Source organism: Amborella trichopoda, chromosome 6 (assembly GCF_054954075.1).
Source record: "Amborella trichopoda isolate Santa Cruz 75 chromosome 6, AtrichopodaSantaCruz75HAP2 v2.0, whole genome shotgun sequence".
NCBI lineage: Eukaryota > Viridiplantae > Streptophyta > Magnoliopsida > Amborellales > Amborellaceae > Amborella > Amborella trichopoda.
The window spans coordinates 39422072-39629533 of NC_142341.1; the positions used below are offsets into that span (position 1 = coordinate 39422072).

Below are 207462 nucleotides of genomic sequence, written 5' to 3' on the forward strand. Positions count from 1 at the left end.
ACTCTTGTATAAATTAGAAATAGACTTATGTGCGAACTTATGATTATGCAGACTGTTTAATAGCTAAGTGGTAATTGAGTTCTTGACTTTAACCTATCAATCTTAAGATCATTTCTATAAAACAAAGGTAAAGTTATATATGTCAGGGAATAATGCTTGCAGTCAATACATTTATTAGGACCATATGCCCTGATAATTCAAGTTCTAAAGCCTGGTATTTCTTACCTTCAGTGTTATCCAGTTGTTCATATATATATAAATAAAGCATGCAACTCACATGGACAATTCCTTCTCTCTTACCTATTAGAAAAAGAAAAAGGAATCCATTATTTCTTCTATAGGGGTCTTTTGGTTATTCCACTCATGAGTAGCGAATGATGTTGATAATATAAATCAAGTGTCGGGCACAACAATCCTTCCAGCATATCATCTTTACATGCTTTCAGAGTATTTTATGACCTGGATTTTAAATAATATTATAATGAATAATTTACCCAAATTCTATTACAAAGCATTTGTGGTAAGCTCTTTATTGTCTTAAATTAGAATTTAGCAAATTTCAATTATAAAACATTTGTGGTAAGGCTTTTATTACCTTAAATTACAATTAGGTAAGTTTCAATTACAAAGCTTTTGAGGTAAGTTCTTTATTGCCTTAAATTAGAATTTGGTAGGATTCAATTATAAAGCTTTTGTGGTAAGTTCTTTATTGCCTTAAATTAAAATTTAGCAGGTTTCAGTTATAAAGCTTCTGTGGTAAATTACATTCTATTTTATCTTAATAGCATGAATGAATGCAAATCAATGTCCAATCCTTTTTTTTAAAATTTAAGTTACTCTTCATTAGATAGTGGTAGTAAATCATCATTTACCAAATTAGAATTGAATGGGTTAGCTCTATAATTATAAACGCACATTAAGAATGAGCAATTACTGATGCAGGATGCTAAACTATATTGGACTAATTTTTGTTATTATGATGACTACATATTCAGAATAGTGGGGGCCATTATTAAATAGTTTGATAACATTATCAATTTGAAACTCATGGAACATGTCAAAAAGAAGTGATATTATATTTCTTTCTTTTGTTGTTGTTAAGGTTGAGACCACTTAAAAGATTTCTTTATGTATATAATAATACCAACAATTTTGTCAAATTATGAGTGTTTTTATTATTTTGACCTATGATCCGAATCTGAGCTTTGGACATAAAAACCAGTTGTGGACGATATGTTTAATAAACAAGCGAAAGCAATAGGCCTTTTTTTTTTCTTGGCTAAAAGATAGATGTAAATAAAATTCAACATATTGGTGAATAATTGGTAAAGTATATGTGAAATCTCATGCAAGTAGCATGCGGCAATGCCATATACAAGATTATGGAGGCCAGAAAATCTATATGTGATGTATGATCACATTGGTAAGGTATATAAGAAATCTCATGCAGATAGCATGAGGCAATGCTATATATAAAACCATTAAGGCCAAGAAATCCAAGTGTGGTGTTTGACCACATTGGCAAGGTATATGTGAAAGCTCATGTAAGTAGCATGAGACAATGTCATATACAAGGTTATTGAGGCCAGGAAATCTAAGTGTGGTGTATGACCACTCTGGTAAGCTATATGAAAAATCTCATACAAGTAGCATGAGGCAATGCCATATATAAAACCATTGAAGTCAAGAAATTCAAGTGTGGTGTTTGACCACATTGGCAAGGTATATGTGAAATCTCATGTAGAAAGCATGCAGCGATGCCATGTATAAGGTTATTGAGGCTAAAAAATCTGAGTGTGGTGTATGACTACATTAGCAGAGTATATGTGAAATCCCATGCAAGTAGCATGAGGCAATGCCAAATATAAGGCTGTGGAGGCCAGGAAATCTAAAAGTGGTATGTGACTACACTGGCTAAGTAAATGAAAATCTTATGTGGAAAGCATGAGGCAATGTCATGTACAAGATGTTAAAGGGCCTTCAAGCCAAGTAAGAGTTCTTGGAAATGTGGCCTATCAGGCCCTTTTTCTCCTGAAAATTCATTTTTTCAATAATGGTACAAAAACCATATTGAAGTATATGTGAAATCCCATGTAGTTAACATGAGGCAATACCATATACATCGATCCATTTTTTAGCTTTAATAGAATGTATCACTAGAGGAAAAAAACCCAATATCACTAGAGGAAAAACCCAATGGTGTGTTTGAATTCTTTACAAATTGTGGGAATGCTCGGATGACATCCTATTATATGAGTCATTAGTGGACTAAAGAAGGTTTAACTCATTACATAGGATTAACAGCTTGGTGACAACTTGTTAATCCTAATTAGCTACACTTAAGGGAATTAAGGCAAGAGTTACACTTGGATCTCAACTCCTATAAACCATGAATGTGAGAGTTAATAAATAAATCTGTTCTTTATAAAATGATGTTAACCCCTCTAGAAAAGAGGGAGAAGGATAGAAAAGAGGTGAATGAGATTCACCAAAGAGGGTTATCAAGGTTGTTTGTCACTAGATGGCTTGATCTATAGGATTTGGTATAGAACCTTAGGCCCCTCATGTAATTTAAAGACAAATCCGAGTAAGTTCTTTATCGATTTCTATTTTATTTATTTATTATTATTATTATTGGAACTAACAATCTTCATTTGAAGATTTCTCTAATTTTGCGTTGTAAACAATATGCCACATAATTTTCATCACCAAGATGCACCATAGTAGCACCCTTGTATTTGGAAAAGGTATTGAAATGCACTGTACAAGGAACCATGAAATTGGTTGGGACAAGACTAGGGAAAGACGAAAAGCATTTAGAATCCAATTCCAAGACTTTGAAGCTGCAGAACGATACAAAAAAAAAAGCCTATTTGTTTCTTCATTATACATGCATATCAAACAAATATCAGTGATTGGTAGATGTCTTCTTCTCCATTGCTGTATTGATAATGCTACGTTTTAGATTGTCAATCAAAAAATTAGCCTTCGTTTTAAATGGAAATGGAATGGAGCATGCATATACAACACTTTGCATGGGCATCATTGTTCTTGATTAAAAATTTTAAGATACCAAGCTCTTACAAAGAACTTCCCACTTGAATTTATCTCCCAAACTAAGATATCATCCATGCTTGAATAACATAGCACTTCTCTCAATAAGGATTGGAGCATGATTTATTGATCAGCCACTGCTTCATTGACTTCACGATACTTGAGTTTAATATCCCATCATGAATTTCTTCCCCATTCTCCTCCTTGACATTAATGCTGGGTTTAGCAACCTTTTGGTACAACTTTGGGAATTGAAACTTGAGTGCAGTGTTACTAATCTACTTCACAAACTAGAATGATACATTTGGTTGCAGATCACTACTCTTGTTGTTTAGGTTCATGGCAATTTATAGATTGTTGTAGTTTAATAAGAGAAGTCATAAAAGTACATCCATCTGTATCATAGGGTGTTTAGGGTTTCACCATAACTAATATAGGGGTAGCATATGTAACTCTCAAAGGTTAATACTCCGCAGAGGACTTATGGTGCTAAACTATGGATCTTTACAAATTACAATATTTTATTATTGCGTGAGTGTCCATTTTGTTTTTCTATTTTATTTTTCATTTTCTTTTATTCATTGCATGGAGAATTCAAGCACGTCTTAGATAGTACACAAGTAATTCTCATAAGCAATAGCATTATGTCGAGTCGATGGCTATCCTTCCTTAGAGTGATTTTCTCATTAGAGAGATTTTCTTTCTTATGTAATGAACTGACCAAAGAGAGTCATAAAATAAATAAAAATGAAAATAGAAGAAATTCGTAAACTCTTATGAAAGCCTAAATTTCTATATACAATGAAAAACTTCACAGCATATTCCAGAATAAGAGAAAGAACTTAAAAAAAATACACAATGCAGAGCCTTTACCAACTTAAACCCTAGTAGGGAAACGTCTAGATGAGTATCTCATAGCCCACCAAAGATAATTGATAAAGCTAATGAGCCCTATCAGTGCAAGGAGCCAATAAAAGCTATCTAAGTGATTTTTGTTCAAGTTGTTGCCCCCTAACCACCCCTTACCTTGAGAGTACCTAGTGCACTGATTGACTAAATGAATAAGAAATGAACCCAACAAAGATCCCAAACCAAGAGTGCACCAGAAAATTGCAGTGCCCAATGACTTCATCCCCTTGGAGACTTCACTATTGAAGAACTCCAACAGCCCCACAAAGCTAGTTGCATCATAAATCCCCACTGCAAAGCATTGCAATACTAGCCAAAACACAGACATGGGGATCCCAGTGGTGGCCTCCACCATACCATGCTTAATAGCCACGTGCTTCCTCTTCTTCTCAATTATAGCAGCCAGACACATTGAAATTGCAGTTGTGAAGTAGCCCACCCCAATACGTTTCAAGTTTGAGATGCCAGACCTATCTTTCGTGAGCCTTCGAGCAAAAGGTGCAATGAAACAGTCGTAAACAAATAAGATTATCATTTGGAAGGTTATAGGGATCAAGAAGAGCGATGCTGGAGAGATATGTATCCTCCCTAGCTTCTTGTCCATCGTGTTTCCTTGTTGAACTGTTAGTGTTAGCAACAGAGTAACAGGAATATAGCAGATCATTGAGCTTAAAAGAATGGGAACCAGTCGAAGGATGATCTTTGTTTCCTCAACTTGATTCACCGAGCACAGGCTCCACTTGCCTTTCTTGCCAGTTAAAATTGAAGCTTTATCCAAGAATCTGATAGTATGTCATCCAAGAAATAATCAAAGGAGATAAAATAACCAAACATATATATATATATATATATATATATATATATATATATATATATATATATATATATATATATATATATATATATCGTTTGTAATTTCTACTTCTAAAGAAATTGTATATAGTATCATTAGTGGGGCATGCACAATTGATTGGATTTAGTGAGTAAAGTGACACTGTCCATCATGTATAGTCAATGATGTCTAGTAAACCCAAGATAGATTGACACCCTATATAGTTTCACTTTTTAAAAGGGGCTGCTTTTCGTTGTAATTTAATGAAAATTGCACTTTAAAAAAAACATGTTACATGCACTTCCTTGGCCCTAAATTTGAAACATTCACCTTTTTATTAGTATGAGCAATATAAAAAACCAAAAGGAAAGAACAAAAAAACAAAATTGAAAAATGTACCCTGAGATGGTTTTTTGTTTCAAAATGACTGTAGGTTGTCCATTTGATGGGATTTTTAAATCTGGGCTTTTTGTAGATGGTCATATCAGATGAAAAACATATTAACTTCTTAAAATCCTAGATCTCAATGTTCACCAAATAGCTGGTCAATATTTCTCACTAGAGTGTTACTTATTTTCACCTTTTCTATATGGCAGAGTCAGTCTTTTCTTTTTGATACTGATTATTAGGATGAAGAGAATGTTGTTTGCAAAATTCGGGATCACATAAGTATGCTTAACATGCTTTTCTAGAAATGCAGTTTCATTATATTACAATGAAATCATTGCATGAAATCACTCCCCCACCGCCCACCCCACTCCTTTCCTTCTTCTTTTTTAAAGTAAAATTTATAAATCATCAAAAATATTATTGATAGGGTGCGTGCTCCCATGGAAAAATATATTAAATCTGCTTCGTTGAGAAAAAAAAAACTCACTATCTCGTACTCTCCTGAGTTCGCTCGAAACCAAGGGTTCCCCAATTTGGATGCTTCCAAAATGAGGGACTATACACTTTGTCTAAAATTGGAATATTTAGTGAATCCCCTAGTTTACTGTAGGACTCGACATTTACCGAATCCTGGAAATTTTCTTTATTTGTGATTTTTTCTTCTCAACATTAGGGCTGCTTTGTCCAAAATTTGCAAGGTCACTTGGAAGAGTGAGTGGTGGAGTCAAGACTTGATTCTAGTTCCCTTAACACTGGTTTGGAAAAGTTGTTTGATCAGAGATCTTTGGAATCACCAAATGAATAATTTAAAAAAATAAAATAACAGGGTTTTACATTCTTAAACACCTATTTTTAACAGTTCAGAAAATGGACGGTCTCTATTCAATCTTGGGACATGATTATTCTCAAACCTTGCTAAGGTGCGTAACCCTTTTTATTGTTTTAGGTTAGTGGCTAGGATGAGTGAATTACATACCAAACTTTGGGTCTGAAAATTTTAGTCCTAATAGGGGACAATTTGCTCGCCCACGACTAACAAATCTTTTGGGAATATTGTGGGGAATAAATAATACTTCCATCCCAAATGGAAGAAGGCCAATGGGAAGGGGAAGAAAAAACCTAATTTGCCAATTTCGTGTCCTATTCTAAAATGACAAGTACACTATACATGGCCATAAAAAATATTGACGTAGAAATGGGGTACAGAAGAATTCAAAGCAATAAATCTCTTGACTAATGAGTATGATGATATTGTTTATTTTAAGATATTAAGGAAAAATCAAATCGGAATAGTTAACGAGCCATTGGCCCGGAAGCGGTGCAATCGTTCTAACCGGGCAAGTCCCGGACGGTCAAAAAAGCATTAAATTTTTAAAACATACAAAAAAATATATAACAAAATATGAAAAATATATTTAAAGAATGATTAAACAAAGCACATCGAAATGAAATTGAAAATTAACGAAAAAAATGGATTTAAAGAATCGATTTGTATCCAGAGGTATTTTAATTTTTCAAAAAAGACGGAAAATGTAAAAATAAATATTAATGGCAAAAAAAATTTTCAAAATTTGCCATAACGATGAAAAACATTAAAAAATGCATTACAAACAAAATTCCTTATTTTTTGAGATTTTATATATTTATTTATTTATTTTTTTAAATACCCAAGTGATCACCAAAGCCGGCTGAACCGGAGATTTTTCTTTCAATGATTACTACCCCTTCGAAAAATTTCCATGTAGGCAATAGGTATGTGACAACCCCAAAGTCGTCTATTGGTGTTCTTGGATGCTAGATATGGTTCAGTTTTTCACTAATATACAACTAAAACATTATATGAAAGGCTTTAGAAAACACATAGAATGTTAGAGAAAAATCAGGATTTTCAACCTTAAATATTTAATGCATACCTCTAAACCATTAGTTAGATACAGTGTGTACGCTAAAAATTCTTATGATGGCTTGGAAATTTTTTTTTTTCTTTCAATTATGAAATATGAAGCTAAAAAAAAAATGCAAATCATGAAGATCTATAAATACTACTTTAGGGCCTATAGTCCTTTATTTCATATTTATACATCTCAAGGTTGAGTTGATCACTTAGAGGATATTCCAACTTTGGAACAACCCTAAAAAGTTTATATAAGCCGTCCATAAAAGAAATAACATACTTGGCAATTTGTCTTACTTACTTGAAATCATTGGTGTGAGATAGAACTTCCACACCCACCATATCCTCCTTAGTCTCCCCATGGTTTAATTCCTCAGCATTTTCAGGTAGATCAAGCTTCCTATTCTTTAGGGCCACAACTGTTACCTAGAAGAAAAAATGTGTATAATTACATGAGAGAGAGAGGATGAAAGAGTGTGTGTAACACGTGTGTTCCCGTTACAGTAAAGGGTATGTGTGTGTCATGCATCTGTCGAATGTGAGAGAACAAGAGAGAGACCGTGTCACACGTGGCTTCCTTTCAGAAAAGATTCATGTCACATACGCATAGGGGTGGCAACAGGTCTGGCTTACCTAGCCCTAACCCAGCCTAGGTCCCATAGGGCTGGGACAAAAAGGCATTGGGCCTAGCAAGGCCTTAGCCCTATCAGGGTCATGCTGAGCCAAACTGGACTGGCCTTACCCTCGGCCCATGGCTGCCTGGACTTTGCCCGGCCCTTGGGCTACATTTCATTGCTTAGGCCCTAGTTTTTTAGGGCCGGACTGATTGGGCCTGACCGAGCCACTTGGCGAGTTGCCACCTCTACACACGTGCACTCACAGGCACACAAAGAGAGAGATAGAGGTGTTCCTTGCCTGCATGATTCTTGCCAAAGGACTACCACTTGGGCTTTGGTGGCGATACAAGGGGAACCCACTAACTAGCACGAGCCAACCTACCAAAATGACTAAGGAACATGCTGCAAATCCATAGTCCCACCCTTTACTACTTTCTAGCGAAATTATGAGAACCAATCCAATTGCACCACCAAGTGAAATGCTGAAGGTGTACCAGTTGAAGAAGCTAGACCTTTGCTTCGATTCTTCAATATCATTCTCATCAAATTGATCACCTCCAAATGATGGTATATTAGCTCTTAAACAACCTTCACCGAGGGCCACTGTGTATAGTGCAATATAAAGCATTGCAGCTTTTCCTCCTTGAACAGGACTGCAATTGCTCTTTTCATTCCCAATGTCACATTGAGGAGGACGAAGCGATCCAAAATGTGCTTGAATTGCAAGCATCCCATATCCCTACATGATTACATAAACAATTTATCACTTCTTAAATCTTCCAAAACCATAGATCAATTTGTTACTGTCTTATACCCCATCTCAAACTGTTGGAGTTATCAATATGAAAAAGTCATTGTTAACATAAGATTTTAACATAATACCTAAGCTTTGGTATTTTAAATTGGGATTTAATTGCTGATATGAAATTTCTATTCAATATTCTACCATAAGTGAATAAGAACTAAAAGCTATTGAAGTGGGAATTAGTATGGCATATACTAAACTGGTATTCTTCCATCTTGACAGATTCTTTATGATACATAGTTACATATCTTCCAGAAATTAGAGAATTGAGCATATTTTCCTGGTAGCATATAAAGTGACCAGTAATTTATTAAGAAAAGGTGTGAATCATACTTATTTACTCTGTTTCTGCAAATGAAGAGTTTTCGTACAATCAAAATTTAACGTCAACAGAACTTGATGTGCATAAGTTGATTTGATTAAATTTTCGCGTAGTAATTAGCCAAAAAATAACACAAATGAAAATTATAGCATACTAGAAACTCCAATGGACCGAAGATGAGTATCATCGTGAATCTCTTGATGTATGAATCTGAGAGAAACCCCCCAAGCAGAGCAAAGAGAGAAGTCACACCAAGGAAGTTTGTCATGGTAGTAGACGCCTGTGCTAGATCGAAATACATGGTTTCATGCAGGTAAGTCACTGTGTTCAATATGTTCGGTATCATTGCAATGTTTACGGCCAGCACTAAGACTGTGATGAAACAAACCAATGTAAGCAACTACGCTAAATAGCGAATATGATTTACAAATAACAATATCACAAATACAGGTGCATGAGCCTTTTGCTTGCCTCAACAGATAAGAAATTGAGTTGGGGTCGTCTTACAGTGTGTTAAAAATGAAGCTCTAGGTCCTCCATGTTTTTGCTTGTTGATGGGATTCCCCTTCCGATCTATTAAGCCGTCTTGATTCATGGCTGAAATTGTGAAAATAAAGATTTAAGGAAGCAGATGATCAGGTTAAGAAGATCTGATGGATTTAATGAAGCTTTAATGTAAGAGCACTAGAGGAGCTAGATAGAAGGGTGTAGTGCTAGACCATGGTTGGGACCAAATATAAAAGAAAGAGAATGACGAGGACTTGAGACTTTTCAGTGCCTTGGCACTTGGAAACGTGTTGTATTTATGACTAATGCAAGTTGGTCCTCAATGTAATGGGTTTTTAAAGTTTGGTAGATTATTTATTAGCCACATAAAAAGAGACAATTATGACTTTCGTCCTGAAATCTTATGATTAATCTAAATAAATATTAAAAAGAGCATCTTATGGTTGAGCAATTTACATCATGTATGGTAGTCAGTGTTCTTGGGTCAAATTTGCCAAAAAAAAATTTCCAAAATTGGTGGTCCCGCCTTTGGTTTAGAATCCCATGGCATAATTATGAGGGAGACATTTGGCATTAGATATTTAAAATGAGCATGTAAGAATGCGCCTGAAATTTGATAATTTTAATGTTTTCAATATAAATGTGCCATTCCCAAAGGTTCATGAATGCCCAAAGGTGCATAAAATTTACTATTGTATGGGTAAAGGATAAATCATTTTGCTAAGAAGAAGGGATACCTAACCAATAGATCCCCAAATATAGTTGTGAAAAGTATTTTAATTTGATTATGTTTATTATGTACGACATTCACGAAGGCCCACATTATAAACTATACTATTGGAAGGTGATTTATGTTAAAGATCAATTAGTCTTTTATGTACTTCTAGAATGAGCAGGATATAAACAAGGGTGCAGTTGGCCTTCGGATGCACCCGTAGCTATAGAGGTAAGGTGTGCCTCAAATTTTATCATGGTATATAATTTTGATGTAAAATGTTCTTAGGATTATCTGAAAATCTATTTTTATATCTAATTATAAAAATCTAAATTTCAAAAATAGTTAAAATCAAGTAGATCTATAAACATATGAAAATATTGAAAATGGACGGTGTAGATAATATGTTGTAAAATGCACTATTTCTGATACTTAAAATCTTTTTAGTTTTCATGGTCATACATCTCGATGTCGAGATGATCAAGCAGAAGGTTTTTCAACATTAAAAGTACATTTTCCGATAGATTTTTGAAGTGCCTCCACAGCTCTACATTATGAGGTTGCAACCTTATATAAACTTTTCCCTATAAACAATTGCCACTCGAGCCATCTCCATATCACTATCAAATAAAATACAACGAGAGAAGAATATGAAATGGCTTTATTTTTTCTTGAGTCTCACATCAATATGTAAGTTGTTTACAGGCAAAATGAACAAGCTACCTAAAGTCCATCCCGTCCTCATTCATGTTAAATCATGGTGTCAGCGGAGAGAAGGTCCCATCAAATTCTAATTTGTGAAATTCTAATTTGTGAGGAATCTGCCTCAAAGGGATTTCTTCCTCGCAGATTGTTGACCAACAACTGGCTCAGATTTGTGTAAAACAGGGAAACATCGGAAATCAGTAAGAATATGAAGGAGGAGATTTCGAAATGCTTTGTAGAAATGGAAAAACAAAATAAAGAGGTAAGAACAATAAACAAAATAAAGAAGAAAGTAAAAACAAAGTACCTAGAGGCCCAGCCCTAGGAGCTGCGGCTCAAATCACCTGGAGTTGGGGTTGGGCACAACGGCACCCGGGGTTATTCATCTGGAAGTCTTCTCGAACTCCTGAGAGAAGATTCCTTAGGATGTTCCTCGAAAGCTTGCAGGCTAGAAGGAAATGTTCGTCTAGGTTTGCTCTAACTTTGCACTAAGTTTGTGGTTTGATTTGATTTAGGTCTGGAGTCCCTAAGTTGCAATGAGTTTAAAATTGTTGTTCTTTGTTTTATTTTTGGTCCTTGAGGGACAGGTGAAAGGCAAAAAAACAAACAGCTTTGATGAGTTGAAACTTGAATTCCGAGAACCATATGGCCAGAGGGTAGCCATCCCATCAGGGCCATTAGCATATCGACTGCAATCCTACTTTGGGTTTTACAACCTGGAAATATCTCCTCGAGGATTACGACTTGAGCATCTTTCATATATTTTTGCTAGAGGACATGTCATGCTTGCTTCATGGGTCCTACCATGCCACTGATTTTAGGTTTTAAAGTTTGCAATGAAAGATGGAACCTAAATTTAGCTTTTCCTCAAAAGTTCTTACCCTCCATGGTGAAGAATTTTAGAGAGAGAGAGAAAGGAACTTCTAAAACGTAATTGTAACTTACACTAACATTGTGGTGGTTCTTTCATTGTATGCATAATAGTATTACAATGGTATAATAGACACTTTCTTATCTTGTTATATGCAATATATATTTTCCTATCTTATTGCATTCTCTCAAAAAAAAAGAATAATATTTCTCTTGTTGCTTTGCCAAAACTAAAATTCTTGAATTTTGTTTTTATTACTCCCTCTCAAAGTCAGCTAGGGAGGCATCTGAAGTCTGAGTTTGAAGCAAAGACCTTGAAAAGTATCTTGAGGCAATGGCTTCGTGAAGATATCAGCTACTTGGTTACGTAAAGAAATAATTCAGTGACAAGTAACCCAAGGGCAACCTTTTCACGTACAAAATAATAGTCTAACTCAATATGTTTTGTCCTAGTATGAAAAACAGGATTAACTGTGGTGGTACATCTATGCAATACGTGAATAAAAGGTTCCAACAAGATTCACAGATCCAGCAATCAACTCAGGTATCCTAAGAAAAGTGTCAAATTTGTGAAAAATTTGGACAATCTACATTGAAGTGCTGGCACCGATTCAATCATACGTACCAAGAAAAAGACATTTATCAAGCTCTTAATGCAGTGAAGATAGCAAATACCCACGACTTAAAATAGTTCCCATACACTGGTGCCTCAACTCAAATGACAGGAGACCCAAGTAAACTACAAAATCTTCACCCTCATAGTGGTAGAGACACGGTCATGATTGGCAATGGTGAGCAATTGACTATTTCACATGTTAGTAATATAAATATTGATGTTGGCTCTAAAAAAATTAATATTTCTAATGTTCTTTTGATGCTAGAGATGAAAAATAATTTATTATATGTTAGCCAATTTATAAAATATTTTCTTTATAATTTTTAGTTCTCATCAAATGGTTTTCTAAATAAAGAAATGAACACAAGGAGAACTCTAGTCAACGGGAGCAGAAAAGGCGGACTTTATACACTTGAGGTTGTGAAGGAAGCTTTATTTTCTAATCGAAATAAGAGAACATCAAAAGATGTGTGGCATAAATGACTTGGACATCCTCAAAATAAAGTAATTCGCTACTTAGAATCTAAACATTTGATTAATGTTGATGCATGGAATAAACCTCATTCTAATTGTACTAGTTATCGGATCAAAAAAAGTTGTAAACTCTAGTTTAGTAGTATTGATAAGACCTCTACATAACCTCTTTTTAAGATTCATTCAGATCTATGGGGTCCTGCTTCAATTTTATCTAATCAAAGTTGTCGCTTTTATATGGTGTTTGTACACGATTATACTCGCTTTTCTTGGATTTATCCTTTGAAAAGAAAATCTAAATTTTTCTCTGCATTTGTAAAATTTTATCGTATGGTTGAAGAGATTTGAGAAACGAATTCGAATTTTTCAATGTGATGGAGGTGGTGAGTTTGCTAAGAAATAACTCATTGCTCATCTTACTGATCATGGAATTGTGCAACAGATATCATATCCAGGAACCCCTGAACAAAATGGAATCGCTGACCTGAAACATATAAATAATATAGAATTAAGGCTTACAATGATGTTTCATGTAAGAATTTCTAAACGGTTTTGGGTTAAAGCTTTACATGCCGCAGTCTTTGTCATAAGTAGGATTCCTTCAACTAATTTGCAAATGGATTCACTATGTTCATTATTATTTGGCCGCCTACAATGTCAGTGTTTTTCGTACCTTCGAGACTATGTTGTAGATAAATTTTGTCCTCGTTCTCTTCTATGTGTATTTTTTTGTTACAAGATTCAGCATAAGGGTTACATAGGTCTGCATCCACCCACAGGGCGAGTATTTATTTCCAGACATGTTGTATTTGATGAAAATATTTTTCCATATGCTAATCCAAATTTTTTGTTTGATAGTGTATCTGTTTAGGGGGAGTTGTCTACTTACAAATCTGACATAAAACTTCTTCTTCTTATTCTTCACCTCCGCATAGACCACCCATAAGGGATGCCCCGGATGTGTCTACTCCTCTAACTGATTTGTACATCAATAATGATATCTCTCCAACTTCTCTGGTAGAGAAAGATTCCACCATTATAACACCAACACATATGTCGAAGATGATGTAGCACATGATCATGGTGATGAAAATGTTGACACCCAAGAAACTAACCAATCTAATTTTTCACAGGCCCCTGAGCGCTCTCATCATCACATGCTTACAAGAACTCAAAATAGTACTCTAAAACCTCAAATTTTTGCTTCCATGGCAACAGTCTCAAATTATTTTACTTTCGAAACTATTCCTTCAGAACCTAAGTCTATCAAGTCTGTGTTGGGTCATCTTGGTTGACATCGTACAATGGAAGAGGACATTGAAGCCCTACATGTTAATTCCACTTGGGAGCTAGTTCATCGTCTTTCAGATATGAATGTTGTTAGTTGCCGTTGGAGTTAATTTCTCTGAAACATATAGTCATGTTATTAATCATGCTAGTATTCGAATTGTACTCACCATAGCTATTGTTTGTTACTGGCCTATGAAACAACATGACGTTAAAAATGTCTTTCTGCATAACTTTCTTTCTTAAGGAACATGTAATTATGGAACAACCTCCTGGTTTTGTTAGCTCAGAATATCCAAATCATGTCTGCAAATTAAAAATAGCTTTATTTGGTCTCAAGCAAGCACATTAGGCCTGGTTTGATCGATTTAGTGCCTATTTACTATCACTGGGGTTTTATTGCAGTATAGTTGATTTATCTCTATTTGTTTGCTGCACTACTCATGGTACTATTATTCTTCTCCTCGGTGTCAATGATATTATTGTTACATGGGATAATTCAAATATTTTGTAATGGTTTATTTCTCAACTTGGAAGAGATTTTGCAATGAAAGATCTTGGACCTCTTCACTATTTTCTTGGCATAGAGGTTTCTTATTTTCTTGGTGGAATCTTTTTGTCACAAAGTAAATATGCTCCGAATCATCTTGTTGGTGCCCAAATATTAGGTACTAAATCTATTTCGACACCAATGGCAGGAAAGAATAATATTTCTCTTTTTGCCTTTCCAAAACTAGGATTTTTTAATTTTGTTTTTATTACTGAGGAAGTTTAAAGAGAAAAAGGAAATTCTAAAAAGTAATTGTACCCACACTAACATTGTGGTGGTTCTTTCATTGTATATATAAGAGTATTATAACAGTATAATGGACACTTTCTATCATGTTACATGCAATATATACTTTTCTGTCTTGTTACATTATATCAAAAGGAAAGAATAATATTTCTCTTGTTGCCTTTCCAAAAATAGGATTCTTGAATTTTATTTTTATTGCAAGGTTCTCCTAAGGCTAGAGGTTCAAGGTTAAGAAAATTTCTAATTTCATATGGATGGTTTAAGGATATCTAAAGATTATGAGGGGATTCCTTTTCGGTTTCTGATTCAGGGAATCATCTCAAATTAACTTCACATCTTACACACTCACTCTCTTTCCTCTCTCTTTTCACCCTCTCACCTCTCTCTTGATCACTCCTAACGAGGCTCTTCCAGTATATTGGTAATTATGAATTCGAAAATGTTTTGATAGGGCCAGCCCTATCAAAATAAGTAAAGGCCCACCTCAAAACTTCTCAAAAACTGTAGTTATGGCATCAGTAAACCTTCAAAATGATCATTAGGCCTTGACCATTATTGTTGTAAAAAAAATAGGATTTCAAGCCCTAAAAAGAATGTATGCAGTAAAACATTATCTAGATTGTCTATTTCACCTAAAAATAAGTGCTAATGTATCCTCAAGCTGTAAACTATTTTTTGAGCTTCAAATTTCATAGTATATATTGGAAATTGATTTTAGAGCCATCATAAAGAATTTCAATGGCCCAGTGCTTTTCGGACAATGATTCAAGGTGAAGCTTTATTTGCCTTACAGAAATTGCATCCTATGAATTTTCCATTTTACTCATATTATTTATCATGTTCATGATAAAGTAAAATATTTTTTGAAACAAGAAAAGCTAGAACAATCAAATACTAGCATATCAATTAAAATTAAAGAATTAATTGTGGTAAGCGGATGTGAATAAATTGGGAATCATTTGTTCGCTCTCCCCCTAGATCGACGATTCTACTTTAGCAAGTTGGCGATTTGTTATAAGCTAGTCACACACTGAGTCAGAACGGGAGCAAAGTCAACCGAGAAAGGAAGGACAGACAGAACGAATGAATGGATAGGAACCTTTACAGGATGAGACCAAAAAGGAAAGGACATGAGAGACTAGAGAATTGAAAGATAAAGGAACTGAAGGGAAGGGGGTTAGGGGTTGAAGCTGTTCTCAAGCTTTTTTATGCTATTTTTTTACCATAGTTTGGGCTTTTCCAATAAATTATTGATCAAAATCAATAAGGTTATAGACCTGGTTTTGAGAATCAAACATTCATAAAAATAAGAAATTTCAATCAATTTTGTGTGCTAATTTTTCACTATTTGTGAAATTTCCACGATTTAAGGGATTAAATCTTCAATATCAAATCATTTTTTTATTAAATGGTGCATTTGAAAGATAATCAAAACCTTTACTAGATATGTGTGTTGATTTATTTGATCTACAAAAGATTGTGGATTGATTTTTTTTTAAAATGCTGCTATTGAAAAACATGACCCCGATCCAAAGTTGAAGGTTTCGATCGATTTATAGTTTGTTTTGGATCAAATTGAGGTATGGCTTTTATCACCAAGGCTTCACCTCTCAACTAAATTATGTAAATTTATTTATCATTTGGTAAAAAAATTTCTATGAATGTATTGTGGCTCACATGTGATGAAAAGTTTAAGATTCTTGAAATTTCCACCATTTTAGCCATTAAATCTTCAATACTGAATCGAAGCCTTTGAGTTTGAGTTTTGATTTGTTCGATTTACAGAAGATTGTAGGTCGATTTTTGGTCGAAATACTACTACTGAATAAACATGGTCCCTATCAAAAATTGATGGTTCTGATCGTTTTATCGCTCGTTTTGGATCAAATTGAGTTGTGGCTTTCTATCCCCAAGGCTTCATCTCTCAAATAAATTAGGCAAATTTATTGATCATTTAGAAATAAATTCTATGAACTTTTGTTGCTTGCAGGTGATGAAAAGTTTATTGTTCCTAAAATTTCTATTATTTTAAAGCTTAAATCTTCAATATCAAATCATTTTTGCTGAAGTTTAGTGTGTTTGAAAAATAATCGAAACCTTTACCAAATCTGTGTTTTGGGTTTATTCGATCTATAGAAGATTTTGGGTCAATTTTTTGCACGAAATGATGTTGCTGAAAAAACATGACCCTAATCCAAAATTGAATATTCCATTTGATTTATAGAATTTTTTGGATCGAATTGAGTTGTTGTTTTTTATCAACAAGGCTTCATCTCTCAAATAAATTAGGTAAATTTATTTATTGTTTAAATTTTTTTTTTATGAATGTTTCCTTACTCATATGTGATGAAAAACTTAGGTTCCCAAAATTTCTGCCATTTAGGCAATTAAATCTTCAATATCGAACCATTTTTGCTAAAATTTCATGTGTTTGAAAGATAATCATAGCATTTATAGGAACTGTGTGTTGATATATTCGATCGAGAAGATTGTAGGTCGATTTTTGCTCAAAATACTGCTACTGAAAAAACATTACCCGAATCCAAAATTGAAGATTATGATCGATTTATAGCTCATTTGGATAAAATTGAGCTGCGGTTTTTTATCACCAAGGCTTCATCTCTCAAATAAATAAGGTAAATTTATTTATAATTAAGTAAATGTTTTTCAATGATTTTTTCTTGCTCGCATGTGATGAAAGTTTAGGGTTCTGAAATTTCTGCCATTTTAGTGATTAAATCTTCAATATCGAATATTGTTTTTCTACAATTTAGTGCCTTTGAAAGATAAAAGCAGCATTTACTGGATCTATGTGCTGATTTATTCGATCTATAGAAGACTGTGGGTCAATTTTTGCTCGAAACACTACTGTTAAAAAAAATATGACCCCAATCCAAAATTGAAGATTCTGATGGATTTATAGCACGTTTTGGACCAAATTGATTTGTGGTTTTTTATCACCAAGACTTCATCTCTCAAATAAATTAGGTAAATTTATTTATTATTTAGTAAATGTTTTCTATGAATTTTTTCTTTCTCACATGTTATGAAAAGTTTAGGACTATGAAAAATCCGCCATTTTATTGATTTCATCTTCGATATTGAGCCATTTTTACTACAATTTAGTGCGTTTGAAAGATAATCAAAACCATTACATAAAATGTGTGTTAATCTATTCTGATTTTTTTATTATTATAAAGCATGTGTATTTTTTAATGCAAGTTATGTTTTTTTTTTAATCGGATAATATGGTAGCATTTTATCAGATTTTTTATGCAATATTGTTCTGATGAATTTTTGTAATGTCATAAAGTATATTAGGTCATTTACTTAGATGCATTAATGTGCAAATGTTTACTCCATTTTAGGAGAAATAGTAAGCATATCTATACAATGTAGACAATAGATGTCCTTCTTTTCTTAAAATTCCTATTTGTTGCATGATTTACTATTAGGGGCATTTCAATTTTCATGTCGAACATTCAATATGATTTTTTGACCATTTGTATACTCAATAGTTATCATTATGTCCAAATCTAATGATAACACTGCATGGCAGCATGGGGTCAGAATTGGTCCAAACAAGAAATAATCATTTATAATTATTGCCATAACTAATGGAGTAAACGGGTTCAAGCAGCATTTGGCAGGGATCTGGGGGGAGGTTGCTCCACGTAACATTATACATGCCAATGTTAGGAAACAGATGGCGGCTCTCCTCAAAGCCTATAGGGTAAGAAGATAACCAAATAAAAGATAGATGAGGAGATCATCAACCTATATGTGTCATCAAGTGCAGTGGATCCAGACCAGCAATTTGACCACGACACGAGCATGCAATGAGAGTGAGCTTGGAAGAAGTGCATGGGCAGGAGAGCGAGATGGGTACTTATAGTGGTTACGGAATGGGCATGTATGGAAGCTCCAGCCTAGGAATGTATGGAGGGCCTGGCTCGAGCATGTATGAAGGGCCCAGCTCCAGCATGTATAGAGGCCCCGGCTCGAGCATGTAAGGTGTTGTTTACACATCGATCTATACCGATCTCTGGGATGAGATCAACTCAAATCTTTACAAAACTACATTAAATTATGAAAGAGTAGGGAAAGTGTGGTCGCTTGAATTATGGGCTAAGAAACTGTACATATCTATTCACATACGATTCTTTACTGAGTCCACTAGCAATGCCAGTTTTCAGATCTTTGTAAATTGTTTTAAAAACTCTTTGAAATTTTACTAACTAAGAAATAACATAAATTACAGAAAATAAATTAAATTAAAGAAGAAACATAAACTAAACTAAATAAATAAATAAATACTTATCTTCTGGGGACCCGAAACCCGGAGTTTTTGGTTTGGATCAAGCCATTCTTCTAATTTGTGCTACCATCTCTTTTTTTGATGTCTTATGCTTGCTGAAATTGGTAGATTTATAGGTCTTTCACCTTGATCTAGGGTTCCTAAGGAAGGGAAAAACTTCGAGATTTTTAGGTAGGGTCTACCTACAATTTTTTTTTTGGCCTTGTAGGAGTATTTCTTAGTTTTCTAAGGTTTTGGGGATCTCCTAAGGTAAAATCCACATTTTGGAATTTTTAGTGGTTTTAAGGTTTTGGATGTCTCCTAAGGTAAAATCCAAATTTTCGGACTTTTGGGGATCTTTTTGGATATTTTCTAATTTTTTTGGGAATTTTCTAAGGCTTTTTCCTATTTTGGGTATTTTGGAGGTATTTTTCCTAATTTTTGGATTTTCTCCTATTTTCTAAGGATTTCTGGATGGGATATTGAATAAATTTAGAGGGGGTATTTATAGGCTTGAATTAGGGATTAGGCCTTTTCTTCTCTTTTTTTTTTCTAATTTGTTTGGATTTATCCTAATTTATTTGGATTTATACATTTGAAAACACAATTTTACTACGTCATTGGGTCTGCTGGGCCAGTCGAGCCACGACAACCCAATGCAACGTGCGAAGCCTCGCACGAGCCATACAGCCCGTAGCGTGTCGTGCAAGTCATCCAGGCCTGGTTCAAGGGGTATTTTGATAATTTGACCCCATAAAACATTTAAGGCTTGTATCTTTTAATCCATTGGTCTAATTCAGGCAATTCTTTAATTGTTGGAAAGATCTTAGGGTCTACTACGATTCAGATAGGTTTGGGCAGGTTTGGGACGTTTCAACTGGGTCTAGATTGCTTATAGTCTACTAGGGTTTTTATGGTCCTTTGGACTGACAATCGAGATTCTCAGGAATTTCCTAAGCCATAATTTCCATGGGGTGTCTATAGTTGCCCCTCTTTGATATTCACCTGGGGCACTAGGTGAATGATAAAGAAGTAGACAACTGAGACACAATGGCTTTCCTTTTTTCAGAGGGATCATTTTTTTAAATGACCAGTACTCTTTAGGTAGACAATATGTCGATGTATGTTTTTGATCCGTAAAACATCGAACTGGCATTGCTATGTTTGAGTCAGTGGGGTTGAGCGGTTTTCGACAATCAGGATCTGAAGTAACAGTCAACAGGAACCATATTATCTTTAAGCCAATAAAACGCAGAGTTGTAGTCACCCCAATACTACCTGGGACACCAGTATAGTCATCTCTGACTTTAGACCTTTTTCTTGGGGTCTGGTTCTTCAATTGAATAGGATTTTGATTTAGAATAAATGATGTAATGATGAAATACTGACTAGTTGAACTTCTTTATTCGCCTTTGATTCTAATTCTTGGGGTCCACAGGTTCAGGCTTTTTGTTTTGGGAACCTATGGGTTGTCTTTTCTTTCCTAACGGTTTGCAAGTATTGTATCCAAAATCTGGTGGCAATGGAGATATCATATCCAAGCCTCCTTGAAACTTCTTTTTTTAAAACATTTTAGAAGGTTTTGAAAATTGGTAGGATTTTGAAATAGATTTAGATTTTCGGGCTACTTTTTAGCCTAAGAAATTAAGGTTTTTGAAAACTTCATTGACATATAGGGAAAATTTTGAAGTTAAGGGAGTATTTTGAAAAATTTAATGTTGGTTGGCCTTTTAAACTTGTGCCATCAGGGAGCGCTCTGAGAAGTTTTATATCACACAGTGATGCACATCTTGTATATGCCTAGACTCTTTTGCATCGCACGGGTTTGATGTTGATTTCATATTGGGTACCCAGTTTTTTTATCGTCATATAGGATAGAAATCTTCATGTCTCGGCTCTTTTACGTCGCATGAGTTTGATGTTTTGATTGAGACTTCCTAATTGTTTCACGTCATATGGGTTTGACGTCTTTCGACTAAATTTGGATTGGATTCCCGATTGTTTTATGTCAAAGTCGGTAGATGTCTTCAAGTGGATGTTTTTTATTGGTTAGCCATTTCGGCTCGTGTCACCTTAGAGTTCTGTGACTCTGAAAATGATTGATGAAGGGCATCCAAATATGTTGGATTTTTCTTGATTGTGTTAGATACAGTGGAGGACTTTGCTCTAACTGCTCTAGGCTTCTTTGGAAATTTATTTCACTCTCTTAAGAGTGTCAGATCTTTTGATTTTTTTTCCTTTTCCCTGACTCTTTTTTTATGTTCTGGGTCTTGGGACAATTTTTCCCCTATCCTATTTTTTGGTCTTTTTCTTCTTCATTTTTTCTCATCTTTTTTTTTTTTTTCTTTTTCAATGGGCGAGGACCCACGAAAACTGCCCCTTTCCTTTTTCGTTAGCTTTCGGGCTTTTTTTTTATATCCCCATCTCCCCCCCCATTTCCTCCTTTTTTTTTCAATGCCATCCGTATTGTACGGACATGCTTAACCAGCAGTGTGTCGAGCCATGTGACACGCCGCGTGTTGGGTGTGTCTTTTGCTGCTTTTAAATCTTGTAGGGGGCAGACTTTTTCCCCATTTGAAAATTTGATCTTTTCTCTGTCTCTCTGATGGGGGCCTCCCATGATCAGAGTAGGCTTTGAGGAAGAGTATTTATTAGATATAGCTCTCTAGACGGCAGAGTGGGGGCATTGGCACGTGCTGAGATATGAGTTGAGCGAAGAGGATGCTATGGTGCCCCAAGCAGTATGTAGAAAAAGATATCAAGCTTGTGCGAGGGATATTATGTTCATTTCTACTCATGCTCGGGAGATCATGGAGAGGGTAGGCATGGGTGGCTCAGGTGAGCCAGTCAGCCTTGAGGCAATGCATCTGAGGGCTCGCTGCAGGAGATGACACGCTCTAGGGACGAGGGTTGGTACAATGTGCATGGGTGCACGCCCAGCTTGAGTCCACAACGACTAAGAGAGAGCAGGATCATGCATTGTTGAGAGCTGAGAGCATTGTTGAGAGCTGAGAGAGATCAGGCTCAGCTGTAGCTAGAGTTGTTGCGCGTCTACTGGAGCCAGGCCCAGTCTTTGGGTGTAGGGCCTTCCTAGGATGCTCCTTCTTCGAACTGAGATGTACTGCATGAGAATATCGTGCAACTACGTTGTGTCCGGGCATATTTTTGTCTTTTGCTCATTTTCTTTTTCTTGCTTGTAGACACCCTGATCATCATCAAGGAAACTGTGGGAGACCAAATTCCCCAAGCAAACCACCCTAAAATTTGAACCATTCAAACCCAATCGCAAAACCAACCTTCAACCAATACCCCATGCACCCAAACCAGTCGGCAAAGCTTGAAGCGCTCAAGGATGCCCCTGAAGATCAAGCAAGGCAGATCAAAACGAAGAACAACCAATATGAGACCAATCAAGAAGTAGACAATTCCAGCACAATTGGCAAACACACCAGCACCACTCGAAGCCCCGCCACATCAAATATTCACAATTTGACTAAGACAACTCTATCTCGAGATGAGAGCCCATCGAACAAAAAAAGCCCAACAAGTATGGCAAAGGTTCCAGCGTCATTGGCAATGGCGATCGTCTATGACAGGTCAAACGGCGAGACAACCTGGATGTACGGACAAATGTTAGGTGTTAGTACAAAATGATATTGACACCCTTGTAAAACGCTACATCAGTTGACATCTACACGGAGGCGGCAAACGGTCAACTGACAACAACGGCATTAGAAATGGCATCGACTACAGTCCTAAGGGCAATGGAAAGTGATTGGTAAGTTGAATGTACGGAAGAAAACTTAGAGATCAACACGTGGCAGTCTATGTTAGGGAGGAGTTCTGAATGGTGCCAACAACATTGCCAATGTTGTCAGGCCTCTAACACTCCTCCCACAAAAGTGAACCTAGTCCAAGAACATGGGATCTTAAGCTTTAAATGACATTGCCTGTAATTAATGCTAATACGTCGCCATTGGCAATGGCACCGTAGCCTATGGAAAGTGCAATGACACATGAAGGGCTCAGATTTCATCCATAAATGACTAATGGTGATTGTGGGACTGTTCTGGCTATATATACGGAGCTTTCCCTAGAGCAAAAGGTTTGAAATTTTTACTAAGTGTGCATAAGTTATGTCAGACCAAATCTACAGCATATCCAACCCCAAAACCAAACTCGAACTCCAAATCTTGAACCTTAGGAACCTTATCCAACTCAATCCAACCAAAGGAGGTCCAGATAATCCGACTTTTCGGTCTCTCTTCTACCGATAGTTTTGAACGGTAAAAAGACCCGAAGGACCGGGACTATCTATGCAACTACTTCCTCTAAATTGGCACAAACTTTAGGTGTCAAACCTAGGAGTCTGGCCTAAGGTATCATCTGCCTTCTTTCCCCTTTGTTTCTTTAATAGCATTTATTAGCTTTCCTCTATTTCAATAACCTTCATAAAATTCCCTTATTTTCACTAAAATACTTCAAAACATCTTTCGAACTATAAGGCTAAGGTGAATTGGAAGCTAAGGTGAATTGGAAGCCGGAACTACTGGCGATCCGAACGAGAAGAGGCCTTGTGGTTTGACTCACGCTCAGAGCTTAAATTGACAGACCCTTTCTCTATCAACTCCTTTGACGAGTTTATGCCCAAAACCAAGGGGGAACTACGTTCCTTGCCCGCATTTTGGAGTATAAACCAAGGCAAGGGCCTCATCCCTCTTCTTTATCCCTATAACCTTCCAAATGATAATCTTATTTGTTTATAGGGGTGGTAATGGATCCGACTAGACCTAGAACCCGATGGGTATACATGACCTCTGGCCTAGGTACGGGTCCAAAGTTTTTACTATAATACTATTCAAGTTCAGGTCTGGGTCCAGCCGGACCCAACCCGTACCCATAGCCATATGGTATATGATGGCAAGCATGTGTCTTTGGGCACACGCACTAGGCATTCATATTGTCACAATATTGGCAACTTTTACAACATTATTGGCAAAAAAAAAAGAAGCTCATAATCATAACGTACATGATGGTAAAAAAGAGGGAAAAAAAAACTCATAGGGTGGCAATGGATTAGTTTTTCAATTGTTTTGTTGTTTTTGTGGTTGTTGTCACACATTTTCTCTCTCTAACAAAAGTAAACCAAGCTTTATATCTTACAAATTGCAAGAGACAAATGCATTAAAGAGAAAGGGAAGGAGTTGATTGATGATCCTTTTGTGTACCCTGGTGGCCTACCATGCTTTGGTGGGGTGAGAGATGCATTGAACCATTTGAAACTTTATTAGATAGAAGCACTTGTTCATTGTTGAACTCCAATATGTCGCGCTGTTCTTGCCTTATGTTTCTGAGGCTTGTTGATTTGTTGTCACTCCGCTGCTGATTTATGTGCTTATTGATCAAGCAATCTGAGTATGCACCTGAAGATCTAACTGTTCATTTGTGTAATTAGTGTTCAAACTCTAGCTGTTATCTCTCATAGCATCTTGAGTTTGAGGGGGAGTGTGAAAGGAAAGTATATATTACCTATCAGCTTAATATAGAAGATGTATATGGTAATATGTATATTTGGAAAGGTGCATATTGTAATCGGTATATATGGGAAGGGTAGTTACAATAGATTGTATTTTATGGTAAGTCTGGGTAGAGTATAGGAATATGTGATTTATTCTATTATGGTTATCTGTAATCTGTCTATAAAAGACAAGTCTATATTCATACGATTAATGGACACTTAGTCCCTTAAGAGAAACCTGAGACTCTGCACATGGTATCAAAACAAGGTTCATATTCACCGTGTCCATTCCTCATCCATGAAGCATTGTTGTCTATTTTAAAGACGAGTTGTTGCTCATCCAATCAGTGCAACTTCTGTTGAGTCGTGTTTTGACTCTCTGATCTGTCTCTCTGTCGAGTCGTGTTTGGACTCTCTGATTTATCCTTTCTGTTGAGTTGTGTTTCGACTCTTTGATATGCTGAGTGCCTTTTTCTGTCTTCAAAATCCCTCTAATTTGAGGCCCACCATTGGGTTGTTTCAAAACAACCGATCACAATCTGAGTGGGTTGTCGAAAAAAATAAAATAAAAACATCAAAAAAAAATAAAAACATCCCTGCCTGTACTGATCGTCTAATCTAGAAGTCAGACAGTTGATACTGAAGATCGAGCGTCCGTGGTTACCGGTTCAATTCTTTGATCGCATTTGTTCTACCATCAGAGACTAGCATTCTAGGACGCCATTGTTTGTATCCCCTGTTTTCTTTGTGATTGATAAGGTAACAGAGGTCTTTCACTTGTTGACATCTTTTTTATCGTCGGTGGAGGTTTTTCATCTTTGTAGTCATTGGGCTCCTTTATTTTATCTCATTTTCTCTCATCGAGTTACCCTTTATACACCTCCAATTTACTATCGTCAGCCACTCAAATCCAAAAATACGATTAGAAACTCCGATCAAGTATCTGAAATCACCCTCTGAGATAACTGAAAACTCCGATTTGGAATCATCCCTCTATCTCAAAAAACCCCTCCATCTGATCTATCAAAATATCCACTTATGCAAATAGGAAATAATGATCATGGCATTGAACATCTCCACCAATGTTTGTTTCGTCCTCTCAACTAAGCCATTCGTTGACGGGGTTACAATGCGATTATTTGGTAGATGTTCCAGCTATTTTTATAACAATTTGAAAACTCATTTCATAAATATTCCCCATCCTAGTCACTACTCAATATTTTGATTTTTCTCTCAAGTTGAATTTTAACTTCGGCTTTATAATTGTATTTATCAAGATACCTCATCTTTGTTCCTTAATAATTATACATATGCATATTGAGAGAAATCACCTAACAATGTGATGAAGTACCTCTTTCCTCATCAAGTGAGAGCAATATTAAGGTTATAAATATCACTATACACAAGCATTAATAATGCAATATTCCTCTCCCTGAAGGAATGACTTTCTTATTATTTTGGCTTGAACATAGTTTCACATTTACCATCAAATAGATCAATACATTTTAAGAACTAGTCGTAACTGAACCATGGTTTTGATTGAAGGAAAATTTAAGTGAGCTAATCTAGTATTGCCATAAATTGGAAATACTCACAAGATATATGAAAGAGTTCTTTATTTCATTCAAATTGACTTTAAGAATCCCATTACATATATACCCTTTACTAACAGAAACTTCAATCTTAGTTAAAAATAACCTTATTAGATCCTATGACCATATAGAAACCATGCTTATTAAGCAAAATAACCTGACATCGGGTACCTCCTTATTTCGACATATAAAATATGTTCTCCAAAGTGAAAATCATACCTGAACTATATTTTAGATCCGCTATGCCTTTACCAAGCATTATTGACTATGCTTATTAAGACAAATAACATGACACCGGGCACCTCCTTATTTCTAACATATAAAATATGTTCTCCAAAGTGAAAATCTTACCTGAACTATATTTTAGATCTACGATGCCTGTACCAATCATTATTGTAAAGGCTTCAGTGCTCAATTGAACTGAGTTCCCATCCTTCACCGGCTCATAGGTCCTATAACAATCTCGGTTGTTACAAACATGGATGGCAGCACTTGTGTCCAACCCCCAACCAAAATCATTTCTAATTAAATTTACCTCAGTGATCATAACAAAAAGTTTATCTTCTTCAGTGGTTAGATTCGCTTAGTTTAAGGGCTTAACATTCATCTTTCGATATCAATACTATTTAAAGTAGTTCCCTAGGTTCTCACACAAGTAACATATATCTTTCTTTTTAGACTTTTTGACTTTCGAGATGTCTTTTTATTGTTTGGAAAAGAAAGACTTATTGCCCATTGCAATAGGAAGATGGACAAGCCACGAGTCCAACCCAATCTTGTGAGCATGCGCCCCTACACATACATGTACGCGCTCTGATGTAATAGAAATGCTCTAGGATAGCCAAAAGTCCCATGGCGCTTCTTCAGCTTTTGGGAAACTAAAGCTGCACTTTGCATGCGTGAGCCAATAGTTACATAGTGTCTCTTTGGGCTCCAAAAGTCTAAGAGGCCGTTTGGATACCTGAAAATACATTGTTTGTGAAATATATTACGGGCGTAATACAGTATTGCATAATACATTACCTGCAAATGGATTGTCACTGTTTGGGTAGTATTTAGATGCAACTTGGGAAATACATTGCTATTGTTTGGCTATGTCTGGAAGAAATATGGGAAATGCATTACCATCCAAATATGGAAAATATGGCTATGTTTGGCTAACATGATTAGACTTTGGTTTCAACATGATAAGTCATTGAAATAATATGATTGGAATAACATGATTTATTGTGATAAGCCTTATTTTTATTTATTTATCATATAAGTCTTTCAAATGTCTTTCTATATATACTTTCAAACGAACAATAAATTTATGATATCAAAATCAAAATCTTTATGGTACAAATTAAAAAATGGAAAGAAGTTTGATTAGTAAACTAAAAGGTTTTGTAATTGCAGTAGAAAATTTTGAAGCATTGGAGGAGACTAAAGAGGTATCTTATTTCAATTGAGCTTTTACTAATATCTTATGAGGATTATATTGTGTGAAATTTTTTATTATAATTGTGTTGTGTAATTTCTCATCGATTACCAATTATTATTTTTATTTTTATACGAGAGCTGATGCCAGGCTACAACCCAAATTGGGGATAGAGGGATGTGAAATGTTTTTATTATGATTGTAGTAGAAAATTGTCCCTCATCAAGTTCTACAGCTGTTCAAATCAATTTAGATTTCCCCTTACTTTCACTTACCAACTATTGAAAAAATTTATTTTTATATGCGAGGTGGGGTACTAATTATTAAAAAAATTTATTTTTATATGAGAGTCAGATGAGGGCTACAGTAAATTTTTTATTATGATTGCAGTAGAAAATTGTCCTCGTACACCTATTAAAATCAATTTAGATTCCCCTTTTCATATCCCCTACAATGAGAAAGGGAAATATTTTTTTATTCAAATCAATTTAGATTCCCCTTTTCATATCCCCTACAATGAAAGAGGGAAATGTTTTTTTAAGCAGGGATAGGGAAGAGAGATTACCCATCAACCTCGTAATAGATTTTTCACCCCTCCCTGTAATGGATTTCGTGATTTTTTGGGAAATCTCGCGTAGTGTCTTTTGATGTGCGTAATGGATTTCGTGATTTTTAGGGAAATCTTGCATAATGTCTTTCCATTTCCTTACCATTAAAGTGTATCCAAACAGTGTAAATATCATATTTCTTTGTAATCTATTGTCACGTAGTAGATTTCTACGTAGCGTAATGTCTTTCCATTTCCTTACCATTAAAGAGTACCCAAACAATGTATATCATATTTCCTTGTAATCTGTTGTCACTTAATAGATTTCTACGTAGCATAATGTCTTTCCATTTCCTTACCATTAAAGTGTACCCATAAAGTGTATAGATTTCTACGTACCCAAAAAAAAGTGTAAATTCATATTTCCTTGTAGTAATAGTGTGCATAATGGATTTCGTGATTTTTAGGGAAATATTGCATAATGTCTTTCCATTTTCTTACCATTAACGTGTACCCAAACAGTGTAAATGTCATATTTCTTTGTAATCTATTGTCACGTAGTAGATTTCTACATAGCGTAATGTCTTCCATTTCCTTATTATTAAAGAGTACCCAAACAATGTATATCATATTTCCTTGTAATCTATTGTCACTTAATAGACTTCTACGTAGCACAATGTCTTTCCATTTTCTTACCATTAAAGTGTACCCCAACAGTGTATAGATTTCTACGTACCAAAAAAAAAGTGTAAATTCATATTTCCTTTTAGTAATAGATTACATACCAAAAAACTAGTATAAATGTCATATTTCCTTGTAATCTATTGTCACGTAATAGATTTCTACGTACCCAAACAGGCCCTAATTGTCATGCGCTATATGCATTTCTACCAATGGGGCACAAATCCATTTTAAATGGATGAGCACAAGTCCACCCCTACACATGTCATTGTGACCTTGTGGCCTTGCGCCCATGCACATATATGTATGTGCTCTATGTGTGCTATGCAAGGTCTTCTTTCTTTTTGGTTCTTAGAACAAACTAAAGATGATATCCTCATATTTAAAGAAGACTTCTCACATCTTTAACGTGGGATAAATAACTCATTACTTCTGTTTCTATAACTAAGACAAAACACCATTTCCAATACTTCAGGCTTTTGAACAAAATGGATATTCTTTCAATATAATATATAGTACTTTTCCAGAGTAAAAATACAACATGATTTAAGGGAAGGGCAGAGAAATAGAATAGAGAGATAATGAGGATAAGAGGGTGGGGTTGGGGGGTTTTCTGCATGCTAGCCTTTTCAGTGGTTCTAAACTGCAACTTTCAAACTGCCAACCATTATTGAGTAAGCGGATCGAAGGCCACACCTTATCTGAACACACACACACAAGGGTGCAGTTCGTATAAGACTGAGGCCTAAACAATGAAAGTAGGGCTGACCTTCCAATAGCATCAAAAGGTATTGTTTCAATATTGAAATACTTTGTAATGGCCTAAAATTTATTTGTTTATCTTATTATAAATTTTAAAACTTCAAAAATAGTGTAGATAGAACAAATATATGAACACTTGAAAATCTTGAAAATTATAAGTCCAGAAAATGCATTATAAGATGCACTCTTGAAATCTATTTTTTCTTATGTTCATACATATTGAGATTGAGATGATCAATTCGAAGATTTTTTAGCACAGAAACAACATCTTCGAATGAATTTTTGAGGTACACCTTAATTTGATTGTTTAGGGGCTCGCTCTTATATAAACTTTTTTCAAAAAACAAAAGCGTCGGAACTGCTTGAAAGCGTGACTTTATAACCAAATTTTCTAAGGATTGTGGGTGGTTTGTCTGTACCATAGTTAGCAAGTCGGGGACTATCAATAAATCGGCTCACCATAAAATCGAAAAATAATTTTTTTTATTGTAAAAAGTCGAATGAAAAATTGGGTAAAAAATATGGATAACAAAAAATACTTCATATAAAAGATATCTCTCATATATCGGATTAGGCTCAAAAAATCGGAGTAAAAAGGAAGAAGGAAGAAGGAAGAATTCATTGGCTTCACAAACCCTAATGGAAGAGGCCCCAACAGATTTTTAGAGAGAGAAAAGGAAAGGAAGATGTGATGCTGATCTGGGATAGTTTGAAGAGGATTTTTCTTTCTGATTTGAGTTGTTGTTGTTTGAGAGAAAGCCCTAATTATACATGAGTTGTTGTTTGAAAGAAACCCCTAATTATACCGATTTCTGAAGAGGCCCTAACTGATTTTTTTATTTGTGAAGAGGCCCCAATTGATTTTTAGAGAGAGAAAAGGAATATGGTTTTTAATTTTGTTGGGGAAACAACAAGTTTGAAAAATTGCTTGCTGCTGTAAGTTTACAATTTACACTATATTGCTTATTTTTGTTGTCACATAATAAAAAACCTGTGCTCACACTCTCTGCTTCTCATTCATTAGTAAAATATTATGTTTTGAGCTCTAATTTGTGCCATAAACATTATTTTCATAAAAACAATTATCACAAATAATACCAGAAATTTGCATGTATATGATTTTCTTTACACAATGATTTACTTTACAAAATGATTTGCTATAAACAGTATTATTTCATTTATACAATGATTTTCCATAATAACAACTTCGTTTAATTTTTTTTTAAAAGGAAAAAAATTCATACTTTCAATCTGCAATTGTGGCTTTGAAGAATACCGTGGGGATAAAAAAATTATATTTTAGGTTTTTGTTTGAAATAATTTATTTGTTTTCAAAAGCATGAAAGTAGCTATCGCTGCAATACACAAAACAATGGAAAAAAAAATATAGGTAAAAAAAAAATACAATTTTTTGGCTTGATTTAAATAGAATTATGAAAAAATCACGTTTTTATGAAAAGTACGCGATTTTTTCACAACCTTTTCAAAAGGTCGTCGTTTAAAACTATTTCCATAAAAATGCCAATTTTTTGAAAAAACCACCGATTAAATGGCAATTTACTAACTATGGTCGGTACAACATTTGGTCTGCCGAAGTGCCTTTTAGACCCCAAAAAGGACATGTTCAAACAAGCTTTCAGCTTAAAAGTGGAAATGAGAATAAAAAACTTTTAATATTTGGACCTCAACATAAAAAATCATTTTTTAATTCCACGTGTTTTTTTATCCGAATGCAATTTTCTCAGCACACAATTTGTTTAATTCAATGATTTAAAAATCTGCGCCAGGTTCAACTCGGGAATCGGCACAGTCCGTGCCGCGATGTTCTAGAACCGCTATGTTCTAGACCAGAACCGCCGGTTCCAGACCAGAACCGCCGGTTCCCGACCAGAACCGCCGGTTCCCACCTGACTTTGTTCGGTTCCCTTCCGGTTCTAGCCTAAAAAGCACCTTCACACTTGTGTACGCGTCACGCGTGCGAAACGCACCACTCCCACACGTGTGTGCGTGTGACACGATCGGTACACACTACCCCACGTTGGACATGCAAATGAACATGTATACCTTCACATGTACGACACACACCACTCTCACATGTGCCACATGTGCGACACACACATGCATGCGTGTATGTGCACGGATGCTCTAGTGTTTTCATACTTGTGTTTATCTTCCAATTACATAGTTATTTATATAGCATATTTGAAGACTTCGATGTGGGATAATTCCCAAACATCATTAAATGAAAACAAAATGTAAATATATGTTATTAATATACAATTTTAAATACATATGCTAAGGAGGCATGATGGTTATCACTAATGTTATTTGCTTTGACTTCTCAAGTTTCGAATCCCCCCTTGGGCCATATAAATAGTTTATCCCTTCTTGAGCTAATTTATGTTCCCCTTTGGGCATATAATAAATTAAAGTGTTATTTCCAAAATTTGTACGTATTTTATTAATTTTTATATTGATAACCAAATCTTTTATTTTATTTATTAATTTTTACATTATAAATCATGTAATATACTTTTTTTCTTACAATTGTCGATAATACATTTTAAATTAGATAATATTATAAAATATTTTTAATTTGTTATTATTGTCTAATAAAATAATTATAAAATGTAAACTAATAATTATAATTTCAGTATATAATATTATAATTAGTTAGGTTGTAATAATTTTGGATTATAGTTAGTTAGGCTATAATAATTTGAGTTTTTTTAGCGGATTAAGGTTTTTATCCAAAACGAGATTTTAATGGCCATTCTTTCATTGATTTAGTCTACTCTTTATTATAGTTCATGTATAATTATATATTTTATCCATGATAATTCTATGATTTTTCTTTTATGCGATGCAAATTTAATACTTAAGTTTATATAGCGAAATAACATCTAAATATTCACAAATTGATGAAAAAAATGAAAGTTAATAATGTAGTACCCTCATTTCTTATTGGATTCCTAAAAAACAACATTTATAATGAATTTTAATAATTTTTTGGATTTTTTTGAAGCTTTAATTCGACCGATTCAATCGATTCTCGATCTGGATCGCCAATTCGCCGATCCGGATCTATTTTTGAGGTGCCCGATCGGGGTCACCGATATGCTTTTTTAAACCATTGGTTTAATTGGTTGCTTTCTAAGGGAACCGGTAAAAAAGAGGACATAATTTTCTCGAAAGGAAAAGTATCCCATCTAAATGATGTGCATGGGTGGAAGTGTGCACAAGCATCCTTTGAATGGTTGAGATTTCAGAAGACTATATCTAAAGTCCAAAAAATAATTTCAATTAAATAAGATATCTTTTTGAATTTTGGCTTGAAGGTTCAAATTTTATAAAATTTATAAATATAAAATTAAACAAAAATAATTAAAAATACTTTAAATACAAAAAACTAAAATATCTTTAATTTTATTTTGATCAGTATTTTTTTAAAATATATATATTTTATTTTTATTCAATTCTACTTCATTATTATCATCATCATTATCAAAGTCTTTTCCCAATTAATCGGGGTTGACTACATGAATCCTAGTTCGCCATTCTGCTCTATCAAATACCATACTCTTAGTGAGGCCATAAGTCTCAATAATTTTCAGACTCCTTCCAATCCATGCTTTTGGGCCTATCCCTTGTTATTTTCAATTCTTCCACTTGATGTGATTCATACCTCCTAATAGTTGTTGTACTAGGTCAGCGCCACACATGGCTAGCCCACCTAAGTGTGCTATTTATGATTTTATTGTTTGTTGGTGCCATTCATTTTGAATTTTATCCCTTCTTGTCTTGCCACTCATTCATCTCAACATTCTTATATCCGCTACACTCATTCTATGGGTATATTATTATTTTGTCTGTTCAACATTTCGCCCATAGAGCAAAGCTGGTCTCATAGTTGTTATATAGAACTTGCCTTTGAGCTTTATTGGTGTCCGACGATCACATAAAATTCTAGTCATCTCCACTTTGCTTATCCAACTCTAATCTATATGCAACATCTTCTTCAATCTCTCAATTTTCCTAGATTATGGATTCAAGATGGCCGTCAATTTTAACTACTTTCTCATCTCTACTTCTATTATTATTAAACTTGTTATTCAATTCTACTTATAAAAATAAAAATAAAATCTAAATTTCATATTAATATCATTTGTATAAAAAAAAAAAAAAAATAAAGCTCATTTTTTACCCTTGTATGGGGCTGGTTCAATGTGAATCATTGAAAAGGAGCTTATGCTCTTTTTAAGCATCCAGAGCTGGACACAATACCATCCCTTCTCAAAAATAAGACATTGTAATTGAAACCCTAATACACGAAATAAAAGCCCTCTTGCTTTGGGAGTTTGGTGCCTTTAATTAACAAACCACTTTTTGTGGGACAAAATAAATCATCCCACGATAAATTGACGATGATGTTTTTGGTACGGGAAATTGACGATGATGAAGTTTTTGTATGGGAGATTGAATCGTCGCTTGGCCCCCGCTTCTTCCTTCGTCGAGGAATGCATTACCGAGATCATGTTTTTAGAGAGAGAAAGAGAGTGAAGAGAGAGAGTGAGAGACGTGCCCCTGTAAGACCGCAATTGCGTCCGCACTGTACCATTCCGAAACCATCTCATTTTTCACGCCTTCTCTCTCTCTCTCTCTTCCATGCTCTCTGGTTTAATTCCCACCGCCTCTGGTTTTGTTTTGATGGTTATTGTCTTGTCTTGTCTTCATCAATGTTTCAGAGAAGAATGGAGAGCCGGAAGAAGAACCTTCAATGTATAGCATGAGTCAGGGCTTAATTCTGCCTACTGAATCGAGATTCTGCTTGCTTGGCCGCCATGTTTGAGGCACATGTAGGGTTTTCTTCAATTGATTTATTCGCTGATTGGGGATCACTGGTTCTTGGCTGATCTCCTTGGATGTTTGATGCAGGTTCTGCATTTGCTTCGAAGATATTTGGGGGAATATGTTCAGGGACTCTCGGCTGAAGCCCTGAGGATCAGTGTCTGGAAAGGTTGGCGCTTTGAATGCTTGTTTTGATGGATGAGAGGCTTTGTGATTGAAATTAGCTTTACTGCTAGAAAATTTCGTCGATCCGACTCTGTTTTGATGATGGGTTTTTAGTGATTTCTTCCATCTCTGAGCGATCTGGATTTTTGGATTTTTCTCAGCATATCGATTTTTTTTCAATATTTTTTCCCTGTTGTCTGCTTTGGTTGCTTATGTGGGTTCTGGCAACATGAGAACGGGCACCCCAGGTTTCCAGTTATCTTTAATTCTCATTGTACTCAGTTTGCGTATTCAGCAATGGAGATGATAATTGTGAGAATTTCTAAGTATAATATTCGTGTATTGGCTTCCAAAATCCAAATCTAAGTTTAGACACGTAGCCTTGACAGTAAATACCAAGTTAGTGTACCACTAGTGAAGAAAGTTTACTTTTGACATGTTGGAATTGACTTCCTTGCTATCAGTTATTGAAGTTTCACTCACAGCTGATGGTTCACCTTTCTTTCACAGGCGATGTAGTTCTTAAAGACTTACAGTTGAAGGCTGAAGCGCTTAATTCACTCAAGTTGCCTGTAACTATTAAGGCTGGCTTTATTGGTACCATAACGTTACAGGTATTTCAGTCTTTTATCAATTTGTAAGGACTACTCCAAATTTTTGTTGTGACTTTCTCATCATTGAACCATCTTTTCCTCTTAAAAAAGCAATCATGTTTAGGCACTCTATTAATCATGTGAGTGCGCTGAAATTTCATAACTAAATTGTGTCATCATCATCATTTTCTGTTGCCTTATTTATGTATTGTCAATAGAAATTAAGAAAATACTGAGGTTCATGCTCCATTGTTTATAATAGTGCATGAGGTCCACTATGAATACTTAATATGGTGTTTGAGGACCCTCTTTGTTTTTTGTTTGGGGTGATGGGGGGCGGGGGGGGAGAGATTACTCCAAAAAAGGAAAAAAAGTATGCATATGTTTAGTTATGGGGTGTGTGTGTGTGTGTTGTCTACTTGGTACAAAAAAAGATAAGATAACTGTACCACTTATTGTTTATGCATGCATAGGCATGACTGCTTGGTATCTGTCTCTTTTCTTTTATTTGCTACCATATGTGGAATAAATTTGTGGTTTGCATCTCACTCGTGCATGAGGTGCATGCATGCACACTTGCAAGTACTACACAACCATGGATATGCATGTGTGTGCGTATATCAACTATAATGAACATACTATCATGCACACATTGTGCATATCAACTTTTCTTCTCACAAACAAAGTGAAGGAAAATAAAGCTTTTCTCTTTTATAATTAAACGAATCTTTAATGCTAGGTGAAATCTTATCTTATGATATAGGTGGTGTTTGAAAGTTCAGTGACTTAGGCAGTTAGGCTTGGACTCACTTGGACCTAGCGAGGTCACCTTAGGACTTATCTGAGTCTTAGTGTGTCTTAGGTCCTACTTTATTATTTGGTTGGAGACTCTCCTAGCCTTGTTGAGACGCAGCCTAGTTAGACTGTCGACTTGGGCACCGGTCCTGCATGGTTCCAGGCTTTGGTCTAGGTTTTTAATCACTAGATACATGCATAATTCAAGTTTCATTGAGACAACTAATTGGCGGTGCGTACAAATATTTGTAACATAGGAGAAAAACTAGTAAAAAGGGATTATTTCCAAGTCCCCGTCTAGCTTGTGTTCATATCATAATTTTACAATCCTAAGTGAGGGATTGTGAAAAGCTAGAAGATCCCAAGGGCTGGATCACTGACCATATGGTATATGTAATAAAAAATGTAAAAGTTAAGAAAAGTGAATCCAATTTCTTAAAACTATTTTATAATTTTTTGTGCCTAGTATAGTTCATGTAATAGTTTTTCGAGAAATAATATGAAAAAAGTATAGAATACGTCGAGGCAAAATGATGCAAATTCGAGTTTAATAGAAGGAATAAAAAAATTGCAAATAAATTTGAAAGCTAACAAGCATAGCTTCAATAGCTCACTTGATTTCCACTCAAGTTCTTAGTAAACCCAATTCTAAATAACTCAAATACACTCTTCGTCATGTACTTAATTTGAACACCTTAATCTAAGTCTAATGTAATTAAAACTCCTAATTAATAAAATTGGAATGACGCTAAAGATTACTATATTCCTCTAGACCGTTATTGCAATGTGGTAGGCATAACTTTGCTCTTTGGAAAATATGTTTCAAGCTCTATGATAGAAAATCTTCTTATGGATCTCACGAATTCTCTGATTAATTTATCTTTCCATGGACCAAAGGTGATTCTTGAACCGACGCTACCTTTCGCTGTGGTTGGCTTGGTCGGTTACTTTGACTATAGAACTACAATTGGGAGTAAGACTCCAAATAAGAAGAACCTTGGATATCAACTTGGCGTCCTCCTTAGGCATTTTAACCTCCCACCTAGCAACTTCCATAACATTAGGTTCCTCATAGTACTTATATAGATCTGAAACGTTGAAGATATGAGATATCCCATATTCATCTAGAAACTCAATTTGGTAAGCATTTTCTCTGATCTTTTGGAGTACACAATGCAGACCAATCTTCTCGTATTTGAGCTTGTGGTATGTGCCATTAGGGAGTATTCTTGCCTTAGATACATTATCACCAAATCACCCTCATTAAACTCTTTCTTGCATTGGTGCTAGTTGACATCAAGTTTGCACTTATTGTAGTTCTTGTGAACCTACTCTCTCTCTGCGCATGAACTTTATTGAGATGCTCTACTAGTGCTTTTGCATCATTGCTGGCTTGCTCCATCCTTGGAAGAAGAACCAAATCCAACACCTTATCCCGCATCTATCTGCATACAATCTGAAAAGGGGTTCACTTGTTGATCTATTGACAATGCTGTTGTAGGAGAACTCTTCTTGGGGCAAAATTTGATCCCACTAGTGTTCGCAAAATCGAACTGGAACGGTTAACCGGGCATGAGGCTGGAAGTGGTTTACCTGCGTAACCGGTAAACCGGCCGATTCAACCGTTCTAACTGGGCAAGTCTCGGGTGGTCAAAAAATTGTTGGAAAAGAATAAAAAAAGATACAAGAAAAATCTATTAAAATATGAAAAGCATATAAAGAATGATTAAAACAAAACACATTCAAATGAAGTTGAAAATTAATGAAAAAATGGATTTTAAATTTTTTTGAAAAAGATGGGAAAATATAAAAGTTGAGTATTAATGACCAAAATAATTTCTACTCTTTACTATAATGTAAAGAATGTTAAAAAACGTATTACAAACCAAATTCCTTATTTTTGGGATTTTAAATACGTGTTTTTGATTTTTTTTTTTAAATACCAATCGATCACCAAAACTGCTCAAAACTGGAACCAGCCAGTGGCCAGTTCCGACCTAAAGGTTACTGGTTAGATCGCACAATTTTTCCAACTTGGGATCCCACTAGTTAGGCTTGTCACTGGCAAGGCTCCTTAGCAAATTCTCGAGGCTTCTTTCATAACCTTTGTCTGCCCATTAGTTTTTGGATAGTAGGATAGTAGGTACTGGCATACTGCTGTATTCAAGTTGGGTGTCCAATTTCTTCCATAGGGTATACTAAAAGTGACTCATGAATCTTGTGATGCAATAAGCTATAATAGTCTCCGGAATTCCGTGAAGCCGACCACTTCCCTGAAGAACAAATCAGCTGCTTGTGGGGCATTTAGGGTGTTCTTGTAAGAAATCAGATGTACCATCTTTGAGAAGCGATTTCCCACAACAAATATAGAACCCCAGCCTCTAGCATGGGAGGAAGTCCCAACACAAAATCCGTGCTGACATCAGTCAATGGGCTGGTGCTGATAGTGAGAGGGATGTACAATCTGATATTCTGATCTTGGCCCTTGACTAGCTTACAAAATCTGCACCTTCTATGAACTGATTGACATCTTGCTTGAGGCCCATAGTATTTTTCCTCCACCAATATATTCCAAAATGGCCACTAAGGCTTTCGTTATCTACCTTAACAATAATCTTGATCCAAAGAGAACTAAAGGAGAACCTTCAGTAATACATTACTTACTTTCAAACGAAAACCAACTTGCAACTTGTTGTCCTGCACATAATGATCAAGAATCTTGCAAAAATATGAGTCAGGAACATATTTTGGAAGGATTTCAAACCCTACCAACCAATTGCATGTTTTGCAAGTGAGTAGGCCCTCTTGCTCAATGCATCAATCAGACTTGTGCTAAATTACAAACCCCTACACATAGGAAATCCACGTGGCATGTATTTGATATGTCTTCTTTTGGGCGTTTAAGAATTTGAAGGACTCATGATCCAAAAACAAAATAAACTCCCTCTCTATAAGGTGGTTTCGCCAATGTTGAAGGGCTTGCACAATATCTTAATTCTCCACATTCAGCTTCTCACTGAAGGAGGCGACAACTTGCCCTTTTGACTAAGAACAGCCCCAATCCCCACGTGGTGCATCATATTCCACCTGGAAAACCTTTCTAAAGTTCAGAATTTGCAAAACATGGGCATTTCTCATTCTCTCCTTAACAAGTTTAAAACTCTCATTGATTGCCTTTACTTACTCAAACACCCCTTTCTGCATACGATTAGTTATGAGGGTAATTACAATGCTGAATTTTTTATGGAAAATTGTTTCATGCGGGCTGGACCGCATTTCTACAATATGCGGTCCCAAGTTATAAAGCATCCTGATAGGTGGTCCATCTAAAAACAATTGACACTAACGATCCAAATGTTTTCTTAATAGAATTATTATTTCTAATTTTCAAAATTTATTTATTCTTTCGTATTCATGATCTCCATGTTAGAGATCACTTGTCCTTAAAAATTAAGTCAAAAAATCCATCTCAAAAATATATTTTTAAGAGGTGACTCATTTCTACATGGACTCATAGAAACCGTGTCTTTTTTTTATAAGTCCAAAAATCCATCTCTAAAATAGATTTTTAAGAGGTGACTCATTTCAACATGGACTCATAGAAACCGTGTCTTTCTTTTATAAGCTTTCTGTAGAAGGTAGTAGGTAGCCAAGGTAGCAGGTAGCCAAGCCATGGAAACTCGTTACCTTATGGTTTTCAGTGTAGGTCAGTTGCCCGCACCTTTGCTTATCGACCTTGACCCCTCGACTGATACTTCAAACCCTTAGAATACAACTTTCTGTTGTAGAAGTGCACTTCTTGAAATTAATAACTAATTGATCCTTTTGAAATGCCTTCAAGACCTGTCTCACATGATCCAAGTGCTCAACATCTATGGATTATGACTAAGAATAACATTATGATTCACAAGCACAATTTCCCATTAAAGTGCTGAAGCACTCGACCTATAGAAGTGTTCGGGGCATTGGATAATCTAAACGACATAACCAACCACTCAAGACTTAAAAGCGGTTTCCACTCATCACTAGGGAGGATCTTGTTTGGATGGTACTCACTTTTCATGTCAATCTTAGAGAAAACCTTGGATTCCATTAACATATTTAACAAATGTTAACGAAAATATTATTGAAAAGTAGAAAGGTACAGTGCAGAGTTAGTACGAGAGTCCCCTGGTAGAGAGGACTCTGCAAAAAAGAATAGGCCCTCTGGCTCTATACAAAATGGGGTTATAAGAATGCCCCTTTACAAGTATACAAAAATGGGGTTATAGTTTTGTCCCCTTACAAAGTCCACTTTCAAATTACAAAAAAGAACAAAAACTTATGTAGCCTAGTAAGTGGCCTACACTCGGCAAAAGGGTGTAGCTAGCCTAGTCTTCCTCATGGGCGTCCTTCACCAGGAGATCCGTGAAGGCGTTTGACGTCCTCGATGTATGCGTCCATGAGACGGGCGTATCCCTGCAAATATGTTCAATCTTGTCATACAAAGGCAAAAGATACCAGGGAGGGTAAGCTTTCCTGGAGGCCCAAGTGATGATGTTTTGGGCGTCTCCCTCCACTATAAGATGTTGTCCCCATGAACTTTCGAAGCTTTGTAGGCCTTTGAGGAGTGCGAGAGATTCGGCATGTTGTGAATCAAGCACACCTATGTATTTTGAGTAGGTGAAAAGAACATTGTGTTGGTGATCTCGAAAGACTCCTATTCTAGCATGGCCTGGATTACCCAAGGAGCACCCATGAAAATTTAGTTTGACCCCTCCTTGAGGGGGTGGTTTCTAGGTGGCCGCTATTTTCTTTTTCTTTATTGGTCTGTGTAGGAGGATATTCTTCCATTGAGGTAGGAAGGAATTTGTTGGGATTCCTTTGAAATGGTGATTGTTTGTCGCCCAAAAGGTTACGAAGGCTGTAACCTTTTGAAAAAGACTTGGGACTAGAGTGACTTGTCCCCTAAAGATTATGGCATTTCTTTCTTTCCAGAGCATCCAAATGGTTGCTGCCACTGTTGCCTTTCATAAAATTTTTCCAGCCTTCGGCCATTGTGAGGAAAGGTTCAAGGCAAGCAGATCTTTGATCGTTGGTGGTATCACCCAGTATACACCAAATACTTGTAATAGGCAGCCCCAAACGTCGTGTGCAACCTTACCAAGGAGGAAGACGTGGATGTTGGATTCCTCCTCGCTCAATCACATGCAGCACCTATTTGGGATAGGGATCCCTTTTCTTTGTAGGTGATCAATAATTAGTGCCTTATGGGAGGCAGCTAACCAATTGAAAGTTTGCACCTTTGGAGGTGCTAAAGTTTGCCATACCAGAGAGAGTAACAAAGTGGGGTTGAGAGGGAAAGTAGGAGGTTGAGAGAGTTTCTTGTAAAAAGAGGCCATTGTGAATTCTACTGATGGGACAAGGGACCACACCAACTTATCTCTTCCATGGACCAAAGTAAAAGTTCCGTGCAAGAGAGCCGAAAGAGATAGGAACTGAATTGTTTCCTCCTTAGATAGGTTCCTTCTAAATGAAGGTTGCCACCGTCGTCTGCCTCTATATGGTATCAATTCATCGTCTATTGTGGAGTCTCTCTTAGTTGCTAAAGCGTAGAGAGAAGGGTAGCATTCCCTCAATGGTGCATGACCTAACCAAAGGTCAGACCAAAAGTGTACTCTTGTGCCTTCTCTAGGGTGCATCCTGATGAATTTCTTGAACATGGCGAGAGAGGAGAGAAAGGATCTCCACTCTCCTGATGCATTGGACCATGATTTTCTCTCATGTGCCCAGGTGTGGTCAGGAATTTTGTACTTATTACGAAGCACCTTCGCCCATAGAGATTCAGTTTGAGTGGCCAAGCGCCACCACCATTTTCCTAGTAGGGCGAGGTTTTGCTTTCGCAACAATCTGATGCCCAGTCCTCCCTATTTCTTGGGTAAACAAACTTTGTCCCAGGAAATGAGGTGGAACTTTGTCTTGTCTGCCTATCCTTAGTAGAGGAAGTTCCTCATAAGCTGATCAAGGCGGTTGGCCACTGAAGTGGGCATTTGATAAATAGACATGAGATACACAGGCACATTGGCAAGGGTAGCCTTGATAAGGGTGGTTTTTCCTACTTGGGAAAGAAATCTCCCTTTCCATCCGGCCAAGCTTCTATCAACCTTGTCAATGATATGGGACCAATATCTCTTTTTCGGCTTGCCCAGTCCGGGAGGAAGGCCAAGATAGGTTGTTGGGAGGTCTTTGACTTTACATTCCTAGGAGGGTATAAGCTCTCTGATGTGGTTGTTGGCAATTGCTATACCCATCATTTTGGACTTCTCCATATTGACCTTAGAACCAGTGGCCAATTGGAAGCACTTCAAAAAAGCCTAAGGTTTTCCACTTCAAGCAGAGAGGCATCAAGGAAGACTAGTGTGTCATCTGCATATTCAAGATGCGACACTATTGGCCCCCGACCTGAAGTTGAAACCCAGTAAGAAGTCCAACTTGGTAAAGGCATTCAAGTGACAGGTTAAAAACCTCTGCCAAAATGGCAAAGAGGAATGGGGTTCCCCTTGACGCAGTCCCCTCAAAGAGGGAAAGTAGCCTTTGGGGGTTCCATTAATGAGGATCGAAAAGAAAGGACGAGAGTAACAGCCTCTCATCCACATTCTCCACCGATCACCAAAACCCATTCGTAACATTGTCTCATCTAGGATTGACCAATCAACATGGTCGTAAGCTTTCTCCCAGTCAATCTTGAAGATTAGACCAGGTGTTTTGGACAAGTGCCTCGAATGGATGCTTTGATGAGCAATCATAGCCCTGTCGAGGATTTGTCTATTTGTGATGAAGGCCGTTTGCGAGGATGAGATGACGGCAGGGAGGACCTGCTGCAATCTTGTGGCCAGAACCTTGGACAGTATTTTGTAGGAGTTAAGCAGACTTATTGGACAAAAGTCCTTAAGTTCCTCGAACCCTTCTACTTTGGGTACCAGTGCAATGAAGGTGGCATTAATGGATTTATTTAGTATACCCCGGTGAAAGAATTCTGAAAAGAAATTTAACAAGTCTAGGCGGAAGGTATCCCAAAAGATTTTAAAGGGGGCCACAGGAAACCCATCGGGGCAAGTAGGTTTGTCCTTAGCTAGATCATCGAGAGCTTTTAAGATTTCATCTTTTAGGAAAGGACGCTCTAGCCATAAGGCCTGTTCTTCCGTTAGTGTCAGGAACCCTAAATCAGCCATGGCAGGTCGTAGGTCAGTTGGGGCAGAGTAAAGATTCTGGAAGAAAGCCAGGATAGCTGACTCAACTTCTTTAGGCTGGTCTAGGTATTGGTTATTGACTTTAATGGTTGAGATTGAGTTATCCCTCAGTAAGCAATTCTGTGAAAGAAGTGGGTGTTAAGGTCCCCTACTTTTTTCCAATTGATTCTTGATCTTTGGAACCAATAAATCTGTTCGTTTTTGAGGGTGGAGAGATAATCAAGTTTAGTTTGGGTTCTGAGTTTAGCTTCACTCGTAGTCAAAGGACGTGATTCTTCTAGGTTGTTCAGTTCTTGTATAGTCTTTAAGAGGTCAGACTTAATTTGGGAATAGTTGCCAGAGATAGATCGACTCCAATTTTTGAGAGAGGCCTTAAGCAATTGAATCTTGGATTGAAGTCTATAGCCTGCTCTTCCCTTCACCCGTCCAGCGAAGGAATTCCACCAATTAGGTATCAAGGAAGAAAGAGACTTTTCTTCCAGCCAAGCTAGTTCAAATATGAAAGGTTTCGGTCCTTTATTCAAGGGTAGGGTGGAGAGGAGGATGGGACAATGGTCCGAAATAGGTTTTGGCAGGGCGATGGTGTGTGAGCTCGGGAATGTTGCCTCCCAGTTGATGGCCAAAAGAAACCTGTCCAGTTTAGAAAGAGAAGGTTGGGCAGAATGGTTGGACCAAGTAAAGCGAATACCCTGCTGAGGAATATCAACGATATCATTTCTAAAGATGAAGTCAGAAAAGTCGACCATGCCTTGAGAAATATTGGAGGAGTGAGGTACGTTCATGGGACCACCGAGTGATATTAAAGTCGCCTGCCAAACACCAAACAGGGTGAGGGAGGGAGGCCACCAGGTCCCACTCAGACCAAAGGCATGGTCGGATGGAGGAAGAGCAAGGGCCATAAATGGTCAAGAATTTCCATTTGAGACCATCCGAATTGCGGGACAGTAAAATGGTAATTGAAAACTCTCCAATATGTGAAGATACCAGAGTCTGGTCCGTAGGATCCCAGACCTACCAAGTACGCCATGAGGCTCTTATAGCCGGTAAGGATACCCACTGTGAGGGCCTCCTACCCCAAATTTGACGAATGAGGAGGGCTCAGGTGATTTGGTTTAAGTGAGGCGAGAATGGTAGGGCAGTGTTTGGAGGACAGGTCCTTAACAACCTTCCTTTTCGATGGATGGCCTAGACCTCTGACATTCCATGTGATTATCTTCATGGTTTGGGTGGAGGAGAAGAGAGTGAGGCTAATCGAGCAGATCGCCTCAAAGAAGGAGAGGAAGACTGGGTGGGGGCATTAAAAGATGTGGAGGGGCCCTCAAAAGAGAAGAGGAGAAAATGTTCAAAAGCTCCTTGTGTCCTTTAAATCCCACCTTCTGTTGACTCTTGGCGTCTTCGAGCATAAAACGTTGCGCTGGTCCTTCAGGCCCGTCGTGCTGGAAACCCACGATCCGAAACATTTCCTTCATTCTGTCAAGTTCTGGGTTCAGTCCTTCAACTTCTTGGACATCGTTGTTAGCCTTGGACGAGGAAGACTGAGAGAGAGAGATGTAGCCGGTTCTTCGGAATCACAGTTGTACCCATCACTGTCGACCCCCTCGTTGGCGGCACAAGGCAAGGGGGGAGAGATGGGCGTACCTAAGTCTTTGAAGGAATCCTGTATCTGGGGGTAGAGGTCAAGGGGAAGAGAAGGGAGAGTAGAAGATGAAAAAGGGGGCGAACCAGAAAGGAAGGGGGGTGGGACAGGAGGGTCAGAAGTCGAAGAGAGCAAGGAAGGAGGGGAGACAGGAAAAGGGGACAAAGGGGCCACGAGCAAAGAAAAGGAATTGTGTTCTCCTTAGGGAGACAGGGGAAAAGGCCGAGGAAAGAGGGGGGAAAGGATAAGGCAAAGGAGGGAAAGAAGGGAGGAGAGAGGGAGGAACAAGAGATGGCAACAAAGCATAAAATTGAGCAGTGGAAATGAAATGTTCGGAGAAGCCCAAGTTGCCAAAAAAATGGTGGGAGGAGTGGACCCTGTTAACTCTGACTAAAAAATGGGTCAGGGCTGAGGGAGGTGGAGAAAAAGGTTCTGGAGGGGACGGGTTCGAAGAAACATGAAGCATAACAGAAGATGGTCTGTCCATGATGGTGAGAGGGTGGGGAAATTGGATGAGACAGAGGACGAAGAGGAAGAGGCCAAAGAAGGACAAAGGAAAACCAGCTGGAGAGGGAGAAGAAGGGAAGGCCAGAGCACAAGGTCTAGAGAGAAAGGAAGATACAGAAGGAGAGGGAGAAAAGGCGACTGAAGAAGCAGGGAGAGGGGGTAGGTAGGGGGAGAGAGGTGAGGGACGATGGACAGGTGGGTAACACGTGTCACCCCATGGCGCACAGGAGGACGAAAAGGTGGCCAGGAGTAGGGGCTCAGCACAAAGGGCCTTATCACATGGAATTGGAGGGGAAGGTGGCAATAAGACAGAGATGGAAGGGGGCGGCGACATGGCAAACGAAGGGAGACAGCTGGCAGGTGAAGGCGATGAGTCGCATCGCAAGGCGGTGGATGAAATTAATGCAAGCGTAGGAGGGGCACGAACAGCGGAAGACGTGGCAAAAGTGGATGAGGCAAAAGAGGAGTCTGGGCTGGGCTTCTGGGGAGGGCCCGAAAATAGAGTACTCTCACGCACCGGGGGAATGGGCTCCTTGCCAGGCCGATGAGAAGGAGGAGAGAGACCGTCCGGAGCACTGACAGAAGATTGCACGGCCAGTGTAATATGAGGCCGTTCCTGACATAAGTCAAAGTGAGGAGTGGACCGCATCGAGGGGCCGATCAAAACCCGATGTTGAGGAATTTGCCCCACGAAAACCAGCCATTAAGTTCGGGAGCCATTGATCGTTTTCATACTTAGTGGTTCGGAGAGGCAGAGGCTCCCTGGTGACGACTCTTGTAGTGGTGGCGCTTGTGATGCACAGAGGTCCCGGCAAGCGGATCCTTAGGCTGAGAGGGTGAAGGCACATTGAAGAAGTCGGAGGAGGGGGGGGGGGGAAGCTCCCGTACAAGAGATGGAAACCCGAAAAAAGAGAGAATGGACTTCGAGCTAGACACTGGAAGGAATGAGGGTAGTATCCAAGACTTCAAGGAGCAGTCGGATAGATCCTAGTGGAAGAGTCTCAATCGACTTTCAGTGTATAGCGATCAGTTCCCGCGACTGCAGCCACTTTTTTGAAAGTCTCCGATGACCAGGCATGAAGAGGGATATTATCTAGCTTAAGTCAGACCTTCTGCTTCCTGTAAGATCCTAGGGAGTGGGTCCACTGACATAGTGAACAAGAAGTCCCCCGGAAAGAGTCACTAGGAGGAGACGAAAGGGCATTCGCGGCGAACTCTGGGGAAGGGAAAGAAAGCGAGAGGGAGCCATCTCTGAAACGATGTCAAGTGATAGAAGGCTCTCCCCAAATACGTTTGGCCCACCATTCAATGCCTCTCTCATCGTCGCGTCTGGGAGAGAAAGAGACCACCAAGCAAGAGGAAAACTTGACTTGGAATTGGGAAGCGGGGACATGAGGACAGGAGATGATACAAGGCAAAAAAGGAAAGGAACCAGAGAGAGGAGGAGTCCTATCCCGATGGAGGGAGGAAGAAACACTAGACGCAGGAGGAGGGTGGTTGTTGGTGAGCACCTGATCGAAAGAGGCCTTGGCAGAGGTGCCTTGCAGAGAGAGGACCGAGAACCCACTAAGGAGGTGAGCGGGGGGAAGGTTTTGGGGTAGAGGTTGTAGATTTGTTCCCAACTAAGGGTTGATGGGAAGGAGGAGGAGGACGGACGACGACGATGACGAACCATTTTTCTTTGTGACCTCTTAAATTATTTTCATATCTCGGGTGCGCAGCGCCTCAGGTGCCTTTAGATGACATTCATAAAAATATGCATATATGTGTTGTCCAAATGAGCATATATGCAGATATTTGTGTGAAGTTTGTGAAGTGTTAATGATGGGAATGACACCTAGGACGTTATGTTGAGCGACCTAACCCCCTAATCACCAACCCCATTCACTCAATAAACAAGTCTGAGTGTATAAGAAACCAAATCTCTTGCAAGGGTGGTCAATGTAAACAAGAACTAGACAATACAACTTCAAAATTTCTTCAATACACTTAAATTACAGCCTTCAAAATGAAATTATAGCAAGGTCACTGTAACCACTGTGACTTAATGACTTCAAAATACACTAAAAAAGAGAGCATACAATTCTATTGAGGTCTGTTATACATGAATAAGACAATACAGGAGGTGCGATCATCAAATTACACATGAATAGTGGTTCCATACCGGGATTTAGATGCATCCCATACATTACCTTGATCAGAATCAATTCCGACAAAGCTATAGCCCGTTGTAAGGTTCGTAGCCTCTATAGCGAGCACCTGGTCTAGTGGCTTACCCTGAAGTTACATATACTGCTCCAGATGCCAGTGGACTGCTGTGCTCTTGTAAATTTCGCAACACTTCAACTTACAAAGCAAAATTGTACATCAATTGACACTTGAAAATACATCATAACATGATCTCCATTACATTAACATGAAATTGCTCAAGTGTAAAGTGCATCTTGACATGGTAAGTCAATCGGAGCTCTTGGGTGCCCGGCCTTGGGCTTAGCTATTTGCCAATAGGTGACATGTTATGGCATGTCACAAATCCGGCAATTCATCATCAAATAAAATGGGAAGCCAAGCATCTACTGATATACACTTCAAATATGGAAGGATTTGCAGAGATTCAAAGATCTAATCAAGTGGGAAAGAGATCCAGCACTTTGAAACACAAAAACCGAATCAAGTTTCTTCACAAAGTGGCTCATAAAATTTCGGTGTAGTTTCTCTTTGTGAAATGAACCATTCAAGAAGACTAGGAGGTGTTCTAAGTGACTGATGTGAACTTGAACACTCAGAGGAAAATTAGACCAAAATATTTGAAAATTCAATTAACAAAGCTCATGGAAAACTATTTCAAATTGCTCGTCGATGAAGGCTTAACCAACATGGATCATGAGAGATGAATGAAGAATCAAGGAACTAAAAGAATGATCATCAAAAGGAGAAGAGAAGCTGCTGTAATTGAAGATTTACGGCGGAGATAAGGTAATCAAATCAAATGGAAATTGAAAACCTTAGAGAGAGCAAAGAATTTGGGGGCGTGCCACTTTAGAGGGAAAGGAGAGAGAGAAATGCCACTTTTGGAGGGAATTTGATGTGAGAGAAACTCATATGTGTAAAATGAACTCAAGGGGGGTATTTATAGCTTTTCAGGTCGTAAGTGTGGAGATACTTCTAGATGATGAATCAAAGCCCTCCATGTCATCTACCAAAGGCTACAAAGAGAGGCATGATCCTAGCTTACCATCCACCATCATGCCATCAAGATGTGCGATATAGATTTAAACACCTTTATCCTCTTTTACAACTCTCCAATTTCCCTTGTTATCAAAAAGCCATACTCCTCACATTTAATGAACCTTAAAACCAAGAGTGTTGGTATGCCTTTATGGTCATTTAACCAAAATTCCAGCAAAATCAAATATTTGAAAATTCCCTCCTTTTTAAAGAGCATGTGGGATCAATTGGAACTTGCTACATAAGCTAAGTGGGTATGTGCACTGTCTATTAATATTACAAACCCTATACCCCTTCTAGAATATCCCACACATGCGCATAATCCACTTGCTTTAGGCATTTAACATGTGCTAAAATTCATCAAATTTTTTTTTCCAAAAAAACAATATTAATGGAAATTCAAAAATCAAAACTACATAACTCAAACAATATTAAATAAAATGACAAGGGGGTTTGCTTAGGGGTTGACGTCACCCCCACATCATCTCCACATGGGGGGGATGTGGGGCCCCATGGGGTTGGCACATGGGCACCCATCGACCATGGGGGGGGGGGTTTGTCCTTGATTGTCATTACTTAGAAACAATTATGAAAAATAGGTTTTCTTGCCCATAAAAATCCAGAAAAAATCCCATAAATCCACAAAAATCGTTTCAATTATTTTTTATCAAAACAAATCATTTTGGCATTGATTAAAAGCATTTACAAGGGAAATTAGGATCCTTGGAGTCGAATTTCAAAACGGAGCACACCACTCGGCTAGACCCAGAATCGGAAGTCACCTTCTCAGAATGACCCAACAGACGCATGAGCCACACTGTATAATCAGGGGCTCAAGATATTAGCTTATCAAAGTCAAATCGATGCGAGACTCTGAATCCCGAAGTTTAAGTGGCTTTCAAGTGCATCCCCTAGATGACATGCATATGAGGTGTGGGGGTTCCTCTCTTAGCACATGTGCGTAGCACTATTCAGTGGATCCTTGGAAGAGCAGACTTCCCATGCATTGCGACTGTATATACACATGCTTCGAGAAGGTTTTGAGTTGTTCGGGATTTAGGTCTATGCCCTCTATTGGACCTAACCTTCCTGTATAGGACTTTTAGTCATCAAGCTCATACATGCGTTGTATTGTCCTGGCCTATCACTTAGTCATGAGACACAAACATAACAACTGACCTTGACTTAGATGTAGCCCTTAACCCTCTCGGTATCTCCTATAATCGGGATTTTATGACTCTTGGTCCTCGTGCGCCAAGATGCTAGAGTCATGTTGCTCTTATACTCCCACTGAAGTCAAGAGCCATTGAGAATGAAGGAATTTAAGGCCTTGAGAGGATATAATTCCAACAAGAAGTCCATAGTTTAGTAGTAGTCTCCAACTCTCTATTCTCCATAGTTGCATACGATCATCATACACGAACTCCAAGTCTCCAATAAGACCATACAAAATGATGTAATATATAAGATGAAATACAAAAGAAATGAAAGAGGAGATCTTCGATCATTCAAATCCACAATTGTATGATCGTCTTCATTCATCATCAGAATCTTCATCATCACAAGCACCTTCATCTGAACCGAGTCCATCATCATCATAATCATCATCCTCTTCAACATATCATCATAATCATCATTCTCTTCAACATATTGGTTATCTTCCTTGGTTTCTTCTGAATTTGCCTCCTCGTTTGTCTCCTTTATCCTCTGTGAAGTACCGACAACCGTTGTTGCTCGAGTGGCCCTCCTAAGATCAGAAGCTGGACTTGAAGCCTCATCAATCATGTCCCAAGTTAAGCCTACCCTAGGGAAGACTGTCCTAGGGTCTCCAAGCTACCTCTCAGTAGCATTCGCCATGTCCTCGGAAGTGATAAGGTCCCTCTTCTCGTGCTGGTTGTACTTCTCCTTTAGCCTCCAATTCTCTCTAACATATTCTAAATTATTAAGCTTCCTTTACTCAAGTGTGTTCCTTCTCTTTGTATCCACCTCTGAGAATAAATGCATGAGTACTATGTGACCAATTTAGATTTTTAATTTGGACTTAGAGAGAACTAAAGTAAAACTATAATAACTTAAAAGTATAATACCATATGTCTATATCTTCTATAACAGAAAAATTAATTTGTAAACAAGAAAATAACTAAACATAACTAAAAATTATAATTAATTAAATAAATACCATATGTCTATATCTTCTATAACAGAAAAATTAATTTGTAAACAAGGAAATAACTAAACATACCATCTCAAGTGAACTCCAGTTTCGCTCACAACCATAAGAACTATTAGTCAAAGTCAAGACCTGAATAATGATCTTTTGGAGGTTTGGAGCATTACTCCTGTGCTGATTCCACCATTGGGCTGCATATTGGGTGCAATCTCTCTAATTAATGTAAGATTATCATAAAGAATTTTAGACAATTGAAAATGTGCATTAGAAACTTGAAAGAATTTTTTTGAAGAAACATCTTACCTGGATCTGATTTGGTCCTCTTTATCACGATCATTTCCTTCCTGAACGACTTCAATGCACACATGTACAAAATGAGTTCTTTAGTAGATATCTTATCTTGGATATCAGGCTTAGGAACAAGTCTTTCAAGGCTCTGATTAAATCCGTTCATAGGTATCCTTTCTCTCAATTTCTATGTTAATAAAAAAACTTTGGATTCAAATAGTTACCGTCTACATGCAATGGTCTATGAAGCTTCCTATCCCACTTTCCATCTATAACCTCTCAAATTGGGCCATACCTACCCTCATAATTGTCCAAATTTTCTTGATTATCCTTTGCTCCATCTAGAGCATCATATATAAAACTCATAGAGGGCTTGTCACTATCTGCCAAGCGCAAGACCTTGACTAAGGGTAGAAATATTGCTAGTGAGTAATTCACCCCACTCCAAAAAACCTTAGAATAATATCACAAGCCCTCTTTCCTATGGGATCTTTATACCACTTGCATCTGCTCCAATCTTCTAAAGTGAACATAGAGATCAATGAAATCCTCCTATCATTTATGCTCTTAAGACTTAAGTAAGCAATAGCATATCTAGTGACCCTAGCCCTCGCTTGCTCCTTTTTTGTGACACTTGGACGTCATGCTCAGAGTAATGGTGTGGTTGCATATGAAAATTGCAATCTCCTTGGCCTTATAAAGTGTCCCTGTATACAAGGTCTCTTCCAACGAAGCAAATGAGCTGTATCCAAATTAGGAGCAACATTATCTATGACAATTTGGGTTACATGCTCCTCCCCAACGTCCTCAATGCGCTTATTTGTCAATGATTTTGTAATGCGCATTATGGACATCCAGAATCATCAATAGATCTAAAAAATACTATACCTAAAGGACAATTCACCAATAGGTTGATGATATTCTTCCTGTCACTCCATGAATCTGTCATAATGGACCCCAAATTAAGCCCACCAAAGGAATATCATAGATGTCAGGTGCAAGCAAAAGAGCCAGTTACAAGGGGGGACTTCTTTCCAACGCCATTGAAGAAGAGGGGACAGCCAAAACACTTTTTTATTCTTCAGATCAGATGAGAATGCAAATCGAAAGATGGTATATGTGCTGAGTATATGGGGGTAATTAGCTCAGTTTTTTATGGGACTTGGGGTTCTTAAGGCTCATATGGGGTTGGGCCTTTTAGCCGGATTGGAATACAAATTTAGTAAAATAGGAGTAGAGATGAGGAAGTAGTTAAGATTGACGACCAGGAAGTACAAAAAAGACCACACTTTCGATATCTTGGGTAAATAATCTAGGAAAATGGCTAGATTGAGGAAGATGTTGCACACAGAATTAGAGCTGGGTGGACGAAGTGAAGATGTGCAACTGGAATTTTATGTGATTGCTGCATACCAATGAAGCTGAAGGGCAAGTTCTATAGGACAACTTTGAGACTAGCTTTGCTCTAGGGGCAGGATGTTGGGCGAACAAAAAACAATATACCTGTAGAATCAGTGTAGCGAAGATGAGGACGTTAAGAAAACAAGAAGTATAGAATTCGAAATGAATCCTTTCGAGAGAATTTAGGTATGGCACCAATACGCGATAAGATGAAAGAAAGTAGACTTAGATGGGTTGGCCATGTGTGGCGCCAACGAAGTACAACACGGCGCCAACGAAGTACAACACCGTTAGGAGGTGCGAGTTAGTTCTAGTAGAAGGATTGAAAAGGGCAAGGGGTAGGCCCAAAAGGACGTGGTTAGAAGTAGTTCGAAAAGATATGGGGACTTATGGCCTCACAGAGGGTATGGTCTTTAATCGACCAGAATGGCAGACCAGGATTCGTGATGATAATGATGATGATGATGGCGATGATGGGGTTGGGCCTTTCAACCCTGGCCCAAATTAGCCAATTGCTTCGGCCTTGGTATGGAAGCTACTTAAGCGAGCAATCTTAAAACAAATGTCCTCCTGATAAAACTACTGAGGCATGTACTGAATTATGTGGCTTCTATCTTCCTTGTTGTATATGATTTTTAGTGTTCCTTCTTCCCTTCGCCTTGTGTTTTCTCAACTGTAGCCTTGGGGTTAGGTGTAAAGAAAGCATCAATGAGCCCTATCATACAAGGCTTCTTAGACCCAAAATTGTCTTCTAACTTCATTGCCCAGCTCCTCAGACCCTTCATCATCCTGCTCATCACCATCATGAAAAATATTAAACCCATTTTTACTATATCCTTCTCCTTTGTAATTCTTTTATTTTTTTCGGCTTCTACGTACTCAAGAAACTCTTTCTTCACAAGCTTCAATTTTTTTTTAATGGGGTCACATCCCCCTAATACCGGCAAGATGTTTTTTGCAGTGTTTCAAAAAGCGCTAGGCAGCTCCTAGGCGGTCGGGGGGGTCCAGGCCGCCTAGCGCCTAGGCGGACGCCCAGAACCTGGGCGGCCCAATAGATTTTTTTTTTTTGGATTTTTGCTCTCTAAAATAGCCTCTAATGGGTTTTAGGTTTCAAATGAATCTAAACCCCACAATTTTACCTCTTTAGTATTAAAAAAATGACCCAAAAATACCCTCAAGGGGCTGCAGTTTCGCCTTCTGAGTGGGGCGTAAGCCTTGGGCGGCCGCCTAGGCGGGTTTAGGCAGGCGCCCAGGGAAATCCGCCTAGGCAGGCGCCCAGGCGCTGGGCAGTCCGCTTTTTGAAACAATGGTTTTTTAGACCTATTTATCCTAGCATTTGAAACATAACCACAAAAGTTGCACATTAGTTTGTTTTTTTCACTTTTATCCTTAATACAATATTGCCATCTTAGATCCCCACTCCCAATAGACCCTAAAGAAGACATTTCAAATCCAAGAAAGAAATATCAAATATAGATTGTAAACTAACCTCTTTCCTCAATCTCTTTTCTTCGATGTTTTGGATTTCAACCAAGCTCGAAGTCACCCTAGAAGTCGTCTAATGGCCTCATTAGGACCCTAAAAATGATTCCAATAAGACAATGTGAGCTTTGGGATGGTTTTCAAACTTTCGAAAAAGATAGTAAAAGCAATTAATTTGGGCTGTTTGAGATTTAGAGTTGTTTTTTCATATTGGGGGGTTTAAAGTACCCCCATAAGAACTCACTTTCTCCTATTTCATGGGTCAAAAAGATCCAAAATTCCCTCACTGAGGTAAACCCCCCCCCTCCTTGCCCGCTTGGGCGACACCCATGAATTTGCACCTAGGCAGACTCACCCCGGCCTAGGCGAGGCAGCCTAGGGCCCCTTGGGTGCCTAGGCCTTGGGTGGGTCGTTTTTGAAAACATCTTGGGTTCGAGAGGCACTGCCTGACTACTCCAGGCTCCCCCAGGTCTTGCACACATCTCATCTATATATGGGCATTTTTCTATTCATATCTTCTTCACTGGCCCTCATTGCGATATCCATTTGGGCTTGAAACTCTGCCACCTGTTCCTTTTGAGAAGGAGAGCAATAATACTCATTCCTTATCTCCTCAACTACCTTCTATACCTACACCTTCTTTTCCCTTGCAATCTTGATAGATGGCTTCATCTCCTCCCTACTTCTGAATGCACCCTTTGACAAGGCTTCACATCACCTTGAATGTAAGGATGTAATGTTTTAGGCAATTACTAGTGCCTATCAAAGGCTTCCTGCGATGTGCACGCCACCCTTTACCCGTCTCTGGTAGCTTCAGTCTATGCTGTCATGCTGGATCCTCCCTTCTCATCTCCTAAACCTATAAAAAACAACATGCTAATGGCATAAACGCCGAACCATGATATTTTAATATCCATAAAAAAACTGGAAAAATGTTAAAATACATAGTCAATAAGATATTTAAAACAATCAAAGCACGCCATATGCATAAATTAACCATAAAAAAGCAATCATTGGAATTGAAGTAGAAAAAAGAAACCATTAGCAACATTAAGTTAGAAATCTAGAAGCACTTCTTTATATGCATCAAAGCTTTAAAAAAAATGTATTACTGAATTTGTTTGAGGGAAATAACCATTTTTAAAACAGTTGGAGCACACTGGAGGCTTAAAAAAACCATTAAAAATATCTAATCGATATATTTATATTAAAAAGAGACACCCAACATTACAAATATATAAAATTTGATATCCATATACAACTAAGAAGTTTCTCTATGTACTAGAAAATTGGAAAATAAATTCAATCTTACACATTTTTGAAAATATGTAACAAAATGTGACAATTACTGAAGTAATGCTAGGTGAAGTAATATCATTTAAAAAATAAAGCAATTTTATGGATCTAAAGTGAAAAAAAAAAGAAACCCAAAATTTTGAGTACAACTCTTGGTTCCCTGAACTTCACGAATCGTTGCCTTCAATCCTTGTCAAAGCTTCCTCAGACAACCTCAATTGAAACCCTCAAACCAGTTTTGACTTTTTAGTTTTGAGTACGAATCTAGTAGATCATTACATAAGTGCACTTAGTACTCAGTCTTGTGTACTGTGCACTGTGCAGTGTGCACAACACAAATCACTCATTGTGTACTATGCATGTGCAAATTGTAGCAATGTTGCCCGCACGTATGAGCGCCCGTGCACCGTGCGATTTGCACTACATTCCCCAAAACACATGCACACGAAGCACTACATAAGTGCATTTAGTACCCAGTCTTGTGTACTGTTCAACGTGAGCGACACAAATCACTCAATGTGCACTGGTCATGTGCAAAGTGTAGGCTCTTTGCCATACTTATGATGAGCGTTGTCCACCCGTGCACTGAGAGGCTGAGTTCTTAAAATATTTGGATGAATAGTCGATCAAAAAATTGAAATCCAAAACATCCAATTTATATTTTTAAGGGAAATAAGCCTATATTGGATTAAGAACCCAAAAGTAGGCTTAGGAATCTATCTTTGTTGAAGATTGTTCACCTGTTCTAATGAAATCAAAAGTTTCCAAAAATGGGCAAAACCTAGGTCGCGATCTTCGATCTTTCATATCAGCCAAATTTGATTTTTTTTCTCATATCTGATTTATCCATTGGATAGATCGTACAAAATGAGTCTATGGATGGAATTTGAGCTGAAATCATGCTCCTTGGGGGCTCTAGGGTGAAAATTGGTGAAATAAAGGGGGTTGGATTTCTTAGCCGCCTTTTGAATTGGGCGAGTTTCAGTTGGACTCGTCGAGGTTGAAAACACTCTGTTATACATATACTATACTTGCATATATATACATATATAATATACATTATATACATACATATATATACATATTTGTATATATATTATGTTGGATACTGTTGTACTTGTAAAAGTGTTATGGGAATTCAGAAAATGCTTAAGTGTATCCTCTGCCCATGTTCATTTTTGCATCCATATTCATATTTGGGTAATTTTGTCTCTATTGCATCCCTTTGCATGTGCGTATGAGCCTACCATTGTGTTGTTCATTTGGCACTTGGGCACAATGATGCCTAAAGATAGACATGCCTTATAAGCTTTTTTATATTTCACTTATACTTTATGTACTAATTGGCCACCCTATTTCTTTTAGGTATTCAAATATGTTCTGAATTTCTCATCAGAGCTATTTGTATGTAAGCGATAGTGGTTAACACTCTGGACAGTTTCCATCTTCCTTATGAGTACCATTCCCATTCCTGGCTGGTTTTAGCCCAACCATTGATATTGTTTTGGAAACCCCTCTTTGAGGGGCTTGCTGTGTTGCATGTTATTGTGGCCATGACCAAAGCCATGAAATTTTATCATCCATACGTCTTCAGGATTGCCTTGATTGCATCAATTACTCTTTTCAATGGGACTGATCCTATAACATTCTTTATTGTGATCTCATTCTAAAGTTCGTAGTTTCAAATGCTTTATATTATTATGTTATTATGCTTTTCCTGTTTTCCATGTCCTTAAAATTTTATTGTAGAAAAATGAGCAACTGAATAATTAGAAAAGAACCAGGCACAACATATACAGCACTTGACAAGCTTGACATAGCTCCCCATAATGACCAACTAAACTTTCATTGGACTGGGATTTGATAATTTGGCTTCTTTCCCAAGTATGCACATGTTGGTAATAGAAAACTTACTATTCCAACTTTTTGGCTATAAAGGACTAATGCTCTACCTTGAGGCGTATTCTTCTCACATTCAGTAAGAGTTTAATAATTCCTTTTTGTCCTCTTGAGAATCCACTCTCTTCATTGCTCACTGTATGATACAACTTAGCAAAGAAACACCCAAAAATTTGGTGTTTTCAGACTATACTATCACATTCTTCCCAGCCCCTCACTTTGTCCTTTGGTGTTTTCAGACTATACTATCACGTACTTCCCAGTCCCTCACTTTGACCTTTCAAAAACTGCTCATAAGAAACACTATGCCATCGGTTTCTCTTCATCAAATATTCTTTCCTCCTTCCTAGTTCTTATCTTAGATCTTAATATCCTTAGCTACTTAGAGAGAGCAGTGATATATGAGGTGCTGAGAGGTAGAGTGGGATAGAGAATGTAGAAAATGGTGAAGAGAAGAATTGAAAGAGGGCTGTGGAAAAAGAAGAATGCGTGAGACAAAGTGTGAGAGTGAATACAGAGTGGTGGATTTTTTTTTTTGGGTGGGGGGGATTGGGGTCGGGGAGCGGTGAAAAAAAGCAGGGACAAATATGAAAAGTAGAAGAGGGGAATGTTTGTAAGATAAAAGATAAAAGATAAAAAGGAGGTAGACGGCGTGTGGGAGAGAGGGCGAATGGCGGCTGAGTGTCAAATCGTGTAGTGAGAAGATAGAGGGGAAGAGAATAGAGAGAAGGGGAAGAGAATAGAGAGAAGGGAAAGAGACATAACACCAGCGGCATCATAGCTCTTTAGGACAGATACTGAGGAACTGTGAAGGAGAGATTAGAGGGACAGGAAAACAGGAGGTATAGGACAGCTGGGGAACTGGATGGGACAATCGTCAGGCAAGGTGCACTTGACATACGGCGGACAAGAGAGACATAGAGACACAAGGAAGCGGAGGAGTGAGAGAAATAATGTAGGAGGAGAAGAGGGGAAATAAAGGGGGGTCGAGCACCAATACATTAAATGTGCCTTCCTTTGGTAATCAGTCATCCGTGCACACTTCTAACGTGGTCGAGAATGGGGAATATGTCAGACCTGTTGATGGTTCACTAGTCACCTCCTGCTGGGCCAAGAAAATGGCATCCCTTGTGTCTGTCTCATGATCTGTAGGCAAAGAGAAACTAATCTATACTGATATCCAATTCATTCACCTCCTTTTCCATTTGTCCTTTGCTTCTCTCTCTCAGTCGTTTTTTTTCGTTTTTTTTTCATTCTTCCTCCTTTTTTTTTTTCTGTGCAGTGTCAGTCTTCTAGCACTATGCAGAAAATTGAGAGAGGAGTATACTGGGGTTGGGAAGTAGAAAATGCCATAATGGGCTGCCCACTGGAGTGACTACTTATCAAGAGAGAAGAAGGGGTTAGATAGAGTTTTGAATTTAGAGAAAGAGAGAAGTCAAGAAGAAGATAGGTTTGAAGGATGTGATTGGTGGAGGAAGAGTATGGATCATAAGGTGAGAGGGTAGGAGATAGAGTGAGAAGGCGAAGAGGAGGAGAAAGCGAAAATGAAAGAAGAAAAAAGCGCTCGGGGAGAGGGAGAAGGGGGGGGGAGGGGGGTTGGTGTGTGTTACGAAGATCTGAGATATAAGTGAGTGGCAGAGAAAGAGGAAAAGGAGCACTGGAATGAAGAGAGGGCCGACTTGTTTGGGACTTTGGCTGATGAGGTGTATCCTTTTTACCTGATCCCTGCCACCTCCCAAATGATCCCCTGGAATCTTAACAGATGCTTCTTGAATAACTCCATATGATTCTTTATAAAGATCACGTTTTTTTTTTGGGGGAAAAGGTTGAGCAAAAGATGGTCTTGTTGACAAATAAAGGAATAGAGATGGCCTTGTTGATGGCAGTGATATTCTCTCCGAAGGATCCAACCCACTTTGTCATGAGTGATATACTCTTCGAAGACACTTTCTGGAGGAGAGGGCTTGTATGATGAAATTCTGTTTGGTTTGGCCTCTAAGGAGCTTGCAAACCTCATATACTATATTGATTTATAGAGTGGGATTTTGTATTCAAAGATTAGCATATGGGCTCGCCAAATGGGTTCTGAGAAGACAAAATTGTTGCAGGTGCAGTTTGCTGTCTCATTCTCGTTTTTTTACTTGCCATACTACTGTCTCAGTCGTACCTTTAACTTTCCCAGTTAGTCATGAGTATTCCAACTTGACATGGTGAGAAGTACATCAAAACTTTTTGTTTTTTTTGTGTTTGTTATGATATAAACTATAGAACTGTAGCTCTTTGATTTTATGTGTAGGTCCCTTGGAAGAGTCTAGGCAAAGAGCCAGTGATTGTTCTTGTCGATCGAATATTTGCTCTTGCTCATCCTGCAGTGGATGGACGGACTCTTTCGGTGAGGCTCTGAATCATCAAGTCTATTTTTGCTGAATCCCGTAGACTTCGTTTACATTTACATGTGTGTTATATTTCTCGATGCATTTGATGACTTGAGTTCTGAAGAATGCTATTGTTGTTGTGATGCAGGAGGTTGATATAGAGAAGATTTTTCAAGCCAAACTTCGACAAACTGAGGTAACTGAAATTTGAATCTCATTTTCTTTTTCTTTTGCTTTCCTTTCAGGGATATGTTCATTTTATGTTGTGTCATTTAATAGAAGAAACCTTGATGAAAACGCCATTGATCCTCCTCTTTTTGGGACTTCCTTGTCATTTTAATGTTGTTTTATAAGTTTTAGTATCAATCTCCATGAACAAAATGAATAGACGGGGGAGATGGAATTGGATGATACTTTTACAGTCCTACTACAGGAGAACCATTTTTTTGTGTGTGCGCCCTCACATGCTTGTGAGTGTGCTTGTGCGTGTGTGCATGTGCGTGTGCATGTGTGTGTTATAGACACACATTTATGTATGTTTATAATATGTACACTACTATAATGACTTCACTTGCTTCATGATCACTTATAAAGTGATATATGAAGCACATGAAGTTATGACTATAGCACTTGTCATTCTAATTGGTTTTTTTTTTTTTTTTTTTTTCTGGTTCTCCTTTCTATTAAATTCAGGAAACAGAGTTGGCGATTATTGAAGCAAAAGATAGCAAATTGAGATCGGGAAATGTAAGAAAGTTTTTCCACCTTTGTATTTACTGTCATCTTGATTATATCTTTATCAATGCTCTCGGTCAATCCTGATTAGGAAAAGCAGGATATTATGAAACTGAGTTTTATGTTCGAGTATTCATAAAACAGGAAAAGCAGGATATTATGCAATGTAAATGGGTTATTCTCTGGTCCTCGAGATATCTTACTATCAAGGTATTTCAATACCCACTGTGGGGGATAATGATCCTAGATGCTGTGTGAAAAGAGGATCTGGGGGAGCTAGGTTAGGTGATCCAGTAACTTCGTCCAGGTACTTAAACCATTGTTAGGGATGTAAAAATTTTCCTCACCCCAATTGATTACTTACATAGTACCCCATGTTAGCAGATACATCGAATGTGGAATGCGTGTCCTCAATTTCCCCTGCAATAGCCATTTAGCTCCAAGGAACTTCCCTTTCACATTTTCTTGTGAGATTCAAAGAGCTGTTCCACTATGCAATTAAGCATGATACATGACTTCAGAATGTGTATCCAAGGTGGCACTGCCTTTTCTTTTGACAACTAAAAATCACTTTGTGCAACCTCTTCATATCTCCAAGTCTCAATTGTGATTTTGTATTGTACCTTTTCCGTAGGTGTTTCAGTAACATTCCATCAATGTTTGCGTTGAGAAAGCCTATGAATGAAGTTTTCTCTGCAAATATATTGAGATTAGTTTCTCTCTTAAGGGTTTTCAAATGATTGTAAAGGCATTTCTTGAGTAATATAGTTGGAAGTCTCCAGCATGTGCCCTACTTCTAGCTCGTGACATTTTCATGTTGATGAACTATACTTGAGTCCAACTTGCTGTTCGCCACCTAATGGGAGTGTACTACTTTCCTTAATGAAGAATATTTATGTGCTTGTAGATGCTATTTTGTGAGGAATCAATATGTTCGATGAGTTCCCTTTTTTTTGGGTTTATTGTTGGAAATGATTCGAAAAATTCCCTTTTAATCTAGAATTGATTTTTCTGAAACATGGATGAATGGTGATTGAAAACTCGGACCCCGCAAGGTCCCGAGCTGGAGTCTTCCTCCGACCTAACCTAGTGGATGGTCAGATTCGGCTGAGTCTATGGCTAAAATATTCAGGGAAACAGGGACCCAATTTACGGTGTTTATCATCCAGGCCTGGCACGCTGCTTGGCCCGACTGACAAGGGTGAGTTTGAGACTGAGTCATCAGTTTTTAATTGCTGGAAAAGAAAGAATTGGAGATTCACTTCCTTCTTTCGACACCTAGTAACCATTTTATCTTCCTTCTTGTCGACACCTAGTAACCATTTTAGGTGAAATCACAAAGTATAAAAGGAGGAGGGTTGTGTTAGGTGGGCAGCCAGCATAAAACTTTTGCTACATCTATTTCATGAATCCTGAACCAATATATGGCGGAACATGATTCATGTAACTGATCCCAAATAGTTAGGATAAGGCTTAGATGATGATGATAATGATGATATAGGAGGGTCGAAAGGCAATAGAGGTGGTTCCTTAAATTTTCTGGAATCTTCATAGATGAAAGGAGTGTTTAATTAGATCAAGCTCGCAATTGGTTTTCTTGTTCATGATGGGCGAGCCTCTTCAATTCTTGTCATATATGTATTCTTTCTAGGTTAAGAATTATCTGCATAAATAAATCAATTTAAAAATCTTGTTGTTGTTATAGGGTTGTATGATGTGTTAAATGTAGATGATCGCCAATGAAAGGTTACCTTGCCATGAAAAGGAAATGCAAAGATTTCTCTACCATGTGAAATCTGAGCTATTTCTATTATTTTTTAGCAGCAAGCTGTAAATGTTTTGAGGAGGCCATGAAAAGACTTAGCTGAATTCGAAGAACATATTCGAGTCTCCTTGTCCACTTTTGCAGCCTAACTGGACCAATTCAAATGAAATTACTGCTGGAATTAGCAAAACTATTTTTCATTTTCTGTGTCTTTTTGACAAGTTCAACTCTTTTTCATTTTATGAAAAACAAATATGTGATATGAAATTTTGCTTTTGAAGATGGATGGTGCACTGAATACTTTGTTTATGTGTAACAAGATATTGGTTTTGCTGTTCAGATGGACTTTATTTGAGACTTCATTATTTTTTAAGTATTGGTTCATGTTAGTGCTTATTGTCGTAACTGCCATTTAGTATAAGGGAAAAAACGAGGAAAGATTTGTGGTTCTTTTCTTTGGAGTGTGGCCAATATTTTACAATGTACTCCATGGTTGACTTATCTTGCAACAGGCGAGGCTATTCAGTTTATATGTTTGAAAGGTTTTCATGCGATTCATCTTCAAGGGTATTACACATGAATGGTTTTTCTGTTGTTTTTTTTTCTGAGAAAGTGATTAGGTCTTATCTAGAGGTGATGTTAGCTGGGTTAATGTTTGTATGGGCTCTGTAGACAATATCTTCGAATTGATTCTTGCAAATATATCACCGAAATAACTCATAATAGATGTGCTCTAATTATTGGGCTGGTCCTTTTGCAGTCATCAAATGAAAATTCATGGTTAGGTTCACTCATTGCCACGATAATTGGCAATCTCAAAATTTCCATCAGCAATGTTCATATCAGATATGAGGATACCGTTAGGTGTATATCAAACTCTTGTTGTTTTGATTGTGTTGTGGTTGACCTGAGCTTGCTATGTTTTCTGTGATAATTCATTATTTTAGTTGTAGTATGTTTTGAAATCTTTGACAACATTTTTGTACTTTTTCCAGTAATCCTGGGCGTCCATTTTGCTCTGGAATCACCTTGGCAAAGCTTGCTGCTGTCACAATGGATGAGCAGGGAAATGAGACATTTGATACAAGTGGGTTACTGGATAAGCTTCGTAAGGTATGTCGTGGATTTTTGTTACAAAATTGTTTCTAAATGAAATGTTGTGTCTTCTTTTTGTAAAAGTTTGAGGTTCATCTCAGTTGTATGTCCAAAATGGGGAGTTCCTATTTTGTTATTTTATTATTGGCCTCAATTTTGATTCAATGGTATTGCTTTTAGATCCACTCTAGGGAACCATTGAGTGTCGTAGAAAATGCAAGAGCCACATAGAAGTGATGAAGCACTTTCTCAGGTACATTTAGATGGATGAAGTAAAAAAATTGTTTCGGCATGGTGTTATAGAGCAGTTTTTTAAAAAGTGGACCACCCAGAGCCTGGGTGGTCGTCTAGGCAGTCTAGATGGCCTGGGTGCATCGCTCAGGCCTAGGCAGCCAAATTAGGCGGATATCCTTGGGCGCCTAGGCCGTGGGTGCTTGAACCCGCCTAGATCGCCTGGGCGGCCGCCCAGGTCCTGCACCCCGCTCAGGGGCGGAAATGCAGCTTCTTGAGGGTATTTTTGGGTCTTTTTTTTAATACTAAAGGGGAAACTTGTGGGTTATAGGTTCATTTGAAACCTAAATCTCATTAGAGGCTATTTTAAAGAGAGAACCCCAAATTTTTTTTTTCTACTGGGCCGCCTAGGTTCTGGGCGCTCTCCTAGGCCTTGGGTGGCCTGGATCCCCCCCGATCGCTTAGGTGCCACCTAGAGCTTTTTGAAACACTGTTAAAGAGTCATGTATTCCTTTCCTAAAGTGGTTTCTTAGATCTGTAGATGTATACACATTGTGGTAGGGCATGGATTAGTAGCTGAAACCTACAAAAGAAATGATTTGGGCTTGCCCATGACTAAACCTTATGAAGGGGGGATACTTGTTCAATCTTTCAGTTCAATTTGTTTTTCTTTGACAAAGTTACATAGGAATTAAACTTGTGATGTACTGCTATGAAAACCCAACTACTACCACCTTGACCCAAGCCTGATTCCTTTTAGTTCAATTTATTTATGTTATAGGAAGATAAGTGTGGTATTTGAGTATGTATGAATTTTAAAATGTTCTGCTCAAACTCGGCACTTAACCCTTGCCTGAGAGTAACTCGGGTGAGTCCGAGTGGTCTCGCTTGAGTTCTGCAGAACCCAAAATGGGCTAAAAAATTGCTAGAAAAGAAAAAAGAATTTGTTAGATTTAATTAGAAACTAAAGGAAGTTATAAACATCATTAAAAGTTCATAAAAGTTGGAAAACCGTTTTATAGAGAATGGAGTATGAAAAATTAAAGCAAAAAAAAAAAAAAAAAAAGAACCCAAGCAAAGGGAAAAGTAGAAAATTAGAGCATGTAATAAGAAAAATTTCGAAATCATCATAATGAACATAAAAATTATATAGAAAAATATTTATATGCCATTTTTAAATGATTTAGTAATAAAATTTTTTATGTTTTAGGTGATTTTAACAAACCTTTAGTTTTTCTTAAAAACTTGTTGAGTTACGTGGCTGAGTCTGAGTCAATTCGGACTAATTTTGGAACACTAGCCATAGATGTTTATAATATTTATATATCATGAATTTAAAACCCTTGTTGTAGTACACAATGTTCCTCAGCAGGCGATTTCCCTTTAAATAGTTTGGAAAATTGATTGCATGCGACTTACCAATGGCATTATATAAAGAAGAGCTGTAAGGTGATATAGAATTTTGCCTTGTTGTCAGTCTTTAATTTCTGTGACCTTCCTTTGTTGTTACTATTGCCCTTGTTTGTGGTGATTATTCATACTGTTGTAGCACACCATTGTGCGGCTTTCTCATTTGGTTCCTGTTTACTTGTCTATGACAAGGTAGGCCTGTGACAACCTTGCTGCTTGTCAGTCTTTAATTTCTGTGACCTTCCTTTGTTGTTACTATTGCACTTGTTTGTGGTGATTATTCATACTGTTGGAGCACAACATTGTGCAGCTTTCTTATTTGGTTCCTGTTTACTTGTCTATGACAAGGTAGCCCTGTGACAACCTTGCTACTACTTTTGTTGTTTTCTTTTGGCTAAGGCTTTGGGGCTTCTGTCTCAACTTAATCTCTTGGTCATATGTAGGGTCATTGGTTGGGTTTGTGGCGTTTAAAGGCTGTGAGAGTGTGTGAAAGACATTTGTAGTGGATTGTACACTTGAATGGGAGTGTGCATTGTTTGACTGACGAAGGGTTGGGAGATTTATGACCCTGGTCATATCCAAAATCTTCCTTGGGCATGTGGTGCTATCGAAAAGGGTTTACAATGGGTCATCCCTTGTTGAGGTCGAAGAGATGCCCAGAGATAGCTTGTAGGCCAAGAGAGCTGTGGTCTCCTGTTTGTGGATGTAGGCTTCTGAGAGCAAGGGGTAAATCCTCAACAAAGTTTTGTACGACATGTACATATGACAGCCACATTACCGAGAAGCAAACCTGAAGAGGTATACGTGTACATGTGTATAGAGAGAGTTCCCCTCCCACTATAGTGATATGTGCTTAGCTTACTCTTAAGAGAGGGGGGGGGCTGTAATCCACATTCTAGTACTGTGGTTCCACTGTTTATTGGCCAACTTTGACGAGCCAATCATGAGCCCCTGCATGAAACTGTGGGCCGTGATTTTGTTGAGTTGGTTTAAGAAGGCATTTGTAGGTCATGGTCATTGGGTGTACATGTGTATAGAGAGAGTTCCCATCCCTGATATGTGCTTGGCTTACTCTTAAGGGGGGGGGGGGCTGTAATCCTCATTCTGGTACTGTGGTTCCACTGTTTATTGGCCAACTTTGTCGAGCCAATCATGAGCCCCTGCATGAAACTGTGGGTCGTGATTTTGGTGGGTTGGTTTAAGAAAGCAATTGTAGGTCGTGGTCATTGTGTTGGGTCGCCCTTATGGTCTCTTCGTTTTAACCCATTGGTACCAGTCCACTACGCGATATCTTATTTTCAATATTACAAATGTTTCTATGAATTTTAGAATTTGTTTAGAATTTTATTTTATTTTTTATGTTGTAATTTCCTTGAAAGGATTATTATGAAATTATATAAGGAAATGTGGGGCCTTTAGATCCAGCCTCAAATGTGTGCTATACCCCATGGGTGGGGTGTAGGGCCCATAGCGGCTACATGTCACCCATAGGGGTGGCATGCCCCCTTTAATTTTTTAGTGCTCGTTTTAATTAAAATGGCTTAGTATGGTTAGTTGATAGTATTTTAAAAAGAAAAGAAATGGTTATGTGTGCCAATTTTTGTCCGATTTAGTTTTAACCAAGAAATATTATTTTGATTTCCTACAATTAGAGATAAATTAGGAAGTTCTAGTAGGTTTTTAAATTGGTTTAGTCCTAATTAAACGAGAAGTGGATATGGGTCAAATATTAAGGGGTAAAATTCCTATTATGCCTCCCAAAATTATGATAGCTGATTTGTGGGATGGATGACTCTGATTTATTTGAAAGTGGACGATGTGAACTAGCACGGTCTTTATATATTACAATTTTTCTTTTTCAAAACCGGCTAGAACACTTATATAAGTCCAATGATTACAATAAAAACTCAAGCAAACAAATAAAAAAAAGTCCACAAATATGGATTCTCACGTGCTGCCACTATTAAACTCTTCATTAGATAATAAAAAATTGCATCAGCTTGAGTTTGGGAACAAGAAACATAAGAATGCATTAAAATAAATAAGATGCCAACAGATTACCTCAATTGGACTTCGCACACCCCACATCGGGTCTCCTCCACCGATGGCGCACAGGAACTTGGGAAGCATTGGCTAAAACCCTTTTATGGATATGAGAGCATGTGGATCAAAATATGGCTTTACTCTTGTTTCTTTATGTGTGGGGCGTGCCCCTTCTCTGTCTCTTCCAAAGGCTAGGGGTGTGCCCCTTTGTTACTCTTAGAGAGGCTATGAGAGATGGACACAAAAAGATAGAGAGAGATGAGAGAGAGGGCGGTGTGCCACCTTGATGAGAGAGAGAATTTTAGGTTGTGGTGGTGTGATGACCCCCCCTCCCTCAACCCCTAATGAAGGCTAGGGTCAAGGTTTCTAGGGTTTAGCCATCCTTATGGAGATTCCATTTAGACCATTGATCATAGGTGACCTATGGGATGAGAGATCTTAGCCATATAATCCATAAATCAGTCATCATGATCTAATGAAAGGGGCTAGAACCTTATCCCTCAGCTTCCTTAACCTAATCCCATCAAATATTTAGTGTAGAAAAAATACATTGTAGTTTCCTTTTATTTTCAATCAATCTCTAGACATGCTTCTTTTAAAATCCATTAGCCTTCAAAACTCTCCTTATCGTCTTATGTCAATTGCATGAATTATGAGACAAGCCAAAAATAAATAGAAACGGAGAAAAGTGGGGCATGCCACTCCATGGGTATAGGGGGCCCCATGACCTCATCAAATTTGGTGGGCCATACAATGTAATTGGCCCCCATCATATTTAAATATAAAAATGATTTTTAGAAAAGGATAAATAATTTATTTTCTTATCTGAATATTTAAATACCAGAAACTTTAGTTTTAGCTTATCTTAAAATCAATTTTGATGAAATAAAATATCCAGAGACTCCTAAAACTTTATTTTAATATTCAAAAAATCATTTATAATAATATTAATTATTTCTAAATTAATTTGATGGCAATCAGATTTAACTTTGTTAAGGAAAAAAAGAAAAATTACTGAGACACTCCGTGTCTAATATGGCTATGTCCCCACTCACTTTCTCAATCTGACCCAGTAGTTCCCTTGACCCACAGTCTATACTGGGGTTCATGATTGGACTACCAAAGCTAGCCTATAGGTGATGAAAACACAATCTTAGTCTATGAATTATAGGTTCCATCCTAGGGACAAGCCTAGGTCACACTACCTTGTGCACACACATCACATTTGTGCATAGGGGCTATCTCTCGCACATCTATATGCAACACCCTCAATGTTGTTTACTTCCCAATACGGCTATGTACATGTTGTGTGATGGTCATGATGGTGATTTGACCCATGTCCCTTCAGGCCTACCAATCACACAAGGGTCACAGAGTTCCTTGGCCAATTACCCTAGGCATCTTTCCGACCTCATCAAGGGATAACCCTGGTAATCCTTCTCGGTTGTGCTATATGGCTAGGTATCATAGGGTTTTAGAACTCAATTCGGCCTAGCTCGCCAAGCCTAGTTTGAGTTTTGACATCAGTAGTGCCAACTTCGGTTCCTTTGAAGGATACTTCTATTGGAGTTCATTGTTTCACACTCATAAAATTCATTATATGCTCTCGTAAGGCCTTTAAAATGGCCACAAAAGCGCAACATTATTGTCTCTCACCTCACAAATTTCCTAATTTCCTATTGGTTAAGGTGAGTCATTGGATAGGCATACCAAGGGGGTCTTGAGTTTTATAGAAGGTGTACCCCCTCTTTACACAATTTTGGAGCCTCTATCTCCTAGTTTTCTCTCTCCATCCCAAATTCTCTTCTTTTTCTCATCTCTATAGTGCCTTTCTCTCCTCTCACCCTAATTAGGGTTTTGTAGAGAGGACTGGTTTAACCCTAGAAAAAGGGAGGTTCCTTTTAAAGGCATGCCCGAATTGCGTTTTGTATGCTCGCTAAAAGGCTATTTTAAGAGGTATTGCCTAATGAAGCTTCCCAGCTCTGAAAATTCAGCAAGACCAATAGGATTTAAGTGTGCCATCAATTAGAAAATTGGGTGTGGGTTGTACCAAGTCCTGTAGAGGTGACGCTAGGCATAATCGATTAAGTCTTCCGGGCTATTTATTTTTGTTTCTCAGTATTTCCATATTCATTCAGGAACATTATTTGTACTTGAATTGATAGAAGAAGCTTGGTTTTTATTTCTGAATTGAATTTGTTTTTTTGGCAGTAAAAGTAAAGGTCTTAGGTTTTATTTAAAGTTTTAATTTTCTTTTACAGCAGTGCATTGTTGCACTTGTAAGTGGAATTCAGATTCAATCAGAATGGGATTGGATTGAATGAACCTATCACTATGCAATGCAATTACTTGATTAGGTTTCTAGCCTAATTCGTCAACCAGTTAGAAACTTATTTGCCATTATTGTCATTATGTCATTGACTTGTCTAGATCTATTATATTTTTTTCTGATAGTCATGTTGAATTGATCTATGTAGCTTACAATAATTTTCTAGTACTTGCTGTCGGTGTTGATACAGCCTTGACATGGTCATGCCTTTTAACACTAGAAATTTCTTTATCCAACTTCTCCTTCTGAATTAAATGTTATTTCCATTTTTTTCTTTTTTTTTTAGAAGTTATTAGATGTAATAATAAATTTTATTTTCATCTTTTCATTACTGAAATAGATTAATATTATTTATATATACTTTCTTATCTAGTACTGATGGTGTGAGACCTTTTATGTTGAATGTGCATTATGTAAGATGATTTATAAGTTTATCTTATTTTTATTTTTTTTAGATTGATGTTGGAATTCAATTCGAAGTGTTAGATCTTGATGGTTAATATTTTAGTTACTACTGGATATTCTAAACCTGCAAATGGTTGCTTTGACCATGTCATTTAACATTATTGATTTTCTTTCTTCCATAGTTATTTAACTCTACTCAGTTAACAATTTAAAAAAAAAAGAAAAAGTTATTTAACTCTACCAATTGTTCTTGTTAGCGATAGCTAGCTTTCATGTTTCTGCTGTTCTTGATGTTATAATTGAATGAATAATTAATACTGATCATATCTAAGTAGTACTGATTAATGATAAAAATAATTACCTGTGGTACGGAACTTTATGTTGTATTTCCCTTTCTTAGAGGCTTTTAAGTTATGTCCAGTTTCTGTTCTCTTAGTCGAGATTGATGTTCTTACTGATAATGCTGGAGCTTCTCCCATGCTGAATTTTCATTTTCTATTTCCTGCCTCATACTTGATAGGATGTTAGTTTGTGTATCTGAAGCCTTGGTATTTTGGTCATTGACTTAGTCCTTGCAACTCGAAAGACTCGCTGTTTATCATGATTCTGATTGTACACCTTGGAAGCTGGATAGAAATTGGGAAGATCTTAGTCCAAAGGAATGGATTGAGGTTTGTTTTTAATATTTTGCCCAATGTATTTGGATTTTCTCTACATTGGTTAAAGAAATCATTCTTCTAGGTTAATGATTTATACAAATGAAACTTTTCTAAAGCTTGGACTGAGTTTATTTTGCATTTAGATTTTTGAAGATGGAATCAACAATCTAGAAGTTTCTAAATGGGCTGCAAATCGCATATACATGGTATCTCCAATTAATGGGGTGCTTCAGTATCATCGCCTGGGAAAGCAAGAAAGGAAAGACCCAAATATTCCCTTAGAGAAGGCCTCTCTTGTGTTGAGTGATGTCTCATTAACTGTTACTGAGGTACCTTCTCGACTTTTGTATTTCTTTTGTGGTGGCTTTTCACTTCATATCCTGTAAAGTTGACTTACTGCTTTATGAGCCATTTTGTTTCTGGTTGTTTTTTTCGTTCATTTTGTCAATTCCTCCATTGTCTCCCCCTGCAGGACCAATATTGTGATTTTATAAAACTTCTAGAAATTTTTTCGAGGTATAAGACATATGTGGAGGTTTCCCACTTAAGGCCTGGAGTTCCTGTTTCGAAGGATCCACATGCTTGGTGGCGCTATGCAGCACAGGCTGGTCTGCAACTGAAAAAGATGTGGTAATGTTCAAATAATTTTTTAAGGTCAAGCAAAAAAGCTTCGATCTAAAATTGTTATACTTTGATCTGAAACATAACATGCGTATTATCTGTCTGACCTTGAATGATCACTACACATTGGTTGCATGGAAAATTTGTTCCATTGTCTTTCAAAAGCTATAACATCATTATAGTGCTAGGCATATTATTTTGTTGGATGTTAGAAATGTTTTTGGGATCATGTTCTAAAGAAATGTGAATGGCATGGGTTCCTGTGCATTGGCTACATTTGTGTGATATGTTTGAAATGTGAAAGTTGTGTTTGAAATGTTAGCTTTCCTTATCTGTTGGTTTAGTGCTAAAATGGTTGACTCATGGCCTTTTTATGACTCGAGGCTGCAGAGCTTCCGATGGATTGGTTGTAGTCGCCTATATGGGTCACAGCCTTCTTACACTATTGTTGATTAAATTATTTACAATGAGATATCTAAGATGTCTTACTTTTAAGCGTAAGAAATCCTAGGCAATAGCTTTAAGTAAGGGCAATAGTTTTTGCACCAATTCCTTGGCAACCGCTACCAACCATTGTACACTGACCTGTCCTGTGCTACTACTATTCTCTTAAAGGGAATGTTTTCATCATTCATGAGTGTGAATGAATACTAAGGAGGTGGTTGTAAAAATTAGTCTTTATAATCTAATTAGGTAAAATGATTTATGCTGTTTGGTTAATGTATAATTTACAGCTGGCCATTGTTAATATGACAGCTGGACATTATGTAAAACTAGTAAGCAGCCCGTGTGTTGGAACCTTAAACGATAGCATCTAATGGAATAATTTATGAAGTAAAATCCAATAAATTGATATATATATATATGTTATATTAAGAAAGTAATGTTGGTTATCAAGTTCAGATTTTGATACTACCTTACATTGTGTTTGGGAAATCCTGCATTGTGTTGCATTTGATACTGTTCCGAGGCAACTTGTGGCTTTTGTGGCAGTTTTTCTACCTTACATGGTGTTGCATTCTTATTGTCGCTAAACAATTTTTATTTTTTATTTTATTATATTTTAAATTGTTTAGCGACAATGACAATGCACATGGTAAACCTAAATCTGTCATGACATGGAAACAAACACGTATCAGATTTCTGCTTGTTATTGAGTTATTCATAAAATAGCAAGGAAAGAATTGTTCAAGAAAAAGCTGAACTTGATAACTACAAGTTGCCCTGTAACAGTATTAAATGCAACACAATGCAGGATTTCCCAAACACAATATAAGGCAGTATCAAAATCTGAACTTGATAACCAACATGATCCAAGCTACTTGGTGGCCCACTAACCCTGATCAAGGCATGCACACAAGAAATTGTTTTAACATAGTAAGATTGGAAAGGAATTCATGTTCTATAAACCCTGCTTGAAAAACTAAAAGCCATCTATGAAACCAGCTAGGCTCGCTACATGTGGACAATAAAATCATCCCCAAAACAAAGCTTTACAAGCATGATGTCTATCCACCTTTTTTCAAAATGTAGTTTATAAATAGCCATCTATGAAACCAGCTAGACTCACTACATATGGACAATAAAATCATCCCCAAAACAAAGCTTTACGAGCATTATGTCTATCCACCTTTTTTCAAAATGTAGCATAAATATATATATTAAGCGAGATGGTGACCCCTTTTATTCTTGTGATGAGTGTCCTTTCAATGCCACTTTTGCCCTCTTGCTTTTATATTATACTGATTTTGTTTATTTTTGTTATCAGTTTTGCTCACTCTATCGTGATTCTCTTTCACTTGAATCTCTCTTTATCTCTATTGTCTTCCATGTAGATTTCCTTCCCTTTTCCTTTTCTACAATTTTGTCTTCTTGAATTTTGATTTTATTTCAATTAGTCCTTTTTGTCCATGTAGATTTCTCTTCCTATTCCTATGGGATTTTCCCTCTCTCCTAGCAATGAGTCTGTGTGTGTGTGTGTATGTGTGTGTGTGTGTGTATGTGTGTGTGTGTGTGTATGTGTGTGTGTGTGTGTGTCTATGCCCCCCACACCACCCCCCTTTCCCCCACACATACACACACACCCACACATCTCACCTAAACCTATCTTATCACGACCTATTGAGGAATTCATTGACATTAAAAAGATAGAAACTTGTATCATCAATTCATTCATGTATTGATTCAGCCAATATGTCCTTCCAAGGCCATGTAAGGCTTGCCTCTTACATTTTTTATTTTCATGCATAAGTTTACTAGGAATAATCTATGAATTTGCTTTTAATGATGACTATTTTATTTCTTCATACTTCCGTTAAACAATTTTTATGTAGTTTTTCTTGAATGCATGCTAAGCAATGAGTGAGAGTGGATGTGCTATATAACAATTTATCATCTTCATCATCATCAGAGCTTTTTCTTTTTAAGCATTTAAATTGAATTCTAGCATACCGAGTGCTTCATTTCTAACATTCCATTGCCATCCCATCTCATTTTGATGTCAATGCTATCATGTTATTGCGGATTACAGCTACCGGTTTTCTTGGGATAGAGTTCGTCATTTTTGTCAACTCCGTCGATGTTATATTCAACTTTATGCAAGTTCACTACAACAGGCAGATGGTACTGTTAGCACACAATTGAGACAAATAGAGAGGGACCTTGACTCCAAAGTTATCCTTCTTTGGAGGTTTGCAGAGATTCTGTCCTTGTGTCATGATTTTCTATGCTTGACCACTGCTTTTCCTGTTTTAGGATTATCACTTTCCAATGTGATATTTGGAACCTTATTTTTCCAGATTACTTGCACATGCTAAGGTTGAGAGTGTGAAATCCAAGGAAGCAGCTCAAAGTAGGCGTCAGATGAAAAGAAGCTGGTGGCCTTTTGGGTGGTATGACAAAGCTGCTTCCCAGGAATTTTTTCTTCTGACTAGTCTCTGCAGTTGCTAATTTGTTACCATTCACAAGCATTATATTTCACAATCTTTGTTAGCCAAGCAATGATTGGGAAGTCTAGATTGCTTATCTGCAAATACTTGTGCAGGCGCTCTTCTTCTGGAGATACACCGATTGTGGAATATTCTAAAGAATCACATTTACTAGAAGACAGGCTAACTAAAGAAGAATGGCTCGCAATTAATAAAATTTTAAGTTACCAATCAGATGAAGAGATGAATTTTCCTTTTGGAAAGGACTCACAGAATACAATACATTTTCTTGTAAATATTTCAATTGGGCAGGCTGCAGCTCGGATAATTAATATCAGACAAACGGAAATTATCTGTGGTAGGTTTGAACATCTTCAAATCTGCACCAAGTTTTGTCCTAAAAGCATCCAGTGTAATATAAAGTTGAGATTCTATGGATTATCATCTCCGGAAGGCTCAATTGTGCAGGTTGGTTTTTCCTTTGTATTTAACTTTCCGTAGTTAGATGCATGCTGGTGATATCAGGCATTGAAGTTAACACTGTGAGCTCTATGTTACAGAGTGTAATCAATGAGAAAAAGGCTGATGCTTTATCTGCAACTTTTGTACACTCACCTCATGGAGAAAATGTAGATTGGCAGCTCTCAGCGACTATTGCTCCATGCCATGTCACGGTGCTCATTTGTTTTTTGTTTGTTTGAGCTTTTGGAGCCTAGCATCAATTCCTAATAACTATATTGAAGAATGGATTTATGCTATATTGAAACTGCTTATAACTGAAGATCAATGTTTGTTCAAGGTTGTGGTGACTTGTAGTTCACGAAACTGAAGTTTTTTTTCCTTGAATTTAATGTTGTCAATTCCATCTGACTTATGTAGTTATATGCTGTTCTCTGCTCCCATGTAATGACAATAAATCAATCATCTTTATCAATGTTAGAGAAGTCACTAGGCGGTGCCTAGGCAGATGCAAGGGTAGCTGTGTAGAAATGAAGACAGAGAGAGTGCATTGTTCTTATTTGTTCTACTAATTTTAAATTGCTACTTGTATTTTCAATAAATTAATTGTTTTGTAATTACTTTAGTTATATTTGTCTTGTAATAACTTGTATCATATTGTGTTATATTATTAACTTTTGTTTTATGGTATCGATAGTCAACAATAGTTAATGTATTTGTATTATAGTATCATTAGTATATTAGTTTTAAAGAGACATGATTGACCCATTTATTAATGGCGTGACATTGACAACATTTATTTATATATTTGTTCTATAGTATTAATAATATTCTATTTTTTTAAGAAACATCATTGGCACATGTTGACATTGATGCATCTATCAATAATATATTGATTTATTTGTACTAGGGTGCTATGACTATATGTAATATTATAAAGTAGTACCATATAATAATACTTTGGAGGTCAAAAATGACCGCCTAGATTCTCCCCATAGTCTTAAAACAAAGAAAATAGGGGCAAAATGACTGAAAACGACCTTAGGCGTGGGGCATTTTTGCCCCATTCACCGTCATTTGTCATGGGCTGCCTAGGTGGGCGCCTGAGTGCCTAAGCGCCCACCTTGTGGACAACCCCTCCTCCTGCCCGAGTAGCCGCCTAGGCGGACCTTCTAGGCACTCGATTAAGCACCTTTTTCAACAGGGATTTTTATGTGTACATACTCTCTGCAGGCTAGTGTCTTCCATTTGTTGATACTTCTCTGTTGATCCTATCTTTCCTTAGCATGCACGAAGTAGTTTGCATAATTGTAATCATTTGTTTTAATTTTCTACAGAGAACAATGGATAAAGGGATATATTGTTTTTTATAAATAACTTTTAGAAAAGGCATAAATGAAGTTGCATCTGGCCTGCAACTAAGGGGCGAATTCTAAATGGAGAAGGTTGTGGGTGGGCAACAGCATCCTAATTGAAAAGAAGGTTTCTGCCTTTTTCTTCTCAGCAAGGGAATCAATCATGTCATTATCTTTAAGCACACTGAAGTAATAGAGGTTGGAACTCCCTTCACATTTCTGCTCAATAATATTGCTAGTATCCATGGCTACTTTGCTGCTTTCTGTGAGCATCTACATTTGTGAGACCTAATAAGAAACAAAATAAAACCTTTAGTCCTGTTGACAGGGTTTGTACATCCATATTACTTACTGCCAGTGCTGCAAAGGTCTTTGAATGCAAAGGTCTTTGAATGCCATAAGTTTGTCACACAGGTATCTCGAACAACTGCAAATATAAATGGGTTAAGATTCTCAAAGAAATTTTCATCAAAATTAGGATTAGGGTCTTTGACCATTTGGATACAAAGCCCTTGGTCTAAATGTTGGAGTCTTCCAGCTCAGACCCTTAACCAAATCCCTTTACTGAATTCAGCTATTGTAATGGAGTACGATATCTGTGATAGACACCTTTGTTGGAAGTACCACAAGGTGTTTCTGTGATTTCATTAGAATTACATATGTTTTCTTGATTTGTCCTACATCTGTGGGAAGTGTTGCAGGCAACACTGCTTTGGAAGTGATAGACCTTCAGTTAGAAATTTCTAGAAATGTTTTCATATATAATATCTACATTTTTCAGTTGCTGTGTCAGACACTCAGGGACTTATTGAATGTGGATACTCATGGTAGTTACGATCATCTCATATATGAATAAACAAGTTCAAGTTTCTTCTTCATGTTTCTCCCTATGCTTGGACATACATCCTTGTGTTAATGACCTGGAGATTCTAGTTTGTGACACTTCTCATTTCAATGACTCTTTCTTCTTGCATGCTGATTGAGCATTCTCGTGTCACCCGACTCTCAGCACCTTGCTTGTGGCTTTCCTTGTTCCTCATACTTTCAGTTGTATTTCCTCACTCTCACTCGCCATTAGCTCTTCCGTTAGGAGGGAATATCTGCCTCCTCCAAACTACTTATGCTTCAGGAGCTCCTAGAACTTGAACATGGCTCATAATCTAGTGTTCCAGCTATCAAATACAATGCCATGCATTGCCAATAAGCATTCCTTATTCCTTGCATCCAACAAGTGAAGTTCTTGAAGTATACCATTTGTCCTAGCTTCTACGGATACTTCATTTGGATCTGGTTCTCTTTCAACTGGTCTGCCTGTAGATTGATATCTTAATATTCCCTCTTCCTCCTTTTTCTGTTTTGTTCTTTCATCATTCTTTCATGGCTTCACTTTTGTTGTGAAAGGCCAAAAAACTGTATGCACTTTCGATTGCCTGAGTTTGATAGTAAAGTAGACACATCTGTAATGGAACAATGAACTCCAGTGGGAGTATGGTCCAGAGGGATCAAGGTTGGCAGTATTGATGCCGAGACTCAAACTAGGCTTGTCGAGCTAGGCTAGTTGAGTATTAAAACCCTAAGATACCAGGGCATTGAGCACAACCGAGAAGGGCTAGCAGGGTTACCCCTTGATGAGGTCGGAGATGCCCTGGGTAGTTTGCCAAGGGACTGTGTAACCTTTGTGTGTGATTGGTAGGCTTTAAGGGACGAGGGCTAAATCATCATCATAGAGTATCATACGGCATGTAAAATGATAGCCACATCGGGAAGCAAAGCACCATTGAGGGTGTTGTGTGTACATGTGCAAGAGATAGCCCATATGCACCAAATTGCGACGTGTGCAAAAGTTTGTGTGACCTAGACTTGTCCATAGGGGGCAGAACCTGTAATCCATAGGCTAAGGATTGTGTACTGTTCCCTCACCTATTGGCTGACTTTGATAGCCCAATCAGGAATCCCTGTGGTTCATGGTCTCTAGTAGAAGGTGGAGTGCCTCAATATTTTCGCGTTTTCCTTAACGAAGTTAATCCTATCAAATTAATTTAAAAATAATTAATTGGAGTATAAATGATTTTTAGATTGATAAGGCAAATTTTTAGAATTTTCTTTTATCAGTTTTTAGAAGTCTCTAGATATTTTATTCTCTCAAAGCTGATTTATAAATAGGCTCAAACTGAATTTTCAGAATTTAAATGTTCGGAGAGAAAAATAAAATAGTAAATGTTCTCTAAAAATCATTCATTAATTTTAAAATTATTAATACACTTGGGGGCCCATTATACTCCATTGGCCCCACCAAATTTGAGCATGTGGGGAAGTGCGTGGGGCCCACTTGAGGCCCCATGGGTGGAACGCCCCACTTTGTGCACCTCCTTCCTATTTTGTTAAGGCATGCAATATGCCACTCAATTGGTTGAAATGAAGAAGGGAAGTTTTTGAAATGAAAAAAGGGGCACGCCCCAACCATTGAGCCTAGAGGAGCACGCTACACCCACATAGTTTTTAGACTTAGTTTTTGTTCCACATTGCTCTCATCATTGAAGGGTTTCTAGCCAAGGATTTCCATAGTTGTGAGTTCTAAGAAAGACCTTGATTCTGTGCGCCATAGGAGGAGATCCTAGTGGGGTGTACCAAGTCCAATTAAGAAATTGTATTGATAGGTCTACAATCTTATTTCCCTGTGTGCTGAGTTGTATTCTAGAATACTCACTTTTTAAAGATCTCCAGGTGTTTTGCTTGTACACATGTCCATGGGTATGCTATGTTGTGGCAAATCTATCTTATGATATCGCGAATCATTTCCAAAGGCGCTGAGAAAATATTATAAAGCTGGTCCAGAATGTGCTCTCATCTGTCATTCTAGAATCACTTTGTAAGCTATCTTAGGAAGGTCAAATGAACTCGCTGTTTTAAATGTTCTACCTACATGTAAGGAACATATCGGAGTCCCATCAAAAACTTAGTTTGAGGGCTCTTACAACGAGTGGGGTCATATTTAACAACAAGCTTGGGTGATTAGGCCCTGTGTCCTTGTGGGGATTGTGGCCCTTAAAGGTCATGAGAGCATGTAAGTAGAGGATTATAGCGGATTGCACACTTTAGTGTGAGTGCGAGTATTGGTTGACTAACCTAGGGTTTGGTGGTCTATAGCCCTAGTCATGCACAAAACACTTACCCATGGTCATATGGCACTATTGATAAGGGTTTCTAGAAGGTCATCTCATATTGAGGTCATAAAGATACCCAAAGGATGGTTTATAGGCCAGAAGAGCTTCTTGGTCTCCTGCATGTGGATGTAGGCCTGTGAGAGAGAGGGCTAAATCCTAAACAAACATTCGCATTGCATGTACACATGACGAACACATTATTATGAACCAAACCTGCAAGGCTACGTGTACATGTGTATAGAGAGAGTCCCCCTTGCACTTTACTACTATATGCGTTTAACTTGGTCTTCATGGGGGACGTGTAGTCCACATTCTAGGACCGTGGCTCCACTATTTATTGGCCACCTTTGATGAGACAATCATGAGCCCTTGCATGAGATTGTGGATAAAGAGTCTTATTGGGTTGGTTTGAGAAGATAGTCAAGGATTACAATAACTTTTCTTGAGCCATTGGTGCCAGTCCTCTTCTAGATATTTGTTTTTGTTTTAAGTGTACCAAATGTTTATGTGAAATGTAGGAAAAATTTCAGAATTTTTAAATTTATTCAGCTGTAGAAACCCTTAAAAAGGGGGTTTCTAAATTTTTGGGATTGTGGAGGGGGTTTCTGAATTTTTTGGATTGTGGAGGGGCTAGTAGGAACATGTGTGGGGGCCTTGGATCTAGCCCCACATGTGCACGACACCCATCTGTGTGGGCGTCGAACCCGTTGGTCCACATGTCACACGTATGTAGTGGGACGCCCACCTCCTTGTTTTTTATTTTGAAAAAGTGTTTGTTTTTAGTTGGAAAGCTTAAGGAAATCTTTTGAAAAAGATTGTGTCCATATTTTGTGGGAGCTCAGAATAATTTGTTTTTTGAAAATATTCTTCAAATCTTTGACCAAATCTTTTGACTTTTGAATTCCTAAAATCTTTGTGAGAGATAAGGGTGTTCTAGGAGATTTGTTTTAAGGTTTCTAAATTTCTCCCAAAATCATGATTGCTGATCATGGGTTGGATGGCTTGGATTTGTTGCTCTCTCACCTCACTGATTACCTGAAATCCTATTGGTCATGATGAGTCATCATTAGAAAAGGCATACCTAGGGCCCTTGAGGCATATATAAGGTGGGAAACCCCCCCCCCCCCCCCCCCCTCCTCTTTTGCCTCTCTCTTTTCATTCTGTACATACAAGTTGCTGGTCTCTTTCTCTCTTTCCTTCTCTCTCCTCCCTAGTCTTTAGAGGGTGGCATGCACCAACCTAGTGTACTAGGTGTGGAATGCGACCTATAGGTTAGAAAAGAGGGGCATACCTAGCTTTAGGAGGACTAAGGAAGGTGCCACTTGTGCATGTCCTGTAGAGGTTCGTAAGGGGCTCTAAGAAATCGTAGTTCTTATTTATGTATTGCCTAATGAAGCTTAGACTTGAAAGTATTGCCTAATGAAGCTTCCTGACTTAAAGATTTCAGCAAGGCCAAGAGGATCAGAGTGCACCATCTGTTAGATAATGGGGTGTAGGGTATACCAAGACCTAAGGGTGTGACTGTAGGCAAACTCAAGTTAAGTCTGCCTGGCCTTAGTTTTATTTTCAATCAATATTGCTCAGTTTATTTCAATTCCCGTGGACATTGTTTTCAATTTTCATGGACATTTTTTGCATTAGAGTTTATAGTTAAAGCTTGTTTTCAGTCTAGTCAGGTTTATTTGGCCGTAAAAAGGAAGATCTTAGGTTATATTTTGGTTTTTGTTTCTTGCTTATTATAGTATATAGTGGCACTTGTAAGTGGAATTCAGATGCATTAATAAAAGAAAAAAAGGAAATTTTTATTTTACTACTTGGAATTCCATAGAGCCACTACTTTCAAGCTTGCCATTGTCGTCAATGCTAAATACTTGGAGACAGTGTTTCAAAAAGCGCTAGGCGGCTGGGTGTTCACCCAGAATTGCCTCCCTCACCTCCGCCTACTTATTCTTCAAGAAGTTAGTCTACTGGAACATCAACGTTCTGGGTCAACCTTCGAAAAGAAAGGCCATTAAGGACCTCACTTCCAAACACTGTTCCACTATTCTAGCTTTAGCCGAAACTAAGTGCCCTGACCCCTCCCTTCCCCAAGTTCATCAGGTTTGGGCTAGGAGACCGTGCCAATGGGTAGTCCTACCTGTGGTAGGAGCTTCAGAGGGTATCTGGGTTATTTGGGACCTTATCGATCATCCTTTGATATCATCGCATAGAGGGAACTTCTCAGTCATCATTCTGCTGTCCAGACTCTCGGACGGCCTTGCTTGGAAATTTTCGGCCATCTATTGCCCTTGTAACTCGACAGGTAAGCGGCGATTCTGGTCCGAATTGGATTATATCGCGACCCTACCTCACCCTACCTGGTGCCTGGGTGGGGACTTTAACATTACTAGGTGGTCCCATGAACGGAACACCAGCAGTCGGGTTTACCATAGAATGTTGTACTTTTCTGATTTTATTTCTAGGACTGACCTCCTTGATATCCCTCTTCAAGGAAATAGATTCACCTGGTCCAGTCACTCTTCGCAACCCTCTCTATCCAAGTTGGATAGATTTCTGTTTAATCCAAAATGGGAGGAAGAGTTCCGGGGCTCTTATGCGATGGCCCTGCCTAAGCCTGTCTCTGACCATTGCCCTATTCTCTTGTCAACCTTACCTCTCCATAGGGGACCTAAACCCTTCAGATTTGAACTGGCCTGGCTGGAGGAAAGGTCTCTCTCAACTCTGATCCCTACCTGGTGGAATTCTTTTTCTGCCCAAGTTAGAGGTAGAGCTGGGTTTAGACTTCAATTGAAAATTCAACTTCTTAAAGTCCTGGAGGTCGTCACTTTCGGGAAACTATTCCCAAATAAACTTAATTACTCGTTCACCTTGAAAAAAGAAGAGATCTACTGGTACCAAAGGTCAACAGTTAACTGGCTCAAAACTGGGGATAACAATACCCGTTTTTTCCATAGAATTGCCAACTGTCGGCGGAGGGACAATACAATCTCTACCATCAAAGTAAACAACCTTGTCTTAGACCAGCCGGAGGAGATTGAATCAGCAATCTTAAATTTTTTCATGAACCTATACTCATGTCCCTCGGGTCCTAGACCAGTTATGGCTGACCTAGGTTTTCTGGCCCTCTCGGAAGAGTAAGCGACTTGGCTAGAATGCCCTTTCCTTGAAGACAGAATTCTTAAGGCTTTGGATGACCTAGCCAAAGGTAAAGCCACCCGTGGCACCATTTAAGATTTTTTGGGATACTTTTTGTGAGGATTTCTTAAATTTCCTTGCAGAATTTTTCCAGCTGGGTATTCTCAACAAATCTATCAATGCCACCTTCATCACTCTGATCCCTAAGGTCCAAGGGGCCGAGGAAATTAAAGATTTTCGTCCCATAAGTTTTCTCAACTTCTCATATAAAATTCTTTCTAAGGTCCTGACCTCTAGACTTCAGGAGGTCCTCCCGTCGGTCATCTCTCTCTCACAGTTGACCTTTATCAAAAATAGGCAAATCCTTGATGGAGCCATGATCGCAAATGAATGCATCCTTTCCAGGCATCGAATAAAAAACCCTAGCCTCATTTTCAAAATTGATTGGGTAAAAGCATATGACGATGTGAACTGGTCAATACTGGATGAGACAATGGCTCGAATGGGGTTCCGAGATAGATGGCGTACTTGGATGAGAGGGTGTTACTCCCACCCTAATTTTTCGATCCTTATAAATGGGACTCCCAAAGGCTATTTTCCCTCATCGAGAGGCCTATGCCAAGGGGACCCTCTGTCCCCTTTTCTCTTCGCTATCTCGGCAGAGGTTTCAGTCGCTCACTTGATCGTCTCTACCAAGCTGGCCTTCTTTCAAGGTTCCAGTCTTCTCGTCGAGGGCCTACTGTGTCACATCTGCAATACGCAGATGACACCTTGGTCTTTTTATATGCCTCCTCTTTTGAAGTCGAAAACCTCAGAATCTACCTCAAATGTTTCCAATTTTCCACTGGGTTCAAGGTTAATATGTAGAAATCGAAAATGATGGGTATAGCTATCACCACCACCCAAACTATAGAGCTCATCCCAAACTGGGCATGTCAAGTGGAAGACCTCCCTACTTCCTACTTGGGTCTTCTCCTAGGCCTCGGAAAACCTAAAAAGAGACTTTGGTCCAAAGTGTTAGATAAGGTTAACAGAAGGTTGGCTGGTTGGAAAGGGAGATACTTGTCACAAGCAGGAAGAACCACCCTTATCAAGGCTACTTTGGCCAATGCACTTGTGTACATGATGTCCCTCTTCCAAATACCATTCTCTGTGGTAAAACGTTCTGACCGGCTCATGAGGAGCTTTCTCTAGTCAGGACAGGTGGAGAAAACCAAATCCCACCTTATTTCTTGGGAAAAGGTATGCCGCCCTAAACACCAGGGCGGGTATTAGAAACTTAAGAAAACAAAATCTTGCCCTCTTAGGGAAATGGTGGTGGTGCTTGGCCACCCAACCCGACTCACGCTGGGCTCAGGTGCTGCGACACAAGTATAATATTCCAAACCACTCTTGGATCCCAGAGAAAAAAACTTGGTCCAATGCTTCAAGGGTTTGGAGGTCCTTTACTGCCACCCTTGAAATTTTCAGGAAGTTTATCAGATTCTACCGAAGAGAAGGAAGTAAAGTGCGATTCTGGACTGACCTATGGATAGGCCATGCCCCGTTGAGGGACTCTTATCCCTCGTTGTTCTCTATTACTTTGAATAGAGAGGCTACAGTACAGGAGGAGTTAAGAATGGATGGAGGAAGAAGAGTTTGGCTTCCAACTTTCAGAAGGATTCTTTCTGAGGGGGGATATAATGAATTCCTCTCTCTCCTCACAACGCTTCACAACACTTTTATTCCCATCTTGGGTAGAGATAAAATGGTATGGTCCCCTGCTCCTAAAGGGGAGTTCACAGTCGCTTCTTTCTATTAAAAGCTTATCCAACCACCTACCTTCCTGCTCAAACCAACCTCGATTCTATCACAGGTCTGACAGTCTATTGCACCCCCAAAGGTGCGAATTTTTTACTGGATTGCTGGTTCTGACAAGGCTCTTATCGTGGATCAACTTCAAAAGAAAGGAATCCCTATTCCCATTAGGTGCATCATGTGCTTGAGTCAAGAGGAATCAAACAATCACCTGTTCCTACATTGTAACGCGGCCCATGAACTATGGTGCCTTGTGTTACAACTATTTGGGGTCCTTTGGGTAATACGTCCAACTGTTAAAAGACCTTAAGGCAGGCAGGATCCTATGGAAAGCCATAGTGGCAGCAACAATTTGGACTATCTGGAAAGAAAAAAATGCCAGAATATTCCGAGGACAGGTCCATCTAGCCCCCTCTCTCTTCCATAAGGTTACGTCCTTAGTAACCTTTTAGGCTTCGAACCACCGTTTGTTCAAGGGTGTCCCTATAGACTCCTTTATATCGTAGTGGGAGCATATCCTATTTCACAAACCAAAGAAAAACAAAGTTTCAAAGGCCTGGGAGCCTCCTCTCCAAGGAGCAATCAAATTGAATTTTGACGATTGCTCTTTGGGAAACCCAGGTCATGCAGGGGCAGGAGGAGTTTTCAGGGATCACCACCAAAATGTTTATTTACCTTCTCTGAATATCTCGGCATCCAAGACTCTCAGTTCGCCGAATCAATGGCTCTACTCAGAGGCATACAAAACTTTGACCATTCTTGGGGACAATTACTGTTAGTGGAGGGAGACGCTAAAAACATTTGTGCTTGGGCTTCTAAGAAAGGTACTCTCCCATGCTATCTTGTGTCTATTTATGACGAGATTGAGCATCTTAGCTGGGATACACCCGTCTTATGGAAGCATATCTCAAGGATGTCGAATGGGTTCGCGGATCTGATGGCCAAGGATGGAGCCAAGGCCCATATTGAAGAATAGGCCCTTTCAGCTTCGGGTGGTTATTGAGCACGTGCTTCCTTTGGGGCGGGATTTTTTTGTGGGCTGGGATCTTATGTTAGCTACTCTCTTTTTTTTCTGGACATGTGCAGTACACTGTGTAAGGGGATAATTTTATAACCCATTTGTATAGGGTCCAATGACCTATTCTTTTTTTACCAGGAGTTCCGTTTACTTAAGGTACTCTTGGATTTACTTTAACCCCATTGTATTTATCCTTTCGATCAATACAAATGTTAACAATTATCAAAAAAAAAAAAAAAAAAAGCATTAGGCGGCTGGGGGGGTCCAAGCCGCCTAATGCTGGGGGGGTCCAAGCTGCCCACTATTGAAGCATTAGGCGGCCCAGTAGAAAGAAAAATGTGTCAATAGTTTAACATTTTAAGTATAACTGTATAACATATGAGAATTAGGGATTTAGGGCACATCAAATGTATAGTACACAAGTCCACATAGCACACATTCCTCCAGACTCCATAACCATAATTCCATATCCAATTATCCATAGTCTGATAGTTCATACTCCACAGTCCACACATAGTTAAAACTTAAAATTTACCAACCAAATTACCAAAGTTATCAAACCAGCGAACCACAAATCTGTAATACACAACCAATGAACCACAAATCTCCATAGCCTCATATATGTAGCCCATAGAAGCCTTGTTACTATCAACCATACAAAGGACTTTGACAAGAGGAAAAAATACCTTAAGAAAGCCTTTTAGCCCACACTAAAAACCTTAGAAAGGTAATATCTCTCGCATTCTTTCCATCCTGATCCTTGGACCACTTACATGCTCTCCAGTCATCCGTGGTAAACATCTGCCTCAGCTGAACTGTCCTCGAATGTATGCTAACTAGGCATGAGTACCAGGTCGCAATTCTTGTGAGCCCAGGCCTCACAATCTACTTCTTCTATGTAAATCTACACATCATGCTGAGGGTGAGAATGTGGCTACAAATGAAATTCGTAACTGACTTTGCCTTCTTCACTGCACCTAAAATTTCGCTCAAACCGCCAATAGCCTCAAGCATGAGGTTTATACACTTGGTGTCCAAACGATTCCAAGGTGTGATATGCTCAACAAATTAGGAGCAACATTATCTGTGACAACCTGTATAACATGCTGCTCCCAACCTCCTTAATTCCCTTCTCCTTAATTTGGAATATATAATGGGGATGACTATGATCAGAGGCATCAATAGACCTCAAAAAAAAGTCCTTAAAGGACAATTTAGTAGTAAATTCATCTGACTTGTTCTCTTCCTATCACTCCAAGCATTAGTCATAATAGAAACTCCATACTGAACCCATGCATCCTTTTGAACTTCAATAGCATCCCTCGTGAGACTCACCTTTTTTTCAAAAGAGGCTCTGAAAGCTCATATGGGGTAGGGCGTTTCATCCCTGGCCCAAATTGGCCAATTGCCTCTACCAAGGCATAGAAGTTGCTTAGGCAAGCGGTATTGGAAGGAATGCTCGCCTCGTAAAACCATGTAGAAATATATTTTGTAGCTCTACCTCTCTCTGCCTTCTTGATTTTATTTTTAATGGTGGTTCGCTTCTTTGTTTTCTCTTCTACAACCTCAGGGTGAGGCTGGGGCAAAAAACAATCCATAGGGCCTCTAACCCAAGGCCTCTTAGGCCTCGAACTCCTAGAAGCAATTACAACTCCCTTTCCCTTCCCCCTAATCTTGGATTGTTGTTGTTCTACTTCTACCTTTCGAAATCCCTCCCCGTCCTCATTAATGTCATCGTCATCATAACTGACTCGAATTCTAAACCTTATCTCTATTATGGATGCATGTCTCCCATCTTTTTTTATTTTTACAAGCCTCGAAAATATTTTTATCTCCTCTTTAATAACATCCGGAGCTTTTTTACGTGGGACAACATCCCCCTGATACTGGCAAGATGTTTCTTGAACAGGTTTATGCCCCTTTTTGTATCCTTTTCACAAAACTTGCGTCGTATGCAATTTTTATTTAAAGGATTCAGGTTGTAGCCATATTTCCAACCGGGATCATCATTTCGATTAGATCCTGAAAAAGACATCTCAAAAGAAGACAAGCAATCAAAACAAAAATCACTAACTTTGATTGCTCGATCTCCAAACTTCTACCTCTAAGATGTTTCTAAAGTCTCAAAATCTTCTAAAAAACCTTCTAGTATATTTATAAAACATCCAAAATTAAATCTAATATCAATAGGTGATTTTTAGATCAATTTCTCGTAACTTTGAGAAACCCTTCGATCATATGAAAATTACCAAAAACTAGTTTTTGGGGATTTTTCTCTTTTTAAAGTTTGCTCTAATGGGTTTTAGGTCTCAAATGAGCCTAAAACCCACAATTTTGCCTCTTTGGTAAACAATGTCCTCAACGAGGGGCATTTTTGCCCCTGGGTGGCAGCCCGCCTTAGCAGGTTCCCGAGTGCGTAGGTGGGCGCCCAATGATATCCCGCTTAATTTGAGAGCCATCGCCTAGGCCTTCTGGACTGCTTAAGCGTTGGGCGGTCTGCTTTTTAAGTCACTGCTTGGAGAACGAGGACCCATGGTTTTCCCCCCTCTCGAATTCTGTCTCTTACACTGCCTTGAAGTAGAGTATGACTTTGCAAGACTTTGCTAGTCTTTTCTTTTAGGATGTCATGAAGGATGATTAGAGGGCACTGACTCTAGATGATCCATCCCTTCCAATGAAAAGGACATGGTGGTCATCGACATGAGAACAAGCTAGGAGATGTTGCCTCACCCATGGAAGATCGAAGGTTTCTAGGAAAGAACTTCAAATGGTCCCTGTTAATGATGTTTAGTAACTCGCTGATGTAACTTGGGACCTGCCTGAGTTCACTTGGATGGTGCAGGTCCTTAGGATGTATGCGCCAACACGCTTTGGGGTCTTTTGTAATTAAATGCCCAAGTCTTGGACAAGCTTGGTGATTTTTTCAATCTAAGTTTGCTGCCCTGTGTCTCACCCATGTTGTCAGGGATTTGTGAAGTATGATTGTTTTTGTTTATCAGTTTTTCCTCCAGAACTTTCAATATTCCAACTTATTTGTGGTTTTGGATTGCAGGAGGGGTGCTAATACCATTTTTTCGACCCCTCTCAATTTTGCCGATTTGGACGCACTAATTAACTAAAAACTTCAGAATGGATGATTTTCAGAGTCCGGTTTTTACTTGGAAAAGTTTGCTAGGGCCGGATCTTCAAAATGGATTTCTAATGGTTATAAAAGCTTGGGTGAGGGTTCTATGAGGATTTAGAGCTGCAAGACCTAAAAGGGGTACAAGTAACCTTTTGATTGGGTAAATCTAGAGATTGGCCACCATTGTTGACTTTGGGTACATACTATGTATTTGTTCGTGATCGTCGTTCATTCAGTTACCATTTTCATGTTAGCTGTTTCTCGAGCTACCTTTGATCTCTGCAGATCTATGGACTTTTCCTCAGTAAACTAATTCTCAAGCTTCCTCAGCAGTCTTTTATTTTTTAAGATGAAAACTAGAAAATCACAATCACCCTTGGCCATTACATGAGAAATTGGACAAGTAGGGATGTGCTGTTAACCTCCCTCAAAGTCCAAAAATTTTCTCTAACTTTATGACACACCCCTAGCCATTTGATTTCATTCCTAGCAGCTAGGAGAGATTGTGACACTCTTTTACCAAAAATAAATGGTCTAATAGTACACAATCAGAAAAACCATTTGTAATTATACTTTATTTCAAACATTGCTAATGCACTACTAACAGTTGCATTAAAAAACCCAATAGTCTATTTCATTTTCTGATTGAAATATTTCGCCTCTCCCAATTTTCTCTTGGTTTTTTGAAATTTTTCTAGTTTTCATATTTTTCTGTTTTCCCTTTTTATTATATTTTATATTTTAGCTTTTTAACACTGTTTTGCTTTGTCAACTTTGGACTTGGTGAGTCAATGCGAGCTGGGGACGAGAGTCCGAGGGTGAGTCCATGTTCTAAAACATTGTTGATAGAAGATCAAGCATCCAAAACATGGTATGCCGATAGCCAGACACCCCGTTTCTCGATACAGTCATATGTTGGGAATTGGAACTGTGATACCATGCATGGTCATAAGGACCTTATTATTTTGATGAGAGAACTTCAGTGGCATATCCTCGTAACAGACTCAGGGCCTGTGGGCCATGGAGATGCAATCTTTTGCCTATTCCCTGGCCCATCTGATTGGTCCGGGAAACTTAAGCTGCCAATGGGACGACAACTTGCACATCAAGGGCGATTTGTCGAACTTCATGACATGGGCCAGCAAAGAGACTAACCTTCCGATGGAGACATAACCCAATATTCGACAAAATCCATCACCTTTGCTCCTTGCTTAACCTTCCGACATGAGAAGCCATCTCCTCTTGGATGTGCTATCCAAGGAAGGTACTGCTGGCCTGTCCACATGCATTACCCCCCACCGTACCCAAATAGAGACTAAGATGGCGGGGTACCTACTGCCACACTCTTGTGTGCCTTTTTCATTATCGTACCAAATTTTGCATGGAAAACTTAACACACAAATTTGTCCCTCTTGATCCCATTATTGTTACCTGACAGGCTTAAAAGGCCAAAATAGATATAGTTTTGCAGTGAAACATAGAGAATTTTCAGTGGAGTTTGGATGAATCCAATGAATCTTGCAGGGATAAGTCATTCTCTGGTTGCTGCAACCATACAACAAATGACAAATGCTGTACCATGATATCTCTAGTTTAGAGCATCCTTTTGGACATAATTTTTCACCTCAACTGGCCGCCCCGTGGGCACCCCCACAATTGTCAGTTTGTTACATGACAATCCCTCACAGAAACACCTTATAAGCTAGTTCCATGAGTACTGGGAAATGAAAATGAAAAGAAGCTTCCTCATATTAAATGTCTTGCCAAAGATGAAATACGCCCCTCATCCACCCTTTGCCTAACTCATTTGAGAACTTCACATCAATTGCACTGTACCCCTTTCAAGATCCTATTGTTCCTATCCAGCTTTCTCAAGTTCTATCCCCAATTGAGTCTTCCAACCAACTGCTAGCAGATCCTATCCCAATAACTGAGCTTAATTGCTCGATCTTGGAAATGGAAAGAAGCTGGTAAGTGTGACGTCCATGATCATGCTTGAGACTCTTTGCCCCTCGAATGCAAGACATGCTGTATACAGAAGTATACTGCTGACACATAACTTAATTGCCTAACTAATGGTCTTTAGTCTGTCGGTAAACCTCCGGCAACTCTACCTGTTGGGCAACATTTGATATGAGGAATGGATCTTCATATTTGACGAAGTAAAGACAGCTGACCATCATTCTACTGGAACATATTTCTCTGCCCTTGTTTTGTCCAGTTTGAACTTTTTTTTTTTGTTTTCATGTACATCTGCACTCATTCGAGTGCTGTTCTCTAGGTTGCTCCCGAATCATATAGAGCCATGCTAGTGTATGCCTCCACTGAATTTGCCACATCATTTGTGAGCATGGCATCACTAGAGATGTGTAAGATCCCCGCTTTGCCTGCTTGTCACCTGCGTTTTTCATTGCATACAGGCGATGGATACTCTACACACTGACATTATCATTATCAATTTTCAGTGGTTTGATATGTCTAGAGGTCTAAGATAAGATTTTTTCATCAGTTTGTCTGAGACTTTCATCTATCTCTCTTTTTTTTATTTTTTCTGGTAATTATGTTAAAACACTTAACACCTGCCTTGATCTTTACCTTTTGAAGAACATCATACTAGTACCAGGAATAGGCTTGGGAAAATTGATTTAAGTACCATGAATTTCATATGAATTAGCTGACTATTTGTTATGCTTTACTTCATGGAAACTTACAAGTTTCGAAATTTTAAATATTCATTGTGTTCTGTTCTTTGGATTTCATTAATGAGTTTGTGACTTGGTTCTGGTACATTTTCCTTATCTGTATGTTTGACATTTCAATTTTGTTTGTAGGTCCTGATGGCAAGTTATAATCGCTTTGTAGATTTTTTAAATAGGACTCATGCTGTGAGTCCCACTGTTGCATCTGAAACTGCCACAGCTTTACAGGTGACTGACCTGATTTCATTTTACTCCAAATATTTTATGTATACATGCTGATTTTTTAACTGCTATCCAATTTGATCTGTATTGAAAATTTTTCTTTATTAGTAACTTACTTTGGGATGCTCTCTGGTGCAGTTGAAGATAGAGAAAGTAACTCGGAAAGCTCAAGAGCAGTTTCAGTTTGTATTAGAAGAACAAAGCAGGTGTTTGTGTCATATTTGCTGCGTCTTAGGTTTACTGCTTTTATTCCTGTTTGATTGTCTTGGATGATATTTTTCGCTGTTTTGGCTTCCTCTATCGGATTGATTTTGGCTGTCTGTTGTGGTTTCCTTACAATGGAGTTGAGATGTACAGATTTGGTACGTGCTAATCATTTTGTAAATGTTCAGATTTGGTATGTGCTAATCATTGTGTAAATTTTTTTATCAACTTGACCAGGTGGTCTTTTGCAATTTGTAGTATTATATAATGTCTATACCGAATTGCTAGTTGTAATTGCTTGTTGTAATGTCGCCAGAGTGGCTTAATGTTATTAAGTACTGGTTATTTACCTAGTAATTTTTGGATTTGGGAATTATGTGTCCTGAGTCTGGGATTAGGTGTGTAAGTGGGTCGGGCCTGAGCCGACCCGGCCCGGCCTGTTAAGGTCACGAGCCTTGTTTGCAGGCCCTGTTGGCCCAATGGGCCCCATGAAGGGCCATGGTTCCAGCCTATGACAGGATGGGAATTCAAGGTCTGTCAGGCCTGATTGGTCCTTTTTCATTATTTGGAACTACAGAAATTTTACCTTATACTAAGGCCTGGGCCCTTCATGTCTCAACGGTCCCTATGATGGGGCCGAGACCTGGCTCATGACAGGTCAGGCCTGGCGCAGCCCAGGTGCACCCCTATCTGGGATAAAGTGAGTCTGAAATGCTCTAAGCATTTGTGTTGAAGTCAGCAGGCTTATGTATGCGAGTGCAAGAGGGCAAAGACTTTTAATTGTATTCCAAATGGTGATGTAGAATCATGTAATGACCGGAATAGAACATTATTAGTAACTTTATTATGTACTGTGCATTTATGACTTAAGGAAATATTCAAGCATATGTACACTGTAGTCCATCTCAAATTGAAGAAGGCATGGCAGAAGTGTTTGATATGGGTCTTTGATCTTCTTCTGTTGTTCTTTTAACAAGTCAGAGATTTAAAATTGTACACATAAATGACTTCTGTGCTTGGTCGGTTTCCTGGAAACAACAGATGGTTCATCTGATAGTGATTGCTTCCACCGTGTCATTGCTATTAAAAAGCAAAAATGAAAACAGCATAGCTGGGTTTCTTGGTCCTTCTTTTTACCTAATTGCAAACGTTCTTTTATGAGCGCTTAATTTTACTTTGCTTTGCTATATATTAAATGTAGGTGGTGGTTAGAACAAAAATCAGCAAGAAAAATATAGGTTATAAACTAATAACTTGTTTGTGTGATCTCATTCTGTTTTGGGACATGTAGAAATGATGGTCCTAGTGAGAGTAAGGCTCCACATACAACTTTAGATGGATTTCTAGTATACATATAATAAAGTAATAAACATGCAATTCACAACCCCACCCCCCCTCCTCTTCCCCTCTATATATATATATATATATGTGTGTGCGTGTGTGTAATGCTTGCATGCATGTGGAAGAAGATTACACACACTAGAGAAACATGTACAAGTACTTCTGCAGGTGGAACCTACTTAGGGGTTTTCTGGTGACCTAAATTTTGGGGATGCTCTTGCCTCATCCTATTGACCAACCTAAAAGAAAAAGAGTTGAATTCTTACCCTAAAATTGCCTGGAAATAATCTTTCCCCAGGATTGACCATCAATTTTTTCACACTAGCAAATCCAGGTGTTAGGGACTCAAAATAGTTTTTCAATTAATTCCTTTGACATTGTTCATTTGGTGACTTTAAGTTGTTGGGAAGGAGATGGGGCCAAACTCTTATCATTCCAGAATGACAAAGGTGCAAGGATTTTTGATAATTGTATCCTTGCAGTGGACAACCTTACTCCTCCTCGCCATTTTATCCCTTTGTAAAGTGGGCCACTGCTAGACTACAGGCAGCTAGAACAGATGCTTACTGCCCCACTCTCTTCCTTTGGGAAACCATGCCTTCAATTTTAGCTTATCTTTCTTTACCTCTTCTAAATTTCTTTGGAGGTGTTATGTGAACTTCTCAAGCAGGACATTATTTTCCTAAAATAAAAATAAAATATAGAAAGCAAAAAAGAAAAGAAAAGAAAAGAAAAGAAAAGAAAAGAAAAGAAAAGAAAAGAAAAGAAAAGAAAAGAAAAGAAAAGAAAAGAAAAGAATGTCAAGCACAATTCTTAAGGTGATGAGATCTTGCCAATATCTTTTAGAGTTTAAACTTGGGATTGTTTTGTAACTTGGGGCTTGGACTTGGCGTGTCTTGTTGGATAGCATTAAAATTACAAAAGCTAGAGCAAAGCCCAAAAAGGGAAAATAATAAAAAATAATAACATTTAGTGGCTGAGTATGGGTTAATTTCCCATGTCCCTTGGTAGAAACCGAAGAAATTCAATTCTGTTTCCTGCAGATGAGAAACCTAGAAAAATATAGTACTTGCTGTGTCTCTGGATACTCACTTAGTCCTTCATGAAACTTGGAGGAATTCCTTAAAATTCTTTTCCAGTATTATAATCCCATGGTACTTGGGATAGAGCCGAATTGAGTTGGTCTGTGTGAGCCTAAGTCTCATGAAGGAGTTTTGAATTTGTGATTGTTTCCCATGAACATACTTTCAACAAATGATGGAGTTACCTGCATGATGGAGTTACCTGCAACTTAGCTTCGTAGGTTTCTCCCATGACATTCTGGTATGGGAACACTTAGAACTGAGTCTTTATTCTAATAATTAGGGATGTATTTCTCTAAAGCTGATATATTACGCATGCATTTACAGTTGAAGATGAGGTTGTAGAAATGATAGATGCATTTGGTATATTGGAGATCATGCTGATGTATGTGAACCTCTAACCTTAGAAAACTGAACCAAGTATGGACCGAAAGATGAATGTGATTATCATTTTGTTTTGTGGCCTTCTGATGCTTATTATTGAAAATTGATTTTGCCTTTCACTGGAAGTAAGCTTCTCATTTGTGACTTCATTATTCACAATGGGTTAAATGATTTAGAATGTATGCTTCGAATTATATTATTCATTTTTTAAATGTATATTATGCAATTATTCACGCTTGAAATTTACGCTTTATCGTGGCCCAGGTTTGCGCTTGATATTGATTTTGATGCTCCCAAATTGAGGATCCCCCTTGAGACAAATGAAAATATACCATCAGATGGGAGTTTTATTTTAGATTTTGGTCATTTCACTTTGCATTCTAAAGTAAGTATCTTATGTTGGTGTTAACTATCTATTTTGTGTTGCTTTGGTTTTAACTAAGAATTAGTAACCTTCTGCAGAATCACTTTGATGAGCAAAGGCAAAGTCTGTATTCACGTTTTTATATATCGGGTAGAGACATTGCTGCTTTCTTCGTGACTGGATTTGAGAGTGCAGATAATAGAGATGTAAATCTGAACCAAGCAATTTTTGGAAGTCAAATCTGTTGCCTTCCTCTTCCTAAGAATGTTAGTCAGTTCTATCCACTAATTGACAGATGCGGAACATCAGTGATTGTTGACCAGGTAGATGTATAGCCAGTGGATAAGCTTGTTGGTTTTTTGTGTAAAATGTTTAAACTTGTCAAGTGGATTCCATGGCTTCTTCCTTCCTCATTTATCTTATGTTTTGATTACAAGATCAAAGTGCCGCATCCAAGTTACCCATCAACCAGAGTTTCATTTCAAGTACCCAACCTTGGTATACACTTCTCACCAGCAAGATATGGAAGAATTATGGAGTTATTAAGCATTTTGTATGGCACTCTTGAAACGAATGATTCAGCAGATACAAAAGACTTCCAAACCTGCCGAGTTTCTTGGCATCCTGCAGAATTGTCAGCTGATGCTCGGATTCTTGTTTGGAGGGTATGCTTTTTCCTTTTATACTATACGTGTGTTACTGGGAGTTGTCATTTTTAACGATTAACAAATCATAAGAAGATGAATAAAAGAGAAGAAGAAAGGAAGAAGGGAGACGAGAGAAAGAGGAGAAACAAGCGAGAGAAGAAGATAGGAAGAAGTGAGATGAGAGAGAGAGAGAGAGAGAGAGAGAGAGAGAGAGAGAGGTGTGTGGAGGATTCCCTTATGGTTGAATACTACACCATGCACCTCGTAATATTTTATTTGTAATAATTAATTGTCAAAAAAAAAAAATCTATTTATAATAGATGATGTTTATACATATCACAAAAATTCCCTTTGTAAGTAATTTCGCTGTAAAGATGATATCATCAGCATAACACACCAGAACAATAACTCTAGTAGATTGTTTCCGTATAAATGCCGACTGTCACGGGACTCCGTTGAAACTCTTATGCTATAACAATTTCTCTAAACTTCTCAATCCATGCATGTGGGGGTTGCTTAAGGCCATTAATTGCTTTCATCAACTTACATACTTTGTCTGACTCCCCTTGAGCAACAAATCGTAGTGGTTGCTCCCTATACACCTGTTCTTGTGAATCATCATGAAGGACTGTGTTCTTGATATCAAGTTGCCACAATAGTGACCCCTTATTTTCTGTTATAGATATGAGCACTCGAATAGAATTAAGCTTGGCGACTGGAGCAAATGTCTCAGAATAGTTAATACCAAATCTATTTAGCTGATATTTAACTATATACACCCAACGGTATCAAACTAGTCTCTTTCGTGCCGGCAGATCATTATGCTCCCACATGCCATTTGGTTGAACTACAGCCATCTCCTCGTCCATTGCTCTCTTTCATGTAGTATGTGAAAGAGCTTCCTAACAGGACTTAAGTAGATAGATGGAGGAAGTGCGAAGGCAAAGTTCCGATAGGAAGAAGGCATATTTTCAAATGTAACAAAATGAGGAATTGGATATTTAGTGCAAGATCGCTGAGCTTTACGAAGTTCTATCGAAAGATTAACATTATTATATGCCCAGGAGTGCGTTGTGGGGCAAGAAGTGGACGTCAACAAAGACGAAGTTTGATTGGTTGGCTGAGCTGGTGGTGATGGCACTTCCGTCACTTTCCTTCTTGTATATGCTTTGAGGGGTGGCTCCTATGGAACATTAACAATAGGAGGAAAGATGGACTCTACAGGAGTAGACACTTGAGGTGGTGAGAAGAGTCATCAATGGGAATAGGAATGGGGATAAGAATGGAAGAGGAAGAAGAAATGGGTTTTTCGTTGTGCAAATTCTCTCCTTGAGTGGGATCCCTTAAGTCAATTAGAAAAATATGGAGTATTTAAAAAAAAGGTAACATCCGCACAAACAAAGCGTTTCTTGAATATAGGATGATAGCATCAATAACCTTTTTGTCTATGAGAATATCTAAAAGACGCACACTTAACAATTGGAGGAGTACCAGGGCCCAGTACATGGACAAAACAAACTCACCCAAAAATTTGAGGGATCTTAAGGAAAGGTCCATTGGGAAAGAGTATATGGTGTGGTGATATTCTATCTAAAACAGAGGAAGGCATGTGATTCATCAAATAATGAATAGTCAAATGCAACATCCCCCGCTATTGTATGAGAAATTTTCCTCTATCTCCCATTCTGTTTTGAGGGGTGCGCACATGTGATATTTGATGCAAAATACCATGTGTGGCTAAATATTTCTAAGAATCTTAGGATAAACATTTCATTGAAAATATCCATGTCATCCAAGAGAAATCATCCGCAAGAATTTAAAAACTACTTGTAACGTAACAAAATCTAAACTCTAGAAGGACACCAAATAACTGAATAAAAAATACTTGTAACGTAACAAAATCTAAACTCTAGAAGGACCCCCAAATAACTGAATAAACAATTATTAAAGGAACGTACCTGCGTGTATCAACTCTTGGGTGAAAAGGAATCCTATGATGCATGCCTAACTCTCAAGCCTCACAATCTAGGGTTGACACATATTCTATGAATTAACAACTTTGAAATTATTGATAGATGGATTACCATGCCGGCAATGCCATGGAAGAGGGGAAACACTGGAATGAAGAGCAACACCAACAAAATTCGGTTGAGATAGTAGAGTCCACTAGACTCACGGCCACCACCAATCGTCTACTTCGCCTTTAGATCCTAAAAACCAAAGTATTAAGGATAGAAAGTCACTGAACACCAAACAGATTTGGTTAATTTTCCGACTGGCAACAAGCTGAATGGAAACTTTGGAAGATAGAAAACAAATGGCAATGAATGTGAAGAAGTCAGACAAACAATGTCTTTACTAGACACACTAAATAAGGAACTAATGTAACAAAAGTAGTAGAATCTGATGGCCTGAGAGAAGAAAACACAAAAGACTCACTCTCGTCATATGATTAGAGGCTTATGAAACAATGACCAGGGGAGATGGCCTCTGAGATGCAATAAGTGCAGTATCTATATTTGCCAGAGTGGCAGTGGATGAAGAGGGATCAGTAGATAGCTGTTGACTTTTCGTCGGCTTGTTGTATTCTTCACATTAGAGCAAAACTGTCACTAGCAGAATTAAGAGCTCGGTTTTGATCATTGGATCCAAGTAAATGCATATTATCACTCTTAGAATAGGTCGCCTGATTAGCTCAAGTGGGCTATCAAACTTATCCCTACATTTTTCAGCCGTTTGGTTGGTCCGTCCATAGAGAGTGCACTTCCTGTTACCTCGGCCTCTACTACGACCTTCCTCTGAATCACAACCACATCCTCTATTTTCACCAACATGACCTCTACCGTCACCTCTGCCCATGAAGGAAGTCAAGGAAGATTCATCACTAGTACTGGCAGCTGTTGGAGGGGTAGATATGGTAACTTGTTGAAGACAGGAATGCACATTGTTGAGAGAGCTTATTGCTAGCTAAGATTTGCGCAAGAACAGAATGGTACTCACCCATATGGCCGGACAAGAATTTTGCAACTCTAAATTCTTCTCTTTTCTTGTTTAGGAGGTCTGTATCATTTGATAGGGGTGGATTCATGTTTAACTCTTCCCACGTACCTCGAAGAATATTGTAGTAGTCACTATGGCTCTTGTCACCTTGCTTTAAAAGAAATATGCTCTCATAGAGTTGATAAATTACAGAGATAAAATATCTGAAAACTATATTTCATGCATGGCCTCCAACATTTCCTTGACAGTATCAAAAAACATAAAATTAGCAGTCTCGCATGGGTTCCATAACTAGGTCATAAGTTGATACTTTTCCTTAAGCCACTTTTCATACCAAGGATCTGACTCTTTCGGCCCATCTTTAGTTAAAAATTTCATCGTACTCCTCGCACTTGAAATACCGTTATAGACTGGGCCCTTAGGAGGTAATTCTGCTCATTAATGTCATATTAGTTGCTGGAATTCCTATCTTGTCATTTATGAGTAAAAAAAATCCATGCTTAATTTCTTCAGCCACAAGGGCAAGACAATCACTGGAAAAAAAAGGTGTGCAAGGATATATCAGGCCGAGCACACTATTAGAAGCCCTAAACCCTAAAACACTAATTGAACCTTATTATCCAATGAATCACAAAAAAAAAAAGGTTGCGTGGCAAAGGACTGAACAAACAACATTTCAGTCACTCATGGAGAGAATACTTATTATTCTGGTGTCAATAAATAAAGATCTCTCTGCTAGAACTCACGGATGAGCCCCAACATGCCTTCAACAGCTTCAGCCACTCACGTCGAGACATTTCAGCAACTATACCTCTTGGCTTTCGACATCCAAGAGAGGGAACCTCAGTAACACAAACATTCACAGCACCCACAGGCCAACATTCTGGCCTTGCACACACAAAAAAGGAAACTAGGTACCCATTGACGAAATCAACTCCAATGCGTTTAGGGTTTCCTTTTTTTCCCCCCTTTTGAAAGGAAAGGGGAAGACAAAATGAGAGGGGAAGATGAGAAAATCAGTTTAGATTTGCTCAGATACCATGTTGACAATCAACAAATCACAAGAAGATGAAGAAAAGAGAATAAGGAAGAAGTGAGACGAGAGAGAGAGAGAGAGAGAGAGAGAGAGAGAGAGAGAGAGAGAGAGATTGTGACAAAATAGGGTGCATCGAGGAGATCTAATTCCCTTAGGTTTGAACACTACTCTGTGCATCTGTTAGTATTTTATTTATAATAGATAATGTTTATATATATTACAAAAAAAGTCCTTGTATGTAATTTAATGAAACCTAATTTCTTAAAGTTTATGAAAATGACAAAGATAACCACACTGCAGTGTGCACTAATAACCACAAAATAATTTAATCTTTAACAGTCTCCAACTGGTTTTGAAATTAAAAGTTTTTTGTGTGCTTTTCAAGGGAATAGGGAATTCAATGCCTGAGTGGCAGCCTTGTTTTGTTGTGCTTGCTGGGTTATACCTTTATGTTCTAGAGTCTGAAAAATCTCAGATCTACCAACGCTGTTGCAGGTAGGTGATCTTTTTTTCCTTAATTCAATTTGGTTTCTTGCTGTCACTGTGATCCTATGGCCAATGGTTTCACTTTTATCTGTCTTGATAGTTATCCAATTCCTTTTTTGCTCAAAAGTGACTTTTTTCAATTTGGAATTACATTTTTCTTCTAACAGCATGGCTGGTCGACAAGTATTCGAGGTTTCTCCTGCAAGTGTTGGAGGATCGCAATTTTCAGTTGCTGTGAGTTTTAGGGGCCTGGATATGCAGAAGGTATTGTTTTCTCCAGGTTATGTTGCTTGAATGTGAATCTCTTTTTTATTCTTCAAAGCTATTATTGGTAGAGAAAAATTGAAAAGTATTACATGCAGGGACAAGTAAATAAATGATTTAATGGATGGTGGAAATCCTACATCCAAATTTGCTGCACTAACCTATAACCATTTACCTAGAAAGCACCAACTTATAACCTATTTGCTTTTTTGACTACTATTCTCATTTCCGTGCAGGTGCCTTATTGTTTCTAAATATTATTGTCCTTCCTCTAGGGGACTTGACCAGCATCTCTTGACATTGGGCCTCTCCCTTTTCAGTTAGAGCTTGTTCAAAATGCTGATACGAATTCTTACTCCACTCACAGAACCTATGGCCAAGACTCTTCTGGGCTAGGTTCCTGTTTAGTAGCAGCACCTTCTCTCATAAACCAGGCTATTGCAACGTTTCACTTTGCATGTCCTTATGTACCCCAAGGAGAAAACAATTGTTTCTTTATTTCTATGCCCTGGATAACCAGTATGCAGATCTTCCATAGAAATTTATCCCTTCTATTCCAAGCCAAGTCTGCCCATTCTTTCATTAAAGAACAATTTACCAAACAATAAACCCATTAGTGATGAAACAGTCATAGTCATCATCGTAATCATCAAAGCCTTTTCCCAACTAATTGGGGTGGGTTACACGAATCTTGGTTTGCTATTTTGCTCTATTAAGGGCCAAACCCTCAATGAGGCCAAGTCTCTATATCTTTCTTCACTACTTCCAACCATGTCCTTTTGGGTCTACCCCTTGCCCTTTTTGATCCTTCCTCTTGAACTATTTCGCACCTCCTAACAGGTATTTTATTGAGTTTGTGCCACAAATGGCCAGCCCACTTAAGTTTACTCTCATCTTAGCGCCTATTGATCTCACGCATATATTCTCCCGAATGTATTCATTTTGAAATCTATCCCTAGTCATTTTGCTTGTCCATCTCAACATTCTCATCTGAACTACACTCATTCTTTGGGGTTGTTGTTTCTTGATCTCCCAACATTGCACCCCATAAAGTTAATCTGGTCTGAAATATGTCCTATAGAACTTACCCTTCAGCTTCATAGGTATGAGGTTATCACATAAAACTCCGGTTATGCAGCACTACATTCGCCCACTCTGTTGTAATTCTATGTGCAACATCGTCCTTAATCTCTCCATTTTCTAGATTATCGACCCAAGATATCGACAGTGCACTCTACTTCCACAAATTCCTTTTGATAAAAGATCAGTTAATGTATACTTTCTTCCTATACTCTTCTCATTCTTGCAAATTCGTTTCTTCACTGGGATGAGCAGGGATCTGAAACCAAGCCTGCATGGATATTCAAACTTCTTTGGGAATTCTGCCTAACCGCAGGCTTTATTTTAAATTTTTGGTGCATGTTTATAATATGATCCTGTTTTTTCTCATTCTACCTTGATATTGCTTCTTTCTTTGTAATCTTTCCATGCAAACTCCAATTAATAGGGCTGGCACCAAAGGAAGGTCGGTGAAAATGTTTAGCTGGAAGAGGGCAGTGTGAAAGTTAAAAATGAGTTATGCTTACGGAGTTTATATTTTCTCAAAGAATTAGGCCATTCGCTGCCTAATTTTTTCTAGGCTTATATGTACCTTTTGTTGTATAATAGTGAAGAAGTTCATTCTTTTTGGCTGTTATTTGCATAAATTAAACAATTTTTTTAATGCTGTTTGTGATGATATTTGTTAATTTTCCTTTGTTGATCAATCCTTGAATGATTTCAACTATGTTAGCACCCATTGCCTCAAGTGTCAATTTTTTCATCACTGCGCATTGTAGTTTTTGGAAAATTGCTATTTTCTGCTTCAGCCATTGCTTGTGAATTTGATTTGTCTTTGACTTCTACTTATTTGTGTTTCCTGTTTTTCTGGTTCGTCACGCTTATTTTCCCTTTGAAGGCATATCTTTTTCTACTTATTTTCTCAAAGAGAGTGTTTTGTGGATAGAATATAAATTATTTGGAGATACTTGTGGAACATTTGCAATATAGGTGAAATACTTTTCATCATTTTTTTTTTCTCTTTATTTGATCAAATAAATTGTTGTTGATGTGAACAATTTTGATCTTTTGTTGTTCATTTACCATTTTGTTAACATTTTTTTGTGTTTCCAGGCTTTGGAGTCATCAAGTACTCTGATTATAGAGTTTACAGATGATGAGGAGAAGGCTCTTTGGATTAGAGGCCTTGTCCAAGCCACGTACAGAGCTTCTGTAAGATTTAATTTGAGCTCTTTCTCATGTCTCTCATATTCAAGTGCTCCCAGAGTCAGAGCTTCGTTTCTAATTTGGCATGTAGGCACCTCCTCCCATGGACATGCTTGGAGAACCTTCGCATGGCATATCTGACTTGAGTGGGGCTCGCATCACTTCTGAAGGAGCTGATCTTGTTGTCAATGGTACCCTCGTAGAAACAAAGCTATCTATTTATGGAAAGGTACTAATTGATATGGCTATGACACCGAAAATGACATACTTCTTGTTGAAAAAATGCTGGAGTGAACTGGGATATCATTGGTGGTTGATTTCCTTACATATGGTGATAATAATATTGCAACAGAAGAGATCCTAAGCTGCCTTTTCTTTATTATTTCTGCAATTGTTTCCAGGTCCATGATGAAGATGGTGAAGCTCGTGGGGAAACTCTTGTGCTAGAAATCCTTGCAGGTGGAGGAAAGGTAAGAGTCATTTGTATGGATTTCTGAATGGATAATGTGTGAATCTTCCTAGTAGTTATGTTTCTTGATTTCCTTAACCATGAACTGGTTTCCTTTGAGAGAAATTTAAAGTAATTAGCTTCTATAAGCTGTGTTAAGAATTGAATCGACAATTGCTCCTCTCGGTAATCAAGTTTTTTTCATGTTTACCTCTAGTATTGAACTCTGTTTTCTCCTGTCGATCACACCCTTCTTTATATCCTTAATCCTCATATTAGCAAGTACCAAGTTGCTCGATATTTTATCTGTTTGTCATAATAGAATTAATACTTTAGTGTGGGCGTCGGAGACTTTGACCGTGAATATTCTATGACTTTGGTTGCCATAGCCTTAAGGGAAGTTTGTGTGATATGATGATAAGGACCATACTAGGACTCTCTCTGTCATCTTTGCCCTTCCTATACCAAACCTCTACTATATTCTGTCAGGGAGGACAAATGGAAATCCGGGCACTCTTTTTAAATGAGATGGATCCTGTATGTAGGCTGCAGTTGATTTTGATCGTCACTAGAGGCCATTTTCTTCTTTCTGAGAATGGTTTGTAAGTTCTAGCTGGTGAAAATGGAGGACAGTAAACTAGATGAGAGATCTATCTGGTAATTTATGTGGGCAATTATTGTTAGTTATTTTTTAAAATAATCTTTAGCCTATTTTATTTTAGGGAAATGACCTTGTGAGATGCTCCCACACCCATGTGTGTAGGACCCCAAAGGATCATCATTAAATTTGGTACATATCTCTAGAAAAGTCAAATCACACACCCATGTGATAACTTTTCTAGAAATGTGTGTCAAATTTAAGGGTGATCCTTTCAGATCCTATATACATGGGTGTGGGAGGGTCTCATAGAATCATCACTCTTTATTTTATATATTATTCAATAAACAATTAAGCATGACAGAATTACCTTCTATATATATATATATATATATATATATATATATATATAGATATGGAAAAAGATGGGATTAGCCCACTAGCTCATGAACTTATAAGCCCAACGTTCCAGATTGATTCTGGGCCGATCAGACTATCACGGATGTTCGGTAGTGTTTGAAATTTTAGGCGTGTGTTCATAAAACATAGATGAATCTTCGAAAAAATATCAAAAAAATATTTTGCATGAAATAAATTGACCAAAATAGCCTTAAAATATCACGAATAATATTTTTTATATTTTTATTAGGTGTGCCTTGATGAGAAGAACACACACCAAAAATTTCAAGTGATTTGGATCTGTAGAAAAAGAAACTAAAATTCAAGCACTACCGGATACCCGTGATCATCCGATTGCCTCAGATTCAATCTGGGCCGTTGGGCTCATATGTTCATATGAGCTAGGAAAACACTACGCAATGCCTATAGGCGGAAATGAACAGTGATTTCGCCTACCCCCATCACCGTCCAAAGTTCATCGCGCGGTCACGATTGTCCAGTAGGGTTTCATTTTTCATTTTTTTTATACAAATCGGAATGACTTGAAATTTGTAGCGCAATATCATCAAAAATGGGGGAATCTTTGAAAGTTATAAAAAAAATATTTTACATGAAAAACATAACCAATATACCCCCGAAACGTTTTAGGGGTATTTTGGTCAATTTAGTTTTCGCGAATAATATGTTTTATATTTTTATTAGATGTTCCTCAATACGATGTACATACCCTCAATATTTTTGGTCATTCTGATTTGTAAAAAAAAATTAAAAACACCTCCAGACAATCGTGACCTCGCGATGAAATTTTTACAGTGATGAAGGCAGGCGAAATCACTATTCATTTTCACCTATAGGCGTTGGAAAGACTTTTCCATATATATATATATATATATATATATATATATATATATATATATATATATATATATACTTGTGGTGTAGACCTTTGAAGTGCTCAACACTTTTAAACATTTAGATATCCTTATCTTATAATATAGTAACTTTTAATTTAAGGGTATTTTAAGTAATTAGTCAAGGATAAACTAGAAATTCCTAATAGAAACAAAAATATTTATTAACAATAGTGGACAATGATATTATCGATATGGTATGTGACATCACCCACAAGATGCATTAACTGTTTTTAACTATTAATAGAATGCCACTATTTTCTAATAAAAATATCCATGCTAATCTTCTAAATGACAAAAACTCTTCTACTTGAAAAATTTTGTATTATAATTTAAGGGTATTTTAGTGTTTAAAAATGTAGAGCACCTTAAGGGTTTACACCACCAAGTGGTGTAGCCTAACAAAACCCATATATATATATATATATATATATATATATATATATATGTGGAAGATACTACAAAACGCCTATAGGCGATAATGAACAGTGATGTCGTCTACCCTCATCACCATCCAAACTTCATCGCATGGTCACAGTTGTCCGGTAATGTTTCAATTTTTATTTTTATTTTACTACTCGAAATGATCTGAAATTTGGAGCGTATGTACATCTTATTGAGGCACACTTAATAAAAATATGAAAAAAAATAATTCGCAAAATATAAATTGGCCAAACAAATGAAAATTGAAACACTACCTGACAACTGTGACCGTGCGATGAAATTTGGATGGTGATGAGGGTAGGCGAAATCACTGTTCATTTTCGCCTATAGGCGTTCGAAAGAGTTTTCTTATATATATATATATATATATATATATATATATTTGGCTATTCAAAGTTATACTATCTGGTAATTTATGTGGGCAATTATTGTTAGTTATTTCTTAAAATAATCTTTAGCCTATTTTATTTGATATACTATTCAATAAACAATTAAGCATGACAAAATTACCGTGTATATGTATATACATATATGGAAAATGATCTTGTGAGCCAGTGGGCTCACAAGTAAAATGAGCCCATCAACCCAGATTGCATCTGGGCCGATCTGACGATCACAGATGTCTGATAGTGTTTGAATTTTAAGTTTTTTTTACAAATCCAAATCACTTGAAATTTTAGGTGCCTGTTCTTAAAAAATAGGTGAATCTTCAAAAATTATCAAACAACTATTTTACATGAAAAAAATTGACCAAAATACCCCCATAAAGTTTCGGGGTTATTTTTGTCAATTGTTTTTTTGCGGATTATTTTTTTATGTTTTTATTAGGTGCGGCTTGAAATTTAAGGTTGTGTTCTTCTCATCAAGTGATTTGGATTTATAGAAAAAAAATTGAAGTAGAAAAAAATTAAAATTCAAACACTCCCGAACATCCGTGATTGTCAGATCGGCCCACATTCAATCTGGGCCGTTGGGCTCATTTTTTCTTTTGAGCCCACTGGCTCACAGGATCATTTTCTTATATATATATATATATATATGTATATAGAAAAAGTCTTCCCAATGCCTATAGGCGAAAATGAATAGTGATTTCGCCTATGCTCATCACCGTTAAAAGTTAATCGCACGGTCATGATTGTTCAGTAGTGTTTCAATTTTCATTTTTTTTTATATATCGAAATGTTTTGAAATTTGGAGCGTGTGTACATCTTTGTGAGGCGCACGTAATAAAAATATGAAAAAAATATTTCACAAAATATAAATTGATCAAAATACCCCTGTAAATTTTCAAGGGTAGGTTGATCAATTTATATTTAGCGAATCATTTGTTTTATATTTTTATTAGATTATCCTTTCAGATCATTCCGATTTGTAGAAAAAAAATGACAAGTGAAACACTACGGGACAACTGTGACTGTGCGATGAACTTTGGATGGTGATGAGCATAGGCGAAATCACTGTTCATTCTCCCCTATAGGCGTTGCGTAGTGTTCATATATTTTGGCTATTCAAAGTGGTCTGATTCTCCATGTTTGATCATATTTGATCATAGTTATTTCTGCAGTTTAGATTTGCATATCATCGTATTCCAAAAAATTGGCATATATTGTTAAAAAGTTTACTGTAAAGGCTACAGTCGACTATATTCTTTTCTAATATGTAACTAACATGGAGGCATACATGAGGGAGAAAGAAAATGGATGAGTTTTTTTATTTATTTTTGGCTGGGATTAAGGGGGAGGCGATGCGAAGGCGGTGGAAGGGAACATTGGGAGATCAAGGACAGGAGGGTATACAGGTCAGAAAGGGAAGTGGGGTGGAGAGGAACAAATAGGAGAGGGGGGGAGCAAAGATAGAAGAGGGGTGGAGGGGAACAAAGGGAGAAGAGGAAATCTTGCATGCTATAAAGGAGACAAATGAACAACTTGGATTGGTTTCATTCCAACTCCTCCCCTGGTGATGGAGGGAAAAATTATATGTATTTTAATTTCTATTGAATTTTAAAGGTTGTATATTTTGCTTTAAGTTTTAGGATTTATTTTTTAAAATTTTAAGTTTTTTTTGGGATTCTAGGGTTTTCTTATATATTTTTTATTTACTATTCACAATTACTATTCCTGGTATTGTTCACCATTACTGCTCACATGTTATTGTTCACTCATTACCGTTCGCGAGGTTAGTTTTGATTTTTTTGTATTTTTAAGGGTATTTTATAGTCTTAAATGTTAAATTAGGGTTCCATAGGCTTAGAAAATATTGAATATCATATTTTGGGCGGCATATGTTATGGGAGTGAATTTTATTTTATGAAAAAGGAAAGTTCTTCTCTTGGCTTGATTAACAATCATGTACTTTCTCCATTATATCTGAATTTACTTGTTTAAGGTTCGGGAAAAAGGTGGATTCAATTTTTCACCTTTCCTTCCTGCGTCATTGGGCCAATGCTCCAGGCTTTATATTGGCTTTACAAAGGATGTGGTGAAAGGAAATTGAAACGCTGTGCTATCTCACTTATCTCCTCCGTATTGTATATCATCCTCCAAAGGTATGGGAGGTGCCGTTGGGCCATTTGATTACATTTGAGGTATCATCTTCAACAATTAGGGGATCTGTCCTGTAAGAAGTGACATGGCTTCTTCATTTGTCAAGTCTTCCACTCCAATCAATCCAGAGAGAGTAGATGTGTGTATCGTCTCATGAAATCCCTCCAATTCTATAAGGTTATTGATCAAACCATTAAGCTCATTGAGGATAATATATTTGCGAGACTAATGGGGGAGGTGACAAGGAGGCACACTTCTATCTCCTTGGTGAATCTCACTGTTAGGCACAACAAACTCTTTGACCAAAGAGTTTTGTGATACCATTGAACTCCCCAAGAACAAGATGCAAGGAAATCAATGTCTTGCAAATCCTCTCTTGCAGGGCTGCATTCCTAAGTAGTTTTAGATCATGTTGTCCTTTACAGGCATCTTCATCATGATCATTTGAGCCTTATCACAACTATTTGAGGTCGGCTAATTCCTGTTCTGCCATTCCGCTCTATCGAAAGCCATACCCTTAATCAGACCATAAGTCACCATATTTCTTCTCACTATTTTTATCCATGTTTTTTTTGACCTTCCCATTGCCCTTTTAGAGCCTTTCACTTGAAAAATCAAATCTTCCCTTCCTACATAGTGCTGTTCGAGGTTGACTTTGCACATGGTCAGCCACCTAAGTCTACTTTCCCTTATCGTATCACCTATTGTAGCCAGCCCCAAGTTCCCTCAGATGTATTACTTCCGAATTCTATTCTTTAATGTCTTGCTACTCATCTATCTCAACATCTTCATCTTAGCTACACATTCTATGGATATATTGTTCCTTTCTAGGCAAATACTCCATTATATAGCTGAGGAGCATATACCCTCAAGGACATTTCCAAGCCGAAATACTGCAACTTGGCATCCTGAATTGTGAAAAATATGAACTTTGGCAATGCCCGTTTGACTTTGAAGGACGCTGTGGTTTTCTTCATGAGTTTTCATGAGTTGTTCGATTCATTATTGTACAGATGTGTCGTGTTTTGCAGTTTCTAGTGAAATGAAATATTACTGTTTGCATTGTAAACTTGTCTGTTGTTACTTGTGATTTATATTATTCAAGGTGTACATTTTCTTGTGAATGCTACTCTTTTTGAGTTCACTTTCCATATATTTAGTTTTTCTATTCTAATCCTTCTTTTGTTTGAAGAATACGATTAATTTAGTTTGCATGCTATAGCTTTGAATTGTTGCGATATTGTTCTGAGCAAGGTTTTGGCTGTCTGCAGTTAAATCTTGTTCATTGGGGAGGTGACCTGACTGTAAAAATGAAGCTGCATTCTTTGAAAATCAAAGATGAGCTTCAAGGCCGTTTCTCAGGATCTATAAAGTATTTAGCATGTTCCGTATTGAAAGATGACACTGTTAATGCCCACTGTGGCTCACCGAGAGGAGCAGAGTTGTCCAAGCCAATGTTGGAAGATGATGATAATTTTAAGGACGCATTGCCGGAATTTTCCATGCCGAATCTGGGCTTTAACTCACTGAATAATCTTGAGATGCCCTCTAGCGAATTTTCTGATCCCATTGACATCGCTGGGTGCTGTGGTACAAGTAGTCCCATGAACAGTTTCATATTTCATGACAGTGGTCAGGTGCGTGGAAAGTATATTAGCGGAGAGGTGTTTTATGAGGCTCAGGACAGTGATATATCTGATTTTGTGTCTGTTTCCCTTTTGACGAGGCATCCTGGTTCTCCTAAATACAGTGGGACAGATATGCAGGTATTCTATTGACCTTTAGATTCTGTACAGCTTATTTGACAAGGCTATCTGTGTTATTTACATCATTGTGCTATCTTCATATACTGGAATATTGATTTTGTTTTGATTAAAACATGTCAGATGAACATTCGAATGTCAAGGTTGGACTTCTTTTGCAATAGGCCCACACTTGTTGCTCTTATTGGGTTTGGGTTGGATTTGAGTATCTTGAATGCTGGATTGGATTCTGCAAGTGATGCAAATGCTACGGTCAGAACTGCTTTTACTGAATCAACTCAAGATGCGGAAAGTGTGGAAGCAACTGAGCGTACATTTGTTAAAGGGTTGCTGGGTTATGGCAAAGCTCGAGTTGTTTTCTATTTGATTATGGATGTTGACAGTGTTCGTATATTTCTCAACAAGGAGGATGATTCACCTCTTGCAATGTTTGTACAAGAAAGCTTTCGGCTGGATTTGAAAGTAAGGAATGCTTTTCAGATCACTGTTGCTTTGTTTATAATGTTTGTTATCTAAAATAAATGTCAACATCCTTGGGCACCATCTCCATTTGTATGTGCAGTTAACTTAAGGTGGAAAGCATAACATATGAAGTTACGTAGTGTTATTATTTTTCTGCATTAATTTACATGAGTTGTTATTTGACTTCATAAATTTTTGATATTATTTTAATCTGAATAAAAGAAGTTCGTCTCGTTAAGTGTCATAATGTCACACTATTGATAAAATATACTGGGATGGATTTGTGGCTGAGGTTTATTGAGTTTATATTATTGTTTCATTGGTGTGATAGATTGTGTGCAGGAAATCTTTGTGCCTCTAGGCATTTGGATCTTGGTATGCTTTGTTCATGTGATCTCGGGTGTCCGATTAAGTGCGACATGTGCAGAGGTTATATGTGTCTACATGGTTATCTTTGTCAGTTTGCATGAATGCACTGAATATATGTTTGATTGGAGATTGTGATATCTTGTTCGCCATATATGTTGTCCATATGGTGTTGTTGCTTGTGTGTAGGGTGTTGTTGCTTGTGTGTAGGCATTAAAATATTCTCACACTGAAAATCATTGATATATTCATGTAGGTTTGGTGTGCAAATAATATTAAATTATTGGTCGAAACAGAGATGTTAGAAGGCAAGGAAGGCTGAGAAATCAACAAGGAAAAATTCCCAACTTGGGTTTGTAAAGAGTGAATTTCAATTGTGCAAAATTTCAGCCAACAGCTACTCTCAAATGCTCATTAAGTACTTTTACTGGTCTTGCAGTGGAGCCCATGGTTCTTTAAATCTTACATAATGACTCATCTGCCCAATGTTTTGACTAAATTGGGATTATAAACCCGAATTCTCAATACTCTCATATTAAGCTACCATAGACCTGGAAAAAGTAGCAATATTTAAATAATTTAGAGACCAGAAAGATGTACATCCTCACTCGATGATCTCCACTCATGCTGTTGCTTTCCTGATGTTTTATTGCCTTATGGCCAAGTTTGACCAATGTTGTGTGTAGTTGGTATTCTCAGTTATGCTTAGAACTTTGGTTGCATCGATTCTATTTGTAGTTTTATTTCCATACCTCATAACAATCTCAATGGTGTTGGTCATAACAATAGGCTCATCATGGATAGTTCATTTGAGATGATATGGCAAGCGTAATCTTGTTCTTGATGGTTCTTTTGATGGAGTTTCATCATTTAACATTTGACGTGATACTTATTGTATCACTGGCTATACACTTTCTAGCATTCTGCGTATCCTCATAAGGGGAAAACTCATTCATGCTTGCTCACTCTCTTAACATCAATCATCTTCATCATTATGTATGATGCATCTGTTTACTTCCTTTTTGGTAGCAGCTTTCGTCTAATCAAGGATTACTTATCTGTGTGATCTTGACTAGACCCTCTGACGGTATTTTCATTTGTCAAAACCAATTTGTCTGTTCATTTGCTTCCACATTTTATTGTGTTTTTGTTTTGTCCCAGTCATGTAACTCTTGGAAGTGTAAGAAGCAAGATGCGGAATTGAAGTGCTGCATAAGAGCTGAGTAGTTTGCTTTGCCTTTTGCCTCTCTCAAATTGTTTGGGTGTAGTGTCCCATTGGTGATCTCTGTTTCCTATGCCTATGCGTATGACAAAATATTGAGATGGCTTGTAGTCCAATGCAGAGTTATCGGAATCTCTTTGCAGAGGTTGCGATTCAGGTTCGGATTCCTGATTCAGTGATTCTGACAAGGGATCTTTATAGAAACCGTATCCTGGAATTTAGGATATAGATTCCATACGTTAGGAATCTAGTTTCATACCTTTTTAGGAATCTCGATACCATTATTTGTTGAATTCAGCCCCAAAATTTTTCATCTCGAAATCATTATTTGTGGAATTTTGGCCCCAAAATTTTTCGAACATCAATTCCAACATTTATTGAATCTTGATACCATGTTTGTTGATTCCTGATTCCACATGTAATGAATCTTGATTCGTTATGGTTTTGAATCTAGAATTTACAACATATAGAGTGCGAAGATGCTACACTACACATCAAAGCACTCGCGACTATGGCAGAGGTAGCATGCATATAACGGAGCAACCACCTCCGTTCATAGGAGCAGGGAACTGTGATTCAATCACCATGATATTTTGCTTCGACCACCATAAGATACCTGCTTGATGTCAAAATCTCTCTCTATCCATCTGTTGTTTTTTAATTCAGGCAATAATGTATCCATGTGTGTTCTTGATGCTTAGACTGAATTTCTCCCCTACCACAATGGCATAATGTGAATGTAAGCAAAATAATAATAATGATAAATACGAAATAAATAAAAAACTATTCGAATTACATAATGTCCAATTTCTTAAATGGTTACTACTTTTTAAAGGTAATTGGAGTAGAAAATGCTTCTAATAGTGCGAAGGCTTGTTCGAATCACATTTATAATAGTGCTTCTTTAAAGTATAATTGGTAACTACAACACATACAGTAAATACCATAGCACAGAGAAAATCGTTTTTTGTCTGTATAATGATGAAGTCAAGATCACAATTTCGAAATACCAAGGTTTCAAAAAATGCTAGGCGGTCGGCTCGGGGCCCAGTGTCCAAGCGGGCACCCAAAACCTTGGGTCCCCTGTAGTACAAGTTTTTAAGATATATACATGTATTTGTTCAAACACATATGTGAATAGATTTGTGTTAATTTTGTAATTTATTGCATTTGAAAATATTGTAACATACGTTTTTATAACAAACATATGACATATCGGCATATCGCATGTTGAGAATAAACTTGTTCAAAATTTCAAAAATCAAACCATAATAACTTAACTCTCCAATTCTCCATATTCCATATCCATAAAATAAACCATAATAACATTCAAGTCTCCGACACTCCAAGTCTTCAACAAACTTACTTTCAAAAGTATAAAACCACACAACAAAATAGTACAAAACGACAAAAAATGTCTATCTAACATCCACAATCCAAATGTTTAAAGCCCAAACCAAAATAGCACAATAAAGATACTATAAAAGAAGAGAGAGGAATCAATAAGAGTGAGAGTCATTATCATTATTCCTTGCATCATTTGCATCAAATCGAGGCCGTCATCATCAAAATCATTGCCCTTTTCAACATATTCCTCTTTTTCGATAGATTCTTTTGAATCTGCCTCCCCTTTCTCTCTCTTCCTCTATGAGTGTTAACGATCAACATAGGTCATTTCTCGAGTGGCCCTCTTAAGATCAGAAGCTCGTCCCAAAGTCTCCTCGACCATTTCCCAGGTCAAACCCTCTTCGGGGATGACCTTATTAGTACCAGGGTCCTCAACCAGCCAATTTGATGCATTCTCCATGCTTTTCGAAGCGACGAGATCCTTCTTTGGCTTGTTTTTCTTCTCCTTGAGCCTTTGATTCTCTCTAACATAAACCAAGTCATTGAGCTTCCTTTGCTCTAACCTATTTCTTTTGCAGCTATAAGTAAACATGCATGAGTACTAGACTACTATGATCTTCTTATCTTCTCTGAATGTTTATTAGAAAGATGAACTTGTAAACAAGAAAAGCATATAAAATATAAAAATACCATCTCAAACGAACTCTAATTGCGCTCACAACCTGAAGAAGTAGTTGTCAAACTCAGGATTTAATTAGCCATCTTCCAGAGGTGTGGAGCGTTATTGTCATGTTGTCTCTACCATTGGGCTGCAATACGTGGACAAATTTTATAATTAATTTACATATTTAACATTATCACATATAATTTTAGGAACCTAAAAGTTGAAAGAAAACTAGAAAACTAGGCAGCAAAAGTACAAAATATATTACCTGGTTCGTCTTTGTTTCTCTGTATTAGTGCCATATCTTTCCCAAATGACATCAAAGCACACTTATACAAAATGAGCTCTTATGTTGATATCTTATCTTGGATATGTGGATCAGAAACTAGTCTCTCAAGGCATTCGTTAAAACCATCTATAATTGTACCTTTTGCCTCAATATCTTCATCTTCATAAAAGAATTTTGGGTTCAAGTAGAATCCCACTACATGCAATGGTCTATGGAGCTGGCTATCCCACTTGGCATCTATAATCTCCCAAATTGGGTCGTACTTGGCCTCATCATTGCCCAAATTCTCTGCAATTTCATTCTTAGCCCTTTCAAGTGCATTATATATAAAGCCCATGGAAGGCTTATCAACATCAACCGAGCGCAAGGCCTTCACCAAAGGAAGAAATACTACTATCTCATGCTTTACGCCACGCTAAAAATATTTAGAAAGAATAATATCCCATGAAGAATAATATCCCGTGCCTTCTTTGCCTTGGCATCTCTAGACCACTTACACCTACTCCACTCCTCTGAAGCAAACATGGACCTCAATGGGATCCTCCTACTATACATGCTCTTTAGACTAAGGTAAGCAGCGGCAAATCTAGTGACCCTGGGCCTCACTAGCTCTCTCTTCTTTGTAAACTTGAGCATCGTGCTAAGGGTAATTGTGTGACTGTATATGAAGACTGTAACCTCCTTAACCTTAGAAAGAACTCCTTTAATAGTAGTTAACTTGCCAATAACTTCAATTATAAGATGTACGTAATGTGTAGCGCAATGAGTCCAAAATATGCGAGGCTTCTTCTGTTGAAGCAAATGACCTGCAGGTAGATTGGGAGCAGCATTTTCTATAACCACTTGAATTACAAATTCTTCCCCGACCTCTTCAATGCCCTTATCAATGAAAGAAAATATATAATAAGAATGAATATCGCTAGAAGCCTCAACGGATCTCTAACAAACTATACCTAAGGGACAATTTACTAATAAATTCATGGTACTCCTCCTATCACTATACTTAAGGGACAATTTACTAACAAATTCATGGTACTCCTCCTATCACTCTTTTGTTGAAGCAAATGACTTGCAGCTAGATTGGGATCAGCATTTTCTGTGACCACTTGAATTACAAGTTCCTCCCCGACCTCCTCAATGCCCTTATCAATGAAAGAAAATATATAATAAGCAATGAATATCACTAGAAGCATCAACGGATCGCAAACAAACTATACCTATGGGACAATTTACTAACAAATTCATGGTACTCGTCCTATCACTCTACATATCAGTCATTAAAAGAACCCCAAATTTAGCCTACTCCTCCTTATGGGGCTTGAGATATTCCTGAGTAACCTCAACTTCTTTCTTTAGTAGCGGCTCGCCAATCTCATATGGAGTTGGGCTTTTCAAACCTGGCCAAAATTGCCCTATTGCCTCCAACATTGTATGGAAGCTACTCAAGCGAGTGGTGTTAAAAGAAATACACGCATGTTATAACCATCGAGCAATATACTGAATCACCGGCCCCTGTCTTCCTTCTTAAATCTATTTTCAAGTGTCACCTGTTTTTCCCCCTTTCCTTTCCCTTTTTCAATTACTGCCTCGGGGCTAGGTGTAAAAAAAACTATCAATGGGCCATCTCATACAAGGCTTCTTAGACCCATAAGTCCTCTTACCCGTAGAGCTTGGAGTACCAACCATGGCTACCTCCTCTTCCCCCTCTTCATCCTCTTTAGTGTTAATACCATCATAAAAAACATAGACCCTGCCTTTAATTCTGCCATATCCTTTGATTTTATTTTATTTTAGCCTTTTCACCTTCAATGTACTCATAAATTTCTTTCCTTACAAGTTCTTACACGGGGCAACATCACCGCTAATATCGACAATATGTTTCTTAAATCTATTTGTTGGCATTAGAAACATGTCCACAGAAATTGCACATAATTTTATTCCTATCATTTTTGTCCGAGTTAATACAATACTTCCATTCTGGATCCCCACCCCTAGTAGACCTCGTAGAAGACATCTCAAATCAGAAAATAAAACTCAATTAAAGATTACAAACTGACCTTTTTTGCACAATATCTGGTCTTCAATGTTTTTTACCTCAATCGAGCTACTAACCAACTCAAAAGTCTTCTAATACTTCTAATAGCACCCTAAAACTAATTTCAATGAGAAAAGGAAACTTTTACAATCCACAATATATACTTTCGATTCTCAGAAATTACCTTAGATTCACAGAAATACGTTTAGCATAGAGATTGTGTTTTTTTCACTTTGGGGGTTAAAAATAACCTCCATCATATATTTATACTATCTTGGGGGTTTCAAAATGACCCCGTTTGCCCTTTGGCCAATTTGAAAAATGAAAAAGGGCCTACGACCTTGGGAGCTGAGCGCCCATTGAGCCGTCCTGGGTGCCACCTAGGTACATTCGCCCGTGTTGGGCCACTTGGGCTTGGATGTGCGGTGGTTATTGTCTAGGCCGCCTAGACGTCGGGCGGACTATTTTTTAAAACATTGAGAAATACAGGGGATAACATTTATATCGTAGATAATTTCGCTAGTGGACTACTTGACCCTAATTTCAATAATCAATACATTGATTTCAAATATGAGGAACCCTTTTACGAGTGTAATACGAAACATTTGATATCGAATGCTTAGGAACCCTTGTACAAGTCTAATACGAAACATTTGATATCGAATGCTTAAATAGGTTCGAAGTCCATAAAGCGCGAGATACCGTTGATATAGGAAACTTGTTTCTATGGGGCTTCTCACTTGACTCTATAGAGTTACAAATCTTGACTACCAATTGGGATCAGGCTCAATTCTAAACTAATATGGATCACATTTCCAAACTGGCATGAATCTCAGTTCCATATACATCAGAAACTATTTCAAATATGTCGGAATCTAGATTCTAAACTGGTGAGAATATCGGTTCCACATACATTGGAAATTTGATTCCTAAGATTTCAGAATCTCGATTCCTTGGGGTCGATTTCAAGGAGGTAGGAATCTCAGTTCCACATAAATCAGAATCTTGATTCCATATGTGGTGGAATGTCAATTCAATTTTGGTCGTTTCTCGATTCCCCAAAAAAAATAGGAATCTCATTCCCTGTGATTCCCATTGTACGGACAATGATTCCAAAAACAGGAATTTTCTAGACCGCTGCAATCCCCCGATTTCGATTCCCAAAACAATTTGGGTTCCCTGGCGTTTCTAGCAACTATGCTTCAATGTTGTTTGATTGCTCTAAACACTATGAGGTTGATTGATGCAGAAAAAATTTCTCATGGAAGAAAATCAAATAATTTATTGATTGGGAAATTAAGGAGGAAGAGTACAGGACGGGCTTCCATTATCTATTCTAAATTCTCTACATTGACCACTTTGTATAAGAAAATACCTTATTAAGAGCCCAAAAACTTTGTATAAGAAAATACCTTATTAAGAGCCCAAAAACTCCTAGTTCTAATTGAAATAAAAGTTCTAATTAAAACAAGTTGTAATTGAAATAAAAGTTCTAATAGAAAAAAGTTCTAATTGAAACAAAATTCGTAATGACATTTTTCACTCGCAATAAAACAAAATGTTACACTTAGTACTCTAACTGCTCTAAATAACTCCTGAAATACTAAAATTTTAAAAAACCCTAGGATCTCTTCAAAAATTTTAAAACTCTAAAAATAATTTCTAAAATGAAAATTTAAATTTAAATATACATCCTTTGAAGTTAAACAAAATTTAAGGTATGGATCTCTTTGTCCTGCATTAGTCTTCCCTGGTCGGAGAAAACTCGGCATTTTGAAGTGTCATAAGATGAATTCATAATCAAAACCACCTTCTTCAGCCTTCTTTGTTGGTTCAATGATTATTAGTGGTAAAAGAAATCCTCAGGAAACAGATTCTGATATATATATTGAGGAATTGATGCACATTTAACAAATTCAGCTAGCCTTGAACTCGCATTGAAAATCATGTAGGAAACTGGCAACTCTTATTATCTGGGCATTTAGTGTCTTCTTGACATCTATTTCATTACTCTCTAAATCCAAGTCCACAATTTACAGTTTATGAGTCGACCACGCTTCCGTTGTGCTAATTTGATTCCAATGCTCTATATCTCTCGAATGCTCCACCTTTTTAATATCCTTGAAATCTTCATCTTAAATCTTATCATAGACCAGGTCTCTTAAGAGATTTTTCTTGTTCATCTGAGCATGTATTGAAGATTTGACTTGAATCCGAATCTACAACCTGCTGATTTTAAAAGTAACCTGAGTCAAAATTAAGAATGTCCACCTTCATATTGAAAACTCTAGATTGATGTCCCCCATGTTGGTCATCAAGTCTGGGTTTAATGAGGTTGCATTGGATCATATTTGGCATGCGTGCCCTAGGGGATGGACATCGTTACTAAGGCTCTGCATCACTTTCTAGCTTACAAACTGATGTTCTTGAATTTCACCACATCTTTGAGTGGAATTTTCATTAGGAGTCTCCCTGTAATTGCTTCTTAATACCATTTGTGGATTTTGCAATGGCTACGTTACGAACTAGTCATTGTTCCATATTATGTTCATGTAAGTCATTTTGTGGGGGCCCATTGGTATTTTAGTCAATGCACCTGTACTTGGAAGCATAAAAAGGATTCATGACCATGAAGTTAGAGTATTTCGTTCTTTCAACTCTTCATATTTCTTTCATCTGCTCTTCTCATGCTCATTCTCCACATACCTTGGACGACTGTGTCATGACATAGTTTATGTTAGCACATCATTTACATGACTTGTTACAACAATTTGAGGCTGTTAGGCATTTTCAATTTTTGGGTAATGTTAGGTAGTTCTATTTACTTTTATTCTGTTGTGCTGTTTATATGTTTTATTTGTTTTGGCATTTTTCTTTGCACTTGTCTTTAATCTTGTATAAAAGTTACAGACATTTCCAGTTTCCAATATCTATACCTGTATTGATGTGTATTGTAAGCGTCATGCCATAAGTTTTAGGCTCTTATGAGAACCTTAGTCTTGTATTTTAGAATATTATGGCAACATTATTCCGTTTTCCCTTGGTGGACCTTTTTGCATTTTCTTATACTTGTTTTGTATGTGTCTCCGAATCATTTGTTGCATGTTGTACACCTAGTATCATATTGTTGTACACCTAGTATCATATTTTAATTTTTTTTTTACTTGAGCCCGGCTAGGTCAATTACTTCTAGTTAAGAAAATGGTTGAAGTATGGATTGTTTGAAGTTCTGTCTTACTAGTGTTTTTAGTCCTCACCTCATGACGTGATTTTCAATTTACAAGGCCATTGTCTTTCTACTACCCAAATCTTTAGTAGCAATATTCAAAACATGGGGGACAATTGGAATTCCCTATTTTAAATTTGTGTTTACTGTTAATGTTATTGCTTAATTGTTATTTGCTTTTCTAGGTTCATCCGGGCTCTCTTTCAATTGAAGGGACCTTGGGTAATTTGAGACTTTGTGATATGTCTCTCGGTCCAGATCATTGGTGGGGATGGCTTTGTGACATACGTGATCAGGGAGCTGAGTCACTTATTAAGGTACTCTGTTTTGGCTCTAGAGCTTTTATGATTGGTGAATTTTGATAAGATCAATGATGCATAAAATAATGCATACATGATTGGATGTTTGATTTATAGTTTGGTAATTTTGGGCTCTTGTACTATGAGTGCTTATTTTCCCCTAAATCCAACTACATATGAAGTGTCAGCATTCCTCTTGGGGGTGATGAGTGTTTCCCATCTGAATTTCTTAGTATTTAACTTGGGTCAATTTTTTCTTTGGAGCATTTCATTAATTGTCTTGAGGCTAAGTTTTTTTGTTATTTTCTGTAGTTCACATTTCAGTCGTACAATGTTGAAGATGATGATTATGATGGATATGAGTATAGCTTGAGTGGACGACTTTCTGCAGTGCGTATTGTTTTCCTCTACAGATTTGTTCAGGAGGTATGTTATTTACCGTGCCATCCATGTAAGTCATATTTTTTGATAAGCTGCTGCTTAATCGCAGTTCATTTTCTCATGATGAGATTTATTCATTGTTTATGGATGCGAGATTGCTTTATGAAGAGATTATTGACAGTGTTATTTATGATTCAACATTTTAAAACGATTGATATTTTGTCTTGGGAAATGTTTTGGTGTGGCAGCCAGAATGGTGCTATCCACTGCCCTATATTAATTGGACTGCGGCCGCACTCTAAACAGACACTTTATTTTATTGAGGCTATAAGAATTTCTTCTTCCTTTTGAGTTTTGGATTGTTAAGATTAATGAGTAGTTTTATATCAAAAGATTTAATCATAGACTTCTGGAAAAATGCGATCTACAGATAACCTCATACTTCATGGAACTCGCCAATCCACAAACTGAGGAAGCTATTCGACTTGTGGATAAAGTTGGTGGTGTGGAATGGCTGATTCAGAAATACGAGATAGATGGTGCCACAGCTGTAAAGCTGGACTTGTCACTGGACACACCAATAATAATTGTGCCACGAAATTCCAAGAGCAAAGAGTGGGTATCCCTTTATGTAGATATTCCTGGGCCATATTATTGTTACCGTTGGTTTTGTTGTTGTTGCTGCTGCTGCTGTTTTTGTTGTTATTGTTCTTGATTTGTATGCAACGAATGCCAATAACGGATGGCTACGGTGTTGTCAAATTGAAGGAAATTAATGCTTTACAGGTTTCCATTATTATTGTTATTTTTTTTAGAAAGATTGTTGTTTGTCATTGTTGTTGTTTTTGGTGGTGGTGGTGTTGGTGGTGGTGGTGGTGTTACTATTATTTGCATTATTATCCTGTTAAAAAATCTTACTTATGTTATCATTTGTTTCTTTCTATCATGCTTGACCTAAATGGTTGAATCCTTACTCCCACTAGTTTGCATCTACCTTTGCGCTAGACTGTTCCAATATTATGTTTGATTCATTACTCTGATTAAATTCCTTTTTTATCAGTTTGATAAAGTTAGAGTCATTATGTTGGTTTGTTGTTTGACAGCCAGTAATTATCTTTTATATGCTTAAACCAGCAGTAGGCTTGTTTTGGAGTTTGCTATCTTTGATGATAATATGCTCCTGTGGGAAGCATTTCATAAATTCACTCCCTTGGGTAAAACCCTACCTTTCCTCCTCAACCAAGCAACCAACATCATATATGTATGTATGTATGTATGTATCTATATATAATGTATGTATGTATCTATATATATATATATATATATATATATATATATATATATATATATATATATATATATATATATATATATATATTGAATAGAGATTATTCAATTGTTGGACAGTGAAATGTAAGTATTGAGGAACTCATAATTTGTTTTCTTTTTATTTGGGAATGCTTCTCTGGTGATTCTATTGTGGATAATTCAGCTTAAAAATTTGTGGTAAAATACTGGAGGGAGTAAACGTACAGTATGCTCTTGCGGGAGCATGATATACACCTTCTTTTAGAATATTATTGTGACATAGGTTATTGAGAATCAGCTGTAGTTTTTGGAAAACCCACTCTGATTATTGTTGATATGTAACAACCTTAGGAGGAGGCTTTTTTAAGCATTCTCTAGGTTTTAAGTGTTGGTATTGCATATTTTGTATGAGTGGTTTCTGCAGACATCCTGTTTTGATATTGTAACTGTATAGTTTTTGGAAAACCCACTCTGAAGGCCTTTTTACCTGGAAATTCTCCCTTGGAGATGGATTACGTGAGCTGTCTAGTGTACATTGATTTCCTTATGTTTTCTTTTGTTATCATTGATTTACGAGCTTCTTTTTCTTCTTCTTCTCCCTCATTAAGTTAGGAGTTTTTTCTTTCTCGCGATATCTTAAAACATAATTTCATCATTTGAATTTGTTGATTGTTTTGTGGCATATAGAGTCTTGAATTACAATTATGTTATATAGTAGTAAACCTATAGTTACCTGGATCGCCCATTGGGGTAGCGATTCTGTTTCGGATTCTCGATTCTGCATTTCGCAAGATGAAACTCGATTCTGAAAGACAGGAATCGCGTCTCTAAGTTTCTCGAAATGCAATTCAATTTAGTTTATAAATCTCGCTTCTTGGAAGCCTGGAATCAAGATTCCATTTCGCAGACTTTGTGATTCTTAGCTACACAACAATGCGATTCTGCTTGTGCGAAACGTTGATTCCAAATTTTTGGTAATTGCGAATCCATTTTGTTTGGAATAAGGATTCTATATCACAAATATCTTGATTCTTAGCTACACAACAATGTGATTCTACTTGTGCGAAACGTTGATTCAAAATTTTTAGGAATTGTGAATCTAACGTTGTTGCACATGGCAACGTTGATTCAAAATTTTTAGGAATTGTGAATTTGAAGTTGTTGCACATGGCATTAAAATCGAAGTTTTAAATATGGGGAATATGTGAAATTTTTTATTTCTTGTTTTTTAATTTCTATCCTTGTTTTCAAATTCCATATTACTTTTCTTACCGGGTATAAATATTACTAAAAAAAATTTTACTTCAAATTTAATAATTTTTGGTAAATGATGTGGGTACTAATGTCATATTGTTTAATAGATGATGGGTACCAAGGATAGAAATGATGGTCTTTATAGAAATATGGTAAATGATGGTCTTAATTGTTCTTGAGAAAGCTTATGATAGAGTACCTCGAAATTTGATTTGGCAGGCGTTGGAAAAGAAAGGCGTCTCTAAACACTACATCGACTTGGTAAGAGACATGTACAATGAAGCGTTAACTCGTGTAAGAACAACTAGTGGTGAGACGAGTGAGTTTTAAGTGACAATAGGTCTACATCACAGGCCTGCATTGAGCTCGTACATCTTTGTCTTAGTTATGGACGACTTACTGGGCACCTACCGGATGTGGTACCATGGTGCATGTTGTTTGCAGATGACATAGTTTTTATTGATGAGACCCGAAACGGCATCAACACAAAGTTAGAACTTTGCAGGGATGCTTTAGAATCCAAATGTTTTAAAATTAGTTGGACTAAGACAGAGTATATGGAGTGCAACTTCAGTAATAATAGGAGTAGAGACAAGGAACTAGTTAAGATTGACGGCCAGGAAGTACGAAAAGGATTACACTGTTGATATCTTGGGTCAATAATTCAAGAAAATGATCGATGAAGATGTCGCACACAGAATTAGAGCTGGGTGGGCAAAGTGGAGATGTGCAACTGGAATTTTATGTGATTGCTACATACCAATGAGGCTGAAGGGCAAGTTATATAGGACAACAGTAAGACTAGCTTTGCTCTATGGGGCGGAATGTTGGGCAGACAAAAAGAAATATACCCATAGAATGAGTGTAGCGGAGATGATGATGTTGAGATGGATGAGTGGTAAGACAAGAAGGGATAGTATTCGAAATGAATCTATTCGAGAGAATTTAGGCGTGGCACCAATACGCGATAAAATGAGAGATAGTAGACTTAGGTGGGCTGGCCATGTGTGACGTTGACCAAGTACATCACTTTTTAGGAGGTGCGAGTTAGTTCAAGTGAAAGGACTGAAAATGGCAAGGGGTACGCCCAAAAGGGCGTGGTTGAAAGTAGTCCGAAAAGATATGAGAACTTATGGCCTCATTGAGGATATGACCTTTAATAGAGCCGAATGGAGAACTAGGATTCATGTAGCCGACCCGAAATAATTGAAAAAAGGCTAAAATGATGATGATGATGATATGATGGGTACCATGATATACTATCATTGCTTTTCTTCAAGTAGAATAAGAGGATAAGAATATGAGCGAAGTGCCCTATGGTGTTTTAGGGTAAATTTATCATTAAATATCAAAAATTGACTTAAATTGAATAACTCAATTTTCGAAAGTCAAAAGTAGCAAAGAAGAATTTCTATGTCATCTACTTATTTATAATTCAAGGAAAGGCGATAGAGGAAGCTCGCCCTTGTTCTCACTAGTTGTATGTCGTAGACCCGCTCCAGGTCTTGTAGGTGAACGGCTGTTGGTAGACCGAGTCCATTGTATGGGGTTGTTGACAAAGATATCATAAAGGTTGACATTGGTAATTGGACTAAATATATGCACACCAAAATTTAATCTATTAATAGTTGATAAAATTTAAATAGTTTTTGAATACTTCTTTCATATACTGGAGGGGATTGGTGCGCAATTCCAGTATATGGAGAATCTTGATTCCTAAATGGTGAAAATCTTGATTCCAAGTTGAAGGGGACAACGATTCTAGAATTTTAGGAATAACGATTTTATATTTGTAGAAATCACGATTCCAATCTCATTGGATCGCGATTCTATAATCCACTAAACTATGTGGGGTCAGGTGTGATTCCATATAGGTTTGAAACTTGATTCCAACATGAAGGGACATAGATTCTCACAAATAGGAAACAAGATTCCTAATTTATTGGATCACAATTCCGATATAGTGCGAATCACGATTTGTAATTGTGAATCGTACGAACAACGATTCCAAGTTTAAGAAACATCTGATACACGCGATTCCGACTCCTTAGATGATTCCAAATCACAGGTGTTTCCAAAACCTTTAAGTAAAACCATGTATCACTTCCGTTTACAAAATAAGTTTGCTAGTGTCTTCTGTTATGTATGGGCATGGATATCAAATTCTCAAAGTAATGTGATGGTTGCACAAAAAAGACGAAATATTGTTTTGGCTTATTTATTCCTAGACAACTTCGAAGTTACTTAGTGTTCTAAGTTTTTCTTTGTTAATCTTTGTCCCAAGTTTCTGGAAATAGAGTTCATAGTCTAATTACCCCAGAATTCAGTTTCATGCAGCTTGATCTTGGCCATCTTCAAGTGAGGAACAGTTTCAGTTGGCATGGATGCCAGGAGAAAGATCCTTCTGCAGTTCATCTTGATGTTCTTCATGCGGAGGTTAGTATTGCACATGTTTTGTGTGTTATGTCTTTCTTCTCTCTCTCTCTCTCTCTCTCTCATGAATTAGTGGCTTTATGGCTTCCTTCCTGTTGTAATTGCAGATTCAGGGTATTAATATGGCTGTCGGAATCGACGGGGTGCTAGGGAAGCCTATGATAAGGCAAGGCCAAGGACTTCAAATCCAAGTGCGCCGCAGTTTGAGGGATGTTTTTCGGAAAGTCCCAATGATGTCTGTAGAGGTGAAGGTGAGCCAATTCAGATTGTGTTTGTGATGATACTTTTATGGACTCCTATAGATCACTATGAACTAGAACATATAAGTATGTTTGCCTTTGGAATGCAAATGAACACATATGCGGATGTAGTTTGTTCTAAGTTGTCAGGTCTTGTTGGGATAACGAGAACCTCATGATGTCCTCCACTTGTAATGAGAACGTCCTCTTTCATTCTCACTTCTTTAACCTTGTGAACCGTGATGTTCTTTGTGTCACATTTTTGGGGCTGACGCCAGTATAATCGTAATTGAATTCAATCTTGTTTTTCACTATGGGGGCAAAAAAGGATAAAGAAAGAAAAAAAACGATTGAACTGGTTGCCATTATATTCATATGATGCTCTATATAGTTTAATTGTGTTATATTGCTAAGGCGTGGAGCTGGCAGATTGGTTTGCTGAATCTGTGGGGAAAAATGTTGTGTTCATCTCATTGATTAATTATGACTTGTGGTCTTATATAGTTTAATCGGTAAGTGTTTTGTGTTAATACTGCAGATAGTTTTGGGGCCTTCTGAGTTTATTTATCTTGTTGAGTTTTCCGTTAGTTTTCTCTTAGTTGTTGCCTCGATCTGACTTTGATCTTTGATTATCCTTAAATCATTTCTTTGGGGCTAAGCTACACGTGAGTGAGATTCAATATTTCACCTTGTTTATAAGTAATTCAGTGTTATTTTACATTTTATTTGTGGTTCTTTTACAATTTGGCAGATCCCAGGTACCTTCAAAGAGTGACATGTATTCTCTTTGTAGTGACTGTTATGGGACCCCTGCACATTAAGCATACAATAATTTTTATGGATTCTTTTTGTAACAGTCGTGCATTTCTTTACTGTAACAATCATGGGGTAGTCATACATAATGGGCTGTAATAGTCATGCATAACGGTTGCAACTCCTATAGATATTGACCTACACGTATTTAACTCCCATAGGGATCTATGTATATATAGGGCACATTGCCCCACGATTTGTAGAGAGTGAAAAAAAACATCTATATTTTCTTTCTCTTGTGCTTGAATATTACGTTCTTTCTCTTCTCTCTCAATCTTAACATGGTATCAGAGCAAGGAGTGAAAACCTAGGATATCCATTATTTCGGGTGACCTACTTCTTGAGCTTGAAGTTGTGGTGTATCAGTAACCTTGTATTTCGAACGTGATCATTTAGCTTTCCTCTACCAGTAAGTAAGTTTTTACCCCAAACTCCTCCTTTTTCAGCAACCGGATATTTCTGGCAACACCATATTTCTAGCAACCTCATATTTCCAACAACCTCACATTTCCAACAATCTCACATTTGAAGCTAAGGAATTAGTACCTTGAAAAAGAGCCTTAGGGATTCTAGTTTGATAGAGAAGGAAAATGTTAGAAATCGGGCACAATATTTCCTTGGGAAGCAGTTAATCTGACCACCCAAGATTGATAATTACTACGGTTAAGCTCGATGGGACTAACTACTTAGAATGGTCCCAATTTGCCAAAATGTTCATAAGAAGCCGGAGGAAATTGGGTTATATCATAGGAGTAGTGAAAGAGCTTCCCATAAGTGATTCATGCCATGATGGATGGGAAAGTGAGACAATAATGGCACCCTTCATTCCTTGTAGTCAACTATCAGCAGGGGGCTGCTGTTTCTTAAGGCTACAAAGAATATATGGAAAGTAGTAATCAAGACATACTCGCAACGTGATGATATGGCTAAGATTTACCAATGGCATTGTGAAAGAGCTAATTTGCGGCAAGGACAAATGACTGTGGAAGAGTGCATAGGGATATTAAGGCGATATTGGGCAAAACTAGACCCCTGTTAGCCAATTAATCCCATTGTTGAAGACATTAAAAAACAAGCCAAGCAATGACTGATCTTTGAGTTCTTAGTAGGTTTACATCCTGACTTTGAACTTCAGAGAGGGAAAGTTCTAAGAAAGGACAAATTGCCTTTCTTGTGTCAGTCTATAATTATTTAAGAGGGGAGGCTAGTTAGAAAGGCTATTGCAGAAGGGCTAAACTCAAGCATCCATCTTGAACGATCAGCTGTTGCAATAAGCTTCATGCAAGGAAAATGGGTACAAACATGACCAAATTGTTTCCCCCTCTCTCCCGCTGAAAAGGAGATTCATAATTGCTCCCATTGTTGTTAGAGGTCACACACCCAAGAGCACTGACTTGCATCCACACTTGATGCTGAAACCAGGGAATGCAAGTGCCCATAATGTATCGAGTGAGAAAGGTGATTGGTGGTGGTCGTGACGACAATGGGCTGTACTTGTTCAACGCGGGATACACTTCTAATACACGTAGCTCTGAGTCTGGATGTCATGAGCAAGTCCTCTTATGGCGCATCCGATTAGGCCATGTCTCTAAAATCTTTAAAATCATGATTTCCTGATAAGTTTTGTCTCTTTGAATGTTCCTCAGTTACAAATGTCAATTATTTAAACGTTGTGCATGATCTTCTTCTTCTAGTGAAAATAGAAGTTCTAAGCCTTTCCATCTTGTTCATTCTAATGTTTTGGGGTCTGCTCCTGTAATTTCTGTATTTGGATATCGGTATTTTATCTCATTAGTCAATGACTACTCTCCTTATACTTGGATCTATCTTATGAAAAGTAGAGATGAAGTACCTTCAGTAGTTAAAATATTTCATAAAATGTTCCAAGTTTGAGACCTTAATAATTTTTTTTGATTTTGACAATGCGAGAGAGTATCTATACAACGGATAAAAAAATATTTTCTTGAATATGATATATAAACTCAAACATCATGTTTCTATACACCATAACAAAATGGTGTAGTAGAATGGAAAAATACGCTTGTTAGAAGTCGTAAAAGAAATCTTAATAAGAATGAAGATTTCTAAGACATATTGGGATGAAGCAGTTTTTGCTGCTGCCTATAGGATCAATAGAATGGCTACACTTATTCTCGACTGCACACTTCCTCTGTTTCTCTTCCACTAAAAGCCTTTGGTTGTGTCTGCTTTGTGCATACCTTGGGGCTGGGGCCGGGGCCGGGGCCGGGGCCGGGGCCGGGGCCGGGGCCGGGGCTGGGGCCGGGGCAGGGGCCGAGGTCGAGGTCGAGGCGGACCTAGATTAAATTAGGGATTAATCTACTAGATGTGTGCTCCTAGGATACTCAAAGTCTCAGAAAGGATCATCATCATCATCATCACCATTTTAGCCTTTTCCCAATTAATTAAGGTCGGTTACATGAATCCTGGTTCTCCATATTGCTCTATTAAAGGCCATATCCTCAGTGAGGCCATTAGTCCCCATATCCTTTACCTTTTTCAGTCCTTACACTTGAACTAATTTGCACCTCCTAACAGGTGCTGTACTTGGTCGACACCACACATTGCCAGCCCACCTAAGTCTACTCTTTCTCATTTTATCACCTATTAGTGCGTCGCCTAAATTCTCTCGAATAGATTCATTGCAAATTCTATACCTTTTTGTCTCGCCCCTCATCCATCTCACCATCCTCATCTCCGTTACACTCATTCTATGGGTATATTGTTTTTTGCTCAACCAACATTCCACCCCATAGTCTCAGAAAATTATACAAGAGTTATTATTTGGAAACTAAAAGAAAATATTTCTCAAAGTATGTTACCTTCCATGTGAATCTACTCTATTTTTCTTTCAAAACAAATCTGGTATTCAATATGCCATCCGATAATCCTATTCCTCTTCCAATGATCACATAGTTCCAGTAATCTAACCAATGAACATGTGAAATCTACTAAGAAACAACTTAAGGTGTACACCTGGAAAACGAACAAGGGAATGTTTGTTGTAAACGATCAACTCAACTTGTTGACTCGTCAGGTACTTCGTCTTCTTCTACCCTTATGCCTAATCAACTCAATTTACCTATTGCCATAAGAAGAAAAAAGGACTCTACTTCTCATCCAATCAGTAAGTTTGTTTCTTATGCTTTACTTCCATCTTCCTTTCGTGCATACCTTTGCTCTACTTCCTTTGTTTTTATTCGCATCAAAGTTGCAGATGCAATGGCTCATCCACAATGGAAATGACCCATGATTAAGGAAATGATTGCCTTAGAGAAGTACCGAACTTGGGATGTAATTGCTCAGCTGGAAGGACAACATGTTTGGATGCTGGTGGGTGTATACCCTGAAGCACGAACCAGATGGTTCAATTAAGAGATACAAAGCTCATCTGGTAGCTAAGGGTTTTATACAATTATATGGGATTGACTATGAGGAGACTTTTGCTCCTATAATAGAATTAAGATCAGTGCAAGTACTTTTGTCTGTTGCAGTAAACAAGAAATGGCCACGTCACCAATTAGGCGTGAAGAAGCCTTTCTTCATGCAATCTGCAAGAGAAAGTGTATGTGGCATTACCTCCTCGAATTTATCTTTGGGAGAAAGGGAAGGTCTATAAATTGAGAAAAGCCATATATGGACTCAAACAATCACCTCGGGCGTGGTTCAAAAAATTTAGTATGGCAGTATGTCAGTTTGGATTTTAGAGAACTGTTTCAGATCATTTTGTATTTGTTGAAATAGATTCTTCTTCTGCCACTATTAGCGATGAAAAGTAGGCACCTAGGTGGCCTCGTCGACTGATCGGCTAGGCTACACGCCCATGCCTAAGACGGGCGCCTAGCTCTCCTAGAAGGGCTCAAGGTGAGCGCCTAGCAGGTCTGTGCCACCCCTTTGAAAAAAAAAAAAAATTAAATGCACCCAAACAAAAATTCAACCTTGTGTAGTGTCCTCTTTCTCTCTCTCTCTCTCTCTCTCTCTCTCTCTCTCTGGGGCCCATGTGCTCTCTGTACTTATAAAAAGAAGAAGATGGCCTTAAAGTGTTCAGTGTGTGGCCCCTCTCTCTATCACACACACACAAAGATACACGTGATCCCATATGCTTCCACTTTATTTGTGAGAAGAAAAATAAGAAGAAGACGACCTCCAAGTGTTTGATGCGAAGTCCCTCTCTCTCATAGACTCTCTCTCTCTCCCTCTCTCTTTCTCTTTGTCTCTCCCCCTCTCTCTTTCTCTCTCTCTCTCTCGACGTATTAGAAGAAGAAAAAGAAGAACATCTTCCAAGTGTTCGAGACTTCTCTCTCACAAATATAGATCCAAAAGAAAAGAAAGATGATGATCTTTAAGAATATCATGCGAGGCCTCACTCACACACATACGCGAACACGCACACACATTCCCAAAAGCCCCCTACCCCAACCCTTGCCCTTAGGGCTACCTAGATTTCTAGGCACCCGCCTAGGGGGCGGTTAAAGCCCCTGACTGCCTCCACCTTTTTTAGCATTGACTACAACATATTCAAAAAAAATGTGGAAGATTTCTTAGGTGGTGTTTTTGACATCAAGAATCTTGGTCTATTGAAATACTTCCTTGGAATAAATGTGGCTAGGTCTAAACAAGGAGCTTTTTTTTGCCCTCAAAGAAAGTATACTCTCGATCTCCTCAAGGACACAAGAATGCTTGGAGCCGAACCAGCAGAATCTCCCAGTGAAAAAAGACATCTATATTTTCTTTCTTGTGCTTGAATACTATGTTCTCTCTCTTCTCTTTCAATCTCAACAGTTTTTAATATCCTTCTTTGATGCTTTCTGAGCATAAAGAACAAGTAGTTGCTGATTTTAGTTCGATTGTTTTCAACAGGTTGGTGTACTACATGGAGTGATCAACGATAAGGAGTATAGTGTTATCCTTGATTGTGCATATATGAATATCTCTGAAGAGCCACAGCTCCCTCCAAGCTTCAGGGGCAGCTCAACTGGCCCTAATGGATCCATACGCTTGCTTGTTGATAAAGTAAATTTCAACAGTCAAATCTTTCTATCTCGTACAGTAACAGTTGTCACTGTTGAAGTTAACTATGCATTGCTGGAGTTGTGCAATGGCATTGTTGAAGAATCACCTCTTGCTCATATTGCTGTAAGTTTTCAATTCTTCATGATTCAGATTTAAATAGTTAAAATTACTAAAACTGAGATGGACGGCCATGGAAATTCAATTTTTTTTATATTAGTACTATATATTGTTTTTTGCTGTTATTTGTGTATATTTACCATGTTCATTTTTGAACTGCTTGGAAGTGATTAACCTCTCGCCTAAGTTTTTTCCATTTCATATTTTTCTACAGCTTCAAGGGCTTTGGTTATCATACCGCACAACTTCCCTGTCAGAATCAGATCTCTATGTTACTATTCCGAAATTTTCTATTCTGGACATCCGTCTTGATATAAAGCCTGAGATGCGTTTAATGCTTGGGTCTTCTTTTGATGCTGAGAAATTAGGCATTTACAATATTTCTGGTTCAATTGGAGATACAAAGATGTCATATCTTGATGATCTTAATGGAAAGAAGATCGTAGAGGGTTTTGTTGCAGATCCTCCCAGTGTAACCATGCTCTTGTTGGACTACAGAGTCCGTGCACACTCCCAATCCTTTGTCGTTCGGATTCAGCAGCCTCGCGTACTAGTTGTTCTAGACTTTCTTCTTGCTGTGGGGGAATTTTTTGTGCCTGCTTTGGGTTCCATTACTGGGAGGGAGGAAACTTTGAATCCTCACAATGATCCAATGATAAAGAATGATCACATTGTTCTTTCAGCAGCCTATTATGAACAGAGAGATGACATTGTGTACCTTTCTCATGACCAACAATTGATTGTGGATGTTTTTGATATTGATGAATTCACTTATGATGGGTGTGGTGGAACAATATGTTTGAGAGAAGCTTTTGATTTAAAAGGAAATCCATTGGTTGGCCTGAATCCCATTATCTTCATCGGATGTAGGAAGAAGTTGCGGTTTAAGAATGTGAAAATTGAGGTACTTTTTTTGCTTGTCATTCACTTTGTTTTTTTGTGCATAAAGCTTTTCCTTATTTCTCAATACGTGCTTCTCTTCTCATATGGAAGTTTCTGTACGTGTACTCTCTTAGTAGACCGAAATGTTCCCTAACAATGTCAAATGGCCCAAATGACTTGTAAAAACTGTCATTGTGAGGTAAAACAACATATTTGAAATATACCAATGGAAAAATTTGATATGCAATTGAGAAAGCTCATTGATGTGATATGGTTAGTCACGTTCGGAAACACTATGAATGTGCTTTGTAAATTTGGAAAGCTTTCTTCCTTTTCTAGCTCTCTTCCTTTTCTTTTACTTGTACATTTTCATCTAAATGAAAGCCACAAAATCTAGAGGGAAAGAAGGGTAGAGAAAGGAGAAGGATTTAACCACACAGACAACCTAAAAAATCCATTAGAAGCTTTGAGTCATGAGAGAGAAGTAAGCAATTATGAGCCTCATGTTGGGCCCTTTGTTTCTTCAAATAAGTTTTCTGATTAAATCGGAAACGATCCACCTCCTCATGACGGTTCATGTCTCCCCCTTACATATATAGAAACAAAGAAGAAAAAGTAACATGGACTCTTTCCTTTACATGACTTCCTAACTCTGTAAATTCAAGGACTCCTAAACCCAATCACCTTCTCCTCTTTCCTTAATTTATACGTCGCCTTATCTTCCTCTCTGTCCATACAAACGCTCCCCACTCAAAATCCCCCAAAATTATGAACTCCATGTCTACCCTCAAAGATGATTCCACCACTTCCTTAATAACCCTTTAGAATAAAATAATGATTTCTCATCCCATTGAATAAAATAAAAAATAAAAATAAAAAATTAAAATTAAAATTCACTGAAATAGAAATAAATGAAGGAAATATTAAGTCAGAAAATACTCATGCCTTGGCTATATTAAAAGATAATACCATTACTACCATTTTAAGCTCCCAAACTCAAAAAACAGTCAATGGAAAGGGGAAACTGGATGGCTTCTTCTGCTCCTGCCCCTAGACTTCATGTTCCTCCCTCACCTTCTGCTCGTTGTTTCCCTCCGCCCCCTCGCTCTTCGAGATACTGGAAGGCTATTTACAACCTTTATCCTAAAACTCTTCCCCCGCCTTCTCGACCTATTTCTTCTCCTTCTCCGTCCGACCATCACGGGTCTTCTCTTCCCACCTCCTCTTCGCAACCCAAGGCCTCTTACTCTCAGGTAGTGGCCTCCTCTAAGACGACTCCCTCCACCCCGCTTAGCCCTTCTCTGCATTTACATAGGGAACCCAGTGTTACCAACAGGTCTCCCTCCCTTCCTCAATGCATCTGAATCCCTCACGATGTGATTGAGAAAACTAAGCCTAAGCTTCTGGCGTCCTTGATCGGCTGCTTCAAGTTGGGACTTCATGATATCAGAGGGATTGAAAGGACCCCTCAAAAACACTGGGGGGAGCGTAACCTTAGCTGTAGACGCCTCTCGTCTGGTGATATTCTCTTTTCTTTCCCTTCCTTGAATAGTGCACGTCCTGCATTACAAGATTCCAATGCTCTCTCCTTCCATGGGGCTTCTTGCCTCCTTCGGCCTTGGTCGCCTTCAGAGGGCTCTTTTAGGAAACAGAAGGTGTGGATTATTTTTAATCATATCCCATCACATGCGTGGTCCACTGATTTCTATTCATTGAATCTCGATTGAACCTCTCCCCTTGGGGTCTATATGCGTTTTGGTGGAAATGCTTGATCCCAAGTTCATCCCTAAAATCTTATGGATTGAAGTGGAAGACCTTTTCTTCCCCATTTCTGTCTCCTGGGATTTGGCCGCCCCCCCTTCCCCTCACTTCCTCCATATGGTGTCCTTGCCAAATCCCTAGACTCTCTCTGCTCAGTGGACCTTTGTTTCCAAGAAACCTCGTCCTAAGAGGAGTTGTCGTCAAGCCTCAGACCTGGCGGCCAGCAGAGGGCAGCACCTGAACTGTCCTCTACCGCCGCTTGCAACCTCTCTGCCTTTTCCTAACTCGAACCGTTGTGAGCCTGCTATCCAAAGCCCGACCTCAATTGCCTCCCCTTACCTCTGGTATACGACCCGGGTTTGAGGCCCGACCTGACCCTGTCATTTCGACTTTTCCCTCTCCTCCATCGGTTCTTGCCTCATTGCTCCCACCTTCCCCTCCCTCCCTCTTACGTCACACGTGTCCTCATCCCTCGACCTCCTCCGCACAAATGTCCGTCCAAGCGGCCTCCCTGGGCCATGTGCTACCCCTTCAACGGTCATATCCTGGCTGCTTGACGCATGCACCACCTTTCTACAGTCCTTGGTCTATCTCGCCGTCAAAGTCACCTATTCCTCTTGACAGGGCTAAGTGGAGGGACCGACCCATGATTTCAACAGCAGAGTTAGGTAATACCCTAGATGGCTCGTCTCATCGGCCTGGTAAGGAACCCGTTGGCCCAGACGAAGAGTGGGTGTGGTCCTCGAGCCCTCTCCTTAAGCCCGGCCTCGCTCCTCCTCTGCTACCCTGGACTGACATTGTGTGTGGACCTCGGGTCTTTCCTTCAGCCTGGCCCACTATCCTCCATCCCCTTTCCCCCTCGTGATACTTGTTCGTCCTCTCTAGAAGCTCTCGCCGCCTTGAGGTGCGACTTGTCACTCCCAGCTGTTGTTCGAGCTACCGCCCATCCACTCGTCAGTTGCGTCGCTGCCCTCTACCTTCCCTGTCTTGTCGCCTTCCCTCCCTTCCCTGCCGTGCGGTATGACGTCCTGCTCTGCGTCCCCCCACCTGGCTGCCCCTTCACCTTCTGATCTTCTGCGGGGTGACACGTGTCACCCAACTCCCCCTCTTCCCTCCTTCCTTCTCTCCCTCCTTCCTGGCCTTTTCATAGCCTCTTCTCCCCCTTCTTCCTCTGCCTCTTCTTTTGCTTCCCCTGTTTCTTCTTCTCCCTCTTTGGTTGAGCCTCTGCCCTCCTCCTCTCGGTTTAACCCTTTGCTTTCTCTGATTCTTCTTCCCCCCTTCGCCCCTCGCCTGACTCCCCTATCTTCCTCCATGGACCACTCCTCTCCTTCTTTCCCTCATAGTTTCCCCTTTGCCTACTCTCTTGAAACTCCTTCGCCACCCCCCTTGACCCTTTCTCCATGTTTAGTCATTGTTAACCAGATCCTTTCCTCCCAACATTTTTTGGGCAACCCATCATTTTGTTTCTACTGCGCAATTTTATGCGCTTGTGCATTATTCTGATCCTTCTGGCTTCCCCGCGCTTCCTCCTATGGCTGTCGCTTACCTGCCTTCTACGCATAACTCCCCCGTGGTCTCTTCGAGGGAACAATTTTACCACTCTGTGCCTATTGTCCCTTTACCCCCTCCTCCTGCCCCCTCTCTTCCCTTGTCTCCTTTGCCCTCTGACCTTTTTGGTCCCCCCTCCCCCCCCCTCCCGCTCGCCCCCTTTGGCTTCCTCCCCTCTCCCTCCCCTCCCCAATGACCTCTATCCTCTGCTTCAGGACTTCTCTCAAGACCTTTGTAGGCTCATCTCTCCCCCCTTGCCTTGTGCGTCTGACGAGGGGGTCGACGGGGATGGGGACAACAATATACCCGATGGGTCGGTTGCAGCTTTCGCCCGTTCCTCATCACACTCCAAGGCTGTTATCGAAGAAGGAGAAGAACATGAACGGGTACAACGTCACAAAGAAACTGAAAGAATGAAGGATATTTTCCGAACCATGGGCTTCCAGTACGATGGGCTTGAAGAACCAGCCCATTGCTTTATGCTCGCGGATGCCCAGAGTCAATAGCATGTGGGATTTAAAGGCAAATGGGAGCCTATGAATCTTTTCCCCACTCTCTCTATTGAGGCCCCCACCACTTCGAGTTGTCCTGCCTCTCTGTCTTCCTCTCCTTCCTTGAGGCGATCTGCTTGATTAGTCTCACTCTCTTCTTCCCCCTGTAAACCATGAAGATCATAAGTTGGAATGTCAGAGGTCTAAGCCACCCCTCTAAAAGGAAGGCGGTTAAAGACTTGTCGTCTAAACACTATCCTACTATTCTCGCCCTAACTGAAACAAAAACATCTGAGCCCTCGTTATCCCTAATTCGTCATAGGAGGCCTTCCCAGTGGGTTTCTCTACCGGCTGATGGAGCCTCTGGGGGAATCTGCGTGATATGGGATGTTACGGACCACACCCTATCTTCCTCACACATTGGAGCTTTCTCAGTCACCGTGTTACTGTCTCATAATTTGGATGGCCTTCAATGGAAATTCTCAGCTATTTAGGGCCCTTGCTCCTCTGCCACTCGACCATGCGTCTGGTCCGAGTTGGACCTGGTGGCCTCCCTACCCCACCCTGTATGGTGTTTGGGTGGTGACTCTAACATCACCTGCTGGTCCCATGAACGTAACTCTTCCTGCAACATTTCCCCAGGGAATGATCGACTTTTCTGATTTCATTTTTAGAAATGAGCTCATTGATATTCCTCAGCAAGGGAATCGATTTACGTGGTCTAGCCACTCTACCCAAGCTTTTCTTTCTAGACTGGATAGGCTTCACTTAAGTTTAGACTGGGAGGAAACTTTCCCTGGCACGCACGCTATCGCCCTAGCAAAACCTATTTTGGACCATTGTCCTATCCTCCTCTTTTCCCAAGCCTTAAACTTAAGACCCAAACCCTTCAGGTTTGAACTGGCGTGGCTAGAAGAAAAATCTCTTCCTTCCTTAATACATAACTGGTGGACTTCTTTTGATGGAAGAGCGAACATCAGAGCTGGCTTTAGATTACAATCTAGGATCCAATTGCTTGAGGCCTCTCTCAAAAACTGGAGTCTATCTCTCCCTGGCAGCTACTCCCAAATTAAGTCTAACCTCCTGAACTCCTTACAAGAACTGGATTGCCTTGAAGAATCATTCCCACTGTCGCCCAGTGAAGCTGAACTCAGAATTCAACGTAAACTTGATTACCTCTCCACCCTCAAAAAAGAAGAGCTCATTTGGTACGAACGTTCTAGAATCAACTGGCTTAAAGTGGGGGACCTAACACCCGGTTCTTTCATAGAATAGCTAACTGCTGCAGGAGGGCAAACACTATCTCGACTATCAAAGTCAACAACTAGTACCTAGACCAACCTGAAGATATTGAGTTAGCTATCCTAGCGTTTTTTCAAAATCTTTACTCTGACCCTAATGACCTGCGGCCAACATGACAGACTTAGACTTCCTTACTCTTTTTGCAGAACAAGCTCCTTGGCTGAAGCGGCCTTTCCTTGAAGATGAAATTTTAAAAGCCCTTGATGACCTAGCTAAGGACAAAGCTTCTGGCCCAGATGGGTTCCCTGTGGCCACCTTCAAAATTTTATGGAGCACCTTCCGCCTTGACTTTCTTAATTTCTTTAACGAATTTTTCCATCGGGGCATACTGAATAAATTAACGCCACCTTCATTACTCTGGTACCCAAAATAGAAGGAGCTGAGGAACTCAAGGATTTTCGTCCAATAAGCCTACTCAACAGAAGTATTTAGCCGGTCTCTAGCCTGTATATACCAAGCCAGTCTTCTTACTGGTTTCCTAACTTCGCGACGTGGGCCAATATTGTCGCATCTGCAATATGCAGATGACACATTGGTTTTTCTTGATGCCTCCCAGCCTGAAGTAGAAAACGTAAGACTTTTCCTCAAGTGCTTCCAATTGGCCACGGGATTTAAGGTAAATATGGAGAAGTCTAAGATGATGGGGATAGCTTTAACTAATAACCAGATCAGAGAGCTTATTCCTTCCTGGGAATGTAAAGTTGAAGTCCTCCCAACAACCTACCTTGGCCTTCCTCTTGGTCTAGGCAAACCGAAGAAAAGACATTGGTCCCACGTCATTGACAAGGTTGATAGAATATTGGCTGGATGGAAAGGGAGATTTCTCTCTCGAGCAGGAAGCAAGTTGACTCTCACCAATGCGCTGGTGTATCTCATGTCGTTGTTTCAAATGCCAGCTTCAGTGGCTAATTGACTTGACCAGGTCATGAGGAACTTCCTCTGGTTAGGACAGGCAGATAAGACTAAGTTCAACCTGGTTTCCTGGGACAAAGTCTTTCTACCCAAGAAACAGGGAGGACTGGGTATCAGAGTGTTAAGAAAGCAAAACCTTGCCCTACTAGGTAAATGGTGGTCGTGTTTGGCCACCCATATTGAATCTCTATAGGCAATGGTGCTCCGCAGTAAGTACAATATTCCGGAACATATTTGGAAACTGAGAAAAAACCATGGTCCAATGCGTCAGGGGCGTGGAGATCCTTTCTACCCTCACTTGCAATGTTCAAAACATTTATCAGGCTGCATCCCAGAGAAGGCAGAAGAGTTCTGTTTTTGGTTCGATCTCTAGATAGGGCACTCACAGCTAAGGGAATGCTTCCCTTCTCTCTATGCTTTAGCTTCCAAGAGAGATTCCACAATCGATGATGAACTTAGACCACAGGGTGGTAGGAGACGATGGCAACCTTCTTTTAGAAGGAATCTTACTGAGGAAGAAATAAATCAGTTCCTTTCTCTCTCATCTATGCTGCACGGTACCTTTATTCTGGTCCATGGAAGTTACAAGCTGGTACGATCCCTAATTCCATCAGGAGAATTCTCTGTGGCCTCCTTTTACAAGATCCTATCTCAATCTCCCACTTTCCCTCTCAATCCCACCTCGATTCTTTCCCAGGTATGGCAAACTTTAGCCCCCCTAAATGTGCAACTTTCAATTGGTTAGCTGCATCTCATAAGGAAAAAACTATTGATCACCTGCAAAGGAAAGGGATCCCCATTCCAAACAGGTGCTGCATGTGCTTAAGCGAGGAGTCCAACTTTCACCTTTTCCTCCTTTGTAAGGTAGCACATGACCTTTGGGCTTGCGTATTACAACTTTTTGGGGTACACTGGGTGATTCCTCAGTCGATCAAGGATCTGATAGCTCTGAACCCCTACTCCCATTGGCCGAAAGTAGGGAAAATCTTATGGAAAGCTTCAGTGGCAGCAACCATCTGGACGCTTTGGAAAGAAAGGAATGGCAGAATTTTTAGGGGACAAGTCACTCTGGTTCCAACTCTTTTTCAAAAAGTTACAGCCGACTTAGTAACTTTTTGGGTCACAAACAATGACCATTTCAATGGAATTCTAGCACGCTCCATCCTACCTGAATGGAAGAGCATCTTACTACACAGGCCTAGTAAGAACAAGAAAATCGTGGCCACATGGAAACCACCCCCCCGTGGAGCAGTCAAACTTAATTTTGATGGCTGCTCCTTAGGTAATCCAGGTCATGCGGGGATGGGAGGAGTATTCCGAGACCACCAACATAATGTCCTCTTCACGTACTCAGAGTACATAGGGGTGCAAGATTCACAACATGCTGAATCTCTTGCACTACTCAAAGGCCTTCAAAGTTTGGAAAGCTCTTGGGGACATCATCTTATTGTGGAGGGCGACACCCAAAATATTATCACCTGGGCCTCCATGGAAGTGTCGCCCCCCTGGTATCTTTTGCCTTTGTTTGAGGAGATTGAACATATTTGCAGGGGTATGTATGTCTCATGGAAGCATACACCGAGGACGTCAAACGCCTTCGCGGACCTTCTGCCGAAGGACGGAGCTAAAGCATATGAGGATGACTAGATTTGGCCTGCTACACTTTACTGCATATTGCAGGCCTAACACTGTGCAGCATCATTAAGTTATTTTTCGTAAAGTGTTTGTGGATATTGTAAGGGGACTGTTATAACCCCATGTTCAGGTACTTTGTAAAGGAATATCTCTTACCCCATTTTTGTATACTTGTGAGGGGCCAGTCTTTGTATCATATTTTGTATAGGGCCAGTGGGCCTATTCTTTTTTGTAGAGAGTCTCGCCCACCAGGGGACTCTCATTAACTATTTTAATAATATTTTTGTTAACAGTCAAAAAAACAAAAAAAAAATCATGCCTTGGCTTTATTGTAATTTTACCCTTTTCAGGTCATCAAATGCTTCTGTAGGAATCACTGCCTTCATGTGGAACTTATTTTGTGGTCTTTATGAGTGCATTTTTGTAGATTTGTTTTTCCCTTCTCGTTTACTTTTTTTTTTTTTTACTTGTTGTTGTGGTCTAGATTTGCAGGGAAGGGTGAACCTTGTAATATTATCTTGAATAAAAATTGCGTCATTGAAACAATGTAGTCCAGAGATTTTGATTTTCCATTCATGCTGTATAGTTGAGATATATGCTAAAACATTTGAATTTCCTGTATTCTATTACAGAATGGTGCTTTACTATGGAAGTACACATATCTGAGTGCTGACAGCAGCTACTCAATTTCTGCGGAAGATGGGGTTAGCATATCGTTGCTTGAGTCTATATCTTCCCTGAAGGATACAGGTAATCTAGAATGTTTGTCTAAATCATCGAATCATTCGTCAGATGCACCTATGGAAACTGGTGGTGGATTGAGTGAAATACGAAGTATCACATTTGAAGCTCAGGTAGCATCATTAGGTTCTTTCTTCTTTCGTCTTTTATTTTAATTTTCGAGAGTGAATTTCTTATTAGTTATCTTTTTAGTTGCCTCCCTCACTCCCTAGAAAAGTTTCTTTCATGATTGCATGTAGGTCCTAGTTGTGTTCTTGTGGCTCTTGTTTTCATGATTGTGTTAAGTTGGTCCTAGTGTTCATTTTGTAGACAAAAAGTGTAGCATGCAAGTAACTTAGCCGTTGGATTTTCTGATTGCCTATGATATTATATTGATGTTGGGTGTGCTAAATTGGTATGTTCAATCTTGGTCACACATACTTTTGATCCTCAGTTCATCGGTCTTATTGGTCATTTTGTAGACAAGAAATATAGCATGCAATTACCTTAGCTGTTGGATTTTCTGATTGCCTATGATAATATATTGATGTTGAGTGTGCTATATTGGTATGTGCAATCTTGGTCACTCATGCTTTTGATCCTCAGTTTCAGATAGCCCTCTTTACAGTACTGTAGAGTGCAGTTCTCACATGCATCTTATAAGAAATATGATCTAAAAGACATGAACAGAAGCCATGGCTCCTTGAAAATGATAAATGTCACTATAAAGCTAACTTTGAAAGGGTAATTTTTCACTGGGCACTGCCATCCTGTTGAGAACTTGTATTGATGCTCTTACATCTAGTTTGTTAGCATTGGTAGGTTTTATACTTTAGTTACTAATGGGGCTCATTATTGCATTCAGAAGTGATGCAGCCTAGGATACTGCTCTCGAGTCTCTAGACAAGAGAGATAAGCTTAAAGTTTACAAGAGGAACCACATAAGGGAAAATTAGTCATTAAGTTTATCCTTCTATGTCTTTTATTTATTTTTTGAGTCTTTTTATTTACTTAGGGGCATAAGTAGTAATTTTTAGTGTCTTCTATGTCTTTTTATTCACTTCAAGTCTTTTAAAATAAATGACCATGATTAGATTAGATGAATGTCCATGATTAAGTCTTGTTTAGGGTTTTCTTATATAAGGGATGTACTCAAGTATAATGGGGGATAATGTTTTGGACTTTTATTAAAAACCCTAGAGCAACAAGTGCTACTTTTATCTTTGGTTTTTTGCATCTTTTTCCATTTTGGATCCTAGCTTAAGCTACTAGGTCTGTGCCAGGTTGGTATCAGATTTTATGCTGAGTAAAAGGAGTAAAAGCGACAACTATAGAAGCATTTGATGCTAGTTCACAATAAGTGATTGCAGATCTGAGGAGATTGGTTGAAACCCTAGCTCTGCATTTGGCGCAGATGGTAGCCCCAACTAAGGAGTATGAGATCGATACAAATGAGGAATCCATAAATCCCTTCCATGATCAAGCATCAAGGAGAGGGAGCTGATCATACAGATATGGATAGTAGTTGTGAAATTGGTCTCTAGTTTGAGATCCCGGAGTTTAATGGAAGTATATTTGAGAACAAGCATGGAGAAACTTGGACCTCATCAAATGGTTCTCATGATCAACACATTATGGACTGGGACTCACCACCAGTCTTTCATAAGCACTCGAATGAAGATTTGGGTGTTGAGAAAGAAGTGGGTGATCATCGCTTTAATGGTGATCCACTCTGTAAAGAGGATAAAAATGAAGATCCTACCATTGGAGAGGATTTTGTAGATGCTCCTATTCTTGATGAAAACAAGGTGGATGTCAAGGAATTGTTTCTAAAATATTGGAAGTAAATGGTATCCCTAGTCCCTAGAGAAAGTAGCGAGAAGAATGGTGTTGATGGTGGTAATGATGATAATGTTCTTCTTCTTGGAGTTTTACCTAAATATAGAATGTCATGTGATTTGCGCCGCAAGGGTTTGGTGATTTTTTTTTTTGCGAAACGGCTTTGGTGATATTTTTCTATGAACATTTTGCTAGTGAGTTCAATATAGATGGTGGCCATGAAATGGGTGCTTATGTGATTCCGATGTTGAAATTCGGCTTCAACAATTATTTTGTTTTGAGTTGAGAACCTCTATATTTAATCACTATGTGCGAGTTGAAGGAAATCACGGGGGTAATGCATCACTAAACTTGAGCTGCTTCAAAATTCATGGTAGAGTATTCTCTGATATGTTCAGGACCAAATGTGTTGTGCTTATGTATTATAAGTATGACAATTCTCAATGGGTCCAAAACGTAATTAATCCCATGCTTATGGGGAATGTAGTAAAATGGCACGCCAAGATCTGAACTCTCGTCGAGGTAGGACTATTCAAAAATTTGAAGAAGATCAATGATAGTGCCTACCAGTTAAAGCTATCAAGCCATATTCGCTCTTTTGATGTTTTTAATGTCAAGCATCTCATTCTATATCGTTATGATACCTTCGACGGTGAGCCGCCCAATTCGAGGACGAATTATTTTGAAGATGGGAAATAGCCTAGAATATCAATCTCGAGTATCTAGAAACTACAGAAAGGAAAATTAGTCATTGAGTCTGTCCTTTAATGCATTTTATTCTTTTTCTTGAAGTCTTTTATTTACTTAGGAGCATAAATAGTAATGTGTTAGATTCTTAAATGTTTTTTTATTCACTTAAAGTCTTTTTTAAATAAATGGCTATGATTAGATTAGATGAATAGCCATGATTAAGTCTTGTTTAGGGTTTTCTTATATAAGGGATGTTCTTAAGTATAATGGGGGATAATGTTATGCACTTTTATTCAAAACCCCATAGCAGCAAGTGCTCCTTTTATCTTTGGATTTTGCATCTGTCTCTAAGTTTAGATCTTCCCTATCTCCTTCTTTGCAAAAACCTTAGCTCAAGCTACTAGGTCTGCACCAAGAAGGATGTGGCGAGATGAGATATTCTGGTTGTGCTTCTACTTTGTTTGCTTGCTTGTACTTTCGTTGCTCAATATCTGATGGTTTATAACCTTTTAGAATCTGACGGTCCCAGCCATCCTTAAGGGTCTTCTTCATTTCTTTGCTTTAGATATGGGTCCTTGAATGGTATTGTAGATCCTTGTACTATGCTAGGGGTATGGTATGGAACTTATCTTCTTCAAAATATCAAATATATCTGTGGCAATATAATGTGGACTTCATGGCAAATGAATTTGGTAATCTTCAGGCACTCTTCAGGTATTGTAGATCCTTATTAGGCAATCATGAAAGTAGGCACTCTTCTGGTCATAAACAAGTGGAACATGATTGGTCCCAAAGACATGACTGGTTCTTTCTAATTCTATAATTTGGGCCAAACATGGGATTTCGACGGTGTTTTATGAATATACTGGGTTGCAATGCTAGAGCTGTGCCTGTGTTTAATGGCACAGAACCCATTCTGTTGTAACTATTGGGGAGTCTTAATGCTGCATCCAATAAGAGGGACCTCTAAATGGGGCCATAGTTTTTATATTGGTCTTGGTCTAATATTTGTTTTGAAAGTTTTCCGTTCCTCTTTTTCTAGTTTTAGGCTTTAGCTTATCTTTCAGAACCTCGTACAATAATGGTACTCAATGCTCTCATGTTTGAAAGCTCTTCTGTAGCTGCTTCCTACCTGAATCCCCTCTAGACACCATCGTTCCTCTACTTTCATTTCAATTCCTCTTGCTCTTTCATTCCATGCATATGGATCAGCAGATTACAGAAGTCCCAGCAATTCATTTTTATTTGTTTGCAATAAATTTTGGTTTGTCCACTTGTTATTGATAAAGCTTGTTGGACCTAAGTGGTTGACATTGCTCCATGTGGGTAAAGGTTATCTTGGTTAGCTTTAGTGGTTTGTAAACTTTCTTAAATCTGTACTTCCTTCAAGTACTCTGCATGATGCTAGTACTTTCTTATCCATAGTTTTCTGGCATTATACTGGAAGGATATTTAAGCAGACGTACATTTTCTTTGCAATAATGCCATGTTTCCGAACAAAGTATGATTCTGAAATCGTTGTCGATGATACACCTGGCTGATTGTGAATCCTTTTACCGTCTTGCAGATTGTATCTCCAGAGTTCATATTTTATGACAGCACAAAACGATCTTTTGATGATGCCTTGCATGGTGAGAAGCTACTTCGAGCAAAGATGGACGTGAGTTTTATGTGAGTTTTCTTTTCTTTTATCTGATGTAGATGTTACCTGTGATTGGATATTTAGTACTGCCTTGTTTCACCTTGAACAGTTAAATAACGACTCATTTTAAAGAAGCAGTTAGGTTTCCAAATCTGATAGGATGAAAAAGTAATTTCATAAGGATCTGCTGATCTTGCATAGGCTTCCAATTGATTTCTGTTTCATTTGCTCTTTTCCCATTTGAGAAACTTATTCCGGAGTGTATTTTGATCTTAGAACTGGAATGTACTAGTTATGAATGAACCATAAGGACTCTGATGATGGATAGGTTATTGTTTTCTCCAATTTATAATTCTTATATCCTTCTATACCTGGTATCTAATGCAGTACATTTTCAAAGTTAAGGGCTGATGAGGGTGCACGTTAGAATGCCTGACTGCCCAGTATCAATATTCCTCACATGTAATATTAAGGGTTTTTTTTTTTTTTTTTTCTGATTTATATGTGTGATTAAATTGTATGAGTAATCTTCTTGACTTATCATTTTGATAGATCTGAAATTTCATCTGCAAAATGGAATGTTGGATTGTGATTTTTTTTTTTTGCTTCTGAGTCATGAACTGTATCAATTGACGTTTCTCAAGCCGCATAATTTCTTCCCAAGTTCTGTCCAGACTGGTATTCTATGGTTGAAACTATCAATTCTTTCAGTTCTAATAAATTCATTGCACTTGAAACAATGTTCTAAAAAGATGCCCCCGTAGTGCGTAGGCAGGCTGGGAGGCCTAGGCACGCGGCCTCCTTAGTAGGGTGTCCTTGAGCACATGTCCCAGCGTCTCCCTAGGTCGGCACCCTGGGACTGCACCCTCCTAAGGTGGAAAATGCATCCCTGGTTGGAGTTTCCGGCAAATTTTCTCCCAAATAAGGGTGAACCCCCCACCCCACCCCACCCCACCCCAAGCAAAGAAAGAAAAAAGAAGACCCCTATCTTCGAAAACAAAAAAAAATTCTTTCAAATCTCAAATTTGGTTGGATTCAATTTCGAATTCAAAACTTCCGAAATTGATCCAAACATTTCGGATTCAATTTATTTATTTAAGAAGGATATTAAGGGGTTATTAAAGAGCCTTTGAGAATGACAAACATTGAAGATTGAACGTAAAGGCTAGTAAAAAAACACAAACATTGAAGATTGAACGTAAAGGCTAGTAAAAAAAATCTTTGTATTTGAGTGTTTTTTTTTTTTTTGGTTATTTCACATCTTCTTTAGGTTTTACTAGGGCCAGTGATTCAAGTTGGAAGTATGGTTATAAGCCGATTGTAAAAGATAGAAATTGTATAAGATGTAATTATTGTGAAAAAGATACTAATGAGGGTGTAAACCAGTTCAAGAAACAATTTGCTAGTATTGAGAGGAGTGTTGCCCCTATTAAGATGGTTCCTGAAGCTATTAGGGTAGAGTTAAAAAATGTTTGAATTTGGTAAAACGAAAAGAGGCAGAAAAGGAGGCATGCATAGCTGATTTAAGGGTTGGGATTCATGTATTTTATGATGATGAGAGTGAGGATAGGGGGATACTGAGGTGGATCAGGTGGTTTTGTTCTAGACTAGGAGAGGCATGGGAGTTGTAATTTGGTCTGGGCCCAAGAAGCCTTAGGAGGAGGTGCCTATGCCTAGAAGCCTCGGGTGAAGGGGTGCATGTTACAATTGATAAAGCAAAGTGGACCATAATTGAAAATCGATTCAAGAAGGATGAGAGAAGCTGAGTAATCGGTACATTGAACGGTGGATGGATCAATGCATCCCTTTTAATGTTACTCGCTTAAGCAACTTCTATACCATGGTGGAAGCAATTGGCCTATTTGGGCTCCCAACCCCATATGAGCATTAAGGTTATGGATTTGTATGGATTATGGTTAGCTTAATTGGTTACGGATTGCGTATTTTTTGGTAGCACTGTAGTACTTTTGTTTCAATTTGACATGATTCTACATAAAAAAAAAAAAAAAAAGAAGCATGAATATGCTTTTCTTATACAAAATTTGGACCTAAAACAGGCTTCCCAGGACACCTCCTGCCCCATTGTTGAACCTAGGCCACCCAAATCCTTCGATCCATGCCTAGACACTGGGCAGCTGGGCCCCCCATGGTCGCCTAGTTTCTGCCAGTGCTTTTTATGGCTATTCAGAAACCCTAGTAATTTCTTCCAATTGTAGTGTGGAATATGATGAACTTGGCGATGAGCACATAGGCATGATCAATATCAAACTTAAGATATACTAGAAGAGTGTTTGGATTGGTCCATTTTGGATTAATCATTGGTCCAACCAGTTACAAACCATTTTGGTAACATAAATAAAAATATAAACAAGAGTTATTTGGCAGGTTTTCTGGTTGAGTTCATTGATTCATCTTGTCCGTTTAGCCTAGTTTAAACTAGTTCCGCATTTTCAATCGCTTTTCTGAAAAGGATCCCCTATATTATAATACCATTTCCCTTGACTATTAGAAGGTTGCAATTGCCACAGTTTGCCTACTGAAAACTAAGTAACAAAGCTTGCTCTACAAAAAATTAGGTCGAAAAGGAAAATGCTAAGGAAATTGATGAGTATATACTTTTGTATATAGGAAAGTATAATAATATAAATAGCCGAGGCATAATAGTAGACAAAGATGTAAAGGATAAAGTAGTTATTGTCAAGAGAGATGGTGATAGCCTCCTATTAATTATGTTATGGGAGGAGATAACTAATGTAAGTAGTGCTTATGCACCACAGGTAGGACTAGAGGATAAAATTAAGAGAAAATTATGGGAGGACATGTTTGACTAGTCCAAGACATACAGAATGGAGAGAGAACTTTTTTTAAAGGGGACTTAAATGGTCATGCAGGGAAAAATAATAGAGGATATGAAGGGGTACATAGGGGATATAGTTTTGGGGAAAGCAATGAGATGGGTAGGGCTATTCTAGATTTTGTTATGCTTACGATCTAACAATGGCAAATTCCTACTTTAAAAAGCTAGATGAGCATTTAATAACTTATAAAAGTGGCGTAAGCATAATAGTATACATAATAACTTATATAGGAAAGGATAATAACGTATACAAGAAAGGATAATAATAGAAATGGTGTAGGAATTTAATAACTTATATAGGAAAGGATAATAATAAAAAAAACATAGGCATAATACTATACAAAGATTTAAAGGATAAAGTAGTTAATGTCATGAGAGTCAGTGGTAGGCTACTATTAATTAAAATACCTTGTGTCAGGGGAGGAGATAATCAATGTAACTAGTGCTTTTGTGCCACAGGTAGGATTAGAGGACAAAATTAAGAGACAATTCTGTGAGAACATGGATTGACTAGTCCAAGGCATACCAAATGGTGAGAGGACCTTTTTTCGGAGGGGACTAAAATGGTCATGCAGGGAAGTGTAGTAGAGGATATGAAGGGGTAAATAGGGGATATGGTTTTGGGGAAAGAAATAGATGGGTGGGGCTATTCAAGATTTTTTTGTGGCTTACAACCTAGAATAGCAAACACCTACTTTAAAATCGAGATGAGCATTTGATAACTTATAAAGTGGATCTTACAAAAGCTAGATAGACTTCTTCTTAGTTGAGAAGGTAGATCGACCATCATGTAAAGACTGTAAGGTTATTCAAGGAGAGAATTTGACCACACAACGTAGGCTTGTAGTTATGGATGTTTGCATAAAGTGATGGAAGAGAATGAGTGAAATTAATAGTTGTTGAAAAACTAGGTGATAGAATTAAAAAAAGGAGCCAATGCACCTTTTTAGAGACAAATTGATAAAGAAGGAAAATAGAACTCTGAACACAAAGTCAAAATCATGTGGAATGAGATGGCTAATGGTATTAAAAAAAGTGGCGAAAGAAGTTTTAGAGAAAAGAAATTCCGATAAGGAAGCATGGTAGTTGGATGATGAGGTTCAGAAGGCCATTTGCGAAAAACGATCTTGTTATGAAACTTGGAAATATAACATTAATGATCAAAATGTAGAAGAGTATAAAAATTGCGACAAAAATGCTAAGAAAATAGTACAACTAAACTTAAGGCTAATGATAATCTCTACAATAAACTGGGCACAAGAAAAGGTGAAAAATATGTCTTCAAACTATCAAATATTAAAGAGAGGAAGTGTGGGGATCTAGTAGATACATTAAGAGTGGGGATCAAAGGGTCTTGGCGAAGGATGATGACGTAAACTCGAAGTGGAGAGTTTTCTTAAAAAAATTATTAAATGACGAACAATATGGGAACATCACGCTAGGAGGAACCTTTGGCATAAATGAGGTAGAGGTCATAGATACATGCGCAGGATCAGGATACCTGAAGTGAAATAAGCTTAGAGGAGGATGAAGATACAAAAGGCCTTAGAACCAAATGGTATCCCAATAGAGGTTTGGAAGTGCATAAGGGAGATTGTCATATGTCGGCTGACCAAACTGTTCAACAATGAGGTGTTTAGAACAAAGAAAATGTCAGACAAATCAAGAAAAAGTAATGTTGTACCTATTTACAACAATAAAGGAGCCATGCAGAATTGCGAGAACTATTGAGGGATCAAAGTTATGAGCTACACTATGAAGTTGTGGGAGATAGTGAATGATCAACTACTAAGGCATGAAACGAGTTGTATCAGAAAATCTATTTGGTGAGGTCAACAATTGAGGCCATTTTGCTACTTAGGCATTTGATTGAGAAGTTAAGGGAGAATAGAAAATACATCCACATGGTATTTATTGATATAGAGAAAGCTTAAAATAGGGTATCTTAGTGTTCCAAATACTGTTAGGCTGCCCCTAGGCGACTGTGGGGGTCTAGGCCGATTGAAGCCTGCCCAAAACCCGGGCGGAGTAGATTCAAAAAGGGCCAAGTGGTGTCCAGTAACTTTGTTTTGGGTACATTTTTTGTAAAAAATGTGCATATTCATGCATTTTTTATAGTTCACACAAAAAAAAAAAAAAAATACGCCACTCGAAGGGTATTTTTTCACCTAGTCGGGCGCAGTCCGTTGGTCGCTCGCCCAGGTACCCTAGGCTCGCTTAGGCTGGTTCTAGGCAAGCGCCTTGGGACAGCTCGCCTAGTTGGTCCGCTGAGGCCTGGGTGGTGCGCCCATCTAGCCTAAGCGCTTGACGGACCACTTTTTGAATCAATGGGATATCTAGAGATTTATTTTGGTAGGTGTTCAAAAAGAAAGAAGTTTCCAGATTTTTTTTTTTTTTAAAACTATTACTAAGACATGTTTCCAGATGTTATATTGAGTTATTAACATGCTGAGAGATATGTATGAGGGAGTGCCAACTAGTTGAGAGAAGTGAGTTTTCAGTATCATTGGCCTACATCAGGGATCGACGTTGAGCTTATATCTCTTTGTCTTAGTTATATGGATAACTATGAACTTACACGATGAGATACCATGGTATATGTTATTTGCGGATGACACAGTTTTAATCGATGAGACTAGAAGCAACATCAACACAAAGTTATAACTTTAGAGGGATGCTCTCGAATATAAAGGTTTTAAACTTAACCAGACTTAAGAATACTTGGCATAGAGGCTTAGAAATAATAGGAGTGGAAAAGATGAAGTACTTAAGATTGATGGGCAAGAAATATTTAAAAGAGAGTATTTCCGATATCTTGGATTAATAATCTAGGGAAATGGAGAGATTGAAGAAGATGTGGTGTATGGAATTAGAGCTAGGTGGACGAAGTGGAGATATGCATTCAGGGTTTTATGCGATTGTCGCATACCAATGAAGATGAAGGGGACATTCTATGGGATAACTGTGAGACCAACTTTGCTTTATAGAACAAAATGTTGGGCTGCTGAGAAACAACATACCCATAGGATAAGTGTAGTTGAGATGATGATGTTGAGATGGATGAGTGGCAAGACAAGAAAGGATGGAATTCAAAGTGTATATATTCCAGGGAACTTATGTGTGGCTTCAATAAGCAATAAGATGAGGGAAAGTAGACTTAGGTGCGTTGGCCATGTGCAACACAAATCTAATACAACACAGGTCAAGGGGTGCGAGTAGGTTCAAGTGGAAGGCACAAAAGGACATGGATGGAAGTAGTGAGGAAAGATATGGGAACTTATGGTCTTATGTAGGGTATGACCCTCGATAGAGCAGAATCGGAGGCCAAGATTCATATAGGCGGCATAAGGCTCTAATGATGATGATGACGACCATTAGAACGTCTCAAATAACCCTAGATATTAGATGTGAAACCCAGTGTCTAGGGTTTTGTTGCATAGTTCGAGAGAAGTTTTTTGAAATTTGAAAGAGGACAACACACCCCTAGCTGCCCCTATTTGACATCAACTGATTGTAAACTTCTTGTACCTAAGATAAAAATTGTTATTGTATAATTACCCGCTTGGAAAACACTTGGTTTTTTTTATAATAAAATTAGGCTCGTTTTTGTGTTGGTCCTTGGACAAACTGGTTCAACTGGATGGCTGTCCTGTTTTATAAAATATTGATTAGTGATACGTTCGGCATTGTATGTATAAAAGATCATGTGTTTCACCTTTGGCTCGAAAGTAGAATTGCGAAATTACCTATGATTCGGTGCCCATATCGACAAACTGATTTATTAAATTTGCCTGCATATCGTTCTAAACTTCCAAAAACCCTATTGCATATTTTTTGCAAAATTAATGCAATTGTCACTGATGTTATAATGTGAACAAGCATACAAAGAGAAAATGCATTATATTCTGCCTATGAGCTACTGAGGAGCTCGATGTCCACAAAAGAATTTGCTTGTCCAATTCTTCTGAGGTTTGTGGTTTCAAAGGACTAAGAATGAGGTCCTTGCTAAAGCTCCTGCTGCTTGTTCAGGACTTGTGATAACAGATTTTAAAGGATCCAGATTGACAATGTTTCGCATCTGACTTTAATACCAATCACATTGGAACCGCATGGGTTTTTCCAAAATTGGTTCATCCCCTAGGGGGAGTTTGACTTGGTGTGGTGGCTGGGCTCTTTGCACGTCATCGAAATATAAATAACTATATAAAGATTGAGCTGCTGTGGACGCCAAGTTGTTGGCTTACAAGAAGAGAAACAATGGGAAACTCAATAAAAAACTTGTTGGGGTTTCCCAACGTAAGACATCTTTTAAACTAATTGATAATTGGCCTCACAAAAGAACTCCTCCATAATTTTATGTGATTGGATTTCAATGAAATAGCAAGCTCTCCTTGATACTTTCCTTCATATACATGCTAAAATAATTGATAATTGACCTCGCAGAAGAACTCCTCCATAATTTTATGTGATTGGATTTCTATGAAATAGCAAGCCCTCCTTGATACTTTCCTTCATGTACATGCTAAAATATAAGTGTCACTGCAGTATCTTCTCTTCAATTGAAACTCAAAACTCTAGGCAACAAATTGTTTGAGGAAATATATACGTGGAGATCCCTATAGATGGGACTGTGCTGGTTTTAAGAACTGGACAGCAACTGGGAACTTATCTTCTGTGATGAATTTCACTTCTCTTTCCCCCAAAATCTATGGAGTGTCTTTGCAACATCATTAGTACAATGATAACATATTCAGTTTCTTTAGGATTAGACATGCCTCCATCTTCCTCCTAAGAGTGAACATGAGTGTGTGAGCATGGTGATGGCCAACATTAAAGTAATATGGTTGGATATGATGAATCAACTGTAAGTCATGTAGGAGAGTACACTTAGTCTTCTATTAACCCCATCCCTTGTATAACTAGCTCCCTCCAAAAGTTACTTACCTCCTGGGTTCCCTACATAACCAGTCGCCTTCAACCACAAGTAAATGACTGCTGTATATATGTGTGTCATCATAGTGACCACAGGTATATGTGTCATCATGGTAACCATGTGTTATAGAGATGTATTCATGATTACTATGATGGAAATGTATATTGACATGCGGTTTCGTCATAAAGACCACATGTGCATAGAGGGAAACTTCCAATCAGTGTTTCAAAAAGCGCTAGGCACAGCGTTTTAAAATGCGGGATGTGGAACTGATGTGATGGGGGGGGGGCCGATGCAGCTCGATGCGGCCCGGATGCGGGTGCATCGTGATGATGCGGTCAATAAATGTAAAACAATTCTAAAAAATCTAAAAAAATAAGTTAATGCATAGAAAAAAATATGAAGGTGATATATGTGATAGTAGGTATTTTAGTTTAATGATTAACTTCAAAACTATTAGCTGTCGAAGATTCTGTATCCAGTTATCCACTATCCCCTGATAGAAACTAGAAACTTGAAACCAGCTTCATAAAGCATTCAACAATCAACAACCATAAGCACAACCATAAGTACAACCATAGGCACAAAATAGTGTTATTACAAAATACAAACCAAAAGTCAAGCTTAAGAAGAGTTAATAGTTAATAAATTAATACAATCATCCATTCTGAGAGTCAATTTTGAAATTTGAACTTTATTTTCTCAAATATCAATCAGACAAGTCATCTTGAGAGTCCTCATGCGCATCATCAATATCATCCTCGACGGCCTCCATGTATTCTTCTTCATTGGTCTCCTCTGAGTCAGCTTCCTCCTCGACCTCTAAAGCTAATGTGCGAGTGCGACTAGACCAGCAGCTCCTCTACTCCTTTGTGCTCTTGTGTTAGGTCGATCTTCTTTATTAACCCCTGTTGCTAGCTCGACATCAATCCATGTAAGATCCTCACCCTCAAACACGTGCTCTTGTCTTGGATCCACGGTCACCTCACTTATGGAATCACCTTCAGCTTCATATAATTGAATCGGGTTGAGCTTCGTGTGATTTTCATACCTCTCCCTAAGCCGCTCGTTATACCGCACATAAACCAAATCATTCAACTTTTTCTTCTCCAACCTTTTTCTTTTTTTGTATGGAGCTGTGGTAGAAATTTGAAATCAGATAAATTAGATTTTAGACTAGAAAATTGAAATTCAAGAAATAAGGATTCAGGAATAAGGAGTAAAGGACTTACATGCTCAAATGCACTCCAATTGCGCTCATAACCAGATGAGCTACATGTGAGATTCAACACTCAAATAGCGAGACGTTGTAGATTTGGTGTCTCGCTTTCATATAATGCCCACCATGCAGCTGTATAATATTTTATAATTTAGAATATAGTTAAAAATTAAGGGTATAAAATAAACAATGGAACTATACATAAAGTAAGAAGCAAGATTATTTTTGAGCTTTTGGCCTTTACCTATATCTATAGTGTCCCTATTTCGAGTGGCAATATCTCTCCCAAAGTTTCCCAAAGCTAACTTGAACTTAATCAATTTATGGCTCTGGATCTCATCTTGGATATCTTTGTTTGGCACCAACCTCTCCAGCACATCTAAGAACCCACCATTTATTACACGATCTGACTCAATGGATGGGTGCTTGTAGTGAAGAGATGGGTTTAGAAAATAACCGGCTGAATGGAGGTGCCTGTGAGGCTGGGTATCCCATCTCCTATCAATAATTTCAAGAATAGCCTTTCGCATATTTTCATCATCCTTTAAAACATCTTTTTATTTCAGTTCTTGCCCTAGTCATTGCCTCATGTATGTAGCCCATGGCGGGCTTCGCATCACCATCAACCAGTTGAAACACTCTCATTAAAGGGCGAGCCACCTCCAATGCAATAATTATTTGACTCCAAAAAGATGTATTCAAAATAATTTTTTCAGCCTTTCTCCCATCCTTATGCTTGACCATTTGCTTTTACTCCATTGCTCTGAAGCAAATATGATCCTCAAGGCACTTTTTTGCTTGGCTAGGCTTCGAAGAGTGAGCAATGACATAGCAAATCTAATGATACCCGGTCTCACTAATTCTCTCTTCTTTGTAAAAGACCTCATTTCTCTTAGGACTATAGTGTGATTGTAAATAAATCCAACAACAAACATAGCTCTTAAAATCACCCCACTAAATAAAGATGTTGTACCCATTTCCTTAAGCATAAGATTAACACAGTGAGCTGCACAAGGTGTCCAAAACATATGCTTCCTTTTCAAAGTCAAGAAATGCCCAGCTGCAGCATAGTTGGCACCATTGTCAATGGTAATTTGTACCACATTTTGCTCCCCACCAAAATCGACAATCTCATCCATCAAGCCAGATAAATATATACCATCATGTGACTTGTCTAATGCATCAATAGACTTAACAAAAAAAGTACCTGTTAGGCAGTTAACCAAAAAATTAATGAATGGCTTTGATTTCCCATCGGACCAACCATCACACATAATAGTGGCCCCATATTTCTCCCACCCTTCTCTCTGAGAAATCAAAATTTTATTCACATCAAATACAACATCCTTCAACAAGGGCTCCCTAACCTCATGTAGCGAAGGAGGAATAAGTCTTGGGCCATATTGCCCAATTACCTGGACCATACATGCAAAACTATCCAGAGTTATAGTATTAAAAGGAATGTCGGCCATATAAATCCACTTTGCAATCCACTTACATACCGACTTCCTTTGTTCTTTCTTATATTTATTGTCAATTGTGGTTTGTTTTGTTTTTTTCTCTCTCTTGAACCACAATTTTGGGGCTCGGGGTGAAAAAAGAATCCATTGGCCCCTTAGAGAGAGATGTTTTTCTCTTAGCACTACCACCAATATTTAGAACCCTCTCTCTTGAGGTTACCCTTTTGCCTCATAGTAACTTCAGACATATCATCATCATCATCATCATCATCAACATCATCAAATAATTGCATATCATCAAGTAATTATTTTCTTTTCTTTTTTTTTTTCTCTTTATCTTTTTTCAATCTATCCAAATATTCTCTAATCTCCTTTTTTATATCATCTGTAGCTTGTGGGCATGCTCTTACATTCCCAGAAATTCTGGTTAAATGCTCTTTTTGTCCAAAAATACCACCCATATAAATATTTCCCAAGAGCAAGCATATCACACAATTTCTATCTTTTGGATTTTTTAGTTTAGCATATTTTCAAGCCGGATCCTTGTTACTAGAAGACTGGGAAGAGGACATTGCCCAAGTATAACAGTATTATTGTACAAGAAGGAATAAAAGGTTACCAACTCTGTGAAGTAGTGCTCGATTTCTTCACGGCCTCTGAAATACCCAATTTCTTATCACAAATTTACCTTAACATCCCCAAATCAACAATAAAAGGCATCAAATGAACATCCAAGTATCAAACAACCGCCAAATCAAACATTTGGATGAAAAAAAAAATTTCGCAAAATTTTTTTTTCTTTCGATTTGATGCAAAAAATGCCACAAAAGTGGTTGGAAATCTTCGATTGGGGGGTATAGTAACCCCCAAACAGTTTTCCTAAACATTAAAAAAAAAAATTCGTGGAAACATTTGTGGGCGAGATGTGGTCTGATGCGGCCATGATGCGGGATGCGGCCATGATGAGGCCGATGTGGCGCATCTGTCAAAAGCACATATGCGCGTGATAAGATGCGGATGCGAGCGCATCCCGCATGATGCGGTCGCATATGTGGCGATGCGGCCGCATTTTAAAACACTGGCTAGGTGGCACCTAGGTGGTCGAGGGGTCCAGGCCCCCCTGCGCCTAGGTGGCCCCGCCCAGGTGGGCGTCTAGAACCTGGGCGGCCAAGTAAAAAAAATTTTGTTTTGGGGTTTTCTCTTTCTAAAATAGCCTCTAATGGGTTTCAAGTTTCAAATGAAACCCACAATTCTGCCCTTTAGTATTAAAAAAATGACCCAAAAATACCCTTTAGGAGCTGCATTTCTGCTCCTGGGTGGGGCGCAGCCCCAAAAATACCCTTAAGGAGCTGCATTTCTGCTCTTGGGTGGGGCGCATGCCTTGGGCCGCCGCCCGAGTGGGCGCCTAGGCGGATTCCCGAGCACCTAAGCGGGCGTCCAGGGATATCCGCCTAGTTTGGCCGCCTAGGTCTAGGCGATGCGTCCAAGCCTTCTGGACCGCCTAGACGGCCCCCCAGGCCATGGGTAGTCCGCTTTTTAAAACAATGCTTCCAATTACGTGCACAAAATGCAACAAACTTCATCTAGCTCCTCTAATTGGCACATTTTAACTAAAATATTCTAAACTAGTGTAAAACAAATACTATGTGCAGACGATGGCCCCTTAGATACTGCCTAAATGGATGTCTCAAGATTGAGTCGCAGGATGCCATGGCCCTGTTTGGATGCACCAGATATATCCCAAATAAGTTTCAGATAGTATAATTGCATTTACTCATAAAACTTAAATGTTGTTTGGTTGCCACCCAGGTTCCATTTTAGATGTTTATTATAGATGCTTAAAGATTGAGGGACTTGTTTTTTCTTTACCCTTGGTAAGTGAATCTTTATTTATTGGGAACTAATGCAAGAAAATATGTCACCCTTTCAACCAAGAAGCTCTCTCTCTCTCTCTCTCTCTCTCTCTCTCTCTCTTACACACACACATCAGCAAAGGATGCTTGGCAGCTTTGGAATTCCCTCAATCTTACTGCCATTACAACTCATCTTACGTCCCAAGACTTTTCTTTGAGAGAGAAAAATAGAGAGAGAGAGAGAGAGAGATAAGGGGGAGAGTGGGATGACTAAATGAGGCGGATCTCAACACGACCACTACTTCTATGGAACTCCTTTTCCTAAGAAACACTTCATTGTAACAACTTCTACATGATGGACTGGTTTTCCATTCTCTCCCATAACAGATATGGAAAGTAATTGTCTCTGGCTGTATGTATGACAAAACCTGAAAAGAAGCATGTCGACTAAAAGAGAACCTAATCATGGGTTTGCATTTTGCACTTTCAAGCCTTAACCTGAACCTCGGCTAAAACCCTAGGGCTCAACATTGCTTGATGTATGCCCATAGTTAGCAAGTAATGTCTAATAATGTATTAACAAGTCCAAATAGTGGTCATAAATTTGATGTAGAAAAAATTTCGCTTGGAAGAAAAAACAAATAATATATTGAATGGAAAATTAAGAAGGAAACCCGCTAGCTAGGCTTCAATGGCTTTGCATTAGTTAAACCAGATAAAAAAATCGCAACTCAACTCTCTATTCTAAATTCTCTATAGCTGACCCTATGTATAATAAAAGAGTTCACCTAGAGCCCTGGAAATCCCAATTCTAATTGAAATAGAAGTCATAATTAAAAAAATAATTTGTAGTGGAATTTTTACCCTTGATACAATGAAATATTCCATCAGCACTCTTAACTACTTTTCCAAGCAACTTATAAAGTCATAAAAATATTAAAAGAATGAACTAGAAATCCCTAAAAACTTAAAACCCTAAAAGTAATCCGTAAAATTAAATTTAAAAATACACATACTTTGAAATTAATCCGAAATTAAAAATAAGAATGATTATGTCTTGCATTGGACCCCCTTGGTTGGAGAAAACTTATCCTCGAGTTTTAAAGTAGGCTAAGATGAATTTTTGCATTAGTCGCACACCCTTTTGCAACAATGAATCCTTGGACCCATGGGGCTTATTAGCCCAATCAAAACAACAACAATTATGCATTGATACGGTGGTTTTGAAATCACCAAACAAGCACATAAACTTTTTTTAGAACACCTCGAGGAATGGTTCATTGTATGTCGAGAGAGTTCAGCCACGGACTTACTGACTTTGCTTAAGTTCAGCCCTAGAACAAATGATGGGTGCATGTTTGAGATGAACACTGGATTCGATGGTGGAACAAACATCTCCTATTGATTCTCCTTGGAGCCCTTCCATCTTTTTCTTCTTCAACAATTGGTTCAAGAATGATATATTGTTGTCATTGTAGATCAGATGTGTTATAAGATTTTATTCTGCATTTGAGAATGTGTCGAAGACTGGTGGCGTATCCTAATCTACAACATGCTTAGTTTGGAAACGACTTGATGAAAATAAAGATTCAACACCCTCAGCCTACTTAATCTTACGAACCACAATGTACGCACAAGCAGCAAGATTACCTCTCCCCTGGTTGTAGTCAAATCACGTTCATCAAAATTGGAAGTGCCCACCTTCACTCAATAGATCAGGTGGAGCACGATAGTAAAAAGGGTTGTCTACGACATCTTCTTGGGCAGAAAGATCTGCCTTGCCCATAAATGATACCTCAGAGTTGTTGTGCAAGTTGGTGAACTTGCCTTTTGTGATTTCAACTTGTTTATCTTGGCATTACTAGGTAAGTCCATGAGAGCTCCACTTCCTCAACCCCTTTTTGCTCCCCTGGATTCATCGAAATCCGTAAGTAGAAAATAAAATAACCCCAGTTGAAAATCAAGAAGCCGAGGCTGAAATCACAAACCCTGGGGTGAATTCACAAACCTAGGTTGGAATCAGCAAACACTGAGTTGAAATCATAAACCCTATCTGAAATCATGATACCTAGTTGATCGAAAATTTCTTTCCTGGCCAATCACAAAGTCTCTTCTTTGATACCAATTGATGCAGGAAGAATGTCGCAGGTAAGAAAATAAGATTATCTATTGATTGGAAGAGGAAACCTGCAAGCCATGCTTGAACAGCTCCACCTTGGTTAAACCCAAAAAACAATCTCAAGACGCAGCTCCCTATTCTGAATTCTCATACCCATATTTATAAAAAGGGCCTCAATTAGATCCCAAGAAATCCTAATTCTAATTAAAATAGAAGTCATGATTAAACAAAATTTGTATTCGTAATGATATTTTTACTATAATAAAACAAAATATTCCATAAGCACCCTAACAACTTTTCTAAACAACTCCTAAAACCACACGCACGCACACACACATAAAGAATCCATAGAAAACTTAAAAATCCTAATCCCTAAAATTCAAATTAGAACACACATCCTTTGAAATTAAATAATTGAAAACAAGAATAATTTTGTCCTCCATCAAATTTGGTTTTGGTCCAAAACATCTTAGGGAAAAAAACGGGGGGGGATAGATAATGATTGACTCCATGTGACTTTGGAGCTTTCATAGCTACAGATTTTATATAGCAAAATTTATAGCACCTGTTTGGTGTATGTTCTTTTGTTTTGTGTTTTACTACATGTCAAAGATGTTGATGTAGTCATTCTTGGCATGGCATTTTTATATCAATTTCATCAGTTCTGTAGTTGAACTAGTGCTACTTTCAAGATTCGTGGGCTACTACAGATGTGCTTTATTTGCTTTCTGTTGTTTACTGAAGTACATCATGAATTTGAGTTCTTCTTTCATTTTGAAAGTTTCCTTAAAATGTTATTTTAGATAGTAATGCTTCCATTGAAACAGCTAATATAATAGGAAGAATTCCCTTTAACAATGATTATTTTCACGATAATAATGGGTATTGCTCCCCTGTATGTTTCTATGCATTTGCTGATATGAATGAATTTGTCTGTCCCATGTGCAGGTTTGCTGCAAAAGGGAAAGATACTTGGGTACGAGCACTTATTAAAGATTTGACAATTGAAGCTGGTTCTGGTCTTGTGATCCTTGACCCCGTAGATATCTCGGGAGGATATACTTGTTTGAAAGATAAGACCAATATCTCTGTGGTATCTTCTGATATTTATATCCGTCTTTCTTTGAGTGCGATTTCTCTAGTACTTCACTTGCAAAATCAGGCAGCTGCAGCACTGCAATTTGGCAATGCAAGTCCAGTTGCTTCATGTACCAACTTTGTTCGAGTTTGGACATCACGGAAAGGTTTTCTCCCTTAATTTGATACTTCATATGACTTGGAAACTTTTTAACTTTTTAGTATTGAAAAACTGTTGCATTATGCAGTAATGCTTCATTTTAGTTCTTTAACAAGAAGCTTATTACTGTAGGTAATAGAACTTGGCAAGGTCTGACCATTTGGAGACCCCAAGCTCCTTCAGGTTATGTCATTCTTGGTGACTGTGTGACATCTGGGTAGGCTCTATTGAATAACACGTTTCTTTCTTAAATTTCCTTATATTTACTTTTGTTTACTGTTCTTGTATAAATCTGTGGCAGGTACATACTTATGCTTTTCCCAATAAACTTGATATCGTCTCTGTGACTAATCAGGAAATCATAGATATTGTTTTCTATAATGTAATTCAACTGGTAACTTTGATGGAATGTGGTATCTATTTTGTACTTGCCATTTTGTATGTCGTAAATATGAGGAAACTGAATATTCTAATAGAGAGGTGAGATGCATGTTGCTGTTGGGTTGCATCAAAGTTAAAGATTGTTCTAGGAAATTTAGTACATCTGCATGCATCTTGATAACTACTGTAGCACTTAAGTATTGGGTTCGCTCCTCTTTTGGTCGAAACGTTTCACTGTGTGGTGTATATATATATTCCTGATCATCATCACCATAATCATTATTCATGCCTCATCCCTATTTGGGGTCGGCTATACAAATCTTGTTTCGCTATTCCGTTGTATTAAGGGCCATACCCTCAGTCAGACTAGAAGTCACCGTATTTCTTTTCACTACTGCCATCCTTATCCTTTTGGCCCTTCTCCCTGCCCTTTAAGAGCCTGCTATTTCGATCAAGTCATTCCTCCTAACCAAGTGTTGTATTGGGCCTACGTTGCACATGGCCAACCCACCTAAGTCTATTCTCCTTTATCTATTCGCCTATTGGAGCCACCCCTAAGTTCCCTCTGATGTATCCATTCCGAATTTTATCACTTCTTATCTTTCCACTCATCCATCCCAACATCCTCATCTAAGCTAAACTCATCGTATGGATATATTGTTTTTGACCACTCTAACATTTTGTACCATAAAGCATGGCTGGTCTTACAGCCGTCCTATAGAACTTCCCTTCAACTCCTTTGGTATGCGGTAATCACATAAAACTTTGGATGCACATCTCCACTTCATCTACCCAACTCTAATTCTATACACGACATCTTCCTCAATCTCTCCATTTTCTTGGATTATTAACCTAAGATATCGACAATAATCTCGTTTAGGTGGCCATCAATCTTAACTATTTCTTTGTTTCTACTCTTATTACTACTAAACTAGCATTCCATGTATTCTTTATCATCATCGTTAAATCCTTTTCCCAACTAATTGGGGTCCGTTATGCGAATCTCCGTTATGCGAATCCTAGTCCTTCATTCTACTTTATTAAGGACCATACCCTCAATGAGGCCATAAGTCCCCATATCTTTTTCTCACTACTTCCAACCATGTCCTTTTGGGCTTACCCCTTGCCCTTTTTGAGCCTTCCACTTGAGCTAACTCGCACCTCCCAACAGGCGTTGTACTAGGTCTGTGCCGCACATGGCTAACCCATTTAAGTCTATTATCTCGTCTTATCGCATATTGGTGCTACACTCAAATTTTTTCGAATGTATTAATTTCGAATTCTATCCATTCTTGTTTTGCCACACATCCACCTCAACATCCTTATCTCCGCTACTCTCATTCTATTGGTATATTAATTTTTGACCTCCCAACATTTTGTCCCATAAAGCTGGTCTCATAGTTGTCCTATAAAACTTGTCCTTCAGCTTCATTGGTATGTGGCAATCACATAAAATTCCGGTTGCACATCTCCATTTCGCTCACCCATCTCTAATTCCATGGGTGACATCTTACCCAATCTCTCTATTTTTTTCGACTATCAACCCACTATATCGAAAGTATGCGTTTGTTTACTACCCAAGATATCGAAAGTACGCTCTTTTTTTGGTATTATTGGCCGTCTATCTTAACTACCTCCTTGTCTCTACTCCTATTATTGCTAAACTTGCATTCCATGGGCTCTGTCTTAGTCCGGCTAATTTTAAAAACTTTAGATTCTAGAGCATCCCTCTAAAGTTTCAACTTTGTGTTCTCGCCATTTTGGGTCTCATTGATCAAAACTATGTCACTTGCGATTAGCATACACCACGGCACCTCATCTTGTAGGTGCCTAGTTAAGTCGTCCTTAATTAAGACAAAGAGGTATGGCCTCAATGCTGACCGCTGATGTAGACCTATTCTAACTGAGAACTCACTTGTCTCTCCACTAGTTGTTCGTACACTAGTTAGCACTCCATCGTATATATCTCTCACCAAGTTGATGAAGTTTCTGGAGACTTTTTTCTTTTTCAACACCCATCAAATCATATCTCAAGGTACTTCATCATAAGTTTTCTTTAGATCAATAAAAGACCATCTGGTGTTCTTTTCCCTTTGTCCTAAACTTCTCAATCAGCTGCCTAAGTTGGAAAATGGCCTCAGTTGTTGACCTCCTTGACATAAAACCGACTTGGTTTTCTGAAGCGCTCGTTTCATGCCTTAGTCATTGTTCAATCACTCTCTCTTAGAGCTGTGGCTCATAAGTTTGATCCCTCGATAGTTCGCACTCGTTTGTTCTTATAAATAGGTACCACAATACTTTTCCTCCATTGGACTTGTATTTTCTTTGTTCTCAACAACTTTTTGAACAACTTGGTCGAAAATGCGCTCTCTTTCATATTTCTTGGCCGTCGGTCTTAACTACCTCCTTGCTTCTACTCCTATTATTGCTAAACTTGCAATCCATATACTCTGTCTTAGTTCAGCAAATTTTGAAACCTTTAGATTCTGGAGCATTCATTCAAAGTTTTAACTTTGCATTTACACTAACTTTAATTGCATCAATCCAAACTATGTCATATGCGAACAAGATACGTCATAATAGCTCATCCTATAAGTACCTAGTCCAATCATCCATAACGAAAACAAAGAGATATGGGCTCAATGCTCACCCCTGATGTTGGCTACTGTGGCAAAAAACTCACTAGTATCTCCACTAGTTGTCCTCACACTAATTACCAATCCTTTGTACATATCTCTCACCATATCCATATGTCCTCTAGAGACTCCTTTCTTTTTCAACATCCACCAAATTAGCTCTCTAGGTACCTTTTTGTATGTTTCCTCTAAATCAATAAGGACCATGTGGAGGTCCCTTCTCCCTGAAATTCTCAATCAGTTGCCTAAGTAGGAAATGTATTCATTCCAGACGTAACTTATTATTCGCGATCACTATTCTTCTACTACTAGACCTGCAAATACATTTGGAGAATTGTATAAATATAAACATCGCTAAAAATCGATAATTTCAGTGAGTAATCATCTAGAAAAGTAAATAAGCAATCTTTAGCGAATCAAACTAGCAATCTAGGAATTTGCCTCAATGTCTAGGAGGTGAGATTTTGAATTTGGAATGATTTGAAATTTGTCCTTAAGCAAAATTATCCCAAATGAAATTTCTTATCAAATTATAGACCAGCAAACAGCCCAGAGGGAAGATGAGGGCATAAAAGAGATTTAAATTTTGGAAGGAATCCCACAATTTAGTCTAGGATTTTGGGGTTAATGGGATATAAGAAATTAAGATTTGAGTTTAGAGAGGGTATTGGGGTTTAGGTTTTGCCAAATGATTGTCTGAGCCATATATTCAAAGTAATAATCAGCCTCATTGTTCGTGGTTCTTTCATGGAATATGGGGTTTGGAGTGGATTTTATGGTTAATTAATAAATGGATTTTACTTTATCCAACAAGGGTGGGTGTCTAGACTCCTAAATCTTACCTGTAGTACTTAAAGAATTCTAGTTAAGGGCACTCGATGACCTTGATTCCATTACTTGTGGGCAACCGTGGTTAAGGGCACTCAATACAACCAATGTTTAAAAAGCAGATCGGTGGCACGAATCGGTCACACCCATCCCCGTGTTGGATCAGTGGATCAAATCGGAGAATCAGTCGAATCAGCAATTTTTGTCTAAACAAATCCTTAAAAAATCACTATAAATCTCTAAAAATAGTGTTCTTTTAGTTTTTAAAAGAAATTAATAGTGGTGCATTATGTACTTTCATTACTTTGTAAAAATAGGTGAACACTAAGATGTTTTCCTGCCTGATATCGATATCATTGTTAATTATAATATAATATTATAATATTGCGTCAAAACACTTCCATATTATAAGATTAAAACAATAATTTCCCATATAAAGTGGGATTAGTATCGCATCAAACATTTAATAATTCTCTTTACTTGTCCAAAATTATCACAACCTAACTAACTATTTATATTATATATTGAAGTTGAAATTATTAGTTTATATTTATAATCATTTTACTATTCAAATAAGAATAAATTTTATAATTTGTCTAATAATATCATCTAATTTTAAAATTTTAATTTACAATTATAACGAAAACGAGTATATTATATAATTTATAATGTAAATAAATTAATGCATAAAAATATAAGACTTGATAATCAATGTAATTAGTATAATTATTAATTATATTATTATAATAAACTTGATTCAAAAAGCAAGGATATGACCCTCAAAAATAAATAAATCTCGTGTGTAATAATTAATGTGAACAAAATATACAATTTAGAATATTTTAATAAAATTAAGATAATAAATAAATAAGTTCATATTTGTATTGTGTGATAATTGATAAAACAACTTGAAAATAAATTCTAAAGTGGTATGAGCTAGTGTTATATTTTTCTCTTAGAATATCTTATAAAGTATAAGCTAGTTTTTTAATAGTCAATAAAGTAGTATTACTATTATTTTTTGTGTTTTTAATATCCTATGAGCTAGTATTTATTTTTTTTAAATCCCAATTAGCTAAAGATAGTTACCTATAGTAAGTATAATCCCATGAGCTTTTTTTGTTATAAGTATAATCTCATAGTCAATAACGCTAGAGTGAGCCATGCTAATATGAACAATGATGATATATCCCACATCAAAGAAATGTGGGCGAAAATGGTCGTATAAAAGGGTTTAACCCATCGTAAAAGGCACCATGTGATGGGATGCAGGAAAGTAGGCCATGTGAGAGGTTCAAGCCCAAAGATGTTGGTGATGCCACGTGATCGAATGGGGTCCCCCACACTTAATTTTTAATAAGAAAAATCAACAAACAGGTGGAACCAGTGGAGATTTCCGGGTTTTTATGAAAAAACCGGTACGGACCTCCGGTTCAGGAGGGGATCCGGCCAAATCCCGTTTTATTTCAAAATCCAGAACGGCGTGGTCGATACCCCATCTGGATCGGGCAATTCTGGATCACATCACCAATTTTTTAAACACTAAATACAACAATTCCAAGGCCAGGGGAACTTTTGTTTATGGAAGTTGAGGACCTCTATTCCAATACTAGGGAGTCGTGGTTAAGCGTACTCGTTACATTGATTCCAGTACCAAGGGATTCTTGGTTAAGGATACTCTAGAGCCTGGAACCTTTTTGTCTTATGGAACTTGTTCCTTGATAATTACTTGCGGGGTTCCAAGTGGTTGAATATGATTCCCAACAGGTAGAAATCTTGGTTCCTAAGATATGCATTGTACGGATGGTGCTACCTACCATCAGAAGCTTCTAGGGTTTTGTGATTCCTCACATCCAACTCGTACAAAATGCTCCCAGAATGTCATGCTTCCAACAACTACGATCATAAAAGCCTTTTATAGCATGGATGTGACTGTTATAAGCTTGTCCTTTCCCTAGAACTTTTAACTACTCTAAATTGCGATAAAGGGTCCCTTGGTGATGGGAGCATGGCGGGTGCATAAACTAACTCGCCATGCTTATGAATGTTCCATGTCTGGCTATGTAAGTCTAGTAGATAAGTCTACCAACCAAAACTCTGATGTATACCATGTTTACTCGGACGCTTTGATTGCAGATCATAAAATTTGTTATTAGCCTTTATGGGAGATTTTGTTGGTTTGGCTCTAAGCGCTTCTATGTCATTGAGTGAAGCATTATTTCAATGGACCAATATCTTTGATGTCAAAAACTGTCCTCAACAAATCTCTTAACTTTTTGAATTTTGTGAAGTTATTTCCTATGAGCATGATATCATCCACGTACATTATTAGTGTCGTTGTAGAATAGGAATCTCTTTTGACAAATACAAAGTGATTAGACAGACTTCTTTGAAACCTAATTTGATCATATTGCCATATTGAATTTTTTAAGCCTAGACCGCAGTGATTCTTGGTCAATCTGCCTTAATATCACATGCTCCTTCACAGGAGGTTTCCTTAAATAGCAGCTAGGGGCCATAATATTTACCACAGGGTTAATTTTTAGGGACTTGGTGGATTTTTGAATGGAGTACATGTGCTGTTTAGAGGGCTATGGTAAGACAAAGCTAGAGGAAAAGAAGGGAGTAGAGAATAAGAGAATAAAAATGGAAAAAAGAAAAGGAAAAGGAAGAAAAAAAATTGGAGGAAAAGGATAGAGAAGTGGGAAGTTTGTGAGAGTGGAGAAGAGAAAAGAAATACGGAAAAGAGGAAGGAGAAAAAAAGATAAAAATTAAAAATACTGATGGAGGGCAAAATTATTGTTATTTTTTGTTTTTATTCAACTTTAAAGGATGTATATTATAGTTTTAGTTTTAGGCTTTATTACTAGATTTTTTCAGTTTTTAAGGGATTCTAGGGTTTTTATGTTTTTATATTTACTTCATAAGTGCTATTCACAAGTATTATTCATGATTACTATTCATGGTACTGTTCAGAGGGACAAAACTGTCATTACTAAATTTAAGTTTAAGTTAAGATATGTAGGTCATTTTAATCATTGTATGGAGATATAATGTCGTTGAACATTAAATTATAATATATAAGAGGTGTGTAGGGCCTTGAGAGGGTCAATTCCATATGATTTTTAAATATTGAAAGAGAGAGAAGCTTAAGTTTTTGGAACCCTAGCTTGGGTTATGGAGAAGAAATCATAAATCTATGGTTTCTACGACTTGTGCTTGTGTTTAGCTTTGTTTCTTGCTGAGCTTGGGTTATGGAGAAGAAATCATAAATCTATGGTTTTTTCGACTTGTGCTTGTGTTTAGCTTTGTTTCTTGCTGATTTTATTTTTCCTTCAATTTTCTCTACATCAAATACCTTGGAACTTTGGTACCTTGATTGGTGCTACGAAGCCTTTAGACCTTTTCATTGGGTTTTCAATTAATGAAACAAGGAAACCCTTCCTTTTTTTTTTCTTTTTATTCTCAATTTTTTTTTCAAAAGCAATCACCAGGGCAGTGGAAGTCCCACCCACCTTTTTCTATGCATTTGTCCCAAAAGAAAAGACTTAACTGTCCCTACTTTAAGAAATTAAAAAGGACTTAACTACCCGTTAATTTTCTACTACCAAAAAAGGGCATAAATTACCCTGTGATAACTAAATAAAATCAAAAGACCAAATGACTATAATAAACTTGTCCCAAGCAATTTAATGAAATATAATAAGAAAAACAAGAAAAATCCTTCATTGCGTCATTAAATAAGTTTTCTTTTGCCACCAATAGAATATATAAAAAATTAAATAATCTAATCCAATGGAAGGCCACAATTTCGTCATCAATTCTAATTATGATTTCCTCTTTGTTTCAGGCCGACGACTCCTTCTCAAGTTGTGATGGCTGTGAGTAATACTTATGGCCGTGTAAGGAAGCCTATTAGTTTCCAGCTCCTCGGTTTATTCTCCAACATCCAGGGATTGGAAGAGGATGCTACCCAGTCAGAGGATCAGTCAGATGGTGACAGTGATTGCTCTCTATGGATGCCAATTGCACCTTTGGGCTACTGTGCTTTAGGATGCATAGCTCAAATTGGCAGCAGACCACCACCAAACCACATTGTTTATTGCATTCGTTCTGATCTTGTGACGTCTGCAGCCTTTTCAGATTGCATTTTGTATGTCCCCCCAGACCGAAGGTATTGTCTCCCCTTCACTTGGCACTTCACGTTTTACTGATTTCAATGATTTTGGTTATTTAACTTGGGATGGAATGGATGTACTTAGTAAAAGATAACTAGGGTTGGGGGATCATTTAATGCATGTGCTCATGTTTCGATTCATATTACTCATTATTATATATGTTCACGTGAGTGCATGCGGCCATGTATCAATGCACTGCACATATGCATACGAACATGTATCATTCACGGCCACTTACACTCCCACACGTACATGAAGGCACATACATACGAATCCACTGCACATATGCATCTGTGTGTGTGTGTGTGTGTGTGTGTGTGCGTGTGCATGCGCTGCGTGCATGCATATGTGTATATTTGTAGATAGATGATAATATTTGAGGCTGCTTTGTTTATCCATTATGTTAATATATGGTTTATTTTTGCTTGATCCTTTCAGGTTTTCTTCAGGATTTAGCATCTGGCGCCTTGAGAATTGTCTGGGGTCATTTTATGCACATGCTTCCACTGAATGCCCTCCGAAAACTGTTCTCTGCGATTTGCGTGATATTTTACGTCGCAGCCCAACCCAGCAATCAAATTCGATCAATATTCCCAGCCTAGATATTTCCATGAAAAATAATAATGATATACGCGAGGCTGATCAGGGTGTGACTTCCTATGGGTGGGATATGCTTAGGTCGATTTCAAAATCCAGTAGTTACTACATGTCCACCCCGCATTTTGAAAGAATTTGGTGGGATAAGGGCTCTGATCATAGAAAACCTGTTTCGATATGGCGACCGCTTCCACGTCCTGGTTTTTCCATTCTTGGTGATTGTATAACTGAAGGGTGAGATTGGTATTTGTGGATATAATTTCTTTTTTCTTCTTATCAGTTTTGAATCTTCTGAATCAAACAATCTTTTGTATTTTCTTGTTTCTCAGATTGGAACCTCCTACTTTAGGCTTAATGTTTAAGAACGATACTAGTGGGCTTTCTGCTAAGCCTGTGCAGTTTACGAGAATTGCTCATGTAGTGGGGAAAGGGATTGAAGAAGCTTTCTTTTGGTACCCCATCTCTCCTCCTGGTTATGCTTCTATGGGTTGCATAGTGTCAAGGACAGATGCCATGCCATGTGTGGAATCCCTCTGCTGCCTACGAATGGATCTTGTTAATCAGGCGAACATTTCTGATGAAGCCATTAGTAAGGGTTCTAGTTCTAGGGGTTCCAACAACTGGAGCATTTGGAAAGTTAAAAATCAGGTGTTTATTAATATATTCTCACTCTAGTTTTGCCTCTTGCATTAGGATGGTGCTTCATACATCATTGGGTTTTAATTGGAATCCATGTGTTGTGTGTTCTTAGTTTATTCATTGTCTTTTGATTGTTGTAGGATTCCTTGTTTCCATCTGATTGCTGCTTGATAAATAGCACTTGATGTACATTGTGATTGGAGCTTACATCTTCTTTTGCAGGCTAGCACATTCCTTGCAAGATCTGACCTGAGGAAACCATCTAGCCGTTTGGCTTATAGCATAGCTGATTGTGTGAAACCCAAGTCTCGACAGAATATCAGTGCTGAAATGAAGTTAAGATGCTTTTCTTTGACAGTCCTTGATGGCCTCTATGGGATGGTATGTCCCTTCATAATAAATGATTCTGTATCTATATGTAGGAAACTCCTTTTGACATTAAACTTTGCAGATGACACCACTATTCGACACAACAGTTTCGAATCTTAACCTTGTGACAACTGGCCGCTTAGAGGCCATGAATGCAGTATTGATCTCTTCAATAGCTGCATCAACATTCAATTCTCAATTGGAAGTATGGGAGCCTCTTGTTGAACCATTTGATGGCATATTCAAGTAAGGGTTACCTGTGGCCATATCATGATTTTTGTGTTTTCTTTTGCTATCATGTGTAATGCCAGTTACATTTCTCATCAGTTCTTTTAAGTCTTGTCTTGCAATCTTGTTTTGATGAGCCATTTTAGGTCTAGCATTCACTTAATTTCCTAATTTGTTTTTCCTTCTTTTTTCCTTTGGAGGTATGAATCATATGAAAGCGATATTCATATGCCTTCCAGAGTTGGAAAACGAGTGCGGATTGCTGCAACAAGCACTGTGAATCTTAATATCACTGCTGCTAATCTTGAAACTTGTGTGGGGTCTGTAGTTTCTTGGAGAAGACAAGTTGAGTTAGAGGAAAAGTTGATGAAAGCCACTGAGGTTAGCTATGGCATATAGGTTTTCAACTTTTGTCTTCTGATTTGTATGATTCTACTGAATGATAGTGAATTCATGGTTGTATGTAATTGCAGGAAGCAGATAATGGTCGAGGACAGTTAGATGGTTCAACTTGTTTTGCATTGGAAGAAGATGATTTTCGGAAAGTAATTATAGAGAATAAGCTTGGATGTGATATTTATGTTAAAAAATATGTTCAAAACTCTAAGGAAATTGAATCATTAAAGCATGAAGAGAGTACATCAGCTTGGCTACCACCACCCAGGTTCTCAGATAGGTTTAATTTTGCGACAGAGATGAGGGAAAACCACCACTATGTGACAGTGCATATCCTTGAGTCTAAGGTCATATATTTTGAAATTGTTGATGATCTCTTTGTCCATTTTGAGAATCTGTTTGAATCTATATTTTTCTGTGGTATATCTGCAGGGCTTGACTTTATTGGATGATGGTAATAAACATGACTTCTTCTGTGCTTTACGCTTGGTGTCTGCTAGTCAAGCTATGGATCAGCAAAAGCTATTTCCTCAGAGCGCTAGAACTCGATGTGTCAAGCCTCTAATCTCAGAGAACAAGAGTGAACTCCAAGGAACTGTTAGGTGGAATGAACTATTCATCTTTGAAGTTCCTCGAAAGGTATGTACATGAGTTTAATGATCTCTTATAGGTTGCCACAATTTGATTTTTGGGTTCTTTCTCATTTTCCTGTTGTCATCATTTGTCTGTTACCATTTTTTGCATTTTAGGATTCACTAAACTGAGGCATGTCAGAAGCCAAATAAATAGACCGTTGGAATTTGTGTGGACTGCTATGTGTTCAGAAGCTGAACAGATCATAGAAATAACTGGACACTACATAAACACGGTTTCAAGAAACTGTTTTTCTGAGGTTTACTGACCTGTTCACTAGTCAAGTGGATTGTAGATATGTCTGGGAAAATGAAATTGACTTTCACCATCTGATATCTGCATTGATCTAAATCCTGGGGCATAAGATTAGTGAAGACAATATTTGATATAAATGGAAAACCATCTATGTGAGCCTTATGAAATGCATTGATAAAACTTTAAGGAGTTTGAAATTACATTGAATGCATATACCATGGTCATGCAAGATCGAATTGTACACTTTCTTCCTCAAGCCAAAAAAAAAACCTAGTTGCAAGGTTTCTTTTTATCAGAAATTTTGTGGTCCACCTAAGAATCACCATATGATTACTTTTTGGAAAAAAATGAATTTTGAGTTCTTCAATACTTAAATCTGACTCTCCCAAAATTGGACAGTCTCAATTCAACCTTAGGACCATTTTTTTAGGCACATAAACAAGTGCAACCAGAATATTTTTTTGTTTTTTTTTCTCCCTTTTCAGGTTAGTCACTAGGTTAAAGAGGCCACATCACCAAAATGTTTTGGTCCTAAAAGTAATTCTAGATTGGGTTTTACATGAGGGAGTAAATGGACAGTATGCTCCCACCGGAGCACGAAATGACAGTTACTGGAGTTTCTGCCAATCCATGTGATATCTAGAAAGCATATGCCCTGACATGGTGGTGTCAATGAATCTTTAGGTTTGAAATATTTTGTCAAGTGAATCTGAAAAACGATACATTTAAATAATAGTTAGTTACTTCATCCGAGGAAAATCAGAGATAGACCACACACGTGACCCATACTTTGCAAATAAAATTAAATAAGGAAAATTTGATATAAGGTTGCAACCTTAAAATGTAGAATTAAGGTGCACCTAAAAAAGTCCATCGTTAAAAACTCTGAAATACCCTTTTTATCATAAATTTTGTGATTCAGCTTAGAATCACCATATGATTACTTTTTGGAAAAAAATGAATTTTTGAGATCTTCAATACTTAAATATGCTGTTTCAAATATAGGATAGTCTCAGTCAATCTTGGGGCTCTTTTTTTAGGCACATAAAGAAGTGCGACCTGAATTTTTTTTTTGTCCTTTTCAGGTTAGTATTAGGTTAAAGAGGTCAATCACCAAATATTTTGGTCCTAAAAGTACTTGTAGATTGAGTGTTGCTTGAGGGAGTAGATGGACAGTATGCCCCCGTCGGAGCACGAAATGGTAGTTATATTTACCTGGAGTTTCTACCAATCCATGTGATATCTAAAAAGCATGTCCTAACATGCTGGTCTCAATAAATCTTTAGGTTTGAAATATTTAGTCGAGTCAATCTAAAAACGATACATTTAAATAACATGCAGTTACTTCTTCCATGGAAAATAAGAGATAGAGCACACACGTGATCCTCAATTAGCAAATAAAATTAACTAAGGAAAACATTTATATAAAGTTGCAACCTTAAAAAGTAGAATTAAGGTGCATCTAAAAATTTGAAGTTGGAAAATCCTCTAGTTGATCATCTCGACATCGAGATGTATGAACATGGAAAAATATCGAGATGTATGAACATGGAAAAATAAAATAAAATGATTATGTTCAAAAAATAGTGTAGTTTGCAACATATTATCTAAACCGTCGATTTTCACGATTTTCTTATGTTTATAGATCTACTTCATTTGAGTCATTTTTGCAGACTAAAATTTTGTAATTAGTGATGAAAATGGATTCTAGACTTCAGTGGGCTGGCCATGTGTGGCGCCGACCCAGTATAACAATTGTTAGGAGGTGCGAGTTAGTTCAAGTGGAAGGACTGAAGAGGGCAAGGGGTAGGCCCAAAAAGATGTGGTTAGAAGTAGTCTTTTCAGAGCACGGGGTAGGCCCAAAAGGATGTGGTTGGAAGTAGTCCGAAAAATATGGGAACTTATGGCTTCACTGAGGGTATGGCATTTAATTGAGCAAACTGGCGGACCAGGATTTGTGTAGCCGACCCCAAATAATTGGAAAAAGGCTATGATGATGATGAGTGATGAAAATGGATTCTTAGTTCATCCTAAGAATCTTCTACACCAAAATTACATCTTATGATAAAATTTGTGGTGCACCTTACTTGGTTGTTTAAGGTTGCAACCTCTTGCAAACCCCACCCATTAAATAAAGCATGCCAAAGATTTGCACATATAGTTGCAACCTTTTACACATGGAATAATGAATTGCTGACTTCCAATTCTTGATGACCTCTAACATCTATAGCGAAAGTCTTCCAAATTATTCTACCATACCTATGCTGATTCCCTTCCTAAACTCTCTTTATAATTATGTTTTCTTACTCAGTAGGGAACTACAAACCCAACATTTTTGTATAGAATTTGTGTTGATTATATCCGTGTTCCGCGGTCCATGATAAATTAGTTCTTTTCCAGCTGGGGATGTCGTGGAGCAGATTGTAACATCTGATAACTCTAATTGAAAATATGCAGGGACCAGCAAATTTAGAGTTAGAAGTCACAAATCTTGCTTCAAAGGCAGGGAAGGGTATGTATTATTTGCAGTTACATTGCTTTACCAAATGAAGAATGAGTTTCATGCATGTACAATTTGTTTGTTGCTTTTATTTGAGAATGAATTTTCTTATTTCTTTTTTCGTAATTTGTTATACTGGTCCTCACCATTTGTTTACTAGTTCTTTACATTTATAAGTAGATTGCTCTAGGATGGAGGGCGATAAATTCTGCCTTTCATTGAACTTGCAGACTTTGATTTCTTAAAAGGAGTTTGAGAGCTTCAAGGATGCATGTACACATGTGCACACACTTGTTTGTGTATGTATAAATATATTTATATAAAGCCATTCATGCTTACATTCAACCGCACACTCTGGCGTGCACAAACACCTGAGAGCATGCGAATGATTGCTGTCCACAAAATTGCCCATTCTATTCCATGTTTGTGTGTGTAGCTTGTTATGGTTATCTATGTTTTCTTCATTTATTGACTTACTTTTTGCATTATTATACTCTATGTGGGTATCATCAAATTCATTGAGAATCCATCCATTCCAAGAATATATTCTTCACTCATTGAGTGGGAGACAAATCGTAATCATAGGTTTCGATTCAATTTGTACAGCGGATCAACAACAGTTGATGAAAACCAATGTTCTTGTTGGAACTTGGAAACACTTAATCAAGTTTTGAAATTATGATCTCCATACCTGTTCTTTTTGTAAAATATGATAGGTACAACTTTTAGTAAATCATCATCATCAAGGCCTTATCTGAACTATTTGGGGCCGGCTACATGAATCTTGTTTCATCAATAACATAGGTTTAGGATTCATGAAAAGATGTGGCAAACTTTTGCTCTGGCTTCTTTGCCTAATACAACCCTCCTCCTTTAACCAGGCTTGGGATCGGCCATGGCGGGGTTTACAACTTTCGGTAATTATATGATGCCATTCCTGTAAAATTGTGACAAATGTGATGTATACAACTCTTATCAGAATTATACAATTCATCTGAAATACTACCCTATCTGTAAAATTATATGTAAGTAAAGCTCAATCCAGTTAAAGAGCTCCATAATATAACTATATTTTGATGACTACCAAAAGGCATGGAACATACATGATCCCTCTGTTTGATAATCCGTAGTTTTCTTGGCTGTCCTTTATTTCATTTGCTTCTTTTGACCTCCCCTCTTCCATATTCTTTGACAATGTCCATTGCTTTCTTAGAACCCCTTCAATTCCGGTGTCTAGTTTTTTATGATTTTATGTGATACTTTTATCATTACATTTGGCTGCCCTTGTTCATTATCTCTTCCATTATCCTTCATAAAGCCTCCCACATTGCAAGCGTGAGTGAAGTCTAAAGACATGCCTATATCTCTCAGATCTGCATATATCTCTCAGATCATTATGGGTTCACATTTTTGCACAACCACCTATTAATGCTAGTAATTTCTTCCTATTATTCTTCTTCACTTCCAAAATCAACTTTTATTGACTTGCCACCATGAATGTTTAATCTCTGCCAATTTGTGTGTTTCTTTGAGAAGCTTATCTAACTTGCCTATGTTTAGTTCCTTAATAAACTGCAGATTTTTTTGCATCAATGCACTGAAAATGACATCCTTCCATGAGTCAGAAGATCAAACATGGGAGAGTAGGTAATCCGCAAATTGTAATGTATTCTTAGCATACTTTCTTGAGTCAATTAACCATGGCACAATAATGGGTCAAACAAACCCCTCCTTGTAGTGATGTAGCAGTGAATTCCTAAAGACTTTGGGTGTTGGGCTCTTCTCCCGAAGGACTTCCCCATGCTTCTAATGGAAATTCCCTTCCTTGGACCATTGCGGATCATCCTTTTCCGTATGGGCTTCTTTTTCCTACGTGAATTCTTGCGTAGATAACTTGTTTCCTTTTGGCTTTCTTCCTATCTCCTTGTGTCGTAGCTTGTTTGCTATTAAAAACCTGCTCCTTTAGTATCAGCTTTTGTTGAAGGTACAAAATTTAGAAGTCCATCATAGAGACTTAAGACACCATGTCTATTTGCTAGCTTCTGAAGTAACCTAAGATGAGAAACATTCGCTAATCTTTTATTACAATACTCTAGAACATGTTTGGAGAACATTTAGGATTAAACTAAGGCTAGTTATCTATAAATTCAGCAGAGGTATGCATCCACAAAACGGAGTAACCAAACTTGCAAAAATCAACTATTCCGAAATTTATTTTAAGAGAGAGTATATAATGAGACCATTTACCTTTGGCACAAGGTGGTCACACTTAATCTTGACCATTGGATGTGAAATTGGGGGCTGCATTTATTTCATTGACCAAGCTCAAAGTTCGAAATAAATTTTCTCAAACTTTGCAACACACCCAAGCTATCAGATTTCACATTGGATGGTTTTACGTAATTGTGACTTCCCTGTACTAAAAGCAAATGGTCTCATTGTATACAATCCCTTATTTTAATGTCTGAGATATTGAATCCATAATGGATTGAAATATGTCCTTGAACAAATCAGCTAATTAAAAGTTAAATTTGATCAAATTTAAGACTAGTCTACTACCCGGAGACAAGAAGTTGGTGTTGAATAATATTAAATTAATTTTGGAAGGTTTCAACAACTAATTCAGGGGTTTTAGAAGTTATTGGGGTAATTGGAAAAATACGGTTCTTATTTTTAAATGCGAAATTAGGGAAAAGAAAGAAGAAAAACAGGAAGAAAAAATAAAGAAAGAAAAGAGGAAAGAAGGGAAAGAAAAGGGGAATAATGGAAAGATAAGGAGTGGAAGGGAACCTAAAGGAAAGAAAAGAAGTAAGAATAGAAATTACCTTTGAGTTCTCTACAACACCCAAAAGACATAAATATCCCCAACATAAATAATTAGCACTTCAAACCCTAGTTTTCACTCTAAAAAACTTAAAATCTATTATCAAATTAAATTAGTCGAATAGAAGGCCATGATGCAGTCATAAATTCCCTCGGGTTGGGAAAACCTGAACCCCTTCGAATATGCCTCCATGTAATGCTGATAAAGATCATCCTACCTCTTGCATAACTCATGCTCATCAATCCACTCAACGTGTGGTTTTCCAATGAACCATGTATCTGCATTATGAACTACGGTGTGTAACAATGATCCAAATATCCACCACATCGTCAATCTCTTCTGAGTAGCTCTTAGTGGCTCTGCAACTTCCAGTGAACTGGCATCCAAGTTTACAGGTGGGTCACCTTAAAACCCGTAGAGATTGGCAATATTAAAAATTAGCACAATTTGGAAGTCCTCAGGAAAGTTTAGGAGATGAGCATTGTTGTCAAACTTCTTGAGAATCTGGTATGGCCCAACCTTCGCTAGCGTAGCTTGTTGTAGATATAGATGGGAAACGTCTCATGCCTCAGATGTAACATGATGGAGTCCTCCACAAAAAAGCGATCTATCATGTCGATGCTCCTCTTCAACCTGCTTATACTCAGCATAATTGGCTCTCTACTTGGCAAGGAGTTCCTTTTGATGTCTTGAGCATATCCGTCTGCTTACGCACTCCTTCCCACACATGGTAATGGCACACGGTCTAATACGTGTGGAATGGAGTGACCATACACAAATGCGAAAGGAGACTTCTTGGTAGATCGGTTAGCCGAGCTATTATAAACAAATTCTGCTTAAGGAAGACTTAGATCCATCTGGTTCGGCCTCTCACTTGCAAGACATCTCAACAGATTTCCCAAACCACTGTTGACTACCTCAGTCTGCCCATCAGTTTGAGGATGATATGCGTAGCTGAACTATAGAGTTATACCTAGTTTGAACAGTGTCCTCCAAAATGACTCTGGATTTTAGTATTTTGATCAGAGATCATCAACTTAGGTACACCTTGAAAATAAAAAACTTCTATTTGCGACATGAGATGCATCAGTGGTCTTTTGAAAGGGAATAAAATGGGCCATTTTCAAAACACAGTCCAGTGCTACAAACATAGAATCATACCTCTTAGCTGTTCTTGGTAAATCTTAACACAAAGTTTATGCTTACATCTTCCAAGGAGCACATGTGATGGAAGTGGAGTGTAGAGGCTGGTATTTTAAGACTGGCCTTTGAAACTTGACAAACTCAACAACATTCTACATATCACCTGACATTGGGCCTCAACCAGGGCCAAAACTACCTCTCTTCTAGCAATGCAATAGTCTTGGCTTGATCGCAAGATCCCCCCTATGCAGCTTAAGAATGATGTTCTCATAAGGAGAACTCTCCGGTACGCACAATTGAGTCCATGGAACAGAATCCATAATGGAGAACAAACCTGGAAGTGGGATCCAAACCATTAGATTAGCAAGACTCCCATATCTGACTTAATTATGGATCAGTAGTGTATTGGTCCTTAAGAGACACAAAACCTACCACTGTATGAGACATTTTTCCTAGGATGAGGTGATGACTTAAGGCATCTGCCACCTTATTATGAGCTCAGGATTTGTGCTCAATTGTAATTTGTAATCTTATAAGAATGTGATCCATTTATCATGTTGACTATTTAGTGTACATTAGGGATAATGTATCCCAATGCTTCATGGTCTGAGTACGACAGGAACTCCCTTTGTATCAAACAATGTCTCCAGTGTCGAAGAGCTTGAGAGCTTGAACTATCGCATAAAATTTGCCATCATATGTCGAGTACCGGGAACAAGCATCATTCAATTTTTCATTAAAGAATGCCACAAAACGCCCCTACTCTCAACACAAATCCTATCCCTACTTGGGACGTATCAAAATCAACCTCTAATACCTCAAATCACGAAATGCTATCAGCGGTGCACTTGTGATGCAAGAGAAACTTCTTCTTATTCTTAATTTTTATTCAATTTTAAAATGATGTGTATTGTAGTTTTAGCTTCAGAGTTTTTTTTTTTTACGATTGTTTTAGTTTTTTAGGGATATTATTGTTTTTAGTATTATTAACAATTACTATTTATGATTATGATTCACAGGGGTAAAACTGTTATTATGAATTTTAAGTTTAAGATAGAATATATGGATCATGTATTATTTGTTTGGACTCTTTTTGTTAACATTAAATAATATTATAAAGAGGTGTGTAGGTGCCTTGGAGAAGGCAGTCATATGATTTTCCATAATTGAGAAAAAAAAAAAAAAAAGCTCAGTCTTTTACAAACCTAGCTTGGGTGTGGAGACGAAACCCTACGTTTCTTTGAGTTGTGTTTGTGTTTGGCTTTGTTTCTTATTGATTTTATTATTTTCTCATATTTTCTTGCATCAATTTGATATCAGAGCTTTGGACTTCTTAAACAATAAGGCCAAGGAACTATAGCCAACTCTATGGTTTAGTGATTTTGGCCAATGTTTTACCAAATCAGGCTAGATCTTGCTGATTTCAGCATGTTTTTGTTCATCATCTACCTAGGGTTAGTGGTTTCGGCGAACCCATGGCAATGAGAAGGGGCTGTGGAAGCGGCAGACCCACTCCATGATGCTATAGATGACAAAATTGAGGAACTTGAAAGGAAGTTTAACAGCTGACGCAGCAGTTTGCAAGCCTCAATAGTGGGCAAGACGGTGATCTTTCAACAAAAGAGGATCTCAAGTACAAGCTTTTTCAGTTCCGCACTTTCCATGGAGAGTCGAGTGATGAGGATTGTGACTAAAGACTTAGACGTGAGGAACGTCACTTTGGGGTTTTTTATTTGAAAGATGAGATTATTGATTTTGACACAAATTGCTTTGAAAATCAGCAAGTTGTAGATTGGGATTCACCACCAATCTTCGATAGATACTCCGATGAACAACAAGATCTTTTAGGATATCTGATAAATGATAAGGACCAAGATGATGATGAAGTGATTTTGGAAGAGGGTGAAGAATATGGGACAAGGCAGTAGGAGGACTGATCTTAATCATGGCCTTTGAAGATCTCATTAATATCGAAGAGGTAGAGCATTCAAGAAATTTAGGGTATTGGAATCAGAGTAGAGCAGATGAAATTATTGTCTACTCATAAACCTCAAATTGTACCCCTAGTTTCAGATATTAATGAAATAGATGTCGAGAACTTAAGGACCAAAAAATTGGGTGTGAAGTTTTCTACACGATTTTCAACAGAGTTTAAGGATAGCCGTATTTGATAAATTTGCATTGATTCCTGAATATCCATATTAAGATCCGTTTCTTGAGAAATTATTTTTATCATGAATAATATTTGAAGAAACAAAGAACCAGGCTAAAGAAGGTGGTTTTGATGTTGAATCCATCTTAGTACTCTTCAAAAGTCAAGGACGAGTTTCCTCTAAGCAGGGGAGAATGATGCAAGACACAATTAGTTTTATTTTTATTTTCTTATTCAATTTTAAAGGATGTATAGTACAGTTTTAGTTTTAGGGTTTATTTCTAGGGTTTTCTTAAATTTTTAGGGATTCGAGGGTTTTTTTTTTTTTTATTTACTTCATGATTACTATTAACAAGTATTGTTCACAAGTACTATTCACAGGGACAAAACTGTCAGTACAAATTTTAAATTTAAGTTAGGATATATGGGTCATGTATTATTGTTTGAACTCTTTTGTAATTAAAATGTTAAATAATATTATAAACAGGTGTGTGGGGGCCTAGGAGAAGGCAGTCGTGATTTTCCATAATTGGGGGAAAAAAAAAAGCTCAGGATTTTGCAACCCTACTTGGGTGTGGAGAAGAAATCGACGTTTCCTTGAACTATGTTTGTGTTTGGCTTTGTTTCTTGCTATTTTAAATGTTTCATTCAATTTTCAAGCATCAATTGGGTACTCAGTTACAATTTAGTAGTGCTTAGGATTTGCAGATAGGTGGCCAAACTAAAGTTTTAAACCGTAATCTTGGCAATCTTCTAAGATGTATTATAAGGGAAAAGAAGAAATAGTGAGACCTAGCACTGCCTCGAGCCGAGTTTGCCTATAACATAGTGTTCACAATAGATCTTCTGGTAAGAATCCATTTGTGGTGGTATATAGGAAAAACCTTGCTCATTCGCTTGACTTGGTTCCTATCCAGGCCAATATGGACGATCATCCTACTATTGACGATTTGGTTGAATAGATGAAATAAGTGCATGAACAAGTGCATGCTAGTCTAGAAGATAATAAAGTCAAATACAAGGAAGCAGCGGACAAGCATCGCAGTTTCAAGGATTTTAATGCAGGGGAGTGGGTAATGGTGTATCGCAAGAAGGAATGGCATCTAGTGGAAAAGTACAGCAAGCTGAATCATCGCAAGGCATGACCGTTCAAGATTTTGAAGAAGATGGGCAGCAATGCTTATAAGGTCGCTTTGCCTTCACATACAGAGACTCCAAACGTCTTCAATGTCATTGATCTGTCAGAGTATCGAAGTCCAGAGGTGTATGAAGATTAAGATGCAAACTCGAGGGCGGTTTCTCTTCAACCCGGGGAGAATGATGATTGATCAGAGCACTACGAGCATCTTCTTTGGGAGCGACTGATTCCTCCTAATTCTCGCTTATATTTGGATGATGAAATCCCTAGGAGGGCCTTCAAAAAGAACATGAAGAGCAAGAAATAGTTGAAATTTTTTTTTTTGTTTTTTTAAGCTATTTTACATGTGCTTTTTTTTTCTTTTTTTCATTGTTGGAAAATTAGGGACTTTTTAGATATTTTAATTAAAGTTAGGAAGTTTAATGTCTAAGTTATACTTAATTAGGACCTTTTGGTCAAAAGTTTCATTATATAGACAAATATTGTCCAAATCATTAAATAAGACAGTATTTAAGTGGGGCATGGATGGATGGAGGGGAAATCATGTCACGTTTCTATGAGAAAGCAAATTTCTATTGAAAAATAAAGAAAATAAGCCTAAGGCTTGAGCCCTAGGTGGGGGAAAACCTTAGGGTTCTCTCAAAATTGCATGCATTTGGCTTGTGATTTCTTGCTGATTTTACTGTTTCTCGAGTTCTCTACATCAACTTTTCTTATTGCCCTTTATGAGTTGGAAGGTTTCTTTTGCCTCTGGAGTCCATTTTAATACCCCTTTCTTCATGCAATCAGTGATTAGGTCTTTCACGGTGCTAAAATTCCCAATAAAATCTTCTTTAGAATGAAGTGAAACCTTGAAAACTATGCATAGCACCATTGGAATGAAAAGTTGGCTAGCTTCATGGCTTCCACCTTAGTTGGATCAACCTTGATCCCTTTTCTAGAAAAAAAAACAAACATCCGGTGCAAAAGGCACATTTCTTGAGGTTGGCATACAACTTGTTCTCCGTAGGATCTCTATTACTCCCCGCAAGTGTACTTAATGGTTATCTTAGTTATTACTATATGTCAGAATGTCATCAAAGTATACTTCCACAAATTTTCCGCTGAATGGTCGTAAAACTTGGTTCATTGTATACATAAATATGCTAAGAGCAATCCCAAACATCTCCACAAGTCTTAAAAGGCTGTCTTCCATTCGTCTCCAGGTCAAATACGAATCTAGTGGTATTCATTCTTGAGGCCAAGCTTGGAGAAAATCTGAATGCCGCTCAACATATCCAGCATGTTATCAAGCCTAGATATGGGAAACCTATACTTGATGGTAATCGTATTGCGTGCCGGAAATTGGCTTCAGGAATGAGATCTATATATTGTTGTGTATCTCTCATAGGAGGAAGGTTGTCAGAAAGATGTTCTTAGGAATACTTCCTTAATTCCTCCCAATGGGGCCTAACTTCTTTTGTATTTAGAGGGTTCTATACCTCTTCTTTTTCCATAAGAAGTAAGTCTTTTTCAAATGACGCTCTATTCAATCTTATCATTGGTGCGCCTTTCTTTACAATACTGCCTAATTCCTCATAAGAATCATCATCATTGTCTCCATCTTGTTTGTCATCTAGTGTTTGACTCATCTCATGACCATGCAAACTAGCACCTTCATGAGGCTTCTGTGAAGCTCAATAATATGTGCTGCCCTGATTCCCACAGCTTGCACAATTTGCGCCATGAGCTCCTTGATCTACTGAAGGGTGTCATAATGTTGATCAAGTCTTGGTAGGATAGTTTGTTGCCAAGCACCCCTAACTTGAACACGCCCACGGCCTTGGCCACAACCACCGCCTCGACCACAGCCCTAGTGCACATTTCCTCGGTTAGCTATAGAATGTGAATCTACCCTGATATTATAAAGCTTTCTAAGACTAGACAGCCACTAGAACGAAGTTCCTAACTTGGGAACTCTAGAGCAGCAACCAAAAACCCTCATGACTTGTAAGAGATTAACCATTCAACACTTAAACCATATCTTTTGATTTAATTTCAAAGTACCCATAAAACAACACATGGTCTTGAATTGGAATAGTTCCAAAAGGGCAAATTGTTAAATAGTTCATCTCTTATGGGTATCTTGATAAATTTCCCTTTATTTTAATGTCTAGGAGATGAGGTTTCGAATCCATCATGGATTGAAATCTATCCTAAACAAATCAGCTAAATAAATGTTGATTTTGATCAAATTTAAAAGTGAAAATTACAAAAACCCCCAAAAGCAGACTTCTAGGCAACCTCCCCCCAACCAAGTTTTTTGTCGCAATATTTACCCCAAAATTAACTTTCCTTGCAAATTCCCCCTAAGTCGAAAAAGTGAGTGACGGTTCGAGAGAAAAGTGTCGGACCTGTGTGAAGACAGCCATAAGCCAATATTGTCGGACCGAGACATGGATATACCAGAGCGCGTGAACATAATGCCGGACCCTGTGGTCGGTGTGCCAGACCTCAGGCAAATCACGTCGACCTCCCGGACCGAGAAAAGGACATGTTGTATTGGTATAATACACGCTGAACCACCTTTAAGAATTGCTAGATCCCTAAGTTTTCCTAAAACATTTAGTGCCAGACTGACTTTATGAAGTGCTGGACCGCAATTTTTCCAGAGCCCCATTGTCGGACCCCCTCTATAAACTATCAGACCCCATATTTTCGAGGAACAATTTTTGTTGGAGTGCCTTTATAAAGTGTCGGACCCCATTTTTTTCCAAAAGCCCATTGCCTGACCACCTTTATAAACTGTCAAACCCCTTATTTTCCAATAACATTTAGTGTCGAACCGCCTTTATAAAGTGTCGGACCCCTTTTTATCCAGAACCTCTATTGTCGGACCACCTCTTTTAATTGCTGCATTGAACCTATAATTTGTCAACTGCATGTATATTTTGCTGGACCGTGTTTTTACTTTGTCAAATCGCGTTTTTAATTTGCCGGACCCGTTGTCCATTGTGCCAGACTCACTCTACATTTTACCCATTCAATTTTTTGAGCATCGTATGGAAATTATTTTGGGGCCTCCTTGACTTGGCATCACATTATATCATGCTTGTATTTTCTATTGGGCATCACATTATATCATGCTTGTATTTTCTGTTGGGCATCACATTATATCATGCTTGATAAATACATTGATATTGTCCTAAGATCTTGCATTATGGCTTTTCACATAAACGTGATAAAGAAATAAGTTTATTCAGATATTCCAAACAAACAAAAAATATCGATAAGAAGTCAATATGTTACTGTTAATCTTTGAGCCATTGAGTTTTCCTATTAACCTCAAAAATATATCTCAAACTATGTAGAATACCCTTTTAAAAGTAAAATTACTTGACATTTGTTTCAAAAGTACATATCAAACCCAAAAAATGTTTCAAAAGTACATATCAAACTCAGAAGTACATGTTAGCCAATTTCTCCACCTTAGCTCTTTTTTAAGCCAGCTAGGAATACCCTTTTGCTTCACATCGGGTTCCTTCATAGTCTTTCCCTTCTCGGCATCCCCCTCTCTTCGCGATATCAAATTCCGCCGTGATTCCTCATGCAAGGCCAGCGCATGGATGGGCACGTCAAACTGGTTATCTCTTTTCTTTGTTCTCCTGTCATTGTCCTTGCTCTCACTTTCGTCATCTCCACCATCTCCCTCCTCGCTCTCTCTTTCCTCCTCTCCACCATAGCCCTCCTCGCTGTCGCTTTCCTCCTCTTCTTCCTTCTCACTCTCGCTTTCCTCCTCTCAGCCATCTCCCTCCTCGCTCTCGCTTTCCTCCTCTTCACCATCTCCCTCCTCGCTCTCGCTTTCCTCCTCTCTATCATCTCCGCGGCACCTGTCTCCACATGAGGAGTGTTCTTCAATAGCAAATCATGGGTCACCAGTACATAACGTCCGGATTCCCCTGCTAATACTTCACCATTAAGTGCAGCTTATAGCATCCCTATACAAATTAATCACTGCAAGTAGACAATAAAAAAACAAAATAGACCATTAGTTTGAATACATATTAATTCAAAAACAAAATACATAAATTAAATAGTATATCAATCTCCTATCGTCATCATGGCCGATGGAGGATTGTACATGTGATTGCGACCACAAGGGGGGTACATGGGGGTATTTCTATATTTGTGGGTAAACATGTTGTACCAGGCCATGTACTCTTCTATAGGTATTCCCCCATATTTATCCATGTCTGCCTTGACAGCATTGGGTTCTCGTTGCCGCTAGTCGCTTATTTGCTTGCTCAACTCGTAAATCCAACTTGGGTGTATACCGACCTTCTTCCTTCTATCCCACTTAGGAGTCTCAGCTGGAATCCCTTGCACCATTCCAAATTGCCGCAGCACACAATTGGGCATATCGTACTCTGCAATGTTGAAACTTATCAGGTATGTTCGGCAGGACACGATTTTTTTACTGAGCAGATCTAATGGGTTGTGCTCCTCATATGGTTGCCAGATCACCTACAAAAAAAAACATAACACAATAAACGCTTATTTGTATTTTCTTTTGATAGATTATCTACAATTATATAAGCACACAAGCAAACCACTAACCAAGTCAAATGAGATGTCATCACGTGCTTTTAATGGGTTTTTGTGGCATGGTTGTTTCTTCCACATGCAAGCTCTAGGCATTCCTAGGTTGATAGCTCTAGGCTTGGTTCCTAGAGCTAGAAAATGCTCATAGACCTAGCACTACACCAAAAATAATAAGAAGCGAATCGTAAGAAGCCAAAGAAATTGTAACGCTCTAATTGTTGACTATAAAGATACTGATAATTACCTGTAGTAGTGTTGCTTGCCCACTAAAATGCATCGTATCCCAACCCACAACCTTAAATAAGGAACAATACAAGAAGGCAAGTGCCATAGCCCATGCATACTTCCCTGCCTCATCGAATTCTCGAAACAATTGCAGGTCAATTACAAGCATTGATCCTTTAGATGACTTAGCAAATATAGTTGTGTCAACTAAATAAAGGAGATACGCTCGCGTTTGTTGCATCAGTTGTACTTTGGTGGGCGTCATACCTATTAGAATTGAGCTCGTACTTAAATGGGGCTGTGAGATCGAGCTATAAATAGAGCTCGATCTTTGGTGGCTTGGTCTGGGGCTGAGAAATCGAGAGCCCAAGCTGATTTACAGAGAGAGTAAGAGCTCAGGCTGTGGGCAGAGAGAGAGAGAGAGCTCAGGCCCTAGCGTCAAGGAGAGAGAGGGTGGGACCTCTGGCCGTAAATCCTTCATAGAGGGAGAGGGAGAGAGCTTGGGCCCTGGTTTCGAGGAGAGAGCAAGAGAGTGGGAGGGAGCTCGGATCAGAGGTCTGAAGAAAGAGAGAGAGTGAGGGAGTTCAGGCCAGAGGTCCAAAGAGAGAGAGAGGGAGAGAGCGTGAGTGCTTTGTGGGTCCTTCTCAAGTGGAATGGGGGAGTAAAATAAATAGGTTAAGTGGGAATAGAGGAGAGAGAGGCGTGGAAAGGGGTAAAAGTCATGGGAGGGTATTGTAGTTTTCGTTTTATGTTTTTCTGACTTGGAATGGTATTTGCTATAAAACATAGATTTGGGGTAAAAGTAGCTAAAAATAACTTGGTTGGGGGGATGTTGTCTAGAAAGTCTGTTTTTTGGGGGTTTTTATAATTTTCCCAATTTAAAATAGTCCACAGCCCTGATAAAAGAAGTGGGTATAGAATAATTTTAAATTAATTCCGGAAGGTATCCATTACTAATTCTAGGGTTTTAGGAGTTAATGTGGCATAAGAAAATTAAGGTTTTGATTACTAAATGTCAAATTAGGGAAAGAAAGACGAAATAAGGGAAAGAAAGAAAAGAAAAAAGGGAAGAAGGGAAAGAAAAGGGGAAAGAACAGAAAGAAAAGGCGAAGGGAAACAAGAAAGGAAAGAATAGAATAAGGGACAGAAGAAAGAAAAAAATTGAAAAGTACCTTGGAAGGGAGGGACCTAGGAAGGTGCCACCAAGTCTTCTTTGTAGCCTTCAATCAAGATTTTAAGAATCCCTCCCTAGGGTTTTGTTTGCAAAATTTTCCAAAATAAAACACTTTTAAGGGCTAGACTCCTCTCCCTCCATATATAAATGATTGTTTCAAAATGAAATGACTTAAAATACCCCTGATTAAAGTAAAATAATTGAATGACCAAACTGCCCTTGAATTCTCTAGTACCGAAAAGAAATAAATACTCCCAACATAATTAAAATAATTAGAAGTCCAAATAATCATGGCTTGCACTCTAGAAAAACTAAAACTCTTAATTAAATAACTCAGTTAGATTAGTTCCATAGAAAGCCACAATGCCCTTATTATCTATTCTATCCTGAAAAGGTGTGACATTACTATTGTCAGGTACATATTCTCACTTTGTATGCCATCTATTACTGACCTTGTTTCGTGGCCATTTCTGACCCTAATCACTATGATAATGATGTTCCACTGCTACTTCTGTCTGTTGCTCCCACACCCACTCTACGAGTCTATCATCATCATCATCATTTTAGCCTTGTTCCAATTAATTGGGGTCGGCTATATGAATCCTATTTCGTCATTCTGCTCTAATTAATGTCATATCCTCAATGAGGCCATAAATCCCCATATCTTTTCGGACTACTTCCAATCACGTCCTTTTGGGCCTGCCCCTTGCCTCTTTCAGTCCTTCCACTTGAACTAATTCGTACCTCCTAATAAGTGTTGTACTTGGTCGGCGCCACACATTGCCAGCCCACTTAAGTCTACTCTCTCTCATTTTATTGCCTATTAGTGCCACGCTTAAATTCTCTCAAATAGATTTATTGGGAATTATATCCCTTCTTGTCTTCCCACTCATCCATCTCAACATTCTGATCTCCGCTACACTCATTTTCTGGGTATATTGTTTTTTGTCCGCCCAACATTCCGCCCCATAGAGCAAAGCTGGTCTCACCTTTGTCCTATAGAACTTGCCCTTCCGCCTTATTGATATGCGACGGTCACATAAAATTCCAGTTGAACACCTACACTTCGCCAACCAAGCTCTAATTGTTTGTGTGAAATCTTTCTCGATCTCTCCATTTTCTTGGATTATCAACCCAAGATTATCGATCCAAGATATCGAAAGTGTCGTATTTACTCCTATTATTACTAAATTTTCACTCCATATACTTTGTCTTAGTCCGACTAATTTTAAAACCTTTGGATTATAGAGCATCCCTCCGACTAATTTTAAAACCTTTGGATTCTAGAGCATCCCTCCAAAGTTCTAACTTTGTGTTGACATCGTTTTGGATCTCATCAATCAAAACTATGTCATCTGCGAACAACATGCACCACGGTACCTCATTCTGTAGGTGCCTAGTTAAGTCGTCCATAACTAAGACAAAAGAGGAACGAGCTCAATGCTGACCCTTGATGTAGACCTATTGTCAATGAAAACCTACTCGTCTCTCCACTAGTTATTCGTGCACTAATAACCGCTCCATCGTACATATCTCTTGCCAAGTCGATGTAGTGTCTAGAGACGCCTTTCTTTTTCAACACCCGCCAAATCAAATCTCGATGTACTCTATCATAAGCTTTCTCTAAATCAATAAAGACCATGTGGAGGTCTTCACCTTTCGTCTTAAACTTCTCAATCAGTTGCCTAAGTAGGAAAATAGCCTCAGTTGTTGACCTTCCTGGCATAAAACCAAATTCGTTTTCAAATACACTCGTTTCATGCTTTAGTCGTTGCTCAATGACTCTTTCTCAGAGCTTCATAGTATGGTTCATAAGCTTGATCCCTCGATAGTTTGCACAATTTTGTATGTCGCCTTTGTTCTTGTAAATAGGTACCATGATACTTTTTCTCCATTCGTCTGGCATTTTTATTGTTTTCAATACCTTGTTGAATAGCTTTGTCAGCCAGTCAATGCCAATTTTTCCCATGCGCTTCCAAACCTCTATCGGGATACCATTTGGTCCTAAAGCCTTTTCTATCTTCATCATTTCAAAGCTTCTTTCACTTCTGACATCCTAATCCTACGAATGTATCTATGACTTCCACCGTCACTTGTACCAATAGTCCCTTCAACCACTATGTTCCCATTTTTTTCGTCATTTAATCAACTTTTAAAATAGACTCTCCACGTGGATGGGTTTTGGCAAAAATTTACGTTGGCTGCCTACCTAACACAACCATGCCCCTTTACCCAGGCATGGGATGGGTTAAGGGAATTTTTAAGGTCATCACTCTTCTTAGACCTATCATGTAGTCAAAACATGATATTTTCCTTCCTCCTATCATTTCCTTGAAGTTCTGCTTTAAATCCCACGTGATGCACACACCATCTTGACCTGTTGTGTTAGAAAACCACACCATCTAAGGAATTTGCATTTATATATATTATTCTCTGGCATCCATTGGAAAGCTTTAGAAGGGCAAGGCCCAAAAGGACATGGATTGAGGTAATGAGGAGATATAGTGACTTATGGTCTGACTGAGGGTATGACCCTTTGATAGAGCAAAATGGAGGAATATGATCATGTAGCCGATCCCAAATAGTTGGGATACGGCTCGGATGATGATAACAATGATCCTCTAGCATCCATAGAAAACATGCCATGGTCGGCATTCATTTTAGAATATCCTTGGTCCTTCCTAAATTAATGCACCTGCTTTGGAGAACCACCAAATGTATTGTTTCGATCAACTACTGTTGTCAAGTGTCAATATTTATTCCTTCACTGCCAAATTAGTCAAACATGTATAATTCAGATCTCCCTGCTATTCTTATTGTTTCCTTGTTCATTGTGGTTCCTGTTTTCTATTTTTCCAACTGAAAGCAGGAACGTAAATGGGGATGGATCTTGTATCCTAATATTTTTTATAAGGGATAATCCAGAATATTCTGGACCAGATTGAATTGAAAACTAATGTGGGACAGTAAGGCTGGTATTTTTGTGAAGTTTTAGCCACGGTCCTTGTTAGATTTGTTGTAGACAGGCCCAAATCTATACTGCATATAGGAACTTAACCAAGTTTTTTATCGCCACGGGGCTGTGGATGTTGGCCAAGCTACTCCTCTTTGAAGTGTTAACTTTTGTTTCAAGACTTCATTATCAAAATTTGTTTGTACCGCACTTTGTTTTATAGGAGATTCTATGTTCTCCTGTTATCTGTAATACTATTATTTGCATTAATCTTTTTGGGAACATTGACAACTGGGAAAGTGTTGCCTCGAATTAGCAGCCCATCCAAAGTCGTTTCAGATGTTTACAATTTCATATGCAATTCACATTTTAATATTTTTTGGGAATAGCAGTTGTACAGTTATATCTATATCCTTTATTTGTTGTTTTTGTTATGCTTAATGTACTGGTTTTGGCAGTTACTTAGCCAAAAAAAAAATAAATTTTTTTTTTATCTAAATCCTTTTATTTTTTGTTTCAGTTATGCTTAATGTACCGGTTTTATAAAACTACAATGTGTCCTTTGAATGACAGGAGAAGTTATTGGTGCATTCTCCATTCAAATAGGAACCTCTACCATAAAGAAGCTATCTGCAGTAGGGATAATGCACCAAGGTTCTATGAGGGAACATTTTGTTTCATACTCGCTGAGAAGAAAGGTGCTCCCATATGTCCTTGTAAAACATGACATGCCTGCAAAAATGGAATGCTACAGACATTTGCTTCAAACATGCATGTATCATAATGTACATTCATACAAATACATGGACTGATTTCCATGAATATATTTAGTGCAGATGTATTTATGTTCTATATTCTTTTTCTGATCAATGATTATGTACTTTTAGGTTCAGTTGAGTTCTGATGCAGAAATGCAGGAATGTGGATCTCTGCTGATTTCCATTTCCTACTATGAAAGAGAAACTCTGGGGAACTTCCAGAGGGATCTTGTAGCCTTAAATTCCTCAGAGAGAGATTGTGGTTTCTGGATCGGGCTTTCCCCTGAGGGACCATGGACAATCTTTCGCTCATTGTTGCCCTTGTCAACCATCCCTAAAACCCTTAATGAGGATTTTGCTGTAGAAATTGTCATGAAGAAGGGCAGGAAACATGCAGTACTGAGAAGTCTTGCAGCAGTTTTTAATGATACAGATCGTAAGTTGGAACTTTGTATATGCCCTGCATCAATTGTTGAGAACCATAGTTCAGGTCCAAGCTCTAATATTAGTGGGCATAGTGCTGTAACTGAAGAAATATTTGAAAACCAACGTTATCAGCCACTTTCTGGCTGGGGCAACAAGTGGCCTGGTTTCCTTACTAATGATCCTGCGCATTGGAGTAATAGGGATTTTTCATACTCTTCTAAGGTGAGATCTAGTGAGTAATTTAGGATGACAATGTTTATCTCTTGCTAATTTCATTCATTTGTGCGGATTTGTTATGTTAAAACCATTTTATTTCTTTGCTTAGGACTTCTTTGAGCCATCATTACTACCCCCTGGTTGGCAATGGACTTCTCCCTGGGTGATTGATAAGCGCCAGTTTGTTGATGCTGATGGCTGGGCATATGGATCAGATTTTCAGAGCCTTATCAAATGGCCTCCACTTTCTTCAAAATCAGGCAAAAGATCAACATTGGACTTTGTACGCCGAAGGCGTTGGGTACGTACCAGGACACGTTTGAGTGACCAAGGCTTAGCCAGCTCAAGGGAGGTTCTCCCCTTCTTAAGGCCAGGATCCTCACTCCTATTACCTTGGAAAAGTATGACAAGGGTCACAGATTTTTGCTTGCAAGTTCGTCCTTATGTTGAAGCTTCTCAATCTCCACACTCCTGGGGCCGCACAGTTACAATTGGCTCTAGCTATGCATCTGGAGGTGATCAGTACCTCCTAGGTGATGAGGGTTCATCTTCTAGCAAGAACTCCGGGCAGTCCATTAGGAATTCAACATCTACTTCATACTTCAAGCTAAACCAGCTTGAGAAGAAGGATCTACTTTTGTCTAGTATCGCTTATAATGATGCTAACCAGCTTCTCTGGTTTAGTGTTGGGTCGGATGCGTCGGTCATTCACACTGAGCTCAAGTCTCCAGTTTATGATTGGAGAATAACTGTCAGTGCACCCTTAAAAATAGATAATAGACTTCCTTGTGATGCAGAATATGCCATCTGGGAGAAAACAAAGGAAGGGAATAGAATTGAGCGGCACCATGGGCTTGTTTCTTCTGGAAACAGTTCATTTGTTTATTCAGTTGATGTCCAAAAAGCAATATACATAACTTGGTTTGCTCAAGGTGGTTGGGTCCTCGAGAAGGTAATCAAGCATTCATTTGGGACATAATTGTTTGTGAATCATACTTTATATGGTGCTCACTACACTATGCATTTTGACTCTTGGTATTGGCAGGAGGCTGTACTTATATGGGATCCTATATCTTTTGACCATGTCTCTTCTTTCTGGATGGTTCACCGCAGCAATCGGTATGTAACTTTGAATCACTTTTTGTAGACTTAGAATATTGAGGAGATTCTATGATGGAAAGGTTCAAACCAGAATAAAATATTGATATTATCCTCTTGAAGTTTCATCCTTATCTTAAATCTGACTTGGTTACGTCCCTACCGTATTATTTATCAATAAAGACCGTTGTATGATTCCTAAATATGGTACAAAATAAATCTGTGTTGTAGAAGAGCAAAGCTAGTGTGATAGCTTTGGTTTCTGAAGATGATGGGGAAAAACAACCATTTTGCCTCCAGAATGCAGAAAAATTGTAAAGTGCATAATACGTCTACTTGTAGGTTAATGTAACACACTTACCATAAGTGCAGTAGTTCTACCAAACTGCAGTTTAATATAATAACTACATCTTACTCTTTGGGTTCTTCTATTCTATGCTTCTCTCTGACTTCAGTAATGTGTGTACAATGTCTTAATTGTTCATGTACTTTATTAATGTTTATTCTTTAGATTATAAACTTAGCCAGTAATTATTCTCGTGCCTAGCCTGAAATGAATATTCCAAGAAATCCAGTTTTCATGTTTCGTGTACGTATAAGACCAGCCCTTTAGGATGCGTCCATTTCAATCTTCATTATTATGATTCCTGTATGTGTTTTAAGTCTTAGATTCACTTCTTTAACTTGTATAGTTTATTCTTTCCAGTTGCTTTTACTTATTGTATTTTGGAAACTTGTGTATTCTTTGTCATTCTTAGGTTATCGTTTTGATTAGTTGCTTCATAGATCAAGCTATTCAGGAAAATAATTGAGTTCTATTCAGGAGTCCAATTTGCACAAATAAGAAAACAGGAAAGCATGAGGCTGATCTTACGAATCTTCAAACATATTGTAATTTATAAAGCTCCTTCCCGCTCTGTTTGTTTGCCTTTTGCACAAGGCACTTTCAATATTGATGTTCGCAATTTTGCTTTCTCAGCCAGTAGACAGTTTCTCAGAGAGCCCTTAGGTTCTTCTTGAACCTCTCAAAACCCAAATCAAATCTCATCAAACCCCTAAACTGAAGACCCAACACTCCAATTTGTGGCTATTATTAGAAGCAGCAAAACCCAGCCCCCTGATTTGACCTCACAAACAAATAAGAATACAAATATCTCAAAAGGAAAGGTCCCCAAAACAATCCATGCCCAAATTAGGTACTCAAACAATTAGGAACCTACAGCACATTACGAAACATAAAAAAGGTTAAGTAAAGAGATGAACGAGGATAAGCACTTGACTTCCAAACTATAAGAGAGGAACCCATTATAGAAAATTATAGAACCAAAAATTCATGAGAACCTGACCTTTGCCATGCGGATTGAGAGAGGATAAAAATCCGAGGTTGATTTGGTCCTCGTCATTCTCTCTAAAAGTCCAAGGTTGGTTTGGACTGGACTTTCTCTTTTGGGTTTGGGTTTGGATTTGTTGTTTTGTTGTCGATGGATTTGAAGAGATAAAAGTGACGAGAGGTCAAAGGGATGAGAGAGAGTCAGATTTGGTATGAACTTTGGAGGAGGCGGTTGGCAGGACGAGAGAGCACGGAGGTCATCGGATGTCATGGGGAGGTGCAGAGCATTATAAGACAGGGGATTACGGGAGTCAATGTTTTTTGGCGTTTGAAATGTAGTCCCCATCTGAAGAGCGAGAGATCGGCAAGAGAGAGCGCTTTGAGAGAGAGACTCCCACTGTTTTGAATTTTGTACTAGTTCGTCCTCATGTAAAAGACAAGTGTGATATTGGTAAAGACCATGCAAAAGAGAAATGGTAGGGTGTCCAATGTCCAACTTTATAAAACTAGAGGGGTTCCACAGTCTCAGTGGACCTGAGGGTTTTTATTGGACCATAAGATCAGTCGGGGGGTGGGCTACGTCCTACTCAATAAATATTTTTGGTAAACAATTCGACGTACGTCTGGCAGTGTCATTAATGCTGGGCCGGACAAGCCAGCGGCATCCAGTTCTGTAATGGGCACTTCCTGGCAAGTTTGGTCCCCATGAAGCAATTGGCAACAGTTGTCGCAATTTTATCTGTATTCAGTGTACGAATTCTTCCATGAGGCTTTGCACACTGAACTTGTATACTTTGAAGTCATATCGCTTGTAGAGGCAGTTGATTTCTCCTAGGAATATTCTTTCTTCTTGTTTTTGTTTTTCTCCTTAGATAAGTTCCACTACATTGTTGAGTTATTTATCTCTTTGAAGTCATTATTCTAGTTCGTTGTACGATTATTTTGCCTCGAGATTTGCAGAGTGGCATTCCTGATTGAGACACATACTATTTTCTGACATTCCCTTATGCCTATAAATGAACTTCTATTACCATGAAAAATGGAACTTGATTTTTTATTGGAATTTAAGAGGACAAGATCAGTCAATGTTTCTCTGTTGCCTAAGTAAAGTTCAAAATGCTTGGAGTCTATCAACAGAGTCCTAATTTCTGATATGTTCTTTATTTGTGCAGGAGATTGCGTGTGAGCATTGAACGTGATTTGGGAGGAAGCACTGCTGCTCCTAAAACAATGAGATTCTTTGTTCCATACTGGATTAGGAACGATTCATATTTGCCATTGTCATATCATCTTGTGGAACTTGAATATCTGGATGCAGATGACACTGATTTTCTTCTGCTGTCCAAAGCTGTGAAATCTGCGAAATCAGCCATGAAACAACCTCCCAATTCTGTCGGAGCAAAGAAGTCTAGCTCAAGAAGAAATGTTCGAACACTTGAAGTTATTGAGGAATCAAGTTCAACTCAAGTAATGTTATCTCCATTGGATTATATCAACCACAGTGCGATTTTGCCTTTCCCAGCTCGAAACGAATCATTTCTTTCGCCAAAATTGGGTGTTGCTGTTTCTTGTCATCAATGTAATTATTATGGTCCCGGCATTTCTCTTCTTGAGCTTGAAAACAAGGTTAGTCAACTATTACTCCATGATCTCAAAACTAATTAATCTCTTGTTATTGGATTTTAAATTCTTTTTATATACCTATTGATAATCAAATGAGGAACTGGACATTTTTTCTGCAGGAACGTATAGATGTTAAGGCCTACTCTTCATCTGGCGCATATTACAAGCTTTCTGCTGTCTTAAGCATGGCATCAGACAGAACCAAGGTTCATTATTTGTGTACCTGTTGCTGTTAAATATACCTTTTGTAGTTACATTTATTGGAAAGCTTGTACAGTTACCCAAAAAAAAGAAAGCTTGTACAGTGACAACTCATGTAAATTAGTCAATTCTTTTCTCCGTAGTGCATTGGTGCATTATTTGTCGGGGTACGAGTGTACTATTTTGTTATTTTGCACTAATGAGTTAAAAAAATCAGATGTCTATACCTGCTGAGAAGTTGTTTCGTGCAGGTCATTCATTTCCAGCCTCAGACAGTATTTATCAACCGGCTTGGGTGCAGGTTAGCATTGCAGCAATGTGATTTCCAACTGGTGGAATGGATTCATCCCAATGATCCTCCAAAAGCATTTCAATGGCAATCTACTTCTAGGAATGAACTGTTGCAGGTGAACTCATACTTGGTCCAGTATTGTGTGGCTTTACCAAACTCATACTTGGTCCAGTATTGTGTGGCTTTACCAAACTCATACTTGGTCGAGTATTGTGTGGCTTTACGACTAGTATGGTGTTCCTTCAGAAATTGAATTTTCCTATAAGCTGGTTGCAATTGATGAGTACTTTCTAATTTTCAGCTATGTATGGATGGATACAAATGGAGCACACCATTCAGTGTGGAGATTGAAGGTATGATGTCTGTTTTATTGAAGAACGAGATGGGAAATAGCCATATTTTTATAAAAGTGGAAGTACGGAATGGGATGAAAAAATCACGATATCAAGTTATTTTTCATCCAGCTTCATTCTCAAGCCCTTACAGGTATGAAATGGTTATGATAATGAATCGTTATGTTACTTTTTTGCTAAATTCTTTTTTACCTACATTGCTATGTAGTAATAACCCTTCCTACGAAATAACAGGATTGAAAATAGATCTTTATATTTGCCAATACGCTTTCGACAAGTAGATGGAACTGATGAATCCTGGCGTTTCCTTTCCAATAATGCCGCTACTTCATTTTTCTGGGAAGACCTTGGGAGACCGCGACTCTTGGAAGTTCTGGTAGATGGTTCCGATCCATTAAAATCGGATAAGTATAATATTGATGAAAACAATGACCACCAGCCCATGCATATCTCTGGAGGACCTTTGAAAGCTTTGCGTCTTACAGTTCTGAAGGAAGGGCTGACTCAAGTTGTTAAAATTGGTGACTGGATGCCAAGCAATGATAATTTGGCAATTGTACCCAGAAATATCCCGGGACATCTGTCTGCTCCATCTGAAAGTGTTTCTAAGCAGACATCTTCAGAGTCTGATTGTGAATTCCATGTTATTGTCGAGCTTGCAGAGCTAGGACTGTCTCTTATTGATCATACACCTGAGGAGATTCTCTATATGTCAGTCCAGAATCTGCAGTCGTCATATTCGACAGGCATGGGTTCCAAAACTAGTAGGTATGAGATGTGTGTGTTGCTGAAGAATGTTGCAATGACTCCTAACTAACTTTGAGCATGAATCTCTCTCGTATTTCAGCATGTTTTGATTTGTGGAGACCTAGGCCATTTATTGTTGAGAGCTACATTTATTATTGTGAACAATGTTCGAAAATTCGTCCGCCCGGCCTCCTATGCGACTTTTTCAAAAAACGACTAGGCATGGGTAAAGGGGGCAGTATTAGGCAGAATCCTCTAGGCACCCGCCCAGGTGGTATTAAAGGCAAGCGCCACCTCTAAAATATGATAATTAATTCGTAACTATTAATTTATTCATTTTTAATTATTAATTCCAATGTATTAATTTATTGGTAATTATTGATTATTAATTTATTGAAAATGCTTTTGCATGTGATAGTAAGTATTAATTTATTGGTAAACAAAAAAATAGTATTAATTCATAATTATGAATTTATCTAAAACACTTTTTTCATGTAACAATAATTATTAGTTTAATTCATAATTATTAATTTATCGAAAATGATTTTCGCATGAGACAGTAATTATTAATTTATTGATAAAACCAGAAAATAATATTAATTCGTTATTATTAGTTTCTCGAAAATGCTTTTTACATTGTAACAGTAATTATTAATTTAGTGGTAAAACCAAAGATAATATTAATTCATAATAATTAATTTATCGAAAATACTTTTTGCGTGTAACAGTAATTATGAATTTATTGGCAAACCAAAAAATAGTATTAATTCGTAATTATTAATTTTTTGAAAATTTTTTTATTAATTTGTTGGTAAACCAAAAGATAGTATTAATTCATAATTATTAATTTCTTGAAAATGCTTTTTGCATGTAACAATAATTATTAATTTATTGGTAAACCAAAAAATAATATTAATTCGTAATTATTAGTTTATCAAAATGCTTTTTACATGTAATAGTAATTATTAATTTAATGGTAAACCCAAAGATAGTATTAATTCGTAATAATTAATTAATCAAAAATGCTTTTTGCATGTAACAGTAATTATTAATTTTTGGTAAATGAAAGGATAATATAATTCGTAATGATTAGTTTGTCGAAAATGCTTTTTGCATGTGACAGTAATTATTAATTTATTGATAAACCAAAAGATAGTATTAATTTGTAATTATTAGTTTATCGAAAATGTTTTTTGCATGTAACGCCAATTATTAATTTAGTGGTAAACCAAAAGATAGTATTAATTTGTAATTATTAATGTAACGAAAATACTTTTTGCATGTAACCTTAATTATTAACTTATTGGCAATCCATAAGATAGTATAATTCTTAATGATTAGTTTATCGAAAATGTTTTTTGCATGCAACAGTGATTATTAATTTCTTGAAAATGCTTTTTGGTAATTATTCATTTAGTGGTAAACCAAAAGGTAGTATTAATTCGAAATTATTAATTTATCAAAAAAAAAATTTGCATGTAATAGTAATTATTAATTTATTGGTAACCAAAACGTAGTATAATCTGTAATGATGAGTTTATTGAAAGTGCTTTTTGCAAATAACAGTAATTATTAATTTATTAGAAAACCAAAAAATAGTATTAGTTCATAATTATTAATTTATTGGTAAACCAAAAGATAGTATTAATTCGTAAATTATTAATTTATCAAAATTTCTTTTTGCATGTAACAGTAATTATTAATTTATTGGTAATTCAAGAGATAGTATTAATTTGTAATTATTAATTTATTGAAAATTCTTTTTGCATGTGATAGTAATTAATTTATTGATAAACTAAAAAAGTAGTATTAATTTGTAATTATTATTATATAATATATACAATAAAATGGTAGGAGGTTTGGGGATCCTACTTTAAAAAAAGAAAGACAACACAGTCCGCCTTTGGGTCTGGCGCTCACCTAAGCGGCCCAGAGCCCTCACCACCTAGGTGGCCCGCCTACGGCTTCTTGAACATTGATTGTGAACTACCTGTATTGTTAACCGGTGCAAGAAATCACCTAACATATTTGAGATTAGGCTTGATTTCAATATTTTCCTGCAGATTCAAGTTAAGAATGGCTGGAATCCAAGTTGATAACCAGCTGCTGTTAAGCCCAATGCCTGTACTGTTTAGACCTCAGAGAACTGGAGACCAACTTGAGCACATATTAAAGCTATCAATGACCATGCAATCTGACAACTCTGCTGATTTTTACGCATACCCATATATTGGTTTCCAGGTATATCACATATTTTCATTTGTATTTTATCCAGGGTTCCAAATATGGTCTTTGTGTATTTTTTCCATTTTTATTTTATAATTGCTCATATATCAAAAGTTGTGGTATAAGCTGGATTTCTTTCGGATCCAGGGTCCACCAAATGTAGCATTCTTGGCGAATATTCATGAACCAATAATTTGGCGTCTTCATGAGATGGTCCAACATGTGAACCTTAGCAGGATATCGTCAAATCAAACAACTGCTGTACCAGTTGATCCAATCATACACATTGGGTATGCAAATGCCTCTTTGTAGGATGCCATACTGTCTGGTTTCAAGTTTGTTGCTTGTTTGATGTTTCTAACTAATATATATTCCATAATTCAAGGGTGTTCAACATGTCGGAAATTCGGTTCAAAGTATCAATGGCTATGTCTCCGAGTCAACGACCAAGGGGTGTCCTTGGATTTTGGTCATCCTTGATGACTGCGCTGGGAAACACAGAGAACATGCCGGTAAATTACTTCATACTTTTACGGAGGTTCATACTGCTTTTACCGTATTGAGTATACTGAGGCAGCCATTTACACTGAGAAAATTCTTATTTACATGATGAAAAATATTTCAAGGAGTGATTTATGCCGATGAGCTTTCATGGTCGAATGATACTTATTCTCACGTTTGCTCTAGTTTAATCTTTAACTTGAAGATAGATCTCAATAGTCCTAAGGATGCTGAAGAGCATGTATATTTTATCCTTTTCATTCAGATTCGAATCAATCCTCGTTTTCATGAAGATATATGTATGCGTCAAAGTGCACTTGAGAGCACAGCTATGTCAAATATTCAGAAGGATCTTCTCAGTCAGCCTCTTCAACTTCTCTCTGGTGTAGACATACTTGGAAATGCCAGCAGTGCACTTGGACACATGAGCAAAGGTGTTGCAGCTCTTTCAATGGATAAGAAATTCATTCAGAGTCGTCAAAGACAGGTAATTAGCCTTCCATTTCTTTTGAGCAATTAGCAACCCATAATTTTTTCTAGCTCTTGCAACAATGCTCACATGTCCAGTGGTTCTGGGATTTCATATTCCAGGAAGGGAAAGGATCTGTGGAGGACATTGGTGATTTTATCAGAGAAGGTGGTGGAGCTCTGGCAAAGGGTCTTTTCAGAGGAGTCACTGGGATTTTGACAAAGCCACTTGAAGGTGCAAAATCTTCTGGTGTTGAGGGATTTGTCCAGGGTGTTGGGAAAGGGATAATAGGAGCAGCAGCACAGCCTGTGAGTGGTGTACTTGATCTGTTATCGAAAACAACTGAAGGTGCAAATGCTGTAAGAATGAAGATAGCATCTGCTATTACATCAGATGAGCAGCTACTTCGTCGACGTCTGCCGCGTGTAATTGGGGCTGACAATGTGCTTCATCCATATGATGAGTACAAAGCACAGGGACAGGTACCAATTTCAATTGTCATGAGGCTTCCTTTTTATTGCACATATTCCTTCCAATCTAGTTCTAGCATTTGAAATTATTGTTTATATGTGTATATCCTATGTATCCTGTCTTGGCTTTTTCTAATTATTGCAACTGTGCAACAGTTGTTTCTTTATTTCTTATCAATATTTGTCCAAGAAACCAATGAGTAGGGAATAAATCTGTAGTTTGTGGACTTTCCACCTGGCAGTATTGGTACAGGACATCCCCAATGCTATTCCTTGCAGTAATATATGTATCCCACGTTATGCATGATTACCACCCTGGACATTTAGAATATCAAGGGAGTAACTGAAATATAAGGTGCTATAGATAGAGAGATACTAGGGCCCCTTGATCTGGAGAGCAAATATCAACAGCACATAATTTGTTGTATGCGTAACTTGCACCTTAGTTAAAATATATGGTATCTGAGTTGAAGACATTCTTCCAGAAACCTATTTTCCTACGAAGGCAGGCCACCTCAATCCGCTTGGTTGAAATGTTATGAAGATTGACCATTGTAACAAAGAGGTAGTTGGTCCGATAGTAAATAGGTGTACCCCTTGCTCTAAACCAATCAGTATATATATTGTAAAAAATCAATATGCAAGGTAATGAAAATATTATCCAGACAAGATCACACAGCTGGTTCAAAGGGTTTTGACCACTTCAGACCAGGTTTGACTAGTTCAGCCTAGTTCTCTGTGTTTTTCAGGTTTTACAACTAAGAATAGTAATCTTTTTCCAGTATGTTCCTTTGTATCCTTTAAAAATTTGTTTTATTCATTGTAAACTTGACTTATTGCAAGTTATTGGATTTGGGGTGAGAGATCTGTTGTTTTGTAAGTTCCAGTGCTATACAGGGATTTCCTTGCACTTCTGTTTTGTTATCTATTTCATTGAGATTGTTAAGCTTTCTATGCTACCTCTTGTGCTGAGTCATCTGCCTGATGTCTATGTTTTGAGTCGAGAATATCATCGAATTCGTACCAGTCTTATTGCATATTGAGATCTGTTCGTAACAGTCTAATTGCTTATTGAGATTGGTGCTAATCTCCATTTTCAGTATATTTTTTTAATGGCTGGAATGGGCAATGCAAGTGATAGAGTACATTAGTGGCTAATACATCTCTTTTCAAGTTAGTTTTGAACGGGCAATTGAACTGTATGGAAGTAAGTACAATCAACACTTGGATGAAGTACAATCAACACTTGGATGACTGGAGTTTTGTTTTTACTTTTTTTTTAAACTTGTTGGTATCAGGTATTGTAATTGATTAGCAGATAATCATGGAAATAACTAAGAATGTCCTAGTGTTGATATTTAGGTGGAGAATAACCCGAAACTCATTTCCATTCTATTCTAATAAAGGGCATAGCGAATACCTGCCACTTCTTTTCTTTCTTCTCCATCCCTTCTCTGTTTTAACAGGAACATGGCAAACTTCCTTACAGTCAAATGTATTTATATTGCTGATGTATTTGTTTCAAGATGTGGGGGAGCAATTGTCGCCTTAGTTTGTTTCTGAGCAAGTTACCGAGCTTAACCATGCCTGCTGCATAACAGGTTTGAACTGACTTTCATGCAATTTACATATCAGGTTCTGCTGCAGCTTGCTGAGTCGGGAATGTTTGGTCAAGTGGACCTGTTTAAGGTCCGTGGAAAGTTTGCTTTATCAGATGCATATGAAGACCATTTTATCCTTCCAAAAGGAAAAATTCTTGTAATTACTCATCGGAGAGTTATACTCTTACAAGTATGTCGACTTTGTAGCTTTGAATGTTTTTGTAGTTTTTCACTTATCAAAAATAAAGGTGCATCACCTTTCCTTCTCTAAAATACTCTGTTTTTTTTTTTTTCTGGGCAGCAACCTACAAACATCTTGGCTCAAAAGAAATTCAATCCTGTAAGGGATCCATGTTTGGTGCTGTGGGATGTGTCATGGGATGACCTTGTAACAATGGTGCTCACAACAGGAAAGAAAGATGATCAAAACTCATCACCGTCCCACCTCGTTCTGTACTTGCGCAATAAATTGATGGACTCAAAGGAAAATATCCGTGTCATAAAGTGCAACAATGAGTCCAAGCAAGCAGCCGAAATATACATGGCCATTGAGCAAGCAATGAACACTTATGGGCCAAATCATTCCGAGGTCTGTCACTTAAAAAGCATGGTTTTTTCATCCATGATCCATGAATGTTCCTAATATTTATATTCATTTTCTGACCCATTCAGGAAGTGCAGAAGAGAAAGGTCAGGAAACCATATACACCAGGTTCAGGTAGTTCAGGATCAGAAGCAGGCTTGAAAGAAGTGTTCGGAATTTGGAATGGCCAGGAAGCACCAGCAGCAGTTCCTCTCAGTTTTGGTACATTGGGGATGGCTGTGGACAAACAGGGTCCTCGTGAACAGGAGGGTTAATGTCTCAAAGCTTCACTATGAAGTGAAATCTCTACAGGCTTTTCATTGCATTTCCTACTGGAAATTTGATCGTGACAAGTAATGCCAAGTTACCAACATAATCTTGTGTTATTTCAGGTGTGTTTGCTTTTTCTTGTATTTTGTTCTATGAAACTAACGAACAGATTCTCCATTAATACCATTGACATCAGATGCATGACTGTAGTTTTCACCTTGCAATCTTGACTTTCTGAAAATTAAGTACTTTAAGGCTTTGTTTTTAATGCTAGATCTTCTGATGGACCCACATTTGCTTAGTACTTCACACAATTGTTGGAACATATTCAGAAAATGTTGAAGGCCTGCTCAACGACAAGATCTCCTTCAAAGGGTTCATACGCAGGTATGCAAATTGATTGATTCATCGCTCACCGTTAAAACTAGCATGTTTTGTAAATTAGAAATTGTTCTTTACTGTCAGCTCTACATGTAAAGTGTAAATATTTATTGAACCTTTCGAGGCTAGGCTACTCATTTATTGTCAATTCAAACGGGTCCATTTTGATTATTCTTCATGCACATGGTTGCTTTTTGCCCCACAACATATGCATGAGATAATGATTTTGTGGCTTCTTAGTGCTGAGCTCATTATGTTCATCTTGAGTTGTATTTATTGCTTGCACTGAATACTCACAAAGGGGAACCATGTCCGCTGCTCTCAAACCCAAACTAGACACTTAAAATGGTTGGTTGATCCTCACTTTGAGGTGGTATTTCATTTAGGGACGGTCGCCGCTAGTCATGGGAAGAAGAGAGAAGCATCTCCAGTAAGAAACAATGTCTGTGTTTTTGACAGAGAGAGAGAGAGTGCTGATCAGGGACGCTTTAGGATCTCATAAATTTGGTCTGTGTTGGCATTGGTGTGTGGTGAGTGGGGAAGAAAACATGCAAAGCAGTATTTTAAAGGAAAAGTAATTGGCATGGCAGGGCATCAGCCTAGAAGGAGTGGTGCTTCATTTCTTTACGGTTGGTCAGTCGTCCACATTGGAGTTGAGGACACAACTTAGGAAATGTAGCTCCGAGATAGTGGACCCACGGTATATGGCGATCTGATAGAGATTGGGGAAAATTGAATGGATGGGATCATAGTGAAGCCATTTATCTTTCTTTAACGTATCATCGACGCTTCCTTAGTAGGAATCTCATGGTCGAAACGAGCAAGTCTCAAGATAAAAAATGAACCTTGGTTGGTATTTTTAAATTTTTAAAAGAAAAGATGGTTAAATATAAAAGTGAGTATTAATGATCAAAACAATTTTTAATCTTTACCATAATATAAAGAATATTAAAAAATGCATTATAAACTAAATTCTTTGAAAATTTATATATATGTTTTTGAATTTTTTTTTAAAATACCGGTTGATCACCAAAACCACCCAAAATCCGAACCGACACTTGGCCGGCTAAAATCTAACCAGATGATTAACGGTTAGATTGCAATGGTTTACAACCATGTGCAAAGTAGAGCCATGTTCGTATCTTATGGGCCTTTGGATTCATTATTCTTTTGATTTGCATAATCTCACAATTCGCTAGATGGAATTTGTTCCTCAATCTAGCCTGGCCTAAAGGAACTTCTTCATGAGCCTTTTATTCAGAAACGCATGCTTTTCGGCATAGGCAAAAGTGACCTAGTACGTTGTGCAATTTACTTGCCCGCAGGTGAAACTTTCTTGGTGAAAAGAATGTAATTGAAATTCTTTGTCAAAGCCTTCACTTCGAACACTAGGCTTCCATTTGAAATACGAAGAATCTCCCTCACGGTGTTGTTATATGAGCTAGGAGATTAATTAGAAACTCCCTTCTTGTTAGAGGAGATCAATGTGGCAGTCCTTCCCTGCAGATAAATCTCCTGGAACGGCTTCCCCATGACTTTCTTCCACCTCTTTTTGGCACTTGATCAAATATCACCTATTGGCACTATTTGAAGAATTTTATCATACGGGAAGGATCAATAAGGCTATAAATTCCCTTGTTTTTGTTTCCAAAAGAAATGGTAAAAAAAGAAACTATATCTTACTTCCTTACTTTCCTCTTTTTATGGAAAATAAAAGGTTAAATATGTTAAAATCTTTTTTTTTAATTGCTCTCTCTCTCTCTCTCTCTCGCTCTATATATATATATATATATATATATATATATATATATATATATATATATATATATATATATATATATATATGAAAAACACTACGCATAGCCTATAGGGAAAAATGAACAGTGATTTCTTCTACTTTCATCACCGTACAAAGTTCATCGTGCAGTTATGATTATTTAGTAATTTTTCATTTTTTATTTTTTTTTTACAAATCAGACTGACTTGAAATTTAAAACGTTCAAAAATAGGGGAATCTTCGAAAAATAAAAAGAATATTTTACATGAAAAAATTGACCAAAATGTTTTTCAAAAGTTTCGGAGGTATTTTGGTAATTTTTTTACGGATAATTTTTTTCATATTTTTATTAGATGTGCTTCAGTAAGATGTATATACCTTTCAAATTTCAGGTCATTCTGATTTGTAGAAAAAAAAATGAAAAATAAAAACTACCAGACAATCGTGACCGCGTAATGAAATTTGGACGGTGATGAGGGTAGGTAAAATCACTATTTATTTTTGCCTCTATGTGTTGAGAACACTATCGGGCATTTGGGATCGTCAAATCGGCTCAAATTCAATATGGGTCGTTGGGCTCATATGTTCATATGAGCTAGTGGGTTAATCCCATCATTTCTCATATATATATATATATATATATATATATATGCACGTTTGTGCTTTGCCCATGTAAAATGGACAAAAGAAAACTAAAAAATATTATTATACAAATTATTTCCACTCCTAATTTTACTTTAAAAACTAAAAAAAACATTTTTAGAAATTTTTTGAAAAGCAATTAGGACAAAAATTGTCTATTCAACCAATTCTCCGAACCGATCCATCGATCTGATACGGGTATTGGTGAGACCACCAACAATCAATCAGATAAAAGAAATCTTTAATAGTATAAAAAGTGATATATTGATTACACACCCGATCATTCCCTAAAAGCAATTGTACCATGTTCCGAGTCCAACAATCGCTTTTGGTGTCCATCATTTGAACAACTTCTCCGATCATATTGTACCATGTTCCAAGTCCAACAATCGCTTTTGGTGTGCATCATTTGAACAACTTCAAAATTTTTCCGAATAGGGTTTGTACCATCTTCCAAATCCTGTCAATTCCATAGAAGAGGCGGTATCCGAAATTGCAAACAACTTACCTCGAGCTAACCTTCTTTTCATTTTTTCTCCACAACCACCTTTCCTCGCAAATACCCCCCAATTCAGAAAAAAAGAAAAAAAGAGACTAAACTATCCCCTCTCTCTTCATGTGACTTTTACTCACGACTCTCTCCCCATGCGTTTTACCCACGCGCTCCATCAATGCGGAGACTCGCTTCGGCAATGAAGACACGCGCTCTAAGTCGTTTCGGCAATGAAGACAGGCGCTCCAGCAATGCAGACGGCCGCTCCGGCAATGAAGACACGTGCTCCAGCAATGCAGAGGGTCGCTCCGGCAATGAAGACACCCGCTCCAGCAATGCAGAGGGTCACTCCAGCAATGAAGACACATACTCCAGCAATACAGAGGGTCGCTCCGGCAATGAAGACATGCGCTCCAGCAATGGAGAGGGTCGCTTCGGCAATGAAGATACATGCTCTAGCAATGCAGAGTCGCTCCGACAATGAAGACATACGCTCTAGCAGTTGAATAGGTTGCTCTGACAATGAAGACAAGCACTCCGACAATACAAAGATGCGCTCCGGCAGTACACCTGCTAGAGCCACATCGCTCCAGCGGTTGAATTGGTCGCTCCAACAATATGCAACTTGGACTGCCAATTGACTTTTTTTTTGTACTGAAAGGGCATTTCCATCCAAAAAATAACAACTTTTTATCTTGGGGTTTTTTGAGAGGAAAGGTAGTTGTGGGGAAAAAAGTGAGAGGAAACGTTAGCTTGGGGTACGTTGCATAGATATTATACTTGGGGGAGGGGGTTTTGTAATTTTCCCTTTTAATTTAAAAAATGCGTCTTACTTTTTGTTTATATTGGAAAATATCTTCGTATCCCCTATTTTTAAGTTTCGTTTCTTGATAAACCAAATACTTCAAAAGATATCTTCAAATCTCCTAATCACTTTAAACCTATTTTTTAACCTAAACAAATGTGAGAAAGACATACTCTTTCTAAACCCAATCTTTTCTCTCTTCACTTATCTATCCCAAATTTATCTCTTTCTCTCTCTTCATGCATGTCTCACTTCTCTCCTCTCGTGTCCCTTCAAACACATCTCTCTCCTCTTGGTCCTCTCATGCGGCCCTTCTCTCTCTCTAGAATTTTGGGAGGATGGCTTTTATAAGAAAAAGGGAAAATATCTCATTATCCCCCATTTTTAACTTTCATATCTCATGAGACTCAATAATTGAAAATATTACTTTTAAGCAAAAGGTCTCCATCTTTTCTATCTTACAACCCCATAGACCCTTTTGATTATAAATTTTTTACCCAAACAAAAATGATACCCTATTCAAACACCATCTCTCTCCTTCTAAAAACTCCATCTCTCTCTCTTCACTTCTCGGTGAGTTTACCAGCCAAGGGGTTTAGCTTGAGCTCAAACACAAGCACACCTTCTTATGTGTGTGAGAGAGAAAGAGTTTGGGTTTTAGAGAGAGATAGAGTTTGAGTTTTAGGGAGAGAGATGAACATTTTAAGAGAGAGAGAGATGGAGTTTTGAGAAAGAGATGATGAGAAAGAAAGAGATAGCGTTATTCCATTAGTTGTTGAGGTCAATAATACATGGTCAAAAGGGTTTAGGGGATTGGAAGATAAAAAAGATGGAGTCATTTTGCTTACAAGTAATATTTTCAATTCTTTGGTCTAATGAGATATAGAAGT

General features: G+C 37.9%; 2 protein-coding genes across 21 annotated transcripts; one reads left to right on the forward strand and one right to left on the reverse strand.

The window, feature by feature from the left end:
• Positions 1-3823: 3823 nt before the first annotated feature.
• On the reverse strand, positions 3824-11496 carry LOC18430008 (protein NRT1/ PTR FAMILY 4.4). 14 transcript variants are annotated; one of them, XR_016058464.1, is made up of 7 exons: positions 11058-11149; positions 10769-10909; positions 9331-9420; positions 8978-9195; positions 8191-8435; positions 7381-7505; positions 3824-4745 (listed from the first exon to the last, which is right to left on the reverse strand). XR_016058464.1 is itself a non-coding variant. In XM_088870648.1 (7 exons), the coding sequence occupies exons 2-7, from the start codon at positions 10788-10790 to the stop codon at positions 3932-3934; spliced, it is 1710 nt and encodes a 569-aa protein (XP_088726774.1). In that variant the 5' UTR covers positions 10791-10909; positions 11095-11283; the 3' UTR covers positions 3824-3931. The 14 variants fall into 14 exon arrangements, 11 of the variants coding, with proteins under 11 accessions (XP_088726774.1, XP_088726773.1, XP_088726775.1 ...); XR_016058463.1 differs by having other exon boundaries at positions 7381-7498; positions 7995-8435; XM_088870648.1 differs by having other exon boundaries at positions 7995-8435; positions 11095-11283.
• Positions 11497-33877: 22381 nt separating this feature from the next.
• LOC18430003 (calcium-dependent lipid-binding family protein) lies at positions 33878-203026 on the forward strand. Of its 7 annotated transcripts, none has more exons than XM_088870658.1 (66): positions 33878-34221; positions 34356-34466; positions 34546-34627; positions 35134-35237; positions 59444-59539; positions 59671-59718; positions 60216-60269; positions 62783-62886; positions 63018-63135; positions 70105-70206; positions 70338-70523; positions 70667-70824; positions 73346-73504; positions 73614-73706; positions 73859-74210; positions 74303-74416; positions 90626-90721; positions 90854-90921; positions 93991-94111; positions 94189-94413; positions 94528-94755; positions 99159-99268; positions 99427-99523; positions 101696-101794; positions 101880-102017; positions 102190-102258; positions 108403-108897; positions 109018-109356; positions 118691-118822; positions 119117-119230; positions 119616-119800; positions 124075-124183; positions 124288-124431; positions 130111-130386; positions 130595-131284; positions 139544-139765; positions 143728-143831; positions 159192-159487; positions 159613-159697; positions 167176-167499; positions 167942-168334; positions 168430-168748; positions 168962-169120; positions 169191-169354; positions 169537-169717; positions 169810-170079; positions 170165-170371; positions 173078-173132; positions 189884-190008; positions 190198-190716; positions 190820-191662; positions 191756-191829; positions 194311-194764; positions 194881-194967; positions 195214-195369; positions 195556-195740; positions 195842-196375; positions 198418-198595; positions 198728-198870; positions 198966-199092; positions 199347-199568; positions 199673-200032; positions 201656-201811; positions 201923-202210; positions 202294-202596; positions 202749-203026. In XM_088870658.1, the coding sequence occupies exons 2-65, from the start codon at positions 34452-34454 to the stop codon at positions 202477-202479; spliced, it is 12936 nt and encodes a 4311-aa protein (XP_088726784.1). In that variant the 5' UTR covers positions 33878-34221; positions 34356-34451; the 3' UTR covers positions 202480-202596; positions 202749-203026. The 7 variants fall into 7 exon arrangements, with proteins under 7 accessions (XP_088726784.1, XP_088726791.1, XP_088726786.1 ...); XM_088870660.1 differs by having other exon boundaries at positions 33963-34196; XM_088870661.1 differs by lacking the exon at positions 62783-62886 and having other exon boundaries at positions 33980-34221.
• Positions 203027-207462: the final 4436 nt, after the last annotated feature.

What these genes read in the sequence shown, in the direction of transcription:
- LOC18430008 (XM_088870648.1), bottom strand. Translation starts at nt 10,790, where the DNA reads ATGAGGACGGGATGGACTTTAG. An exon ending in GAGGACGGGATGGACTTTAG is followed by an intron (nt 9,421 to 10,768) that starts GTAGCTTGTTCA and finishes TCACAATTTCAG; the next exon opens with CCATGAATCAAGACGGCTTA. An exon ending in TCTCACACCAATGATTTCAA is followed by an intron (nt 4,746 to 7,380) that starts GTAAGTAAGACA and finishes ACATACTATCAG; the next exon opens with ATTCTTGGATAAAGCTTCAA.
- LOC18430003 (XM_088870658.1), top strand. An exon ending in CATCAGTGATTGTTGACCAG is followed by an intron (nt 94,414 to 94,527) that starts GTAGATGTATAG and finishes TTTGATTACAAG; the next exon opens with ATCAAAGTGCCGCATCCAAG. An exon ending in CTAGGAATGAACTGTTGCAG is followed by an intron (nt 195,370 to 195,555) that starts GTGAACTCATAC and finishes TCTAATTTTCAG; the next exon opens with CTATGTATGGATGGATACAA.